General features: G+C 30.3%; 5 protein-coding genes across 5 annotated transcripts in view; 3 read left to right on the forward strand and 2 right to left on the reverse strand.

Annotated features, from left to right (window-relative positions):
* Window positions 1–2590, forward strand: part of LOC107441623 (uncharacterized) — a 46504-nt gene extending 43914 nt beyond the window's left edge. The window contains exon 6 of the mRNA XM_016054955.4: window positions 2172–2590. Within this exon, the coding sequence (XP_015910441.2) occupies window positions 2172–2506 (335 nt within the window). The 3' untranslated portion in view covers window positions 2507–2590. The remainder of the gene's footprint in view (window positions 1–2171) is intronic.
* A 33653-nt stretch (window positions 2591–36243) lies between these two features.
* Window positions 36244–171888, forward strand: LOC147814130 (uncharacterized). The gene is made up of 4 exons (XM_087160216.1): window positions 36244–36552; window positions 166720–166894; window positions 167924–168427; window positions 169481–171888. Exons 1-4 carry the CDS (start codon window positions 36244–36246, stop codon window positions 171886–171888), a joined length of 3396 nt encoding a protein of 1131 aa, XP_087016342.1.
* A 2889-nt stretch (window positions 171889–174777) lies between these two features.
* Window positions 174778–179956, reverse strand: LOC107441622 (uncharacterized). The gene is made up of 2 exons (XM_016054954.4): window positions 179820–179956; window positions 174778–176286 (listed from the first exon to the last, which is right to left on the reverse strand). Exon 2 carries the CDS (start codon window positions 176262–176264, stop codon window positions 175299–175301), a length of 966 nt encoding a protein of 321 aa, XP_015910440.1. The 5' UTR covers window positions 176265–176286; window positions 179820–179956; the 3' UTR covers window positions 174778–175298.
* A 215-nt stretch (window positions 179957–180171) lies between these two features.
* On the forward strand, window positions 180172–182253 carry LOC139426206 (TD and POZ domain-containing protein 1-like). Its single transcript, XM_087159874.1, has one exon. It carries the CDS (start codon window positions 180552–180554, stop codon window positions 181239–181241), a length of 690 nt encoding a protein of 229 aa, XP_087016000.1. The 5' UTR covers window positions 180172–180551; the 3' UTR covers window positions 181242–182253.
* A 3884-nt stretch (window positions 182254–186137) lies between these two features.
* Window positions 186138–188829, reverse strand: Fntb (Farnesyl transferase beta subunit). Its single transcript, XM_016054953.3, has one exon. The coding sequence runs from the start codon at window positions 188713–188715 to the stop codon at window positions 187408–187410; it is 1308 nt and encodes a 435-aa protein (XP_015910439.1). The 5' UTR covers window positions 188716–188829; the 3' UTR covers window positions 186138–187407.
* Between the last annotated feature and the right edge of the window lie 67418 nt (window positions 188830–256247).

Below are 256247 nucleotides of genomic sequence, written 5' to 3' on the forward strand. Positions count from 1 at the left end.
ATATATATATATATATATATATATATATATATATATATATATATATATATATATATATATATATATATATATATATATATATATATATATATATATATATATATATATATATATATATATATATATATATATATATATATATATATATATATATATATATATATATATATATATATATATATATATATATATCTTAATTAAAATTATATATATTTCAAAAAAAAGTCCAGCTTTTCACTTCTGGTGCCCCCTTCTCTCTTATCTATATTCTACCAGCATCGTGTCCACAACAATAATAATTTTTCACGAGAGAGTCTTTTTTTCAACTACATTCTTCCTAGGGGAACGACACTTCCGGTGTCCCTCACCCACTGACTCTCAGGGCGGGGGTCATTCAAATGCGTGTTAGTGGAATCAGAGTCCTGACAACAAACTTCTGATCAGAATGTTTTGAATTACAGCATATAAAATTTTCAGCCAATTTCACAGAGAAATAACATCCATAAGATTTGTGTGGGCTTCCTTTCTGTTTCTGAAGAAAAAAGTGCTAACTAAACAAGACCACAATTACTGAAATCTCGATGGACAAAACAGCGAATGCTGAAATTTTGGTACACATTTGGGTTCTTATTATTGACCGTATAATATTAGATAGATGCATACAGCGTGGTAGTCCTTAAACTTTAAAACAGCATTGCTCGGAATACCAGGCGAGTATTTACTGTAAATTATACCTAAAGTGTGTACCTCATGGTTATGGTATGCTTGTTTTAGACCTATTCATAGTAGTTAACTTTCTTTAATTCGCGATTTCGCCTATGCTTTCCATAAGTGACATATGCGTAATTATCCATACATGTTGCATATTCTTGAAGTGCTTTTTTCAAGTCCGAGTGATTAACATAGGGTATGCACCAAAGGACATAGATACTCGTTAATGCCACAATTCTGACGGTATCAAGTGGTTTTTCTTATTACTAGCGTACTTTTTCTTTAAGCAGAAAATTTAAGTATTACTTCACCCTTTTTAAAGGACTCTTTAATCTAATTTAGAATATTAAAAAAATACAAAATAACTTTCTACTGAGGAGCTTTAGTTTTGCAAGTAAGACTCTTTAAATTTTACTGTTGCAGAGCTTTCGTTTCACCATTTAAATTTATTAAATTTTACAATTAAAGACTTTAAACGTTTCAGATGAAGAGCTTTAGTTTCACAATTTTAGAAACAAGTCTCATTATTAACCGTATTTCAATTTTACACTTAAGAAGCATTGACTTCATCATAGAGCTTCATTTATACTATTGAAACATATAGTTTTGCCTTTGAAAACGCAAGTTATGCCATTAACCTTGGTCCACTAGTTTCACTATTAGTCCTCTGTTTTGTTTAGATTAGTTTTAATTTTATAATTGAAAAATTTAATATTAACAGTGAAAGCGCAGGTTTTCAATTTTATAACATAGTAACATTACGAACAGTAGAACTTTAATATTACCATTATGAAGATTTAATTATGAAACAAAAAAGCTTACAGTTAACAAATGAAAATCCAAGTTACATTATGGATTGCCTTGCGAGACTGCGGAAACTAGAACGCTAACTGAGACCCTTTCATAACTGTATTTGCTATAAATTTTAAAAGAGTAAGTAGAAATATTATTTTTTTTAAAAGTCTTTTGCACTCTTTTATAATTCTACTTTGTCTTTAACCCTTACCGGTGTAGTGTAGCTAGTCAGACCACACTAATTTAGCGAATGTAACAAACCACTAGAAATATAAAACTAATTGCTTTTAAACATTTAGCAATCACTATTCTTTAAACTACGAAGAGTTAAAGTATGTCGCTTCACTTAGAATGCGCTGTCTAAGGTCACACTTTCTAATGTACTGCCTGACTTAAAACTTTCAATCAAAAATTGCTGCTCCGGAAGATATTTTCCAATCCAACTGCTTTTAACGACCTGCTTTTCTAGTTAACATTTTCTTAAATAGAGAAAATGCAACTCTTGATTTTTTTCTTAGTTTGGTAACAAATTTTAAAAGAAACAAACGCGCTCGCATTACAATTGTAACCAACTGCAGCTAAAAAGATGGCGGTAGTTAAAAGCCGCTGGATTGTAAATTAGTGTTCGGGAAAGGGTTATGAGATATTTTTTATTTTATTATTAGGCGGTGTGCTACTCGAAGACAACCCGTGGAATTGCAGTTGTGAGCTGTTGTGGTTAGGTCGATGGATGAGACGGTGGTTAAGAGAAACATTCCACGTTCATATGCTGAGTGTCGAAGCGGCCATATACGTCAACACAGTTTCCAGAAAGGCCACGTGTTCAATTCAAGGGACTAACACCTCCATCGCTATCGTCGATTTGAGAAAATCGAATGTCAACTGCGAGGCTGTAACGAGCGCAGCGTCTTGTGTCTGTGGTACACTAGGATCAGTAGTGGCATGTTTGCTCACAATGTTTACCTTGCTCAATTACTGCAAGTCTTGTCTCACAATATAAGGTGTTCATATCATGATTTAAGTTGCAATGTTATCACTTAACTGAATGTGAAATGAAATAAAAGTATTATTGATGACGTCAGAATCACGCACTTGATTTCATTTAAAACTAATGTCTGTTGAATGAAAATGGTACTTCATGACACGCAAGCAATAATAAAGTATAATTTTATGTACCGACGAAACTGTACGATATTGAGAGTATGAAGGGATAAAAGAATCTATGAAGCTAATAATATAAAAGGAGGTAAGATTGTGTGTTTACTTAAGGAAGATAAACTCCCAGGAATGAGAATTGATGTAAAGTGAATTAGGGTAATTTTAGTTTCGATTTAATTTAGTTAAAAATAATCGTCATATTAAATTATTTGAATTTCGTTCTTCAAAGCATACATCCATAAATATTCCAAAAAAATTACCAATAATTTTAAAAATCAAAGAAAAACACAAGACATTGAAAATGTGCGGTTGCTTTGACGAATATAAAATCTCATTCAAGTACCGAAGTTAATAAACGTCATCTGTTATAATACTTTGTAACTAATTGAATCCCTAATGATCGCACAATTTTGAAAAAAAAGAAAGAAAAAAAGGTCGGAAAAATGTCTATTTTTTTTCAAGACTATATTAAACTACGTGTATGTGTAACATATATGTCTTCATTTTCATTTTTGGGTTAATTTTAAGCTTACATGTTCGATGACATATAGTTCAAAATAAATTTACTATTTCTAAACACATTACAAATACGTAGTCTGACACTGTCATTTGGTGTATAGATTGAGTAATAAACATGATTCCGGGCTAGAGAAATAAACTGCTGTTTGTAGAAAATGCAACACCATGAAGGAATCATCAGAATCAAATGAAATTCGCAGCAAATGTCAATTATAGGATATTATGCAAATTAATAAAGTTTCAGAGCCATCGCGCGTGCGTGGCGCGCGCAGCGCCCTCTGAATTGATGCTGAAAGCGTATAAATAAAGTGCTGTAGCGGGACGTTGAAAATAGTCTATGATTATTTGTTAGTGGCAATCGTTTAGTGAGACCTGAGTATGCCTCCACGACGGAAGAATAAGAAATTCAAGCAACTTACGGAGTTTGAACGAGGGAGGATAATCGGCCTTCGAGAAGGAGGATTTTCCTATCGCGCAATAGCAGCTCGTATGCAGCGGAACAGTTCCACAGTGATGCGAGTTTGGAAGCAGTGGACCGACGAGCACCGAACAACTCGAAAAACAGGCACTGGACGACAGAAGGTGACGTCAGAGCGCGATGATCGACACCTGCTCCGCATGGCGGTGAATGATCGCACAGCTTCCTCCAGGCAGCTGGCAGCACATTGGTCTACTGCTACAGGTGTACAATTGTCGGCTTCGTCAATTCGTCGTCGTCTGCTGCGCCGTGGATTGCGTGCAAGGGTGCCATTATACAGGATTCCCCTCACGGCGGATCATCGACGGCTGCGTCGGCAGTGGGCTCTTGAGCACAGAGACTGGCGAGCTGATTGGCACCAAGTTGTCTTTTCAGATGAATCACGCTTCAATTTGTGGACCCATGATGGCCGTGTTCGTGTTAGACGTTATGCCGGTCAACGCTGCCTTCCTGAGTGTATTATTGAACGACATAGTGGTCGAACACCCGGAGTTATGGTCTGGGGTGCGATTTCGTATCATGGACGATCCAATTTGATACGAATTGAGGGTAATCTCAATAGCAACAGATACGTCCGTTAAGTGCTACAGCCCGAAGTCGTTCCTTTCCTTCAAGGCATCCCTGGAGCTATCTTTCAGCAGGATAATGCACGCCCACATGTTGCGCGGACTGTTAGAGACTTCTGTTCAGCACAACGCATGCAACTTCTTCCTTGGCCTGCTTATTCGCCGGATATGTCGCCTATTGAGCACGTGTGGGATATGGTTGGTCGGCGTCTCACTCGTGATCCGCGTCCTGCAGTTTCCAAAGACGAACTTTGGTTGCGCATACAAGCGATATGGAATTCTCTTCCTCAAGCAGATATTCAACATCTGTTTGACTCCATGCCACGTCGTATAGCAGCACTTATTGCAGCGCGTGGTGGCTGCACCAAATACTGATTTCGGACGCTTAATTTGTTTCTTTTGTTTTGAAAATTTCATCATTTATTTGTATCAGTACAAGTCGTTTCTGCATTAAATTTCATTTGATTCTGATGATTCTTTCATGGTGTTGCATTTTCTACAAACAGCAGTTTAGATTGTTTTATCCTTTTTGGAGCACACCAACCCGGAAATATCACTACCTTTTACATGGACAAGATGGTGCAGTCTAAAGACAAAAATAACAGAAAAACAAAAATTTCTGCTCCAATGGTTTTTTCATGCAACAGAATACATTGTTTAATATAATTTCCAGTCAGTAACCTCCGTAAGGTGATGAATTTTATTAGTAAATTGAAAATCTTGTAAGAGTAAATTTTATTAATTGTTACGCAGAGCATCGCAGACTAAAGATTTCTATCTGCTACAATTTTTTTTCTTTAATTGATTTCTAAAGTAGTCTAACTTTCAGGGTTTTCATTTTATTAAAACACCAGGCCTTCTTTAAAATGGAATCATTGCAGCGTTCATAAATTTTTTGATAAAAAATGTTAAGATAAAAGAATTTTAATATTTTTAATAGGCGATAGTTTTACATCATTGTTTCCAGATTACAAATGGAACAATCACTGTTCCTCAAGTCCCACAGTGGACAGATCGCAAAGACACGGCTCCCAGTAGAACATGCATCACTGACTGCGGTCAGTAAGCGGATGGGTGACCACTTTGGATAAGCCTGTGTAGGGACCAAGGGTGCGCGGTATCAGTCCTCGCTAAACTCTTCTACCATAAAATGCTCGACTTTGCTCGCAGGTCGTCCACTGCAGGAGAGCCATCCCCCATGCAGTGGATCATTATTGCAGTGGAATGTATTCGGATCATCCTCAGGGATGTTTCTCAGACCGTCGCCAATAGCCCATTGTGCAGATCTAGTCTGACGTAAATAAAGTACCAACCTACTAACCAAGTGTTCCTCAATTTTGTTTCCAGATAGATTCTTCACAAGTTTCCCAAAGATTACATCAACAAACTGTACCATAAACAGAAACACTTAATTGCCTGCTTGTAAACCGTGATGTCTTTCAATAAAAACACTTATCGTTATATTACCCCAAGTGCTTTAACTGAAACAAATGTTGAATTTATTCTGGCATTTCAAATTCCAGAAGTAAATATAAATAGCAACGTATACCGCAAGCTAAAAACTAATCCAATAACAGTAAAAGCTAATTACACCCCATCTTATTTCGCTGTCATCTATTTAATGAAACGCTATTAACTATTACGTACAGAACAAGGGAAATTGGCAACGGCTAATTTGCGGTTCTCCTTAAAGGTTCACTAATGTTCTTTGTCACTGAATGATTCAATAAATATGAGATTCTTGTTTTTCTTTCCCTTTCTTAAGTATCGCTTAGGAATGTTTATTGATTTTCGTATTATTTGTTGGCACGCAGGGGAACTTTAAGAAGAGCCTTTAAAGGCATTTATATTCTGTTGCAAGTTAAGAATAAAACATTTTCCCTATTGAAAGAGCCAGTTAGTTTCTAAGTGCACGCCAAAGGGATGACAAGCTCCCAGCGCAAACTTATATCAACATCGTCAACTCTTGAAACAACAATGCACAGTATTCTTTTTTTGCTTGCTTTCTTATCAATCAATTGGATAACAGTAAGTGACGTAGAGTGGGTATCTCGATCCTGATTGGTTGTTGAAACGTGGCATCTGTTTACGTTATTAAATGTTCTTTCCATTCTATTTCGAGTAAACCAAACCCGTCAAGCATTAATTCTCTTAAGTGACACATTCTATATTCTTACACAAAGATGCCTTTACAAACATTCCATTTCTTTCACTATATATTTGTGAATTGTCTCAAAGACAAGCATGAAGAAGCCATGGGGAACATAAGCAAACTAATTATGCATCGAAGTTGCCAGGTACACAAAACTAAAATATCTCACGGTTACAATAAAATACATCAACAAACAATAAATCAAAGTGAAGTAAAAGACGCAGAAGAGAAAGAATTTATATTCCAATAAATTCGATGTGCGATACGGCGCTGTATTTAATTAAGGGACTGACGTGTTTAAGAAAATGGAACTACATACACTGGTGGATGAGTGCTTAAATCCTATGCTGCAATGATATTTTTTTTAAAATCTGCAACAGAGTAGGGTAAACTGACCAGTGAAGGAACATTTAAGCTTCGCTTGCCTTTTAAAAAATCATATTAATTTTAAAATTCGTAATTTTAGTTAAATGACAGTGTCAACATATTTGTTTCTAATTGCAAATTATGTAAAAAAATTGTAGAGAACTTACATAATATTGTTTTAATGTTTTGGAGGTTCAAATAACAAGTAGAAAGAAGACCAAGTGAAGGAACAGCTCTTACCAGTGAATGAACAACCAGTAAAGGAACACTTAATTTTGGTTATTTTTTAATACTCTTTAGGAATTTATAAGCCATACAAATATTTAAAAGCAAGCCTATTCTTGAAATTATAACATATAAATACATGGAAAATGTAAACTTTTTTTTGTAATCATGAATTGAAAATTAAAATGTCAACATATTAACACATACTGTTCATTCACTGGGAAATCTATGCCCAGTAAAGTAACATGCCTGTTCCCTCACTTGTTAGAAATTGTTTTTCGTTTTTTTAACATACTTTTGATGCGGAACATCATTAAAGGTACAAGAAAATTAAAGTTTATCTTTTATTTTCATTAGCTTAGAAAAAAAACCCAGTAAAGGAACACTTGTTCCTTCACTGGTTTTTCATCGTTTGGTGATCCAGTAAATAAACACCCCCTTATCTCAGTAGTTTATTATACTATGATGCTTAAAAAATAAACCGTAACTTCAATAACTATATTTTGAATTCTCTATTTCACAGTGAGAAAGTTCCGCAGTGGACTGATCGTTAAGACACAATTCCCAGCAGATCACCGAAGTCAAGCATCACTGGCTGCGTTCAGTGTGCGGGTGAGTGACCCACTTGGATCAGTCTGCGTAGAGACCGAGGGTGTGCGGTATTGGTCCTCGTTAAACTGTGCTACCGTAAAGTGCTCGACTTCGCGTGCAGGTCGTCGGGCTACCGGAGCGGGGGTGCCATCCCCTCTGCAGAGGATCAAAATTGTGATGGCACGTCTTCGGATCATCCTCAGGGATGTTTCACAGATCGTCGCCAATAGCCCATTGTGCAGCTCTAGTGCGACGTAAATGAACAACAACAACAACAGCTGAAAAATGTGTGACAAGTTGTATCAGACTGACGTCACATGCACAATCTTCTTAAATTTTTATTTTTGTTTTACAATGTAAATTGTCATGGGAATTTTTTTTTATTACTTGATTGGAAATTTCACTAATCCAGAAATTTCACATTCGGAAGGTGAACACGCTCTATCCTCTGAACCACCGCGGATCACAATAGGCTATTGGTGACGGTCTGGGAAAATCCCTGATTCTGGTTCGAAGACATGCCATCGATCCTCTGTAGAGGGGATGGCTACCCTTCTTTGGTAGTCCGACGACCTTCCTCGCGAAGTCGAGCACTTTACGGAATTCAAGCATCACTGGCTGCTGTCAGTTATCGGGTGGGTGACCACATTGATCAGTCTGCGAAGGGTCCGAGGTAACGGTCCTCGTTAAACTGTTCTACCGTAAAGTGCTCCACTTCATACACAGGTCATCAGGATACCGAAGCGGGGGTGCCCCTCAAAAGAAGATAAAAATTGTGACGTCAGATCTTCGGATCATCCTCAGGGATGCTTTCCAGACCATCGCCAATAGTCCATTGTGCAGCACTAGTGCTACGTTAATAGACTACAACAACACCAAAATTGGTAGATCAACATTATTTTCAGTGAAATCAAAACTGAATTATGATAAATAAAAGTCCATTAAAATAGTTCTACTTTAATCTTTCAACCACAGGGTGGTGATAAGGAAAGTTTGAGGTTCGTGTCCCTTTCCCCCAATGAAAAACCCAATTGTGAAGTTAGAAACCTCTAATCTTTTGCCCACACCGGGCTACTATTAAATGAATAAAAAGCTTTAGACGCTACTCGATCTTGAAATAAATAAATCGATCAAAAGCTGGGTTTTTTAAGTTTTGAGGACAATCTAAGTTCCCTTGCTTTTTGAATGAATTCGGTTCAGTAATAGGTAGACTTTATGAACGCACAACTGACAAGCGAAGACGATCTCCAACAAATCCCTTTACAAAACATTAAATTTTTTTCAAAATATTAAATTATTTTTAATAATTTTAACTCTTGTGAGGTACGTCGTTACAGAGCTGAATAAATTATAAAATCGATTATTAAGAAAAAAACTTTATTTTATTATATAATTTACTAGGAGGCTCCGCCCCCTTCTCGCTAACGCTCGCCAACCCCCGAGAATTGCTACGCTATCCTATGTGGTTCACGCCGTGAACCATGGCTCGCTGCGCTCGCTCGCCAATGAACACAATGTTCTAGCACAAAGACATAGTATATTATCATGAAAGACGTAGTATTTTATCATCAAAGACATAGTATTGTACTTATGTAGAAGAATTCTATCAATGTTCTTATTGGCTTTTAAAAAAGTATATTAGCTATTTAGATTAGCATGGTGAAAAGATCAAAACATTAGCTAAATGAGAAACATATTAGCAAAATAAATTATCAAATATTGCAGTTACTCACCTAAATTCAACTAAATGTGTATAATAAATTAGTTAATGCTAGAAATTCTGAAAGTTTTAGAAAATTTTTTTATTATTTAAAAATATAAACTTTAAACCCTAAATTTTCCCTGTGAGATAATAACCCTCAAAAAGTCTTTCATTTTCAAGAACACAAAAATTTGTTTTATCGCCAAATGAAATATTTTTTGGTGATCAGCATTATTGAAATCAATTTCTATATTAATTAACATTTGTGATAAAGTACATAAAATTTTAGAACAAAATAAGGATGTTTTACATACAATAAATTAAAATGCATGGCTTTTAACATTACCCGAGAAATACCACGTGGAGGTCGCCATACTGCATTTTTATACGGGGAGTATTGATTTTGGCAGTTCCCCTTGCTTACTGCCAATAGAAGTTTCAATTAAATTTTTTCCAAAAAACATTTTTTTCTGCAAAGCTCTAAGAAATTAACACTAAGCATTTAGAATTTCTTTGAAAACACAATTATAGATTTTGCATTTTGGAGCAATTACTGAAAGGCTGTCAAATGACTTAACTCTTGACAGGCCAACATAAAGTTGTCCATGACTAAAAACTTGTCTTGTTGTAGTCAATACTAAACTGATTTTCTCAAAAGTCTGACCTTGTGACTTATTTATAGTCATGGAGAAGGCCAGCCTAATTAATTCCTAATTGAGTTTAAATTAAATATTGAGTATTGAGTATAGTAAAGTGCGGCGTGCTCTCTGCTTTCGCTTATAGCGCTGCGTTTCAATAAAAATAAATATTATCATGTTTTTAGGGCATGAATCTGAATTGAACAACCTGATAATGCTCACTATGGTTACTGTTTCCGTTTTTAAAAGCGCTATGTGTTGAGCCACCTCATGTGACATTTGCCATGTGACATTTTTAGCAGCAATCATTGGCCGATTTTCTAACGTTGCCATTCGGGGAGTTGTAATGAGGCTTTTTTTTGGTGCCGTGTAAGAGAAATATATATATAGATTTTATTATATTTTATTATAAATTATATTTATAGCTGTGTGATGATCGTTTAAATAATACGAAAACTCTTTATTTTAAGTTTTAAGGTTTCAAGATCCAAACAATCAAGGTAAGTAAATGAAAAACTATTTTTTAGTAACTTCTAATTTTTCTTATGATACCGTGAAATGAAAACAATTGCTAAATAAATTATTTGAATTTAAAATATTAAATCTCAGTAGGCCATTATTACTTTTGGGTATAGTTTTGAACATTTTCTTGCAGCTCGTAAATAGTAATTTTAAGAATGATTTTAAAGTTCTTTGGCGTTAAATAAAAGCGCTGCTTTAATGAATCTATTGAATGAAAAGTTTTTAACTTTCATTCAACTGATTCAGTTTCATTTTGATGGTTGTTGTAGTTCATTTACGTCGCACTAGAGTTGCACAATGGGCTATTGGCGACGATCTGGGAAACATCGAAAAGGATAATCCGAAGACATGCAATCACAATTTTGATCCTCTGCAGAGGGGATGGTACCCCCTCTTCGGTAGCCCGACGATCTGCACGCGAAGTCGAGCACTTTAACGAACAGTTTAACGAGGACCAATATCGCACACGCTCGGTCCCTGCGCACACTGATCCAAGTGGTCACCCACCCGCACACTGACCGCTGCCAGTGATGCTTGACTTCGGTGATCTGCTGGAAACCGTGTCTTAACGATCAGTCCACTGCGGAACTTCATTATAATGGTAATTCCCCTAAAAAATGGCACGTTAATTTTGGGAAACAAATGCAAAAAATTTTGGAAAGATAATTTTTTCCGTAATTAATTCCAAATATTAAAACTGATCAAAGACAATCAAATTAAATGATTGGTGATTGGCTGATGAGTGATTGGAAGTTTTTCAGATGTGTTTGAAATGTTTTAGCGTAAATTTACCTAGATAGCGATATTGTCATTTTGTTCCAATGATTGTATAAAGTAACTTTAACATAACTTTTGAATTCTTTTCTTGAACGACACTGATAAAAGTTCTTAAACGACAACGAATTATGGGAACACATCGGATTGAGTTTTTCCCCAACTTATTCACTCTTTGAAGGATAAATGTGATATCTATTGGGATAACACTAGCTTCGATTTTCGTTGCACACTGATTTTCTTTATAAACGAGATTGATAAATGTGATAAGTGCGCAAAATATGAACAGACCATCCGGAATAACTTTTGATTTAATGATTGAATCCTCGCGTTCTAAGTCTCAATCGTAATGGCTCGAAGGGGTGACCTCAAACATGCTGATTAATAAGTGCAGACAATATAATTTACGAAATCAGACACAAAAACGTATTTTTTCAGAATTAACATATCTTTTTTTTCTCGACGGATTCGTATTTCTGACTCCCAAAATGTAAGAGGTAGTGGGAAATAGGGTCCCAATGATTTGGTCAGGAGGTCCAAGGTTTGGTCCCCTTAATGTTAATTTTACTTTTTGCATGCTTCCTCATATCACCATACCTTTTTAATTGAATTAAAATTTTGTCACACAGTTATAAAATTCGTTTATCTAAATATAATTCCATGCTGAAAATAACTTATAGTAAGTACTTACTTTTAAGCAAAGTTTAGTAAGTATAAACTTTTAGTAAGTATTATTAATTTTTTTTAATTATTTTATTTAATAACAGTCAAAAAAAGTTCGAGTTGAAAGATCAAAATTTTTATGCACCATTTTAAAAATGTAATTTTACATAACAAAATGCAAAATCCGAGCAAAATTGGTCGAATAGTTCCTGAGAAAATGATTTTTTTTTAAAAAAAAAGGATTTTTTTTAAAAATTTGAGGTCACTTCCTCGAACTATTAAGATTGAGTCCTAGAACGTGAAGATTCGATCATAATTTCAAAAGTTATTTGGGATGGTCCGATTATTTCTTTATTTCATTTATTTATTTTCTATTTTGTTCACTGTACACTAGATTCTATCTGATTCTGTTTTATAACGACGCTGATAAATGTGATAATAATGGACCAACTCTAAAATTTGTTCTTGTTAGCACTACTGATAAATGTGGTAATTAAAAAATTACACCGGATTCTACTTCCATTTTACATTGTTTCTGTTTTCAAACGATACTAATAAACATGTTAATTCGAAGATACACCACTAAGAACTTTCAAAAGAAGGTTTGTATTTACTTCTATTTTACATTGTTTCTGTTTTCAAACGATACTAATAAACATGTTAATTCGAAGATACACCAATGAGAACTTTCAAAAGAAGGTTTGTATTTACTTCTATTTTACATTGTTTCTGTTTTCAAACGATACTAATAAACATGTTAATTCGAAGATACACCACTAAGAACTTTCAAAAGAAGGTTTGTATTTACTTCTATTTTACATTGTTTCTGTTTTCAAACGATACTAATAAACATGTTAATTCGAAGATACACCACTGAGAACTTTCAAAAGAAGGTTTGTATTTACTTCTATTTTACATTGTTTCTGTTTTCAAACGATACTAATAAACATGTTAATTCGAAGATACACCACTGAGAACTTTCAAAAGAAGGTTTGTATTTACTTCTATTTTACATTGTTTCTGTTTTCAAACGATACTAATAAACATGTTAATTCGAAGATACACCACTGAGAACTTTCAAAAGAAGGTTTGTATTTACTTCTATTTTACATTGTTTCTGTTTTCAAACGATACTAATAAACATGTTAATTCGAAGATACACCACTAAGAACTTTCAAAAGAAGGTTTGTATTTACTTCTATTTTACATTGTTTCTGTTTTCAAACGATACTAATAAACATGTTAATTCGAAGATACACCACTGAGAACTTTCAAAAGAAGGTTTGTATTTACTTCTATTTTACATTGTTTCTGTTTTCAAACGATACTAATAAACATGTTAATTCGAAGATACACCACTGAGAACTTTCAAAAGAAGGTTTGTATTTACTTCTATTTTACATTGTTTGTGTTTTCAAACGATACTAATAAACATGTTAATTCGAAGATACACCACTGAAGAACTTTCAGAAGAAGGTCTGTTTTTACTTCTATTTTACATTGTTTCCGTCTTCAAACGACACTAATAAACATGTTAATTCGAAGATACACCACTGAGAACTTTCAAAAGAAAGTCTGTTCTTATGAAAGGGTTTAACGATATGCTTGGTGTAAAGATATGGAGGATTTAAGGATATGTAAGGATTGTTTTTTATATTTATGAGAAATAATTTGAAAAATTAATCGAACAAAACAAAAATATAAAAAATTTCAATAAGTGGTTAAGCTTTTGACTACACAAATGACTAAATTATTGGGACCATATTTTTTCTAAATTACGGTTGTAGGGTAAACTAACCAGTGAAGGAACACTTAAGCTTCGCTTGCCTTTTAAAAAATCATATTAATTTCAAAATTCGTAATTTTAGTTAAATGACAGTGTCAACATATTTGTTACTAATTGCAAATTATGCAAAAATATTGTAGAGAACTTACATAATATTGTTTTAAAGTTTTGGAGGTACAAACAACAAGTAGTAAGAAGACCAAGTGAAGGAACAGCTCTTACCAGTGAATGAACACCCAGAAAAGGAACACTTAATTTTGGTTATTTTTTAATACTCTTTATGAATTTATAAGTCAAGCAAATACTTAAAAACAAGCCTATTCTTGAAATTATAACATATAAATACTTGGAAAATCTTAACTTTTTCTTGTAATTATGAATTAAAAATTAAAGTGTCAACATATTAACACATACTGTTCATTCACTGGGAAATTTATGCCCAGTAAAGGAACATGCCTGTTCCCTCACTGGTCAGACGTTGTTTTTCGTATTTTTAACATACTTTTGATGCGGAACATCACTAAAGGTACAAGAAAATTAAAGTTTATCTTTTATTTTCATTAACATAGAAAAAAAACTAGTAAAGGAACACTTGTTTCTTCACTGGTTTTTCATCGTTTGGTGATCCAGTGAATAAACACCCGCTTATCTCAGTACTTTATTATGCTATGATGATTTAAAAAAAATAAAACGTAACTTCAATAACTCTATTTTGAATTCTCTTTTTCACAGTGAGAAAAATAAAACTATTACATGCAATTAATTCCACTTCAAACATATAAATACAAACACTCACCTTGTAATTTTTTCAAAGAAACGAGGTGTTGCGGAGATAGTGACAATTCAAAAAAATTTCCAGAGAAGTCTATTTGACCAGGTAATCCAAAACATCGCTGGATGACTTCCTATTGTTCGGCAGTAAGCTATTGTTACCATTCAATCTGAAGAAAAACTTTCAAATTCTTATTTTTAATCAATATATTTGAAATGTTCCTTCACTGGGTAGTGTTCCTTCACTGGTTGGTTTACCCTAATCTGGATATCAAATATAAATATCTGGATATCAAATGTACGTCAACATAAGAGTATTCAGGGAAAGTACTTAACATAACACTTACTACACTAACTTATTATCAAACAGTCTCTTCGATCTATTAAAATTCGGTTCTGGAACGAGTAAATCTGATCATTAGATTAAAAGCCATCCAAGAAGCTTTTTTTATCCTTGGAAATGTACAATAAAAATTTTGCTCAGCAACTTTTTTTCCTCATAAGAATAAAACGAAATTATATTATTTTTCTTTTCTTTTCTAGAGTAATATAATTCCTAAAAATAACTTATTGAGTACATTTCATTGCAAAATTGAATTTTTTCCTGCAAACAACTGAAGACTGCTAACAGAACAAACAAATGTTCTTGTTTTTTGGAGTACAAAACAAATAAAAGAGAAATCGGCTTTTTGGGGGTCCGGAATGAAAATATCAGATTGGTAGCACTATTAGGATGTTTATCAACATTTTCTTGTTTGCTGTTTCCTCCATTCTTAAACTTATTTCTTGAAAAGAAACGATAGAAATTTTCCTATAATCTTTAATGATTTCCCAATTGGATACAAAGAAAACCGAAGAGAATGAAATTGAATTAGCTACTTCAAATTCCAATTGAAACAAAATACATCTGGTCCAGCCAGACCAAAATATTGAGGTAGCCAATAAGAATCAAGAGAGGTTAAAAGAAAAATGTTACAATGTCTTTTTTTTTCCTTTTCAAAATAGGCGAGTAATTCGATTGAGTATTATACAAAAAGAAACTTAAACAACTCATTCTGATCTTATTAAATAAAGAAATAATTTCAAATAATTCTTTAAGAACATTCTCCTAAAGTCTAGGAATTTTTTTTTAACAGAAGTTTCGACTGGAGAAAAACAACTCCGTTAAAAAATTGAATTGGCAAATTAAATAGAAAAAAAATTGTTCACAAATTAAAACTGGAATAATCTCGAACATTTTAATTTTATATTTATTTTAACTAGATAAATAGTCATATTCCGAAAGGGAGGGGAAAAAATTAACTCTCAGTAAATCATTACTGATCAACACTATGAAATTATGAACAAAACCAAAAGAATACCAATACAATTAATACAGCTGAAATAATTCCCTTTTTTTTTATTTAATACAGTCAAACCCCGTCCGCTATAGTAAACCTTCAAGGGACCGACATTTCGGTTCACTATAACCGGGAGTTCACTATATCCGTTACTCAGGCAATTTAACTAATGGTTCCTTAAATCCTCCCTTTTATTACACATTATTCAAATAAATGACTGAAAAATATTATGTAGGGGAGAGGGGGGCACATGTGAACAGGGGGGACATGTGAACATGGTATGCTTTACCAATATGATTTGAAATAAAAAATTTTGAAAAATTTTCAATTGATGGCAGTACTAGTCCTACCTCTCTGCAAAACTTTCAGAACAATGAGACATTTTGTTGTTCGATTCTGACAATTTATTTGTATCAGCTGGTGTTATATATATTATAATCACTCGCTTCTTCAAGTGAAAGCATAGTATAAATCAACTAATAAACTAAAATTAACTATTGCAGACCATTATATGAACATTCAGGTAAGTTTATGACAATTATTTTTTTTACTCAATTAAAAATTCTTTATTTTTCAAATTAGGTTCAAGAAGGATGATGGGGCACTTGTGAACGAAACATCTGGGGCAGATGTGAACAGTTTACATGTGCCCCTACATAGTATTAAGATTATTATCCTCATGATATTTTAAGTTTGAAAAATATGTATGCATTTAAAATTATTTTTATTTAATTTTCAAACATTAATTCATAAATTTTTTTGTATTTTTTTTTATTTTTTATTAAATGGTTGATCGCGCATTCCAACTGATACACTTGAGAAAGATAGAATTGCTAAAGCTACGAATGAAAAGATAGAGAAAATGAAAAAAAAAGCATGAAAGAGTATTAGAGAAGAAAGCAAAAGGCCCATTACAACTCCTGAGGAACATGAAGTTGCGTAAAACCCAACAGCGGAAAAATTATTGTACAGCTGAAAAATTATTTTCTTATTGACAGTACTGTTGTACAATTTAAATTCACACACTAAGCTACAACCCCTTCAGTATAATGCGTATCTATATCTGTTATATTAAAGATTTTTTTCTTTGAAATATGGTGATTGCTTTGTGTTTTTAATATTGTTCATATGTGCCCCAGGTATGTTCACATGTGCCCCCAATAGGGACACATGTGAACAATTGAAGTCATTTTTCTAAAATATTATAAAGTAAAGAAATATTTTATTGAAAAATCTCAAAAAATTCCATAAGACAAGGAAAAGACTATTTAAACATACAGACTTCCTTACTGTGAGAAATGGATGATATTTTTTGAAAAATGAAGAAATAAAAAAATTTGTTCACATGAGCCCCCCTCTCCCCTAATAGCAAAAAAAATGTGTCATTTTTTAATTACTCTTCTTCTTGTGTACAAAAAAAAATTAGTAATCTCTAGCTGATGAGTAATCCTAAACATCAGATATGGAAACACTTCCCGACTCTCAGATAATTTTTCCTAAATTTCTGTTATTTTGCTTTTTAAACTTGTCGAGCCTGACATATTTTAGGACATAAAAGTAGTGTCATAAAATCGCTTAGCAAATTCATCGACATTTGTTAAGAATCTGGGAGATTGCGGCGTCTTCTAATGCTGAACCACTTCAGTAATGCTTCTTCAACATCCTTCAGATCTGCTTTTCTCAACTTTTTTCTGGCATCTAAATTTTTTTCATGAGCAGAAATTATTAACTGCCAATTTTTTCATATGTTACAAACTGCAGATTTAAATAGTTTATATTCTCTGCAAATATCAGCTTGATTGCATCCATCTTCAATTTTTCTGATTATGCTCATTTTATCATCAATGAAAAACGTTTTACGTTTACTGCTCGCCATAGTTAAATTTGAGAAGCTTGCTTGCAGGCTTTTTTAAACTGAACTGAGAGCAAAAAGGAGTTGGAATGAGGGCATTATCAACACATATTAGTGTCCAACTGTTTGACCAATAATGACTCATTCCCTATAACAAAAAATGCATATTGATCCCACTGACATCTTACAGGTGCATCATCATCTGCCTGGGTTGGAAATATCTGCTTGGTTTGTTTAGGGATGGGAAAGTGAGATAAAAGAAGTAAACAAGAAAAAATGCTTATTGCTTATTTCCCCTCTATAGATGGTTTTAAAAATCGGTACATGTATTTATTTTGAAGTTGAAATTTCAAAATTATTACAAAAAAATGAAGGAAAAAATCAGTCGAAGACAGAAAAAAGTTCATTATATTCAACTTCCTCACTTTTTTGGTTCACTATATCCACAAAAAATAACATTATACGTGTATTGTAAGGCACGGGACCGAACATTTCGTTCACTATATCCGGGAGTTCACTATAAACCGTGTTCACTATAGCGGGGTTTGACTGTATTATATTTTGTCCTTGCTTGTGGATCTATGTTATTAGATCAAGCAAAATACGTTTGTTAGAAATTTATACTCAAAATAAAGATTAATTATATTCAGTATTTCTTGGCATGATACAATTGCTCCAGACCAATTCATGATTGTCAAAATAAGCCAATTACGAAATCAGTAATTTAAGAATGCTAGGAAACTTTATCTTACATATTTGAAAAAAATGAGCTAAAATATTTTATTGATGGAATATTATATTGATTAAAACAAAGCTTTGTACAAGTATTCATTTGCTAGGAAGGTGTTAAAAAAGCGTATTAAGAAATTTAAATTTTCATAAGAATGCGGAACTATTATCACAGTAAATAAACTGTTCTTGCGATTCAAAATGCTTAAAATGAAGTCAGTAGTTTAAGAAATCTAAAAAGAAAATATCTAGGACATTTTAAAATTATTATGAAGCTATTTGAGTCATTTAAAGCAGTTTATATTTAAAATGAATTCATATAAATATTTATTTGTTTGTCTATTTAAGTTATGAAGACCTATCTTGTTTTGATAAGTGTATTTAGAAATTTAAATCTTCGCAAACACTCTTTAATTTTGTAACAGATGAATTTAAAAACTGTTTTCATATTTCTATATGGCTTGAAAAGAAATCAGCAATTTAAGAATTAGAAAAAACGTTATCTTTTCTCTTTTAAGCAGTTAATATTTTAAAACTGTGTGTACAAATTCAGTCTTGAAGCTTTAACTTTAGAATACAAGGCAGTATTCAGAATTTCGAATCTTCACAAAATGACTTAAATAATATAAATCGTTTTTACATTTCAAAATCACATAAAAAAGAAATCAGTAATTTAAGAATTCGCAAAAAGTTATCTAACATATTTTAAAAGCTAAACTCATTCGAAATAGATTATCTATTCATAAGAGATCAATATATTGTCCCAGATAGTGCTTTCTTTCCTTCTTGATTTCTTTGAGTAATTTAACAGTTAAAAAGCATTAAAAAGTCGAAACTCGGAAAAGTCAATTTTCCAAAACGATTAAGAAAAGTACATTCACGTATTCTAAGGAAAAGAAATTTAAAAAGAATGATTTTCGTTTCGATAGTTTGAAGTATTTTAATTGGGTATGGTAAGTATGTTAAGAATTCGATAAAAAATGAATTTTGAAATGTAAAATTTGATAGTTGGCTTAATATTGCTATACACAGAATTGTTAGAATAAAGCATAAATTAGAAATATTCAGTAAAGTTTAAGTTTTAAAATGTGTGTATAAGATATAAAATATTCCTTACATCCATTTTATAATGTATTTACATGAGCGTAAATCGTAAATATAACGACTAAACATTACAATTTTTACTTTTTAATATTAGAATTTATTTTTCATAAAGATATTTTTTTCAAATAAAATGTGAAAAAATGATGCTTCTTAAACTGGCTTCCTGAAATCTAGATTTATGCATGTAATTTATTTGTTTATGAAGTTATTAAATGTATGTAGTTATTTTTTTTTTTGAGGTGAAGTTACTAAAATATTGTAAGAACTAGCACCTAAGCATAATTAATAATTATTTAAACGAAATATTATTTAATATTTAGTTCAAACAAAATGACAAAAATGTCGACTTTGTTTCCCGAAGTCTGGAATTTATATAAATTAGAAATTAATTTTCTGGGGAGGGAAGGGGGAAGTAATTAAAATATTGTTGAAACAAGTGTTCTAGCCAAACTATTTGCTATTCGAAATAAAGATCATTTAATTCAAAATAAATAATATTTATTGAAAAATCAATATTATTTCATATACATTTCAAATAAAATAAAAAAGATAGTTGTTTATTAAATATAACTGAAATCCTTAAATCTAGAGTTATGAATGAAATTTTGAGTTTTTTTGAAGCGGCCTAGTAGCTAAAATACGATAGAACTTGTGATGCCACAATAGGCATTACATATTAATTTTCTATTTTTTAAAATATCTTTCATTACTCAAGCTTTTTTTTAATTAATAGAATTACATTTAAAATAAATCAAAGACTTAATCTTTTAAAATGAGAATAAAAATATTTATCCTTCTCTTATAGATCAATGCAACGGATACTTTTTATTTCATTACTAATCCAAAACAAAAATCTATTTATAACTTTTATTCTAATTTCTAACCGCAAAAATGTTTCAGTTGCATGGTTGTAATAATTCTCATAAATTTATTGGCGACTCGTGATCGCCAAGGTATTATTTTAAACCCAATATTGATATGCTGGTTGGCTTTGTTTTGGCTATGTTATAATTTATTAAATCGCCAATTTTGGATCTCCTACCCATGCTTCTGTGTCCGTTGGGAACAAATTACATGTACTTTTTAATTTGGCTTTTGATTAGGCAGGTTGTGGGGGATTTGTCTCCCATGGCCTGTCCTTAAAAATATTATTATGCAAAATTGATTTAACTGAAATTCGTATGGATAATATGTATATTTGGTATCTCGAGTTCTGCAAATATAATAAATAAAAGCTTTTTATTAATTCTGATCCGGTTCAAGTATTCTATTCATCACCCTTCTGTTTTCATCGCAATCTTCAATTTGTCAGTATTCTTCAACTAGTCCAGTATACCCTACAACCTCCATCCACACTGGAAATAATATCCTTCACCATAGAACTTATTACCACGGCCTAGTGTTAACGAAGAGAAAAATATGTTTTTTCCCCTTTTTGTAGAAAATAACTTTCATTTCTTTCATCTTTATTATATTTTGCACCTTTAGAAATAATAGCAAAATAATAGCAGAAATAATATAAAAGCAAAGAGTTATAAACAAGCATGCAGTATTAGTCTATCATATCGCTTTATCTGTTATTCTGCAATCTCTTCTTGAAAGTACGAAACAATTCTGTTGTACAAAAATGTAATTAAGTGATAAATTAGATACCACAATCTGTTAACTTTTCTATTAAAGTATCAAATGATTGAGCTATAAATTACTTCACTTGAGAATGTAACTGAGGGGGTGGCAATCTGTAGGCGACATAGAATCTTCTGAAACCCCAACCCTTGCCCTTCCCAAGTGAGTCAACTTTGGATATCAGGTTAGCATCCCCATGAGATTATAGGGGAGATGCATTTGTGTCATATAATTCATTTCTCCTTTTCTGCGCTTTTAAATAGGTGTGCTCATTGAAAAGCTCCCCGTATCATCTATCTTGTAATGGATTTTTCGATGAAAAAACTTTTATTCAAAACATGACGATGTGTTTTGAATTCCTAAAAACAGAAATCGCATTCTTGTCACAAGTGTGAAACAGCCTTGAAAGGGTCTCATTATCGTGTTTTCTTTCGAAGGTGAAAATAAGCCTTTAAAAAGCTTTTAGAGGCTTAAGTGATCAATAACCAATGGTATTGACTTTCATGTTCTAAAAGCGGATCTGTTTTGGACTTTAGAGAAACGGAAAAAAAAATGCTATCTCTTACAGAAGGAACCATATTCAATATTTACTCCCAAGCAATGCAACTTGTCAATAAACAACCACAGTGATTGCCTAACAATATTTGCTTTTTATATATTTCAGATTTTATGAAGAGTTCAAAATCGTTTTTTTTTTTTTATTTTTACTATAAACACACCGGTAATCAGAAATCAAGGAAAAAATCACAAAAAGTTACGTATAGAGTTTAATGAAACTGGCATGCATTATTGTTCACATAATGTTTAAAATAACATTAAAAGTATTAGCAAGGCAATTATAGTGTTACAGAAATTAGCCTATGTATCAAATGAATAAATCAAATGCTAATAAGCGACGTATAACGAACTGCAGCACTTCCAAAATAAGGTATGTAGTCTTGTCTGATGAGTAACAGCACTTTATATTATTTATAATATCATATATATATATATGTTTTGTAAATTCTTTTATAAAATCATTGTTAATAATTTTCTTCTCTTGTCATTATTTTTTATTCTTTTCCATATTTTCTCAATATTTTAGCTTATATATATATATATATATATATATATATATATATATATATATATATATATATATATATATATATATATATATATATATATATATATATATATATATATATATATGTACACGTAGACAGTTTAAAAGGGAACAATGTTTTTGAAAAGGAACTTGCAAGAAATAAAAAAATTAGATTTGAATGAAAAAAAAAAGTTTTTTAACTCACTCCCAAGCTCTAGCTCTCTAGCAGGAATAAAAGGTAAAGACAAACATACAAAATGGAATGAACCTTACATAACACATACTATATATATATAATAATATAATACTACATAATACATAATAATACAATGCTACATAAGCGTATAAAAAATCACATCAATCAACGAATCAAATGCTATCCAGAGTCACTAGAGAGAGTTGCAGATTTTTCTGCAATATATAATGCCATTGGACGGAAATCATTCTCATCGTTCGATTTACACAGTTTTCCCCGCATGTTATTCATTTAAGACTAATACTGCAGGAGATACTCAAAGTATTTGTCACGTGACTAGCATACTTCATCGAAGTCTCATTGGAATGACTTAACTTTTCAAACATACCAGATGAATCTCGACCACATGTCTTCTGGGTAGTATTGACCGTAAGCGTGTATCTAATGAAAAAAAAATTAAAACTATGTAGAATGATTTTTGTTTATTGCTCTTATGTATTCCGTATGTGTTTCATGTATTTCTATCCAGTTTCACTGGATAGTATTTGCGAACCCGTATTTGTGATTTTTTTTTTCCTGTGTGATTTTTTTACATTCTTTTTTATATGCCTGTCTTGCTTTCTCATTTTAGCCACAATTTTTTGACGCAAACTGTGTATTTATAGTCACGTAGCCCTCTTGTCGGCGATTTTATTTCAGTCTTTTTTTTAAGTAGTCCCTAATTAGTTGTTAGTTGGAAAAACTTAAGTCATTATCGATTGCTTTTTTTTTTCTTAAACAAATTTATTTTAGAAAACTTTAATATTAGTAAATAGGGTATGAAGATATACCTAAATTTTACATAACTTCTTAATTCTCGAAATAAATCTTCTTAAATTGTCCAATGTCTTATATAATTACTTAATTACGATAATTGCTTAATTTTATATATGACAATTATAATTGTAGCTTAAGACTGGCAAATACTTAATAAATCCCCAAACAAACCAATTTGTGTAAGATTTGTTTCGCATCCTTTTGCGCATTTGTAATTATAAGTCTTCTTTAAATATATAACCTTAAAATAAATATATATATCACCTTTTTCTCAAACACAAAAAAAAGATTATACAGACTGATCTGAACGTAATTTGTCTATTTATCAAGTAATTGTAATTAATTGATATTTTTCATTTCATTTTTTTCATTGAAAATAGGTTTGATTTGACCTAAGTACTAAATTTTAAGTTTTAACGTTGTAAAAATTATTAAAACTTATTCAATTTTTAATTCTTAAGAAACTAAAAATTTTATAATTGAATTCAATAGAGCCCGTTTTAATGGATAAAATGAAGCAAAAATTATTAATTAACTGTCTAATAAGGAAATAAATTGCTTTGTCATTCACTGTACTTTAGCACTCGGAGTAACTAGAATTCTTTTATATTTGTAGTGAACCCTTGAACAGCTATTATCACTGAAAATACACTAATACTAATTTTACCTTTACTTATAATAACTGAGCTTTATCGTTCTTCTTATAAGAGCATAAATTATTCAATCAAAATTTAATTGTCTCCAAAATAAAAGAAATATTTTACTTTTAGAATTTACTGAATATTCTTACAATAAACAGCTCAATGAATAAATAAAACCAAGCGATTATTCTCCGATCATTATTGCTGCAAATAAACAGAATCTGAATGAGTTCTAGCCCCCCCCCTCACTCATTATTACCTTACGTGATACTTGTGAGACATTTTAGAAAACTCAGCCATAATTACAAGCTTTCGACCCTTACTTTGTAATTTAGGACCCTATTCTTTGTAAAGAACACATCATTAGAGAATCTTGTTATAATTGGTCCGTAGAAGGTGTGTAAAGAGTTTGAAGGAAAGATAAAGGGAATAAAATAGGAAGAAGTCCACAAAGTAGGGGAAAAAAGGGAAAAGCTGTTAAGCACAAAAACATCTAATGATTGGTTTATTTCTAACGATATTGTTCCTGTACTTAAAGAACAAATCAATTTGTGTTGGAAAATACCTTGAGGTTCTCTAGTAACTACTTTGTTCTAGAATAAAATTCTAAGCTTTTATTAGTTAGTGTAGAGTTTTCGAACATTAGAAATAATCGTTTTAATGGTGATAAGAAAAGCACGCCCGATAATAATTGCACTTAAATATAAAATACGAGAACTCTGATACTTAGTATAAAAAAGCTATCTGATTCAAAGGACGTTGAAGTTACATTTAGTTCTACGTAAATATTGATTTGTATGATTGGAGATAGAAATTTCATTTGGGGAAAAAACTTTAAATTTGTGTAATATTCGTTACATAAGCTATAATTTGCACATTTTAAGACGGAAATCATGTATTTAACATGCATTTAAAACAAACCTTTATATTTAAACCTTTTAAACATCTATATTTAAGCCAACTAAATATTTAAATTAAATAATACCCGCTATAAATTTGATATTTTGTGCTGGGTGCAGAGTAAACTTTAATTTGTATATTTTTCGATGTAAATCTAGTACTTTATACTTAATGAAACGTTAATTTAAATTCTTTAATTTATATTATGCAGGATAAAATATATAAAATTAACACTTTAAAAACCTCAGCCATAAATACAAGCTTTCACGCATAACTTTGTAATTTAGGTACTCCTTTTTTGTAAAAGAAAACATCATTAGGGAATTTGTTAATTGGCTCGTAGAAGGCTTGTAAAGCGCCTGAAAGAAGGTAAAGAGTATAAAATACGAAACCAAAAAAATACGGAAAAGCTATTAAGTACAAAAATCATCTAATGATTGGCTTATTTTTAGTGATACTAGTCCTGTACGTAAAGAAAAAAATCAATTCGATTTAGAAAATATTTTTGTTCTATTGTTTTAGTCTAGCATAAGCATTTATTTGTCAATATAGAATTTTTGAATATTCTACGCCCAATTATAAATGCATTAAGGTTTAAGTACTATAGCTATCTGATTCGAATACTTCTATAATTATAATTTTTCAATAACTTCAATCTTTATTATTTGTGATATAAATTCAATTCTTTACATTCTGTGCAACTTTAATTTAGATGACTTGTGATATAAATTTGATATTTTACTCTTAATGCAAAGTAAATTTTACATTTGTATTATTTACGCTATTTATCTAATAATTGACAGTTGGTGCACTACAATTTGTATAATTGGTAACATGAGTCCGATCATTTATATTTAGTACAACTAAAAACGGAATTTATGTAATTTTGCGCTAAGAATCTAAACTTTACACTTGGTGCAACGTAAACTTTAAACAGTGTTATCTGTGACATAAATCTAAAATATAACACTTCAGAAAACTTAACGGTTCATAACAAGCCTAAGCCTCTTACTTAGTTATTTAAGACCCTATTTTTTTTAAATATTAACACATTATTAGAGAAACTTACTTAAATTGGTCCGTAGAATATGTGTGAACAATTTGAAGGATGGACAAGGGGAATTGAATTATATTTAAATCCACAAAATATGGAGGAGGGGAAAGGGAGAAACTGTTAAGCCGAAGACATAATGATTAGCTTATTTCTAATTGTATTGCTCCTGTATTTAAAGAAAAAAATCAATTTGTGTTGGAAAAAATCTTCAGGGTATTCTGTAACTGTTTTATTTTAGCACACAATTTTATGCTTTTCATTAGTTAGTATAGGGTTGCTGAACAATATAACGATCCGTTTTAATCGTGATAATAAAAGCACGCCCAATAATAATTGCATTTATTTTAATTAAGAAAAATGTAGCACTTGGTACATTGAGCTTACTGATTCGAATACTTTTATACTGATACTTGACTCAATATAAACTTAAATTTGCTTAACTTGCGATAAAAATTCAAATGTATTACACTTGTGGCGCCAGGCATGGTGCGTAGTCGCCAAAGGAATCAGCTGGAGGACGTACACAGGATCCGCAACCTTGTACTCTTCTTCAGTATTTAAGATGCTTCGAACTTTGCTTTGTGCACACCATCACTGGAGCCCCCAGATCCATAAGAATGAAAGATCTAAGAAGAGATTTAAAGATCAACAAAATAGATGAACACATAGCTGAACTAAGTGCAAGTTTCTTCAGAGATGCACTCTCTTGTCATACGTGCAACTACTTTAAAAACTTTGACCTTGAGCTCATCAAAGACAACATAAAATATAGCCCAGCAACCGCCTTCTTCTTATCCGATGAAGTTTTGTCCTGTAAATTTTGTAAATAGTTGTAAATACTTGTATATATTTTTGCGCATTTATTATCATGCATTTTTCCTATATCTCTGAGGCTATGTGGCTACTATGCACCTGAGAAGCTCGGGGGTAATACCTCGGGGGGAGGCGAGGCAGTCTGACACTAAAACCTCTTCTCTCTCTTAAATTTGTTCGTTTAAATCTCAATATTTTATTTTAATTTTCAATCAGTAAATGTTACTGAACCCCAACCTTCACCATTCAATTGCGCTTCGGCGATTTATTATTTATTCCCACTCAGATGATTTAGTTAGGGCCCCTAGCGGAGCTGATGCTAAGATAACCACCACATATGAGTATGAACTCTGTGCACACTCATACTTAATTTTACTTTTCTGCTTTTATCTTGTTATGTTTCAGTTGGTAATAAATGTTGTTTTATTTTTGTCATAGTTGTCTTCAACTTAATATGAGAGGGTTCCTCCCCCTCACACTTATTACAACGCCAACTTAAATCTGTGAATGATATTTGTGAGGGAAATATGATATTTTTCACTTAGTGCACCGATACAATGTTATTTCTAATGTGTATTATGATAAATATAAAAATCTGGTACTTAACATTTGGAACAATGTAAATTTTAATTTCATGGCATTTTGAAATAATGATGGATCCTCAATATAGATTTAAAAAATTCTGAATTTTGGTAAATTTCTTATTCAACATTTGATTTTAAATTATGAAGTTTGGATTTCAATATTTTTTAAGACTATAATTGGATTTTGAGTTATTTTGTTCAAAATATTTTCTCTGCTTCCCAATATTGACACCTGAGAAGTGTACTGCAAATTTGGAACTGTGGTTGACTCTTGATTTCTACACTACGAAATCTCATGGATTAAAAATGATTTTAATGACATTTCAAACTTTTTTTGTTGCTTAAAAATAAATAAATAATATCTAATGAACTACAAAAAATGACTAAGACTAAACATTTGTCTTAATATCATGTTATAAATTGATTTTTTTTAACCATTTACAATTTTATATGACTAAAGTCTGTAGAAACTGTCATGTAAATCAATAGTCGTATCTACTTGAATGAAGACTTTAAATAAAAATAGATACAATAAAATCAGATATTCCTTATCGATTGCTTAACTTTTAGCAACAATAGAAATTCAAATAAGATAAAAACAGATAATGAAAGAAATTGCTGTTAGAATATTTTACTGATAAATAACGGAAATCAATACTTTTAAGCCTTTGCTATTTTTTTGGAATATTCTCTTTCGTATTTTTATTTATTTTTTTTAAAAGAAAAGAAAAATCAGCTTCAAAAATCAGCAGAGAAATCTAACAGAAAATAATTTCGTTCGAAATAAGAAAAAATATTCGGAGCTTAGATGAGCTGAGAAGGTTTCAAATCGTTACATTCCCGAGGCAAACCGCACGCAACAAAATGAAGAAAAAAAATAAGCTTGAAAAGAACAAAAATGAAATTTTAAACTGTAAAATGCAACAGAATAAAAAAAAAAAGAGAGAAAAGCTTTCACAGTGGAAAATTGCATCGTCCAGAACAAAAGTACTCGTGGTATTATAGAGCTAGAAGCTAGATTTTTCGCGTGTGAAACAAGCACTTATATATTCTTTTTGTAAAGTGTAGAAAATAAAGAGAAACATAAAAAATGCAATAAAAATAAATTTATTGCCTTATTTTATACAAAATCTACCTTCAGTATTTAGATCTATTATGTTCCAGCTAACAAAAGCAACCTTTTTATTTATTTGCTGGCTATATTCCAAAATTTTAAGTAAGGTATACTTGTGGCGTTAGATTAGACTGTAAGAGGTCATTCGAAATAATTTGAAATGCAAGTGTTTTGTTGTAGGTATGAACAAAAATGTATTAATGACTTTCAGTAAATTTAAATTAAACATATTTTGAAAGTGCTTTTTTTGATTTATTGATCTACACCATTCAAGTAGCAGTGTTGTAGAAAAAAAACTATTCCATCTAATATTTTTCATATTTCGTAAAACGCCGGCCAGGTGGCCGAGCGGCTAGCGTGCCTGACTGCGAAGCCATAGGCTGCGGGTTCGAATCCCGCTCTGGGCACGGATGTTTCTCTCTCTCTTTGTGCTGTCCTCTGTTGTGTGTGTATGATGTGTGAATGTAGCCCACCCTATAAACGGGTTTGTGGCAGTGTGGCGTGGGCATTGTTGCTCGCCTCCGTGACTTTGGTTCACAGGTGCCCACTGGGTAACGCGAAATGAGCAACAATTCTGGCATAGTATAGGCAAAGACTCAAATTCAGTGCCTGCCATTGGAAAAAAAAATATTTCGTAATTTTTGATAGTAAAATGATCTCAGTTTCTCCGGTTAAAGTCAGGGATTAACAATCCTAGTCGGTTAAGGCCTGAAGAATCTCCAACGTTTCTGCATTCAACCGGCTTAACTGGTCTTACTAATCCTAATCGGTTAAAATCCGAAGTTACGTTTTGTTTGTTAATAAAGCATGATATTTATTATTTTTTTACCAATGCCCACCTGGAGAATGACCTAGGTCATACAGGCATCTGAAGGGCAGATTTGTGGACCACTCTTTCAGGGGCACCATATTAGGTGGGCCAACGTTGCCCCACAGTAAGGACAGATAGTACAGAGAATGAAAAAACATCCGTGCCTTGCCCGGGATTCGAACCCAGAACCTTTCAAATGCAAGGCCAGTTCCCTGACCCCTACACAGGCCAGTTGGCAAGCATGATATATAATTTGATAAAAGCATAGTCAAATTGTCGAGCAGGGAGTTAGGAAGGTTATAAGACTCCACAACTACGAGATCAACTGCATCTTGGTGGCAAAAGATTTGCTTTATTTTATTAAACAAGATGTAAATAACCCTTTGCCCATAGAAGTGCCAAAGAGATTCGTACAATAAGGTTTACTGCACTATTTATCCTCTTTTATTAATTTAATTATTTTTAATGCCAAGAGACATTGCCCAATATACACTTCAAAAGGATTCATTACACTGATTTTATTTTCCCCTATTTTCTTTTCTCAGTTTAGAGCCTTTGTCTGGATATTAATGCGTTTTTTCTGGTTTTAACTGACAAGATTAGGCTAAATATTTAGTTTTAGCTGATTAATGGAGGGAATGTTCAAGATTTTTAATGCTTAAACCGGCTAACGTTCAACTTTAGCCTGTTTAACTTTAGTTTATTTCTAATTCATACTTAATCCTTAATATGCGAAACCAATGTTGTAGGTCAGTGTTAGACAATGCGTTGAACATTAAATCGGAAAGATGTAAAGTAGTTTCATTGGTGCATATGACAGAGAATTGTACTTATAATACTATATTTACTTTAAAAAACAATCAGGTTGAAATTATTAAAATTAATTGACGTTGTATTCTACCATAATAATACTTATGGTGTCCATAGGTAAGGCAAAATTGAAGTTTGCATTAACATATAAGGAAATGTAAGTAAAAATGATGAGAAATATGACATGCAAGTGTGATACAACTGTAAAGAAGAAAATAAGGAAAAAGAATGATTTCAATCTCTTTTATTGTCTAAAAAAACACTTTGAAGAAAAAACTGCGAATCAATAGTTAATACATAAATGAAGAAAATAAAAATAAAGAAGGTAGTTGGCTAATTAGGTGTGCACCGTCTGGTAACCTGCATGCTGCACTATTATTTCCCATATGCGCTATAAGAATGCGTCATCAAAGAGTTCCAAGTAATATGGAGAGCTCTTTACAATTCAGTAACGGAGTTGTAGTTGCTGAAGAGCTTAAATTTTTTTCCAAGTTATGGCGCTAATTATCAATAGATTTAAGAGGCAACTGCATGAGCTGAATACTTAATTTTCAAGTAAGTCGTCGACCAAAATAAAACGTTGACAAGACGTATTATCATCCATCCATATGAATCCAGACCCACCGCAAATGATGTCGGTTCTTATGTTTAACTAGGCCAGGGATGACGAACCAATGGCACGCGTGCCATTTATGGCACCCGACACAATATTTTGGGCACGCCACCGATCACATTTGTTATTACACTATGAATTGTTATTACTCAAATTCTATAACACTATGAAGCATATGTAACAATTAAATTAAAATTCACAAAAAACACGCAAAATAGTAAACAATTATTAATGAAAAAAATTAAGAATTAATGCTAAAAAAGCAATTAATAACCATAAAAAACAAGCTAACAATAAATAACTAACAAAAAAAATAAACAGTCCTGCTTAAACAAACATCTTACAACCTAATATAAATTATTTGCCATCTGATCTGCAACAACAGAAGTCACACTGATGTTACTTTAAGTTGAATTACGCGTATAACTCAGACATTGCAAAATATTTTTTTTCAATGTAATTAAAGAGTTTTGAGTTGATAGTATTTAGTATTATTATTTTCCCAATAATCACGAAGGCAAAATTATTCGACGGCACGTCTATGACCTCATTAAACAATTTTTTTTGGAAAAAATGGCACGTTGGTGTATAAAGGTTCGCCACCCCTGAACTAGGCTAACAAAAGTCTCAAAATCTTCGTTTCTGTTCCTTTCATCAATAACATACCCCGTATAAAGGAGTTGGAAGTCTATGTGATCATGCAACACTGAGCCTACTCGCACCATAACTCCCTTTGAAGCAAAATTCTTACTTTCTGTGACATTGTTTGGGAGAAAGAGTCCCATGTCCTCTCGCGTTTAGAGTGCAACACCTACTGATGCAAACTTCATTGCTAATGTTTCGAACTTCAGTTTAAACGAACGTGTTGATGAGCAGTTGTGGGAGTAATTGATTCTCTTGTAATAAACAGCTTATCACGAAACTTTTACTCCTATGGAGTTTTTAAAAGCTCAGCTAAGTTCTCTCATACAAGTGTTCCTCTGATTTTACGCAATTATTGCCAATTATAAGCCTTGACGAATGGTTGTAGTTCTTAGTCGCCCTTCAATTGGTTGTCGAGTAACATGCCTTGAACTTTAAAACCTGCGCCACAGTCTTGAGATCAAGTATTGAGGCACTTTAAGAATTCGTCACATCGGACTGAATATGTCTACACTCCAGCATTTCAGCAATTCTTCTTTTCAGAAACATACTCATTATATTTATGTGTGACCCTTTTGGCCTTTTTGAATGTTTAAGTCCCTCGTTTCAATGTGCACACATGTTTCACGTATGTCAAAGTCGACTTAAATGATTTGCATGTGCTCGCTGGTTCGCCTTCAAGCAGTGTTTTACCACACGTTATTTTGGAAAATTTTATCTTTATCTAACACACATTTTTCCACTCTTTAAACATTTTGCTTAACTTTTAAACACCAGTGAATTTTAAAATGGCCAAAATTTTATATCTTGAAACAAATTCTGCCCTGTACTTGCAGAATACATCATTAGAGGAAAATAAGATTATTTTTTAAAATTAATTAGCTTTTATTATCTCAATCTGAAATATCTCAACCTAAACATTTGGTAATAACCATACTCTCATTGATTAAATTATATACAGAGTTAAAAGTTAAAGCAGTTATATATTAGAAAGTTTTATTAAAGACAAAGTTAAAAACTGTAAAGAAAATATTTTTATTACTATTATAATTATTATCAGTAGTAGTTATTTTATACTAGAAATTAGTTCAGCAGTATAGTAGTAGATGATTGCATTCATTTTGAAATTTAATTTTTCAAAATTTTTGTTAATTTAAAAAAAATTTTCGTATAATATTCTTATAATTTCGTATAATATAAGGCTGTTTTAAATTTTAAAATATTCCTTAATATTTTAAAATTTAAAACAGCCTAGGTAATGAAAATTGACGAAAGAAATGCTTTAATAATTAATATTACTGAATAAATATTTAAAGCAGTAATATGTTAGAAGTTTAGGCTTATATAGTCGTAATTAAAGTCTAACATAACAGTAATATTTTTTAAAAAAAAAATTCATTAATCTTTATTTCATAAAATATAATTATTGAATTTGAAAAGACATATTTGTAATTTTATTTTAAAATACTTAATTAGAATCTCTTCTTAAGGATTTACAAATATTTTAATTTGAAAACAAAGCAAAACCTATCTCCTAATTAATTAACTAGAATAAAATTCAAAAAAGCAATAAAAAGTAGCCTTTCTAACTGTGTAATAATAATGTAGTCTATGCAGAAATTTTTTACAATATTTTAAATTAAATTATTTTTTTTAATCTTTTTAATTAAGAAATGATTCTATATTTTTTTAAGCATTTTAGTTTAAATATTTAAATAATTAGAAAAGAGAACACTAATAAATGTATTTCTTTACACAATTTAATAAATTATTCCTATTTATTTTTTTGTAGAATATATTTTCTTATTCTTTAACTTAAGGTAAGGCTTAATAAAAATATTACAATAAGTGCATCATTATTATTTTTTTTCATCCATATAAAATTCGCCACAGTCAGTATAATGCTGAATGAAACACATTTCGAACGTGCTTCGTTCACAAAATGCTGACTTTTTATTCCATCCTATAAAAAAACACCCTTTCAAAGCGTTCGAAAATGTGCTACTTCCAATTCTTCAAACGAGAATTGAAAGAATAGATGTTCGTATTGCTTTGTTTAGTTCGTATCGCTTTGGGGTATTAGGAAGACCATTGGTTTGAAATGGATGTGGTCATTGTATAGATCCTACTTTGGCTTTCACTTAGGTAGCATAAATGCTTGACCGTTCGCACTCGGAATTGTACTAAAATGATATTTCCAGACATTTTGACCATCAAGATAGATGAGTAAGATTTTGCGGATAACAGTTAAAGTCTCAATGTTCCCTTATAATAATCAACCCAAGATAAGTATACCCCATCCGGCAAGGCGAATATTTTTAACCGTTTTATGGTCAGGATCGAATATTTTTACCTTTGTTAGCTGAAATTAAATCCTTAAAAGTTCTTTTACATTAAAATTTATCAAACTGAGTAAACTACAAATTTATCAAACTAGTAAAAATTTTTAGGGTTAAAGCTCTAAATAAAGTATCATTTATTTTTACTCTATAATAAATAAATGACCTCATTTTTTACAGATGCGGACATAAAATACATGCGTATTTTACAGGAAGTTTATTAAAGGCAGGCAGTCTAAGAAACACCAAATACTCTAATTAGCGAAAACTAAGAGCAAATGTAAACAAAGAAATCTGACACTATTCATTGCTTTGTATGATTAGAGACAAAGGTTATAGCAAAATCTTACTAGTAGTAAATGCGAAAGTAAACACTAATTCAGTGAAGAACTACAAGAAGCAAGTAAGGTTGGTGATAAACAGCAAACCTTTATGTTTACTTCTGCTATACGTTTTCTCTGAACAGACATTTTACAGCATGCCCAGCATTTTCAAGTAAAATATGAAAGATGAGAATTGAATACTTGCACTTCAAAAAGAAGAAGATCACAGATACCGACACACGAGACCTATGATGTCAGATCCAGTTGATCGTTTATCAGCAAAATGTCGTGTTAAAGTTCAGCTCAGTTTCCCCACATAAGTTAGAATTATAGTTAACGTGAAGTTCATTAAATACAGCGCATCGCACATTGAATTTGTTGAAAAATAATTCTTTCTCGTCTATTTCTTTTACTAAACTTAAATTTATTATTTATTTATGTATTTTGTTTGTAACCGTGATATATTTTTGTTTTCTGTACTTGGCAACTACGATGCATAATTCGTTAGTTTATGTCCTACATGGCTTCATGCCTGTGTTTGTGTTAAGTCTTTGTGTAAATATATAGTGAAAGAATTGAAATCTTTGCGCCCTATAAAACTAGAGTGACGTATACGTGTAGCAGAAATCGAAACCTTGGCCATAGATGGCGCCACTGGAAAACAAGAACAATCATGCCCTTTGGTTTAATGACTTACGACGACAACAACTATCTTAGTACTGTGTAGTTACTTTAAACTCTCAATGCGAACATGTTAATCGCCCATATGCAATTTGTGCTGCACTCTCTTACCATCATTTATAAACTTAGGAAAAGGCGCTGCAATCGCTACCGTATTTTTGATGCTCATTATTTCCCTATCTTTTTTTATGGTTTTAAAACTCATTTATACTAACATGTGCTGGTCAGTAGAATTAGCAGTAAATATTTTCTATTGTTATGAATTTTAGCATAATCTTTTAACAAAATGATTTTAGGTGTCGAATATTTTAAAAATAAGACTTGATTTATTGAATCAGCTTCAGTGTTTTTTTTTTTTTTATTCGTATCATAAGGAGCTATGTACAAAATTATTTTGAGTCGTGTTTCATTTTGTAAGAGATTATTTTCCTCTAAATATAGATGCAACATTGATATTGGACACTTGAATGTAAAATACGTGTTACATATAAATAGTGCGACTATATCTGTTTCTAATGAGTAAACTGCTTAATTCTGTTAAGTCTAACAAATTGAAAAAATATCAAAATATATACTCGTGCAAAAAACTTTAGATTCTTTTATATTCAAAAACTATAAGATGGGAAGATCTTGAACTTTTTCTCAGAACGCAATTTTTTACTTTAGTCACTTCTCTTTCGCGAATAAAAAAAATTCTTTTGTTCAAATAAATTGAAGAAAAAGAAGATTCTTTTCTAGTTATGTGTGTTCTTGTTATTAGCGCGAGGATTCAAACGACTTCCGAAAATTTTTCCCGCGTGTACAGTTCTAAATAGTTAAAAAAAATGCTTTTTTCCTGCAGGGGATAAGTAACTATAACCAATATGAATAAATTTCTAAAAATAAAATACTAAATTTTTGTATTTATTACATAATTTTTTGACATATCCTTCTTTATTAAGGTTAATACAATATAAGAACGCACTAATTTTTACAGATATAGTGTAGGTTAGAAAAAGTAGTTAACTATTTCATGGTTAATTTGTGTTTATTTTTTAAAATTTAATTTATTTATCATTAATTTGTTTATCAATTTTTTGCATTCTCAATTCGTTTTTCTTTTTCATTTGTTTTTATTTTTACTCATTGGAAAAATGGGTGTTGTTCTAGATTTTTCATGTTCACACATTTTTCGACTAGATCAACTTTATCAAATAGATCATTTTAAGCACTATAATCACAGATAAAAAGTTATGAGAGTCTTAAAAAATCAGATTAATCAGTTTTTTTTTAAAAAAAAAAAAGCATGCTATAACAGTTGATTGTTTTCAAGACTAAGTACAGTGAAACCTCTCGGGAGCGACCACTCTCCGTTCAACTACACTGGTGAAATAAGAGAATTTGCATATATTTTATCGAATTTCATGAAAGGAACTGAAATGAACGTAAAATCACTGCTTCTAGACAAAAATGCAAATCTTGTGCATCAAATACGTAAGCGTAGACGTGTGTGTCGGTGGAACCAGTAGAGAAACGGGCTTTATAAGTGAGCGTAAGTTAAGACGCATTTCGTTCGCTAGCACACCTCGGCAAATTTCTTGGTGTTATTTTGCAGCAATTGATCAAATTCAAATTGTAACAGTAAAAACGAGTAACCACCAACGTTTAGATGATGGAATGAGGTGGCGAATTATAGGGAGGCTAGAAGCAGGCCAATCTCAGGTCCAGATTTGTAAAGAGTTCAATTTAACGCCCAGTGTCGTGTGTAACTTATGGAAAGAGTTCCAGGATATCGTATCCATCGAGAGAAAGCCTGGGCAAGTCATCCAAGAGCCACGACGGCCAGAGGATATCCCCATTTGTCCATTATAGCGAGGCGTAACAGAGGGACTAAAGCCCTGTTCTGCCTAAACACCGACTCTCACCGAACGTTCATATGGAGAGAGCCAGGGACCCACTACCTACCTTTCAATGTCCGTGAAATCGACCATTGTGGCGAAGCAGGTTTAATGGTCCGGGCAAGAATCATGTTGGATGGCCGCATACCTCTCCATGTCTTTGAAAGAGGCTCTGTGACTAGTGTGAGATCTTGGAGAACTATGTTTTCACTTTTTCAGGGGTGCAGTTGTCACCGGGTTCATTTTAGTGGACGATAACGCGAGGCCACATCTGGTTGACGAATTCCTAGAGAGGAAGGATATTCGCCGGATGGCCAGCTAGATCTCCAGACCTCAACCCTATAGAGCATATCTGGTAAGCTATGGGGAGGGCAATTGCAATTCGCTACCCCCCTTCGAGAACCATCCAGGGAATGAAAACAGTGTTGCTGAACGAGTGGGACCAATTTCCACAGGAAATGATAAGCTGCTTTTTTTTCAAGTATGAAATGACGCTGCAAGGCCTGTATATATAAAAGAGGGGACCATACCCCTATTAATCTATTTTTTTGTTTATTCTGCAACCACTGTTTCGCACCTTCTGACTCCAACGAGAGTTAATCGCAATCATGCTTGTGTATTACAATTGTTGAATTGTTATTTGTTTTGTATTGTACAAATGTATGTGGAAATCAAATTTCATTAAAATCGGTCCAGTATTTCTAGAAATAATCGACCAAGTCTGCAAATTCTCTTAATTTCTTACAACAATGTGTATAAAATAATTATTGATGGAGGTTGGTCATTCTTAGAGTTTAAATCCAGTGACTTCAAAACTGTTATCGAATGTGCATGATTTTTCACATACGATTTTAATTTCAGTCAGCGTCATTTCCTTTTGGGTGCGGAAATGCCACATCTATAGGCGTAGTTACTGATATAATGCCTAAAAACAAATTTACCAATAATGAATGATAAAGCTATTTTAAATAAATAAGCAATTGTGTTTTTTGCTTAAGTTTTTATTTAATTTCATATCCTAAAAATTAGTTAGATTTAAAGGGGAGAAGAGGTTTTTTTAATTTGAGATGCATGGTCGAGTATAACTCTTTTATCTAATTTGACTTTCAACTTTAAAAGTAAATCATTGATAGTTTTTAGTACACTCTGACTGCAACATGAGGTTGTTTCGTCAAGAAGATCTCTTTAATTAAGAGACCCACACAAAGATTTTGTATACATCTACTTATTTGTTTCGTTAATTTTTTTGTTTTTATATTTTTTTCTTGTTTCTTTATTTGAACTTTTCGGCATTTGGTGCAGATGTTTTCCCGGTCCCTGGGAGAGGTTTTAATGGTCTCTCCGAAAGGTATTCTTTAGCACAAAGTCTATGGAAAAAATTCAGTGCCTCCAAAATGTGGTCATAAATTGAGTTGGTCGCCACACTGAGTTGGTCTTTCTTGGCTGGCTGTTTTACTGTATTTGTTTTGAGGAGATGTAGAAATCCTTTGCGGGAAATTATAACACAGAAACTTGTTATACATTACTTATTACACTCGGCACAAAGGGATAATTCTGATTGCCAAGGCTGGAAAGGTAAAAGCTATCCAAATAAGCATTATTAACCAGGGTAATAAATTTTCAGAATCAATTTTAATAAGTAAAAGATAAACCTCATATTTGGGTACTTGTACTTCAAGATCAAGAAGAACTCCCATACCCACACTATGACGTCAGCTAATCTTTATCAGCAAAATGACATATTAAAGTTTATACCTTAAAATCTTTATAAACCTTCGTACTCCTAAAATATCGTCTGCACGAATAATTGAGCACTTTTGAAGGCACCTTTTGGGAACCATTAAAATTGAGTCCCATAACGTGAATTTCCGAACAATTGAACAAAAATTATTCAGGATGGTCCGTTTTTTTTTTTTTTTTTTTTTTTTTTTTTTTTTTTTTTTTTTGACGCACTGCACATGTTTATTTGCTTCGCATGCGCCATTTATTCTTTTAAGCTAATAGAAGATAAGCACAGAAAATTTTTTTGCTTAAAATTATTTCACGATTTCTTTTTGATTAATTATCAATAATAATGTTTATTTTTTCTGTTTATATAATTTATAATAAACAGAAAACAGAAATAAATAAAAATAACAAGAATAAGAAAAGATCTCAAAGACATTAAATTGCAGAGTGTATGCTCTTTGGAATTTTATCTTTTAACATCAACTAGACATTTCCTAATTACCAGGATGCGCTACTGTGACTTTGGCAAAACGAAATATTGGAAAATGAGTTGTATTGGCGTTATAGAGCAGTGTTTTAAAAAGCTACTTTGTAATTGAGAATAATTGCCTTTTGTGGGGGAACTGAAAACCGTTTAGCTTTTAAAATCAATTACAAAACAGATTAAACAAATAGTATTCATAAATTTTGCAAGCATTTTTATAAAATGCAGCAAGTAAGAATACATTTGAAAATATTTTATATGATCGATTTGAAGTAATGCGATAGATATTTCTGTTACTTCTCTTTTACCCAGCTTAACGATTTAGTTTCCAAAAAGAATGGAATAAAAAATTCAAAATGGCAAACTAAAATGAATAAAACATGTTTTAGAAGTAGCAAAAACATTAGAACACCTATATTTATAAAGGGAAGGGTTTGCTGTTTTTCTCGCAAGGGAAAAATAACTTTCCCCCACTAGGGAAAACGAACTTCTAAAGTACACTAAAGAAATACGAAATGTGTAAAAACATTTTCACCCCTTTTCTCCAGATATTTTTCACTAGATACTTTTCTCAGACGAAAATTAAATTACAGCTTTTTTAAGTGTTCTTAGGAAGGAATTTTTTTTCTTTTTTTATTTTACTTTGCTTTAAGAAATTTTGTTGTTTTTAAGCACACATTAAGTTGAATTCTAAATCGCAATGTCAGTTTGTGCTAAACATGCGCTTTATCAGACTATGATAAATAAAAAGAAGTTCAAAAAATTCATTTTCATCTTATTTTTTAAGAAAACGATATTTTATCATTTCTAATGAAGAAAAGTCATTTATTATTTTTCTTCAATTTAGTTTTTTTCCTGAAATCTTTCATCTTATAATTGTTTTCTGACTTTAGAAAAAAACCTATATCTGCGTGGACATCTGTGAATGTTAATGAATTTCGAAAACAGTCAAAGATTAATTATAGTAAATATGTATATAGATTACTTACAACCTTCTAAAAATAGTCGAAATAAGAATTCTAATCATTACTTTATCCAAATTTTAATTGTAGGGGAGAGTTGGATAAAACGGGATACCATTATTGTTTTTATTTACTACGGAATATCTGTTAAGGAAAACAATACATTATTTTTTTTTGTAGTTACAACATTTATTGAAGCACACAAAAAACATATTTTAAACTAATTTTAATGACTGTGAAATAGATAAAAAAATTCATTTCCAAACTCTTACCTATCCCGTTTCAGCATACCTGGGTTGGATAAAACGGGATAGGGTTTACAATGCTTAATTTTTTGCAAATATATAAATATAAAATAATAAATAATGCAAATATATAAATAATATTGTTTATATATAAAAAAGCTAAAGTCTTCATCACAACATCAATCATTACAACGTCAAATACATTACAATTAGTTCTAAAGAAAGATGTGAAATTCTAGAGTCGAAAATAAAATGCTTAATAATGAACGTTAATAAACAAATTTTGCATTACTATATAAAGAGACTAAATTTTCAAATATATATATAGCTAATATAAATAAGTTGTTTAAAAAGACTAGGCCTACATTAATATATGACTATTTTAAAATGTAATAATCCAACAAATAAATAGGTGGATAAAACGGGACATGAAAAACTCTATCCCGTTTTATCCAACTCACAAGTGTCCCGTTTTGTCCGACTCCGACACTTTTTGAAACAAACATAGCTGCCGCCTAAATGTGAAAAGAAAATTAGATAGACTGCACATAAAAATATTGGTAAATAAGTGGTTAATTAAATTTAATACTCGCCGGAATTTTATTCCCTTATATGTAGGCAGTACAATGTAAAACACAAGGCACGTAAATGTAGAAAATGGCAAAAAAATGGAGTAAAAAAGTTCTGAGACTTATAACTTTCTATCAAATAGTGATCTCGAGGCGGGACGCACCGAGAATGATATAATCACGGTCGAATAACACGTTTCTGTCGTTGTCCACTAGATAGCTGCAATAGACTGGTCACTAGGCGACGTATCCCGTTTTGTCCGACTATCCCGTTTTATCCAACTCTCCCCTACTAAGCGAAAAGAAAAGAAAGCACGGAACACTCGCAATAACTTTTGATCCAAAATGATCAGATTTTCACGAATTTGGATTCAAACTGAATGATTCATGGTTGTGACTTCAAATAGGCTAATTAATTAATGCAGACGATATTTCACGTTACAAAATCAAACACAAAAACGTACTTTCTCTGAGTAAACTTCTTTTTTTCCGACGAATTGAGATTTCTTGCCCTCAAAATGTAGGGGGTGGGTAGCCGCTATCTAGAAAATATGGTCCCAATAATTAGGACAAGAATATGGTCCAAAGTTTTTGACAGTAATTTTAAGTTGTAATGTATGCAATTTTTACATTTAAAAGTTTTATGAAGCAGAATACAAAATTCAAGCGAAATTAAATTTTAAAAAAGTTTTTTTTTTTCAAAAAAAAAAAGTGATTTTTTTTGAAAAAATGAATTTTTGTTAAGAATTAGACCACCGCGTGCTCAAATTTTGCTTTATAAATTTACATTCTTCAAAATGATGTAGAAATTTGTATACTCTACATCTCAAATTGTTTTCAACTATTATGAAAACAAAAATCATAAGTCATTTACTGTTTATTTATGGAAGGTTTGTTTATTCGTAGAAACTTCATTTTGTGTCTGATTTCGTTATTTAAAATATCGCCTGCACTAACGATGTGGCATATTAGAAGTGACAACGAGTGCAAGATTAGAAGTGAACCATCGAGATTGAAGCCTAGTGCGTTAAAATCAGACCATGAGGTCAAAAGTTATTAGGGTTGTTCAGTGTTTTTCACTCTGAAAAAAAAAACTGATGCCTGAACTATAGAAAAACTGTTATTTTTGAAATTAATTATAAATCATTTATAGCAGAAATAAGAAAAAGAACTGTTTACAATTTGAGAATAGTTAAACTAATAAATACAGAGAATTATTGTCAACAAATAAAAGCAAAATTTAAGTAACACATATAACTGTAAATTGAATGTACCGCAATTAATTTATGCTAATTTTTTACTTTCTCGAGCTGCTCATGATTATTGTCTCTAATATTTATGCCAATTTGAAAATTCAATTGGATACTTGCACTTCAAGAGGAAGAAGATAACGTATACTCACACATGTGACCTATGACTTACAACTAAGTTTCTCCACATAACTTGGAATGTTAATTAAATGTTGGAATGTAAGTTATTAATTGGAATGTAAGTTAAATTAAATACATCTCCGTATTCAAATTGAAATTTCTAAAATATCGTCTCTCGTCATCCTCGTCTTTGTCTTTTACTTAACCTAGATTTATTATTTGCTTACATATTTTATTGCAACCGTGATGTATTTTTGTTTTGTGTATCTGGAAACTTCAATGCACAATTAGTTTGTTTATGCTCTACATGGCTTTGTGCCTATCTTTGTGTTAAGTAAGAAATATATAGTGAAAGAATGGAAATATTTGAGAAAGAATCACTGTGAAAGAATGAAGATTTTTTCACTAGAATTTTTCAAGAATATAGAATGTGTCAATTGAGAAAATTGATACTTAAAGAGCTTGGTTTACTCGATAATAGAATGAAAAAAACATTTACTGACGTAAACAAATGACACGTTTCAGCAACCAATCAGAAGCGCGATACCCATACTACGTCACTTGCAGGTATTCCATTAAATGAAAAAAGAAAGTATTTACGAAAAAGCTACGTTTACATTATTTTGTGTTGACTAAGATTTTTTTTCAAACAATTAATTGAAATTTATTACAAATTTCTTCAACAGATAGCTGTGATTACTGAAAAAAGAAAAGAAACCTACTGATATTTCGCATGCAAGAATATTCTTCTTTTATTGCGTAGTAAGAAGGATTTATTTCGCGCATTCTTATAGTAATAAGACTAAGCATTTTATAATAATATTTCTAACAAATTTAGTTAGTCTAAATGCATATGAGCTGATTGTAATGGGTCTAAGATTACCTGTAGGCTGAAAAGAAAACACTGGTAACTATTCCAAACATTTTGCAAAATATCAACAAAATTTCAAAAGTGTTGGATTTTCCCTGTAAACCTACGACATGTATTTTTAGACGGAGATGAGTATATTATTTTCCGAATTTTGACAAAGATTTAAAAAAAAACCTATATTGAAAAGGGTAGTTATGGGCCTCTCGGTATAAAGTTAAAAAAATTTCAATACGAGGGTTTTTTTTTCAGTAAGGGCAGCAAGAAAATAAAAACTAAACGAAGAAAAAAATTTCAAAAAGCAAATTTATGTTGAGACTTTAAGCACGTTTCTTTTTTTTTCAACATAGTTACTAAGTTCATTTAAACACTAATCATACGTATTTGACTTTTTTTTGGTTGAATACGATAAAATAACAATTAAATGAATTATTATTTAACAATTTTTTATCAGAAATTACGAACAATATAGATTTGCATTTTTTGCCTTAGCACCTGGATTTATCATTCTTTTTTTCAAATATTTAGAACCGATTTTAAAAAACAAGCAGTTCTTTAAATCTTATGCACATTTATGTTCAATTGAAAGTACTATAAGCAATATTTTTTCAAGCAAAGTTACTTGTTTAATTCAAGAAAGAGTTTATTTTAAAGCAATAAAGTAGGTATATTGTTTTAAATTATCTAAATTTATTAGATAATTTTAAAATTTTAGAAACAGCCTGAAATTAATAAATATTTGAAAGAGAAGTTTGGAACTAAACAATCTACTGTGAAATGTCGATTTTCAATTACAATTGTGTAAAGTCTTTAGATATAAATTTGTTTAAAACTCAAATTAAAAAATTATTTTGATTAGACAAAATGATAAGTATAATTTTAGTTCTGAAATAGTTCTAGTTTAGTGTGAATTCGCACAAAAACAACTAATTAATACCAACTACTTACATTTTACTCTAATATTGTTTTCACCATGACTTTGTGTAAAAGCAACTTTTTAAGTCAAAATTAATAAATAAATATTAAATTTAAAAAAAAAATAAAATTAGTAATAAAATTACTAAAATACAAAAATATTCAAGTACCTAATTTTAAGCATATTTTAAAATAATTAAATTGTGTAAAAATCATACTTAAAGGATTTTCGACGCTTCTAAATTATAAAATAATTGCCACTATTTTCAAATGCGTACATTTTCTTTCATAAATATTGACTGTGTACGTTATATCTGCCCTTTATATATATATTTAAGAATTTTATCTAAACATAAGAAATTTATAGTCTGAAATTAATATATAGTGAAAAACAGAAATAAACAAAACGTTATAAGAATTTGAAGATCTTTTAATGAGAAAATCAAGATTCAAGATATCAAAATCTATTTGATTGCCAACTCTCTCAGTCTCAATTTTACAACAATACCGGCAGTTTTTTCCTGCAATAACCTGCATAATTACCTGCACTGCAGGTTTTCTGGAGACACATCAGAAAAAAATACTTCTGAAACAATGACTGTATAATTACTTCAAATTTACTGCAGTAAAACTACGAATTTAAAGATTCATTGTTTGTTTTTTTTAATTTATGATTTTAAAGCTAATTTACATTAACTAAAGTAATTTTGAAGACAATAGCTAAATATTTTCGGAAATAAATTACTGAGAAAATACTTCACATCATTTGCAAAGTAACTGAAGTATTTTTACAGTTCAGATTGCACTACAGAAAATCAACAGTTGACTGTAGAATAACTTTAAAACTTTTTCAATTCTGCAAAGAGTAAAAAAAAACTACAGTTTATTTTTAGCTGAGATCTTACAACTAGATTCAGAATAATCTCTTAATACAAACTTGCCGCCTGCTCCGTTAACCAAAACATCATGGCCGTTTTCACGTATTTGTCATCGTTGTAGTGATTGCCTCCAAAATGATGTTTGAAATATCAGAAAAGATGAAAATCACTGAGAGCAAGATCTGGAGTGTACAGAGGGACAGTCTAACACTTCCCAACCAAAAGAGTCCACTAAATCTGGGATCTGAGCTACAGAGAGAGCCATTGTCATAGAGTAGCAAAATTCCCTGTCAGCATGACAGAGAATTTTGCTGCTTCACAAATCTGTCAGTGAATGTACACAGCAGACATGTTTTTTACCGACTAAAAACGCATCACTGATCGTATCTCGTGCGTGGCGGGCGATTTGTTAAATTTGAGCAATTTAAAGACAGAATTGACTGTACAGTTCACCTGCAACTGAGCACTGTTGTTCCCAAGGAATGCCGGGACACGACACAAGCACTCGTTGCGACGCAAGCGTCACCTATTAGTGTATACAACAAAACAGCCCTAACTTAAAAAACAGCCACGTAATTAATTATATATTTTGAAATAGAAGGTGACGGAATCGATAACGGAGAAGTTTGAATAGATGAAAACTGAGTAACAAAAACGTTAATCTCGTTGGATACGGAAGAAGAAAAAAACAGTAGGAAAAAAAGGGGTATTGAGAACCAGACAATTGAACAACTAAACGAAGATTTATCGAACGTGTGGTGTGGAATAAATTAGATATTTAGTGAATTGAAGAGTTGTGTGACTGCATTTCAGATAGAGAATACTAAGTTACGGAAAATTTTAACGAAATCCGTTTTTGTCATTCCCACCCATTCGATCCCAGAAAAGTGTGATTTTTCTGGAAATATATTCTTATCCATGAACAGAAGCTATTTTCTCTGAAAAGAATGGTTAAATGAGTTGAACGGGATGATTATAGGAAAAAATATATTCGATTTCGTGCTGATCTCGTAGTGGATAAAGATGATAGTGGAAAATTTTTTGCTATAACATGAAAGGAATGCAGACCGCGTCATATTGAGAAAAAAATTAGTTTATATACAATCTTGTATAAGCAAATAAAATTATATAATAGTATCTTGAATTCGTGGTTATTCTAATGCTTTTATTAAAGAATAGTTAAAAAAATAAGTCAGGGACTGTTGTTAGAGGAAATATTGGAACCATAGATAATGCATTTTTTTGAGATTCCAAACTCTATTGAATTCATACTAGGACACACATATTTTTGAAATTATATTAACTGCAAAAATAAATGGTGTTTTTTTTTTATAAATGCAGTTCCATCTAGTTTGATAAAAGTAATTTCCTCATGTTTCTCCAATAAAAGTTATTCCATCATATTTCTTTGATAAAAAAATTCCATCATCCTGATTATTTTTATCAGGGAAACAGAAGGATGTTTCCTATATAAAAGCAATTTTATCATGCTCCCCTGGTAAAACTGTCTCCATCATACAGCCATATATCCTAATTTTATTGAAAATATCATTATTTATTTTTTTCAACAGCTTTAAAAAAATTTTATTTTTTCCAAATAAAAGTTATTTGGTTACACTCCATTGTAATTTCATCTTGCGATTTCATCTTGTTCCAGTGATAAAAATAATTTCTTTTCTAATATAAGTCATTTCATTAAAATAAGAAAAAATCAAAAATTTTCTGTAATAAAATCGCGATATAAAAACCATGTCTTTAGTAGGTCTCTACAAAATTTTTTAAGTGGCGCGAAAGAATTTAAAGATATAGGATTAATTCTTTTTCAGTATTTTCCTTTGTAATTTTGATAAATAATTTCTCGAATTGTAAAATATATTTATAAAATAAAAGTTTAATTTTAAGTACAAATGATACTCAGAATTTTATGAACTAATTAAATAAATGATATGAAATCTTATTATATATTCAATTTATTTACAACAAAAATCTTTTTTCTTAATATGGTGTGAAACAAGTTTTTTTTTAAATGCTGATATGAAAAAATAACTTGATGCAAATAAATATTAAAAAAATAAAATAAAATGTTTAACTATAGAATAATATTTTTATTTGAATACAGACAATTACTCTAATATGAAACTTTACCAAATATTGAATAGAAAAACTGAAAAATTAAAAATGAATAACAGCAAGTAATTTTATTATTCACTCTTCCAAAAGCATTGTGACATTGTTTACATCCGAGTAGCTGAAATTAAAATTTGAAAATAATAAATAGTTTATACAAAAAATAAAATGTCAACAAAATTAAAGAAAAGTAATATAAAAAAATAAATAAATGAATGTATACTAAAGTAAATATTTAACTAAATTATCCACAATAAAATTTAGACTCTGCAGACAAAATTCTTCAGATCAAATTTAGTAGAATTTCATTAAATCAATTTCAGATGCATAAAATAACACTCAAATGGATACATTTTTGAAAAAGAACAAAAGGGATATACATTTAGAGATTAGTATATTCCCATTCAATCATTTTATGCATTCACTGGTTTTGTTTAAACAAGATATGAATCCCAATTCAATTTCTGATAGTAATATTTATTTAATTTCAAATATTGCGTATGGGATATTCAATAAACAGAAGCTTATTTTTATTACATTTGTATCTGTGATACATCGGGCATAGAGAATAAGAAAAATCAATTTAATGTTCCATAGATAAGGAGTTTAAATACGAGGAATCATCATATAATGCGTTTAAGAAGGTGGAATAATTCTACCGATTCAATTTCTGGGATTATTTTTATCTTATTTGAGTAAAGTTTTCGCAGTTGTTATTACCACTTATTTCTTAATCCTCCATAGATTTATAAAAGTTCGAACAAGTTGTTTTCAAAAACTGATAAGAATGGAAATTTATTTTCAATTAATTTAAACCATGCTTCGTTTTGTTCTTTTTTAATTGAATGAAACATAAAACCAAAAAATAGCTGAAACTTAGTAAGTCTATTTTTGGACCAAGATGCTAAACTTTGCGTTGAGGAGGCATTAAGAGATAACCAAGACTGTACAATTAATAGGAATTTATTTTCAATTAATTAATTATTTATTTAGTTATTTTTGTGTTAAGTGATGCGTACTGCTGGCTATCGGTCAATAGTATCTACAGAGCTATGACTCAGGGAATAGAGCGTTCGCCTTTAAATGAGGTGAACCAGGGCTCGATCCCGGTGATGGCTGGTCGATACGAATTCCTCATCCGGCTTGCACTGACCACAGTGCTGAAGTGAAATATCCTCAGTGGTAGACGGATCATGGGTTAGAGTCCCCTTGCCGTTAGGCTTACCGTGGGAGGTTCTTGTGGTCTTCCTCTCCATGTAACGCAAATGCGGGTTAGCTCCATCAAAAAAAACCTCCACGAAGGCAAATTACTCCCAATACTCGATATAAGAGTTCCCTTGTCTTCTGGATTGGGTGCAAAATTACAAGGCTACGGAATTGAACATTAGTAGTCGTAAACCCATAAAAATTGGGTCGGCTGTTCAACGACGGCTATAAAATAAAATAGTATCTACATACTCATCAAGGAGTGGATATGCATTATAGTTTGGCCAGTGGGTGGAAACATGAACTCTGAGATATATGAGGACATACTGGTCATTCTTGCTATCCCAACTCTATAGCAATATTACGGGAAATTCTTTTTCCTCTTTCAGCAGGAGAATGGGGATCAAAAAGTGGCGGAAAGGCAAAGCTAATGAACTGGTATCAGAAACTAGTTAAAAACCTCTCCTGTCTTGTACAGGCCTAATAATAATTCAACGATATAAAAGAACCAAAATGATATTAATATATGACTCAGTGTGAACTGGGCGGCCAGATAGTGTGACTAAGAAGAATTCGGCCTATTCCCGGATCGCATACAAAAATAACTTAAGTTCTAAATTGCAACAGAATGACCAATACATTTTTCTTAAAGACTTTTAACTGAGTAAGAATACCTTGACACAAATTATCACGGAATTTCTTTTTGTCATGATTATTATCATAATGGCAAATTATGATTTCTTTTAATCATGATTACAATGGTAATTGTTAATAAAAGTTGCTAGAAAGAGTGATTAACAGTTATCTACTATTTGTATTTGAGTATTTTTTAAACTATAAGTAAGGAAGAGGGAGTCCAAAAAGTATGGAATGGGTCAAAAATCTCTCGAAATATCAATGGGATACCTGCAAGTGAAGTAGTGCCGGTTTCTCGATCCTGATTGGTTGTTGAAACGTGGCATTTGTTTACGTTAGCAGCTGTTCTTTCCATTTTACTTCGAGTAAGACAAGCCCATCAAGTATCAATTCTCTTAAGTGACACATTCTAAATTCTTTCATAAATATTCGTTCGCAAATATTTCAATAATTTCTCTATATATTTACACAGAGACAAGCACGAAGCCACGTGGAACAGAAACAAACTAATTATGCATCGAAGTTGCCAGGTACACAAAACAAAAATATATCATGGTTGCAACAAAATGCATAAACAAATAAAAGATCTAAGTTAAGAAAATAAGTAGACAAGAAAGAATTTTATTTCAACTAATTCGATGTGTGATACAGCTCTGTGTTAAGTTAATTAACATTCTAACTTATGTAAAGAAACTTAGATCAACTTTAATACGCCATTTTGATGATAAAGATTATCTGGCGCTGACGTCATAAGTCACATGTGTGGGTATGGGAGGTCTTCTTCATCTTGCAAGTACGCAAGTACTTCAAGTGCAAGTACGCAATTGAAAACAACAACACAAAAGAATAAACTTATAAAATATTTTCGAAAGATAATACCGAACTTAAGACTCCACTTCTTTTCTCTTGGTTAAGGCAGAAGGGAACTTCAAAATCTTAAACAGAAAATAGCGTTTTTTATTTTATTTTCATTGTAAATTTTAATTTTCCAGGAAAAAGTACCCCTCATTGACTAACGGGCTTATGCATTTTTCTAACTGATTTTGCTGTACACGCTAGATGAAAATGAGATACAAATAGTTTGAAATGGAAAGATCTCGAAAAATGCACATCAAATCCAAAAATAGTAATAACAGAAATAGAGTTGTCTATAAAAGTAGAGGTATGTAATAACAAAAATAGAGTTAATAATAAAAAATGGGAAAGTTGAAAAAGAGACCTACCTAAAAACATCATGCTGGAACCCAACTTGCCGCCGCTTCCAGCTTGCCAAAGCATGCCAAACTTGTATGGATCGTAGCAAATTTTATAGGCGATAATAATAAATAAAAAAACCCAGCTATGTTTCTTCAATAAGCTTGTGGCCAACATAATTTGTTATTTTTTAAAGCAAATATATTTGTATGTTACTATTTTGCCACTACACCTGTAAAGATGAAGTGATACATTAAAAAAGCTATTTTTACTAGCACTGATGTCAATTTTCCACCATTATTTAATTTATTACTAGGAGGCTTCGCCCCCTGCTCGCTGGCGCTCGCCAACCCCCGGAACTGCTTTCACAGTTCATTTCGGATTGCTTCGCAATCAATGCTCGCTTTGCTCGCTCATTGGATACGTTCTTAACGTCTAGTTTTTGTATACTTTTTTGAATACTGAAGAGGAAGGACATAGAACACACAGAGAGAGAGAGAGAGAGAAGGAAACATCCATGCCCTGAGCGGGATTCGAACCCCCAACCATCCACTCTGCAGTCAGGCACGCTAACCACTCGGCTACCTGGTCGGCATTTTTTTCATAATTGAATTACGGATACAGATTGAAAACTATCACAACTGAAAAATTTAAACAAATTTATTGATTTTTGCGATGATTTAAAAAAAAGAAAACTCGAAAATAAAGCAATTTTATAATAACTTCACGAAATGAAAATAAAGACCAAACGAGACACTTCTAAGACGGATAAGAAAAATCCCGGAAAACAAAAGCGACTAAAAGCTAACTTCCTTTCTTGGAATTCTTAATGGACGAGGCAAAATGAGGATTATCTTGGCATAAGAATAGATAATCCGCCACTATAGAGGATAAACTATCAACACAAAGTGTGTGTATCTAGTAGAGTATTTGCAGTGTAACATTCAGGTTAATTACGAACCTATTATGGTTCTTGATTCCTTTGGAGTAACATTTGTACTATATTTAGAGAGCTGTGAATCTATATCCGTAAATGTGCATTGCAATGTCTCGCATGGGATCTCTTTCTGTTGGATTGAGAGAATTAATTAGTCTCTTAACATGATGAAGTATCTGCCCTCCAATCAGAACAATGGGAACATCGAGAAAGTTAAACTAGTCTGGTTAATTGAAAATGATTGTTGATTAGAAAAGTTGTATTATTAATTGTTATATATATATATATATATGTACGCATATTTATGCATGTATATATATATATGGGGCAATCCATACAAAATTTTCACCTATGATACAAAAATGATATAATTTACTTTTTTTATTGTTTTTTATTGAAAATAAATCGACACGTATTTTTGCGTTTTTGTTTAAATTGCATATTTTTGACTATACGAATTTTTGAAAATTTCGCTCTTTTGAGCACACGACTTTGCAAGTTATTTTTTACCGTATTGCCATCCAACAACAAAAGTATTTAAATACACTTTCTTGAAGTGATTTTTCTCAAACTTTAAGAAAATCAACATTAAAATATAAAATTTTTTGTTTTTGACATAAAAAAATTCATTTTTTTGAAAAAAAAAACAACTTTTTTTTGCAATTTGGACATTTTTGATTTTTTATCACTCCGCGTATGTATGTAGAATATGGCTCGACTGTTCTCGAACTCATCCGCTACCTACTAAACTAGAGCGCGGCGTGCGAGCCGTCACTGTTTTGCTTATATCTTTCGAACAAAGTGTCTTACCATTCCAAAAATTTGGAATTAATATCATCATTGATTATACTTCACACTGTCGAAATATAAAAAAAATCAAAGATGTCCAAATTGCAAAAAAAAAGTTTTTCTTCTTCGAAAAAAGAATTTTTTTATGTCAAGAACAAAAATTTTTATATTTTAATGTTGATTTTCTTAAAGTTCGAGAAAAATCACTTCAAGAAAGTGTATTTAAATACTTTTGTTGTTGGATGGCAATACGGTAAAAAATAACTTGCAAAGTCGTGTGCTCGAAAAAGCGAAATTTTCAAAAATTCGTATAGTCAAAAATATGCAATTTAAGCAAAAACGCAAAAATACGTGTAGATTTATCTTCAATAAAGAGCAATAAAAAAATAAATTATATAATTTTTGTATCATAGGTGTAAATTTTATATGGATTGCCCCATATATATACATATAGTCAAACTTGGATAATTCGAACGTCTTTAATTCTAAGTTTTTGCCCTTTCAAAAATGACAAAATCTAGTTTAAATGCAGTTAATTTTGAAAAAAAGTATTCTGGTTATTTTCAGCTATTATGGAATTTTTATATATATATATATATATATATATATATATATATATATATATATATATATATATATATATATATATATATATATATATATATATATATATATATATATATATATATATATATATATATATATATATATATATATATATATATATATATATATATAAACGTTATTTTTAATCTCTGCTTTAAAAAAATATTCGCAGCACCAGAAGATAATTTGGTTCAAATTCTTTAAACAAAAGGCTTAAAAAATTTTCAGGTGAAATAAAACACCATCTTTAGTTCTTAAGCTCTTACTCCTTTGCTGTTTTTCAAGTCCTTAACAAAGTTTGTTTGCTAATCTGTAGATATTAAGCAGAGGAATTTTAAAAAATAAAGAGTTTCAATGACAAGAAAAAATTTTAAAAATAAATTCTTGATTTCCAAAAAAGGGTTTGTTTATGGACTGTAAACGAACTTATTACATTTCCTTTTCAACGTATACTTATTTCTTTTTTATTTAAAATAGTATAAAAATTTCAATAAAAATAAGCATTTAATATTATTGTTTTTGAGTTTAATTTTTATCCAATTTATATGTGCTAGTTTTACTTTAGATTAAGCCTAATTTTTGCTATAAAAGTGTTTGTCTTACTATGTTAGAGTTTTCCTTAAATGTAAATTTTTCTCTGCCTTAACATAAAGCTAAGTTGAACCATATCATGCCATGTTGAAGTAATGTGAATTAAATTATACCGTGTTAAACTAAATTGAACCCTATACCATGTTGAACTAATTAGAACATATAACTTGATTATACGATACCATGATTCAACCAGGAAGAAACAAAAGTTCAACTTACCATCTTATTAAAGTAGCAACGAATTTTTAATCTATTAGGGAACCATGCTTTATTCAAAGTTTCAAAGAATGTATTGCTAATTATTTCCTGATTAGTAATTTGAGGTGATTGAATATTTTTTGAATTACTTGTGATTCGAATGCCTATTGTTTTGTTGTCCATTAATAATTCTAGCAATGTCTGTAAATAGTAATGCTAGAGTTTTTTCTGTTGATTAATAACACTAAATATCTTAATCGCTCATGATAACTTTGTTTTTATTTATCATAATATCCAGAAAATTTTCTGTTTTATTTTATTATTTCGATATATATGTATATTTTTTTATACTTAATACTAATACACACAAGTAAAAAAATTCTGTAACTTTAAAAAAAATTTCTGAAAAATTATAACTTATATTTAAAATAGAGGCCTTAGCTTAGCTTAAAAAAACAATAGGTTAAATTAGTCAAAGAGTCAATCGATTTGAAAAAAATTAGGTGCAGATTAGATTAACGTAAAAGAAATAGTTCCAGCTTTATAGCAAAAGTTTAGACAAGTTGCAGCTTTGATTACGATTTAATCTGCATACAAGCTGTAGTTTTACTATAGGTTTTCTGCCTTACAAAAGCTGCAATCTACCTAAGAATGTTACAATTTTACTTCAAAAGGTTTTATTTTAAGGATTAAAGAATTATGGAAAATTTTATTTTAAGGCTTAAAGCTTTAACCAGCGTTTTAAGCTTTAGTAAACATTTTTAAATTTTTAAAAAATTATCTGGATGGTCTCTCCAAACATACGACATTTTTTCCCCAGAAAGTTTACATTTTCCACTTAAAGCCGTAAGCTTGAAGCCGTAGTTGAGGTTTTTTAAATTTAAAAAAGTTTCTATTTGTTCTATCATAAAACACTACAATTTTTCTAAAAGTTTTCGGGTAGGATTTTTAAGATTAAATTTATTTATTTTCACCGAATACTCTAGCATATTTTTTTCTGTCAGAATAGTATTTCTCTTATGAATAATATACATATATTTGTTTAAACAGTAAAATTAAATCAAAACCAGTGAGTCAAAAAAAAAATCTTTTTTGAAAGTTACAGGAGAGAAAAATTTAATTGTTTCATTAAACTTTACTTCCTGCTGACAGTGAAGAAAAATCGATGATTCCTTCTCTTCAACCCTCATTATTTGAAACGAGAATTAGGTTAGTTTTCTTTCTTTTTATCTTTTCCCTAATTACTTCGTCACCTTTCATTCTTTTCAAGTTGATTATTATTAGAATTTTTCATCGCGTAATCACATAAACTTTGAACCAGATTATACTTAGTTTAGTAAAAATATTCGTAAAAATAATGATTCTAGAAATTATTATAAATTATATTCTTTAGTGCGTTAGGAGAACAAAAAATAAATTAATAAATGAATAGATTTGTTTCGCATTTATTTTGAAAATAAATAAGCGAACAGTTAGATTTTTTGAGTCTTTGTCTAACTTATGTTGTCGAATAAAACATTGCGCATTCTTTTTAGGCGACTAATAATTGGGTACTTACACTTCAAGAAGAAGAAGACCACATATACCCACACTTGTGACACATGACGTCAGCCCCAGCTGATCGTTTTTTATATCCGTCGTTGAACAGTCGACCCAATTTTGGGTTTACGACTCATAATTTTCAACTCCGTATCCTTGTAATTTTGAACCAATCCAGAAGACAAGAAAATTCCTCACTGCGAAAATTTTCATTCTAAAATTAAAGTGAAATAACTGGCAGCTGTCTTTTCATCCGATTAACCGTAAAGTTTACGGTAAAGAACATTTTTTCCTTTATGATTTTGAAACCATTTACAAAAAGTATGGTTATAAAACCATGAATACAAAACTATAAGTTTTTTTTAACCATTTGCAACTAGCATTTTTCAAAAACGCAAAAAACAAATTATTATTTAACTAGGCGTTTGGATTTCCGTAAGGTAATAGGCATTGGAGAGCGCCGGACATTGGAAATTCTTCATTTGTTGCAGGGAATAGAGAAAATATTGTGCTGTCAACACTAGGACTCGAACACTAGTTCAACCGGTCATGAGATTGACATATAAGCCTGCTCAGCTATGATATAGTACGCAGTTGCAAAGAACTAAGTAGCTTCATTAGGTGGTTCCAGTTGGAGCGATAAAATTCTGGTTGGTTAACCGTTTTAGGTGAAAGCAGTTAATAAACAGTTTTTCGCAAACTTAACAGTTTGATTACCATTTTTTTTATGGTTATTTGACTATTTTGATTAAATATGGTAAAATAACCATTCAATAAATTGTTATATAACTATTTGTTTCCGAGAAATTTCTAACAGTGCTGGATCAGTACCACCAGAGGTATGATTTGCTATGGGAACATGGAGGACTTTGAGACTCGACAGATCTAACGTGCATTAGTCACCATTTACTACACGGAGAGTCTTCGACCTGCTGGGATCGAACCCACGAACTCTTGGACATGGGCCCAGTGCCCTATCAACCGGGCTATCCCGTCCCAGCTGATCATTTGTAGATAAAATAGCGTGGTATGGTAGGTAAAGTTGAGCTATGCTTTTCCATTTAAGTTAAAATGTTAATTAAAGTAAAATTAATTAAATACATCATTGAATCGCACATTGAATTCGTTGAAATATAATTCTTTCTCGTCTACAACTTTCACTGAACTTAGATTTATTATTTGCTAATGTGCTTTATTGTAGTTAGAAATATAAAGTGACGGAATTGAAATCTTTGTGTAAGAGTATAAAATGTGTCACTTAAGAGAATTGATACTTGACGGGCTTGGCTTACTAGAAATTGGATGTCAAGAGCAGTTGTTAACGTAAGCAAATGCCACGTTTCAACAGCCAATCAGGATCGAGATACCCACACTACGTCACTTTCAGGTATCCGATTCTACAAAAATTGTAAAAAGTTCAAAATATTTCAATTATATTTCTTTCTTGAATTATAATTGACATATATATATTTAATTGAACTGTGAGAACTGATTTCATGAGTTTTCCAATTTATTGAATTATTTTTAAAAGTTGTTAATAGGTGGTCAACCACAATTTCGCTTACTACACTATTCAACATGAAAATTTTGGATGCTCCTTACTTTAAAAATTCTATACAGTTCCTCTGTGATTGAAACCTATAAAAATTACAGCATTTAGGATTCGGAAAAACAATTATTATTTTAGAACAACAATCTCTCATGTACTATGAGATATTATTTATTTTGCACAAATAACGTAATAAGCTTCTTTTTTTAATAGAAGTAGACATTAAAAATGGATTTGGTCAAAATCAACTTTCAATATAGACTTTCTTCCGATCCTATGTTCTACAATACTATTATTTTTCGCACGGATAACGTAGTAAGCTTCTATTTATTTTAGAAGAAGTAGACTTTCAATATAGACTTAGTTCAAAAAAAGCTTTCAAAATGGACGTTTTTTGAATCTCATGTGTACTACGGCACTATTTTCTGGCACGTATAACGTAATAAGCCTTTTTTTCAATTTTCATAGAAGTAGACTTTTAAAATAGATTTTCTCTGTATCCCATGTGTACTACTATAATATTTTTTTCAAGGATAACGTAACACACTTCTTTTTTTTGAATTAAATTTTTCCTTAGTTTTAAATTTGGTCATGATTCGAGAATGAACTGCACGAGTGGAAAAGAATGAAAAAGCAATTAATAAAACAATGAAACCTTCAACTTTCAGATTTCGTTCGCAAAATCAGCATCTGCGCAATTTTGAAGTAAGAAAAATATCTTTTTCTATTTCAAATGTCTCATAGATAGAAGTAGGTAATTTATAAAATTGAGAAAAAAATTACATGCCCCTGTTAAAAATTAATATTAACTAACTTTGAGACGATTTTATCTAACCCTTATTAAACCGTGGGAAATATACTTTAAATCCATTAATAGGAAGCTATTTTCCCACTTATAGTTTGTGTCGACTTTAACTAACAACTTCTTAAAATACGAAAAAAAATCCAATTAAGGGCTTTTTTTACATAAAAGTGGGTAGCAGTAAAGGCTAGCGTGGAGTCAAAAAGAGAGACCAACACTGAGGAGCTATTTTCTCTTGTGAGTTATGCCTTCGTTCATTTTATAGTTTCTCATTTATAATCGACGTTTATTTGTAGTTATAAGTACAAAATTTATAAATACGGCTATTTATGAGAACATAAATTCGAATTCATGGTCACTTGTTTACAATAAATAAAATTTTAAAAATCCCCTCCTCCATCCCACCAACAACAAAAAAATTTTTTTTTTAATAAATTAATTTTAAGTAATAAGCTAAATGAATTCCTCTGTTTAAACTAATTTCATTCCCAAAAATATTTCAACATAACATTAAAAAGTTGCCCTCTAAACAGTTAAGAGGTATTATGGGTTGAAGAGAAGTTACAGATGATCGAGGTTATTTTGTATCTGTATTTCTTTTATTTTTAATTATACATTTTAATACAAATTTTGTAGAAACAAACAGAAAGAAAAATATTTTGAGCATAGCGCGTAGATCAATAACGTATGACGGACAAAGAAGATTGAGTTATGGGGAAAATGATTTTGTTGATGTGCCATATGGTACCAAACATCATTCATCATCGAAGATGGAAGTCAGGGATATACTTCAGATTTCCACACTTATTATTCCCTAGATAGGGAATAATCTTCAATCGAGAGCTATTTTCCCCATGAAGCCAGCCTGGTTGTTGTGCGATTTGTATCCTATTCACCGTTTAGTTGTAAAACGTATATAAATTTATATTAATTTTGCGTTTTCTGGGGATAAACTTTGTTTTGTATGTTAAAGTGACATCGTGTTTGAACATGTTTTGGAATAACATATTAATGACATGTTTGAAAACAAAAACGTTATTAAACCTTTCACAAAACATTCTTTTCCTGTCAAAATCATTCTATTTAAGGATTTGTCAGAATAAAAACAATGCTCTACCCTTATAACCAATTATAACATAAAACAAAAAAGACTTTGGGAATATATTTTATTTCATTTTAAAACCATCGTTGAACAGCCGACCCAATTTTGAGTTTACTACTACTAATGTTCAACTCCGTAGCCTTGTAATTTTGAACATGATCTAGAAGACAAAGGAACTTCTGGATCACGTACTGGGAGAAATACCCTTTCGTGGAGGACTTTCTGATGGAACTAACCCTTATTTGCGTTCCATGGAGAGAAAAACCGCAAAAACCTCCCATAGTTAGTCCGACAGTAAGGGGACTCTAACTCATGATCCGTATACCACTGAACATATTTTACATCAGCACTGTGTTGAGTGAGAGCCGGGTGCGGAATTCGTATCGACCAGCCCTCGCTAAAGTTTGAACCCTGTTCATCTCATTGGAAAGCAAAAGCTCTATCCCCTGAGCCACCATGACTCATTTGTAAATTTATTGTTCATTTCACGTGCTCTTCAACACTCTTTAGTAAAGTGGGTTGCAAATAAAAAAACTTGCCAAGTATTTTCTTTAACTCTTTCGCTCTCTCACACACACAAAAATCATTTTTACATTTTGTTTTTAAATTTATTTTCTTTTGCTTTGAATAGGAATAAAATGTAAGTTTTAAGCTTATTCGGACAAAAGATTTGTTCTTGTTTATTCCACTGCATTCTTCTAATCTGGGCATTAGCAAAAATCGCCTTTAAACGGTGTCGCAAACGAACACATTTATTATCTTTAGTATAATATTTGAGAAATGGGTTTGCTGTGAGAAAGATAAGTCAGATGAAAAAAGATTTTACCAGGTGATTTTCGTAAATGGGATAACATGTATTCAGTTTAGAAAATTTTTCTAAATCTCAAAAACTTAAGGGAAAGCTGAAAATTACTTTTTCGCCAAAGTGATATATGTTTTCTAATGCACACCCAATTGACACTCGTCATTCAGGTATCAGTAAAGCAGTTTTGAAGACCACTCTTTCAGGGGAGCCATTATAGGTGGGCCAACGTTGCTCCTGCAGTAAGGACAGATACTTCAGAGAATAAAAGAACATCCATGCCTTATCTGGGATTCGAACCAGGACATTTTTGATGCTAGACAGCTCCCTGACAACTCGACTGTCCAGTTGGCCTAACTGATATTTAAAATTATTCTGTTGGTATAAATGTACGCACCAAACGGTAAAAAAAATATTCAGATTTTACGTATCAAATTTTACAGATAACCTAGTTAAAGTGCAGATTAACTAGAGTGAGCAGTCAATGAGCTAAAATATTGTTTTCTTTTTCAGAAAATCCTGTTCTGTTAGAAAATTTCTGCATAAAAATGGTTAAATAGCAATTTATTTTTAATTCTGATTTTAACATATTCAACCAAAACAGTCAAATTATCATAAAAAGATTATATCCAAACTATAAAGTGTAAAAAATGGTTCCAATGAAACCATTTGGTTCCGTGCAACTGGGTATATATTGTAACTGAATGTGAGAGGGCAGTCCACCTCATGCCCAGTTAAAACGCAGTTCGAATCCCAACGTTGATACCACAATATTTCTATGATTCATTCTACGCATGGAAGAGTTTCCACTGCACTCTTCAACCGGTGATCCTGGACTATTAGAACATAAAACTGTCATTCACGCATAAATAGCGCAGCAACCACACAGCTGCAATGCCCGTTTAAATGTAATTCTTATGGTTTAAAAACTATGCAGGAAGTAAATGGTTACACAACCGTATAGTTTTGTATTCAAGGTCTCTTAACCTTATCAGTCATGAAATGTCATGAAGTTGAAAAAATGTTGCTAAACATAAACATTGTGGTAAATCGGATTGACTGCCGGTTATTTTACCGTAATTTCAGAATGAAAATTCTGGAAGTGTAGGTAATCTGCAAACCGCATAGATTACCTACAAAAATGAATATAATATCACTTCCGAAACAACAGCAATGTTTTTGAATCTTTAAATTAACACAATGTTACTTATTCATTTTACGCAGTCTGAATATTTAAGTTGCTACAAGTGAAAAATCAATCCTGTTAAAAACCATATTACAAAAAATCAAATGGTTAAAAAATGTTACAACTGCTGAAAATAACACATAACACTATTTATTTATTTTTCGGCAGCTAAAGAATGGTACGACTGTCAATACAAAAACTAAATTAGTCGATAGAATTAAAGAAACAAAATTTTCAACAGTTACAATATGGAGACCTTTCATGCTCTCATTACCTTGGTAAATTAGCAGAAATTCTTGATTCCGCACTTTACGGATCATTCAAGTTCATCCACGGATTAGTTAGCTAATGCAAATATTAACGGTTCTTGAGCTTTAACGGTAAGATAAAAATATCTATTTTTTACATATTTACATATTCCTAACAAGATTAAAACTACATATTTCCAAAAGTCGTATACCTTAAATGAGACGTATCGTGATGCCAACTGTCCGTACATCGTTCAAAAATACAAATCAATAAAACTTGACGAATTGAGGTCATTTTTTCACTTCTTTTAATAAATGTATATTCCATAGCAAATCCTCCCATAAATAATCCGTCAAATGGTATATGAAATTGGAAGAGAAAATCCTAAGAAAATGTATCATTTTCCAAACAATTTATAGCCTTGCTTTCCCAAACTACTTTCTTCAAATATGTGACAGGGATAGAAAATATTTCGAAGCGTAAGCATCCTTTTCTTATGCTTTAAAATGAAAAGGTAGGGGACATAAATCAGGCAAGTTTTACTGTTGCCAATAACCACTTTTCTTTAAAAAAATTCTTGTCGCTGAAAAATAGACGTCACGTTCGATCTCAAGTGTGGAATTGATTTATTGATAAATTTTTCTTAAAATGAATAGTGTCCTTTCACTGAAGATATTATGAGAAAAATTATTACTCAAAATATTGTCAATATATTTATGTAAGGTGTACTATTGATGTAATTTTTTTTTAAATAGAGTCGAAAATTCACAGTTTTTTGCAAGAACTGCCCTCCATGTAGATTTTTAGAATTCTTATCAAAAATGAAAACTAAACTATGCACATTGAGTCGTCGCAAATTAATAATGCGAGGAAAAAATAAAAACACATTCGAAATCTGAGAAATCACAGTAAAGGATTATATTTTAAGGATTTATTATAAGGGATCTTTTATATGTTAATAAACATCAGAAATGGTTTAATTGGAGGTTGAAACTTGAAGGTGTACTTCTTATTTTCCTTCCTCTGTGATTCTTCTAGCAAGGAAACCTGTTACACGCGTTTCCTGCACTGTGATTCACCAGTTTTTAGTGATTTTTCTTTCAGAACACCAATACATATTTTTTCATTTTTGATAAGGGTTTTAAAAATACGTAATTATGGCGGTCTTTACGGAGCAACCGGTATATATTCTAAACAAGTCTCATTGTAGCTTTTCACTGTTAAAAACACCGAGGCACGTTGCACCAAAAATTGGTATTCATTTGTTGGCTACATGAAATGGAGCACAATTTTACCATATTTTGGTATTTTCACTAGCTCTAAATATTAGTTGAAGGTTGCACTAAAAGTAGGTGTTTTGAAGAAGCAAAACAGTTATTTTCATTCATTTTTTCTTCTTTTATAAGCGCAGAGGAAGGTTGTACCATTATTAGGTATTTTTAAAGCACTCAAATGCAGGCCAAGGCTGCTATTTACCTTAAAAAACTATTTACCGTAAGTAGGTTATTTTATAACATACCTCTAACCATTTTATGCTACCAACCAACTTCGAAGAGGCAATACCAAAGCTATAAACTTTAATTAATTCAAATAAAACATTTACCTATCAAAGTAAGTTGATACTTGAAACAACATGCATTATTCGTCCCGATGCACCGAGAGCGAAATGTTAAGAAAACATGGCGTCATAAGCAAATATCGATTGGTTTACAGTCATCGTCAAAGTTTTGTGCCCTTTACCAAATTTTGGTACAGTTAGTTGCACCATGGAAGCATTTCTCGATCATATTTCGCAATTTATGGTGTAACTAAAATAAAATGATCTTTCATTTAACTGAACTTTGGGATTATGAGAAACTTGCACCAAATGTTGGTTAAAAAGTTATCTAGTTTTTTACAGTCTATATTAAATGACAGATAGCATTAGCATACGTACTTATCATCCTTTAGGGTTTATAAAAATCCTTAAGGGTCAAAAAAGTTTTTTGTACAGAATTCACCCTAATGTTTATGGACAAGGGAAATTTAATTTTTCGCACATCCTTTCAGTCTTCGTCGAATGAAGTTAGACGAATTAAAAACTCCATCCAATTTCCTTCACCGACTTATTAAGAATAACAGAATATTTTTAAGCTAAATTCAGAAGCACGCGAGATTGTTTTATTTTACTGCATATTCTCTTTGTTATTAATAACTTTTGAGATTTAATAACACAATGGTTAAGATTCAGAGTTGTCACAGTTAAGAAATGGGGTTTGAACTGCTGTAGCAGCTTCTCAGTTAGTAGAGAACCATGCATTTTACTTTAAAAATACGTATATTTCACCTGTAAGTTTTATTAAGCATTCGTACAATTTAAGTAAAACTGAAACGTAGAATTATAGCAAAAAATTTTTATTAAAATCCCGAAAATTTATGCAAAATTTAACGTAAACAAATTCATTTCTTTTACGAATATTTTATTAACCACTTTTTACTACGTAAGATAAGTACGTTATTTTTCACTGTTTTGGAATAATTTAATCTCTCCTTGCTCCTTGGAGTTCAATTCAGATGGATCAAAGTTTGATTTCATTTATTTTTTTATTAAATTAAATATTAATTAGTGACTAATTAAGAACTGACATTAATTTGCTCCATCTTTTCTAAAGAGCTTAAAAATATTTGAGAGATGTCTTTATATACAATATCATTTATATATGCAAATTCTGATACATACCTAATTTTTCAAATAATATAAAATATTTATGTATATTATATGAAAATAAATTTCGCTTTTATTGTTTTCAGTTCAAGATGTATCTTTTAATGCGCTTATAAATTTTTGAAATAATTGGCAAGATTAATGTAGTCCCAAGTGAGATAATAACTGTGAGGTATTATTTTCATTATTGAAACCATAACAATATTAACAATAAGGAATAGGATTAATAATAGTCTTATACTATTACCGTTAATTATTTTTTCAAATATAGTTAACAAATAATTTCAATTGCTTATAACTTTTTTGAAATGCTAGGGATTTTTGGTACGAAGGATTTTGGAAACAGTCTAATACCGTTTAACACTAAGTTATTATGCTAAGTTACTTTAAATTCTAATTATAATAATTTAACTTATTTATATTTTCTTTACTAAATTAATTGTGACACTATTTACTCTGTCGAAAAAAATCTATTTTCGCCTAACTGAACATTAATTACTTTTCCAATACTTCAAAACAAAAGTTTTTTAAAGAAACAAATTTCAAAAGAAATGGAAGAGAAACTAATGTGGTTGAGCTTTGAGATTTCAAAAAATTGTTTTTGTATGAAGGAATCTTCTATTTTTTAAAAATTTCAGATAGTAAAAAAGAATGCAATTATTATAGACTTTTTTTTAAAAAAAAATGGATTGTTTTGTTTTAAAATCTTATTTTTAACATCATTATGTTTTTTGAAAGCCTATATTTCTCTCGGAAATTTAATTCTGCGAGACATTAATCAAAGTTTAATGTTTCGGAATCATTAAACTTTCGATAAATGTACTACAACATATATTTTAATATAAAATTGATTCATTCAACTTTTGCTATTGTAATCAAAATATTTTGTAATGGTGTTTGATGGAGATTAACAATATCAAGGTATTAAATGCAAATTGCAAATATTTATGGCAATAATATTATTACTTTTTAATATTATTTATGAAAAGAAATGAACAGCTTTGAAAATATTTATATTTTATATTATTTGCGATTTTTTATTAGCTCCACATCAGAACAGATGAAGCAAATTTGATAAATAACAGTTTTTTTGGTTAATGAAATATAAAATTTAAAAAAGCTATAATGGGTAATTGTTTTTAAAAGTTTAATTCTACAAGAAATTTGATGATCTCATAAGAGATCCATGAGATCTGAATAATTATCTTATAGGAGGTGTGAATATATAAAAAAAGGTGATTGTAAATTATGTGAATAATCTTATAAGAGAAGCAAATACAAATGCGAGAATACTAATGATCTTTATAAGTTTATAAAAGATATGAATAACCTTATAAAACTGTGAAGAATGCCAAAGTGTTTCATAATCTTAAAAAAGGTAAATGTAAATGATGTGATTAATCTCATAAAAGGCGTGAATGTTCATAGTGTAATAAATCTTATAAGAAGTGTGAATGTAAATGTTTCTTTTAATGCCAGAGAGGAGCCTTCAGAATTTAATCTTCTGATAAGTTCTTGCCTAAACCAGAAAAACCATAAGCTAAATTGACTTTCAATAAAAATCTGTGTCGCAACAAATTTATTTTTACAAACTTGGGACCGTTTCATCCATTTTCAACAGAACAAAAAATATAAAACGTAACAGAATTTCACACTTTGAGCCATTGAAAACTTTTTGTTTCGACAAATGACAGAACAAATGGTTTGTGACGTCATGGTAACGTTTGACGACGCGAGATAACGCGAGATTAATGACGTGAGAAGAAGAGGAATACTAGAAAACGTCAGAAACAGAGAAAGAATATTGGTCACACTGATGTAGCATATCTATCAGGGAAAAAGATAGTTGGAGATTTTCAAATTCCGAATGTTTTTTTCCACTGAGACAGTAAAAATTGAATAATGTTTTATATCTGATGTTAAACTGATGGGGGAAATTAAAATTTACCGTCTGAATTTTTTGCAAAAAAAAAAATTACCATTATTTTTTAAAAATTAGATAGACGTTTAGATTTGTAAAAAATTCGTTTTTTATTTTCAGTACTTGCGTTGCACTTCATGTTTTGTTTTATCATAATATTAAAGCTTATTAAGGAGTTGTTGTTATGTGTATAGAATGCAAATCAAATAATAGTAAATAGTATCACTTTAATAAAAAAACATTATTTGTTGACATGAAAATATATCCGTCAAAATTAAAGGATTCGTCAAAATTAAAGGTACAGAGTTTTATCTATTTATTGTCTTTTTTAAATAAAGTGGCATAAAGTTACTTTTTAATGATTCTACTTAAATTGTGTCAAAAATGTACAAAAGCCCATTAATCGTGATATTTAGAAAAATAATTTCACTACATCGGATTAAATGTTTACAAGTACATTCTGTAAAAAAATTTTCGAGTTTCTTTGTAGTTCGTTTTATTTTTGTTTCAGACATAGTTTTAATCATTATTAAACTTAAACGCCATATGAGTATTTATAATGTTTATTTTTACATCTAGCTTTGCGTAGCGTACCAATCTCCTTCTGTTGTATGTACCACAAAACTGTACATTCAATTATATATATTCTTGCCTACTATCTGAGACTCAATACAAAGTGTGCTAATTTAAGTATTGGTTTTACTCATTTAATGAAGCCTTTTATTATATGTAGTGTGTCGCAATGGCTCAGTGGTTAAGGCATTCAACTGACAATGTGAAGGACTGGGATTCGATCCACAGTGACAGCTTGGAGCTCACCGGAGCTTGGAACGATTGTTACCAGTTAGCCTAGCAAGCAAGGGCGGCCTGTGAGAATATAAGGCTGGCCACATTGCCACAATCATGCCATTGGTCACATAATTATGGTGCTTTAAACTCCATGACCCTTTTGGTCTTCAACAGGCCGTAGCAGGAATACCTTTCTTATTATGATTAGTTGAACTATTAAAAGTACCCATATTTTAAATAGTTAGTATTTAACTATACACTTACGTACACCGAACGATTGAATGTACTCACATTTTGTGTTAAAATTATCGATGCAGTTCATGGAGATCCGCACTATTCATTGGTTTTATTTTTGATTTAAAATACTAATATTTATCATCTACTGTTGTGGCTATAATTTCAAAAATTTTAAACATAAGCTAGACTCAACCCTTTTTATTATGCGTCCTTAGATTTTTAAGTATGAGTAACAACCCTGGCATCTTCTAAGGCGAAACGAATAAAGTTCAGTGCCTGCCATTCGGAAAAAGAAAAAAAAATGTCTAAGTCTCTGATTAATGAATGGCAGAAATTGCTTAAGAATGTAAAATTATTACACAATAAGTTGATAAAGTTAAAGAAGTATAAATTCGCAGCATTTTATCACCCAGTAAAATTTTCAAGTTGAATTCTATTGTTTTTTTTTCCCAATGAATTTAAAGTAAAAAAAATTATAAAACGGAATTCGAAAGTATCACAGAAACTAGTCATTTTTGTGAAACTAAAAAACCAGCATTGAAAATTTTGGTCATAAAATACTTACAGAAAGTAAATGTATAATTTAAATGTTTTTAATGAAATATTTCAATGAGATGATGATCTGCACTGTCTTAAGACACTAATATATTACGATTTTAAACATTCTAAATATATGTTATGTGTTGCATAAAATATTTTAAGAGAGGATATATGCTCAAATAATTAATTAGAAGTTGCGGAAAAAGTGTTCAGGCAATTAAAACTAACAACGTCAAATTCTATGAAATATGTTCTACGTGACTAAGCCATGGCTTTCATTTCATTCGACTGTAAAATTAAAAGCCGTGAATATTGCTACTGTAGTAACTGAACCAAATACTGTACAATTATATTTTGTTTATTAGTATAGTGCATAACAAATGTAATCTTTATTTCAACTTTTGAGTTTTATTTTCTAAGGAGTAGAGTCTTAATATAATAAATAATACCTACTTTTAACGTATATATAATCGGAAATATGAGATACAATGCCCTATGTTTTAGGAAAAGTGTAAAATGTGAGAATTATTATAAAAATCATCAAAGGCTATGCTATGCATACTGTGGCAAGTGCTGTTCATTCATGTATTGGCAGATCTAAATCACGGAGAAAGAAACTGTGCATTATATTTTTCATCATTTCGTTTTTCAAATATATATATATATATATATATATATATATATATATATATATATATATATATATATATATATATATATATATATATAAATATATATATATATATATAAATATATATATATATATATATATATATATATATATATATATATATATATATATATATATATATATATATATATATATATATATATATATATATATATATATATATATATATATATATATTAAAGTTGATGAAACGAAAAAAAAAACTTATTTTATTCGAAATACGAATTTCTAATGAAATACAACTTTAACTGGATTATTTGGTTCTTATTACTAATATCAGATTAAGGAAAAAATTAGCATAACACCAAACAATGTTTTTTTTTCTTAAAAAAAAAACTTTCAATTAAGGAATACCGAATAAGAATATAAGGGAAATGATATTTTATTTTACTTTATAACCGTCGTTGAACAGCCTACCCCAATTTTATGGGTTTACAAGTGATAATGTTCAACTCCGTAGCCTTGTAATTTTGAACCCAATCCAGAAGACAAGGGAACTCCTGGATCGAGTATTGGGAGAAATTTGATTTCGTGGAGGACTTTTTGATGGAGCTAACGCGAAGTTGCGTTACATGGAGAGGAAGACCACGAGAATCTCCCATGGTTAGCCTGACGGAAAGGGGACTCTAACCCATGATCCGTCTGCCACTGAGGATATTTCACGTCAGCACTGTGGTCGGTGCAAGCCGGATGCGGACTTCGCATCGACTGGGATTCGAACCCGATTCGCCGTATTGGAAGGCAACCGCTCTATCCCCGGAGTCATCACGACTCAGGGAAATGGTATTTTATTTTATTTTATAACCGTCGTTGAGCAGCCGACCCAATTTCATGGGTTTATGACTACTAATGTTCAACTCCGTAGCCTTGTAATTTTTAACCAATCCAGAAGACAAGGAAACTCCTGGATCAGTACCCCCAGAGGTATTCATTTGTTATGGGAACATGGAGGACTTTGAGACTCGACAGATTTAACGTGCATCAGTCACCATTTACTACACGGAGAGTCTTCGGCCGGCGAGGATCGAACCCACGACCTCTTGGACATGGGCCCAGCACCCTACCGACCAGGCTATCCCGGCTTCAGGGAAATGGTATTAAAAATATCAATGTCGGGAATATGGCCTACATACTACTAACAAGTTATTATCCCAGTTACTATCCTAGTTATTAATAAAAATATGGCCCACATATCACTAACAAGTTATTATCCTAGTTATTATTAAAAATACATGAATATTATTAAAAATGTATGTCTTTCTTATTAAGGAAAACTTAAGTATAAAGCTAGTCTTCGAAAGAAGAAATTATTTTTTTAAAAATATTTTTAAATCATAGTAGTTAAAAGCATGAAAAGGCCACATTGAACATTTTGCTGGTAAATTTTCGGCATTGTTTAGAATGCTAGTGTTTCAATAAAGAACCGGGGGGAAATATAATATGTTCATCAACTCACATGATCATATCCGCAAAAAGGAGTGCTTTCTAATTTTGTGTCAATATAGCCAAAGTAAAATATACCAATACAATAGAGTAAGGAGCACCCCAAAAAAATTTTAGTACTACAACTAGAACTATTATAGAAATATTATCAATATTAGAAAGCACTCCTTTTTGCGGATATAATCATGTGAGCTGATGAAGAGTGATGTGAGCTTTTTTTAGGTGATTTTTTATTGAATTTTTTTTCAAAATTATTTTCTTCCTCTCTTTTCAATATTCTGTAATTTTTTCCATGTTTTCTCTACATTTTGGATATATATGTATGATTTTAAGCCTGGGTTTGCAAGTCAAAACAGCAAATGCTTTGTTTCCTGAGCTACCTTGATCCTGAATGTAAATGATGCGTGTTTTAAAAAAATCACCTGGTTTAATATTTTTTTAAAAATTATTTTAAAACTTATACTTTAAGTTAAGAACCCCTACACACATAAATCTTACATTCTTCATGTTAAATTATAATAATGTATATTTTTATAAATATCTTACTAAATAATCGACTATAAGGAATATAGTCCAAAGAATATCTTTACCGACAATTTTTTTACAAATGCAGGGTGTTTCGTTGATATACATCAGGGATGGGCAAACTACGGCCAGCGGGCCAACTGTGGCCAGCCGGAAGGTTTTATCCGGCCCGCGGATAGAATTTTAATTTGCCGATCGGTGGTAAACATAAACAATATACATCCATTTTCTTGTCAATTATTTAAAATTATTTCTGTTTTTCCTTTTTGAACAAAGTTTTGATGACCTTTCTACTTTCTCTATTTTTGCTCTACAAAGCATAAATTGATGGAAATAGTTAGCACAGACAGCTTCAATTGGTAAAATGTTGAAAGCAGAAGTTCTTCATAGAATAGCCTTAGATTAGCTTTAACTAGCGCTTGTCTTTCTCGAGGAATCTAATATAGGTGAATTGTATTTCACATTTGGCAGACTGACCAATTTAAGATTCAACGAGCTGACAATCTAACAATCATCTGAAGCAGTTGTTTCTAAATATGCCACAGTCTTACAAATCATTACCAAAAGCTAGTTTCCAAAATTTAATATTTCATGCCCAGAAAATCAACGCTATGTTTGCTTATGTGAACAAGAGTTTTCAACTATGAGCCTTAGAAAAAATAACAGAACTAACAGAAAAGCATTTAGCCTTGTTTCTTAAAATAAGCACATCTCGCTTCGAACCTTAAAATAAGGAACTTTTAAAAATGAAATCGCAATTTCATTCATCTCACTAAATATATAAATTAAAACTTGCATATCGCTTTTTTTTAAAATTTTGAAAGTTTTATTTGGCCCACCAAACAATTTTTTTTCTCGATTTTTGGCCCTCGACCAAAAAAGTTTGCCCATCCCTGATATACATTAATAAAATCATTATCATACGAGTTAGAGTTTATCTATTTAAGCTAGGAAGGAACGAAAATGCTATAGGAAACTGATGAATTACTAGTGAGGAAAACAAGATGAAAAATGTCGATTCCAGTTTGATTACCTGATGAAACTTGGAGGTTTTATTTTCTTATAATTGCTTTTCACTACCTTTTTGTTTCCGTAATATGGTCAAATGACCACAACATCAATTAAACAGATTTTGATATTTTCACACCCGTTTTCTGCAATTGACTTTCATTAGATTTCGTTATTTTTCATTAATTTTCTTACTAAAATATTAATTTCTGAGCCATCAAATTATATACTAAGATAGGTCGTTACAAACACTCTACATAAACATTAAAATTCATTATCACATTATGCTTAATTTAGTTGAAATAGTTGAATAGTTTAGTTGAATTCCAAAAGCAATAATTATAAATAATATCTTTTATTCCTAATCTTGATTGAAATTTAATCCTTTGCATTCCATATAAACTCAGCAAAAAAAGAGACGATATTTTATGGAAAAAGAGGGATAAAATCATGTTTTATTGTTAAGAATTTCAGTAGTCGTGCATCGAATTTTGCTGAGTTTTCTTCAATAGAAACCTTTCACGAGACGCATTTCAATAAGAATATTATTTCTCTATTTATTTCAGGATTTGTATTCTATAACTCCGGAAATTTTATTTCTTGTCTCGAGTTAGAGATATTATTTCAAACTATTAACTCGTTGTCAGAATTGCGAATAAAATTTACTGTTACGCATTTGTTATATCTCATTCACGAAGACATGTTTTAAATTTATATAAAAGAGGGTAAGGAAAACGTGTTTTCTGTAGAAATGTATGTTAATGATATCATTCGCTTTTAAAAACTTATAATGTTTAAGAAAAAAACATGTTGTTTTTTATTCAAAACAAATTACAGCTTTGTTACAGTTAGTTACCCATTACATTTTACATTTAAAAGACTTTTCATTTTCAAAAAAAAAAATTTCGTTTTTTAAAAATTTTTCAAACTTTTTTTCTTCAAATTTACACTATACACATTAAACTTGTTACGCAAGAAAGATTGTGCGTCACTCTCATGAAAAGTGCATAATAGGTCAAGCAGGTAGGTAGGTACTTTATTTGCGTCGCACTAGAGCTGCACAATGGGTTATTGGCGGTGGTTTGGGAAACATCCCTGAGGATGATCCAAAGTGATGCCCTCGCAATTTTGATCCTCTGCAAAGGGGGTGGCTCCCTTGCTTTGGTAGCCCACTGACCTGCTCGAGAAGTCGAGGACTTTACGGTAGAACAGTTTAACGAAGACCGATACCGCGCAACCTCAGTCCCTACACGGGCTGATCAATTTGGTCACCCACCTGCTTACTGAACGCAGCCAGTGACGCCTGACTTCAGTGTTCTACTGGGAACCGTGTTTTTACGATCAGTCCTCTGTCGTTACCTTTATGAAAAAATCGAGGTATAAATGAGGTATAAACGAGGTATATTTTAAAGGTATAAAGAAGGTTGTTACTTAAATACTTCGTTAAGGTTGGAAAGGGTGCAAATGAATACCTCAAAATCAACATCAAATATACCTTAAATATACCTCCAGAGATATACATGTTTCAACCTGAGGTGTTTAATTTTACATCTGTGGAGAGGTAGATATTTACTACTTTAAAGTGTTTCATTTTCAACCTTAGGTTATTACTTATCAACCTGAAGTATATTTTTTTACACTTGTGGAAGTATTTATTCAACAACCTAAGGTGCGTCATTTTACACTTCATGTTATTATAAATCAACCTCAAATGTATTTTGTTCGACTTCAGGTGATTATTTTTCAACCTCAGGTATATAATTTTATGCTTGTAGAGGTATATATTTTTCAACCTAAGGTGTGCCATTTTACACTTCTGGTTGTTATAAATCAACCTGAAGTGTATTTTCAACACTTGGAAAGGTTATTTTTTATTAACGCCATGTGTTCCATGTTCTACCTTAAGTTATTATTTCGTAACCTCAAATTTATATTTTTAGAAGTATTAATTCATCAACCAAAAATACGTTTGAAATTCGATTTTCTTTCTTTGTTTTTTTTTACAAATCTTTAAACTCAATAAACCAAGTCTATATTTTTAAACTTTTTGTCAGACTTCATGAATCTAATACGCTGATTCTGAAAAGGACTCACGTTATTGTCAATCATATCAGAGTTTCTTAAAATGTAGTTATTTTAATTTTTTTTAATCAATATAATCAAGAATCAACAGTCGTTTAATAAATTAAAAATTTAATGTTACGTGCCAGTTTTTATTCTTTTTTTAGACTCAATCGAATAGAACAAATTACAAGCTGATAAGGAGTATTTATTTTAAAATTGTGAGTAATTTTTATGTGAAGAAAATATCTAAGAGAGAAATGATCTGAAATAATACTTTTAAAATTAGTTGAGAATAATATCTTCTATATAACTTAAAATACCTAGCAGAATAAAACTAATAGTTAGTTGTTACCTTGGCGAACAAAGAAGTATTCTTTGGCCAAGGTTGTTACAAACACTTGTTTAATTAAAAATACACATCCCATAGGATGAAATTCCAAAAACTGCATATTACTTTCAACAATAAATGTTTTTATTTGCAATTGATTTTATTCAATTCAGGATTAAAATTGCATACTATACTGACTTATTTCTAAAAATTTTAGGATTTCCGAAATTCGGAAATTTTTGAAGTAGTGAAACATAAACAGCTGCATAAAAATGCTCGTAACCTTGAAACAAATTGTCATATAAACATGAAATCGGATTTAATTTAATTCTGCTCAATATTCTAATAAGTAATAACAATCTACTTAGTAACTAATTAACGTGGGTAAATTGCGAAAAAATAACATGTAGTGAAAATAGCAGTTTTTTGATGAAACATGAAGAAGTGAGCTAGTACAGTTACTAGTTCTCAATTATCAAATATCTAGCAAACTATTGTTATATACAATTACATAAATTCTGTAGTTTATTAGGAGAGATTACTTTTTCTTTTAGGTATAAATTCAGATCTATTTCCTAAGGGGAGGCTGAGCAGTAGCTTGCTAGTCTCTTTTTCTGCGCCGCTGCGCATGTGCTATTTACAGCCTATTTGCAACAGATATCCAAGCGATAATCATACAGCTATAGTAGAATTTCAAAGCAAAATTGCTATTTAAAAAATCTTTCAATTTTCAATAATTTATTTATAAGAGAAATTATGAACATTTTACTCAATTAATCAGCTTGCATACTGCTACGTTGAAACATATACATTTAAGCAAAATAAAAAGAATAGTTCTACTTGAATAAATTACAAACAATAAAATATACTGTGCATGACCTGCTGTAATGATTCACCAGTAGCGTTATCCTAAACAGCGACGAGAAATATTTCGATTGTTCTCTCTTATTGCTAAGCCTACAACGATAGCCTCTAAGAATATCCTCCAACTTAAATTATTTAAGATCAGGACGTGTCTCTAAAACAAAAATAATAAAATTTAAGTTTGAAAATTGAAGCATATTTGATTAAAAGTGATAAAACTAAATTAATAAATGTCAAGCACACTTACAGAATTTCGAATAGACTTTCGATTGTCAACACACACGCCATTCGCCGACTCGCACGGAACTCTGGGAAGTGAGCTAGTTAATATGAAGTGTACTTTAAACAACCTTAAAACAAGCTTAGGTATAAATAAAATAACTTCATACACCTCAATAAATACTTCACTATCTTTAGTTGAAATAAGGTATATTTTTTATACCTCGTAAATACCTCACTCTCGTTAGTTGAAACAAGGTTGATTTTTTTATACCTCATAAATATCTCTTAATTTTGTTACAAGTGTAAGAAAAACAACCTCGTATACCTTAAAAATCAACTTATCAGTCTGGTTGATTTGAAGTGAATTTAAAACAACCTCAATATAAGCTTAGGTATAAATAAAATGACTTCATATACCTCAGTAAAAACCTCACTCTTTTTAGTTGAAATAAGATAAAAAATTTTATACCTCAAAAATACCTCTTTTGTTACAAGTGTCAGAAAATTAATCTGGTATACCTTGAAAATCATCTCATCAGCCTGGTTGAATTGAAGTGGATTTTAAACAACCTCAAAATATGCTGAAGTATATATAAAACAACCTCGTACACCTTAATTACAAACTGTACGAGGTATAATTTTTATTGCTGTTTTCTCAGCTACCAAATATACCTCAAATCAACCTTAAATATACCTTAAATTTTCGTAACGGTATATACATTGTAATATGCAAAAAATTTGATCAATTTTCAAATCGTACATATAATAGAATTTATAAATAACGAAACAGATTTTATGAATATCAAAGTATGTATCAACGGAATATAAAAGTATTTATAAATTCTGCGTACAGGACCATATTCAGCGAATCGAACCACGTTACTCATCCAGTACGTTTACAGAGAGGAGTAACATCCGAACCACTCGAAAAAAGATTTTTCTGACCGAACTATTGAACTTCTTCGCTTCTTTTAGATGGCAGCATCAAAATTCCTGATAAAATGCGTGTGTTTGGAAGATACTTTGTTTCTGTTCCGAAAACTGATGTTTCTTCCAATCTATCCTCAGCAGATATAGCACTTATCGAATAAATATAACAATATCAAATTATAAATCAATATCAAATCGGATATAACAAATATTTCGGACATTCACTACAGCGACTATGTGATTGTTGACATTCACCGGTTGAAGTTGTGGGGTGCGGAGTTAATCGACCATGTCAACCTTCATCTATGAAAAGGTACCCCGACATAGAGTCAAGTTAACATGTCTTATATACTAGTGAAATGCAGTTGTAATTTTGTAGTGGTAGATACGCTACAGTACTCCCCCACCAGAATTATATCTGTGATAGAATTCGATGAATGAATACCACTAGTTGAATCATTGCTGTTTTTGCGCGGTTGAGTCGGGAGAGCTGTATTAAGATCACCGTACTTTTTGAGTGCTGAATGTGAGAGGTGTATTAACTTCACGGTCGTAGTCGCTCCTGTGTTGCCTTTAGCAGTCGAGTGTATGCAGGCCGACGTTGTGTGCTCGAGACTGAGTAGCAACAGTGCGAGGAGGTGGATAATGTTGCAGTCGCAAGTAGCAAGTCAACTATTCAATGTGGACCATCCAACGAAGTAGGCGTTACTGCCGATGTAAGCGTATCCAGATCAAAGTGGGCGTTTTTTTTTCCAAGGTAGGCGTGTTCACATCACGTCCGAAGGTCACCAATGTGGGGTGCGGAGTTAATCGACCATGTCAACCTTCATCTATGAAAAGGTACCCGGACATAGAGTCGATTTAACATGTCTTATATACTAGTGAAATGCAGTTGTAATTTTGTAGTGGTAGATACGCTACAAAGTCGACATTCTCTTGATTTCGGTCATTCACGGCAGCAATTACACTGGTTAAATAAATTAGTTTATCTTTCTTCCTACCTCTTAAATCCCTTCTGTAGTTATTTTTTGTTGACATGAGTCGATCACCTCTTGTTGACATCTTGAATGTCAAGAGTTACATTTCAGATACGTTAGGATCCGCGGATCTCCTTTATCTTCGAGGTCTTTCTAATGCACTTTTTTAACAGAATAAGGCAAAATGCATGTTATCCGTTTTTTCGTGGTCTTCTTTGATACATATCCCGATCTATATTCCGATAGTCGCCATGTCCAGTACGTTATCCTGATTATTGAACAATTGGAAACTAGTTGATAAGGAATGCCGTATCACCACACACCAATCACCACTCTTAGTGTTAGATGGAATAATCTCGAAGCTGTGTTGACTTCCTTATACAGATTTTCCATTCCTTGTCCAGGCAGATACATTCTATTATATCTGAAAGAGGGAGCAACTTTTGGTACTAATTTCTCGAATTTTTCAGCAAGTTTTATCACGCGATCGCGTGGTCTTTCTCCTTTAAGGCATGTATTCAATAAATACTATTTTACTATTTGCATTCATTTTTAGTGTAGCAATTTTAATGGCAGCACTTGATTTATTTAAGGTCTATGCTTGAGTAATAAAAGTATCCCAGCTTGTCGTTTTGATGGGGACACACATGCCCCAATCTTAAGCCTTACCTGTGAAAAAATAGATATTGACTGATGTTGAATTTGAAGAAGAGCCTCAGAGCTCATATAAATCTTGATAGGCTAAATTAAGCCTTACCTATTGAAATACAGAGCTATAATCAAAAGCAGAGAGCTCGTAGAACTTTACTATACTCAATACTCAAGTATCCCATTTTATCCACAACAGACTTGACATAGTTATAATTATTATATGAGATATTTGGTTTGATGTCTGGCTCAACCGAATTTCAGAAATTTTATGAAGGAAGTAAGAAGCTCTCATACAAGATTTAAATAAATACTCCGCCAAATACTCGCCAACCACCGAAACTGCTTTCGCACTAACCAGGCTATCATGGCCTGGTTATTCGATATATATTGGCTATTCAACAACTTTCATAGAGCTTACTTGTAGTTATATTGCACAGAATTTATAAATTCGGTTATTTATACTCACAAAAATTCAAGTTTATGGCCAATTATTTACAGTGTTAAAATTTTGAAAATCCCACGCACCTTCCCACGAAAAAAATGGTCTTAAAAATCAAATTAATTTTGGGTAAGGCTAAATAAATTTCCTTTTATTACTCAATTACAATCCAGAAAATATTTTAACATAACATTACTTGGCAAAAAAAAGGTCCAATTACAGGTTAGGTAAACCAAATGGATAAATATACACCCTTGCAACGTGTGTAGCTCATGAATAAATCAGAATCAGGATTTAAATAAATGTTAATCTATTATATATAATTCTCTTACGTGGCTCCCAAATTTTGGCTAAAGTACTTTGTACAACTAAATAAGATTCTTTTCACAACAGTTAAATATTTACTTTATTTTCTTCATTCATAGAGAAAACAGTCGGCAAAGAATTCTGTTAGGTCAAAAAACATTTCGCTAAAAAATAACGAATTCTAAAAGAAATAAAAATAAACAACTTAAAAAATAAAATAAATGCTGTTGCCAACCATAGAATTTTTTGAAAGTTAACTTAGCAACATAAATCAAAATGACATAGAAGCGCAACTAGATCAAAATTATGATACCTGAGCGCTTGACGTTACAAATCGTTCAATTCTAAAAGTGTTGTATCGCCAAATGCCCAAATTAACAATTGTGTTCCTAAAGAAATTCTATAAAAAGTTTTAAATAAACAACCTACTTCTACAACTGCTTCTTGAAGAACTTGTCTCATTGATTAAAAATATTGTTTTAATTTTACAGTACTAACTTTACTTCTACTTTCATTATTGCTATGACCCTCTTTCATTACATTTTACAACTTCATGTTAATTTGAGGACTTTAAGTTGTTTTGTCGTTGAATACTGGCATTTAGAAATGTGTACATAAAAAAATAATATTTAGAGGTTTAGAGTTGCCTCTGAAAAATTTGAATTGTTGACATTGAACTTAACAATGGAAACAATCGTTTTCGTGAAAAATTGAATTGTATTGTTGACATCAAAACTAAAAATATTGTGGTTCAACTTAACAATACTGCCTTAATTTATACTTTAGAATTGCCTGGGAGAAATTTGAATTGTTAGCAATGACTTAAGCAAACAGTTTTACGTTAACTGACAAATACTATATTATAATTTTAACTTTTTCTATGACTATACTCATATTCTTACTCTTTTCTTTGTTTTTTATACATTTTATATTTTTGTGATAAAATAAAAAAACTTATAGTTGTTCTGCTTTTGAACACTGATGAAAACACAAAATGATAGGCTTCATCTACAATCAAAAATATATACATTTATTTTACAAACTCTATATTATTAAGGTGGTGTCCTTCAGAGAATTAAAAATACAAAATTATCTTCATCAAAGCCGATGCTTTACATCCGGCGTTCAGTGGCAGACTACTATTTCATATTGTTTTACAACACATAGCTTTAGCCCTCTGGTGGGAAAGACTTTAAAACAGCAAAACTTAACAACAGTTACTTTTCTCAACAACTGAAATTTAAAATAGTGTGATTAAGAAAAATATGTGAACTGTTTGCAATTTCAAATTAATATTGAAATGTACAGGTTTAGAATTTTCTACAGTGAAAAGTTTTCGGAACTTCAATATTCAAAAAAGTATACAAAAACTAGACGTTAAGAACGCATCCAATGAGCGAGCAAAGCGAGCATTGGATTGCGAAGCAATCCGAAATGAACTGCGAAAGCAGTTCCGGGGGTTGGTGAGCGCTAGCGAGCAGGAGGCGAAGCCTCCTAGTTAATATTAATTAAATTAAAATTTATCAAATTTAAATATAAAATAATTTTTCTTTGGTGAGATAAAGGGATTATTGTAAGACCGAAATTGAGATTTATATAAGCTTACTTAAAAAAAAAATACATATATAACTATGCGTACACATTTAATGTTGAATTTCATTGCGCACAAACTTTTGATATAAACCATAATTTACTCACTAAAATCTATGTATAAAATCAAATTAGTTTTAATGAGACACTAATCAATTTAAAAAGAGAATATACGTATTTTTAAAAAAGACCCCGAAAAAGAAAACACACATTGATTTTTATTACCTTCACCTTAGCATTTGTAACGATTACAAATTGATATTATCTAAAAATTACTTTAATCAAAAAATATTTCATAGAAATGGGTAATTCATTAAAAATGAAATCATCAGATAATTCATTAAAAAATCTAATTATTAGAAGTTTATGAAGATAAAAATGCTAACGTATATTAATGAACAAATAACAGGAACTAGACAAAAAAGTAAATTTTCATCACGATATCTATTATAATTATTCAGAACCGAGATTTGTTTAAAAAAAAATATCCTAAAAAGCAATAAATATTATCACTGAAGATTTTCCAATATTTGATTATCGATTTCAACCTAGCAAAGTGTTTATGCTCTAAAAAAATGGGGAAAAAATCTAATAAGTCTTTTAATCAATATCCTCATGCAAGTTAGAGCCTTAGATGTAATCAAACTTATCCATTAAGGCCTGAAGGCAGAGTAATGAAACTTGTGAATGGATTTTCAGTATTAAATTAGGTAATAAAAATATTTTGACTTGGCGTCTTTCTTTCGATTTTCTGTTCGCATTATTTTTTACGAGCGACAAAAACTGTAATTTCCTTCTTCGCGCCAAAACCCAAGCTTCTGGGCATTGAATCTCATCATAGTTTCGTCTTCTTCAAGCATATCCAATTTTCCAGTAAGAATATTTCCTTCGGTTTTTTTTTCTTCACCAGTTTTGTCTTCGTGTAGCATTCGGGACTGAAATTTCGTTTCCTCAAAAATTCTGTCTCTTGGCATTCGTTTTGAGCCTGAAGCATAATGATCTTCATGTTTCTTTAGCTGTTTTTTGGCGACTTTTTCCATTCTGAACAAACCTCTTGTATTCATTTATATTTTTTACGGTTTTTAAAGTCTAAGGAAAAGTTGAAGAAAAGAACTTTTATGGCTGTTTTTTTGAAAAAGTTTAGCGATGTACGTAAACTATGACATGATGAGTGCAAACGTTGATCGGTTTTATAACTAAAAGAAAAGAAAATGTTTTTTTTTTAACATACTGAAATATTTTTTATTTAAGTAAAATATACGTATTTAAATGGCGAATAACATAAAATATAAAAAACCAACAAATCGCTATTTGAATTTACAATTATAAGCATAGTAAATGTTATGTAATTGTTGTTTCACGGTAAACGTATTTTGGAAAAATGCTTAACCAATATTATTGATATTATTTTAATGTAGAAAGTCAGAAATACTATTCAAGCTGAATAGTATTTCTGACTTTCGACATTAAAGTAAAACAAATTTGGTTTTAGCTGCTTTAAGCGCTTTTCCATTTTGATTTATTATTTTAAATGCTATTTACTACTTATTTAGTCTTTTTCTGAATTTGTAAAAGACGTATTAAAATCAATATCAATGAAAATGCGAAAATAATATTTATTTCATAACAATTTCGACCCTTTGAAATTGTTATGTAATAAATATCAAAAAAATAAGTTTTTAAACGTAATATTTGCAAAAACTTATATGAATTTTTAATTTTAACTCTCTATTTGAGATGCGTTGCTTCTTTGTTTCAAAGATTGTAGTCATTAGATGATTTTTCTGAAAATGGATTTTAAGCCAGTAAACAATATCATTCGTCGATATCAATAGTTCGATAGTAACCAGAAAACTAAAACTAAAGTAAACTCAGTGGCATGACAGCCCGTAGAGGGCCAATGCCTACTGTGCCCATCTCAGTTTTCTTGACCTTGGGCTCTGGGGTGCAGGAGCAGATGCTCCGGTCAGGTCGTCAGGCGAACACGGAACCCACAACCAGTAGACAATTTTTATAATTATTTCATGAAGATTGCTTCAAAAAAATTTTGTTTTATAAAATCGTGAAGAACATTTATTTTTTATTATTTCCGAAAGTTGTGTCTCTCATAAAACTCTAGTTTGTCAAATATTTTAGAGATTTTGGGCTGATAGTTAATGAAGTAATATTTTTGCGGGGCTCAGTCAGTGAATAAGTAGTATAATGTAACACAGTATTTTAAAATACAAACTAATTGCATCTCTCTTTCTCTCTCTCCCAACTTAAAAATCTAAATGGCTTAGTCGGAACATTTAAATCTGCATTATAAACAATTCAAAACAAAATATAGTAGAGAAAATTCCGAACAAAAGTAAAGGTATTTAAATCAAATCGTAGCATGTAGTATTTGCTACGAAAAAATATTCTTATTCTATTTTTAATTAATCTTTGACATCCTATAAAGCAATGGTACCCGATTTTTATTTATTCAAAATGGAACACGTAACAGCGAATTTTATAATTCCAAATCAGAGTATTTACTAAGAGTGTGTTGTACGAGGGCTGCTATTTATATTTCTGGCCTTGGTAACAGTAAGTGTTGCTAGGCGACCGCAGACGATTTTAATCGAAAGTTTGATATTTTTAAACATAAATTCAGCAGACGATTTACCATTATAGCTTCATTTGTGTTGTTGACAGTAAATTGAAAAGTTCTTCTCTTTCAAAAAATGGAATTGAATCGTGAGCATTTTCGTGCCATTATTTTTCACAACTTTCGACGTGGATTGTCAAGACAAGAGTGCTTCGATGAACTTAATTCTTTATTCAGCGATAAAGCGCCATCCTACAGCACTGTAAGAAATTGGTATAACGAATTTAATCGTGGTCGATGTTCGATCCAGGACGAATCCCGTGCAGGTCGTCCAAAATCCGTTGTTGTGCCAAAAAAGATCGATGCTGTGCGTGAACTGATAAAGCAAGATCGTCATGTGACATACCGTGAGATAGAGGCGTCTTTGGACATTAGTATGACTAGCATCAATAAAATATTGCATGAACATTTGAGCGTAAAAAGAATTTGTTCGCGTTGGATCCCGCATAATCTGACAAACGCTCAAAAAAAGGCTCGTGTCGATTGGTGCAAGGAAATGTTGGAAAAATACGTTCAAGGTACATCAAAGGCTGTGTATAACATCTACACAGGTGACGAATCATGGATCTATGCATATGAGCCGGAAACAAAACAGCAATCAACTGTATGGGTCTTCCAAGACGAGGCAAAACCAACAAAAGTTGTTCGAGGAAGAAGCGCATCGAAACAAATGATTGCCTGTTTCTTTGGCATTAACGATCATGTGGCAACAGTGGCGTTAGAGCAACGCAAGACGGTCAATTATGAATGGTACACGACCATTTGTTTGCCAGAAGTCATCGGAGAAATTCGAAAAAAGCAGAACAGGCGAATCATTCTTCATCATGACAATGCGAGCTCTCACACATCGACTCAAACAAAGGCGTTTCTGACGGAGTGAAAGATCGAACTGATAGGTCATCCACCGTACAGCCCTGATTTGGCATCCAATGACTTCTTCTTATTCCCACACATCAAAAATAAATTTCGTGGACAACGATTTTCGATCCCCGAAGAAGCGGTTGATGCGTTCAAAACGCATGTTTTGGAGTTACCTCAATCGGACTGGAAAAAGTGCTTTGAAAATTGGTTCAACCGCATGCAAAAGTGTATTGATCATCATGGAGGATATTTTGGAGAACAATAAAACCAATTTCGATCCTGCACATTTGTTTTTTCATTATTAGGCCAGAAATATAAATAGCAACCCTCGTATACTAAATGCCGAAAGACGTTGCCATTTTCTGGCACAGAGGATGAATTGCATAGCTGTTCCGCATGATCTAACACTAAACAAAAATTTCTCTGTGTTTATCAATTGACATTCTATGAACTATAATCATTGCAATGATGTTATTCGTAGCAATGTGCGAAGTAGCCAATCTTTTCTCGTTTTTTTTTCCTTAACAATGCTCTTAACCAGTGGTTCCCAACCTTTTCTGGACCATCGCCCCCCTCTTGTGGTTGGCTGACACACATCGTTTTTTTTGCTCAAAAACCATTCTTTGCTGCTTGTGAGCAACCAAACGTTAAGTTATATTTGATTTTAATTTAAAATGTAATGCAAATAATGAGGCAATTTTATCCTGCCATTTTTATTAATTAAAAAAAATGCGCATCTTTTTTTTTGAGAAAGAAATTATATTTAAAACGGAATAATCAAAACAAAAGTACATTTTTTAAAATTCATATTTTAATGTAATCAAGAAAAAGTTAAAACGTTAGCAACTAAAATTTGAGAAAAAAATGAAGAGTGAGAAAGTACATTTTTACCACTTCAATGACTGCCCTTTGCTTGGTGTATTTCAGTTAAAGCTTGAATGTCAGGTTTTATGTTCGTCAGATTTAAACGCAGGTCTCCTTTGAAGCAAATGTCCAACCTATTTCTTTGCTTTGTGAGGAGCTGGACGACAGAACTAAATCCTCTCTCCACTAAATTTGTTGACGGTAATGACGAGATGAGGAGCGGCTCAGTTTGTTTCAACAATTGTGGATAAGTGTCCATAAGCTTTACCCAAGCTAACTCGTAACCGTATTTTTTAAAGACGACTTTAGCATACTTCAAATCTAAAAACTCAGTCTGCAAAGAAGAAGTGAGCTTATCCACAACTTCAAAAGAGAAAGAATCGAAAATCCGAAACGGAATTTCTAATTTCATCAAATCTTTAAGTCTTGATTCCATATCAGTTTTTAACTGGTCAAGGTGATCAGTAAAAATTAAAGATTTCATTTTCGAGAATCTCGATATCTGCAATTGAACACTTTCTAAGAGTTAGAAATTGCATTAGCTCTTTGCTACCAATGTTTGACTTGTGGATATCAAACTTGGCGATGAATGAAGATATGATTCCCTTAGCCTTGATAATGTTCACTTTATTTCCTTGAAGTTTTATGTTGATTTCGTACATTTTTTCAAAAATATCCGTGAGGTACGCAGTTTCTAACTTGCGTTGCTTTAAACTCTCACTTAAAACGGGATCAGTGGTGTCGAGAAACTCAGTAACCGAGTCAACGATTCGAAAAAACGACGCAAACAGTTTCCTTTTGAAAGCCATCTCACATCTGTATGTAGGAGCAAGCATTCGAAATCTTCATCATTTTCACGGCAAAGTTCTCAGAACAAACGGTCATTGAGAGAATCAGCTTTGATTTTATTGATGCCAGAAACAACGAATTGTAAAGTGTCATGCAGGGCACCACTTAACTTTTTTGCAGAAAAATGCTGACAATGAATGGTGATGACCACCAGTACTTCTTTTTTAAGGTACACTAGAAGCCCAGTATGACGACCAGACATGGCAGGAGCACCATCTGTTGCACAAACACTTACATTTGTAAGGGGAATTTTTTTCTCCACAAAATAGTCTTTGACCAATTTAAAAATCTACAAACATTTTTTAACAGTGATCAAAGTTCTTGTAAGCAACTTTTCCTCGTTCATCCAATCTCCTTACTCTCATTTATGAATCTCGCGTAAGCTAATACAATAGCTTTGTTATCTATCTCAGTTGAGTCATCAATCTGCAACTCAAATTTACCTTCTCTCATACATTTGATGAGTTTTGATTCAACGTCTGCGGCCATCTCATCAATAAGCCTGGAAACAGTATTATTGCTCAGAGTTTTTATCTTATTGCTCGATCCCTCACACAACATGATTTCAAATTTTTTTTAGTAGCAGGTAAAATAAGAGTTTACCAATTGTGTGAGGTTTAGAGTTATATAAATGTTTCGTCTATCAATTCGTTTCTCCTATTACATGCCTTTTAAAATCGGAGGGATGGGAATGAGACGAGAGAGGAACATTTGAGGAAAAGAAGGTATATAAAAGACCATGACTTTCAACAAAAGTGAATTCTTGAAGGTCAGATTTCCGCCAGCGATACCAAAACGTATGACGAAAACGATCCTAAACTTGAAATTTTTTAATTTTTAACTATCGTAATTCTTTATCTATACCAGAACCATAAGCTTCATATATGTTTTCAATTTCGATCTCAAATAACTTTTGTCATTAATATTATTAGCAATTTTTATCTTTTGAACACTCGTCGCCTCCCCCGATCGCCCCACTAAGGATTATCGCCCCCATGAGGAGCTCTATCGCCCCCTTTGGGGCGATCGCCCCCAGGTTGGGAACCACTGCTCTTAACAGTTAACTTTATATTTTAATGTGATTTTCTTTCTTTCTTTGCACTGGAAAAATACTTTGAAGCAATTTGGTTAAAATTAGAATCGATTTTTCTGAATCGGACGATTTTACAAAATTGGAAATGATTTTGCACATAGTTGTTAAAATTTTAATTTAAGCTTTATCCGTTAAACTGATTTTTTTTATTCTTTGCACTGCAAAAAATACTTTGGAGTAATTTTGTAAAAATTGGAATTAATGATTTGTGGCACATAGTCGTTAAAATTTTAATCTAAACTGTATTCGTTAAAATGATTTTCTTTCTGTTCTTTGCATTAAAAAAAAGAAATATTTTGAAGTAATTTTGGGAAAATTGAAATTATTGATTTGTGACACATTGCGTAAAAACTTAGCTTTTTGCATGCATAAATTCACACTAAAACTAACAGATAGCAGACGGAATAAACCACCGCATTTTAGAATTAATTTAAGCTTATGTTCATGAATTTTCCGCAAAAACCGGAAAAAAATAATGCACAAAAAGAAATTCATGATGTAAAAAAAATAGTTTCCATGGGAGTACTAGGCTTAAGCTAGCAGAACACACTTAGACTGACTTAGAATTTTATCTTTTTTTTTCTATCGACATGGATTTGGTATGATAAAAACTCCACAACATTCCATGCTATTTTTCCTCGGAATGTCTTCATTTTTTCCATTGCTGCAGATTTTTTTTTTACTGGATAGAGAAGCTTCATATCCAAATGACTTCCACTAAGTACTTTCCTTGTTTGTAATGATTTCTTTCTATTGAATATCCTGAAGTTTTCCAATTTGTAAGGATTCGGCTCTGAAGAATACCATCCAGAGACAGTCATGTAAGAACAAATAAAAACTGAGCTCAGAAAATTGACATATAAGAGTGAAGAATTCTTTTGAGTTTCATTTTGTTTAAAAAATTATTGAAACTTTTTTTCAAAAAATTAAACTTTTGAATTAATTGAACACTCTAATAAACACTCCTACCTTCAATTAAAAAATATCTATTTTTCTTCTTTTTATGTATTAACAAAAGTGACCATTAGTTTAATTTTACTCACTAAGCAGTTCAATAACTCGTATCATCGTAAAATTTCGCTTTATCTCTACGGTAAGAATTCGTATTATCTATACGGCAAAAATCTCCATTATTAGTTCAGCAGAAATTATCGTTATCTATACAAGTAAAACTCCTTGCTATTTCCATCATGAAAATTTAAATAATTTATGCTGCAAAAACCTGTACAGCATAAATCCTCGTTTTTTTAAAAGAAAAATCCACACTATCTCTATTATAAAATTTAGGTTATCTCGATTGTAAAAATTATCATTCGTTCCACTGTGAAGAAAATCTTTTTCCCAAACAAATTTTACAGTATCTCAACTTCCTGTTTATATCTTTTATTATTTTCGTTATTTTTAGCATATTCTGTAAAAATTAGAGTTATCTACATCTATCTCGTAACAAGTAATGCTATATCTGCATTAAAAATTTGCGTAATCTTTAAAGCAAAAGTTCACTTTACTTCATTTGTTAGACTTTTTGTTATTATTAACTCAAATTGGCAGAAAATGTAATTTTTCCTATTATTTTAAGAATTGACAAGATTTTACTTAATCTAAATTAATAATAATTTCAGATTTTGAAATTAGTAGAAAAGGAAAATTGGATGTGTAAGTAGATATAAGAAATAAGTAACAAGAAAAAGAATTTTTTCTTACAAAAACGTACCTCTTTCAAGTTTCTTACATTTTTCAATGAATATTCCGCAGCTACGATGACAGCGTGACCTATAAAGATTACAACATATCTCCTCCATATATAACATTAACCCATTATTTTGAAATTGAAAACTTTCAATAATATTTTGTATATTATTATAAGATGTCATGAATTATACGAAAAACTTAATACATTCTGTTTGAAAAATTTTTGCTTTATTTTAAATCTTAGAAAAAATTGGAAGAGTTAGAGTTAAAATTTTGTTTCGAATGGCTGGGACCATGAACAAGAACAAAGAAATTAACAGCAACAATTTTGATCCTCTGCAGAGGGGCCCGACGACCTGCACGCGAACTCGAGAACTTTACGGTAGAACAGTTTAACGAGGACCAATACCGCACATCCTCGGTCCCGACGCAGACTGATCCAAGTGGTCACCACTGACCGCATCCAGTGATGCTTGACTTCGGTGATCTGCTGGGAACCGTGTCTTAACGATCAGTTCAGTGCGGGACCAGAGCTATATCTAGAAATTTTTTCCATATCTGGTTTCTATTTTATCTATTTTTTTTCGTCGACTGCATTAGTTAGTTTTCAGATGAGAAAAGCGTTTTTGTACTCTTTTTAGCAAGAAATTCTGTCTGCTTATAACTGCAGGTGTGTAGGCTACCGACAACGTCAACAGTCATCTATCAACCTCAAGATAAAATCAAGTTAATATGCCTTGATTACTAGTGAATGAGAATTCAATCATTGTAGTGGTAGCTACTCTACACTACTCCCCCACCAGAATTTCATCTGATAGAATTCGATGAGTGGTTACCACTAGTTGATTCATTGCCGTTTTGGAGAAGCCGGCGAGAGAGCTGTATTAAATTAACTGGACTTTGCGTGATGGTTGTGAAAGCTGTATTAAGATCACGGTAGTGGGCGTGGTCACTCCCGTGTTACTATTATCAGTCGAGTGTGTACAGTCCCCCGTTATGCGTGATCGAGACTGAGCAGCAACAGAGCCAGAAAGGCAATGTCGCAGTCACTTGCGGACCATCCATTGAACTAGGTGTGTTCAAATCGAAATAGGCGTTTTTTAGTCGAGGTAGGCGTATTCAGATCACGTCCGGTTCACCAATGAGGGTGTGTAGGCAACCGACAAGTTCAACCGTCATCTATCAAAAGGTACCTCAAGATAGTATCGAGTAAACGTGTCGTATAGGCATATGACAGGGAATTACGCAGTTGTAGTGGTAGCTACGCTACGTTACCATATAACTTTCATTGGTCAGGGATCCACTGCAAAGCAACATGCTTTTAATGAGACCTCAAAAAAGCAGCTGTTGACAAGGGCAAATTTCATTTCATAGTCGAGTCTGTATAGAGCTGAGAAATTGAACGGCCCACTGTGACTCAGATAGTAGAACTACATTTTTAATTACCTACAATTGGGTGTTTAATTGTGATGCGTATCGTCTCCACTTTCCCGTCAAAGGTAGCATCGTTTTTTTCAAAAACAGCCGAATTTTAAACTCTTCAACTCTTTAAGTTTAACTAAGTTTCAATTTAATTGCTTTTTGGTCTTTTTGAATTTTTTTTAATTGTTTAAAAACATATTAAAATTTAAAGAGTGAGATAATTTTTCTAATGGTATGTACTAAAAAATTGAATGAATACAACTTGACTAACTAACTTAACACTTTTCTAGAAAATGCAAAAAAAAAAAAAAAAACTGCATTCAAGTCGGACTAGAAAATAAGAAAAATCTATATTTTTCAAGAAAATGGTAATACTTGTATATTTGGGATAAATGTTTAAGAAAACAATAGTTCGTAATACTTGCATATTTGTGATAAATGTTTAAGAAAACAATAGTACGTAATACTTGTATATTTGTGATAAATGTTTAAGAAAGCAATAGTTCGTAATACTTGTATATTTGTGATAAATGTTTAAGAAAGCAATAGTACGTAATACTTGTATATTTGTGATAAATGTTTAAGAAAGCAATAGTTCGTAACAATTGTATATTTGCAATAAATTTTTTATTGCACCAGTACGTATTCAGTTATATTGGAATAATTCACAGTGTATGGTAGCGTAATAACAATGTTGGATATGTCCAATCCATTAGTATATATATCCCCTTATATTGGTTTAAAATTTAAACCTAATGGGTTCGCTGGGCCATCATAGCTGCATCATCAAATTTGGTTTCTAAATTATAATTTTATATCAATTGCTCGTTAAATATTATATGCATTTATATTACAAATTTTATATCCATACTATAATTTTTATGCGAATTCAAAGCAATAAAGTTTAGCAATAGTATGAAATATTCATTGTTAAGATTGCTTTAGGTTTGTAAATTGTAATTTTGTATTCATTAATTTTAATGCATACTGTAACTAAGCATAGTTTCATAGAAAATCTATGATAAAAGCAAATATAATTTATTTACTTTGTTATTAAATATTGCATATTAATGTGATTACTTTGTAATAAAGAAACCACACTTTAGTCTCAAATTGATACAGTTAAATAAGTACTAAATCCGAAACGTAATAAAAATAAGAAAGAAAAATATTAAGAAAATCTTATCAAAAATATTGCTTTCAATTTCCACTAAATAAAAATTGATAAATAATTTACAGGTAATTATTCCGTTTTCAACTTTTATTAATCTTATGCTAATGGCATCCAAACACACATAAATCTTCTTTATTGACAAAAAAACAATCACGTGATTTTTCTGTCCAACGAAACTGCACGAAGCGATAAGATGACAACTAACACTTTATAATTTATAGAGAAATTCTTGTGTTGTCATTTTAAAACAATCTCAAAAAAAAAATTTTTTTTCGAATAACTCAATTTGTTTTAAAATCGTAAACTCAAAGCATAAAGTTTTTCTACCGACAAATATATTTTTCACGCAAATCCATATTTAAAATTAAATTATTTTCCAGAAACTTTCTTTTCATCAGAGAACATTAATTAGGCTTAGGGAAAATGACAACAATAATACATTTAACCGGGACTTCAAATAAAGTCTTTATCTATCTAGATAGAAATTGGAACTCCACCCTTGTTCTTTCGCAAGTAATTAATGTTCTGATTCTGCATGGGGGCTTATCTGGACTTTCATTGAGGTGGATCGCAATTAATAGTGGATCCGTTTTTATTTACAGATAAAGAAATAAGATTCCATGTTAAAACATTTATTTAGAAATACGCCATCGAAATTTCAAGAGTTTTTGACTTATTGGTAGTATTCTTTTATCGAAATTCAACCGTTCTGTAAATATTTGAGGTAATATACATAATGAAGTTTGAAATACGAAACAATTTTTAATTGAGAAGTAGAGTTTTAGTATTTTAGTTCATTTTTAAAAAAAAATATTTCGTGTAAGATCTTAAGACCAAACTAACAATATATTTGACAATATTTAATGCAATGTTTGCACTTGCAAATTGTATTTTAAGATTGTTTTTCGGTTTGTTTTATCTTACAAAGCAATTATCTATCTAAAAATATAATTTAATTTACTCTTGTTAGTCGGAGTTACTAATTACAATGTAAAATCACGAGAAAGGTAAACAAATCATTTAAGTAGGAATTTTTAAAGATTTATAACACTTAAATGCTTTAAATAATTAATCCCAAGAAACTGAAGGGAAAGGTTATTACTTTATTACAATTTTCATTCGTTTTAAAAATATACAAATTGAAAATAACTGTTTACATGTTTCAATCACTCAGAAACAAGTGTCCATTTTCAAGACTTGCCGTTTTCAAGACTTGAAACCATATAAACCATATTTTAATTAATAAAATGAAATAAAAATTATTCAAAAATGTTAATTAATTACTTAATAAACAATAAATTTCCATGGTTTAACATGGTAGAATTAAAATAGTTTTTATGTTTGAACGGGGCATTTAAAAGCAGAAATTGCTGATGAATCTACCTAAAAAAATTTTTAACGTTTTGGGTTGATTTGGTAGTTTTCTATACCCTGGTGTTTAATATGTTCTATTAAATTTATTACCTCAATATTTAAAAAGTTAAACTTATAGAACGTCAAAATAAATTAAGTTAAGTTATGTTTTAACCAATTAAAAAACTGAATTCCATTTGTTGATATTACGATACATAATCTTGCATTAATTATTGAATTAAGTTAAAATGTAGGTTATCCAATTAATTTAAGTAAATTAAATTTAAATGACACTCGTACGTAATGATCATATTTGTACCGAATAACTCCAACCAAATAGTGATCCAAATGAATTTTCCTTCAAATTGAGAAATCTTTACATCCCAATGGTTTGTAATTGATAGAAGTTTTGTAATTTAATATGAGACAACAATCAATTCCTGCATTTCACCTAAAACTACGTATTCTTTCTGACTCGGGAATTAATTTCGTATGATCAGTTTAGTGCGTATTGTATCAATGTTTAACGCTAGATTAGTATTCGATTTCAATGCGGAAAAGTATTTGAAACAAACGTTAATATTGTCATGGTTCGCAAAGTCTTTAATACTATTCCGCATTCTAAATAATAAGGGCAGGTTTTAAACTAATAATGATTATAAGTACCCTTTGTTGAGAATTTAAATCTTTATTGTTTTGTTCTACAGAATTGTACGTGATATTGAAAAAGGAGCATTGGTTAGCCTTTAATTTCTTCTTGATAAACATAAATTCAATGAAGTATCTGTTTAATTAAAATAAGTCTTCATAATCTTTTTAATTACTGCAAAACTTAATTTATAAATTTTCTTGTAAAAATCTTTTTTTGCATGTTTTTGTTACATAGAGAATAGGCATTATTTGCAACAGGTATACAAGTGAAAATCTTACTAAAATTATTAAAGGAAATTTTGATGAATTACGAAAATAAGCATGAGTAAATTCCTGAATGACACCTTTAGATTTAGACTTGATGGAATTATTGTTCTCTGCTGTACATTAACCATAACATGATCTCAAATAGTTTCGTTGTAACCTTAAGGTAGAGATGGGTTCTTAATGTCACTTTTAACTTTTTTTCGTATACTCAGTTATGTGTTTATATTTTGTTGTTGATTATTCACTAAAACAATCGCTGAAATGCGCGATCCTGTCTTAATCTCATATATTTTGTAATTATTAGAAAAAAGTTGTACGAAACCAGAAATAGATAAGAATATCTTATTTTATCCAAGGATAGCGACACTTTTTTTAAAAAACCGTGAATAGTCGACCCAATTTTGGGTTTAAGACTACTAATGTTCAACTCCGTAGCCTTGTGATTTTGAACCTAATTCAGAAGACAAGGGAACTCCTGTATCAAGTATTGGGAGAAATTTGCTTTCTTGTTTGACTTTTTGATGGAACTAACCCGCCTTTGTGTTACATGGAAAGGAAAACCACGATAACCTCTCACGGCTAGCCTGACGACAAGGAGACTCTTATCCATGAACCGTCTATCACTGAGGATATTTTACACCAGCACTGTGTTCGGTGTGAACCAGGTGCGGAATTCGTGTCCACCAGTCATCGCTGTGATTCGAACCCGGTTCCCCACTTGGAAGTCGAAGGCTCTATCCACTGAGCCACCACGGCTTATGGAGACATTTTTGACCAAACTACAACAACAGTGGAAGAGATACTAAACTGTTAATTTATAAATGCTTGATCAGACCTATCCTAACATATGCCTCAGAAACTTGGACAACAACACAGAAAGATGAGAATTCCTTGGGAATCTTCGAACGTCGGATCCTAAGATCCATTTTTGGGGGCAAACAAGTTGATGGTACTTGGTACAGACGTTCAAACTCACAACTCTATCGGGCCCTTAGAGAGCCTGAAGTTGTCAAGTACGTAAAAATTCAAAGAATTAAATGGGCTGGTCACATCATTCGGATGAACAGAGAGCGTCCGACAAACATAATCTTTTCGGCTCAGCCCATCGGATCAAGGCCCAGAGGTCGACCAAAGCTGAGATGGGCCGACTGCGTGGAAAGAGACTTTTCAGTCTTAAAAGTCTCAAACTGGAAGACAACTGCCAGGCAGAGACAGGCCTGGAGGAAGTTGATTGAGAAGGCCAGGGCCCACCCGGGGCTGTCGTGCCATTGAGGAAGGAAGGACAACAACAGTGGCAGTCACTCAGTTTATTTAAAGATGAATGAAAGACAGTGTGGAGACTGATTGTTGGTCAATACCATTGTCTTGAAAGTTTTTAAATATTTTGATCTGAAATATTTTGATTTCATTCCCAAATTTTGCTCCGTGCACTCTCATAAATAAAACTTTAACTTTTGATGATTCAGAAATCCTTATGCTATATTTAGTAAATTTCGCGAAATATTTTGCTACGATATCACGTGATGATTATTGACAAAATGGGAAATCTCAAATATATAATGAAAATGCTTCTTCAACTCGAAAACTCATTGTAATGCATTGTTGGTGATTTTACTATTAGAATGGAATGATGAAACTAGAATGTAAGACTAGACGATCGGAAATAAATTGCCGAAATAAACAGACCGGCTGGTATGGCCGGAAAAAAATCGATTTTCTTCGTTTTTTGAAACTTTATAATATGAATTATATGTAGACGAGACCGTAAACTATTTGATAAAGTTGAAAAACGCGATCATCAGGCCCCCTTTGTCGAGGACTCACTATAGGAGCAGGAGGCAATCAGGCCTATGTACGAAAACCTGTCAAATGGTAATTTACGGGAAAGATGTGTTGGCTCAAACAGTCAGAACAATAACGAATCGCTAAAATCACTTATTTGAGCGTTTTCTCCAAAAGATATTTATCCCTGTAAAGATATGGTTGAAATTGTCAATTATTTTGTTACGTTGATCCGCATGGGTTTTGCCAGCGTCAGGGATGTCATAATTATTCGAATAGGCAGCACGATGTTTAGGTTTTGCAAAAGGCACAAAGTTCCATCACGGGGCGACTTCCTCCATCAAAAAAAGCCAGATCTGCTGTCAGAAAGGTAGCCGCTGATGGGTGATAAGTCCCAAAAGTACGAAGAGAAACGTTATAAAACTTCAAACGCCATTTCTCGAAAGTCGTGATTCGTTTGATGGGCGTTTGGATTCCAAAAAACTGCTCGATTGATTTTGAGAAATCAGTATTATGCAATCTTTAGATTTATAAAGTATTGTTACTTTACGAATTCATAATGTATCGTGCAAACTCAAAAGTAATCTGTTCTATTTCCAATTCCATTGAAATTGAAAGCAGAAAATAACGTCTAGAAATTTTTAGGTAATGTTCGATTTTAACCTCAATTGACCTAAACGGAAAAGATTATACAAAAGTAGTTTGATATCAGAAATATCAATTATTTGATATAGAAAGTGTTCATACTTTACGTCTTTATGACTTGTCATGCAACTCAAAATTAATGTTTTATTTCCACTCCTATTGGAATTGAAAGCAGAATTTATTGAATAAAGCACGCAATCACATATCTTCGCAGCTTTTAATTAACGAAAGGAAATTTAATTCCCTCACCTAAAACTTTTTTTTCTTTAAAATCTATGAGGAATATAAATTCTTACCAATCTTATTCTCTTTCTTCCATTAACTTCGCTTTCTTAAGTAATTCTGCCTCTGTTTTGAGTTATGGACACTTCCCATCAAGAAATAAGCTGGCATTATTAAGCGGGGATGACTAATGGGTTCGTAAAGTAAATCACAAAAAATAATAGAATTCTTTTATGCCTTAGATATTAAATTTTCTAAACTGAAAATGTGTCACAAAGTGTTTTCTAGATAGTTATCTTATTTCATATGAGCTAAAAAAATTAAACTAATCTTGCATTATATGTCTTTGATTAGTTACGAAATTATTAATTTCTTTGGAGAAAGTTAAATTTAAAATAAATGCTTTTTTAATATTTAATAAATGCTTTTATCTCTCTCTCTCTCTCTCTCTATATATATATATATATATATATATATATATATATATATATATGTGTGTGTGTGTGTGTGTGTAATTGAACGTTTCTTAAAAGTGATTCAATGTTATATATACATACATTGTAACCTATAGGACCACATTGTGTACCCCCTAATAAGCCTATAATATTGATAATGCTTATATGTCTATAATACCATAGGAAATCAAATTAAATGTGACAAATACATAATTTTTTTAATATTGAATTCATCAATTAAGCTGAACACTAGATCTTATGAAATACCAAGCCTCTTTGAAGCATACGAATTGTTTCAAAATGAAATTAAATTATCTCTCTGTTAATGTACGGTTCTGCCTAAATTATGAACTAAACTAATTTTCATCTAATTTCAAGTTTTCAGTAACGTAATATTTTCTAGAAAATAATACGATTATGCGTCGTGAATTATTAAAAGGCTCATGTACTACAGCACTGAAGAAAGAAATGGAGCTTACTGAATAACTTTTGATCCAAATAATCGGATTTTCACTTAAACCTACAAAGTCTCAATCTTAATGGTTCAAAAAGGTGATCTCAAATATGCTAATTAATTATTTCTGGCGATATTTTAAATTACGAAATAAGCAACAAAAATTTACTTTCTCTAAATAATCATACATTTGTACGATGAATTATGACACCTGACCCCCTAAAATTAAGAGTAACCGCAATCTGGGAGATATGGGCCCAATAATTTGGTCCGTAAGGCGGTTGAAAGTTGATGCCTTTTAATGTTAATTCTACTTTTTCCGTACTTTGCCGTATCACCACAACTTCTTGAGCAACTTGAAAAATGTTTGCACACAATAATAAAATTCGTTTATCCAAAAATAACTCCATACAAAAAAATAATTCTTAATAATTATTTATTACTTTCTTTAATGATAGTCGAAGATTTTGAATCGTGAGATATACAAATTTTTACATCATTGTAAAGAATGTAATGTTATAAGGCAAAGTACAAAGTTTGAACGAAATTGGTTTAATATTTCCTGAGAAGTCGAATTTTAAATACACGAATTTTTCAAAATGAGATTTATTTTGCACTGTACATTTTTAAATTATGTCTGTATAATTTCATAAAATGATCCAGAAAGTTTATACTAAAATTACATAAAAGTATTTGAACAATTTTTGTTCAATTTCATTCAAGACAAATTTCATTCAAGCCTTCAGACAAGAAAGTTTCGCCAAATTACGAAATGATTATACATCTAAGAAATGCTAATAGTCATTAGAAAACTAAATCCAAATTACTAATATTATTTTAAAAATTTAGATAAAGAATTTAAATGTAAAAGCAATTATTTTAATTGATGTAATGATGAAAAAACAATATAATTAAACGTTTAGCTCAGTTTTTATTAATACATAAATTAACTTTGATTATAAAGTTATTAAAAAGCAAAGGGATTTAGTTATTTAAAATTACAAAAATAAGATTTGACGTAAAATGTACAAAAAACATTGTTAATGCGAACAAAAATTTAAGCAATTAAAAGAAATAAACATGTTGCTACACTTTTTTGCATTTTTCTATTAAACGCTCATCACGTAGTTTCTTTTAAAGGTTAAAAAGTTTTCGTTCATAATTATGGATAATTAATTATTATGTCAAGATGTATCTTTGATTCAAGTTTAAGAGTTTTCGCTTTTATTAAGATAGCGATAAAATTTATCGAGTTTATTTCGTTGATTTACTGTGAAACAAAATTGCGGAAGCATTTTTTCATGAAAAAAGAAGACAAAATATTTTCAAAAGCGAAACAATAATAAAAAAAAGGAAGTCCACTCTGTCATAATCTTTTCACCATTAAAGTGTTCGCTAAATAAATCCCAAGATTATGCCAACATTTTTTTTCCTACTTTAATTTTAAAAAATATTCTTCTTGTCTATGTTTGGTTCTAAAATAATCTCATTTGTTTCGCCAAAAGAAAACTGTTTTTCTCGTTACTTTAGTTTTTTGAGTTTCGTAATCTGATTTAGTTCGTTTTTTAAAAATATTGATGTTTTGGATGAAGAATTGAGAGAGAAAAAAACTGAAAGATTTAGAAACTTTTTTTTCAAATCTTTTGATTAAGCCGTAGTTCTTGCTGGACATATATTATGAATTCAAGTTATTAATTGCTATTTTTTTGTATGAATGAAAATATTTTACTTTGAACATAAAATATTTATCAGAAACATAAACACGTTAAATTATTTTTTTTAAATGTGTGACAAGTAGTTTTTTTTTGGAAAATTATTTCAGTAAAATTAATCTGTCTTAAGATTTTGTAAAAGTGTATAATAAAACAAAATAAAGTATTTTAATATTTCTTACGAAAAAGCTTTTGAAAATTATTGCAAAATTTTTTCTTAGTTTTGACTGATTACTTCAGAGTAATCTTCAGATTATTACATCTACGAGATGATTACTTTTTTTGACTTTATTGGGGGATGCTAACAATAAATTTCTCTAAGGAAGTAAGTTTAGCACATCAATACTTTTTTTTTACCAGATATTCTCAGGAAAGTATTTATGCTTCGTTTTAAAAAGTTTAAATTCATTTAAAATTAAGCTAAAAATTATTATTTATTTATTTATTTTGATGAAATAAATGCAGAAGATTCTGTAATTTTTCCTATTACGAATAAATTTGTTTAAAAATTTGAAAGAGCAAGGCACATATGATATAGATAAGCTTGAATTAGACCATTAAAGTAACTGCTAATATATCAATTTTAATTTATTTGATAATTTAATACTGAAATTTACTTAATTCATTCGAATAGTTCTTAATGTTTATGCAATCTGAAAGTGCCAACAGATACTTTATCTTACTTTTTATTTGACTTCAACTATGTCTTATGACATAAAAACGCTTGAAATAAATATTTTTTTTCCCTATCTAAGTCGGTCATTTATGCATATTATATCAAAAGGCGTAAAATTAACGATTATTTCAAAAATTAATTAATGAAAAACGAAAGCAGAATGAAAAGTATGATTTGCAGCGTGCCACTAGGAAAAGCAGATAATTTATTCAAACAATATTTCAAAATTAGTTTGCCAAGTTTTAAAGCAGATAGTAGTGTTTATTGGGGGAAAAAACCTTCTTTTCTTTTTTTTTCTTTTTTTAAAAAATAGTCACCATTTTAGAAACAAAATTGCCTAATCTGAAGAATAAAATTTATAGACAGATTACAGCAAAAATTATAGAACAATGTGGCAGAAGTATCGTTCTTTAAATTATCTAAACAACAGTGCTATATGTTGACATACTCCATATTAATTATAAATGTTTTGAAAATGGTGGTTTCCTAAGCAGGCGCAGCAAGTTGTATATTTTCGACTTTATTCCTTTTTTCAAAGCTGAGTACCAGATACCAATTTTAAAAGAGAAAGTTTATCGGCACTCATTCTGGGAAACAATTCGTTGGGAGAACAATTGAAAACAATTCCTATTTAAAATCAGTATGTATTTTTGATGTAAAACTCTTTATATGCTCACTTTTGAAAATCAGAAACTCTAGAACCAACTCATATTCTTATGTCTCAAATGTTGCCACACTAGATGGAGAATTGTTTATTTGCGGTTGTAGTACTCATTCTTATTAAGCAAGAGATATATAAATAGGACGATGAAACCGCTTAAAAATATACATATAAACCCAAGACAAAAAATTCTACTCGAGTACATATTTTAATCGGTAAATAAATGCTTAAATCAGTGGGAGTAATTTATTACTGTATCAAACTAGTGCCTTGAACGAATGAGTTGTTGAACGGAACTTCGTACTAAATTTGACCAAGTATTTTATGTTTCTTTAATCAAATTAATCATTCATTTCTAATTTTAATTAAGGAAGTAGAAGGTAATTAAAATGATAATTCAATACTACTTCATCCTTTGTCAAATTGATTCTTTATTTTTAATTTTGCTAACATTAAAGAGACCTTATATGATCTGTAAATGATGATTTAATGTATTTTTATTTTTTAATAAATAAATTATTTATCTCTAATTTTAATTAAGAAACAGGAACGGAACATTATACGAACTTCGAATGATGGTACAATGTATATCTTCTCCATCAGGATAAGTGCATCTGTTTCAAGACTTGAAGGCTATGTGACTATTTTACCCACTGCAAGAGGTAAAATTCCGTGGGGATTTGAATTCGTTACCCCAAGGATATTGAATTTGATGGTCCATAGGGATAATGGCAGTCACATTAGTATTCTATGGTTCATTTGTCGTCTGCTACTGCCATTATAGGGTTACTGATATAAGTGATATCTTGTAAGGAGAGAATTTCTGACTCTGTTATGGATGCCTCTAAGAAAACAATTACAAGTATACATTTAAACATTAGTTGCTATCTAGGCCATGTTAAACTGGTAAACCTTGGAACCGTTATTTCAGAAAACAATGAATCAACTTTCCGAAACTTTTTTTCTATACTTCTAATATACTTCACAATGTTTTTCCCCGGTTACTTCTACATGAGTTTGCAAGATAAAAAGTGTTAATTATTATAAGATAAAAACTGTTAATTATTAGCTATTTAAATTAACAAAAAAACATTTTACACCATTTCAAAGATTGCTTACCCTCTTATTATTTTTATTATCTAGTTTAATAAAAAGTTTTAAAAACAGTTTCTCAGTGTTAAGCTTTAGTACCATTCTCTGTGCCTCATCAACATAAAACAATATCGTAAAGCTCATAAATTTCAAAGCATTTAAGCATATGTTTTTTGCTGTCCACATTTCAAAAAATCAAATAAATTGCATTAATAACTACTCTTTCATGAAATAATTGACACGCATTCTTATCTATACATTTAAATTATTCAACGACGTAAAAAATAAATTTACTGCTTAATTCAGTCATCAAAGTGTACAAAAGATGCTAATAAGATTATCATTTATTCTTCTTAAATTTCCATACAACATGAATGTAAGAGGTTTCGCAGACCATAAATAAATCTCCAAAATCTTACGCTAAAAAAACTTTCTTTTTATTCATATACTAAGGCTAATTATTGTTTTTAATGCATTAACTATTCTCCTTGAGCTAACACAGAATGAAATGAACTTACATGAGAAATATATCATCCGTCAAATTAAAGTCTGATACAATAAAAGACATAGTTAATCACATTATTGGAGTCATCATTCAAACCTAATCTCATTAGCCATTCTTCTCTGAAAATGTGAAACAAAACCGCTGCTAGGTTGCTAATGCCTCGAAGGCATGTTAATGTTCTAGCTTACTGGGAAATCTTTGGCTCAAAATATTTATTTTTTTAGCTTATTCCCAAATACCGTCTGATAGATACAACACTAATTCTAAGTTGTTGTTTTTTTTATACATATTAATTTATAAAGAGCCGCTGAATATAATGTTTAATGAGGCAATTTATAACCTCACAACACAATCAGTTCTAATTAGTAATCAAGTTATTTAAGAAAATAAATTTGAAACAAAAATGGCGAAATGTGTCATTTTGAATAAAGTTTAGTTGGTAGAAAGTAAGACCATAATATTCGAGGGGTTTGATTACCTTAATAAAAATAATTCTCATTTTTAAACTAAATATTGCAAATTTAAAAAAATTACTTTGAAAAGTAATTCTAAACTGATTAAACATTTACATAGTTATTCAAAAATGTTTTTTGCAATTTAGCAACATTATTTTATTGATTGTAAGAAGAATCATTCAATTATTAAAAGAAGTTTAGCGAAGTGCACATTAAGATAGAAGTATTACCTATCATTCGAAAAAAAAATACTCACTTCTCGACAGTTGGTAGTATATTCCTGAAATGTTCAACAAAATTTATAGCTGTTTAAATTTTACACCGTAAAACTTATCGTACTTAAATAAGAAACTACTCTTTTAAGGCAATATTATTAAACACTACTAGCACACTAAAAATAATTATTGTAACTTCCTTGAAAGCCTGATAATGCTTAAAATGTTGACAAATCAGGACTGCTATTATCATTTAATTATTGAAGTAATTTTGAAAAGGTAATTTGTGTAAAAATGCACTGACTGTAACACTTAATGTGTAATCAACACGCAATACAATCAGCTCAAATTGAGAGTCAGGTTATGAAAGAATAAAAAAAATTAAATAAAAAGAACTGATTGAACTTATCCATTTCGATGATTATTAAGTTTAAAAAAATAGGGGTATAATGTTCGATAAGTTTAATTAACCTATCAGAAAAACAACTTTCTTATTAAAATCAGAATTAATTTAATTTAAATGCAAAAATAGTGACAAATTTTTCTGAACTACTGTTTACGTGGTGTAACACAATATTTCATATAATAATTAAAATTCAAGAACATGTAAAAATCGCTGTTGATAAATTCACGCAAACTATCAATTAAAGTTATGACTGATTCATAAATAAATAATTATAATCTTGTTCTTAAATTGAGATTTTTCAGCGACTATTGAATTTAACTGGCGTTTGGCAGTTTAACATGGGGTAAAAAAATTTTAGGACTTAAAATTATTTTTTTTTATTAATGCCAAATTAAATGATAAAAATAATAAATAAGCACAAATACTTAGTTTTTTTTACTCCCATTATTATTCTGACTTGCGAACTATACTTATTTTTAGTCTACTCCCATCCTTAAAGGGCTCCTTAATTTTTCCAATTTTATCTTAGTAATTAAAAACCTGATAATTGTATTAAAAGGAGCCGTGGTGGTTCAGGTAATAGAACGTTCGCCTTCCAACGAGGCGAACCGGGTTCGAAATCTAGCGGCTGGTCGATACGAACACTGCACCCGGCTCGCACCGACCACAGTGACGACGTAAAATATCCTCAGTGGTGGACGGATCATGGATTATCCTTGGGAAGTTTTAGTGGTTTTCCTCATCATATAACGCAAATGCGAGTTCGTTCTCTCAAAAAGTCCTCCACAAAGGCAAATTTCTCCTTCTATTTGATCCAGGAGTTCCCTTGTCTTCTGTATTGGGTTCAAAATTGCAAGGCTACGGAGTTGAACATCAGTAGTCGTACACCCGAAAATTGGGTCTGCTGATCAACGACTGTTGTAAAATAAAATTTGATTGAAAGCTATTAACCCCTTCCCTCTCACTCCCGTGAAAATGGCGGGTTGAAGTGTTCAGTAGTATAGCGCCAATAAGAATAAAACTAATTCGTTTCTTTTGCCCGGAAAACACTTTATTTCTCATTTTACACACCTGATGGCAGTACCAAGATATTTTTAAGGTAATTGTAGATAGTTAGTTTATTTTAAACTAGTTGCAGCACTAATCAAATACGTAATACAAATACAAAAGCCAAAAATTAGGCACTTTTATGAACGTTTTCTTGAAAATTAACCGATCGTTAAGGGGTTAAAGGCGATCCATACGAATTCTTCAGCAATAATTTCTTCAATTTGAAAATTAGTTTTATCATATTTGTTTCAGGAAACTGATGTTCCTTTGATTGTAACAGAAAACAATTTCAAGATGTTCAAATTAATGCAATTGAAACACATCACATTGAAACGCATTAGTTAAAACATTGTAGAATTTTTTCTTCTCTTATCACTTCGTTTCGCTAAGTAATTTCTCAATTTCGCTTTTACAATAGAGAGGCATTTTTTCCCTTTTTAATTACTTCGGCAACAACCTTTTGTAATGCGGTTTTTAGACTCACTTGCTAAGAAAATTACGTTTTCATTTTTATTTGATTATATATTTTATTTAACTGTTTAGTTCAAGAAATTCTTTATTTTAAGAAATCATGTGAGCGCGATCTAGTTAATTTTCTTGCTTTTTCGTCAAAAAGGAAACGGTCTAAAAAAAACAGCTTTTATTTGTTTACATATAACATTGAAAAGGAGTAAGAATGAACGTAAATTTACAAAAATACATGTTAATTTTGACTCAAAACATGTAAATTCAGAAACCCTAAGCAAGTTAACTTGTAACATATTTGACCGCTAATCCTAGGAGCATCATGTTTTTTTTAAAACCAAGAAAGAAAAAAAAGAAGAAAGAAAAAAGACAGAAAAAGTTACAAAAGAAAATAAATTAATTAAATTAAAATAATACTTAATAGGAAAATACAAATGGATTTTAAAAAAATATTAGCTATTTTAGTATTTAATGTAGTTAACTTAAGAAAGTTTAAAAAAATTCTTAAAGTAAAAATTTAAATGATTTTCTAGACATTGAGTCTCAGATTTCACTCGATTTTATAACTCAATTTACCATCTCAAAGCACCATCCCTTAATAGCTATAGCCAATTACCTAGCCTTGTTTTTCAGGGCTGTTTCAAATAACGGCCATGGTTGGAACGTCACGTAATATTGACACTAGTCAGACGGCGTGGACAACACCTGAGTTTGTATCCCTCTCACTAAACTTCCATATCACAACCGACCTGAGGATTTTCAGTCACGACAGATTTAATGTACACATTGCTAAATATACATGCTGATTATTTCTGTCGACGGCCAGGATTGAACTCATGGCTCTCAGATCTACCCCAGCGGTGTGTGCGAGATCTTAAATAATTACGTCACCAGAGCGTCTCCATTTAATGGCATATACGTCTTATTTTTGATAGAGAATGTTTCAAAAATATTTTTTTCTTTTGCATAGCTACTCATTAAAAAATATTTTAAGTATCCGCAACGAGAAGTTTCAGAGCTTTACTAATTTCTAACTAGCAAATATTTTTTTCCTTACAAACAAGGCCACTTATTAATATCGTAAAATTAATGCATAATTAAGCTTAATAAGTTTGTTATTTTTAAGAAAGTATTCCTTAAGATAGATTAGTATAAGAAGCCAGTACATTATTAAAATTCTTCTCCCTAGTTTCTGAACTTAATAATGGCTTTCTTTTATTCACTATTAAAAAAAACACTTCTTTAAAAGTTCAAAAGTTTTTAAACTAATTTAATAAAATCAGATATAAGGCACTTATTATATAAGTTTAGGTTTATTAAAAAGGTTTTATTCTTATTCTTTTAATTTTAAAAATAGCTAAAAAATATAATTTATCTCTTTTTTATAAAATAATTAAAAATTAATTCAAAAGGTTTTTAAATTTAATCAATTACCTCACATTCACACCATTATTATCATCACAATCATTACACAGTAAGTCATATTTACACTTAAAATCTTTTATTCCTTTTATTACTTTTACTAATTAAAACTCAAATTTTTTGTCATTATTTAAAGGTTAAGTCTTGGAAGGATAAATATTATGACTGTATGATAAAAATCCAGTATAATGCTATGCTTTTCTGAGAAATAACATTAAAATCCGAGAATTAATCATAAATAAATTTTAAAGTCGATAGCTCAATAGTTGTTGCACTACTTTATCCGACATCAAGAATGCCAACTTTCTACACGTTTGGAGAAAATTCCTTCTTGTAGAGTTTATGTTTTAATGTGTGATTCTTTGTTTTGTAAAATTAATTTAAAGCCATTTTCCACACCACTATACGTAAATAATTCAAAAGATTATGCAGCTTTGTTCTAGCTCTCTTATTGTGAGTTTTTTTTAAATGTTGGCAAAATAACCAAAACTTTTAAAAGCTTCCAACCACCTTATTACGAGGGATGTTTTTTAAATAAGGGCCGTTTTGCTCTGTACGCTAATAGGTGAAGCGTGCATCGCAACAAGTGCTTGTGTCGTGTCCCGGCATTCCTTGGGAACAACTGTGCTCAGTTGTAGCTGTGCATGTAAACTGTAAAAGGTGACAAAAAGGTGACACTACGTACGTTTTAAGATTTAAAAAAAATTCATTTCCAGTTAAAATCTCTAGAAAAGTTCGAAGTTTAATCTCACATTTCTATATAAGAATATTTTCCAATATACTAATCGAAAATTGATTCATAAAAACTCCAAATAAACACACTAAAAAGTTCATTATAATGCATTTTCATCTTTAAAAAGCAAGCATAACACAACTCTTCGTTAATTATTAAAATATAAGATTGCTGTTTTTTAAGTGGGGGCCGTTTTGCGGAGTACCCTAAAAAAGTGACGCGTGCGCCGCAGTGAGCGCTTGTGTCGTGTCCCGTTATTCCTTAGGAACAACTGTGCTCAGTTGCAGCTGTATAGGGTCAGTTCTGTGTCTTCGCCCACCTTGCAAACAAATCGCCCACCTTGCACGAGATACTGTCAATGATGCGTTTTTAGTCAACAAAAACCTATGTGCTGCATGCATTCACTGGCACTTTGTGAAATGACGATTTGTGAAGTAGCAAAATTCTCTATCAGCGTGGCTCTATGACAATGGTTCTCTCCGCAGCTCAGATCCCATCTTTATTGAACATTTTGGATGGGAAGTTTTGGACCACCCCTCTCCTCAACTCAGACCTTGCACCGAGTGATTCTCATATTTTTCCGATATTTCAAACATCATTTTGGCTGCAATCACTACAACGATGACGAATACGTGAAAATGGCCGTGACCTCTTGGTTAATGGAGCAGATGGCAAGTTTGTATGAAGAGAGTATTCTAAATCTTGTTGTAAGGTATGATAAGTACTTAAACTAGCTTGGCGACTATGCTGAGTTAAGGAGAAGATAAAAAAAAATGGAAAAGAGAAAAGATAGAATCTGAAAATAAATTTGTTTTTTGAAAAATTTTCTTTCGTTTGGTTTTTATTTTCAAACCGCCCTTACTTAAATAACAACTCTCGTAAATATTTCTCAAAAGCGTAGTAGAGTCGCTTAAGAAACATTATTTCAATGTAAAAAAAGTACTTGTACTGGCAAAAACTGTAAAAGAGATGCATGCAAGACCGAAGAAATGTCAATTTTTATAACAATGTTGTACAAGAAAAATAAAATACAAATGTTAGTTTAGTTATACTTTATGAAGTTATACCAGTTTATACATTGCTACGCAAATAGGACATACACTTGAAAGTAAACAAGATGAAAGGGAGAAAAGTTATTTTTTTCCCAAAACAAATATCAGAATTGGTTTCTTTCCAGAAACGAAAACGTTTTTCTAAAGTCATCGTGAAGCCATATTGTTTCATTCTTATAGAAAAAGAAAAAAAAACGAAACTATTATGATTTTTCTTTTTATACGATGGCCAGCTTTATTGTCTTAATTGCTATTTCTAAAGATACAAAGGTATAAAATAAACTTCTACGTCATTATTGACCAGGCTGGACTAAAACGTAAGAGAAATAATTGAGTTTTTTACTGTTTTTACTTAGCTGAGCCAACAACTCTTTTCGTTCGATAGTTGTCTAAAAAAATTTCAAAATAAGTTAAAGCTATATTTGGACTGGATCAATAAGTCCTGCTTCTATTTCGGAGATACTTTTTCACCTTACCTTAATTTACAACAACAAAAAAATAATAAAATAAAAAATATAAAGTAATATTTGTACTTACTTCCTAAAAAGTTGAAACTTGTGTACTTAAATTTGTTATTAACGTCTTGTTCTACTTCCTTAACACTCATTGAAATTTTGCAGCTAAGCGCTTCTTAAACAGGTAAAAATAAATCACGAAAATTTAAAAAAAATCTTTAACAGGAAAATATTGCTGAGGCATTCTTTATCGAACATTTTTAATAATTTATTTAAAAAATTTCTAAACAAAATTAAAATATAAAAAACTCATTATAGGTTCAGTAAAGTGGATTTAGTTGAAATTCTTAGGTAATTTTATTTTTTTCCTTCATATTTGGGTGGTGATTCATACTGAATTTACTTCCCCTTTTCTACACAAATTCACTATTGTTTAGCGAATATTATGACGCAAAACGCTGTGCTGCCATCTATTAATTAGAAAGGAAACTAATCTGGGGAAAAGCAACGAATGAAAACCTTATGATGATGTTTTATTCCACTTTTTATTCCACTTTTTATTCCACGTTTTATTCCACTCTAGTCAAATAAATTTTCATTTTAAAAGTTTCACTGTTTCCTCCAAAAGTTTCACTGTTATCTCCTTTCATCAGTATTGATCATGACTCGAGTTTCATGGAGATTCAAACACCAGTGCAATTTAACTCTGCAATTAACACAAAGCAATGAAATTTTTGGCTCATTAATTGGCATGATGTGATTTATTTATTTTTCAATGCCTAAAGAATCAAGTTAAAAAAATTGACACGTTATTTTTTAGGATGAATGCAAAAATACTCTTGATGTTTAAATATACGGAAACTGTTAATATGTACGTTACCTAGGTCAAACGCGAAAAATATTTGATTCCACACTTTAACGGAACAAATCAGTTAATCTGTTGTTTAGCTAAGTAACATGCACGTTAAAGGCTTCCGAGCTTTAGCGATTACTTATAAACTAAACATAGTAGGACTAAATAATATTTATCCATAATTATATTTATTTAAATATATTTAACTATGGATTTAATTATGTGTAAATATAAAAAAAATATTAAAATATAATATTTACCCAGGAAATCTCATTTAAAAAAGGTCGCTTATAGCCTTCTTCTGGGAAATCCTGCATGCATTTTAAAAATTTTTCTTCATTATGTTTGGACAATTTATGAATAAAAAGATTGCACAGGGATATTTTCAACACTACGAATATTTCAATTTGAATGTATTGTATATTGCACAGCATTACTGATAACGTATGTTTTAATGCACTACATTGTATATATATATTTTAACATCATATCCTATATGACAGGAATATTAAAAATATTTCGGAAACATAAAAATAATTTCTTTCTTTTCGTTTTTAGTGCGTAGTTATCACCGGAGCGGAAGATATTGATACTTGGAGAGCATAAAATACCCTTCAAAAAAGATATTTTCCCTCAAAATGTCAATATTAAAGTGTTAGGACACGAAAAGGTTTAATATCTCCTGAAATATGGCATCACAGTCTTGGCTTAGTTCTATTTTCTCCTTCCTGTGGATGATGCTTGGTTTTAAATAGCAAAAAATACTAGTTTCAGATTATTGCAAAATGAAACTCGTGGGATGAATTTTTTGAAATATTATGTGTATTTTTTTTTATTTTATAGACAAATGCTATTTTATATTTCTTTCGAACTTATACATTAACCTAAAATGTATTAATTGAAACGGGAATACAATCAGCATTGAAATTATGAATAGATGCTAAATTAAATCTGATTTATGAAATTTCATAATCTAAAACATTTCTTTTAAGTGGCACCATAAACTCAGGTATTTCTCAATCCCTTGGCAACACTGTAGCAAATAGTCACTTCGTTAGGTTGTCAATACAAAACAAATGAAATAAAATAAAAATATGACCACCGAAGCCGACGTCTTCAGGGGGTACCGGCCCCGGTAGCCATTAAAAACAAAACCATTTCTATTTGAGGGAGAAGCAAAAGCTTAAAATATCTCCCTCAGTACCCCGATGGTTTTGTATAGAGGTCCAGGAAAAACAAGATACATTCAAAAGAATAAACAAATTACGAAAAGAAAATCAATAAAAATCATCAGAAAATTAAAAACTCACAGTCACAGGTCAAGAATCAACTTCAAAAGCGGAGGAAAAGAAAACACTAAAAACTGAAAAACAACGCCCCCTATAAAAATGCGCAGTAAAAGTTTAAAAATGATATGAAAAGGTCAGGAGAAGGAGATACGTAGATAAATTAATAGAATGCTTAACTGGGGCTGCTCAGTTAAGACTAGAATTGCGCCCTGTTAAAAGAAAAAATATATAAAAACTTAAAAACCATCAATCATTTTTTTAATTAAAAAATTAACATTACAAAAATTAAAAGGAAAATCATTTTTACTCAAATTATTTAAAAAATTATCCACAGCTTCTCGAAAACTTTCAACATTATTACAAATTTTCTTGATCCTAACTAATTGCGAAAAAACAAGATTTTTGAATATTTTACTACACAAATTAGTTTTAAAGTTGCAGAAAAAAATAACATTAAAATTAAAGGCTTTTCTTTTATCAAACACACCAATTTTAATAAAATTGTTAACAATATCAATTTTAAAATCTAAATATTCAATATTAAAGCAATTTTCATTAGTTTTTTTCAGGACCAAATCACCAGGATAAATTGTATAAATAAAATTATAATCGTCACAATTAAACAAAATCAAATCATCAATGTATCGGAAAGCAATAAGTACTTTATGTTCAAGAAATTTAGCCTCAAAAAAGTGTAAAAAAATGTTGGCAAAAGCCCCAGAAAAGGAATTACCTTGTGGAATTCCAATAATTTGTTTATAAAAATCTAAACCATTAAAAAGAACATTCTCAAAAAGATTAAACTTGCATAAATCTAACCAGTTAAACCTATCAATTTTTTCATCAAATAAATACTTGTCATAAATACCTTCACAAATCTCAATAATTTTTTCATGTGGTATGCTGGTATAAAAAGATTTGTGAAGGTATTTATGACAAGTATTTATTTGATGAATACCAGCATACCACATGAAAAAATTATTGAGATTTGTGAAGGTATTTATGACAAGTATTTATTTGATGAAAAAATTGATAGGTTTAACTGGTATACCAGCATACCACATGAAAAAATTATTGAGATTTGTGAAGGTATTTATGACAAGTATTTATTTGATGAAAAAATTGATAGGTTTAACTGGTTAGATTTATGCAAGTTTAATCTTTTTGAGAATGTTCTTTTTAATGGTTTAGATTTTTATAAACAAATTATTGGAATTCCACAAGGTAATTCCTTTTCTGGGGCTTTTGCCAACATTTTTTTGCACTTTTTTGAGGCTAAATTTCTTGAACATAAAGTACTTAATGCTTTCCGATACATTGATGATTTGATTTTGTTTAATTGTGACGATTATAATTTTATTTATACAATTTATCCTGGTGATTTGGTCCTGAAAAAAACTAATGAAAATTGCTTTAATATTGAATATTTAGATTTTAAAATTGATATTGTTAACAATTTTATTAAAATTGGTGTGTTTGATAAAAGAAAAGCCTTTAATTTTAATGTTATTTTTTTCTGCAACTTTAAAACTAATTTGTGTAGTAAAATATTCAAAAATCTTGTTTTTTCGCAATTAGTTAGGATCAAGAAAATTTGTAATAATGTTGAAAGTTTTCGAGAAGCTGTGGATAATTTTTTAAATAATTTGAGTAAAAATGATTTTCCTTTTAATTTTTGTAATGTTAATTTTTTAATTAAAAAAATGATTGATGGTTTTTAAGTTTTTATATATTTTTTCTTTTAACAGGGCGCAATTCTAGTCTTAACTGAGCAGCCCCAGTTAAGCATTCTATTAATTTATCTACGTATCTCCTTCTCCTGACCTTTTCATATCATTTTTAAACTTTTACTGCGCATTTTTATAGGGGGCGTTGTTTTTCAGTTTTTAGTGTTTTCTTTTCCTCCGCTTTTGAAGTTGATTCTTGACCTGTGACTGTGAGTTTTTAATTTTCTGATGATTTTTATTGATTTTCTTTTCGTAATTTTTTTATTCTTTTGAATGTATCTTGTTTTTCCTGGACCTCTATACAAAACCATCGGGGTACTGAGGGAGATATTTTAAGCTTTTGCTTCTCCCTCAAATAGAAATGGTTTTGTTTTTAATGGCTACCGGGGCCGGTACCCCCTGAAGACGTCGGCTTCGGTGGTCATATTTTTATTTTATTTCATTTGTTTTGTATTGATACTTTTTTCTGAAATTTCTGCTGCTTCTTAGCGCGTTTTTTTCAAAGAAGTTTTTTCCTTTTGATCTTAATTATTTGTGTTTTCTTTCAGTATTCGTTAGGTTGTCTTAAGTAATAATTTGAACAATGTTGAACAGCAGTTTGCTGTATGTTAAGTGTAGGGTGAGTTGTTACCGACAATGTCAACCGTCATCTATGAAAAGGTACCCCATCATAGAATAGAGTTAACATGTCTTATATACTAGTGAATTGTAGTTGTAATTTTGTAGTGGTAGATACACTACAGTACTCCCTCACCAGATTTTTATCTGTGATAGAATTCGATGAATGGATGCTAGTAGTTGATGATTCATTGCTGTTTGTGAGAAGCCGGGAGAGCTGTATTAAGATCACCGTACTTTTTGCTGAGCGTGAGAGCTGTATTAAGTTCACGATCGTGGTCGCTCCTGTGTTGCCTTTAGCAGTCGAGTGAATACGTTGTACGTTGCGTATGATTGAAACTGAGCAGCAACAGCGCTAGGAGGTGGATGAGGTTGCAGTCACAAGTAGCAAGTCAACTGTTCAATGTGGACCATCCATCGAAATAGGCGTGTTCAGATCGCAGTTGGCGTTTCTGTCAAGGAAGGCGTGTTCGCATCACGTTCGGGTCACCAATGTAGGGTGAGTTGTTTCAATATCAACCGTACAATATCAACCGTCATCTATGAAAAGGTACCCCACCATAGAATAGAGTTAACATGTCTTATATACTAGTGAAATGTAGTTGTAATTTTATAGTGGTAGATACACTACGTTAAGTATTTATTTAGAATTATTTTATATTTTTATAGAAATAAAATCTTTAATATTTTTAATATTAAGCAGTTATTTATATTTATTCATGATTCTTTCTAAAATGGCTGAAGAAATTCAATTTAAACATAAACGGTGCCGAGATGTCGCATACTGTCATACCAATTATTGGTGACGAAGCTTGAACAAACTTACGAAAAGACTTCTATACTAACTCTAAGTAAGCACTCTTTCTTTCCGCAGTAGATTTTTTGAAAGATTTCATATCGCAAATCTGTTGGCATAATTTGAAATATCATGCTTTAAAGCTTTTAGAAATATCCTTTTCATACATAAAAAAAATTTGGATGGATCAAAATGGAGAGAGAAGGTTAATAGCTTTCTGTAGCTTTAATACCTTCGATTCTGAAAACTTTGTACTGCTGTGATATTTTTTTTTTGTAAGAATGCTTTTAGAATCATATTGGTAGTGAAAAAGGAGACGATTCCTACTCTCATTTTGCCGAGGCAAATTTTGCTTGGGTGAAAATGACACCATTTCTAAAAGCTTCGAACATGATATTTCAAGCTGGGCCAGTTTTTTTGACATGTAAAATCTTCGAACACATTTTCTGTAAAAAGAAAGATTCTTTACATAGACCCTGATCTTGGAATGTGGTGATCCTAGGCATAGAACTTTCGCTAATTTAAACAAAATTTATCCGTTGTTTAATAATGAAACGTTTTTGAATTATTTATAGCATGAATAAATTACGATATATTAGTAAGTTTGAGTTTATATCTATTTCAAGTTTTGTTAACTCATAATTCTAATAGACAACTCTTAAGGAAAAACACGAAAAGAAATTATTTGTAACATTTAGGGGGCCCTTAGAAAGGAGGGAGCCCTCACAGGCCTTTTGATAAATCAGGCACTGTATAGAGTTAGTGAAATTTTTGTCCAACTCCTGTATATATTATACGATATTCAAGTTATTGCTCGAGAAATGCGTGAGGAAGTAGTAGAGCTCGTAAATGGAGCATTGAGCAGCGTTTTCTATCATATATCTAGACAGGGATGAAAATAATTTCTGCTGTCTACTATGCTGAAATATAAAGAACGCATTCTTATGCGGGTTTGTGTGATTCAGCTGCTGACTAAGCTGGTTGCCTAGTCCTAGTGTTTAGATTTTATTGGGCACCTGGGCCGCGAAGCGGCCCCTATCCCATTCATCTGGAATTTTTGAACAGTTTTGGTTGAGCAATGAGGTAAGCAGGCAATGGAGTTGCTTTTATGAATGTTTCAAGCTCTTTGCTTGAATAACTAAAAAGGAATCAAAAATAAATTGAGCAGCTTGCTCTAAACTGTGTTTGTTAAGCTGGTTGCCAAAGGTGGATATTTCAATATAATATTTCTATATAAATTAATATACTGGTAATGTTACTTTATAATCATTCATTTCTCTTAACAAAAAGATTTTTATTACAATTTCATTGAAATTCCGTTGTAATTGTTCGGAATGTTCCTTCTTTCGAATAGTGTGGGGGAAAACTAACATGAATTAAACTAATACGAGCCATCGAATAATGAGATAAAACTAAATTGCCAAAATAAGCTATTTTTTAAAAACTTTAAAATAAAAACAGACCTAGCACATACTGGAACTTCCAAAATAGCTGGGAAAAGGAACTATGCGCTCTGAAGCTCGCATAAAAGCTAAAGTCATACAAATAAAATAAAATCTTGAAGAATTCGACGATTGAATTCTAAGGTAATCACGCTACACGAAATCGCTAATCCAACTGACAAGCCGACAAAATATTCCAGTTAGAAAGAGTTTCGGAGCACATGCGTTGCAAATCAACAAATAACGAATAAGAAACATTTCTTCTAACAAGTAATTGTTAAATTATTCATCTACGGCTGAACAAATAAGCTTTTTTTCGAATGTGCCTTAACATTCAAAGAATAAAGAAAAAGCGACGAATTTGTGAAATTATATCTTTAATTAAAACTGGGACTTGTTTATTTAATTGTTGAAACAGAGGGATTAATTGATCAATTCTGATCATCATTGACAGATATTTTTAGAATATTTGCTAAGAAACTAAACATATTATATCCTTTATGGGGCTTCAGTGAAAACATATGGGGCTTATTTCTAATGGCTTATTTCTTTATGGGGCTTATTTCTAAACATATTATATCCTTTATTTAAATTAATGTTTACGTTATGAAAAAACATAAAATTTATTTATATTAAATGAATCATTAATAAAGAAGGCATGATTTAAAAAAAGTCATTCTGTTCATTCACCCTACAAAAACATAGAGAAGTTGAAAGACGATTAATTAAAACAACTTTAATCTCCAAATGTGAAACTGAGTTACATGTTTTGCACCCCACCTTCCTCACTGCTAATTCAGCAGTTTGCGACAGCGTTTTTAGTTTTCTTTTGATTTAAAAATCAATTTACAACTCCCAATAAACGCGCACTTTTAGCGATGATTTTTAATATGTACTAGCCTAAACTGACAAAAAAATTTGAAGGAATTTTAAAAGAAACTTTTAGAACCGAAGACGAGATATCAACAGTAATGTAAGTGATCTCTGAACATAAAACGTCGTGTATTGTTTGAAGTAACATCTATCTCCAGAAAAAGGGAAAAACAGGGAAAAAGTTACAGTAATAGAGATTGATTGTGTCTTGTAGATTTAACTAAAATGATGAATAGCTAAGAATATTTTTGTAACGTGTCAAATACTGACAAACATGTTATTCATCACGCATAAACAGATAAAAAAAATAACATCTTGACATATTTTTTTTCTTAAATGAAGATAAAAATTCATTGTTGAAATTCCTTTGATGGAAAATATTTCGTATACACAGAATAAACATTTCGCATTTGAACAAGTGTGTATAGAAATTTCTTTTTGTTACACAACTTTTTCACTGAATAACGTGAGTAAAAAAAAAAGCAGATAAAAGGTTATCTCGTCACATGAAGCACTTCGTTTCACTGAATAATATGGTTCTTTTATTGCTACTGCGACTTTGTAACAGTTATTTGTGACTGTTAGGGTTTGCCTATCCTTAACTTTTTTTTCAATATTATTTATTTTTACTTATCTGTCAATGCCAATTTTTAAAACAGCGCTTAATGTCAATACAAAGAAAAGCTACGGTTACGTGAAAATGTTGCCTTTCAGCGAGATGCAGAGTGGCACACATGGCATTTTTTACTACAATCTTAATAGTTCATAATTCTCGAAGTAACTATCAAATTTTAAATATTCTTTTAATATAATATTATTATTTTGCGTTAAATATTCCTATTCATTGACCTTTTCACACGTTTTTCTGCATACTTTCGTAATTTCCAGTTTTTAAGTGCTACCGCACAGTTTTACAGTTGGAAAAAAAATGAAACATAAATTTAAAACACAAAACTATTTAATCTCTATGTTGAAAAATGTGGCTTAGAAAACAATTTTTTAATATAGAAAGAAAATGAACAAACTTAATGGGTCCAGACCCCACAGTGAAAACTGATCGTAAGACACGGTTCTCATCAGTAAATCACCGTAGTGAAGTGTAACTGGTAGTGTCAGCGAATACGTGGATGACCCTTTTGATCAGCCTGCGAAAAGACCGAGGTTGCGCGGTATCAGTCCTCAAAGCTGTTCAGTCGATAAGAAAGCGACCACTCGCATAGGTCGTCGAGCTACCAAAGGGGGGAGTTATCCCATCTGCAAAAGATCAAAACAGCCCATTGAGCAGTAAAATAGCCCATCGTCGAACATAGCCCATTGTGAAGCTCTAGCCCATTCTGCAATTAAATAAAGTACTACCACTAGAATAGAACCACTTTTCAAATATAACCTTCTATGCTCATAATTCAAAAAATAGATTGCAAATACGAAATCAAGGATAACTTAAAGAAGTAAAACTTTTTAGTTCAACCTTTGCAATAAACCAGGCACATTCTATAATGATGTACATTAAACGTTATGTTAACTGTATAAATAAATGTAAAAAAAAAAACAGATTTACGTCAAGAGTCCGTCAATACATTATCAATCGAATGGCGTGTAAAGTTAAATGGAAAGCTCTAAAGAAATATGTCTATTTCGAACAATTTATAACTTCATTTTTCAAAAATATTTCGTATCCAGTAAAATAATGGATCGAAGAAAAATGCATTGCGTAAAAAGTACCATTTTTTTTTAACAATTTAAAGTAAACGGAAGCTGTATAAATCATTCCCTCAAACAATGCTGTTTCTTCAATTTTTTTAGAAAAAATATTACTGCTTACAAACAAGTAAGCAAGAGATTTACGCACAGTTTTCATAGAAAATAAATTTTGACTTCTTCCTGATAAGAAAATGATAAATATTTATAGTTTTTATTATAAAAAATGTGCTCTTTCTGACACCATTATAGTGTAAAAAAGTATTTCAGTCTAACAAGTTTAAATTTCTTCGATGAAATTAAAAATATTGACTAGCATCGTTATTTTCGTTTAAAATGATTTAAAAGCATCTACTATTAAAATTTTAAAGCATTGTACTTCGCGCATTATTTCTTTGTTATATAAAATTCCTTTGTTCCTGTGGCATTTTTCTGGGAAGTTTCTGTAATTTTGCGTTATTAAAAAACATATTTGTGTTGTAGAAAAACATATTTGCGTTGTTGTTGACCATAATAGCATTATTTGTGCTGTTGCTATACCGAGAAAAAAATTCCAGATTGGTTATCCTTGGTTTGGGGGATTAAATATTCGTTCTATCATCCGTTCAAACACTTTTCAGAGTTTTAGTTATTTATTTACTTAAATCATCTGAAACTTTATTTAATATTTCAACAATCATAAAACGATAATTGTTGCCTTACCGTTTCGTAAATTCTCCTTGGGCAGAAAAATCACATGATGTTATTTTTAATATACAAAGAAGAACCAGATATCTTTGGTGGCTGTCATCAGCATAAAATAAATAAAATTATATAACCCTACTTAAATGTAAATAATTTATTAATCCTTTATTCAAAGCTATTTACCAGTAATATTATTATTAATCTTCTTTTTCTAATATATTTCTCTTTTAATAGTATGTCTTTGATTTTAATTATTATTCAAAATTAAATGTTAAATATTAAAAGTGTTGTTCATTTATTGTAAATCATTTTCTGTTTCTTCTCTCATATTTTCTGTTTTAATAAATGTTGTGTGATAATGTAATTGTTTAACGTATACAATAATAAATTCAAAATGCTTCTTTAAAATTCTAAATCACGAATACAAATTAATATTTAGTGCGTAATCTCATTCGCAAAAAAATATTCAACGAAAGTTTAGAGCAACCGACAATTTAATTAGAATTAAAGGAAATATTGTGGATAAAACTACGATGCTACTTAATCAACATTTTTACTTTTATTTCACTTGAAAAATGTGAAAAATGGAAAGTAATACTGTGGAATAGACTAATTTCGTATTTTTTGAACGGAAAAATGTTTAATTTTGATGTAACGATGACTGGTAAAGAAACAGAAACAAATTTAGCCCGAATATTTTTAATAATCAATGTAGAAATATGTTTAAACTGGCATTCGCTATTTTTCATTTTTAATAAAGTAGAAAATTTTGCTATGTCTTATATAATTAAAAAAACTTTTGCTTAAATTGCAAAAATTTTATAATAGTAAAAGCAAAAGATTTGATATCTGAAGCGCTCTGGGAATCGTTTTCGAGATTTCAATTTTAAATTTGTATTTTTGAATAGAATATATTGTAAGAATAAACTTGTTTCCGTTACAAAAGTTAGTCAGCAATTGAATTTTCATAATTCTATGAAAACTAAACATTAATTGCACCTTATTTTTATAAAAAATGCGAATATTTGTCCTATATTTTAACTATAGGAAACAATGCCCTTAGACAACTATATCTCGCTAGAGTCATTACGGAAACTTCACTCTCAATTCAAATTATAATTATTCAGTTCTATCCCTTTAAAGACGAATTTACCGTATGGAATTATTCGAATGTACCGAAGGTATAGTTCAACAAGTATTGAAATAGTGAAATCATGTGTAGAACTTCTTTAAACAGTATTAAAGAACTCTACATTCATGTTTATTTCATTTTTGTACAATACGTTAGTATAGGTACGATATATCGTCTTCAATATTCACACAATTTCCGAATATTTGCAGCAGTCAGTCAAAAAAAAAAAATTTCTACTTGATCCCAGAGGTTAAAATAAGAAACTTGATCTTATGAAAATTATTTAGACAAATGTTCATAATTAGTATGTGAACAACAATATTATTCAATATTGTAACAATTATTTAAAGTACTTAAATCACAAATTTATTTTATTCTAACTTTTTTTAATTTTACGTGTGATTCAGCTTTTGAAAAAGTACATAAATTCCATAGCCTAATTAGTTTAGTTCATTTAAGAAGTTAATAAAAGAAAGTATAAATGAATTCGATACATCATTGATAATAGTTTCCGATCTCCACAATATGCCCAAAAGAATTTTTTCTTGTAACAAGATGCTTATACGTATGGGAACGTGCATGTGAGATATTAATGTCTAGTTTCTTTCTTGTTATGAATTTGTACAATTTCAGTATTTTGTACAATTTTTCCTCCAACTAATATGTTATAATTTGAATTGTAATTTTAAATAAAATTCCTTTACTTCTTTCACTTTAATATAATTTTCCTATAATTCGGTGTAACTTTTTTATAGAACATTAGTTGTAATTGAACAATCAGAACAGTCTGGAGTCGACATTTTAAATACTGACTTTACAACTCTGGTTGCAAGTTAGGTTTCTGATAGATAAAGTGATAAACTCGGACATTTCAGGACGATGTTCTCGAATGCTGTATGTTCTATTATTCATTCCTGAGGAGTATTGGTCTCCTATTCATCCAGATCTTAGTGTGTTAGTTCAGTGGCGTGCAGATGAGCCCAGGGCAAATTCTTCTATTAGACGCCCTTGAAATTAGAAGTGCAATCAGCAGAATATCATATTCATTTCAAACAAAACCAATATTATATGTAAACGTAAATGAAATTAATGAAAAAATAAAGTAGCTACTTTTTATCAAAATATTTTTTTTTCTTAAGTATGCAGTTTACTAAAATTTTAATCGTAATATTTCTCTGTATTTAACAAACTTAAAGATCCCCAGTTAAATTTCTTTTAAATTTAGTTTAAATTTTCCCTAAAGCATTTTCCTTAAGTCAAATATTTAACTGCCAAAAAAAATTAATTTTATAATCAAAATAATGGAAGGAAATATAAAGTCTTAATGTCCTTTATGGGATGTCATTTGTTGGTTTTGCCCAATTTTTTGCTGGATGCCGGGTTGGTTTTCCCTTGCTCCTCTAATCAGTAGAACACGGTGTTACACTTCGGCGCATGGGATATGTATGGAAAAAAATACGGCATAAATGTAATCTTCAAATAAAATGCAATATGAGACACATACTGCAGACACATACGGCAGATGGAATAAAAAGTGCTGAGTGCAAAACTTTTAAAAAGAATTTTAGAAATTGCTTTGAACACAAAATTTATCGATTTAAATGCATTTGTAACATCTAACAAAATTTATATGTTTATTGAAAGCATTTAGTTTTCAGCGCACACTCTATAAAGATATATTTACTTTCGTTGTATAACATAGGAGAGTCATCTATCTAGGTGCAAGTTCACGTGACCTTACTTAAAGCAGCTAGTATTCACAAACATAGATTGAAAAAAAAAAGAAATCCCTATACCGAAAGCGAATTGACAAAACATACCGTAGATTGTAAAGGGTTGGCGAAAATTTCTATTGGCGTTAAAGGAGCGTTCTCGCAAATCGCCGAACAGCTGTGTGCTTATGATTTTGTTTTGTTTTTGGTATTTCATAACATTCAACAAGTTAGATATGGGTGCGGGTCTTCATTTGATTCTTCTGCATCAAATAAAATATGAAGCGTATTTTTTTTTGTTATAGCGCCGACATAATCGTTTGTATCTGTTGACTAAATTGTGTTTATTAGCGTTTTTAAAAAGGTCGTAATAGAAAAAAGATAGAAAAATTACACATTATTACATATTCTATAGTTTCATAACTTTCATTAAATGTATTTCGAGTAGTGAAATTCTTTTCCTACTCATCCACTAATTCGAATTAATAATTTCACAATAACCTTTAATCCTTAATAATGAAATGATTATTATAATAAAGTTTGTTTACTTAAAAGATTAAAAAAAAAAATTTTTATTGTTTAGCAGAGACTGTTTCCGATTCTATATCCATTAATTAAACTTAATGGTTTTGCTCGATAACAATTTAAAATTTTTTTAAAATTATATTTATCTGTTTTATTTATTCTGTTGTTATGAAATTCTTTAAATATTTTTCGGCGTAGAGATTATTTAGCAATAATGCGAAAAGCTGAAATTTATAAATGTATAATATTTATAAATATTTAAGAGAATTTTTAGCAGCTGTTTTGTACTAATTATTTTAATTGAAATGTTCATTATACGCAGTTTTATAATAACAATCGCAAAATTCATTGAACAATTGAGTATTACATTTTAAAATGCAAGTATAATTTAATAATTATTTCATTTCATAACTGCAAAACGGTAGATAAGTAACTTCGTTATAAAGTTTTACATGATTCGAGAATATTATACGATTGCTTTATAATGAAAGAACAACAATTTAAGTTTTAAACTTTTTGTGGAAAAGAAAAAATTGAAAATTTCTCCTGTCGTCGGTGTTAGCGATTAGAGAGTCTTTTATCGTTTAAATATTAAGTCAGTATTGTTCCCTTTTAAATTAAAATGCATTTTGCTCTGGAAAAAAAATTGCTTGAATTTTGTCGATAGAAATTCCCTAATTATAGCAGCAAAAACTTTTAAATTTCTAATCAAACTTTCCTTCATTATAATTTTGTGTAAATAATTATTATTAATAATATGAATGACTATTGAAAGGAATTAATTGAGAATGTCCAATTTTAATGAATTAACTGTTTACGCAATCAGATTAATATTTTTTTTCATAATTTACAAGAGGAGAAAAAGCCTTTACAGTTTAAAAGTGAAGAGAAAAATATAGTTGAGATTAAATTTATAAAGTAAGCACAACCCGAAGGAGATTGAAGTAATGGCAATAAAATCGAAATTTCAAAAGAAAAAAAAATCACGTTTTAGTGTACAGTGAGCAGTAAACAAAAATCTAAAACTAACTTTTGATCTAATGATCAGATGTTTACGTTCTAGGACTCAATCTTAATGGATCGAGAGGGTGAATTCAAATATGCCGCTTAATTATAGCAGACAATATATTTTAAGTTCGGAAGTCAGACACTAAAACGAGCCTACTTTGAGAAATTTTTTTCCTGCGTATTCGGATTTTTGATCCCCAGTATATAGGGGTTGCCGCAATCTGGAAATATTATCCCAATAGTTTGGTCAGGAAAGCAATGCAATGTTAGGACCCCTTAGTGTTAACCTTACTTTTTGCGCATTTCACCATATCTTGGGAACTTTCCAGTGAACTTTTAAGTGAATTGAAAATTTTTTGCACTCAATGTTTTAATGTTCATTTAATTTAGAATTTCCTTCATTCCCTACCACTATTGTAAGATATTTACTTTTCACCTAACTTGTAAAATTAAAAAGTTTAGAATTATTTACAAAATCACTCAGGCGAAGTGATTGCCTTTTATTTAAATCTTATTTAGAAGGTATTTTTCTTAAAGTATTTCATTTAAAGTTTTTATCATTTTAAGTTGAAATGAATGTCGCCCTGCTTTGCATAGTTCAAAAATTATTTCAAAGGAAACATAACTTAACATTAACACTCAGGACTTACAATTATAAATCAAACTATCACTACATTTATTTATTAAAAAACACTCTTATGAACTGATAATAAATTGATCTAAGTCCTAAATGTGAGTTCTATAATACATAATTTATTTAAACTCAGAATATACATCTGACCTCTGTTGTCGCCAATGGCTCAATTTTAAAATATAGTTTTTCTTTTACAAATTTTCGGATATTTTCATATGAAAGATAGTATTAAGTTTGAGAATTAAAAATTTTTGTTTAAAAAAGTTGTTAAAAATTATAATTATTATTAATACTTGACAACAGGAAGTTTTCAATTAAAGGTTGAAATTTTTTTTAATTATGTTATTTTTTAATTCTGTTATATTTTTAATTATGTTTTTAATTACCTAATTCATATAACAGTATTTAGGAATCTACAAATTTATGCTACGTATGATCGTTGCAGAATAACCTGCACCCAATATATGTAAATAAAATATATTTTTAAAATTGTTGTGCATTTTCTATTAATTGCATTTATTATTCTTATATTGAAAGAGTATCAAGGTATCTATGACCTCCATAATAAATGAAGTATTTACGGACTTTTATGTATATTTAGGAACTGAATCAATTTTTCACGAAGTTTAAGATCTCATCCCATTGAAAAAAGAGTTATTTAATAAATATTTTTTTACAATAAATGCTTCTAGTAATAAAACAAACGTGATATAGGTCATTGAAGAAAAATCCATTCATTTGTACATTTTTCCCTTCTTGAAATTATTTCACATATTTCTTTTTTCACTAGCGAATTTCCGATTTTACTTTAAAATTTTAAAAATATCGATTTTTTCATTTGCAAGAAATTTTTACTTTAAAGCGTGATAACATTTTTGAATACTCCAATTTTTTTTTCTAATAAATAATATGTCTTTGTTAATTTCTAAAAAAAATGTTCATAAAAAGTTTACATTATTCTTTTATCAAGATTGATTTAACAGAGAAAATCACTAAATTAAAACAGGTTATGTTTTCTTACAATAAAAGTTAAATAGAATTCTTTAAAATAGCGTTCCAATAAAACATGGTATTAAAATGTTACGTTATTTTTTGTGATTGGTTCATTAATAAATTATTTTTATTTCTTCACAAACACAATTCTTGTAAAAAAAATTAAATCTGTTTTATCAAAAAGCTAGATCGTTTTATAAAATACAAATTATTGCGCTTAATAAAATATAAATACAGTTTATTTGTAACGTGATCCTAAGAATAAAAAGGTTATTTTCTTTTTTAATTCTCTACTAAAATGAATTAATGAGTTATTTTTATTCATTATGGCTAGTCGAGGAGGAGAAAAAAATAACGAATTTCACTGTTTAGGTTAATGTAATTTCGTTCTCCCACCACATTTAAGCGTAATCCATCGCCAATGCCACTTGCAATCGCCTAGTTTACAATCTACGGTATGTTTTGTCAATTCGCATACCGAAACATAAATACAAAACAAAAGAAATAGTATAAAATTTGACGAATAAATATTTGAAATCATATGCTAGGAAATTATTGAATAAACATTTTGTAATAAAAAAAATCACCGACAGAAGACACTATGGACCTCATTACGACAGATAATTTGAATATTAAATAATTCAAATATTGAGCTTGAAGCAGTTGTGACCGAATGATTTTTTGTCTCAACTCTTGTAACTTTGGATAGTAGGAAATTTTAAGGGACTAAGTCTACCTAAAACAACCCTCAATCTTACATAGAATATAGAACTTCATAGCATATGGAAGACTACATTATTCGACATTTTTTTTTCTTTATAGTAAACGAGTGCTGTTTTGCCTTAGTGACTCAGCGAAGACTAACTATTCACTAACAAGAGATCGTTAAAAAAAACTCGATACGTAATAAAACCAAATGAACCTCTTCCCAGGTTACCAAGTTTGAGGAAAATATTTTTAGTTAAAACTGATAAATAAAGAAACTCCGCCCATCACGCGTTTTCTATTAATGCGAATTAACCACCTCCTGCTGCCAAACCCGCTCTATTAAGATTGGAAAGCGATATGGAAAGAATAAAAAGGATTTATTAGATTATCTAGGGCAGGGGTGGCGAACCTTTATACACCAACGTGCCATTTTTTTCTAAAAAATTGTTTAATGAGGTCATAGACGTGCCGTCAAATAATTTTGACCTCGTGATTATTGGGAAAATAATAATACTAAATATTATCAACTCAAAAAACTCTTTATTTACACTGAAAAAAAAAAACATTTTGCCATGTCTTAAAACAACTTAAAGTAACATCAGTGTGACTTCTGTTGCTGCAGATTCGATGACAAATAACTTATATTAGGTTGTAAGATGTTAGTTTAAGCAGGACTGTTAATTTGTTTTGCTTGTTATTTATTGTTAGCTTGCTTTTTATGGTTATTAATTGTTTTTTTAGCTTTAATTGTTAATTTTTTTAATTATAATTGTGTATTATTCATTTTTTTGCGAATTTTAATTTAATTTTTACATATGCTTCATAGTGTAATAACATTTGTGTAATAACAATTCATAGTGTAATAACCATTGTGATCGGTTGCGTGCCCAAAATATTGTGCCTCGTGCCATAAATGGCACGCGTGCCACTGGTTCGCCATCCCTGATCTAGGGAGTATTTTATCATTTTTCAGCGCCACCTGCCGGTGATTTCTTGAACTAATTTCTTACTATTCATTTCTTATCTCAAATTCCAGTTGTTTAAATATCAAGCTACTGCTTCCAATTTAAAGAGCTGCATAACTCTCTGACTAAAATAAATTTAACAATAAAAATTCTGTATTTTTAAATACTTGGTTTGTGATAATGACTGACATAGCGATCAAGAATCATGAATGCTAAAATACACTTTAAAATAGATCACTTACGCATGCTCATTTAAGTCGAAAATCCTTAAAAGCCCCAGGAAAAGAATTCTCCGCATTTTTCCCACTTAGGAAAAAAAATTAATTAAGAATCGGAAGATTTTCCCTCCTAATTTAAGACGGTTTGCGTATAGCGGTTCTTTCTGTTCCAAATGACTCGAAACCTCATGAGACAACAGTTAATGAGACAATCCAATTTAGGATTACGCTTTTCAGTCCATACTGATATCTAAAAGGATTTCTTATTGATAAATGCAACACATTCTTACGGCTAAATTAGATATCAGAAACACTCTAACTTTTCTCAGGAAAAAAAAAAGTTGGCCTGTCAAAGGAAGTTGTCGCGTGGAAGAAAAATAGTTTCAAGTTGCATTTCGAGAAAACTGGAAAAGAGTTTTACACACTTGGGCATTCCTTTTGACTTTCTAGTCAAGGACATTTTATATTATTTTTAAGCAGTATTTAATTCTGCAATTTATTTCTGGGTTCACACACCTACTACAAAAACTAATGCATTTGGGAATTATTAAAATGTTTTGTTGTACGTGGCATGTCAATGCATTTAAATATCTGAGACAGTTCTATTATGACTGTTAAAATATAAAAAAACGTTCTCGGCCTTCTTATTTTCAAAAGAAAAATCATTAAAATTAGCTTTTAAATTTCACACAATTAGTTACACTGGTGTACCCAAAATGTCTAACGATTTGAAAAATCAGTTAAAACCAAATCGATGTTTTCATCGGCAATTGTTGCAATAATCGACAATTGATGCATTCTTCTAAAGACACTGACTTACTCATTCTTAACTAATTTCAGGATTAGTTGCAAGGTTCGTCATCAGATAGTGCTGCTAACTCAAAAACACAATAAAACAATGTTTTCAAACTAACCACAATTTTGATACAATGACGTGGAGCAATCTGAGGACAAAATTAATAGACACACGCGTAACAATTTCAGTTGGAATATTGTGACATTCAGCAGAAAACATTGTTTTATAGTTTTTCTTGACAGCAGCACCATCTGTTGACAAACTAGGTACTAGTTTTGAATTATCTAGTTTCCCAAACAAAATGCAGCAAACCGTACATTTCTTCAACCGTACTTCTTTCATTCCCATAATTACAGTTTTTTTCTTCTTTCAAATCGACGATCATTTCGGAACTTCTGTAATTACAATTCAGTGATTTGTTGTTCAAAAATTTTTTTATGAGCCCTATTTTTTAAAGTTAAAAGAATTGATTTAACAGATCTGAAAAATCCTCCATTATAGTTCTATTCCATTTTTTTTACATAATCGTTTTGCCCACATGTTATTTTCCTTTTACTAACTTTTACTCGAAAAAAATAAGGCACGGCACATTAAGTTAAAATATTCACTCAAATATATGACAGATAAGTATGTTTTTGTTAATTAAGAGAGTGCATTCAATTTAAACTTATTTTTAATTTATAGTAATTTAAAATAAAAATTATGTTAGCATATGCCTATATGTTAACAGTTTTGAAATGTGGAATCATCTGAAAATAATTTTCAATAATTTAATGAAATGCTAAATTTCTTGATATACTCTGCCTCATCAGAATTTGCATTTACAATATAACTAAATTACTTTTTCAAAAACATAATTTACTACTTGATAAAAAGATTAAAAATTCACTTACTTTGGAAAAAAATACGATTATTTTTTTACAAATTAGTAAATGGTGGTAAGTATTTGAGAAAAAGCAATATTTTTATTACACATTCATTATTCTATGTCTTTGCAATTCATATCATTTTCATAGATCAGGTTACTAATACTTATAGGGTTTTCAGAGAAAGTTCATGTTTGCAAGGTATTGTCTGGGTGGCTTAAGTGATAAGTGCTTGGTGTCTAAGGTAAAACTAAGGTTTCAAATTTGATTCCTAGATTGGACAAATTTTCAATCAGTTGGATGAATTTTATTTACAGATTATGATATATAAAGTGAAATACATAACTTGAACTAAAATTTAATAAACTAGAAATAATATTCAAAAATAATCAGGGTGCATATGATATGATACATAAAGTTTTGATATGATACACAAGCATTATATATATATATATATATATATATATATATATATATATATATATATATATATATATATATATATATATATATATATATATATATATATTCATGATCAAATAATAGATGTTAGGGAACGGCAACACTGTCTTTCCAATATTTATATTCTGACAGAGGATAATAATTTAAAAGATTTTCTGGTGCCATTATTTTAACTACATCAAATTTTTTCAGTTTAAAAACACAAGAGTGAAAAAGATTACACACAAATAACACTTTGAAACCTTCCCACAAAATAATAATTTTTCAAAACACAGGTTTTTCATTCTCAAAACTTGAAACTACACACATTCCTTGTTTGCAATATATTCTTGAAATTTGTAGTTTTGAAATTTGAAAAAACTGTTTAGTATCTTCTGGAATTCTGGTAATTTCAACAGAATAATAATTTTTATCAACAGGCTTTGCCTCTCTCTAAGCCTCTTTCTTGATTTAAAACATTGAAGAGGTTGGTGCCTTTGTGCTAAGGAAAAAAGATTAAAAATAATGTAATTTATGCTACTAAAATGTATAGGAATTAAAATAATTTCGCAGAAGAAACAAAATTTTAATCCTTACCTTTTTTAAAACATATTAAGATCAATCAAATCAAGTCATATTAAGTGTTAAAACATTTCACCATCTGAAAAAAAGTTTCGAGAGAAAAAAAATTTCTCGAGAAAAAATTTTTAAGATAAAAATACCCATCGTTATTTTTATCTAAAACCTCCCTTTCATCCACAAAGATCCTGAAAAGGAAAGGTAGGTTTTGATATTTTAAAATATTTTTTTCTATTATTTTTAAAATGTGTCAAAGCACTGAAGTAGAATTTCTCCTCGTGAGAAATTGTGAATTGAATTTTATGCAGGGCGAACCTGTAAAAAACATTTGCAGAAGAAACTGTCAACTGTTAAAATATTAAATGAACAACATGATCATCACTTGGATAGATCAAAGAGTTCATGTTGAGTCAAAGAGGGAGGGATATGGCTGCTGATAAACACACAAGCAGTATTCATGAGAATGATATTAAAACTCTACATGTATACTGTTTGTGAGGAATGACTTTTTTATTAAAGTTCTTTTGTTTCACAGAAGCAGATATATTTCAGAATAAAACAATTACTTTTATAATTAAAATAAAACTTTAAAAAAAATTTAAAAGCAACAACTGTAAGTATTATAAGGAATACATATGACATTTTTCATGATCAATGAAAACATTCGATTTCATGCTTATGTTGTCTTTTCTCTCCCTCACAAAACACAGATGTGTGTTAAATTAATATGCATTGATCTACAAAAAAAGAGAAAAAATTCTTAGAAAAATATTAGTTCTAAAGCAAAGTATCTATGAGCATCTAAGTATTTTTTTTATTTAGATTTAATAAAAAAATATATTAACTTTTTAAATACGATATTTTGTTTCATTTAAAATTTGTTTCGCTTAGTTAAAAAATATTTATAAGAAAATCTATTTTCCAAAAAAATTATAATAAGAAATCAGCTTATTTCTAAATACTCTAAAGCAAATCTTGCTCTTGTCGGCATTTTGTTCAAAATTGCAGTAAGATTCTTACTGAATAAAAATATTCAGCTCTTTGTCTTCTTTAACGCCAATATTGGCCTCTTTCTTTGTTTTTTTCCTACCTCGTGCGCCCAACCAACTTAAAGAGAAACCCAATTTCCATGACAACGGTTGCACTGAGTATAACGCCTTGAAAATTTTACAACAAATGCATTTAAGAATGTATAGACAAAAATTCGTGTAATTATGTAACATTACAAACGAAAATGAGCAATATAGAACATGAAAATCAAAACACAAAAATAGATATTGAAAAAAAGTTTTAATCCGAACGGAAAGTACTTACGATATTTTTATTCGGTAGAAGGCAATTAAAACACGGACCTAGAAAATTTTCACCGGCAGTAAATTTGTCGGAAAGCTAGACTGCTTAAGATTGCCGTATTTACCATTTATTTGTCACTGGTATTCAGGGGCCCCCACCAAGGGGAGAGGTGGGCACACGATGCGCCCACTTAAAGCTTGGAGGGGGAATTTTTACACTAAATAAAACGAATAGTTTGGGGGGGGATTTAAAATTTGCCCAAGTGCGCCCAAGAACTTGGGGGGGGGGGATGGGGGCCACTGCTGGTATTGCACTTTCTATGCGCATAAAATGGATGTATCTCCTTATTTACTGAAAAAGAGCTAACATAGATTTTAAAATATTTAATTATTCATACAACGAATATAGTTTCCTGAAAGAAATTTGAAACTAACTCTTTCAGAACAGACAACAAAATTTTTAAAGACGATATGAAAGAAATGAACTGTAATTAATGCAAATAAATAAGGAAAGTTTACTTACCTACAAAAGAAATAGAAAATTTCAAGGACGACTTGCATGAGATGATAGCAAGCTTTCAACAACAAAATCGCCCATCAGTCAACAGCATATATGGCAACGTTACTTTTAAAAAGTAACGAGTAAAAGTACAAGTATTTTTAGAAAAAGTAACGAGTAAAAAGTACAAGTAAAAGTACAAGTACTAAACCAAAAAGTAACGATTTAAAAGTACATTTCTAGGAAATCGAAAATTCAAAGTAACCTAAAATTTTATTGAATAATATTTTTATGTTCTTTAACGTTTTTGCAAAATTGTGGTATTTATTTAATTACTTTTAATTTTGAAAGTTATGGACATTAATTTATTTTTATATTCGGAAGAATATTATAATATAATTTTATAATATAATCGTATAATATAATTTTAAAATCAAATATAATTTTAATATCAAACTTTTTATGGATTTGCGCGAAAAAGAACTTTTATCTATTGATTTTACTTTTTAGTTTATTATTTTTATTTATTTAAATTACCATTGATTTAAAATTGTTTTACTCTATAGAAACGCGTTTTAAAAGCATAAACAAAGCAAACACGGGGTTTCAGATAGTTTTGTGATCTTTGAGCTAGTAAAAAATAATTGAATGTGCAGTATAAGTTGAAACAGAACAGTCTACAGTTTTATTTGTAACAATGGCTAATGCTAAAGTCATGGGAGAAAATCATTTTCCGAACATTTCTGCCTAACGGAATAATTAAAATTTGTAAATGAATTTTAGTATCAGCGGCTAAATAAATACCTTCGAGTTTTCAAGAGTTAAAATAGTAATTATAATAGTTTTCAATAGCACAAATAGTTCTGAAGTTCTTAGAGATTTGACTGGGCGTTGTTTGACAAGTTCGGGCATAAACATAATTTTAGTAAAAAATGTACTAGATAAAAATGTATTTAGTAAAAAATGTATTAAGACAAAAATGTATTATCAGTGAGTTCAAAAAGCAAATTGAAAAACGTAATAGCAAAATCCAACATTTTTTATTTAAAATGTATTAAATAAATGCATAAAACTCGAAAATGAATGAAAATAACTTGCTAATTAATATTTTTATTCATTTTACAAAATAATTGCATTCTCAGAACACTAAATAAGTGCTCCACGGGAGCACTAGAAGGTACTGCAGTATTATATTTCACATATAATTTTTTTACGATTGGATATCGATTCAAAATTGATATGCTTTCGGTTTCGACATTTGAGCTCATCTAAGCCATAAATTCTTCTGTCGCTGGTGATTGGCATCATGTTTTCAGCTTTAGAAAATTTAAAATCCCTGTGTTTTTTTCTGTTACGTTAATAGTTATAGCAGGGTGTTCAGCTTGAACAATTCTTTCCAATTTTTTTGTAGCCTCCTCCCTAGCTTTTTCTTCCAACCAATTAAATTTGATGCAAAGTACCAGACCTGCAGCAAATAATAAATCGTCCTACGATTTCACATCGCGAAACCTTTCCCTCATGCCATCTAAAAGAGCTTTAAAGGTTTACAAACTGTTGTTTTATAATGTTACTATGAAGCTCTTCTTCAAAAGAGCCGTATTTTCCCTTTCAGGGATGACAACCTTAAAAGGTCAAGGTATTCAAACACGAAGTTAGCAGTGAATGCATATATATTGCACATTAATTTTATAAATTCAAAAAACATAAGCATTTTTTTAAGAATTTTTTTTTTTTTAAAGCTTGGCGAGTTTTAGAAAAAAGTAACGATTTTATTCGACATTTCCGTTACAAATACTTGTACTTTTTTTCTAAAAAAGTAACGAAAGTACAAGTAAGAGTACTAAGTTTAAAAAGTAACGAAGTACAAGTAAAAGTACGTACTTTTTCCTTGTACCGGCGGTACAAGTAACGAAAGTAAAAGTACTGCCATATATGGTCAACAGTTACAAAATAAGTTATCGGTCACAGTTAAAGCTTGTGCCTTTCATAGCACGAAAGTTTGGTGCAATCGATTGCGCCATGAGCGTATTTTTCTATCATATTTACCAATATGGTGCAACCTAAATTAAAAAAAATTTCATTTAACCAATTTATGGTGCAATTAGAAACTTTGCACCAAGTATTGGTTAAACATTTGCCGAAATTTTTTACAGTGTGTTATTCAGATTTTCAGATCGCAAAATCCTAAAAAGGTTAAAAAAAAACACTTGATAAAATTAAACTAATAATTTATGAACAAAAAGAAATTACAAAAACAAAATATTTTATCTGAATAAATACACTTTTTCGGGGATTTTAGTTCTTGATCCTCAAAGTATCGAGGTATCAGCAACTTGGAAAATATGGCCAAAATACTTTAGCTATGAGAGTGATCGAAAAGTAGATCACTTTAATGTGTTTTTTTCATTCATTTTTATCAATTTTTATGAAACTAATTATTCAAATCAAAACATTCTAACACCTACTTATGAACATTTTTTACTAATAATAAATCATTTCATAAAAAAAAACTTTAATATTTATTTATTACTTTTCAGAAATTTAATTTATTAGTGACTGAAAAAAATCTTTACATAAATTTTTAGAATTTAACTTTTAATATTGGAATCTGAAATATTAAGAAAATCAATTCAATGACTATAAATGAATAATTGAAAATATCGCATTTTTCATTTATATACTTATTTATTTCTTTATGTCTAAGTTCTTAAGTCCTTATGTGAAAAGTTGATCTCGTGAACTATGCAACCGATTTCATTCAGTTTCAAAAATTTGCTCTCAAACAGTACACAAAAATGATTTGAAAATTTGCGTACCCTACATTTCAAACTGTGCTTGATTTCGACCAATCTTAACTTTCAATAGTGAAACATAAGCTTGCGACAAGTATCTGAGATGTACATTAAAGAGGGAATTCCTTTCGTACTTGAATTCTAGTAGCATTTTTTGAAAGTAAAAAGATGTTTAAATTAGTTATAATAATTAACCTTAAATTAATTACAATACAATTTTATTCTATACTCTCACATACAGGGTCCCGCAGTGGACTGATCGTTAAGACATGGTTTCCAGCAGATCACCGAAGTCGAGCATCACTGGCTGCTGTCAGTGTGCGGGTGGGTGACCTCTTGGATCAGTCTGCGTTGGGACCGAGGGTGTGCGGTATTGGTCCACGTTAAACTGTGCTACCGTAAAGTGCTCGACTTCGCGTGCAGGTCGTTGGGCTTTCGAAGCGGGGGTACCATCCCCTCTGCAGAGGATCAAAATTGTGATGCCATGTCTTCGGATCATCCTCAGGGATGTTTCCCAGACCGTCGCCAATAGCCCATTGTGCAGCTCTAGTGCGACGTAAATGAACTACAACTACAATCACACACAGGTCCCGCAGTGGACTGATCGTAAAGATACGGCTTCCAGTAAAGCATCTAAGTCAAGCATCATTGGCTGCGGTCAGTAAGCGGGTGGGTGACCACTTAAATCAGCCTGCGTAGGGACCGAGGGAGCGTGGTATCTGTCCTTGTTAAACAATTCTACCGTAAAGTGCTCGACATCGCGCAGGTCGTTGGGCTACTAAAGCATAAGAGCCATCTCCTCTACATAGGATCAAAATTGCGATGGCATGTCTTTGAATCATCCTCAGGAATGCTTCCCAAATTGTCACTAATAGTTCATTGTGCGACGTAAATACGAACCTACCTACCTTAAAAGTTCAAATATTGCAAAAGCGCATCTAGTTGGTAAAATAGAGGAGAGGACTGCTGGAAGGCTTCCGTGGTTTTTATCTCCATGTGTGCGGTTTAGTTCCATTAAAAAGACTTCGACGAAGGATCCAGCAGTTCGCTTGTCTTCTGGATTGGGTTCAAAATTACAAACCTACGGAGTTGAACATTGGTTATCGTAAACTCAAAATTGGATCTACTGTTCCAAGATGGTAATGTAATGTATATATATATATGTATATATATATATATATATATATATATATATATATATATATATATATATATATATATATATATATATATATATATATATTTAATGTAGTAAGATTTGATTTAAGCTAATTACATTATGAATTTTAACTTCAAATGTCAAATTTTTCTAGAGTATATTATTTTTATAGTCAGATGTATATATATTTTTATAGTCATTTCTAATTGATCAAACGAGTACGCTAATGGATAATAAATAAATAACTAATGAGTAAAAACTACTTTTTTGATATAAAATGACAATTTGCAATATTTTTCCACTTTATTAAAAAAAGATATCATAGATCCATTATTATCAGTGAAACATTGAATTTGATTTATTAGAGACAACGCCTTTTTAATTTTTCAAGCTTCGATCACAGCAGGAAATCATTTTAAAAAACTGTGGCATAAGGTAAATATAAAACTTTATTGCCTGATGTGAGGACAGTTTTTCAAAAGAAGACGAATTATGAAGATAATCGGCAATTATCTGCATCTGTGTCTATAAGACATTTTTTTACGTTTACGTCAACAATTTCGAAAGAGTTATCAATTGCATATTTATTTTACATGAACGGCCTTTTCTGAGATGATGGAGACACTAAAACATTAGAATCTGTTTCTAATAAACGACTGGTATTAAAACTAAAAATAAAACTTTTCGTTGATATTTATTGAGGCACAGGTGTTGCAAAATTAAGCTTTAATGTTTTTTTTAATTGTATGCTAAAACAATACATTGATAATGTTTTTTTTTCTGTTCTCCTTTTTGTCTGAGTTTTAAGGTATTATTCTGATCTGCACTACTCAAAATAATTAAATGATATCGAGGTTGTGGGTTGATCTTGCACCTGGAGAATTGTTTGAAGTTTGATATATATATATGAGATAAGAAGGACATTTATTTGGCAGGGGGAAAAATGCCTTTTATTGAGCATTTGGGAACAAAAGGAAACAAAAAGACAATTTGTGCAAATGAGAAAAACAAATAAAAAAAAGCGTTTCCTTAAAAGAAAATCGTTTTTAGTAGAGGGTATGGTTTCTCCGGACTACCAGTAGCGTTGAACACCACCTTTGAGGCACTTCTCCAGAGGAGCTCTTTCTAGTTCCTGGAGTTCTCAAACATGCCTGATTGGGTTCAAGTCCGGAGAGCATGCTGGCCAGTCCATTTGTATGATTTTTTCCTCCTAAAAGAAATCATTTACCAAGTTAGTACGATGTGGCCTGGAATTGTCGGCCATTAACCCTAAGTCATCACAAATTGCTGCATCGTAAGAGACTACCATCGGTCTCAGCATCTCATCCCTATATCGGCGACCAGTCAGAGCTCTATTTCGAATGATAGGGAGATCGGTGCTCCCATCAATAGAGATGCTAGCATAGACCATCACTCCCCCACAGCAAAATCTTACACTTTCGTGCACGAACGCAGCATTGTTTCTAGCGCCACGTTCCCTCCAGATGAAAATACGCCTATTATCAGGATGATTAGAAAAACGGAACTCGTCAGAGAAAAGAACACTGCGCCATTCATTTACTCCAGTTCACATGCTCTGTTGCCCACTCCCAGCTGGCACGACGGTTCCTTGCTGTTAACGTCACATACACCATTGGTCAGCGAGCATACGGATCTACAGAGTGAAGGCGGTTTCGGACAGTTTGTGTCGAAACTGTAGTGCCAGTAGCAGTGCGAAGGTGTTGTTGAAGAAGAGTGGCATTCATATTTCGATGTCTCCGAGTCGTTAGCGTTAAATAACGGTCTTCATTGGGAGTTGTTACAAGTCTACGCCTTTGTCTTGATCCTCGGCCTGCATTTCCAGTCTCCAAAAAACGACTTCAGATCTTGGAAATCACACTTTGTGAAACTCCAATGGCTTCTACAAGTTCGGCTTGTGTTTGGCCCCCTTCTAACCGACCAACAACTGCCAAATCTTCTGATTCGGTTAAATGACTTCGGTGAGTACTCATCGAAGCTACGCGCTTACTGAATGTCGATCATTGTTTTTCGCTTTGTCTTACATTAAGTTGAAATCCAAAGCAAAGTCGCTGCCACTAAATCGTCGTCTTTGACGTCAAACTCAAAATTTGCATACTGCATACTTGCATAAAGTAAGAAAAACTTGCATTTGTGACTCTCTTCTTCCATTTAATGCAGTAAAAAAAATTGCTTATACCGTTATGTTATACAAGGCTCACAATATCCTTTAATTGTTCTGAGCAGTGTACTTACTAGATGTACCGCTAAAGATAACCCTTAATTTATGTTTTAGGATACTTATCAAAAATTATTTGCACATGGCAATAATTTTGCAAATTACTGTAGAGAAGGGCAAATATAATAAACATCAAACTAGGTTTAATAGGAGGTTGTTACTTGAAGGGGATTATTATAATCATCTTTAAACTCCTCACTGTTTTCTCCTACAATCAAACCTGACTTCTTATTTTTTACATTCGTGCTTCTGTATTGTGATTTTTCATAATTCGATAGCGTTTTTTTTTCTTCTTCTTTTTTTAGCTGTTAAGTATTAATTTACTATTTCCATTGTGCATGCATTTTTGATAAGTATTTTAAAAATATAGGTTTAGGGAACACTCTGTATGTTTTTTTTTAATCTATGTCTTGTTTTAAACCATGTTTTTTTAAAACTACGTTTTTTTTAAACTATGAATTTAGAAAGGCAATGCAAACTATCTTAATTTTGTTGACAAATTTAATGTGTACTATTTCATTCCAAAGCCCGACTAAAGTCGTGGGAAGAGTATTGATTTCATGGAACTAAGATTTTTATTGATTACATGAATCCTTTTCAATAAAAAATACATGCAAAGCAAAATGAAATCATAGGTTTCAACTATTTACTAATTTCAGAGCTGATCAATTAAAATAATTATGATAAGTCAATTAGTAAAATTTATATCATTTAAAATGTGATAAAAGTCATCTACGTCAGTCTGAAATAAACTTAAAAATTATTCATATTACCAAAAATTATTCACACTACCATAATTTTGTGACTTTTTTTTAGCGTTATGTTGAGACCAAATCAAGGGTAGTTGCGGAAATCAAGGACAGCGGTCTAACTAAAAAATAAAAAAAATAACCTAAATTAAGTTTTATTTACTGACATATGTTTCTATTAATGTATGCTTCGATTTGGTTTCAAAATTTTACTGCAAATTCCTTACTGACATACGTACTGGCGTTTATCCATGTGAAACTGGGTTAGAAAATTTAAAAAAGTTAACTTTCGAAATTATATTTTTAAAAAAATCAATTATAACAAAATAGAATTGAATAAAAACCTTTAACAGAATAAAATAACAAACTTTTTTAAAGAAATTAAATAATTTTTCTTTTTTTAAAAAAAAATGGGTCATCATGAATGACAAAAGAATACTTTTTGAAAATTGATTCAATAGTTCCTCAAAAAAATTGCATCACTACCTGACTTTTTTGAAGCAGTTTTTCATGTGAAATATTATAACATATAATTTTACGTATTTATTTTGTATTAATCGAATGTATCTAATAATCCTAAGACACTTAATAAATTTCAAACATTTGGACACGTTGCATATTTTTTATCTCAAGCATTTTTAATATTTTATTTCCTACATAAATGGTTTAACTTTACCAACCGTTTTGTTAAAAAAAAAAGTTGTACTGAAACTTCAATCATTCTTGGAAAAAGATGTTCTACTATACATTAATACTTAAAGCTTAAAAGATAATAATGTATCATAAATTCATGTAGTATTTTAACTAACATCTTGAAAATTTTTTAAAGTACTTTATTTATTTATGTCCCGAAATTCATATCGTTCATTTCAATGAAAATACAATTCATAAATCTTACATTAAGGGTACTTTAATAAAAGTTTTCTTCTTTTTTTAAAAAAAAGGTAAAGAGCATTAAAATAAATATAAAAGCGATTTTTGTTAAACATTCTGTTCTAACTGCCGGGGAATGATAAAATGGGAAATTTTTATTTCTTCCAAAAAAAAAGTGATAATTTTGCAATGTTGGAGGTAATCATCTTGGCGTTATTTTACTCTGAGACAAATTTTTTCCCTGCATTTCTTGACACTCCCCTTTAAAATATTTCCTTCAGCATGTAAGGGCTAACCTTTTCCCATAAAAAAATGCGTGTAAAGAAAATAAATCAAAAATATCGTAAAGTAAACAAAACAAAAAAAAAAAAAGAACAAATTTTTGCTTGAACATTTATCTACATTATCTGTTCTTTCTTCTTTTAGAAACTATTTATTTTTTACCGAAAACAGAAAAAATCAATTAAAAAGACAACGGTTTTGTTATATATATATATATTAAATTAAGATAAAGTTAGCTGCAATTAACAATGTAAAACTGATTGTTAAGATATTAAATATTTATTTTGTAAAGGTTATAAGCAATGCTGAAATTGTTAACTTTGCGACCTGTTAGACATTGTAAAGAGCGACCTAGGTTATGATTATGGTTATTTTTGAAGCTCATGAAGTAATCAAACAATAAATTTGGTATAGTACTGGCAGTACAAATGAAAAGTGGGACACAAACACTAATTAACAGATAGATTTAAAAATTACTTGGATAGTCCCCATCACTTAACAACATTTGATGAACCTCAATCATTTAGAAGGGTGAAAACTCCTCCTAAAAAGCTATTAGTATGATCAACTTAATTTTAGTCTCTTTCATCAGATATTAAAATAATATAAACAAAACAACACTTTGTTTCGATCGCGTAAATAACAAAGTCAATGTACAAAATTTTACATTTAGCAAGTTAAAACTGTTATTTTCCAAATTATTAGTCCAGTTATCTTGATTTAGGATCATTCAGTTTAGCGTAAAAAAATGCTTAGGAAACACTACCTTAATTGTTCAAATTGTAAAATTTAAACCCCTTATTAGGTAAATCTAGAAAACTGTACAGTTTGTACGTGAAAAATTACAAAAATTCCGAATTATTAGTCCATCCTATAATTGGTTTGGTGTCATTCGATTCGGCGTAAAAATTATATATACATAGAAAATAACACATCATTCGCCTTAATAATTAAGCTAAAATTTTAAAAACTAACTTAAAGCGAAAGTCATGTCCATAAATAAATAAAAAATATAGTGTATGGGGCTTTATACTTCAGACGATATAGTAAACCTACGATATAGTAAACCTACTATCCAGACGTTCTGATTGATCAATTGTTTGCATTACAAAATACAAATACAGGATAATAATCCCAGCAATTTTTTTCGGACAAACGTTGTGCAGTTCAAAAGTTGAGAAATAAATAGAGTAGATTAGAAGATGTTTATTAAAAGATGTGAAATATTGTTGTATCGCTCTTTGTTCGAAGCCTATCCTCTAAGTAGGAAATGTCACACACACACATTCTGAGCGAAGAGGAAAATATCGGTTTTAAATTTAAACTGACCTTCAACCACGCACGCATGATAGGCACGCACACATGAAAATATGGTTTTACGTGTCTCTCGACATAAGCCTACGAAAAAGCAAACTGCAATCGGGTTTTAATTGTCCTTCTGTGAAAAAAAACCGCAAAGATGAAATTGGTTTTTTTAATTTTCCATGGACCAAAACCATAGAGAAAGCAAAAATGAAATCCAGTTTTAATTGTCCTTCATCCAAAAACCACAGTATCAGCAAAAATAAAATCGATTTTTAAACGTCCTTCGGCATAAGCCCGTGGAAAAACCAAAAATGAAATCGGTTCCGGGCTCCTTCAGCCAAAAACCGCAGAAAAAGCTAAAACTGATTAAACCTCAAAAAGAGGAAGTCGGTGGAAATAGTTTATTCCACACAAAATGTGTAATTTAATTTTAAACTGTTTGTGTAGGAACAGAAACAAATGGAAAGCACAGAGGATTGACTGTATCCATATATCGTGATCCCTCTCATTAATAATTAGCAATTCTCGTGACATGGAAATCATCTTCTTCTGCCAAATTCACATCAGAGCAAATATTAACAGAATCAAATGGAAAGGAACATCTGTTTCCATATCCTCTTCACAAATTCGACAAAAAATGGCAATGTGATACCTGCAAAGCAAATGACGTTGTGTGGGTATCTCGATCCTGATTGGTTGTTGAAACGTGGTATTTGTTTATTGTTAACAATTTTTTTCCCCATTCTATTTTGAGTAAGCCAAGCCCGTCAAGCATCAATTCTCTTAAATAATGCATTCTATATTCTTAGACAAAGATTTCAGTTTTTTATTACATATTTCTTACTTAACTCAAAGAAGCCATGTAGAACATAAACATCGAAATTGCCATGTACACAAAACAAAAATATATCACGGTTACAATAAATTACATAAATAATAAATCTGAGTTAAGTAAAAGAAGTGGAAGAGAAGGAATTATATTTCAATAAATTCAATGTGTAATATATCACTGTATTTAATTAACTTCACCTTAATTAACATTCCAACTTATGTGGAGAAATTTAGCTCGTCTTTAACAAGGTATTTTCCTCATAAGCTATCAGCCGGTGCTGACGTCATAGGTCACATGTGTGGGTATGCATGGTCCTCTTCTTCCTGAAGTGCTAGTACCCAATTTAAATATCATCAGAATCACTATTACATCTGGAGCAAGAGTTTCCAACTTACATGAGGCCGGGGGCCGCAATTAAAAACACCGGTCAAATGGCAGGTCGCAACTTAATCAAGATTTTATATAGGACTCTTTTTATGTTTGAAGGAACATTACATATTACTGTCAGATTTTTATCAAGTTGTTCGAAACAAAAGTATTGTTTTGTAACACGATTATTTTTGTATTTGAATAAATATTTTCTTGGATGCAAAACCTGAGAAATAAATTTTTTTTTGTACCGTTGGTATGTTAAATTTCACAGAAACGGAGAAATTAGATTTTTTTTAACGAAAGAAAAGCATTTTAGACCCACATAGATTTTTTACCAAAATTATCCGCAAAAAAATGACAATTAATGTACTTTAGTTCGCGTGCCGCAAAAAAGGGTTCGCGGGCCAGCAGTTGGTAACCTCTGATCTAGAGAAACAGAAAAAGCAGGGAAGAAATTGCAGTAATCGCTTAGGTAACTTCATAGCTCAAACAAAAAACAATTGAAAAAACGCTTTGAAACAAATTTGAGTTATCTTTTTAACTACAAAGTTTGAAACGACAAATTTTATGAAAAGTAGCTCTTTCATATGAAACTGACACAATTCAACAATGGATGTGTATTTTAATTTTTCTCTTAATAATGAGAAGAAAAAAATTATTTCTATTGTTGAAGAGAGAAAAAGTACTTTTATGAAAATATTAATAAACATATTTGGTTTACTTTCATTGGAGGGGAAAAAAAGAATTACTGACATCAGCAATATTCAATTAACTGTGTTAATATGTACTAGGGAATTGAGAATAAGGTAGTTCAAACTATGATACTATATTACTATAAACACTGGGTACGAATCCCAACAATGGCTGGTCGATTCGAATTCCGCATCCAGCTTGCACCGACCACAGTGCTTACGTAAAATATCCTCAGTGGTAGACGGATCATGGGTTAGAACATTAGTAGTCGTGAACCCAAAAATTGGATCTGCTGTTCAACGATTCTTATAAAATAGAATGAAATATAATCTCTTTTATAATATTTTTGAAGTACTCCTGAAACGGTTAAATGTTCTAGAATTTTGTTGCAGAAAATAAGAGCATTATTTAATTAGTAAATTTAGAATGTATACTTAAGACAAAATATTCAACATTTGTCATTGCTTCAGGCACTAAAAATTTAAAACTTGCACGAAAACACAGTAGAAAAAAAAATTATTATAAAGCATGGCTTTGATATAGTTTTAATATCAAAATTGTCAGCTTATTTTAGAAACTTTTCTTATTAAGTCGTAATAAGTTTTGACATTTTTGTGAATGCGATTACGTTATCATTTTATTAGTAATTTAAAGTTAAGTATATAGAACAGGGGAGAATAAGGAAATTTTGTAACTGGCCATTGGCCAATGTAGCCTTTTTAAATGCTGTAACTTTTTTCAAGATTTAAACATTTTAAACGATTTAAAAAAAACTTTTTATCTTAATAATGTAAGGCATTTCTCTAAACAGGATTCATTTCAAAAATGAAGGAGAAATTCATGAAAGAAGCTCGAAATAAAGTTCGTTTCAGAATATTATGAAATATTTATAGTAATTCTACGTTAATTAAAGCATGATAATAATTAATGTACATGTGGTGCTTTGTTGACTTAAAATATGTTTATTTTGACTAATAGTGTCTAGGTATAATAAAGTGGTGCATAAGAAGAGACCAGCAACCACCTCATGAAATGTTATGAAATAACGATGAGAGAGAAAGAAAAAAAGTGAAAGAATCATGGATTTAGTGTTCATACAAATTGTTTGAACATTAATGCTCATAGAAGAACATATAAAACGCGCATTTATTGGCCTGTGCTTTCTTGCATTGTGATAAAACGATGTAGAAAGGAAAAACTCATCAAATATGCATTTATTTGCAATGATTTTCAATACATACGTGAAATTTTGAAGTAAACGTTTCTTATGATAACTACTTTCTTTTACAATTTTTACGCGTTTTATTTTCTTTTCCACCATTAATGACCACAAGGTATCGGTTAATACTAAATAAATGATGCACTACATCTAATTTTTCCCTTTAACTCGTAGCATTTTCATAACTGAAGAACCACAGCTTTCCACCTAGTTGTGCTATACGCATTCTCATTTCTAAGTAAATAGCCACTTTACAATGCATATACATCATTTTTTTGAACTGTTGGATTGACAAGTAAGTTCCCGCCATTTTTACAACATTCCATATAACAATAATTGTCTTTGACACAACAATTTCAATCGCTCAAAACAGGATGTGCTATCTGAATTTATGTTTTTTATTTTAGCTCATTTATACTAATATTCAGGTCATTAAATTTAATGTCTAGATGGAAAAAGCACCGTAATATTTCACCATAATATTCATAAAGCAAAGTAAATATTTCACCTCAATATACATATGTTATAATAAGAAAATTGACTAGAACCTAAAATAGCTATAAAGTCCCCTCCCCTTTAATGGTATCGTTCTGTCCATTTTATTGATTTTCTGACAATTCTATGTCCAGTTTTCTGATTGTTAACTTAGTCATCCAGCTGAGAAAAATTTTTATCCTTGCTGACATTGGGGCAGAATTCAGCTAAATTTTAACAATTACGATGGCTTATTTAAGCCTATCAGAAGAATTTTTGTGAAATATACTGTATTTTTGTAAAATATCGCACTTCACGATATGTAAAAATACAGGCTTTTGATTGGCCAAATTTGCTCATCGTCATTGTAAAAATTCAGCTGAATTCCACACTAGAAAGTCATGGATTTATGAAATATAGATTTCTTGTGTTCATACGAAAGATTAATGAAGAAGCTAACATAAAACAGACGGATTTTACACTATACTGATACATTGTTTTAAAAAGTTCATTAAAGAAGGAAACCTAAAATAAACTTTTAATTCGATTTGGGGGGCCCTCTGATGTGGGGCCCGGCGCAACTGCCCCGCATGTCTCTGCCTTTGTCAGGCTCTGATGCTCCCATACTCCCGCACTGTCAGGAACTTAATTGTCAACCCAAGATATCTGCAGCCGCTCAAAAAGAGGTTGCTTATGGAATTTAGTAAGAATGCTGTATATCAATGACGATCACTGATTACTTTAAAATATATAAAGATAAGTTGAAAAATATGGTTTTGCGATTGAAAAATGTGAAGCCTACCGATTCATTAGAATAAACTTTGCTTGAATAAAATAAAAAACAAACAGACAATGGACTTATAAATTACTCTTAAAAATGACATCAAAAGATACAAACTCAAAATTCTGGAATTGAAATAAATCAAAAGTCATTTTTGAAACCTTACTCATTTAGAAACATCACAAATGAAACTAATCAGAGCCGGAAAATCATTACAATTAAAAATTTTTAAAAACTAAATAGAACGTTTCAATCGAATCTTTTATTCCGTAGTCGTAGATCACATAGTTAACTGAATACTAGACACCCCTTCAGGCAACGTTTCCAATCAAGACATTATCCACTTCGTTACATTCGGAATTTCGAATTTTCGAACGATTCGCTTTTGTCCCTTCGAGGAAATAAACCCAATTAATGCTTTGCATTTTCGTAAAGAAGACAACCAGGCGGAACTTTTCAAGAGATACAAAATAACAATTTTTTTTTCCTTCAAAAAATGCTAAGTCTGTCGAATTCGCCCTCCCACTTAATTAATGTCGAAACAATTAGCCGATGCTTTAAAAATTCTCCATCGTTTTCGAGTTAATAGTTTTTTTTTAAAGTTTAATTATTGATGTGCATTAATTCCTTTTCATAACAAAGTACCGTCATTGGCAACGTAACGGTAAATGATCAAACACTGATATTTGAATTGTTAGGAATGGTAATTACGATACTCAGTTTTATACCGTTTGCTCGAAATATTTAAACTGCCATTTGTTTTTGATATTTCGCTTTGTATTAACGGAAAAGTTACTCATTCTTATGAGTAATTAATGTATGGGTTAAGGGAAATTGTTACGATTTTCATTATTTGAAATATTAAAATAGTAATCGTTATTTCTTTCTTTGACGGATAATGAAGCAAAATATTTATTTTACGCGCGTGGTTTTTATGATAGATAATGGATGACAATACTCACGAATTTCTCTTATTCGTAATAAAAAAAAATCTGTTTTTAAAAAATTCAAATGAAAATAATAATTGCATCAATAATAGTAATAATAACGAGATTGAATTTTAGTGGTATGTAGAAATATAACCGAAATCGAAAAATTTGGTGGAGATGAACAAATTTGTTTACCCACCACACGAGTTAAACTACTCGAGTTAAAATAAAAACAAAATTGTACCCCGGTACCCTGACCCAAAATGACGAAGTTAGGGGTGGGGGGCAAGAAGGGATATTTTTCCCTGAACGCAGCTAAAAGGGGAACCAAATTCAAGAAAAATAATGTTTTTCTCTTTCAAATATCCCTAGTTTCATTTGCTAATCACGCGTCCCATAACTTTTTCGGATTTTTATCCCATTTACCTAAGAATTGAACAGAATATCGTCATTATTGTGGCTTGCTTAGCACGTAGTTTATTATAAAAAATATTCAATTCTTTGAATGAAAAATGCTCTTAGAAATGCTTATCAGATAATTAATCAAAAGGAATAGAATGAAAGCGTATGAAGTTATCGAATTATGTTGTTTAAAAAAAAATAATATATAAAAATTCAAAAAAAATTTCTATGTAAAAGTTAGCTATCCAATGCCAAGTGCGATGGATTTCATTTTACGTAATCTAAAATGATCCCGAAAAGCTCCCTTTAAGTCTGAGATCATTTTGTAAGGGGATGCTGCAAATAAAAACTACGCCTCTGCCGACTGGCCAAACTAAGTTCTGCAAAGTTTAAATTGGACGACATTTCTGTATTAATCCTAGTCCAGTAGGCAACCATCTGTATGTGAGTAGAATATGATAAAATACAACTCTGAAAAATTTTATTTGCGACAAATAGACTTTGTACGGGCCATAGAGAGTTTGTGCAGGAAATAAATTTTGATGCAAGCAGTAGAGAGTTTCAGTAAGAAGTAAAAAGTTTTTGCAAGAAGTAAAGATTTTCGGGAAGAAGAAAGATATTCTGTACAAAGAAAAGACGTTCTGTATGAAGTAAAGACTTTCTGTAGGAAGAAAGATGTTCTGTATGAAGTAAAGACTCTCTGGCAGAAGAAAGATGTTCCGTATGAAGTAAAGACTCTCTGGCAGAAGAAAGATGTTCTGTGTGAAGTAATGACTTTATGGTAGAAGAAAGATGTTCTGTATGAAGTGAAGACTTTCTGGTAAAAGAGAGATGTTCTGTATGAAGTAAGGACTTTCTGGAAGAAGAAAGATTTTCTGTATGAAGTAAAGATTTTCTGGAAAAAGAATGATGTTCTGATAGAATGAAGTAATAGCTTTTTGGAAGAAGAAAGATATTCTGCACAAAGAAAAGATGTTCTGTATGAAGTAAAGACTTTATGGTAGAAGAAAGATGTTCTATATGATGTAAAGAATTTCTGTAAGTTGAATGATGTTCTGTGTGAAGTAAAGATTTTATGGTAGAAGAAAGATGTTTTGTATGAAGTGAAGACTTTCTGGTAGAAGAGAGATGTTCTGTATGAAGTAAGGACTTTCTGGAAGAAGAAAGATTTTCTATATAAAGTAAAGATTTTCTGGAAAAAGAATGATGTTCTGATAGAATGAAGTAATAGCTTTTTGGAAGAAGAAAGATATTCTGTACGAAGAAAAGATGTTCTGTATGAAGTAAAGACTTTATGGTAGAAGAAAGATGTTCTATATGATGTAAAGAATTTCTGTAAGAAGAATGATGTTCTGTGTGAAATCAAGACTTTCTGAGAGAAGAATGATGTTCTGTGTGAAATCAAGAGAAAAAAATTGCTCTGCATGAAGTAAATAATTAATATAAGGAGAAAGGTGTTCTGTACGAAGAAAAGACGTTCTATATGAAGCAAAGACTTTATGGTAGAAGAAAGATGTTCTGTATGAATGACGTAATGGCTTTCTGGGAGAAGAAAGATATTCTGCACAAGGAAAAGACGTTCTGTATGAAGTAAAAACTTTCTGGGAGACAAAGATGTTCTGTAGGAAAAAAAGATCTTCTGGAAGGAAGAAGATGTTCTGTATGAAGTAAAGGTTTTCTGGGAGAAGAAAGATGTTCGTAGGAAGTAAAGAATTTCTATAAGAAGAAAGTTGTTCTGTTGGAAGAAAAGATGTTCTGCATGAACTAAAAGCTTTCCGTAAAAAGAATGATGTTCTGTATGAAGTAAAGAATTTCTGAAAAAAGAAAGGTATTTTGTAAGAAGAAAAGACATTCTGTATAAAGTAAAGACTTTCTGGAAGAAGAAATATATTTTGTATGAAGTGAAAAATTTCTGTAAGAAGAAAGATATTCTGTAAGAGGAAAAGACGTTCTGCATGAAGAATAGACTTTCTGGAAGAAGAAAAATGTTCCGTATTAAGTAAAAACTTTCTGGAAGAAGAGAGTTATTCTGTATGAATGAAGTAAAGACTTTATGGAACAAAAAAGATGTTCCGCATGATGTAAAGGCTTTTTGAAAGAAAAAAGACGTTTATGTTTCGTATGAAGTAAAGACATTCGGTATAAAGTAAAGAAATTTCTGGAAGAAGTAAAACGTTTCTGCAACTGGGAAAACTATTCGCCAAGGGTTTCAAAATATCACTTTGTCTGCTCTTATCTTTCTAGATGTATCAAACTAATGTTGGTACCATTTAACAATTTAAAATTATATCCCCAAAAGAGTCAGATTTTGGTTAAAATACAAGATAATAATTTATAATTATATCCTCACTAAAAGTCGTGATAATTAAACTGGTAAAAGTAATCGAAACGTCTTTATAAACTCCAAAAATAGAGCGTTTTCAAAATATCACTTTATATGCTCCTAGCTCTCTAGATCTATCAAACCAATGTTGCTTCCATTTAATAATTTACTATTATAGTCTCAAAAGTGCCAAATTCTGCTTAAAATAATAATATAATAAATTTTCAAAATATCACTCGATTTAAAACGTATCAAACAAATGTGGGTTCCTATCAATAATTCTTAATTATATTCCCAAAATTGTTAGATTCTGTTTGAAATTAAAAAAAATAATACTTTATATGCTCATTCTGACTTAAGATCGGCGTAATTAAACTGGAAAAACTTAATCAAATAATCTTCATAAACACGCTAATTTTGAGTGTTTTCAAAATATCACTTTACATGCTCTTTTTATATGTTCTTCATTCAATACCTAAGAAATGTTGATTCCAATTAGTAATTAGCAATTATATTATCAAAAATAGTCATATTTTGTTTTTAAAAAAAAACGCAAAATGATAATTTATGCACAGATCCTTAATAAAAGTTAGCATAATTAATCAAGGAAAACTAATCAAACCCAAAAAATTAAGTGCTTTCAAAAATCACAGAATTAATCTCTCTTTTACTAAAGCTTTTTAATTTATAATTAACCGAAAAATATTAGTTTAAACTAAAAGCTTACAATTATGTCGACGAAATCGTCATATTCTATGTAAACAAAGGAATAATTCATACGAATGATTCGAATAAAAAATGTGCATAATTAAACTGGAATAAAGGAACATTATACAAAAGCGTTATTACAGAACACGGTGTTTCATAGATCTATGTAACTTCTAATCATAAACGAAACAGAAATTACTAATTAGTTATTTAAATTCGAATGCAATTGTAAAGAAAAAAATCCAGAAGAAAAACTTTAAATCTTGTTTCCAAATACGAAAATCTAGGGAATGAGTTAGCTCAATTAATTTTCGAGTAAAAGAAGAAAAAAAAAGATACCTTTTAATTACCTATTTTATCCAACCCTTTTGAATATCTTTCAATTATTATTTTACAACTCAAATGATTTTTGAAAAGTTTAAATAATTGGAAATTATAACAGAAAGCTAAATTTTTTTAAATATGTTTTGAAAATGTTTGTGAAATAATTAAATCTCTAGTTGAGGAACTATTTCAATTGAAAAAGTAAAAAAGCTGCTCATTAACAGATTTCCCTAACTATTCCAGAATCTTTATCGCCGCTAAAATGAAAAATTGAATAAAATGAAAAACGTAAAATAATGTTTTTCTTATCGAAGACTTAACTTGGACATTTTGTTTTAGCTAGTTTTTAAAATGAGTTAAATTAGTTGTAAAATAATATTTTTAATTAAATTAATTAATTAATCACTATTTATAATTATTTCATTTTCTGAAGGCAGGTGATGAATTTACAGCAACACAAAACAATAAGAATTTTAAAGCTCTCAGCCACCATTTTCTTCAAAAATTTGTTTATTAGGACCAATTTATAACGATCTCGCATTAAAGGAGAAAAATATTGGAGCGTACAATGTTATTAAAGTATTATAGTGAACACTTTTATCGAGCATTTATTTTTTAAATTTTTTTCACAGATTTGATGAAGGAAATAATTTAGGAATGTCAGTAATCCTTAAAACAAAAAAAGCTAGCGACTATAAAGAAGACAGAGCAGTGATGGCCCAGAGGATAAAGTGTTCGCCTTCCAATGAGGTGAACCAGGGTTCGATCCCGGGGATGGCTGGTCGATACGAATTCTGCATCCGGCTTACACCGCTCACAGTGCTAACGTGAAATATCCTCAGTGGTAGACGGATCTGGGGTTAAAGTCCCCTTTCCGTCAGGCTAACCGTGGCAGGTTCTTGTGGTCTTCCTCTCCATGTAACGCAAACGCTGGTTAGTTCTGTCAAAAAGTCCTCCACGAAGCAAATTTCTCCCAATACTCGATCCAGGAGTTCCCTTGTCTTCTGGATTGGGTTCAAAATTACAAGGTTACGGAGTTGAACATTAGTAGTCGTGAACCCAAAAATTGGGTCGGCTGTTTAAAGACGACTGTTAAATTAAATATAAAGAGGACACTATATCACGGGAGAAACTTTTCATGGCAAATTCTGTTTCACTTCCATTGATTTTTAAGACTCAAAGTTCAGAGAAAAGTGAGTTCACCTAAACTTAGAGTAAGTTTCATATAATGGAAAAATGTTTTCAAAATGAAAATAAATTATGGCAGGGTTACTTCCTCCCTGCTTAATCCAGGAGTAATATTACCATAATTTGTTTGCATTTCGATGTTTTGAAAAAAATGTTTTCAGCCTTTAAAACTTCATGGTTTACCCGAACACACTATCTTACACTTAAATACTTATGTAGATGAAAGAGAATTAGCCATGAACAGCTTTTCCCACTGTATAGCGTCCTCTTGAAAAATCATACCTAAAGCAACAGCGTGTATTAAAATATTAGGGTTATTCCAATTTTAGAGGTCTTCCGATTTCTCGATGCAAGCCGTGGTTGCTCAGTGGATAGAGCGCTCGTCTCCAATGAGGTGACCCGAGTTGGAATCCCAACGATGACTGGTCGATACGAATTCCGCACCTGGCTCGCAGTAACCACACTGCTGACGTAAAATATCCTCAGTGGTAAGCGGATCATGGGATAGAATCCTCTCTCCGTCAGGATAACCGTGGGAGGTTTTCCTCTTCATATACGCAAATGTGGGTTAGTTCCATCAAAAAATTCTACACGAAGACTAATTTCTCCCAATACTTGATCCAGGAGCTCCCCTATCTTCTGGATTGGGTTCGAAATTTTCAAGGCTGCGGAGCTGAACATTAGTAGTCGTAAACCTGATAAATTGGGTAGGCTGTTCAACGGCGATTATAAAATAAAATTCCTTGGTGCTATAGAAAATACAGGTGGAACAGTTAACGTACTTCATAAACAAAATAATAAACATCTACATTATAAATACAGTCAGACCTCTATTTAACGAAGTCGTTAAATCCTGATAATAAGTTAGTTATATGAAAAATTCGTTAAATAGAAAATCATCTTTTGAAACACTTAAACAACACAAAACAGGTTGGAAATACTTAAATAACACAAAACAGGTTTAGACATAATTAAAATAGAAATTGATACACCTTTATCTTGTAAACTAGTATCTACTACTTATTTTATAAATCTTAATCATAAAAGAAATCTGCATGGAAAGCAAGAATTGAGCAAAACATTATCCAGTACATGCTACATACATTTTTAACTAAAAAAAGCTAAATTTATGTATTAAATTACAGTTGCATTTATTATAAAAGTAATTTTAAACATACATTACCACATGCGTTCTTAAGTTTAATTGCTGCTGATAAAATCCGTTAATTTTGTCTGAGTTTTTCGCTTGAAAAGCAAACAAAGAGGGATTTTACTGCTTTCTCTAAAATGTTAAGTGACTTCGTAACTCAATTGAAGGTCATTTCCCCACATAAAATGCGTTAACAAGTTTAAAATGTTCTGAAATATTTTGGGAAATAGGGAAAGTGGATCACAAAGAAAAATTCGTTAAATAGAAAATCATCTTTTGAAACACTTAAACAACACAAAACAGGTTGGAAATACTTAAATAACACAAAACAGGTTTAGACATAATTAAAATAGAAATTGATACACCTTTATCTTGTAAACTAGTATCTACTACTTATTTTATAAATCTTAATCATAAAAGAAATCTGCATGGAAAGCAAGAATAGAGCAAAACATTATCCAGTACATGCTACATACATTTTTAACTAAAAAAAGCTAAATTTATGTATTAAATTACAGTTGCATTTATTATAAAAGTAATTTTAAACATACATTACCACATGCGTTCTTAAGTTTAATTGCTGCTGATAAAATCCGTTAATTTTGTCTGAGTTTTTCGCTTGAAAAGCAAACAAAGAGGGATTTTACTGCTTTCTCTAAAATGTTAAGTGACTTCGTAACTCAGTTGAAGGTCATTTCCCCACATAAAATGCGTTAACAAGTTTAAAATGTTCTGAAATATTTTGGGAAATAGGGAAAGTGGATCACAAAGAAAAATTCGTTAAATAGAAAATCATCTTTTGAAACACTTAAACAACACAAAACAGGTTGGAAATACTTAAATAACACAAAACAGGTTTAGACATAATTAAAATAGAAATTGATACACCTTTATCTTGTAAACTAGTATCTACTACTTATTTTATAAATCTTAATCATAAAAGAAATCTGCATGGAAAGCAAGAATAGAGCAAAACATTATCCAGTACATGCTACATACATTTTTAACTAAAAAAAGCTAAATTTAAGTATTAAATTACAGTTGCATTTATTATAAAAGTAATTTTAAACATACATTACCACATGCGTTCTTACGTTTAATTGCTGCTGATAAAATCCGTTAATTTTGTCTGAGTTTTTCGCTTGAAAAGCAAACAAAGAGGGATTTTACTGCTTTCTCTAAAATGTTAAGTGACTTCGTAACTCAATTGAAGGTCATTTCCCCACATAAAATGCGTTAACAAGTTTAAAATGTTCTGAAATATTTTGGGAAATAGGGAAAGTGGATCACAAAGAAAAATTCGTTAAATAGAAAATCATCTTTTGAAACACTTAAACAACACAAAACAGGTTGGAAATACTTAAATAACACAAAACAGGTTTAGACATAATTAAAATAGAAATTGATACACCTTTATCTTGTAAACTAGTATCTACTACTTATTTTATAAATCTTAATCATAAAAGAAATCTGCATGGAAAGCAAGAATAGAGCAAAACATTATCCAGTACATGCTACATACATTTTTAACTAAAAAAAGCTAAATTTAAGTATTAAATTAAAACTAACTAACTCAGTGGCGCGACAGCCCATTAAGAGGGCCAAGGCCGACTGTGCCCATCTCAGTTTTCTTGACCTTTGGGCTCTGGGGTGCAGGAGCATATGTTCCGGTCAGGTGGTCAGCCGAACGCAGAACCCCCAGTGTTAGTTCCCAAGCATGCTTGGTACTCATTTTATCGACCCACTGAAGGGATGAAAGGCTGAGTCGGCCTTGCCCGGCCCAAGGATCGAACCAAGGACCTGTGGCACGACAGCGCGAAGAAGTATTAAATTACAGTTGCATTTATTATAAAAGTAATTTTAAACATACATTACCACATGCGTTCTTAAGTTTAATTGCTGCTGATAAAATCCGTTAATTTTGTCTGAGTTTTTCGCTTGAAAAGCAAACAAAGAGGGATTATACTGCTTTCTCTAAAATGTTAAGTGACTTCGTAACTCAATTGAAGGTCATTTCCCCACATAAAATGCGTTAACAAGTTTAAAATGTTCTGAAATATTTTGGGAAATAGGGAAAGTGGATCACAAAGAAAAATTCGTTAAATAGAAAATCATCTTTTGAAACACTTAAACAACACAAAACAGGTTGGAAATACTTAAATAACACAAAACAGGTTTAGACATAATTAAAATAGAAATTGATACACCTTTATCTTGTAAACTAGTATCTACTACTTATTTTATAAATCTTAATCATAAAAGAAATCTGCATGGAAAGCAAGAATAGAGCAAAACATTATCCAGTACATGCTACATACATTTTTAACTAAAAAAAGCTAAATTTATGTATTAATTTACAGTTGCATTTATTATAAAAGTAATTTTAAACATACATTACCATATGCGTTCTTAAGTTTAATTGCTGCTGATAAAATCCGTTAATTTTGTCTGAGTTTTTCGCTTGAAAAGCAAACAAAGAGGGATTTTACTGCTTTCTCTAAAATGTTAAGTGACTTCGTAACTCAATTGAAGGTCATTTCCCCACATAAAATGCGTTAACAAGTTTAAAATGTTCTGAAATATTTTGGGAAATAGGGAAAGTGGATCACAAAGAAAAATTCGTTAAATAGAAAATCATCTTTTGAAACACTTAAACAACACAAAACAGGTTGGAAATACTTAAATAACACAAAACAGGTTTAGACATAATTAAAATAGAAATTGATACACCTTTATCTTGTAAACTAGTATCTACTACTTATTTTATAAATCTTAATCATAAAAGAAATTTGCATGGAAAGCAAGAATAGAGCAAAACATTATCCAGTACATGCTACATACATTTTTAACTAAAAAAAGCTAAATTTAAGTATTAAATTACAGTTGCATTTATTATAAAAGTAATTTTACACATACATTACCACATGCGTTCTTAAGTTTAATTGCTGCTGATAAAATCCGTTAATTTTGTCTGAGTTTTTCGCTTGAAAAGCAAACAAAGAGGGATTTTACTGCTTTCTCTAAAATGTTAAGTGACTTCGTAACTCAGTTGAAGGTCATTTCCCCACATAAAATGCGTTAACAAGTTTAAAATGTTCTGAAATATTTTGGGAAATAGGGAAAGTGGATCACAAAGAAAAATTCGTTAGATAGAAAATCATCTTTTGAAACACTTAAACAACACAAAACAGGTTGGAAATACTTAAATAACACAAAACAGGTTTAGACATAATTAAAATAGAAATTGATACACCTTTATCTTGTAAACTAGTATCTACTACTTATTTTATAAATCGTAATCATAAAAGAAATCTGCATGGAAAGCAAGAATAGAGCAAAACATTATCCAGTACATGCTACATACATTTTTAACTAAAAAAAGCTAAATTTATGTATTAAATTACAGTTGCATTTATTATAAAATTAATTTTAAACATACATTACCACATGCGTTCTTAAGTTTAATTGCTGCTGATAAAATCCGTTAATTTTGTCTGAGTTTTTCGCTTGAAAAGCAAACAAAGAGGGATTTTACTGCTTTCTCTAAAATGTTAAGTGACTTCGTAACTCAATTGAAGGTCATTTCCCCACATAAAATGCGTTAACAAGTTTAAAATGTTCTGAAATATTTTGGGAAATAGGGAAAGTGGATCACAAAGAAAAATTCGTTAGATAGAAAATCATCTTTTGAAACACTTAAACAACACAAAACAGGTTGGAAATACTTAAATAACACAAAACAGGTTTAGACATAATTAAAATAGAAATTGATACACCTTTATCTTGTAAACTAGTATCTACTACTTATTTTATAAATCGTAATCATAAAAGAAATCTGCATGGAAAGCAAGAATAGAGCAAAACATTATCCAGTACATGCTACATACATTTTTAACTAAAAAAAGCTAAATTTATGTATTAAATTACAGTTGCATTTATTATAAAAGTAATTTTAAACATACATTACCACATGCGTTCTTAAGTTTAATTGCTGCTGATAAAATCCGTTAATTTTGTCTGAGTTTTTCGCTTGAAAAGCAAACAAAGAGGGATTTTACTGCTTTCTCTAAAATGTTAAGTGACTTCGTAACTCAATTGAAGGTCATTTCCCCACATAAAATGCGTTAACAAGTTTAAAATGTTCTGAAATATTTTGGGAAATAGGGAAAGTGGATCACAAAGAAAAATTCGTTAAATAGAAAATCATCTTTTGAAACACTTAAACAACACAAAACAGGTTGGAAATACTTAAATAACACAAAACAGGTTTAGACATAATTAAAATAGAAATTGATACACCTTTATCTTGTAAACTAGTATCTACTACTTATTTTATAAATCTTAATCATAAAAGAAATCTGCATGGAAAGCAAGAATAGAGCAAAACATTATCCAGTACATGCTACATACATTTTTAACTAAAAAAAGCTAAATTTATGTATTAAATTACAGTTGCATTTATTATAAAAGTAATTTTAAACATACATTACCACATGCGTTCTTAAGTTTAATTGCTGCTGATAAAATCCGTTAATTTTGTCTGAGTTTTTCGCTTGAAAAGCAAACAAAGAGGGATTTTACTGCTTTCTCTAAAATGTTAAGTGACTTCGTAACTCAGTTGAAGGTCATTTCCCCACATAAAATGCGTTAACAAGTTTAAAATGTTCTGAAATATTTTGGGAAATAGGGAAAGTGGATCACAAAGAAAAATTCGTTAAATAGAAAATCATCTTTTGAAACACTTAAACAACACAAAACAGGTTGGAAATACTTAAATAACACAAAACAGGTTTAGACATAATTAAAATAGAAATTGATACACCTTTATCTTGTAAACTAGTATCTACTACTTATTTTATAAATCGTAATCATAAAAGAAATCTGCATGGAAAGCAAGAATAGAGCAAAACATTATCCAGTACATGCTACATACATTTTTAACTAAAAAAAGCTAAATTTATGTATTAAATTACAGTTGCATTTATTATAAAAGTAATTTTAAACATACATTACCACATGCGTTCTTAAGTTTAATTGCTGCTGATAAAATCCGTTAATTTTGTCTGAGTTTTTCGCTTGAAAAGCAAACAAAGAGGGATTTTACTGCTTTCTCTAAAATGTTAAGTGACTTCGTAACTCAATTGAAGGTCATTTCCCCACATAAAATGCGTTAACAAGTTTAAAATGTTCTGAAATATTTTGGGAAATAGGGAAAGTGGATCACAAAGAAAAATTCGTTAAATAGAAAATCATCTTTTGAAACACTTAAACAACACAAAACAGGTTGGAAATACTTAAATAACACAAAACAGGTTTAGACATAATTAAAATAGAAATTGATACACCTTTATCTTGTAAACTAGTATCTACTACTTATTTTATAAATCTTAATCATAAAAGAAATCTGCATGGAAAGCAAGAATAGAGCAAAACATTATCCAGTACATGCTACATACATTTTTAACTAAAAAAAGCTAAATTTATGTATTAAATTACAGTTGCATTTATTATAAAAGTAATTTTAAACATACATTACCACATGCGTTCTTAAGTTTAATTGCTGCTGATAAAATCCGTTAATTTTGTCTGAGTTTTTCGCTTGAAAAGCAAACAAAGAGGGATTTTACTGCTTTCTCTAAAATGTTAAGTGACTTCGTAACTCAGTTGAAGGTCATTTCCCCACATAAAATGCGTTAACAAGTTTAAAATGTTCTGAAATATTTTGGGAAATAGGGAAAGTGGATCACAAAGAAAAATTCGTTAAATAGAAAATCATCTTTTGAAACACTTAAACAACACAAAACAGGTTGGAAATACTTAAATAACACAAAACAGGTTTAGACATAATTAAAATAGAAATTGATACACCTTTATCTTGTAAACTAGTATCTACTACTTATTTTATAAATCTTAATCATAAAAGAAATCTGCATGGAAAGCAAGAATACAGCAAAACATTATCCAGTACATGCTACATACATTTTTAACTAAAAAAAGCTAAATTTATGTATTAAATTACAGTTGCATTTATTATAAAAGTAATTTTAAACATACATTACCACATGCGTTCTTAAGTTTAATTGCTGCTGATAAAATCCGTTAATTTTGTCTGAGTTTTTCGCTTGAAAAGCAAACAAAGAGGGATTTTACTGCTTTCTCTAAAATGTTAAGTGACTTCGTAACTCAATTGAAGGTCATTTCCTCACATAAAATGCGTTAACAAGTTTAAAATGTTCTGAAATATTTTGGGAAATAGGGAAAGTGGATCACAAAGAAAAATTCGTTAAATAGAAAATCATCTTTTGAAACACTTAAACAACACAAAACAGGTTGGAAATACTTAAATAACACAAAACAGGTTTAGACATAATTAAAATAGAAATTGATACACCTTTATCTTGTAAACTAGTATCTACTACTTATTTTATAAATCTTAATCATAAAAGAAATCTGCATGGAAAGCAAGAATTGAGCAAAACATTATCCAGTACATGCTACATACATTTTTAACTAAAAAAAGCTAAATTTATGTATTAAATTACAGTTGCATTTATTATAAAAGTAATTTTAAACATACATTACCACATGCGTTCTTAAGTTTAATTGCTGCTGATAAAATCCGTTAATTTTGTCTGAGTTTTTCGCTTGAAAAGCAAACAAAGAGGGATTTTACTGCTTTCTCTAAAATGTTAAGTGACTTTGTAACTCAATTGAAGGTCATTTCCCCACATAAAATGCGTTAACAAGTTTAAAATGTTCTGAAATATTTTGGGAAATAGGGAAAGTGGATCACAAAGAAAAATTCGTTAAATAGAAAATCATCTTTTGAAACACTTAAACAACACAAAACAGGTTGGAAATACTTAAATAACACAAAACAGGTTTAGACATAATTAAAATAGAAATTGATACACCTTTATCTTGTAAACTAGTATCTACTATTTATTTTATAAATCTTAATCATAAAAGAAATCTGCATGGAAAGCAAGAATAGAGCAAAACATTATCCAGTACATGCTACATACATTTTTAACTAAAAAAAGCTAAATTTAAGTATTAAATTACAGTTGCATTTATTATAAAAGTAATTTTAAACATACATTACCACATGCGTTCTTAAGTTTAATTGCTGCTGATAAAATCCGTTAATTTTGTCTGAGTTTTTCGCTTGATAAGCAAACAAAGAGGGATTTTACTGCTTTCTCTAAAATGTTAAGTGACTTCGTAACTCAATTGAAGGTCATTTCCCCACATAAAATGCGTTAACAAGTTTAAAATGTTCTGAAATATTTTGGGAAATAGGGAAAGTGGATCACAAAGAAAAGTTCGTTAAATAGAAAATTCACTTCGCTATTTGGAAGTTATTTTACGAAGAAATTTCCAAAATGTTCTTGGTTTCTCGAAAAAATTCGCAAAATGGAAGTTCGTTATATAGAAGTCCGACTGTACTATACTATAAGAAAACATAATAAACACCTACAATAAGCGTCTGTCAGTCGACGTAACTTAAATTATAAAAAGAAAATTGTAAGGCTAAACAATCAATGTTAGATAAATTTACACTTTCTAATTAAGTAGTTGTTTCTTGTACGTCGAACTAGAGCTGCACTATATGCCGACTGAGAAGCATCCCTAAGAGCTCCCCCTCTTTGGTAGTGTGTACTTTACGGCAAAACTGTTTAACGAGAACTGATACGACACATGTTTGAAGTCTGATCAAAGTGATCATCGATCTGCTCACTGATGATTTTTTTTAAATAATTCATTTTAATATTTCTTAACTTCTAATTTATAAAAAAAATTAAAACTTTAAATTTCACTATAGAAAAATTCATAGATTAATATGTATAAAAAGATGCATGGCTCATAATTTTATATGGCAGTACTTTTACTTTCGTTACTTGTACCGCCGGTACAAGTAAAAAGTACGTACTTTTACTTGTACTTCGTTACTTTTTAAATTTAGTACTTTTACTTGTACTTTCGTTACTTTTTTAAGGAAAAAGTACAAGTATTTGTAACGGAAATGTCGAATGAAATCGTTACTTTTTTCTAAAACTCGGTAAGCTTTCTAAAAGCTGAAAACATCATGCCAATCACCAGCGAAAGAAGAATTTATGGCATACATGAGCTCAAATGTCGAAACGGAAAGCATATCAATTTTGAATCGATATCCAATCGTAAAAAAATTATATGCGAAATATAATACTGCAGTACCTTCTAGTACTCCCGTGGAGCGCTTATTCAGAGTGGCTAAGCACGCTCTGAGAAATTCTCGCAGCAGACTCAGTGACACCACTTTCGAAATGCAACTATTTTGCAAAATGAATAAAAATATTAATTAGCAAGTTATTTTCATTCATTTTCGAGTTTTATGCATTTATTTAATACATTTTAAATAAAACATGTTGTATTTTGTTATTACGTTTTTCACTTTTCTTTTTGAACTCACTAATAATACATTTTTTACTAAATACATTTTTACCTAGTACATTTTTTACTAAAATTATGTTTATGCCCGACCTTGTCAAACAACGCCCAGTCAAATCTCTAAGAACTTCAGAACTATTTGTGCCATTGAAAACTATTATAATTACTATTTTAACTCTTGAAAATTCGAAGGCATTAATTTAAAAGAAATCTGCATGGAAAGCAAGAATAGAGCAAAACATTATCCAGTACATGCTACATACATTTTTAACTAAAAAAAGCTAAATTTAAGTATTAAATTACAGTTGCATTTATTATAAAAGTAATTTTAAACATACATTACCACATGCGTTCTTAAGTTTAATTGCTGCTGATAAAATCCGTTAATTTTGTCTGAGTTTTTCGCTTGATAAGCAAACAAAGAGGGATTTTACTGCTTTCTCTAAAATGTTAAGTGACTTCGTAACTCAATTGAAGGTCATTTCCCCACATAAAATGCGTTAACAAGTTTAAAATGTTCTGAAATATTTTGGGAAATAGGGAAAGTGGATCACAAAGAAAAGTTCGTTAAATAGAAAATTCACTTCGCTATTTGGAAGTTATTTTACGAAGAAATTTCCAAAATGTTCTTGGTTTCTCGAAAAAATTCGCAAAATGGAAGTTCGTTATATAGAAGTCCGACTGTACTATACTATAAGAAAACATAATAAACACCTACAATAAGCGTCTGTCAGTCGACGTAACTTAAATTATAAAAAGAAAATTGTAAGGCTAAACAATCAATGTTAGATAAATTTACACTTTCTAATTAAGTAGTTGTTTCTTGTACGTCGAACTAGAGCTGCACTATATGCCGACTGAGAAGCATCCCTAAGAGCTCCCCCTCTTTGGTAGTCCGACGACTAGCGTGTACTTTACGGCAAAACTGTTTAACGAGAACTGATACGACACATGTTTGAAGTCTGATCAAAGTGATCATCGATCTGCTCACTGATGATTTTTTTTAAATAATTCATTTTAATATTTCTTAACTTCTAATTTATAAAAAAAATTAAAACTTTAAATTTCACTATAGAAAAATTCATAGATTAATATGTATAAAAAGATGCATGGCTCATAATTATATATGGCAGTACTTTTACTTTCGTTACTTGTACCGCCGGTACAAGTAAAAAGTACGTACTTTTACTTGTACTTCGTTACTTTTTAAATTTAGTACTTTTACTTGTACTTTCGTTACTTTTTTAAGGAAAAAGTACAAGTATTTGTAACGGAAATGTCGAATGAAATCGTTACTTTTTTCTAAAACTCGGTAAGCTTTCTAAAAGCTGAAAACATCATGCCAATCACCAGCGAAAGAAGAATTTATGGCATACATGAGCTCAAATGTCGAAACGGAAAGCATATCAATTTTAAATCGATATCCAATCGTAAAAAAATTATATGCGAAATATAATACTGCAGTACCTTCTAGTACTCCCGTGGAGCGCTTATTCAGAGTGGCTAAGCACGCTCTGAGAAATTCTCGCAGCAGACTCAGTGACACCACTTTCGAAATGCAACTATTTTGCAAAATGAATAAAAATATTAATTAGCAAGTTATTTTCATTCATTTTCGAGTTTTATGCATTTATTTAATACATTTTAAATAAAACATGTTGTATTTTGTTATTACGTTTTTCACTTTTCTTTTTGAACTCACTAATAATACATTTTTTACTAAATACATTTTTACCTAGTACATTTTTTACTAAAATTATGTTTATGCCCGACCTTGTCAAACAACGCCCAGTCAAATCTCTAAGAACTTCAGAACTATTTGTGCCATTGAAAACTATTATAATTACTATTTTAACTCTTGAAAATTCGAAGGCATTAATTTAGCCGCTGATACTAAAATTCGTTTAAAAATTTTAATTATTCCGTTAGGCCGAAATGTTTGGAAAATGATTTTCTCGCATGACATCAGCATTAGCCATTGTTACGAATAAAACTGTAGACTGTTCTGTTTCAACTTATACAGCGCAGGGGTCTGTCCAGACATTTTGTAAAAGGTCCGGTTTTCGTGAAATTGTGTAAAAATTACTCACATTCTTTCAACCAAGGTCCGCTTTTATGAATTCGTGCACATAGGGTCCGGTAATTTTCAAAAAACTTTTCCAAGGAGTTTTTAAATTGTAAATAGACACAAGATTATGCTCGGCACTGTAAAATTATAATTTAAAAAAATTAAATTTAAATTATAATTAAAATATTATAATTAAAAAAATTAAATTTTCAAGAATAAACAGCAATTGCTGCTTCTCAATTAGAGATGCAACATTCAATTATTTGGTATTTAGCCTATACTACTGAACGCATAATATTCATTTCGTACGAATTATGGAAGAAGCCTCAGCCGAAGACAAAACTTAATTCGTTTACATCCATCTTCTGTCTTGTTTTCTGCCCTGGGAAGGGTTTATTCGATTAACAAAACAATAATGAAGATAAACAAATTTGTGAAGGGTCCGATTAAAAGAAAAATCATTTTGTGAAGGGTCCGATTTTATGAAAAGGTATTTTGTGAAGGTTCCGTTAACGGACCCAAATTTCTTCTAAACAGACCCCTGCTGCATATTCACACACTATCTGATCACAAAGCTACCTGAAACCCCGTGTTTGCTTTGTTTATGTTTGTGCTTTTAAAACGCGTTTCTTTAGAGTAAAACAATTTTAAATCAATGGTAATTTAAATAAATAAAATTAATAAACTAAAAATTAAAATCAATAGATAAATATTCTTTTTCGTGCAACCATAAAAAGTTTGATATTAAAATTATATTTGATTTTAAAATTATATTATACGATTATATTATAAAATTATATTATAATATTCTTCTGAATTTAAAAATAAATTAATGTCCATAACTTTCAAAATCAAAAATAATTACATAAATAAAAACAATTTTAAAAAAACATTAAAGAACATAAGAATATTATTCAATAAAATGTTAGGTTACTTTGACTTTTCGATTTCCTAGAAATGTACTTTTAAATCGTTACTTTTTTTGTTTAGTACTTGTACTTTTACTTGTATTTTTTACTCGTTACTTTTTAAAATAAGAACTTTTTACTTTTTACTCGTTACTTTTTTTTAAAAATACTTGTACTTTTACTCGTTACTATTTAAAAGTAACGTTGCCATATATGCTCGTAATTCAAGATTTTTTCGTCCAGCATTAAATAAAATAATAAAATATTATTTATATGCTCGAAATTTTCTTTGGGGCAAACAAGTTTCACAAGCGGGGGGGATTTTTATTAAAATGCTCTATCGGGTATAAAAATATGACCGAAAATGCAAAATGTGTCATTAACATGAAAGAAACTAAACTTTTTTTTCCCGAATTTTGTATTTTGCCATAAAAAATGACATACAGGGTGTTCCAAAATTATCTTTACAACTTACCTTACATATTATCTTACAGACTGAAAGTGCTTAGGGCCACCAATGGTGCGCATGTTGAAGTGTAATAAACTAAACTTTATTAGTTGCAGTAATACATGCAAAAGACAGAATATAAATATCTTGTTTATTTTCGAAATTATGAATTTTTGAAGTTGCAAAGAGAATTTTTGAACACCCTGTAGTTTAAAATGACCTAAAAAAATTGTGTACCTTAGAATTTAAAATATTTTCGACTATTATTTTATTAAATAGTAAAAAAATTAATGAATATTTATTAAAATTTTCTTTTTGCAGGGAGGATATCTTTGGATAAACGAATTTTATAATTGTGTGCAAAAATTTTTTTTTTAGTTCACTTAAAACTCTAGAGATACGGCGAAGTACACAAAAAGTAAAATTAACATTAGGAAGTCTAAGCTTTGGATCGCTCTTTTGACCAAACTATGGGGGTAATATTTTCTTGATTGCAATTATCCCCTGTATTTAGATGGGTCGAAAATCTGATACCGCCGAATAAAAGTTAATTCAGAAAAAGTGCGTTTTTGTGTCTGATTTGATAACTTAAAATATCGTCTGCACTTATTAGTTAGCCTATTTGAAGTCACCCCCTCGAGCCATTCAAATTGAGTCCTGGAACGTTAAGATCCAATCATTTGATCAAAAGTTATTCCGTTTTTCTTTTTGGCTCACATTGCATTCAATGTTTTGCTCTTTACAAAATTTCACAGATCTAATTTTCAAGAAAGGAGGTAAGAAAGTTCAATGGTTCATACACAAAATAATTTTTTAATCGAACAAATGGAAAAACGAATGATTTGTGACGATATGGTTGAGTTGGGCGATGAAAGATAAACTTAAAGATTGATGATGTATTAAGGAAAAAGTATACCTGGAAAAATAGGAACGATACACTTTCATCTGTGAAATAGCGAATCGATGATTGGATGAAAGAGGGAAAAAATACTTCCTTTGATAAAAGGAATTTGTATTAATAGTGGCATCTTAGTTTGAGATTATAATATATATGTTACCGTGAATGATCGAAATCAAGAGAGTGTCGACTTTCATCGGAGAATGTCAACAATCATTTGATCGATTTGGTGAAGGTTCGAAACATTTGTTACATCCGATTTGATATTAATATATTTGTTGATATCATTATATATATTCGATATTTTAATACCTGCTAAGAATAGATTAAGCGAAACATCGGTGTTCGGAGTTCCGGTTAAATGAATACTGGGCAGTGGCACTTGGACCTTAAAAAAACATAGATGTAGGGCATACCGGACAAATGTATACCGGGTAGTGGCACTTAACCAGACCTAGTACATATTTCGGACATTTACCAAAGCGACTACGTGATTGTCAGCATTCACTGATGGAAGTTAACAATCACCCATTTCGGCCATTCTTAGTTACACACACACACATATATGTATATTCTTTTAGATTTTTGTAATAAAAAAGAAAGAGGGGTGATCTAACACTAAACTAACAAATGACTTTTATATTATAGTAATTCATCGAGAACAGTTTTCATTTAACTTCATCGATCTGAATAAAAAATTTTCAACTAAATAAAAAGCAGGGTCTTTTTATTATTTATTTTCAAGGTTATAAGTACTCTAAATAACGTCCGAATTAAAAAAAATAAATAAATAATACAACCTGAAACTTAAATACAGGGTGTTCCAAAATTATCTTTACATCACCTGGCTTGAAATTGATTACAGACAGGAAGTGCTTAGGGCCACCAATGGTGCGCATGTTGAAGTGTACTAAACTAAACTTTATTAGTTGCTGTAATGCATGCAAAAGACAGAATATAAATATCTTGTTTATTTTCGAAGTTATGAATTTCTGAAGTTGTAAAGAGAATTTTGGAACACCCTGTACACACCTCCAAAAAATCATAATCATATTGCAACGCCGCACATTCTATTGCTATTATTTTTGTGATCATCAGTGCTGATAAATTCTATAATGAAAGAGTTTAAAATGCTACCAGGATTTTGTTTTTCTTTAAGTGTTGCATAACATTATATTATGGATGGTTGATGCATGTCGGTAAGTTGATGTTCGGATTTTGTTTTTCTTTAAGTGTTAAAAAACATTATATTATGGATGGTTGATGCATGTCGGTAAGTTGATGTTCGTATTTTGTTTTTCTTTAAGTGTTGCAAAACATTATATTATGGATGGTTGATGCATGTCGGTAAGTTGATGTTCGGATTTTGTTTTTCTTTAAGCGTTACAAGACATTATATTATGGATGGTTGATGCATGTCGGTAAGTTGATGTTCGGATTTTGTTTTTCTTTAAGCGTTACAAAACATTATATCATGGATGGTTGATGCATGTCGGTAAGTTGATGTTCGGATTTTGTTTTTCTTTAAGTGTCGCAAAACATTATAGCATGGATAGTTGACTGCATGTAAACAATAACAAGCATCCTAAATCAGGAATTTAGAAAACTTTCGGTGTATACTTCCGTTTATGTTATGCTTTCAAGGCGATGTGTAAACAGGCTTAATATCCTAGAAAGTTTTATTATTGTAATTTGCGATTAAATTTACGGGTAATTTTACCATTCATAAGAATTTCCTGTAATTTACAAATTATAACTGGTTGTGAATCTCAAACAAATTTAAGAAAATTAATATCAAAAACTTATATGTAAGGACACTATTAGTATAACAATATTGAATGGCGTGCTTTTTCACGTTTAGGCGTTAAAGAAATCGGAAGTAGTAACCCGGAAGTCTTGCGACGAATTTTAACCTCTAGCGCTATCTGTGCTTTGTTTTATACGGTCAACTATCCATTAATGAGCCGCGATGGCTCAAGGGATAGAGCACTCGCCTTCCGATGAGGTGAACCGGGGTTCGATCCCGGTGATGGCTGGTCCATACGAATTCCGCATCCGGCTTACACCGACTACAGTGCTGACGTGAAATATCCTCAGTGGGGTAGACGGATCATGGCTTAGAGTCCCCTTGCCGTAAGGCTAACCGTGGGATGTTCTCGCGGTCTTCCTCTCCATGTAACGCAAATGCGGGTTGGTTCCATCAGAAAATCCTCCACGAAGGTAAATTTCTCCCATTACTTGATGCAGGAGTTTCCTTGTCTTCTGAATTGGGTTCAAAATTACAAGGCTACGGAGTTGAACATTAGTAGTCGTAAACCCAACAATTGGGTCGGCTGTTCAACGACGGTTATAAAAGATAAAAATAACTATCCATAAATAAAAATGCAATTTAGGATGATTCAAAGAAATCCCCAGTCTTATTATTCTTCACTCCTTAATATAACACGCAGAAAAAATTCACATCGATTTCTCAGAGCCTATTAGGCACATTCAAAATATGTTCTTAGTGTTATTAATCCAAAACATGTTCAGGAACAGTGGTTAATGGAATATTAGCAAGCAGCAGTTTGAAGAAGATTGGACCAGTCATCAAAAAACGGCATTACACTGGCTAAATATGGCGCTGGCTCACATAGGACGTCGCGTGTAAGACGGCTAAATACGGCGTTCGTTCCTAAAGGATTCAAAATATTATCTTAGATTTTATTAATCCAAAACATGTTCAGGAACAGTGGTTTATGGAATCTTAGCAAGCAGCAGTTTGAAGAAGTTTGGATCAGTTATCAAATGGCATTACGCTGGCTATATTCGGCTCTCGTTCCTATAGGATTCAAAATATGTTCTTAGTGTTATTAATCCAAAACATGCTTAGGAACAGTGGTTAATGGAATATTAGCAAGCGGCAGTTTAATTAAGTTTGGATCAGTTATCAAACGGCATTGCGCTGGCTAAATATGGCGCTGGCTCACATAGGACGTCGCGTGTAAGACGGCTAAATACGGCGTTCGTTCCTAAAGGATTCAAAATATTATCTTAGATTTTATTAATCCAAAACATGTTCAGGAACAGTGGTTTATGGAATCTTAGCAAGCAGCAGTTTGAAGAAGTTTGGATCAGTTATCAAATGGCATTACGCTGGCTATATTCGGCTCTCGTTCCTATAGGATTCAAAATATGTTCTTAGTGTTATTAATCCAAAACATGCTTAGGAACAGTGGTTAATGGAATATTAGCAAGCGGCAGTTTAATTAAGTTTGGATCAGTTATCAAACGGCATTGCGCTGGCTAAATATGGCGCTGGTTCACATAGGCCGTCGCGTGGAAGCCGGCTAAATGCGGCGCTCGTTCCTAAAGGATTCAAAATATTATCTTAGATTTTATTAATCCAAAACATGTTCAGGAACAGTGGTTTATGGAATCTTAGCAAGCAGCAGTTTGAAGAAGTTTGGATCAGTTATCAAATGGCATTACGCTGGCTATATTCGGCTCTCGTTCCTATAGGATTCAAAATATTTTCTTAGTGTTATTAATCCAAAACATGCTTAGGAACAGTGGTTAATGGAATATTAGCAAGCGGCAGTTTAATTAAGTTTGGATCAGTTATCAAACGGCATTGCGCTGGCTAAATATGGCGCTGGTTCACATAGGACGTCGCGTGGAAGCCGGCTAAATGAGGCGCTCGTTCCTATAGGATGTCGAGTGGTTGCCGACTAAATACGGCGCTCGTAACGATAAGGTAAAATTGGTTTCTGAGAGAAAACGTATGATACAATCTCAATTATTCCATATTTACTATGAAAAGAAAAGTTATTAGTAAAGTTAAGAGTTGGGATATTTTTATAACTTCACATCATAGTAAAGTGGAAGTCTAAACGAGAACTATCAGCGGCACTTAAAAAAAATTTTATGGTCACTTTTTTATTGGTTTATTTTTATTTTCAGTTGCATTTTGTTTCACGATAAAATATTTAGCCTACTCTTTTATCTCTAAAGGGTCTTTCTAATTTCCAAGAGATTTAAATCGACAAATGAGACTATAGTATTGCTATTTCGAAATTTAATATAGGAAAGAAATATAAAAAATTAATATAGACGAAATAACAACTATGGATGTCAACTAAAAATGAAGAACTGAATGATTATACATACAATTTATTTTCATGAAATATTACAATGAAGAATAAGTGATAAAATTAACTAATAATAAGTGATAAAATTAACAAATAAAATTAACTTTTCCACTATAATGCATAAAATGAATAACATTCAAATATTTTAACCAGAGCTGAAAAAGATGCAGCATAATAAAAGTTACAAAATCAGTTTGGTAAAAATATTATTTTGCAAAATCTAAAAATTCTTAGATTTTTAAGATTCAATATATTGAATCAATTTTCTTTTTCTTCTAGAAACAAGAAAAAGATTATGAATAACACAGGGTTTAAGCTGAGTCTAAAAATTCATTAGCAAAAAAGCTAAAATCTGAAAAAAAGTTTTAGCAAAATGCTAAAATGCCATTAGGCTTATAAAATTACTTTATATCAAACAAGTACTGTAAGTTATCTGACAAAGAATAGCTTAATGTACAAGAATATCAAAAAGAATACCTATAACAAAAAAAAAAAAACACATTTATTATTTATCAAAACATTTTGGTTTATAATTAACAATCTTCCTTTCTTTCATGTTTGTCCATTTTACAAATGCTTCTTGAAAGTTAAATGCACTTTCAGGGCCCTCAATATTAATCATTAACAAATTGTTTACATGGTTGATTAACAACCTGTTTCAAATATTAATTTTAATCAAATTAAGGCAGCTAAAGCCCCTTTCACAGTCAACAGTGTGCACACAACTCATATATTCTAGCCATTTTTGTTGATGGCTATGTTACGAATTAATTCTTTTTGGCGGCGTCAATTCGTCGCCAATCAAATTATTTTTTTTTGTCAGTTGTTCTCGATGCACTCATGCCTGAAGGAGCATTTCTTGAAAGCTCCTATTTCTTATATTTTTTTGTTTTGTTTCAGTCTAATTATTATTTGTTTCATTGTTAAGTTTATTAATAAATATAAAAGCACATATTAATTGTTTTCTTACTGACCAGGGCATCAAATGGTAGAGATATACGCATATCCCGAAACTCGAAATAGATTTTCTATCATTTTTTGGACCTAGAAACCCGGGAATTTTGGATTTTAATTTGTGCTTCATTCTGGATTAATTATTTTCTTGAAATTTTAGAAAACTTGAACTTACAGGTACTGTACTTTTATTTATTTACAATCTCGAAATGGAAACCATTGATAAGCTTAAAGCAAAACGAAAGATCGCTAGAACTAATTGTACTAAGTTAATTACGAAAATTGACACATTTGAACAGAATCTCAATTTTGAAGATGAAATTCATCAGAAACAATTATCAGAATATTTACTAGATCTCGAAGAAAAACGAACTGAGCTAAAAAACCTTAATGAATCAATTGAGGAACTAATCACGGATAATGATGTTTTTGAAACAGAAATTAAAAATTCTATGGAATATGATGAAAACATAGGTGACTCCAAAATGAAAATTAAACTGTTGTTAACAAAGTTTAAAATAAAAGAATCAGTTGCCACTAATAATGTTAATGTTCCAAATGTTAATGTTTCGAATGTTAATGATAGTAAAAATATTCCGATTTCTATTAATTTGCCTAAACTTAACATTCCAACTTTTAATGGTGATTCAACTACATTTTTAGAATTTTTTAATAGTTTCAGTAGTGCTATAGATTCTAATGAATCATTAAGTAATGTTAATAAATTTATTTATTTAAAATCTTTTCTTTCTGGGGATGCTTATAAAACGGTAGCAGGTTTCGCTTTAACAGAAGAAAATTATAAATCGTGTTTGACCTTGCTAAAAGATAGATATGGAAAATCAGAACATTTAATTAATTGTTTTGTAAACAAACTCTTGGAAATCGAACCAGTTAAATCTTCTTCAAATATTCAGGGGCTTAGGCATTTGTATGATGAAAGTGAAATCAGTATAAGAAATTTACAATCTATGGGTGTAGCATCAGATAATTTTGGTCATTTATTAATTCCGATTTTATTAAAACAATTGCCCCATAACTTAATAGTAGAATATCATCGTAAAAGAGATCATAATAAATCGGGCGATATTAGTGAATTAATGAAATTCATAAAATTTGAAATTGAATCTCGAGAAGCAGCTAATGCAGTTTCTGTGATTTCTATGAAAATTCACGAACCAGCTAGATTAAAAAACGAAACTAGATATCCTAAAAACAGAAATATTCCTACATCAGCCGCTTTAAATACAATTGTTAAAAATTCTTGCATTTTTTGTAATTCATACTCGCATACAGGGTTAAAATGCAAAACGTTTACTGATGAGCAGAAACGTTTTAAATTAAAAAAGGAAGGACGCTGTTACAAATGTTTTTATAAAAACCATTTGCTAAATCAGTGTAAAGTTAAAATCAAACCTTGTGAAATATGTCAAAGTTTTCAACATAATTTATTGTTTTGCCCAAAGTTAAAAAGTAACAATTTATTACAAACTTCTTCCCCAGATAAAACCGAAACTATTCAAATTCAAGAGAATCAAGCGGTTATGTCTTCTGTTTTCAAACCTAATCAATCATTAAATAATACAACTTTATTGCAAACTGCTAAAGTTCATGTCGAAAATGGATCTAAAAAACTAATAGCTCGAATACTTTTTGATTCTGCTTCTCAAAAATCTTTTATTCGAAAAGATTTGGCTAAAGCATTAAACGCGAAAAGTTTAAGAAAAGAAAAACTTTTTGTTTACACATTTTCAAATCGAAATCCTACGGAAAAGGAATACGAATGTGTTAATATCACATTACGCAGTAGGTTTCCCCCCTACTCAAGTATAAATATTGAAGCATTAATTACCGAGGAAATATGCGCTGCTCAATTATATTCAGAATTTGATCCCCAATTAATAGAAACTTTACTTTCTCAAGGATTTAAAATCGCTGATTCATGGGATGATAAGAAACCCATTCAAATATTGTTAGGTGCTGATTTCTTATATTCTACTGTAAAGGGTGAGTTATTGAAAATAGGCAATAAATTATTCCTTCAGCCGACGTTGTTTGGAGATTCTTTAGTAGGTCAGGTGCCAGATGGTCCTTTTAAGGGTGCGGCTTCTTGTTTTAACATTTGTTGCACTTTAGCAGATACAACTGTAAATGATTTGTCATGTTTATGGAATATTGAATCATTTCTCACTACTAAAGAGTTAGGAAATAAAATGAACTCGGATCATCTAATTAATTTTGAAAACAAGTTGCGGTTTGAAAATGGAAGATATGAGGCGCCGCTGTTATGGAAATCTGAGACAGCTCGTGAAAATTTATGCGACAATTTTGAGATCGCGGAAAAAAGATTTTGTTTACTAGAAAGGAGATTTAACTCTGACGAATCTTTATTTGAAAGATATAATGAAGTTATGAAAGAACAATTAAAAGAAGGGATTATCGAAACTTGTAAATCTAATTGTTTTGTGGGCTATACAATGCCGCATAGGGATGTTTTTAAAGAAAATGCTTCCAGTACAAAAACAAGAATAGTTTATGATGCCAGTAGTAAACGCGGAAATAATTTAAGTCTTAACGAATGTCTTATATCCGGCGATAATTTATATGCTAATCTTGTAGATATAATTTTAAAATTTAGGGAACATAAAATCGGATTTTGCGGAGATATTGCTCGAGCTTTTTTACAAATACAAGTTTCGGAATTTGATAGAAATTATTTATGTTTTATCTATTATAAGAATTGCGATAAAACTCAACCCCCTACAATGTTTCATTTTAATAGACACTGTTTTGGAGTCACCTGTTCACCTTTTGTTTTGGCAGCAACTATCAAAACTCATATTAAAGCTTATAAAAATGCGCATCCTCTTGCATATGAAATGCTGAATAATTTCCTCTATGTTGATGACCTGTTTTATGGAAGTTCTTCTGTAGAAGAAGCCTTTCAGTTATCAACAGATGCTGTTTCTATTTTAAAGGATGCAAATATGACAATGAGAAAATTTGACACAAACTCGAAAGAACTTAAAAATTAATGGAAAAACTCCAACTCCGAAATAGGAATTAATGAAGATCCTGATTCTCATTTAAAAGTTTTAGGACTTAAATGGAATAATGAAAGTGATATTCTCGAACTTGATTTAAGGTCTTTATTGTCAAATTTAAATGCAAATAAATGCACTAAACGGAATGTTCTTCATATTGCTGCCAAAATATTTGATCCATCTGGATTTATTTCCCCCATTTTGATTCGTGTTAAATGCATTTTACAAGAATTATGGCAACTTGGAATCGATTGGGACGATGAGTTTAGTGGTGAATTAAAGGACAAATGGATAATATGGTGCGATGAGATTAATGAACTTCAGAACTTGAATATTCCTCGATATTATTTTCCCGATTTAAATTTAGTAGACAAAGACGTGCAACTGCACGTGTTTTCCGATGCTTCACTGAAGTCTTTTGGAGCTGTAGCATACTTCAGGTACAAAACATCTAGAAGTACTTTTAGTACTAGTTTTGTAATTTCTAAGTCCAGAGTAGCACCCCTTAAGAAATTAACTCTACCCAGATTGGAGTTAATGGGAGCTATCATAGCCGCAAGAATGGTGAGACATCTCAAGGAACTATTTAAAAATCTTGATAAAAGATCTTTGTGGTGTGACTCGACAATTGTGCTGCACTGGATTAAAGGCTCAGCGTCCAAATGGAAGCAATTTGTGTCTAATAGGGTCACAGAAATCCAAGCAATCACAGATCCTAATGTTTGGAGACATTGCACAGGCAAAGATAACCCAGCAGATCTCTTAACCAGGGGAATTTCTTGCAAGGACCTGATTTCTTCAAGAAAATGGTTTCATGGCCCCGCATGGTTAAGTAACTCAGACACATGGTCATGTAATCAAGAGTCTGAAATTGAAGCTGACATTGTAGAGTTGGAATCCGAATCCAGACCGAAAGTTTTGGTTTCCTCAACAATTGTTTGTGCCAAGTTAATAGATCCTGATAGATATAGCAGTTTAAGAAAACTATTAAGAGTAACTGCTTGGGTACTCCGTTTCGTCCATCTGTTAAAAACAAAACTTCAACCGAAGGGTCCCCTTACTTCCGATGAACTTAACAGAGCGGAACTATTTTGGATAAAATTTGTTCAAAATGAAGCGTTCCACGAAGAGAAAAATAACTTGATTGCAAAGAAACCTCTTTCCAAAGACTCAAAACTGCTTTGCTTAAATCCATTTCTTGATCAAGAAGGTGTCTTACGTGTCACTGGACGCTTAGGCAAGTCTGATTTATCAATGAATGAAAAACATCCTGTGATACTTCCAGCTAAATCCAAATTAACAGAGCTGTTAATTTGGGATTCCCATGAAAGAGTCTTCCATTCTAGTGTCTCTCACACGTTAGTGCAAGTGAGAGAAAAATACTGGATTTTAAAAGCTAGACAAACAGTAAAATCACTACTCAGGAAATGTGTAATTTGTAGAAGATTCAATTCTTCTCCTGGAGACCAAGTTGTAGCACCGCTGCCAGCTGAACGAGTGGAACAATCTTCTCCGTTTTCCGTCATTGGAGTGGACTTTGCTGGTCCTCTCTTTGTTAAAAACAATGAAAGTAAACAATACATCCTGTTGATTACATGTGCGGTGACAAGAAGTGTTCATCTTGAGCTAGTGGGAAATTTATCAACAGATACTTTTCTCCTAGCCTTTCGCCGTTTCATTGCTCGACGTGGTTTACCATCGATAGTGTTTTCTGATAATGCGCGTACCTTTAAACGTGCTGAATTGGAAATAAAATTGATGTGGTCAATTTTGAATGATACAAAGATTAAAGAATTTTGTGCCTATAATTGTATTAATTGGAAATACATCGTCGAGAGAGCTGCCTGGTGGGGCGGTTTTTACGAACGCATGGTTAGATCTGTAAAAGTTGCTCTTCGGAAAACCCTAGGTAAATCCTCCCTAACTATTGAACAATTGATAACTGTTCTTTTCGAAATTGAGGCAATGATAAATTCTCGCCCAATAACTTATGTTGGAAGTGATGCGGAAGAGCCAAATGCCTTAACACCGGCTCACTTTCTTTTAGGTAAAAGAATAACACCTTTACCCCCGGTAAGACTTCACCTTGATACAAACCTCTCTTCTAGGAAAAACCTAATTAGAGCTTACAATTATAGAGAAAAATTAATGAGAAATTTTTGGTCTCGTTGGAAGAATGAATATCTTCTAAATTTAAGATTGATTAATTCAAATTTAGTTAAGGGTAATATCCCTCCATTTAAGATTAACGATATTGTTTTGATTAAAGAAGATCATTTGCCTAGAAATTTTTGGAAATTAGGTAGAATAATTGAATTATTTCCTGGAAGAGATGGCAAGGTGAGGGCTTGCAAAGTAAAAACTGAATCTTCAGTTCTTAAACGCCCTGTACAATTATTGTACAATTTAGAAATTGCAAACTGAAGTTCAAATTTATTAATATTATTATTTGAAATAATTAATTAGCATATCATAATGTTATTGATGTTTAAAAAAAAAAATATATGTAAATAAATATCTAGAATTGCATTTTTAATTTTATAATATTTAGTTAATGCAAATGCTTTAACTAATAATTTTTTGATTTACTGTATTAAATGTTGTTCGTTAAACAATATTTTTCTAGATAACTTTCATTGAATTTTACTGGTTAAATTTCTGAACTGAATATGCAGTGAAATTTAGATATTTGATTACTTTATTATTCTTATATATATTCTTATTCTTGTATTTGTGTATGAAAAAAGTGTTTTATAAGTGTTTAATTATCTTGAATGTTTAATATTGTTCTCCAGAATTATTGTATGAAAATTTATTTTACCAAAAAAATTTTTTTTATAATAGTTTTATGTTTTTAATTAAAGCATAAAATAAGATTTGTTTTGTTGTATTTTTGAATTTAGCTCTAAAAATTGAATGTTGATGTTATAAAACTTTTTGAATATTTGCAATTTGAAATATTGTAATTGAAAATTCTTTAATCGAACTTCTCTTTTTTTATGGTATATTGTATTTTTAACAATTTTGATGAACCCCCATGGTTCATGGGGGGGCTGTGTGTTACGAATTAATTCTTTTTGGCGGCGTCAATTCGTCGCCAATCAAATTATTTTTTTTTGTCAGTTGTTCTCGATGCACTCATGCCTGAAGGAGCATTTCTTGAAAGCTCCTATTTCTTATATTTTTTTGTTTTGTTTCAGTCTAATTATTATTTGTTTCATTGTTAAGTTTATTAATAAATATAAAAGCACATATTAATTGTTTTCTTACTGACCAGGGCATCAAATGGTAGAGATATACGCATATCCCGAAACTCGAAATAGATTTTCTATCAGGCTATGCGTCATCTCGTTTGATCACGTTTTTTTCGTGAACGCTAGCGTCATGGTTCTTCTTGTGAAAGATATTTAGATTTTTTCTCCTTCTTGTTTGATCAAGTTTTTTTTCATGGATGTTAGCGTCATGGTTTTTCGCGGAAGCTTTTTTTTTAATGGAATTTAGTAAAATACTTTAGCAAAAATGCGAAAATGCTTTGTTGAATTTTAGCATTTTTGAGGGGTCTTTTCGCATTTTGCGAAAAAAGCTACCGTAGCGGAAACCCTGGAATAACACAACTTCATTACAAATAAATTATTAGGCATTTTTTAATCATTGTATTCCTTAAGATTAAGGTATTGTTTATATACTTATTTAAAATTAATCAAAATATTCTTTTGGTGAATATTTTTAAACATAAATTATTATAATATTTAATAAATGACAAAAAAAAATGTTTTTTTTTTTTGTTGAAGTTTTATACAAATTTGTTTGTACATGAAGTCATATTGATTAGAACTAATTTTAAAAATACTTTTCAGTTTATAATATTGCAGAATTTACTTAAAATAAAAATGAATCCTTTGCATATACAACAATTTTGTTTCCTGTTGTGTTGATGATTATATTAATACTGAACCACTTAGCCAGCTTTTCTTTGGAATAACCTTATCATATGTAAAAACTTTTTCAGAAAAAAAAATATATTGTCCTATTCATTTATGGTGACATGACTTGTTAAAGCTTAAAAAATTTAAGGAAAAAATTTTCATATGACCATATAATAAAATAATAAGTATATTTGTAATTTTTTTTGCAATAATAATTAGCATGAAAAAAGTCTTTTACATAATGCACAAGGATTTAAAAAGATATCAATATTTTTAAATAAAAATATCAGTATACATTAATTAAAAAAATGAGTAGTACCAAAATATAAATTAAATTTTGAATTAATTAATACTAAGGTGGAGAGTAATAAATTGATGCGATTCATTATCTGATGCTCTCAAATGAATGCTGTTTATATTCTAATTCATAAGTTTTCGAAATTTTATGTCAAGCATACTTTTTAGTGAATCATTTCCATTTCAAATACCAATTTTGTATTCTAAGGGTTTCAAAATTAGAAGAAAAAAAAATAAGATAGAAAATTTATAAAAAGTATGATATATGAGTTGTGCAAAATAAAGAACCATGCAGGGTGAAAGATAAATTTTAACATAAATTTTTATGTACTACACCTTCTTAATTTATTTCCCATCAGGGAAAGTTAACCATTGCTGTAATGCAAAATATGTACTTTACTTTGAAATATAAAGCACTATGTATTTTTCAAATTCTGACATTGACATTCTTTAATATAATTTTTTTTTGCATAAAATACAACCTTTCATCCTTATTTTAGGGTTTTCATTTATTTAAAAAATGTTAATAAAACACTGCAAAAAATTCAAATATCATATCAGGGCAAATATTATTTACAAGCTAGCCAGTAAGATATTTATGGTGCAGATTGAAAAAATACACCATATTCCATGTAACATAAGCAAATAAAGCAGGCCAAATTAGTGATTCTTGCAGGATGGTTTTGGTCTGTTGGCTGTAATTTGGAAACATTTGTTTCTTACAATTCCTGTGACAAAGCAGGCAAAGTTTAGAGCTTATAACCAACAGTATATTATAAAGCAGGCAGAAGTGATACAAAAATATAATTTCCATTATATAGCATTTAACATTCATAAAGATGTGAACATGAGTAAAATATGAATACGTTAGATTGTAAAAGTTTTAAAAAATAGCATGCGATCAGAGGCAGCGTACAAAATATCACAAATTCAGAAATAGTAGAGTCTTAATATAAGATTTCACTCAAATAGTAATAGTAGAGTAGTCATTCGAGCATTATTTTGATTTTTTTTCTCTCAACATGATAGCTCGTGAAAAATATGTATTGTGTAAAAATAAATCATATTTCTCTTTCACGTTTTTTAAAAAATTTTTATGAACAAATAAATGGTTTATACTTTAAACTTAACTAACACACAGATAATACTGTACTTCCTCTTTAACTTCCTTAGCGCTCAAAAATGCTTTGAATACCACAAACTAAATACAAAATGCTAACTATCAAATATTGAATTAATATTTTTTCAAGTAGATAATAATAAAAAATAACATTATTTCTAAAAGAATAGTAAAAACAAATCTAGCATTCACAAGCAGAAGATAATATTTACATAGTAGAATATCACAATGAAGATTTAAGATACTTTTACATCGATACATATTCTTTTGTAATACAACCAGATGTTCTTTTAATAAAAACATCTTCAGTAAATAGTGTAAAATGGATAACTTGATACATATATCATATAAAAAGTAAATGTAAAACAAAGCCAAATAGTAGTCCAATAGCAAAACCATTAAATAAAAATGGATTACAGCAAATTAGTTAAAACAACAGATTGATTTAATGGTAGTTATTGCTTGACTCAATATTTATTTAAAATAACAGACTAGCGCTTCATGGAAAAAGAAAACAAGGGTGCAGCATGACGAGTGCCGGACTCTACGCTTTTCCCGCCAGGTGGTTTTTTATTGAACTCTTTAAAAGGTTTCTTTTGCTGATTTTCTGTCTTGACAAGCTGCAGATAGTGTTGACGTTGTTCTTTACTTTGATTGTAATTTACCTCCAAAATATTTGAATGGAAGGAATAGTCCTTCATTCTGAAAAGAGCTGTTTCAGCATCTTTTTCATTCTTAAAACAAACAAATCCAAACCCTCTACTATTTTGGGAATCATCACGAGCAATTTTAACACTTGTGACTTCTCCAAAAACTTCAAACAATTTCCTCAATTCTTTCTCATCAGTGCTTTTTGGTAAATTTTTCACATGCAAGTTGTTGAGTTGAGTTGCTTTAACTAGCATATCTTTTGCATGATCCAAAGATTTTGAGTTCAAGCCTTCTCTCACATCCTTGGGTAAGTACGGCTCAACTCTTAACACTTTTTCACCAAACACTTTATCATTCATTTCTTTGGCAGCTTTCTCTGCAGAGGTGTGCTCTTTAAAAGTAACAAATCCATAGCCATTCGATTTACCATCAGTCTTTGATATCTCAACATGAACAACCTCACCAAAATTTTCAAACTTTTGCTCAAGATCCAAATCATCCCAGGAGAGATCAAAGTTCTTCACAAAAATCTTTGTAAAAATTCTATTTATTTTTCGAAGATTTGGTTTACCACCAGCCAATTTTACCACTAGAGGTCTGCCATATAGACATTGGCCGTTCATCTTTAGAGCAGCTTTTGCACTTGATGGTTTCTGAAAGACTATTTGCCCTTTCATTAATGAAACAAACTGGTCATCATAGTCAATGCTTACAGATAAAATATTCCCAAATTGCCTGAAATCTCTGCATAACAGATATGCATCTACATCAGGATAGAGATTTTCAATAAAAATTTGCCTCTCCATAATTAGTAGATTAAGTAGTTACCTAAAGAAAGAAAAATGCATTAAATAGTCGAAAATTAGCACAACTTTAATTTTGGCAATAATTTCATGTAAAACTAAACATTTTGTTAGATTCGTAAAAATGGCAGTGATCTAATAAAGTAAAGTATATCTCGACAGGGTTTAAGCTGAGTCTAAAAATTCATTAGCAAAAAAGCTAAAATCTGAAAAAAAGTTTTAGCAAAATGCTAAAATGCCATTAGGCTTATAAAATTACTTTATATCAAACAAGTACTGTAAGTTATCTGACAAAGAATAGCTTAATGTACAAGAATATCAAAAAGAATACCTATAACAAAAAAAACACATTTATTATTTATCAAAACATTTTGGTTTATAATTAACATCTTCCTTTCTTTCGTGTTTGCCCATTTTACAAATGCTTCTTGAAAGTTAAATGCACTTTCAGGGCCCTCAATATTAATCATTAACAAATTGTTTACATGGTTTTTTCGTGAACGCTAGCGTTATGGTTCTTCTTGCGAAAGATATTTAGATTTTTTCTCCTTCTTGTTTGATCAAGTTTTTTTCATGGATGTTAGCGTCATGGTTTTTCGCGGAAGCTTTTTTTTAAAATGGAATTTAGTAAAATCCTTTAGCAAAAATGCGAAAATGCTTTGTTGAATTTTAGCATTTTTGAGGGGTCTTTTCGCATTTTGCGAAAAAAGCTACCGTAGCGGAAACCCTGTATCTCGATACTGATCTCATTGCCACGATGATGATGTGGTTCCAAAATTGTAAAACCTTAAATATATGTCCCTTTGTGACTCAGAACTGGCTAGGCAGAAGTGACTTATTATACTAATTTGGCATTTGAAAATAAAAATTTATCTTCATAAGAAAAACTTTCCAAAATTTGTAAAGGACTTCATGAGCTAAATAAATTTAAAGTCACGTTACAACAGCATGCAAAAGAATTATTCCTCAAAAATAGTGCATTAAATCATGTCCGATTCTTAACATTTTAATTCTTTGGATAGTTTTCCCCACACTCCCTTATGCGGTTCAATACATACTCTGTTTATAAAACCATTTTAATTCAAATAAAGAATAAAGAATATCCCATAGAATAACTACAACAGAAAAAAATTAAATTCCGAAAAACAAGCAATTAAAACTATCCTCATTTCTTTGTCAAAACTTTTTTTTAACACTTTCAATAAACTCAAATGAGAATATGACTGTTACTTTACTTTCAACAATTCCTGATGAACTAAATAGTGTTTTTGATAAATAAGGGGGGAAGAAATATTACTTATTTTAGTTTTGACTTTAATGGAGAAGTGTAAAGGGAATGTTTAAATATCAGTACTTTTGCCAGCGTGGGAAATTAAACAAAGCTAACGCAGCGTGGGAAATTAAACAAAGCTACACAGAAATAAACCAACTAGACGAGTATAACTCTTTGCCACCCTTGGGCAATGATTACACATTTTTTTCTCAAAAGTTTTTACTAATATAAACACCCTTTAGTATCTAAGTGATGGATGTATCTAAGATCCTTAAGTATCTAAGTGACAAAAAAAAAAGTTTCAATTGGTTTATAGCAGGGTTGGCAGGTTTTTGACATGTGACAGTTTAAACCATGGTTTAAACCGTCACGTCAAAAACCTCACTGTCAAAAATGTCGAAAATGTCAAAAACCTATATTCATATGTGAAATTTAATTAATACATAAAATTTATATATTTTTTATAAAGGATAGTGTTTCTAAATATGTTCTAGAAAAAATAAATTTAAAATTTTGAAGAAACACTTATATTTTGAATAGTAACCAAAATCTTGTACTTAAAACTCACATCTTTTGCAATATTATGTATTCATTTTCATGTGTTATTGAAAATCTGCAGTGATATTATTAAGAAATTTATTTATAACCAAATTTAGCATATAGTATAGATTATACTAAAAATTAGACATTTTTAAAGATAAACATTAGCAGTTTTGTACATTAGACATCTTCTTTTAAAGAAAAATCTTTTTAATATTCTTTTAAATCTTCTTAATAATCTTTTTAACAAAAGACAATACAAATTTAAGTGCTTTCTGTTAAACAAAGTAGTTAGTGTCGATTTACAGTATATTCAGCCTATTCATTTACTATGCTGAAAATTTAGTTTATCCAAATACTTGTGAATTTCATTTTGCTGAATACGATATAGTTTTGTTGAATATCTAAATATTCAGCTGTTGAATAATTACTTCTTGCTTTCAAGATATGCATTATTTCTATTCTTAATACAAGTGGAGAAAAAAAAATTAAGAGATAAAAATTGTTTTAAAATGATAAGTGTAATAATTATAAATAAATATGATGAACAATATGAATTATATTTATCATTATTCATAAATATAACTACTTTTAAATTCAAATTAACATACTGGATAATAAAGATATTCGGTATAACATTAAAAATTTTTTCTTATACACTTGTATCAAGTTTGTATTTATACAACATAACTTGTAAGTTCCTTATAAATATTAGTTATATGTTCCTTATATGTCAAAAATGCATAGTAATAAACTTTTAATTTTCTTAAGTATCAAAAAAAAAATTTTTTTTTAAATATAAATATTTAAACAATTTTTGTGCAAAATTTTTCTGCACATGCATTTGAATATAAATTTCTGAGATTTTAAATCTGTTATTTTACCTTAATTTTAATTAAAAGATATTTTAAAACCTGCTGATTACCTATAGTATAATTAAATTTCAATCTAATGCATGGCAACTGTTGGTAGTTTTGAAGTTTATATATTTTCTTGGCAAACTTCAGTTTTTGACATTTTTGACGGTTTAAACCAGTATTATACCCTTGTCATGTCAAAAACCACTTTTTGACGTCAAAAACCCAACCCTGGTTTATAGATTAGGAGATATTTCTATATCGGTACCAGTGTGCTCCAACTACAATTGCCAAGGCACTTGCAAAAATAATTCTTAAAAATATACATATGCGGAGATTTGCATGAGGATAACTACAAATTATACCCTTTCCTTGATGCCTTCGTGCAGGCCAAATAAAATAGTCATCCAAAACCAGGTTATTATATCCAGACACTAATTCAGAAATCTTTCTATAGATTTTAAACACTCTTGTAAGTTGAATTTTTTTTACGGTTGGCCAAACGCAAAGCGAAAAGTCTCCCAAAAATATATACCTTCGTCAACTTTTATATTTCTACATTTTAAAATGCTAGAGACGTTTTTGTTGATGTTTAAAGTCTTATTTTTTAAAGCATTCATTTTATACAAAATTATACTAACTTTCAATGTAGATAAAATAAATAAACTAATATTTACAGTTTTAATTTAATTTCGAATAACATCAATAGTTACAGAATTAAATATCTACAAAATTTACATAGCTAAACAACAATTATAAGCGAGATTGTTAAAAATGGTAAATAATTCGAGATGCAAAAAAAAAGGTTGTAGACAGATTATATAAAAAAAAAATAATGAGGCTTTTCAAAGTAAATTTAATTCTGTGACAAGCACTGCAAGTTCATACCTGGATTTGTTTTGTCAGCTAATAATGCAAAAGCATTTACTGATTAGGGTTTATTCCCGAAACTGCCGATCCTGGAAAAAATTTTTTTACCAAATATAAATAATATATTGCATAATCAAAACTGCGCGCAATTACAGTTTACATTCAACAGGTGATAATTACATAGGGGAAGTGAAATTATTAAAACTTTGAAGGAAAATATAAGTTTTAAAACTTTTTTCTAAACTCTGGTGAAAAAAGAAGAAAGAATTGTCAAAAAGAAATTTATACAGTCATTTTTTGATGAAATTCAAATAAAATGAATGTAGATAAATTTTAAAAATAGCAAATGGCAACTTAATATTATACACAAACGATCTTGGCGTCTGTTTGTTTACATAGCAAGTTGCGACTTGCTTTCCCAGAGATCAGATTTCGGATTTGATTTTCTGCAATATTAATGAACATTTGAAAAGCTTAGGCTTTTTGATCGATCACTATGATTATTACCTCAAATTAAAATGTTTTATTGCTAGTTTTTATTCTTATTTTACACTAGTTATAGTTCACTTATTTACGAATCGCGAAAGTGCATTTCCTTTCGCATTTTTTACTTCGTATTCTTAACTTTCCCCTGGATTTTGAACTACAACTTCTATTGTTTTTTGTGTTTTTGTCCTTTATAAAAAGTTGATTTTCTTTATTTTTTAAAAAATTTTATATACTATTATCACAATAAAAAGTTCTTTTGCAATGGATATCCAAAACCAAAGAAGAGTTATTAAATCTCGATTCAGATTTACTGCCAGACAATTGCGCAGTTCAACTGCTTTAATGAATGACATGCAGTCTTTGTTGCAAAGCGGAGATTTCTCAGATGTCAGACTGCACTGTGGATCTGATGTATTTAGAGCGCACAAAAATATCCTTTCGGCAAGATCTCCCGTTTTTGCCGCTATGTTTCTCAATCCCATGCGGGAAAGCCATCAGGATTTTGTGGAAATCCAAGGAATGGAACCATCCATTCTACGAAAAATGCTCGAATATATTTACAGCAGTAAAACTGAACCATTAAATGCTACCTTAGCTTGTGAACTTCTGTCAGCCGCTTATATGTACCAGTTAGTTGGTTTGAAAATGATATGTATTGATTTTCTGCGTTATGTTATGTGCGATGAAAATGTATTGCATATTATAAAAATTGCTGATCTGTATGATAAAAATTTACGTGCCGATGCCTGTAAATTTATTTGCAATAAATATGAAATTTTGGAACAAAAGCAGGAGTGGAAGATGTTGCAAGTAGAATGCCCCCATATTGTTATTCAAATTATGGAATTAAAAATAAAAATGTTGAAATGTAGTGAGTATAGTTATCCTTGTGATAAAGAGATGATACCAATTAATGAAACAAAAAGAAAAATTTCTGGAAATCATTTTTAAATTAGCTAATTAGATTAGCTTAGATTTCCATATTGTTGCCTACACCAAAATAATTTATAAGATATGGCAACTTTGAGGCGGTGGCCCACCAGAGTCTAAATAAAACATTATAAAAGAGAAGACCAACTCAAAGGGTAAATAAATCATAGCTACTATCATGAGAACCTTTACATATATTTCATTTAGTTTTTGCTAGTTTAAAATGCCTTTGATGATTGTAATTGCCACAAACATATACCAATACGGCAATGCTTCCAGATTATAATAAGAATAAAGTGGTTCCTTGTTAGCGTCATTATGTTTATAAGAGAAAAATTTATCTGAAGTTATTATACTAATGAATTCGCTCAAATATTGTAAACTATTTTTAATCAATGTAACTACTTTATTTTCTGGTATATAGGTTGATCTGAAGTTAAAGTTAACTCATTTTTTTTTTTAATTTAAAGTTATGGATTTTGAGTGAATTCAATGTGTTATTTAATTTCATTTGTAAAAATGAAATTTCCAACAGATTGTAAAATTCTGTTTATTATTACAAAGAATCATGTTTAATAATTTTAAAGCAAATATCTCAGATATTTAGGTGCACCTTTTATTGCGAGATATAATTTATGCATGGTAATATGAAATGATTTGATCACAAGTCAGTTTTTGTCTTCTCACTCTGAATTAGTTATGTTAGGTCTTCTTACATTATTTAACTCTTAAATTAACATGACTAATAATAATTTGGTTGCACAGTCCAAATTTCTATTTATTCTGTGTTACTTATGTTTTTATTTAATTTCTAAGTTTTTTTCTTTTTGCTAAAGGTCATGTCTTAAAAAATATATTTGCGTTGAAATGTGTCACCGGTGAATAAGTAAATGCCCAGAACTTCACAGCACTTTAGGGGTTTAAAATGTTGACTTATAAACCAGAAAAATAAAGTATTTTATTCACTGTAGAAATAATGTGATGGAAATTTTTATTGAAATGTCAGTAATAATAAAATATACTGAAATATTTATGTTTATACATTTTAGTTTCAATGTCCCTTACAAATCTTTCTACATTCAAATATCAAGTTAAGCTATTGGGTTACCTAGTCGGTATTGTGGGTTTACACTTCGGCTACAACTACTTGGTCTGGGTTCGATTCCCTGTGCTATAGGTAGAGTATCCGATCTAATTATACTTTCTCTATTCTTGTCTTGGTGGTTTGGAATCCACTCTTATACAATGCTCCTTGTGGTTTTAGGGTAGGAAAAGTCAGTAAGCCATTGGAGAACATTATGCAGAGAGCAAGTGATTGTCACCATTTTTCTTCCAATCTAAATTGCAGTAGTATAATGCATAAATCATTATATTCCAATCTTGTAATCTACATTAAGGATTAATTCCAGGCCATCTCAAATAGCTTATGCAGGGTTAACAACCATATTATTAAAAATTAATATTTTTGTTTATCACTATCGAGTTACACTGTTTTTTCTTTTTAAATGTATATTATTGATTGTAATATACAATATTTTGATTAACACTCTGTATTATTTCTATAATTTTTAAGGGCACATATATTTTTCTACATGGGTAGAGTTAAAAATGGAAAGATATTTCAGACGAAAACGTACTACCAATTAGGTACAGAAAGTATCACAAAAGTAGTTTTCACTTATCACCTTTTTTGTAATTTTAAGATTTTTATTAATATAATTTATGCTGATAGTGTTCTTTTGCATGTCTTAAAACTTGTGTATTTTTTAATTGATTGTTTCTTAATTCGTGTTTATCCTGATGTGTTTTTTATAATGTTTTGTGTATTTGCTACTGTAATGTGACATCGGGATACAATATGCAATTATTACACTTTCCCACGTCTGACACCAGAATCAAGTAAAAAATTTACCTTAACATTAATAAATTTCATGTCTGCTATAAATAAAATTAAGTTAATAAAAATTATTATTTATTAGTTGGGTTACTTAAAATTTAAAAAAAAATTAATTCAATAAATTATATCACATGAATTTAAGTGACCATTGTTAAATTTTTCTTTTTTTTTTAAAAAAAAATTAATTATAGTAGCCATTGCTTTAGACACGTTAATACATACAAAAATTAATTTATAGGCTCTGAGGATATAATGGTAATACAATCGCAAATATTTATGCAAAACCAGCTTTGAAGATTATTCAAGAAAATAAAATATCATCTGGAAAGATAGAAAAAATACAACCTGTGACAAGATGAATATGGATGCAACTATGCTGTTCAGTCCAAAAAAAAGATTTTTATTTGGTTTTATTCGAGATGTGTATTTTTTGCAGTTGACTCTTTTACCGTTGAAGAAGAATGGTCGAAGAACATCTGGTCGGAAGATCAAAGAAACAAACATTCCTACGTTGCAAGCAGGTGAGTCTGGATGGATGGCGGACTCATCAATAGGCAAGAACGCTTCTTTGACAGTGTCAGGGCAGCACAGCTCCTGCCGGAGGATCAAAGAAAAAAGGGATAGGGAAGGGTTTAACGTTAAGTTACAACAATCATTGCTTGAATGTTATTTCCCTGGGAGCATCTTGGTTTTTTAAACTGGAGCTTGTTTTTGTAACCAAATTTATGTTTTTAGCAAGCCCATTTCAACCCAATTTTATTAATTACCATCTTATTTTTATTTTTGACATAGTTTGAGAAAAAGCAAATTTCAACTAACACTGAAAAAAAAAATCACACATCCTCCCACAGTGGACTGGTCATTAAGACATGATTCCCAACAGATCACCAAAGTCAAGCATCACTGGCTGTGGTTAGTGTGTAGGTGGGTGACCACTTGTATCAGTCTGCGTAGGGACCGAGGGTGTGCAGTATTGGTCCTCGCTAAACTGTTCTACCGTTAAGTGCTTGACTTTGCAAGCAGGTCGTTGGGTTACCGAAGTGGGGGTGTGATGATGGCATGTCTTCAGATCATCCTCAAGGATGTTTCCCAGACCATCGCCAATAGCCCATTGTGCAGCTCTAGTGTGTCGTAAATGAACTACAACAACACATTTGTCGATCAAGGAGGCAATCTGAAAATTTTAATGCAGCTTGCCCTAAAGAGGGAAAGTGTACTAATTGCAAATTGTAACTCGGTGACCCAATATCACAGCTACTCTTTTGATGGTTTTGTTATAATAAAAAATTAAAAAAAATAACCCATAAATGCTATTATATTTTTATAAATTATGTCATATTGTTATAAAATATTTATGCAGTTATTGTTACAAAAATAATAATAATATAGTTCAAATTAACAACATTTCATAACTTATATGTATCCTTATAATGCAAATCTTGAAATATGAAGCTTTGCATTTTATAGAATTTTGTGCTATGGATCCTATCTTATGTTTTTAAACTCTACCTTACATGGCCATATTAGTCTGGAACAGATCTATCTTAAAATGCTTTTAAATAACTTTTAGATACTAACAATTAAAAGCATAAAAATATGTTTATAAATTATAATTTTAATAATAATTTTTTTTTAATATTTGAAAAGTTTATCTAATTATTCATTCTTTGAGTTCAAATAAATTTGAAAATTAAGGATTATTAATCGAAATGAGAATTTTTAATTAATATTTTAAAAATGCCCTTTTTTTAAAAAAAAAAATTCTAAAACCAAAATAATTCTTTACAGCAAATATTGATTACTTCTACATTTTGCATAATCAATAACATGGGAAGTCTGTTCTCGCGAGAGTTATTAAACAGTAAAGATGGTCGTCCGTACTGGAGAAGAATAATTCCTGTTTGTAATGAAATTCTTTTATTTTTTTGAGAATTAACTTTTATGGACCTAAATAATTCTTCTCCTCTAGATCTTCAATTGTATTTTTTACATACTTGGATGTCTAAATCATTTCAAAATATATAGAGCATCCAAAACTGGCTTTGTTTCTATTATAGAGAAAAGATGCACAGCTGCATTTTCGACCAATGCTATAAACATTTCATAAGCTACTTTCTGTAATTAAATTATAAAAACATGAAACATCAAATAGTGAAGTGTGAACGATGGGAATTTTTTAAAAAAATTGTGTGAATACATACCTTGATAAAGATTTTTATATGTATCGCGATGAGCAATTTTACATCTAGTGTATACCAATCACGATGTGTACTTTTAAATCGCATGAATTATTTCATATCACATTTACGTAGAAGAAAAAGGAGTCTTTTTTATTGGGGGGATCAAACTCGAAAAATGAGAACTTTCTTTGAAAAGACGGAAATGTTCTTTTTATTGAATTGAAAAAGAAACGATATTCCGCCTAAAAAACTAATCCATGTTTTTGTTTCATGAAAAAATATTTACTTATGAATCTCAAGACTTAATAATCTTTTCATAATCTCTCACTGAACTTTCAGAATAGAAAAAAAAAACAAGCAAGGTGTAATTTTACTCTATAATTGTAACAAAAGAGATGACTCGTCTTCCAGGATATTAGCTGTACTCTATTGTTGTATTAATGAATGTATTATTGATTGCAATTCATTATTATATTTAGTATTTTTATAGTAAAATAAACAAGTTTTAAAGGAATTTGCGTTTGGTTTCAATTTTAGTACTGCAGGGTAACTCATAAGTGCAGAGGGTGGGACAAAGATGTATCATTGCCGTTATGAAAGTGTTAAATAAATAAAGGCAATGAATAACACCTTATGTTACAAGGAATCCAAAGTAATTCTGTTTTTCAAGGTCAATGTATGAAGGCGTTGAACATATTTCATGAAAAACTTATGGTAATGAAAAGTTTTTTTAAAAAAAAAACTCAAACCAGGAGAAATTTCAATAATTATTCAAATGAATAAAACTATCATAAAAAAATTGATGACCTGTTCGAAAATAAACCAATAATTTTAATAAGATAATTGCTAAGATCTTTTTTTATTATTCAAAAAAAAGAAAATACATTATTGAATTTCAAAAAGTAAAATACATATGGTTGCAAGTTCTTTATTTTAAAAATGAATACAAGAAACCACACCGGCAGCTGTCAGTACAGGCACGGATTTAATGCTCAGTTAATGGTGCTAAGTCGAGAATTGGCTATACCATGACCTGAAATATTAAAGCAGTTTCGAATGTTTTATCATGATGTTGTCTTTTTGAATTTTCAAATGAAAAAAAGATTGTCACATCAAACAGGCTAATATAATGAATCTTGCTAACATTTTCTTGTAAATAGTTCTGATAACAAATAAACAAGCAAGAAAGCTGTAATCTCAAAGTGATTTCAACAAAGCTGAAATGAATTAAGGGTAATAGGCAAGCACAACCAGCCTTCTAGCATATTTTAATATATAACTATAACTAACATTTTACAATAAATTATGAACACTTATTAAATACCTATTTCATAAATTATAATTGTTAATGAACGAGTATATAAATATTTTTTTTTCACTACAAACTTTCAAACTACATTAGCAAATTATGAATTACAATTCAGCAATTTTTAAGAGTCCGATGATAAAAATCTCACAATATTATCATTATGATAAGTCAGTTTAAGTTATTATTTTATTATATTAAAATGAGCTTTAAAAATTTGCTATAGTTGGAAGATAATAATTATATAAAAATCATAACACATTTTGAATTGTTTTCCAGTAACACTATGGATAAAATTACTATTTTTTAAATTTTATTTTTATAAAAACTGTAAAGTACATAAAAAATAAATAAGCATAAAAACAGCAGAACAATAAAATAAGAATCTTGATGTGCATGGAATATTAGATTTCTAAAAATAAATTTTAAACATTAATCTCATTTGAAAACCAGAATATTACTCTAATTTAATTTATTTGTCAGCATGAATAAAAGTTGAATAGTTAGAAAACTACTTCTTTAATTAAACATTTGTTTAATGCCAATCATGTTTCTACAAAAAATCAAAACAAGTTTTTCATAGAAACGCTATAAGACTAAAATTAATGACACAAGGAATATCACAATGAAGATATTTAACGTATACTACAGATTAACTATCACAATGATGTAAAAAAAAAAAAAAAAATTCCATCAAAGTTTGAAATTGGTTTAGAAATTTATAATGCTGCTTTCTCGAAATATGATTAAAAAATATATAATCAATTTTTGAACTTGTAAATCGGAGTCAATCAAGTTCATCTTTTAGGAATCGGTATTTCCAGAATCATCATCGTCAAGGATATCATTTGTAATGATATCTTCTAAACTTTTTGGCTTTGGCAAGTTTCCAAAATATTTAATAGCTGAAACAGCACTTGGGACACATATATTGTAAATTGGATGCGTTTGTACTAACTCATTATTTTTATGACCAACAATCCAATCCTTCATATTATTAGAATTGTAAAAATGTTGAGAAATCGAAAGTCCACTTAAGGAATAACAGGTATGATAAAAGTCCCTGGATCTTTCTGGTTTATCAATCATACCACCATGTGGTGCTTGGCAACATATCAGCAAATACTCTTGTAGAGCCCTTTGATCGAACATCCAAAACTCTCTACTCAGATTATCCGGAACAGTTCTGTTCAATAGTCGGTGAATTATCGGGAAAGTACCTCCTTGCCAGAAAGAATAGCAGCTATCCACAAGTTTATTGGTTCGTCCTTGGAACCCTCCTTCGTAGCTCATTTGTTTAAACACAAGCCACCTCAACAAGCTATGAATATTAACTAAATTCCCTTCTTGCAACAGCATCAAAGACGCAAGACCGCAGAAAGTGTACCCCCCATGAGCTTCCATACCAGGGATACCCCCAAACCCTCCTTCATAAGTCTGGCATCTTGATACCCATTGAGCAGTCTTTTTTACCAATTTGCTGCACCAAACACTCGTGAGCATTGCGACTGATAATGCGCAATACACGCCTCTAATGTCACTTTCGGAGCCTTCGTGCATTATGAAAGATCCATCTGGCTGTTTCATTCGAAATAAAAAGTTGACTAACTTGTCGCGATCAATTACTTCAAAAGCTCTTGTTTCTCCTAAAATGCAGAGTGCATTAACAGCGGCGTATGTGGGTGCCAAATGTGCATCTTGACCGGGTCCACCTCCAAAACCACCATTTGGATGCTGACATGCTCTGAGAAACTCTATAATATGAGATTTAATATCAGATGGGATGGGTTCACCCAGAAGTTCAATGGAATGTAAAATCCAATAACATAACCAGGGTCGACTGGCATCAAGAACTTCCATGCCACTCGGTACAGTCAATCCTTGTTTGAGAAAACGTAAATGAGCATCTCTTTCGAGAAATGGGCCTTTAGGATTCATTTCAACAACGTTCTTAAAAGCTTGAATGCATTTTTCAACCGATTCTTCCACCTCGATTTGCTCCGAAGATGTGACGGTATCCAAGCCTCCATCGTTAAAACGTAATTTTTCATAATCCGGCTTTAAGCAGCGGAGATTTATGTTCGTTTTTTTCTGCTTTGTTGTGCGATGCATTGCTTTAATTTATAGTAAATTCAATGGGAAAACAAATGTTATCTTTGATAACGGAAACACCGGACCAAAACAAAAACAAAGCATATGTTTCAGTACGAATTCTCGTTGTTGCCAACGCTGGGAACTAGAAAAAGAAATCTTAAACCGCGGTGGCTGAGTCTTCAGATTCTAAAATTGGTTGGGTTGCTATGTACTTGAGTTTCATTTAGCTATTATGAATTAATGTTTTTTAAAAAAAGATGACTCTTGAAACGAAAATAATGTACCGAGAATACTGTTTACGATGGAGTGAGGTAATTGAGAACAATAATCAATGCATCGATTGATAAGGAAAAAAGAAGAAAATTTTATTTTATTTTACTACGTAATAATTTCGGAAGAGTGTAGGAAAATCTAATTTACACTGCTAGCTCTAGTCAACTAGCTCTAAGTTACGTTAATAAATAAAGATATGCTGTGAAACTTGTTTACCAGTTTCGTTTAGATTATTTTTAGAGCAATCACATTCATTAAATAGTTATTAGAAATAAGAATGCGAAACCTAAGTTCTAACAACTTTAAGTTCTACCGAATCTTAATTAAAACTAATCTTAACAAAGTGCTTTAAACGCATTCACATATAAATTTCATTGGGAAATAAAAAAGTAAAAAAGAGTAAAATATTATTGAGATTTTAACTGTGCAAGTTTTTCCTTTTTTAGAATTCATAATAAAATTCATATAATACTTGAGCAATTAAATATAATGAAGCAATAAAAAAAGTTGCAAAATTAAATTCTTCGCTTAATTTTAATTTTCCAATTATTTTTTTTTTCTGTACATCGGACTCATATTTAACATTTTATATTCACTTAATTATTTTGCAATTAATTTAAAAATACTAAGGTTAAGGCTTACTTCAAATTTTAATTAATAAACAAAAAATTATACATTTAATATTTTTAATTAATAAATAAATAAATAGTAATTAATAGGTTGAAAAATTATTAAAATCCAATACTTTTTTCTCATGTAATTGGATTTCTTAATAATATAATTGGATTTTTTTAATTGCAAATCATTCTCATGAATAAAATAGTCTTATCGATTCTCAACGGAGAGGTCTTAGGGCAATTTCGCTTCACATATGCTAATCATTGAATTTTTTGGTCATTATTGAAAAAAAAAGTTATAAAAATGTGCAAAAGTCTGATTAACGTTTTTTTTAAAAAAGATCATTTTTTTTTACTCGGTAATTTCTTAAGGTTTTTATTTTTAATTTTGTTTAGAAGCACATTATTATAAGTTTGCGTTGCTGTTACAAACCATTATTACACAAATATTTTCTATCATATAAAATGAATAAAGAAGATAAATAGTGATGCATTTATGATATAGCGCATTAGCAAGTTTTGGACCGTATGTGTACATCAACTTCATTAACCCATAATTTGCGTATGGCAATCGACGACTGCAAACTTTTACGTTTTTATTAAAATTATTATTTTAGTAATAAGATCATATGGTTAATACAGCGAAAGAATTTTATGTCCTGTTTTTCATCAAAGTTAATGCGATTCTTAAGCGATTCATTCAATGCTTGCGATTATAAAAAATTTTGACAATCAGTTTACAATTTTCAATATTTCTGACTTTGATTATTTTTCGAGCGATATCTTACACAAATAAAATTCTGTAACTGATTTGTTTGTACTAAATTTCTAACCTGCACGAAAGATTTCTAAAATTCGCTATCAGATTTATTAGAAATTATTTTTTTAATTTACCATTTTTTTTTCTTTAAAAATAGTGAACGTGTAATACGAAAAATAGCTTGCATAAAAATAAGTATTCCTGCTAGTTTTACTACTTACTAATAGATTTCTAATGCAGCATCTATTTTTTTTCCTTTATATACTAGGAGGCTCTGCTTGCTAACTTTCATAATTAATTCTCATCCAACATTGTTTAATAATTTTTAAACAACAATACTTTCCTCAAAAACACAAAACATTTTGGTATTAAAATGAACAATTATTCTACCTTCATGCATGAACATTACCTAGATTTGAAAATACCTAATTAGATCTCCAATCCTTTTTTTTAATAAAAAGGGAATAGAGATCTAAATTTAGGTCTTTCGGAACTTATACCATTTCAAATAGGGAATTTTTTTTTTATATCGAATGATAAAATCGAGTGATACTAAGTACATTTTATCTTTGTTCTAATGGGATAAACTATAAAAAACGGCTTTTTCTAGCTTCAATAATCACGAAAAAGAGCAACACATAATATTAAATAAAAAAAATTTAAATAATTTTAACCATATTATTTAAAAACTTAGTGGAAGAACCAGGTAAGTAACATTTTCAGAACTAAAAAAAAGTTGCATCCCAACAATTTTATTACCAATTTATTAGAAAGAGGGGGAAATATTTCTTTGTTTCAATATATTTACCCCTGCCTAATTTGAAATAAAAATGATGCAAGCATACTGAAAACTGATGTTATGTTAAGATATGAGTGAAGTAAAAAACAGTTCTGTAACATTAAACCCGTATTGATACAATACGGGTATTAATTACGTATTGATACATAATTAATACCCGTATTGATACAACCACTTTTTTTATTTTCTCTGATTCATTAATTCTCCTATACATTTCACTTACCTGGTTCTTCCACCAAGTTCTTTAATTGTGTCGTTATATGATTTTCAGTTTTGAGCAGGATTTCGTAGTATTTCTCAATACTGATTTATTTATTTTTTTATTTATTTTTTACTCTCCCCGTGCGAAAAATGGGTATTCAGCTAGTATAGTTAATATTTAAAGCAAGAAAGCTAAAGAAAAACAAATCACAAAAACATTTAAATTTGCAACATTTTTCGAGCAAATAGCAGTTTTGAAAAAAAAACTCTTGTTAAAATTAAATTGTACGAAATGCCAAATTCCAACTCTGTAGTTGCTTCTCAGTATATCCATCAACATGTTTGTTTTCTTCCCCCCCCCTTTTTTTTTACTACAAGTGAAACAGTTTATAATACTTGAACTAATAATCGAGTCGTAATTTATTTTTATTCCCTATCGTAATCACTGTACGTTTTTCTATACGTATACGTACCATCGTCCATAAAGTTTCAAAGTCTCATAGAATTTTGAGCAGCAAAGCAAAATGTAACGTGAATCAAAAAATTGTAAGAAAAGCACTCAAAATTGCAATAACTTTCGATCAGATTAAAATTTTAAAAAAAGAAACAAAAGAAAAAGAAAAAAACTCTGGGTTAAGTTTATAATCAAATGTTGCCTTTTCAGCATGCCAAATTTCAGTTCTGTAGTTGCAACCCGTTTGGCAATTTTTCTAACAGTCCTAACTACTGTTAATAATTCGTAAACAAATTTTAATTTTGTTCATTCCATCTGAATTCCTATACAATTTCTGCACACCTTTCAAATTGAAAACTTAAAGTCTTACAGATTTTTTCGTAGAACTACAAAATCAAACGTTTACAACGAAACACAAAAACGAACACAAAAAATAACGGCCCCTACGATTTTCCTATATAGAGAGATACACTGGTTATCATAAATTAAGGAAAATTCACAAAAATCGCGATAATTCAAGAAATTACACATGGAATTTTATGAAACTTACCCACAATATACAACACATAGTAAGGTATTAAACAACATAAAAAGAAATTATCAGACATTAATAGTAGTATAGAAATTAGCACATGTATAAAATAAACAAATTGGAAGTATCGGTTTGCAATAGAAAAAGTACCTTTAATATGGAATATGATTGCCTCTAGAAGCAATACAGCACAAACAGCGATGTGTGATGCTTTCAATTATGCGGTCTATCAGTTCAATAGGAAGTGAGAGCCATTGCTCTTGTAAAGCAGTTGCAAGCGTGGCAAGGGTCTGAGGGGGCGGATTGATGGCAGATACACGCCTCCCTAGAGCATCCCAAACGTGCTCGATAGGATTCAAGTCCGGGGATCGAGCTGGCCACTCCATGCGAGTAATTGTTTCCTGTTGAAGATAATCATCAACAATGCGAGCTCTGTGTGGTCTTGCATTATCGTCCTGTAACAGGAAGCAATCACCAATTGCCCCGGCATATGGGCGCACATAAGCATCAAGGATGTTGTCTCGATAAACCTGAGCATTCACGGTTCCCCTTGGAAAGACATGGAGGTATGTGCGCCCTCCTAAGGATATGCCTCCCCAAACACAGACACTGCCTCTTCCGTATGCATCTCTTTCACGGATGTTTGATGGATGATAACGGGTCCCAGGTTCTCTCCATATCAAATAACGTCTACTGTCACTTTCTAGACTAAACCTGGACTCATCCGTAAAGAGAACAGGCCTCCATTGATCTGACGTCCAGTGGACATGTTGTCGGGCCCACTGCAAACGGTCTCTCCTATGGCGTGATGTGAGCGGCACGCACATGGCTGGTCGTCTCGCATACAGACCACCTTCGTGGAGCCTTCTGCGCACAGTTGACGTTGACACCAACCTTCCGGTGGCTGCAGCAAGAGAGGATCTAAGATGTGTCGGAGTAGCGGTTCTATTCCTGCGTGCACTTAATGTCAAATATCGGTCATCGGCACTGGTCGTAACAGTTGGCCGTCCTTGACTGAACCTCCTAGATGCCGAATCTGTGGTTTGAAATTGCCTCCAAAGTCTATGAACCACAGATGGACTCACATTTAGCCATCTGGCCACTTCTGATTGACTCTGCCCTGCCTCTAGTCTCCCGATGGCTCTCCATCGTAGTTCTTCAGGCAAATGATGCCTAGAGGTCATTATTACGAATTGGCTATCTCAGATTTTCAATGTCGCAATCACAGTAAAATTTGTGTGCTTTCTCTCAAACTTGGACTTTTATGCTCCAGGCAGATGACGTAAGCCGAGTGCAGCGCCACTAATTTGCATATTGCAATTTTACTCAGCTACTCTTAGTGGACAACATATGCAAATTTTGCACGGTTTGGCTTACTTTTGAAAGAGTTATCGCTATTTTTGTGATTTTTCCTTAATTTATGATAACCAGTGTATAAAAGCAGGAGAGTTAAGTTTTATATTTTTACTACAACATTTAACATCATTCAAAAAATTGTAGTTTACTTTTAGCATGGAAAAGGAAATTTTTCTAAGCGTTTTGTAAAACGCTAGTTTCCAAACGAGGGAGATTTTGATCATACATTTGACACTTGAACGGAATTTTCAAATTTAGCTAGGAATTAAAATTAAATTTGAATATTCTATTAAAATTTTAAGAGTAGATTTTTACAGATTATTATGAAATTTATTTAGAAAAAAAAATTTAAAAGTTTCCATTTTTTGAGAAATAAATTACGATTTAACATTTTATTTTTAATTAAAAGCTGCAGTTTATTTGTTAAAATAGATAATTTTATATTCATTGAACTTAGAATTTTAGTTTTAAAGTCGAATGGGATAATAGTGTCGCGCACTATAAAACTTATAATATGCAATATTTTTTTTTTAAAAAAATGTAATATTTTAGCAAAATTATAAAGCTTAACTATCTAACTTATATATATATATATATATAGAAGAAAGAAATAAGCGAGCCGAAATTTTATTAAAAGCGAAGTCAAAAAATATTGAAGGTCAAAAAAAACCTTCAATATTTTTTGACTTCGCTTTTTAATTAAATTTTGGCGCTCTTATTTCTTCGCTAATAGTATTTAGACCAAAATGAACCTTTTTCAGTTTATTACCGAAATTTTGAATCTTGTATTTACTGTCATGAAATTCTGGTGAAAAACATTTTGGTTCTGTTTTAAATTTCATCAATACTTTTAAACGTGTACACGGACCGTTTAAAAATTATTCATGGCAACTAAAAGTGTTATTTCCTTTCTTATCGTTGCAAACTAGAAATTACGCGTGTGAGGGAGTAAAATAATTATTATGATTTGGTCAGTTGTGTTTAAAATTTTTTTTTCTGTAATACTGTAAGATGGTATAAAAAAGAAAAGGTATAAAAGGAAAATGTTGGAAAAAGGAGAAAATTCAAGACAGTCTCTTAGTACAAAATCAATAGTTAGTATAAATGAGAAATATCAATATCGGTCTTTTTTTTGTTTTTTTTTTTTCCTTCTCCTCTTTCTTTCTTAGAAAGGAGTAAAATGCTTTTTTTTCCTGCTCGTTTACTTGAGTAAAAAGATTGGAAAAAAATAAAAAAAGATTTTTTTTAGGACACAAAAAAAGAAGAGAATAGAAAGTGATAATGAAAATTTTAAACCAAAACCTTTTATATTCATGAGCTTAACTTCGCGGCTTTCTAATATTGAAAAAGGTAGAGGCATTGTAGGGGAAAAAATGAACATTTTCTTTTAACAAGTATATCGACTGATACTTGAATTTCAATTATGAAGGCTTTTTGATCTTTTTTTTAGAGGTATTTTAAAGTGGTGTGTGTTAGATTGCTATTCGATGATTTCTTCAGACTCTCTCTCTTTTTTAAAAAAAAAAATTATAGTGTGAATATATTTGTTTTAGAATATTCTAAGATGTAAACTAAACGGTATATTTCAAAACTAATCATGTGATTTACATTGCAGAAAAACTATTGGCTTTATTTTTGTGGGAATAGCTAAACTATTAGAAAATACGTTTCCGCAGAATCTATTGAAAAAATAATTTATTTTTTTAAACTATAGACAAGGATATGTATTAGAACGATATCAATTCACGAATATAAGTCAATAAATTAATTTTAAATTTCTTTTATAAGAATCTTCAATTATTTTTGTGTAAATCGGACAATTAATTTTTAACGTAATTTATTATTTAAATTTTTAAAGAAAAAATCACAAAAAAATGTTTTATATAATACTTTAAAATAAAGGGGAATGACTAAAATCTTATTTCTACTAATTGCGCGAGCAATAAACTTGTAATAATCTACTATAAAATTCATAAAAATAAAGATTTTTTTTCTTTTTTTCTATTATAAAATACATTTTACATCATATTTAACAATACAATTTTTAATACAAAATACAAATTCCAAAGTAAATTGTTTCGGTAGAATAAGACCTACGTAAACAAATAAAGTGTTGTTTGACTTTCATGATGAAACTTAACGCATTAAGCCTCACAAATTAATTTTTCTGACAAACTAAAAACATATGCTTCCACATAGGTAGAGTCAAGAGAGTCTTACAACTCTCTAGAATTCCAAGATATTATAAATTATATTTTGCTTTTCAATATTATTTTTGATTTAAACAATTAAAAGTAATTCGTGTCTTTGAAATTATTCCCATTCATACACTAAATATATAAGTTGCATTCATTTATTAGCAAATTATTAAATCTAACACTAAAAATTACCGATATAATTTTTGCTCATTTGAAGATACGGCAAACTGTAATAAGAAAGTATTGCACTTAACTTTCTAACTTCTGTGCTCACACCATATTTAAATTTAGAGAATTTAAATAAATTATTCATTGGTATGAATGATTAAGTTTAGTTTGCTTCAGTTAGCTGATAAAAATTAAAAAAATTTTGGGAAACTTCGTTGGTTTTAAAGTTAAATTGTTGAAATTGCTATATAGGAAGCGAAGGAAATAAAAATAAAAATATGACCACCGAAGCCGACGTCTTCAGGGGGTACCGACCCCGGTAGCCATAAAACAAAACCTTTTCTATTGAGAGAGAGGGCAAATGTCTAAATTAATTCCCTCAGTAGTACCCCGAAGGTTTTGTATAAGAGTCCAAGAAAAAAACATGAAATACATAGAACCATTTCAGAAAAGAAACTCAAACAAAATCATCAAAAAATAAAACTCACATTAACCAAGTCAAATAGCGATTTCACAAGCAAATCAAATGAAAAGGAAACACTTAAAGCAAAAGAAAACAGCGCCCTCTATTTAAATGCGCAGATTGAAAAAAAGAAGTAAAAGAAAAGATTACATAACATATTAATAGAATGCTGAACTGGGGCTGCTCAATTAAGCCTTGAATTGCGCCCTGTTAAAAGAAATAAAAAACTAGTATTCTTCTGATCATTTTCTTAAACAAAAAATTAACTTTACAAAAATTAGAAGGAAAATCATTATTACTCAAATTATTCAAAAAATTATTCACAGCCTCCCGAAAACTCTCAACGTTATTGCAATTTTTTTAATCCTAACCAATTGTGAAAAAACTAAATTTTTAAAAATTTTATTACACAGATTAGTATTAAAGTTGCAGAAAAAAAAATATTTTTTAAAAGCTATTATAAATTTAAAGCTTAATTATAAATTTAAAAGCTTTTCTTTTACCAAAAACACCAATTTTAATTTTTTTGTCAACAATATCAATTTTAAAATCTAAATATCAAATTTAAACAATTCTCATTAGTCTTCTTCAAAACCAATTCTTTCGGATAAATACTATAAATAAAATTATAATTATCATAATTAAACAAAATCAAATCATCAGTAAAACATTAAATTCATTATACTCAAGAAATTTAGCTTCAAAAAAAGCTTTTTGATATATATATATATATATATATATATATATATATATATATATATATATATATATATATATATATATATATATATATATATATATATATATATATATATATATATATATATATATATATATATGTATATATATATATATATATATATATATATATATGAATAGGCAATCATATAATATGTGCGATAATTGTTAATTATTTCTGAGATTTTTCGTTTAACTGAAGTGAGTGATGTTCAGCAGGTGATTCATAGATCAAGTAAAAGCAATCGAAGAGACCAGAAGTTGAGTTAAAGAAAGCATTTCTTTTCAAGTACCAATTTTCGATTAGCTTTTGCACAGATGGAAGTGCATCAATATATATACGATATCTCTTACCCAGAGAACTTCTTTCTTCTCGCGTCATCAATCTCGCCTTATCTCGCGTCGTCGAACGTTACCATGACGTCGCAAACCATTTGTTCAACCATTTGTCCGACAGAAGAAATAAAAAATACAGTAAAAAAAAAATCTTTTTTTTTGTTCTGGCTGAATTCATAAAAAAAAAACTTAAAAAAATAGCTCAGCTCTCAGAATATCAAATAATTATTAAATTAATAATAGCAGACGATTAATATCGTTTGATTTTAATTGAGCAAGGATTAGAGAATGTTTTGGAATGGATTAGAAAATTGCTTTAAATACAATGTCTAATTGTTATAAATATAGTGTATAATGTGCAGAATTTCAGATAATTTTAAATTGTTAAGTGATGTCATGCCAATTGATTTATTTAAAAAAGCATGATTTTGGATGTATTAAATTTTTTTTTATAAATATAGTGTAAGAGCACACATTTTACAGAATTTCAATTAGTTTTTAATTGTTAATTGGTTGATATCGGTTTGGTTGTTTCCTTATGCACAGAGAAGGGAAAGTTTTATTCAAATTTTTATGCATCAGAAATCTTTATCATACCGCATTAGACAATCTAAGTAGGATAATCGCATTAGATAATCTCTAGTATATCTAATAAGTAGATTAAAAAGTATTAAATTAATAATAACAAGAGACTGATGTGAAACATTCATTTGCTTCTTAATTTTTGAAGGAGGAAAAATTTATTTGTTTCAAGTGCCCATCCGCAAAACTCACCAGACTTGAATCTGGAAAGCAAAATAAATTTAAAACAGAAAACATAAAGTTGCCAACGTTAAATGGAGAATAAGTAAAGGTGAAAATCAAAATTATAAAAAACCGTGGTTGCCGAGAGAAGCAAATCAGGACAGGAAGCATTTCCATGCGCTAGGAGACCACGGCTAGCGCCACCACGGCTAGGAGATATTGACAAAAGGAGCCTTTACTTATCTGTTGTGATGCCCATCGATCTAAAGCCATTTGGGATTAAATCTCAGTTTTTCACTATGGAAGCTCAATGCTTTAATCACTCAGCCATCGGTACTAAAATTGAATTATACCAAAGAAGACGCTCTTGAAATGTTCAAAACTTAACATTAGAGAAATAATTTTGCAAACATATAAAAACATTTCAGGGAGATTCAAAGTGCTTCAGAAAAAATTGGAAAACTGTGTAACTGGATTGGTAACAGTTTAATTATTTTTACGCAATCCATTCCCCCCTCCTTAAAGTTGACATTAATTAACACATTTAAAATAAAATAAAGAGAGTGACAAGTGGAAATAAATTATTTCGATAATTGTAGTAAATCTAATTTTTCAAAGAAAAATCCCAGCGTAATATAATTTGAAATAAGAATTAGTGGATGATAAATAGATGTAACTTGCATCACTTGGCAGCGTTCTAAAATGCGAAAATAAAACAGATCGTGTATTAAAAGAGACGCCAGAATGATTCTGGTATACTTGAAAAGCAATTTATTTGCAGAGTTTCAGTTTGAAGCGGAAAATATTTTACAGCGGTAAAAAATTATTTAACGATCTTGCTACAGTTTTTTTTTTGTTCGCTGATTCGTAACCTTAGATCATCTATCAAAATTGTACTTTAAGTCGGAAATTTCGGACTGTTAAAAGTAAAGAATTACAGGATTCGGCTTTTAAAGAATTATTTTTGCTATAGGGTGTGCTCATGTACATGAAATAAGTAGTGGGGATCATCATTTATCAAACTTCGTACAATTTTTTTTATGGTCATTCATTGTTTGAAAGTAATTTATCAATCAAAGTCCATATTGTCAGGCATTGAGTATTTAGTGTGCCAATTCACAAATATATATATATATATATATATATATATATATATATATATATATATATATATATATATATATATATATATATATATATATATATATATATATATATATATATATATATATATATATATATATATATATATATATATACGAATTTGAATTAATTGCTGAATTAGTATGTATATTTTTAAGGCATTTTTATTCTTCATTCCATATCGGTAAGTTTGTTTTCTGCTTTTCTTCTTACCTCTCAAACTCATTTTCAATTGTATTTTTATTTTTATTTTTTGGGTTATAAAGAGAGATTTTTATCTTAGGATAATTACTCCTTATTTCGAAATATCATTACTTAAAGGAATGTGTGCTGAAGAGAACGTTTACGTTTTCCAATTAAAATTTGTTTGTTTTTTATTATTTTCCATATATATATATATATATATATATATATATATATATATATATATATATATATATATATATATATATATATATATAGTGTCGTTGCCGAGTGGAAGGATAAAAACAGGTCTTCGGCAGGGAGAGAGGGTATGCAATTAATTTATTAATTATTAGAGAGAGAATAGCTATAAAAGTGTACACGAAATCGTTGTGCTCTTCAGTATAAGTTAGGGAAAGTCCTGCAAAGTAAATCCGTGAAATGTTTCATTCTAGGGAATAAAGGAAAACTTAGTAATTGTAATTGTCTTATTAAATAGGTCGCGTGATTCCCACAAATTGCAAAGGGAAAAATTTCTTACTTTTAACTAATGCATACTTGAACCAAAAATAGATTAAAAGTCAGGATGTGAATTTAAAAGTGTATTATTTATTAATTTACAATCTTAATGATAAGTCTTGAAACAGTTAAGAGGTAACGTTGTAAATGAGGGATGGTTTCAGTGGTAACGGAGTTTAAGATCACGAAATTAAATAATTCTGTGCAGGCAGCCGGCTAGGAAAGGTGCTTCGTTTTCCTGAGTTCGAATGCTGCGAAAAAGATTATAACCTAATTCCGATAAACGTAAGGTCCTGGATTTGAAACCCGGACAAGGCATGGCTGTATTTTCATTCTCTGTACTCTCTGTCCTTACTGGAGTAGCAACCTAATAGGGTGCCCCTAAAAGAGTAACTAACAAATCTGCCCTGATGATACCTGAGGGACAAGTAGACATTGAAAAAAATAAAAAAATAAAACCCACTCCCGATTGTTGTGATCTAAGGAAAAGAAATATTCTTATTCCAGAATTTTCGTGCCCCTGGTTTATATCCTATTAACCTATTATTTATGTAACTTAAAATATCTTGAGAATATTTTTTGGGGGGAATTTTTTATCATGCATAATTTTTTTATATTTAAGTTAATGCCTTCGACGTGAATATCAGGCATGCTATAATTATCTGATGAAGGGACGTGTTATTAAGAAACGTTGTTGTGTTACCTTTCGCTGAGAATATAAGACTCCACTCTCACATCTCTGTTGCCGCAGAAAATAAGTCTTGATTGCTGCTTTCGGAAGAATCCATTCTGTCTTGATACTTCCAGAGCAATCTCTCGCAAGGTATTTTATTTTTATAACCGTCGTTGAACAGTCGTCCCAAATTTTGGGTTTAGGACTATTAATGTTCAACTCCGAAGCTTTGTAATTTTGAACCCAATCCAGAAGACAAGGGAACTCCTGGATCAATAATTGGGAGACTCCCACGTCCTCTGTGGGGGACTTTTTGTTGGAACCAACCCGCATTTGTGTTACTTGGAGAAGAAGACCACGAGAACCTCCCACAGTTTGCCTGACGGTAAAGGACTCTAACCCATGATCCGTCTACCACTGAGGATATTTCACGCCAGTACTGTGGTCGGTGCAAATCGGATGCGGATTCGTATCGACCAGTCATCGGTGGGATTCGAACCCAGTTCACCTCATAGGAAGGCGAACCATCGCGGTGAGCCAACCCTGAGCCATCGCGGCTCTCTCTCAATGCTCTCAAATTTCAGAGCTTTTTTCTTTGCTATTCATCGTAGAATGTTTTCAAATGAAAAATAAAGAATTTTTATCACCTATTTTTTTGTTGTTGTTGCTGCAAGCCGAATTTGGATTTTCTTAGGCTTTGTCAGAACTTTAGCTTTTCAGCTGCATTGCATTGTGAGACTTAACTACAATAAACAAATTGTATTCTTTTTACTTTTTGTAAGCTTTTTAATGCATTGAAGGTTGTTTATGGCTTTAGTTGTGAATACATAATATCGAACACCTCTAAGATCACGTGTCCCATTTTTACGAATGGTTAATTTATTATTCATTACAACACATAATTTATTATTCGTTACAACACATAATTTATTATTCGTTACAACACATAATTTATTTGGTTTAGTTCTTAGGTTGTTTATTTCATTTTTTTGATTCATAACTTAATGTCATTTGTTTTCATCGTTTCATATATTTAGTTAATTTCAGATTTTTATAGCGTTAAGTAATTAATTCATTTTTAACATTAAATAATGCTAGCTCTTGGCATAAGTTAGAATCATAGATAATCATACATGAATTGCACTGGGTAACAAATTTTTGTTGCATTCATACACATACCTGATCTTACATTAATTGGGTGTGAGATTTAGGAATCTGAAATTATTTTTCTCCGAAAAGCTTCAGAATCTTTTTAAAGGACATTTTCATTCTATTTTTTGCCGTAATGTATAAGATTAAAAACGTTTTATATAGCAGGGATTGACGTAAATCTTGCAACGAATTTCTAGGGGAGTCAGAGGACATAATCAGGATTAAAATTGCATATGAACTCATACTTGGAACTATTTTTTCGTATGCTTCTAAACAGATTGTGATAGCAAGCGACCCTAGCTGTGTATGAAGAGATTTCCGGGCATGAGTTTCCTAAACAGTTTTAATACTGACAATGTCCCCTAAATTCCCTTTGAAACTTGTCGTGACTTTTACACCACCTCCTGTTATATATAACAGTTTTAAACTTGCACATTACGACAAGAGATGAATTAAAAGTTATATTTTAAAAAAAAATTGCAGCTTCCAGAGAGGAACCAACTGCAGATTTGAAATCAACAATACAAATGTATCTGAGATCGCTTAAAAATCTCTTGCAACAGAAATACAAATTGTTCCTCAGTGTTGTTTTAATTATGGCACAATTACATTCGTCTTTCTTACAAGTGATTTGTTAGATTTTGATAGCTTTTTTTCCCCTCTCTTAAATATTAATTTGAGACCTCGATTGTATATACTTTTTATATTTTCATGACTCAGGGGATAGAGTGTTCGCCCTCCAATGAGGTGAACCGGGGTTCGATCTCGGCGACGGCTGGTCGATACGAATTCCGCATCCGGCTTGCACCAACCACAGTGCTGACTTGAAATATCCTCAGTGGTAGACGGATCATGGGTTAGAGTTCCCTTGCCGTCCGGCTAACCGTGGGAGGTTCTCATGGTTTTCCTCTCCATGTAACGCAAATGCAGGTTAGTTCCATCAAAAAGTCCTCCACGAAGGCAAATGTCTCCCAATACTCGATCCATGAGTTCCCTTGTCTTCTGGATTAGGTTCTAAATTACAAGGCTACGGAGTTGAACATTAATAGTCGTAAACCCAAAATTGGATCGGCTGTTCAACGATGGTTTAAGAAAAAAAGAAACGCATATGAAGGAAAGTCATTACAGAAGATCTTGTGTTTATTAAATGTAAAGTAAGGTGTTTAAACATTTAAAATCTTAAGCATTATCAAAACATTTTGAGAAATTTATTCCAGCTTTTTTAAGCAATTATCATTTTTTACGTTGTATTCAACACAATAAAGAAGTTCATAAAATGTTAAATAATCTGTAATTTGCCGAATAATCTATCGTTTTCAGTTGTTAATCAATTTAGAAACTTTCGATTATTCTTGAAGGTTTTAATTCTCGTTGAACAATAAAACTGAATCACCATAAACATATTATCAAAAACAAATACAATAACTCATTATTTAGTGTAAGCTTAAGGGATCAATAATAATATCTCCAGTAATCATCGGAAAAATACATATTTTTTTTAGAAGTTTAACACCAGTAATAACATTTTGATGATCGTCATTAATGGTAATGCTTCGCAAGCATTTAAGAACGAAAACTTAAGCAAGTTTTAATGGCGTAATAATATTGCTACACAAAACGGTCGAAAAATGAAAAAAAATAAAATAAAAGTCAAATTGATGCTTTTGAAGAAAACTTGAGATACGCTCCATAATCCGCTGGTGTAAAAGAAACTGGAATTTAATAGCCCATTGTAATTTAAAAAATATCTAATTTCTTACGTACCATTAAGGATTAATGTAAGATAAGAACACGGGAGAACAATTAGGTAAGCATCATAAACTGTGAAGAATATCTATTTAGATTAGACTTCGCCATGAGTCTAATATATCATTTAGATCAATTTTAGGCTTATATGCATGGTAAATTGCAAATTTTTTTTATAAAAAAAGAACCCAAGGCTATGCGAGAAATTGGTTTTTTACTTTATTTTAAAATCTATTTTTTAAAAACAAATATATTTTTATAAAGGCACTCTGTAAAAACTGTGGTGTAATACCTCTTCGATTTTAGAGTTAATAACTCCGAAAACTGATTGAATTTTTTATTTCAAGTTGAGACCGAATTAAACTTTTATATGCACTTTAAAGGGTGTATTTAAATCTAAATGCTTGCATTTTTTAAACTATTCATGAATTATTTTTGTCTCCGAAAACGCCAATTTTGGCTGTGTAGATAATATATCGTCATTCACAGATTTCAGTGCAAAGATAATTGCCAACTTTTAATATAATTTTTTTTTCTTCACTAAAATATTAAACTGCGATTCTTAATATGAATAATTTAATTACATTTATGGATAGAATTTTGAAAATCATACGGTAAGGGCTGTATCTACGGAACACCCCGAGAAAATAAATGAAATATTGTTCATTTATTTTCTCGGTTCTAATTGTTCAGGAAGCAAATTTGAATTAAAATTTGTTACGATTTTTTTTCTTTTTGTTGAGTCATTAAAATAATCTGCGTTTCATATTTTTTTATATTTTTATTTGGTATTTCATATTATTTATTTTTTTACTTTTTGAGCATTAAAAGCACACCTTAAAAGTGCAACATACCACAAAAGAAGTTTCAATTAACTTGCCGTAAATAAGTACTATTTACTAAACATAAAGTACAGAACGAATGTTTATTTATTTTTTATTCTCACATTTACGCCGCTCTTTTTGACAACTCTAATTAGAAACATTTCTTTGCTCTCACCTTTTCTAGCAAAAAAAAAGTTATCAATGAAAGGAAATCTTTTATAAACATTTTCTTTGACGAGCACAAAAGAAAAATACATTTCTTTGAATTGAAATATCCAATCATTCGTTTCTTTCAAAAGTTTTATTTAAAACGTAAAAACTGAAAAAAAGAACAATCTATTCCGTTTTAAAAACTCAATTAAAAATTATTCATCTCTTCATTATTCTGATGAATTATTTAAACTCATGCTCTTCTTTTAATTTTTATAAAAATTTAGCTTTTGAGAAATATCATTCAGTTTCTGAAATGTTAATTGGTTTTGTTGAAGCTGCATGTTTTCTGTCATTTCTCATTACGTTTCATAATGCTAATTTTTGCAACTGTTTTTATAATAATTTGTAATTGTCTTTGTTAATTATAAATTATTTTTTAAAATGAAGTAAAATCGAAAATTAAACAAAACGTTTTGCTTAAAAGAACCTATAGGAAAGTTGCTAAAATGGCGAAAAAATTATTTGGCTATTTCAACATTTACTTTTGTTCATCTACTTTCTTTTGTAGGGGGGGGGGTTCTTTATATAGGCAAGTGTCCATTGTTGAATTCTTGTTATTCCAAAAATAATTTTAATTTTACTCAGTTTCGTGTAGCTGTTTTTGTTACAAGATTTATACGGTTCTGAAAAACCTTAAATAGTGTTAATATTAAAATTAAAAAAATTCAAAATTTATTATTTTAGATTTCGCTTTAAATTTAAAAATACGAAACCAGAGATTTTGAAACTAGATATGTTTAACGTTCTAGATACGATGTTTATTTGGAAGTACTGAATGTGGTGAAGAAATTGCTAGAATGCATCTTTTGTTATTTCCTTTTCTACTACTTTTTAAATTTTTTGAGAACCGTACAAACTTTGTGATAGAATACAAATGCTTTTTACACAAAACGTGAGCTTTTTACTGTTTTACGAAACATGCCGTATTGGATTGCGTGTATAGAGTAGCATATCTGATTATTAGTCTCTGAGGTTCTGTTGCTGCATCAGATTTGAAATTTTTGATGGAAGTTTCGAATAAATGCCACTAAATTACGTTTATACAAAGATCTTCTTTTTTTCAATGCATAAGTCGTTGTGACCTTGTTGGTACAATTCTTAAAAATGCTCTTACTGCATTAAGATGCATCATATGGATGGTCAATTTTTAAAAATGATCTTACTGAATTACGTTTGCTTGATATGGATGGTCAATTCTTAAAAATGCTGCTACTGCATTAAGTTGCATGATATGGATGGGCAATTCTTAAAAATGCTCCTACTGCATTAAGTTGCATGATATGGATGGGCAATTCTTAAAATTGCTCCTACTGCATTAAGTTGCATGATACGGATGGTCAATTCTTAAAAATGCTCCTACTGCATTAAGTTGCATGATATGGATGGCCAATTCTTAAAAATGCTCCTACTGCATTAAGTTGAATGATATGGATGATCAATTCTGATCAACAAAACGGGAAAAAACATAAACAAAGAATGCTTCAAAATTGCTCAAAATATTACCCAGCTCAACAATAAAAGCGCATTTTTCTTTCTTGTTGGATTTGATTTTAAATAATTCTGAACTAATAAACTATTTTTGTTCCCTTGCAACTTATTTCTCAAATATCGAAAAATTAAATGTTGCATTGATTTTGGAGCATGCTTTTCAAAACCTCTATAATTACCGTTGATTAAACCTACTTTATAGATTCTGAAATAATTGTGATATTTTACAGAATTTGATTCATTAATTTTCTTGTTATGTTCCAAATTTTTGCAATTATTGTTGATTAATACCAAGCAATAAAATAAATACAAAGAAACCTGTCAAAGTTTACTTCTATAAACAAGAACCGAATTAATTCTATTTAATAATAAAGTCTAAAGTTTTTGTAATTTGAGAGCCTGATTATCTTGATCTTCTATGTTGGTAAATTTTCCTAAGTCTAATTTGTCGACCATTAATATTGAATACAAACCCCTCAAAACTACACCAAAAATCTTTTTTTTATAGAAAATGTTCTATGTTGTCTATTATATAATAGAATTGCACGGAATTGGGGCTAATGTGATTGGATGTGAGTTGACCATATGGAGAAACTATATAGGAGGCTTTTATAACAAGGAGGTTTCAAAATTCGAACAATTTAGTAAATGTTCAAGACGCAGTTGAGGATGAGGAGTTCTATGAATAAGCACAAAAAAAATCAGAAATGGAAATACTGTACTTTTGGTCCTATAAGCAAGAACCTTTCTCAATATCTAAAAACAAGATAACAGTAGAAAAATAACGAGGCAAACACGATACAATAATAAAAAGTGGTTTAACTAGTGGTTAATTTAATTTCTTTGCAACTTGAGTTACCAACCACTTAATACCTATTTCTTATCTGCTTTTTATCTTGCTCATTTGTGGTACTCTTTTTCATACTGGGAAAACCAATTTTCCTTATTGCAGTATGTTTGCCTCTTTATCTTTCTTTCATTATTTTGCGTTTAAACACTGAGGAAGGTTGTTGTTTATGGTAACAAAGCTAAAGTAGGTCCATTTCTGTAATTTGGTGCTTTATGTTGTTTTTCTCCAAAAATTGTTTCCCGAATTCTGAAATAAATAAATGTAGTAATTCATTTCCTTTGATCCATTTTTGTAACATTGATTCCAATATATTTTGTTTCTATTGGATCACCCTCAGTAAAAATACATGTTCACGATCCAATGATAAAATCTCTTTAGATAAAGAAAGGAGACAATTCTCAAACAGTCAAATATCACTACTTTTGAACTTCTGCAAGCTATAAAATGTATACTTCCTTGAAAAGTAGATAAAAGCAATAAAATACTTTTAATACGGTTTTCATAATAAAAATTGGCAATTTTCACCAAATGGCAGATTCCAGAACAATTTCTTTTTAAAAAAGCATCTAAATATTGCTTCAAAATATTGTCAAATCCATAAAACTTTCTACTTGATCGCTTATTATTAATGCAATCGCGAAATATTGTTAAGAAAATAATTTTTAGGTCGTAAAGGGACTCAGAGAAAGTATTTTTACGTTTTCGTTTAATTGCTTCGGCATTAATTAGAAAGGAGCGGTGATTCGATAGTTTAACATTTTCAGAAGATTTCGTTTTTTTAATTCGAAAAGTTTATCCAGAGTGTTTTCTTTGTGGAGACGTAAAGCTCTAATTAAGTTAATTTTCTTCCTGAAAAGCAGTTGAGGCGCTCGAGAATTGCTGTTCGGATTGTAAACGAAGTGGGTGAAGGAAAGGTGCCTACAGCACTCTACACACTACAGTATTTGGAACACTAGCAAAGAAAGATTTTATTGGAGACTTTTTTTAGTTCTTGAATGTTTCAGAAGCCAATTGGTGAGTAATCAATACTCTTTGTTGACTTGGGAATCTTTAAAGGTTAAAAGTTCAAGTACTTCAAAAAGTTACTACATTATTTGAATGTTTCATTAATAATTAATTTTCCTATAATTATTAAAAATAAAAATAATGAACATTTTTAATGCTAAAAGCCATTTTTTGAAAAGCTTTTTCGTGAATTGGAGATGCCTATTTAAGTTCTTGAATGTCTTAGAAGCCTAACGGCGAGCAATTAATAAACTTTTTTTGACATCTTGAGCTCTTTAAAGATTGAAAAGTAACTAACATAGCGGTAAAATACCATGCTGTTATTAATGCTATGTTAATAATTACTATGTTTGTATGATCAGATTTATTGTTGTATCTATGCTAATGCTTGATCTTACCTAATCTGGGTGGTGGGAATTTCAAATCTGAAATCAGTTTTGCCACTAAAGCTACAGACTTATTTTAAAATAGCATATTTCGTCTATTTTTTGACGAATATATAAGTTCAAAACCGTTATTAAGAACAGGGAGTCGCATAAATGCTGAGAAGAAACTTCTAGAGCAGTTAGGCACATTATCAGGATTAATATTGCATAAGAGAGAAAAATATCTTTTTACGTGGCAGGGGGGCACTTTCTTATTATAAACTGTTTTTTAATGTGCTTCTGATCAGGTTATAATAGGGATGCGACAAATGACAATATTTTCAGGAGCTTTGGCTCCTATGTATTTTTAATGCTAATTATGTGCTCTAACTCCCATAGAAGTTAGTTGCAACATTCATCCGACTTCCTGTTACATATAACGTTTTTAAACGTGCTCATTTCGACAAAAAATAGACTAAAATTAAATTTTTTAAAGCAAAAGGAACTAACTTGGTGAGAGAAACTGGTTTTGCAAATTTGAAATCTGTGATACAAAAAATGAAACATCTGAGATCTGCTAAAATATCTTATGCAAGCGGTAAAAAAATTATTCCCCAGCTTTGCATTATTATGCGCAATGCGTTAACGTGTGTGGTAAATTTGATGCCGTAAAACATTGCGATTCACTTTTTTCCATTATCTCATCCTATTAATATCTAAGAGGGGAATGAGGAGCAGTTTTCCACCAGGTGTGGCAACAAGCTGCCTTGAAAATTAAGCGACTCGATATTAAAGCTGTTGTGGAAACTGTTTTATGCTCATATTTTTCCAGGTATTTTAAAATTTCATTAACTTCGCACTTTCCTTGAATGAAAAACATTACTATAATATTTTAATAAGACTAACAAAATACAGTGAAAAGAAATTCACAGTTAGAGCCACTAAATGACGCCTCTTTGTCCAACCGTTACTTTTAAGATTAAGTCTTAGTGTGTGAAAGTCGGATCGTTAAATCAAAAGTAATTCAGGATGTTCACTTTTTTTATTTTGAGAACTATACATTTCGTTCACTATTATATATATTAATTACGCCTTTTTATAACTGAAAAAAAATTTGTTAATAAATTATAAAATAGTAATAATTAAAAATTCTAATAATTTTTAAACAGATCGATTTTGATGATTGTTTTTTACTTTATTAAAACTGGGTTAGTTGTCACTTGTATTAGGTTGCTTTAAGTTGCTTTAGGTTTTTTCAAGTTTTATTTAAAACATGAAAGAAGTTAAGTCACTGAGGGGGCAGAAAACAAAAACAAATTTAGGAAGTTTCACAACAAATTTATAGAAAATTTTAAAATTAAAGGATTATAGGATAAATCCTATTTATCCTATAATCCTTCACAAGGAAAAATCTTATTTTTTGTAATTTTCAAAATGTGTTTAATTCTTAAAATTAATTTTATTAAGACAATTTTTAATGAGAGTTGCTTTTCACAAAAATATATTTCTTTAAAACAATATAAACAATACATTTAGTCATTATTTTTGTAGATTTTATAAAATTTTTCTCAATTTAATTACCAATTTATTAAAGAAATGAAACAATCAAAAATCTTTTTGCTCTAAAGAATAAAATATACATTTGGTGCAAAGCATTTAAATTACAATTCCATGTTCAAATTTATATTTTTGTATTTTAGGTAAATTATAAATTTTCTTTTAATTTTAAGCATGATTTACATATTTTTTAACATGAATGAAAACCTTTATGCTTTCATAGCTGCTTTTATTTCCAGACTAAAATTTAAATATTTCAAAGAAAAGTCTTGAAAAGACGTTAATGTAGATAAATTCCTTCGCTTATATAATAAAGCATTATTTTCTAAGCCAAAAAATATTCAATCTCAATAAAACTTTTTGAATGAAAAATGAATCTGACATGTTAGTTTTTAAAAAAGCGAAAAATAGAACAGTCCATGAATTAAAAGTCTCTAGAATCTAGAATGACTTTTGGTAAACTACGCCAAAGCTATTTATTTACAGAATAAATCATTCGAGTTTGAACCGGAAAATATTTTTCACTAGGAAAAAAAAAAGTTTAATGATCTCGCACACAATTTTTTTGTGTTCTCAACCGTAATTTAAAACCATCCATCAAAATTGCACTTTCGGAGAAAGAATTCATTGAAAAAGAATAAAGAAAAATAAGCTGACGTATCCAACTTTTAATAAGTTAGCTTTGGCGAAAATGAACCACCTTTTAGAAAGAGTAATTTTGACATGCAATTATAATTTTAACGTTTACAAACTATTGCGTTTTACATCAATTTAAGGATTAAAATGTGTGAAAACATATATCATTAAGCATAAACATTTGTTGAGAAATGATTAAATAAAATCAGAATTGCTTAATCCACAGTACATTAATTTGTTTTTTTCGTTTTATAAATCATTACTTTTTTTTTTAAAGATAACCCTCGGTTGCATTTTTACAAATACTTGATCTTGTCTAATTTGGTTGTTTGGATTTTAAATTTGAAATTAGTTTTGATCAGATTTTTATTTTAAAATGAAATTTGTAGTCTGTTTTTTTTAAAATGTTATATATTAGAAGAGGGTGCACAGATATTGTGACTAACTTGTATGGAAGTTAGGGCAAATTAACAGGATTAAAGTTGAATAGGAAGGGAAATTTCATCGTACGAGGCCTAGGGCGTTTTCCTGATACCTGTTCAGAAGCACATTAAGAAACAGCTCATAATAATGAAGCTACCTTAACGGCATACGGCTGCATTTCTGGGCATGGGATCCTATACAATTTCAATCATAATAATATACTCTCACCCCCGTACAAATTCATCGCAACATTTATGTGGCAAACTGTTACATATAACGTTTTTTAAACTTTTACATTTCGTCGAAAAATTGGCAAAAAATGTCATTTGAAAGAAAAAAAATTCTGAAGCTTTAGTCAAAAAATAATTTCAGATTCATACAATTATTCAATAAGTTCAGCTCTTATAAGAAAACCGATAGTATATTTTCAATCAGCGATACGAAAGTATCCGAGATCTGTTAAAAAAATCTTAAGCAACAGAAAACAAAACTCCCCACTGTAATTTGTTATTCAGTTCTAGTTTAATATTTGAAGAAGTTGGATCGTGACAGAGAATTGAGACGGTCAATGTTAAAAGGGGGTATATAACGAATCTGCATTTTCGAGGAAACATCAAAAAACTGTGTCAGGTTTGAAACCACTGTTTTAATTGCTTCCAAATTGTTGGATTCTCTTCTTACGACAGTCTATAAAGTTACACGGTATTTTCTAGACTCGGCATTACTCGGTTCACAAACAAAAAACATAATATAGTAAAAATGCTTCATACCCTCTTTTAACATTGACCACTTCAATTATATTTTATATCAATTCAAACAATACAAAATAATATGTTCGAAATCTTTTATCATTTAATATAAAAAAATTATTTGAGAAGAGATTTAGAGAACAATTATACTCTCTAACGCTTAACAATTTAGCTTACCTAATTTTCTAAGTAAAGAAATATTTTGTTACGCAATTTTTATTGAATATCATAAGAAGTTAAGTGGCAACAGATAATTATACATTTAACATCTATATAAACAGGATAAATTAAAATGCATAAAAACTTATAGTATTAAAGACAAAAATTCGTTGAGAAAGGTTAAATAAAAACGAGAGTTACTATATTCATCATTTAATAATTTAGTTTAGCAAAAAATGAAAGTTTTTCTTTCTGTTTATTGAAAAAAGAAACGTTATGTCAAAAAATTCTGATTGAACAGGAAAATAAGATGGGTAATAGCAGACAATAGCATTTTATTTCTAACTGAATTCTTCTACTCAAATTAAAATCTATGAAAACGTATAGGGAAATTCTAGGATAGATAGCCATAGTTAATTCAAATCGAATAAGAATAGTGAAACAAGAAGTGTATATGCATAATTCGAATTCTCATACATGTACTCAATATATATTGAGCAAAAATTATAGAATTTTGAGAACAAAGTATGAAAACGATAGTTTGAAATTAAACTAACAAGTGATCATCTCTCCTTAATCTTTATAATTTTGAGTCTATGGAATAGGTTAATATATAGTTTTTTTTCGGGTAACATGTCGGGTCTGGAAATCTAATCTAATCTAATAAGCAGGGTTTGTACGGTCTTAAAAAATTTAAAACGTTTTAATATTGTTAAAAAAAAAAATAAGGATTTCTTTTAATTAACTTTTATCTTAAAATTACGAAATGAGACGAAACGAACACCATAAATGAACCCAAAGATTTCTCATTTAGATTGAATTATTTGGAAAGATTGAGCACGGTGGTGAAGACAAATTTACTAAAATATATCTTATTTTCCTACTTGCTTATTTTTTAAATTTTTCAAGGACCCTACAATCCCAGATATGTCAAGACCTATTAGTGAAAAATGGCCATCCCTCCTTGATTTTATGTGGCTATTGCCCTTGCAGTTCATGATGAGAAGGCCTCCGAATTTATAGCATTCCTCTACATTTACTCAGAAACAAAGATTGAACTAATGTACTTTAAAGGTCCAGCTTATTCAAAATTAAATAATTTACACATTGCGAAACAACAGATTACTTAATTCACGAAACATATTTAAACCATTTATAAAATAATCAATTTTAGATACTTTTTATTCTCACGAAAAATTATAATCTGTCCAGATTGATAAACAAGTTAAACTGCTTCCTGTGTAACTGCATATGCTGCAATAAATAATATTTGCGGACTTTTAAACTGGCCATCTTTTCTCTATGAATATCTAACCTAACATCCACTAACCAACATTGAACATCAAAATTAGCTTAGAAAAATTAAAGAAAACTGTAAATTACTTGATGCAACGTTTACTAACTATTTATTGTGCTTTATTTTTTTAAAAATGAGAATTTTTTTTCGACAACTCTAATTTAATATTAAAAGTCAGTTATAAACAAATAATTACATTTCATTTCTATCTAAACAGAATAAATAAAAATGTTCCTCACTTAATATTGAAATTCGCGGGGAAATTGTGAAGAAAAATAACAAATACTGTACACAGCGTTTAATAATTAATTACAAGCATTACGTGAATCCCTTCGTTTTTTTTTTAAAAAGAGAATGATTTTATAATACATTTTGAGTTTAACACATTTAAGTTCGGGAGCATTTTTAGGCCATTCAAATCAAGTAAATTGCAATCTTAAAGAATACATACCACTAGACAAACATTTATTGGGAAAAGATAAAGAAAAATAAGAGTTGCAAGTATTCAGCATTTAATAATTTATTATTCGCGTGAAATAAACTCTTACTTTCTTTCCTATTTTTTTAATAAAACAGATTTTTGTTATGCAAATCTAATGTAACAGCAATAAAAAATTACCTAGCGACAAGTCAATTACAATTTATTTTGATCCGAATAGCGCAACTTAAAATGTTTGAAAAAGTATATCATTAAACATTAAAATTCATTAACAAAGAATGATAAAAGAATTAGTATCCAACAACCAATAATTTATTAAATAAATAATTCTAAGAAACTAAAGCGGAAAGGTACTACTTGATTAAATCCTTCATTCGCTTCAAAAACACATAAATTGAATATAGTAGTGGACATGCTTCAAGCGCTAAAAAATAGACGCCCATTTTCTAGACTTGCAAGACGAATCAAATCTTGAAAATAGGCACCAATTTTTGAGCGATTGAAACAAGTCCACTGTTTCCAATTTTTATGTTTTTGAAACAAATGAAGATAATAATTACGTAAAATCTATAGCTTAGTTTTGATGTAAAATTAGCCCCTTTCAGAGAGGATTAGTCAAATAATTTTAAGCTTAACAGTTAAGGTTCAGCTTAACAGTTCAGAGGTTAAAGAGGTAAGGTAATAATAGACAAATAATTTTTATTTCCATAAAAGCTGCATAGCTGGCAAAAGTAATTCATTAAGCATTATAAAAATGTAATGCATTTAACATACATATTTAAAATTCTTTCACAAATAACATGATAAAAACTTACACATTTTCGTAACAAATAATAAGGACCGGTTAGCAAGTTAATATTTCAGAAGAAGAAAAGTAAAAATCCCTTTAGAATCTAACTTATAATTGATAACCTCTGGGTTAAAAATAATAAACCACATTTTAGGAATTAGTAATGCAAATATCCACATTTTTGTAATTTTCAGCCGAATAAAAGTTCTTGTTAGATATAATTGCTGCAGTAATAAATAAGTGAGGTTTTTATAAAATGTACCCATTTTTTAAATCCGATATTTTCCATTGTTGAGATCAGTCAGAAAATGGTTGCAATCAAACTAATGAAATTGCTGGTTTAATTTCATTCTCGAATGTTTCGCCTTGGATTAAAAATCTCCTTTTAATTTCTTTCGTCTGATAAATTGGTCAGTATTATCTTAATTTTGTTATAACAAAAGGGATATAATATAGATAACCAGAATATATGTATATATATATATATATATATATATATATATATATATATATATATATATATATATATATATATATATATATATATATATATATATATATATATATATATATATATATATATATATATATATATATATATATATATATATATATATATATATATATATATATATATATATATATATATATATATATATATATATATATATATATATATATATATATATATATATATATATATATATATATATATATATATATATATATGTTAGTTTAGAGGTATAGTTTAGTTTTGAGGTATTTTTTATCTGTTTATATTTAACCCTTAAATCAATATTTATCTCATTGAATAAATATACTTCAGTTCTTAATTTAAGATACAGGGTGGCCACAATGAAAGCTCCTGTAATATATAACTGGAATTCCAGACCGTTTTTATTAATGTTCCAGGAAAGACACTAGTCATCAACGAAATTAAATATAAGTTACCATTGATATTACAGTTAAGTTACGGGCTTTTTTTATTCCCACTACATTTTAAATTTTATTTAATATTACAAGATAAATATATATATATATATATATATATATAGTCTAATAGTAACAGTGTTTCATGCTGTATTTCATAACCATTAATTATTAAAATGCTAAATGCAATATTTTTAACTTATTTTGATTTAGATTATTACAAAATAATAAAAAAATATAAAAAATATGTTTAATAAAAGTCTTGGGTCACATTTTAATGCGTGGGTTTTAAGGTATATTTATTATGTGCGGTAATTACGAGTCACTCTTTATAAGCGATAGAATTAAATAATTTTAGTTTAAAACACCTTCAATGCATTTGCCGCACTTTAAAGCTTGCTTTTATATAGTTTGCTGAGGTTTGTTTGTTGAATGCAAAGTAAAGTTTTAACTGATAAATGAAATTGTAGAACTGATAAATTTATAGAATGAAACAAGCATTTAGTTAACTAGTAAAACCACTACACTTGTAAATGACTTAAGGGTCTCAAGACAAATTCGTAATTAGCGTTCTTATCTTTGTCTTCCGAGACGGTATTTCTCTAGTAAAGTTGGCAACATTTAAATCCACGTAAATGCTTTAAATCTATTGTACTCTTTTATGAATAAGTAAATTTATCGCGTACTAAAATACTTGTTTATTTGCCATGGAAATACGCTGGTTAGAGTTAGAATCCAATATTTCACCTACTGATTCCACTGCTCTGTTTTATATTATACTAATTACGAAAATAAAATGAAGGAAATATAGTTATAGAATAACTTTGATTTTAGAGAAAATTCTCGGTACCCTTTATTTACGGTAAGTACAACTAATGATCCAGAATAGCAGCTGCTGTCATGCGCCGTAGGGAAAAGGTTAACAAAAAATGAATGCTTATTAAAGAATTACCAGTTTTAAAATATTCTTTTAAAGACTGCGAAAATTTTGCATTATGAATTTTTTTTAAATTTTTAGTTAAATTGAAATAAAATTCTGCATGCATTCGTTTCTAAAACTATTCAGAACATTTTTAAATTTTATTCAAACATTGGAAGAAAGTTATTTTTCAATTTTTTACTATACTTGGTAGCAAATTGGTAAAATTCAAGCAATAATCTTCTTAAAATAATATATATTTATACAAAGCTCGTTCTGAAAGTTAAAAAAGAAGGCTTCTATTTCCAATAGTTTACTTCGTATTAGTTCGGAAAATATACTTTTAAGTGAGTTGGCCTCTTTTGCCCAAGAATCTGTCGCTCTATCAATTTTACAGCTGTCAATAGCCATATATTTCGAAAAGTTCACTTTATTAAGTGTGCCAGGTGCCTTTAACAGCCGATTACTAACATCGGCTGTTTTCTTTTGATACAAGTTATACAATCTTTTCTTATCAGAAAAGATAACTTTATTTTTACTGAGATAATTTTAAATATCTGTAGTAAAATTACTTAAATATGTTATGAGATATAATGCAAATTTTCTTAAGAAATAAATTCTTAAAATCATTAAAAACACAAATTTTACTAAATCATTGTGCAATGTGTTTCATAATCAAGATATCTTTAAATATACTTAAAATACTTAATTTATTTGTTTAAATACAGTTTCAGAATTCCTGCCTTAAAATCAAGTAAAAACAACTATGCATATTAATTTGTCATAAAGAAAGGTGCCATTGAAATTTGTCAATCACTTATGGGGAAGAAATAATAAGAACCAAAATCAGTTTAATATGCATGATGAAATTCGGATGTGTTTCTATACAATAATCTTTTTTTAATTTCTGTTGCCTTCAGTAATCAAACAGCTTTCGCTAGATTTTGATGGCCTTTCCATTTTGTTTTTGCATTAATCATGTTCTAAGATCTCTAATGTGTGCATTCGTTAGACGTCATTACTGAAGGATATATATATATATATATATATATATATATATATATATATATATATATATATATATATATATAGAGAGAGACAGAGAGAGAGAGAGAGAGAGAGTGACCCTTATGAAATATCTTTTGATTGTTTGACTGAATGAACTTGGGATACTCTGCCCAAAAGAAGAAGCAAGGATTTCAAGTGATATTTATTACCAATAACTGAAATTTTATATTATAAAAATTTAATTAAAAAAATCAGTTTTGAGAAAATGATAGCCTCGCGAGGGTAAGTAAAACGTCAATCACGTTACTCTATCTTTTTAAATAATTAATCTGACTGTATAGCATTATTTTAGCATTTTTTACATTTTTTAGAAACTTAAAATTGGTTTATTCAGACTTATCGTAGAATAACAATTAACTATGTATATTGCTTGATTGAACATTTCGTCTCTTTAAAAATATATAAATAGGAAATAACAGTCAACACGTTTAAAGTGCTCAGAACAGGCTCCCATTTTTGAGACTTGCCAGACGTGAATGAAAAGAAACGAAATTGATTTGAAATATAAAACGCAATGTTGCCAACGAAAATTGAAAAATAGAGGCGATAATCAAAATTAAAAAAGCCGAGTAGCCGAGAGAGAGAAAAAAAAAAGAAAAACAGAACAGCAAAAACCACAGTGCTCGAGTAAGATAAATCAGGGTAAAATGCTATTCCACGGCCTATGGAGAGGTTGTGAGAACCTAATGGTGTTGTGGGGTTTTTTAATTCTCTTTTTCATCTTTATTCTTATTCTCTCACGGCTACTGAGGTTTTTTTTAGTTTTGTTTCTCACCTTAATTTTCCCTTTTTCGTTGGCAACTTTACGCCTTCTTTTTCACATTACTTTTGTTTCTTCTTATTAATGTTCGGCAGGTCTTGAAAATGGGGGCCTGTTTTTAAACACTCGAAATATGGCAACTATTATTTCTTGTTTAGATATTTTTGAAGCGAAAGATGCTTTTAATCGAGTGATATCTTACCGCATCAGTTTTTTGTGATTAATTATTAAAAACTATGTATACATTCCAGCGATTATTTTCCGCCATTATTTTAAAATTATGTTTCGCAGTAGAGGATTTAAAAAAAGTTCGTATATTGTTTAATATTTCTAACTTTTTTTAACAACTTCAAAAGAGTGGGAGTTAGGAGTGAAAAGTAAAGAAATCTTCACCACCTCCAAACATCACCACAAATCCTCGAGAGATCAATATGATGAATGGGTTATATGACAGCCAAAACCCCTGAAGCCACTGTTTTGATATATATTCAGAATGAAAATACATTATTTCTTTTTTATCTGTAAAGAATTGTAGATATTTGGTCAGAAGATCTCTTTGAACTAATACGCTATTCAATTATAATTTCTGGTTGCAAAAGATATTTTAATTATCTATACTTCGTGACATGAATTTGGTTGCCTCACTTTCTATGTAAATACTTTCCTTGCATCATGAATGAGAAAATGCACAAATTTATATATTTTTTAAATTTTTTTTTGTAAGCGTCTTTCTAACAATAAGATGTAATTTTCAAATAAAAAAGTTTATGAATTCGTAAATACACATAATTTTCCCATAATCTATAGTATTTGAACGATATTCATACAGTTATTAGTATTATTTTTAATCTATACTTTCTTGGCCAAGTAGTATGAAAATTATCACGGTGGTCTATGTTAAATAATTGATCAATGTATAAAAACTCATGTGCTAATGAATGATTAATTCAAAAGTTTATAAATCCTTAAACACATATAATTTTTCTATAATCTGTAGTATTTGAACGCTATTCTTATAGTTATTAATTTTGTTTTTAATCTATACTTTTCCGCCAGGTAGGATGAAAATTACCATTGCGGTCAATGTTAAATTATTGTTCAATGCATAAAAATCATGTACCAATGAATAAATAAATATTTAAAGAAAAAACTGAGCAAAAAATCACGAAACACTTTCGAACAATTTAGAATTGTAATAAAATTCTCTTTCAGTTCAGGTATAAACAAGTCCTTTTCAGTTCGTCAAATTAGCTGCATTTCTGCAAGTCGCACAGTGGCCCGCACGGAATTTTTCTCCCTCAAATTATATTATAATAATTATTAATTAATAATTACTAAATAATTCTCGAACTAATAATCAAAAGTTGAATTTTTTAATTTCTACATTCCATAAAAAATTTTTAACAGTATTTTTAAAAAAAATCTAATAACTTCTTAACTGCAAGTTCAACGGACTTGGACTTGGCATCATTCAATTTAGCGACAAAAAATTACACAGGATACAATGCCTTGATAACAATGAAAATGTGTTTCTTTGGTTCTCTGCCTCTCTGCAAATTCAAGATTCAATTCAAAGGAAAGGAGAAAATTCAAATATCAATTATGGCCCTAAACCATAACTTTTTAACCAGTTTCTTCATTTCCCTTAATAATTTTTCTACTCAACTTCTTAGGAACTTGCCTAATGTGTATTTTTTTAATATAAACTCAAAATAGTTCAGAAAAATAAACGTATAATGTAAGTAATTGTTTTAATTCTTTCGGAAAAACTAATAACAAAATATTGAGCAAAACAAATAAAAACAGAGTATTTGGTTTCAAAATAAATCTTATAAATTTCATTTTTAATTATTTAATTATTTTAAGCCATATCTATCTATCTATCTATCTATATCTATCTATCTATCTATCTATCTATCTATCTATATATATATATATATATATATATATTGAAACGATAGACCTGGATTTTATATCCTATCCCTTAAGTATGCTGCTTAGATAAAGGATATTGCTAGATTTTACACGAGCGTTTGAGAACTTTCACTGTTTCATTTAATTGTTTCGGGATTGATTAAACTAGAGCGCTGATTTGAGAGCGTTACTCTTCCAGAACAGGTCCCTTTTTCAATCTTTTATAGGATAAATTTCACTGGGATTGTTTTTTTTGTGGAACCGAAATGCTGTAATCGAGTTAATGTATTTCCTGCAAATTGAAAGTGGTTTTCTTGAATCTGTCTTCGAAGTATTACGAAATAGTTGAAGTAAAGAGAACAATTGATTCCTGGAGCAACTAATTTTTAGCTAAACTTTGACTTTGAAAAAGAAATGACATTTCATTGAAGAGGCTCGGTTCAAAAGCATTTTTAAATTTTACTCTTAATTTCTCCAGCTCAACTGAACTGATGAAAGAGTAAGCAACAGTAATACTTACAGATAAGAGTACAGTACAGATAAAACAGTTGTAACGATAATAAAGATAATATTACTGTCCTTATAAAATAAGATCCATAGAGGGCCGTTTAAACATTCTGCAAATAACTGAAGGGGCAGGCAATTTGTGATTAGCTTAATTTCGCAGACAAGGGTTTGCAGAGAATGAACAGCGTTTAAGCAAGACTGAAGAATCTGCTTTTATAAACAAATTTGTTTTAAATACAGATCAAAAAGTAACAACGAATTTAGAAAAAATTATGTAAGTTTTATGTAATTTGAAATTAAAGTTAAATTTTTTTTGAAAGTCGAAAAAAATATTTTCGATTTGTTAAAGAGGTTAAGAGTTTTGATCACAAAATGGGAACACAAAAGATTCCTAATGAATGAAGTAAATCAATACAATGTACAGGTCTTATATGGAAAAATGAAAAATGATATCAGTGCGGTGGATTGGTCTATATGGAAAAATAGAACACTCATATCATAGCAATGAGCTGGTCTATATAGGAAAATGACAAACTAATATCAGTACCGTGGACTGAACTATATGGAAAAATAAGACAGATGTAAGTGCAGTAGATTTGTCTAAATGGGAAAATGGAACACTGATATCGATTCGGTGGACTGCTATATGTAAGAAAATAACACTGATATCAATAGAGTAAATCACTAGAGTGGATTGACCAATATGGGAAATAGAACGCTATCGTACAGTAAATCAGTACAGTGGACTGATCTATATAGGAAAATAGAACACTATGATCAGTTCAGTGGACTGGCTCATATCGGAACGTAAGAAATGATATCAATGCAGTGAACTGGTCTAAATGGGGAAATGGAACTCTAATATCAGTGCAGTGAACTGGACTATACAGGAAAATATAACACTGTTATCAGAAGAGTAAATAAGTACAGTGGACTGATATATATATAGGAAAATAGAACACTAATATCAGTTTAGTGGAATCACTAATATAGAAAAATAAGGCAATGATATCAATGCGGTGGACAGGTTTAAATGAGAAAATGGGACACTAATATCAGAGCAGCGAACTGGTTGATATGCGAAACTAGAACACTGATATCTGTTGAGTTGATCAGTACACTGATCTAATAGGGTAAAGGAAACACTGATACTAATAGATTAAACTGTCTATACTGAAATGGTTAATTGCTAAGAAGTTCAGTGGATTATTTTTATTTTTTTATTACATATTGCATGAATTTTAAGACAATTTTCAATTTTATTCTAGAAATGTATAGAATGAAATTCTATACATTTCTATGTTCTATGTTCACGAGATAAAAACAATAGATATACATTTTGATACTTTTTATAAAAATGCCATTTAAAAAATTCTTTTCCCCAGGTGACCATTCTATTCATATTACTAAAAAGTGTAAAGAGATATACAGATTTATCTTAAGAAAGAATTGCGTTTATTTTTACTTTTGAAAATAGAATATAAAATAAATTAAAAAAACTAAATATACCTTAAAAACTTTAAACTAACTGAACGTGTTTAGTAATTATATTAATCTCAATGCTTATTATATTTTGTTTAAAAATATGGAAATTGAATCACAGAACTGACAAAAAATCTTTTAATTAACTGAAATGACTTGATAAACTTAGTTTGAAAATTCTTTTGAAATGTTAAGTAGGATTTTAACTTTGAAAAAAAAAATCAAACTTTTTCCATTGTGAGAAATGAGTGTCAAATAAATGGACTTCAAATGGGACTTTTATGCTAATACAAAAGTTTACAATTCTATGCGAAGTCAATTCTTTGACTGGATATCGAAAATATTCATTCTTTTTTTTTTCCAATGGAGAAATGTTTTTATAGAATAAAACAAAAGTCTGAAACGTTTATATCTTTCTTTACTCGATTCATTTCCTTTTATTTTATAATTTACATGCATTAAAACATATAATAGTTAAGGCAATTAAAAGATGTTTGGTTTTGGAGTTAGATTGTTTTATTAAGAAAGTAGAGAAAACATAAAGCACTTGCTTTTCAATGAACTAAAACTAATATTAGATTCATTCTTTCATATTAATTATACAGGGACGCGCAAATAGTTTCCAGCCAGTATCTTTTTCAAAACTTTTTTCAGCTTTCAGCTGTTTTAATGAGCGAAAAACAAATATTATTATATTATTATTACCAATTATTACTTATTTGTTATTTTTTGTATAAAGATTTGTAAACATTAAATCTAAAATAATCAACTATATTTTCATGTCCCAAACTATCTTACCAGATTATGAACTTATTTTAAATAAATTGCCCCAAATAAATATTAAAAATTAATCGAACAACTGAAAAATGATGTCGAACTATTAATATTTTGTAGCCATGCTTTTATCAGCCATCACAGGGCAGAGCAACGACGTAGCATAGACTCAATAGAGAGTTTTCGCACTTTTACGTTACCTTTAGTACGCTCTCGTACGTAAAATTTGAAGCAACTGCGCATATTCGCGTTCATTTTAGATGCTACGTAACTTTACGTTATGTTGGCGTTATTAACGCTGCAAAGACAAAGCTATAAGCACGTTGTTTATAGATGTTAAACGTTGTTTTCTGTTTAAGACAACCTTCAAACTAAAAACATGGAAGTGGAATGCGAATTTGAAGAAATGTATTGATGGAATTTATAAATGAATGGTGCTATATTACTACTGATTTACTTGTGTAGTTTAAAGAAAACTACTGTAAGTTATGGTTATGTGTGAACCTCATGCTTAAGCTAAATTCCTTCATTCTTCGGCCATAAATCTAAAATAATAAGCTTCATTCTTTATCGCTCATCAAAATCTATCAAATTTTTCGGCTCATAGAACTACAATTTTATGTAGAGCAAAGCATCTTGAGTCGTATGCCACAGCTTCGTAGAGATTGTCTACGTCCATTGTAAATGTTTTTTTTTTTTGATTTTGTGGTCAAAGTTAAATGATATTCCACTACGTTGACGTTTTTAACTTACTGAGTTTTGAAAAATCTCTTATTTTCCCTTACGTAAGTTCGATATTTCTTCGCATGCGCATTTCACCAGAACTGACTCATGCGCAATTACCTAAAACTTTACGTATGGGAGCGTAGGGAAGCTAACGTAAATTTGAAAATCTCTATAATAAAGTTACTCCTGCAGGCAGCGCAAATAGAATTTAATCTTATTCTGGTTTTAATCCTTCGATTAGTTGATTTTATTTGAATTTTGATGTTTTCTTATAAGATGCGAGTATAAGTTATGTGGATTAAGGTCTGAGATTGACTTGATTGCTGCAAAAAAATCAATGTTCCTACTCGTAAACTTCACACACTTTGAGGTTTGTTTCGAGTCGTTGTCTTGTAGAAATATCAATCTTGTAACATCATTTGGTTTGCATATTCCAAAAAATGGTTGAGTAAAATATACGAATATAAGAAGCAATTAGGTACTTGCAACTCAAGGAGAAGACGAACACTGATACACAGGCACGTGATCTATGACCTCAACGCTAGCTGATCGTTTTATAACCGTCGTTGAACAGCCGATCCAATTTTTGGGTTTACGACTACGACTATTCAACTCCGTAGCCTTGCAATTTTGAACCCAATCCAGAAGACAAGGGATCTCCTGGATCAAGTATTGGGAGACTTTCACATCCTTCGTGGAGGACTTTTTCATGGAACTAACCCGCATTTGCGTTACATTGAGAGGAAGTCCACGAGAGCCTCCCATGGTCAGCCTGCCGGCAAAGGGACTCTAACCTATCACCCGTCTACCACTGAGGATATTTCAAGTCAGCACTGTGGTCAGTGCAAGCCTGATGCCATCGTTGGGATTCGAGCCCGGTTCACCTCATAGGATGGCGAACGTTCTATCCCCTGAGCCATCACGGCTCATAGCTGATCGTTTATAACCAAGGAAAAGTGTTAAAGTCGAGCTAAATATCTCCACATAAGTTAGAATGTTGATAAACTTGAAGTTAATTGAATACAACGCCGTATTGCTCATAGAATTTGTTAAAATATAATTATTTTTCTTCCATGCCTTTTATATAACTTAGATTTATTATTTATTTTTTTATTTTATTGTAACCGTGATGCATTTTTGTTTTAAGCACCTGTCAACTTCGATGCATTATTAGTTTCTTTATGTTCTACATGCTTTCGTGTCTGTCCTTGTGTTTAAGAAATGTGTACTGAAAGAATTAAAATCTTTCTGAAAGAATCTTTGTGAAAAAATAAAATATGTGCCACCTAGGAGAACTTATACTTGATGAGCTTAGTTTTTTTTTAAATAAAGTAGAAAGAACAGTTGATATCGTAAAAAAAGCCACGTTTCAACAACCAATCAGGATCGAGTTACCCCCACTACGTCACTTGCAAGTACCCCATACATAACAACTTTTATTTTCATAAATAGTCTGAGTGATTGATCCGGAAGACACTTCTGTGAGTAATGTGTTATCGACATCGACAAGATCCTCCTCTTCCTCTATCAAATGGTACCTCGAGATCGAATGGAGTTAACATCTCTTATATACTCTTGAATTGATGTTTAATAATAGTAGTGGTAGTAATACGCAACATTTCAAACCATAACATTTTTTGTTACGGGAACAAGAAACAATGTTTGTTACTATGGTTATTGTTTCTTGTTCCCGTCTGTCATCGTAGATACTTCTTGCCATCAGAATAAACTGAATTTTCAGTAATCCTAAAAATATTGCTCTTTATAATCCTCGAAAGTTCAGTTCAAGTTGTCAACGACAAACTGTGATCTAACCTTCTGATTCTATGAGTTAATGCTTTCTCTATAGCAATTCTAACATACAATTTAACATTACATAAACGTTTTGTAACAATGATGCGACTAATGTTTGCAACATTTTCATCGCGCCACTTCAATGCGATTTATGCTGGTCTTTTTTGACGTTTTACGTTGTCTTGATTTTTTGTATGAGTTTTTTTCCCTGTTATTTTTGTGGTTCAAGCACTTTCAAGCTTACGTTTTAAACCATTGATTTACTTTGTTAGTAACCAGATAATCTAGAGTTATATAATTTCAAATTATAAGAAATCGAAACAAGAAAATTCACTTGGAGATTTGCTTTTTTCGATAATTCGATTAATGTTTAACATAACTACAAAAAAATAAGAAAGAAAGAATTTTTTTTAAAAAACGAAGCGAAATAAAACGTGGCTGCCCATAATGGCAGTTTCATTAACTCAAACTGAATGTTAATGAAATAAATATTTGGAGTTCATGTAATTATGCTGGCATAGTGCCATTTTTTTAAGGCCATCACAAAAAATCAAACAAAATTAAAGTTGGCTGTATACTTTTGAACAATAAAATTACTTTATTTACTTTTTAATAAGATTTTAATTAATTTAATGATAATAATAAATTAGTTTACTTTTAATTTTGTGTTTAAAAACGTTTATACATATAATAACGCATAAAAATAATGTATTTTCAAAATTAATATTAAAATAATAAATAAAATGAAAATTATTTATTTTTTATTAAAATAGCTAAGAGATGAAAAAAGTCATAAAAATAGAGCGGCCGAAAACTTTTCCATGCGACTTTATATTCCTCTATAAGAATTATCTAAAATTTTTGTCAGAACGTGCCAGTTTTTTTTCACATGTTCTTCAAAAATCTTAGATATTTTGTAGATCTTACTCTTTCTTACGAATATGTTCAGAATTTTTTCGTGGATATTTCTTGGAAATTTTCTAGACCTAACTTTTTCTTTAATGTTGGCTTTTCATCGCCAACTAATCACGAGAATTGTCTTTTGAGCGAACATTTTATTTTTCTGAAGGTATTATAAGATTACTTCTGATGTTTTATAGTGAAAATGGATTCTGAAGTTATTTGGCCTATATTCACCTATATTTTGCGGAAAATTATCAGCCTTCTTTAACATTTTCTAAAAATTGTCTTTACAAAATAAAGAAAAATGAACAGTTAAAAATCTGTATATAAATAAAAAGGCTCAAAGAAACATATATCTTTGATTTTCTGTTAAAAAGTGAAAAATACAGCAGTGATAACGTCAAAAAAAGTTCTATTTCATTCTCTCCTAACATTGAATTTCAAGTATAGCTGACACTCTAAATGTTTTTTCGCATTTTTTAAAAAAAAAATATTTTTGTAGCTTAAGAATAATGTATCTCAATACATTTGTATGATAACAGGACGAATGCATATTTATAATTGGAATATTTAAAATATATAGATTACATATTTGAATTAAAATTTAGAATATACTTTTAAAGTCATTTAGTTTAGTTTATTTCCGAGAAATTCATTAAATATTTTTATATTTTGTTTCATATGTTTTTTACAATATAATGAAAAAATATACAATTTTAATGTTAGAGTTTTTTTTAATTTTTAGGCGCTTATTGTAAAAAATACGAAAAACAAACTTTTTTCTTTAATAAAGACAAAAAGAAATTAAATTGAAGTTTACTGTTTTCTTTTCTATTAAAAATTAAACTCGGTCGTTTTTAAGGCTTTTACACAATTTTTTAATACTTAACAATGGATTTGTGAATTTTCTTTTTAATATTTTTATTGTTATAAGACAGGAACTCAAATAGAATTAAAATATCTATGCATGTTCCACATAAACTTCAGAAATATGACCTTATCTCCCTCAATCACCCCATTCATTGCTGATGATGATAAACCAGATGGCACACCCTCCCCCTCATCTGATAAAGGGGCTAAAGGGTCCCATAACAGCATTATTTCAAAAAGCATTTATTTGAGTAAGCACTTTTCACTTCTAATTTTAAATTTAAGTGTCTATCTTAGTAAAATAATTTGTTCCACTTAAAAGCCCTATTCAGTTTCTCAGAGACATCACTATACCAAATATCAAAATTCAGGTCAAGCGTTTATTTTAAAATTATATACCTAGATAAAATAAATTTTGCTACTAAACAGCACGATTCAGTAGTAAGATTACTCATTTAAAATAAAAAAATTCTATGTAAATAAATAAAATTGTTCGGTAGCGTAACTACCACTATAATTATTAAATTCCCCCTCACTAGTATGTAAGACATGTTGACGCAATTTTTATTGGAAGTATTTTTTGATAGACGAGGGTTGATGTTGTCGATAAAATTCTCCCCACATTGGTGACCCGTACATGATCTGAACACGCCTACCTCGACAGTAACACCCACTTCATTATGAAATGTTTAGTTCGATAGATGGTCAACATGTAATTGTTTTTTTCTTTGTGACTGCGACATTGTCCTCCCCACACTGTTGCTACTCAGTCTCGATCACACACAACGGGGACCTGTACACACTAGACTGCTCATTACAACGCAGGAGCAGCCACGCCCACAATCGTGAGCTTATCCCTTTCCAATCGAGAGGTGGCCGTCTGTCACCTGTAAATTACCCATCACTCTAATTGCGAAATTTTTTTCATCTTAATATTTAGTTACCACTTCATTCAGTGATCTCCGGGTATTGTAAGGTAAGTTTGTAAAAAATCTTTCAAAATATTAGTGGTTGCGTCCATTTCTTAACTGTTGAAAGGACTTCGGGTGCAAAGGGTTAATATAGCTCTCGCGAACTCTCTGAAATGGCAAAAATCAACTAGTGGAATTCATTCATCGAATTCTATAACTGATTAAAAAAAAGTTAGGTGGGCAGTTATGTAGCGTAACTACCACTACAACTGTTCAATTCTCAAAGACATGTTAACTGGATTTTATCTAGAGGTGCCTTTTGGTAGATGACGGCTGACATCATCGTTATCCTACACCTCACAGATTCATTTAGTTGCCTTATTTGGTTTCTAAATGATATCACTATTCCAAATAGCTTAATTTATTTTTGATGTTTATTTTTAGCTTATATAAATAAAATTTATAAAATAAATTGCCTTCTAAAACATCACTCTTCTATTTTCGACCGAAATCAACATTCAAAATTGTGCAATTCAACTTGAACTTTTTTCAACTGAAAACCAAGATTCTAGTCAAACAAATCGTTTTACCCGACAATATTGTAGTAGTAAGTTGAATAAAACTTAAATAATAGAACAGTGCAACTACAGATGCTTAAAATGAAAGTACATGCCTATATTGATGATGTTTATTTCTAAAAGACTTGTTTTTAGCTTTATGCTTTCAGCAAAATATACACTTAAGAAATTTTTCCTTCCATCTACGATGATTTCCCTGTTGGACTACAAGTAAAAAAGAAACGAAAATTGAATTATCCCTTCACGCGGCTCCTTAGGCTCGAAGAGTACTTGTCCATCGACTGAATAAGATAAAAGTTCGTAAAGTAAGAAAATATAAAACAATGCTAAAAGCGACTTCTTTATTTCTTCCCTCAAAATAGTGTGTAATTTGATTTTGCATTACTGGATGAAGAAAACTTAAATTCTCACCCTTAATTGATTATTAATATAGTGGCATACCGTTTAAATAATGAAATTTATTTCTTTCATTTTAAAAAACTATTTATTAGCGATTTACAATTACGAGGGTTGTTTTTTTTTAAGTAAGGGCCGTTTGAAAGTAAAAACCAAACGAAAGAAAATTTTCAAGAAGCAAATTTCTTTTCAGATTCGACAGACATTTCTCTTTTTTTTTCAGCATAGTTGCCAAGTTTGTGTAAACACTTATCATACCTTACAATTTGATTTCGAATACTCTCTTCATACAAACTTGCCACCTGCTCCGTTAACCAAGAGGTTACTGCCGTTTTGACGTATTCGTCATCGTTGCAGTGATTGCCGCCAAAATGATGTTTGAAATATCGGAAAAGGATGAGAATCACTCAGTGCAAGGTCTGGCTGTAGAGAGAGGTGATCCAAAACTTCCCAACCAAAAGAGTCCAATAAAACTGGTATCTGAGCTGTGGAGAGAACCATTGTCATAGAGCCACGCTGAAAGGAAATTTTGCTACATCACAAATCGTCATTTCACAAATCTGCCAGTGAATGTATGCAGCAGACAGGCTTTTTGTCGACTAGAAATGCATCACTAACAATATCTCGTTGGTTGTAGGACGATTTGCTAATTTTGAACATTTTAAAGACACAGAACTGACCCTACAGTTTACCTACACAGCTGCAACTGAGCACAGTTGTTCCTAAGGAATGCCGGGACACGACACAAGCTCTCATTGCGGCTCACGCGTCACCTTTTTAGAGTACACCACAAAACGGCCCTTACTTAAAAAACAACAATCTTATATTTAAATAATTAACGAAGTGTTGTGTTATGCATGTTTTTTAAAGATGAAAATGCATTATAATGAACTGTTCAGTGTATTTATTTGGAGTTTTTATGAATCAATTTTCGATTAGTATATTGGAAAATATTCTTATATAGAAATGTGAGATTAAACTTCGAACTTTTTTGGAGATTTTAATTGGAAAAGAACTTTTTTTTTAATCTTAAACCGTACGTAGTGTGTAACTAAGCGTTTGTTAGAGATATAATTTTTTCCAAAAAAATATTTATTTTACTGATATGAAAATATTATTAATTTCGTTAAACTGCTTCATCAGAAGATAAAAATAATAGTAAATGAATGTTACTTCAATTATATTTTTATTTTAGATGTACGTTATCTGTTGTTTTCATGTAACGCAAGGGGAATCCTGCCATAGCTCAAAATCATTTGTCAAACCAAGTGACTAAAACTGTTAAAAAAAATTTTCATATTGCTGCCTATTCTTAAATACATGAAGATGATCACTGGAAAACCTTAATTCTGAAAAGTATTAAAAACAAGAATGTGGATGTCATCGTTTGTATTTTCTAAAACTGTTAAGCAGCATTTTTAGTGAACGGAATAAACTAAAAAGGCTTACCAATCACGTTACCATTTGCGAAATATATTAGTGAAAAATGAACCACAAAGAAATTATATAAATAAAAAACCATGTATTTATTTACACATAAATGGTTTTATCGAGTCTTTTAATTGAAATAACCCCAAAATTGTTGTTGGGGGTTATTTAAAATGTGCACATTCTTAAAAATAATTTCTCATTTTTATTTTAACAATGTGTTTTAATACAGAATATGGCTAAGGCACTAATAAAATAAGGTAGTGGCAGAAAAATAAACATTTAATTTTCTGCAAATAAATAATTTTACGAAAATATTTTCGAAATTTATTTACCAATTAAGCATAATATCAAATCTTTCGCCGAGTGACATTCGAATGCAATGCTCGCCATTAAAAGTGAAAGAGCAATAGCCCTGACAAATAAATAAATAAGCAAAGCATTCCCCCTACATCCCGTAGTGGGCCAGGGGTTCATGGAAATTGAGGCCCCACAATTTCGTGACCAACAGCAGGGTTGCAGCAGTGTCGTCAGCACTGCACCCATGCCACCTTTACTACCCAGACAAGCTGGGACCCATCGCTCTGAAGCTGTGTGAGCTTCAAGCCGCCACTGGGGATCGAGCCCAAGTACTTACCAATGACAGTTCAACGTCTTTACCACTGAGCCATCACCACTCAATGAATAAATAAAACTAAAAAAAACTTTTTAAATCGGTATTATAAATGTGTGTAGGGAAAACTTTCAAAAAATGAATTATCCAAAATAATATAAAAGCAATTTTAGTGAACTGAAATAAATCAACCAATCAATACGTATCCGGAAATACTTCGATGCTTTCATACTTATTAAGCACTTTCCTCTTTAGTTAAAGAAACCGAAAACCACATTTACACTAACGGCCTAATCCCAAGAGAAAGGATAAAATAACGCATTATTTTAGGGAACCACATGCGACGGAAATCAGAAACAATCGATAATTGCCTTTTGCACCTTTGTATATATTTGTGACATGCAACCCCGTTCCCCCACTGATATGGGGGGGGGAGAGGGTTGATCCTTCTGAAAAGAAATACCTTCAGATATAGATAGATCGATTTTATCTGACTGATGTTGCAGATTGAGCCATGGCGATGGGATTTTGGCGACGCGCCTTATGCCAACACAAACATCATTCATCATCTCTAAGGGAAGAGGCTAAGGATTTAACAGAGGTTAGATATAAAAAAAGAATATTTTCCTTAGATAAGGATTTTGGGGATTGTTATAGAAAAAGATCTTTTCCGGAATGATAATTACTGTGAAGATGATAATACTTATGATGTAGTTTATAAAGATCACCGTACAAAATTGTATTTATTTCCAGCTTTAGATTGTTGTGCTGTAAGGTTATGGCATCGGCAAATTTTGCATTAATGTTCTCTGCAATTTTTTTTTTTAACAATTGAATTTCATATTTCACATAACATCATTCCCACAAAAAAATTTTTAAGTCAAAAATTGTTTTTGTGTGTCCTATTTTAACTAAAATGTCAAGTTCGAATTTTTTTTTTGAAAAAAAAAAGGCATTTAAAAAAACTTTATGTTTTTTAAAATGTTATTTTATTGCATTATTTAAGTGCCTAAAGATGTAGCTTACTACGTTTTATTTTATCCGAAAAGTGAGATTCAAAATTTGAAACTCAAAAAACATAGATGCATTTTTTAACCAAAAAATGCCTTAACATGCGGGAATCTAAACTAAAAATTGAAAACTTCAAACTTAGGGATGTATATTTTTAACCAAAAAGTGTTCATATACTTCATCTGAAATGGAAATGTAAACTCAAAATTAAAAATTCCGAAGTCAAGGATGATTTTTTTTTAATCTTGAAATGTCTTAATATGTTTTATTTTGTACGGATATATAAACTGTAAACTTCAAATAAAGGTGAGGTTTTTTAACTAAAATGTGTCTTAACGTGTAATATTTCTTACGGAAATCTAAATTCAAAATGGAAAACTCCATAAAAAATTTATTTTATAAAACAAACAATGTTTTAACATATTTTATCTTATACGGAAATATAGACTCAAGTTGAAAAACTCCAAAAATGAGGATGTCACTTTTCATCGAAGAACAAAATGTGGCTTAATATATTTTATTTTTTCCCATTTGAATAACTAAGAAAAATAACCAACTATGTTTTTCCGCATAAATGATTCCATAAAGGAGAAACAATTTTACAGAGTACTTGCGACTTAGAACTGTTGTCGCGGACATTTATGTTTTGTATCGGCACACACAGAGTAAAAATTACCTAAATGATTGTGAATATTAATATTCCATGATCAGGAACTTCGTTGTATGCCGCTAGGTGGAGTTCTGCGTCTCACTCAGGTAAAGCTACTTTTAATCCAACAGTTGACATACGTGTTACTGAAGGCTTGTTTATAAGTTCTTGATTACGAGGAATTTCTCTGTCGAAGGAATTAGACAATTCGTTAACAGTATTTAAGTTCTTGAATACCACTGATCGGGCAGATGAAAAACCAGCGCATGTGCACTGTTAATATTCAAAATAGCAAAATCATTCTTCAAAATCAATTCAGGCAAAATTACAAAATAAAATCAAAGAAAAATCATAATTAAACAAATGGATTCTAACAAAGGAATTTATTTGGACTATAATGCATGAAACCGGACATCAAGGTTATATGCCCACTCAATGACGTCATGAAACTTTAAAAGCTGATTGGTGAAGGCAAGAAAAATTTGGATGGAAAGTGGCTCTAATGCTTTACTATCATCCAAGGGCTTAGAACAAGAGGATCGTTTTCCCGATCCAGGTACAACAAGTTTCCATCAATTTTAATAAATCTCGGTTCTTGAATAATTTGGATCGTATAAGCAGACCTTAAGAGTACCCCACGTTTACCAAATCAATTAAGACCCCCCCCCCTATCATAAATAACCCCCGAAGTTACGTAGTGGTTTTATCAAGTGACTGTAGAGCTCAGATAGCCGATTTGCTTGGGTAGAGAATCACTCTCTGGAGGGGGAAAAATATGCATGTTATTTCCTAATTTTCAACGCACTAAAAAACTGTTAATTATAGATTAATTATAAAATTTTGATGCAAATGGTTTTATTTTATCAGCCCTCTCTAAAGAAATTTAAAAATTACATGAGTACAAATTTAAAAAAAAGCAAGAGTATAAATTTAGATCAGATTTTTAAAATAAGATTTATCTGGATTTAATTTAGATTGAGTAAAAATTAAACTAAATTAAATTAAATTAAGATTAAGTAAAAAAAATTTAGATTTAAATTTAGATTCTAAAATAGGAATTTAGATTTTGTTGTTAATAAACATTTGAAAAGGTTCAATCAACTAATTTGTGTATAACCTAAAAATGAATAACATTTATTTCTGAATAATTATGAGACAGTCCAGTAACTAACGCGTCTTGTAAATTTTATTTTCAAACCATCGTTGAACAGCCGACCCAATTTTGGGTTTACGACTACTAATGTTCAACTCCATAACCTTGTAATTGTGAACCCAATCCAGAAGACAAGGGAACTCCTGGGTCAAGTATTGGGAGAAATTTCGCCGCATTTGTGTTACATTACCCATGATTCGTCTACCACTGAAAATAATTTACGTCAGTAAAGTGGTCGATGCAAGCCGGGAGCGGAATTAGAATCGACCTGCCATCGCTGCGATTCGAACCCAGTTCATCTCATTGAGAGGTGAACGCTCTATCCTCTAATTCACCAAGACTTGGTCTTTAGAATTTTATTTTATTTTATAACCGTCGTTGAACAGCAGATCCAATTTTATGGGTTTACGACTAATAATGTTCAACTCCGTAGTCTTGTAATTTTTAACCAGATCCAGAAGGCAAGGGAACTCCAGATCGAGTATTGGGAGAAATTTGCCGTCGTGGAGGACTTTTTGATGGAGCTAATCCTCATTTGCGTTACATGGAGAGGAAGACTATGAGAAATTCCCACGGTTAGCCTGACGGTAAGGGGGCTCTAGCCCATGATCCGTCTAGGCGTGAAATATCCACTGAGGATATTTCACACCAGCACTGGGATCGATGCAAGCCGGATGAATTCGTATCGACTGGAATTCGAACCCGGTTCGCCGCATTGGAAAGCGAACTCTCTATCCCCTGAACCATTGTGGCTCGATCTTTAGATTTTTATTTTATATCCGTCGTTGGAAAGCCGACCCAATATTTGGGCTTACGACTACTAATGTTCAAATCCGTAACCTTGTAATTTTGAACCAATCTGGAAGACAAGGAAACTCCTGGATCTGTACCCCCAGAGGTATTGATTTGTTATGGGAGCACGGAGAACTTTGCGACCCGACAGATTTAACGTGTATCAGTCACCATTTACTACAAGGGGAGTCTTCGGTCGGCTAGGATCGAACCCACGAACTCTTGAACATGGGCCCAGAGCCCTACCGATCAGGCTATCCCGGCCCGGTCTTCAAGAAAAGCAATTCAGACAGTCAGACTTATTCCAGGACTATGTTCACGCTGTCTTATTGCGCTTGTACTGTGCTCAAAATGTGCCACTTTCTGTTTTTATTCAGTGCTTTGAGATGGATTAATACGTTTTTAGAAAAAAGGTTTTGAAGTCGATGTTATTGTATAAGATTTTCACCATAATATGACAATTTTTTATAAAAATAAATTAGCTTCGTCAGTCACATTAAAAAACTGATAATTGGTGCAAAAAAACTGTAGATGTGCAACAAATTTGTTTCTTTTTATCAATATTTTACAAATGAATGTTTCGTTACTGAAAAAAATATTGTTGGAATTAAGAATAATGTTCTAATATTTCAATATCAAATAAATATTCTTATATGCAATAATATTCTACTTCAATTAGATTTCGGAAAGTTTTCTCACCTTTGAAAAAGCCTCAAACTTGGAAGGTAATTTTATTACACTTTAACCATTTACGAGAAAATCTTTCTACCTTATTGTTAGACTTATGTATATATACATATGTATATGTATACATGAATGAAAGAAAGCTTTCAAAATGAATTTTATTTTATTAAAAATAACTTTCTTAAATTCTCACGATATTTTAAATGAGAAAAAGGGGATTTTAGTGTTACTTTGAATCAAGTAACACTAAAATCCACTCAAAATTCAAATTTTTGTTATCAATTTCTGAATCTGCTATAACAAACTAATCTATACTTTTACGAATAAAACTTTCAATGTTCATCATTAATTCAATTTTCAATCAAGAAATAAATAACCAGGTGACAGAAATCTTTATTGAATTTCCAACAAACTCTAGACGAACAATGTGAATTTCCACGTCATAAATAAAGATTATTTCTCTTCGTAGCACCAACTATTTGCATAACCTTCGACATGTGAATCAATCCCTTCAAAAAGAATAAATAAAACCAGAGCTTGAATGAATCGAACCTCTTATCAAGTTCAACCCCCTTTATTCTTAAATGGATATTTTTAACGAACGTTTTCACGCAAAGCAAAACAGTAAATCCTCGTGAGAGATAGAACTCTTGCCCACAATGCTCGGTATAAATGTGGGGTTCTTTTGGAGACAAATGCGGAACATTCTTATGGTTGGAAACACTCCAACTATGCAGCAAACTATTAACTTCAGCTGTCAAAAGAAAGTTGTCTTGTATAGGAGGGATTGCCGGAAACCGATTTTCGGAAGTCGAAAAGAGTTTTCGGTCACGTGGGGATTCTTTTAGTTTTAGTGATCCAATGACATTTTTCATTTTCAAAGGAAAACGAATGGACTAAATATATCTTGAAGACGAAAAGAAATTAAGCGTGTTTTGAAAGTTTAATGTTCGAAAGTGTAGCGAATTGTTTTTCAGTGCGATTTCTTTTTAAGCTACATAAATAAACCATGACTAACAAATTACATTGCTGTGTGCATGTCTCGGTTTATGGAAAAATTCGCTTAAAATTTCTGCAGCAAAAATACTATCGTCAAGTGCCCAGAATGAAAAAAGGGAACATCCTGAATTACTTTCGATCTAATGAATGTATTTGCACTTACTAAAGCGCAATCTTTGTGTTTGGAGAGAGTAAGTTTAAATGTACTTACTAATTAGTACAGACGATACTTTTAGCTACATAATCAAACATAAGAGCACGCTGTATCTGAATAAACGTATCCATCTTTCGGCAGATTTTTTTCTTAACCCTCAACCCTCAAAATATAGAATCGAACGTTTGGATCCCTTATTGTTAATTTCCCTAGAACTCAAAAAAAAAAAATCTTTACGAAAATCAAAACGTTTTTATACACAATTATGAAATTCGTTTATCCAAACATAACTCCACTGCTAATATAAGTGTTAATAATTACTTATTATATTTAATTAATAGTCGAAAAAAGTAATTGTAACGTAAATACATATTTGCCTAATTAAAAAAAATTAATTTTAAATCGCAAAATACAAAATTTTAACGAAATCGAATGAATGATTTTTGAGTTGTTAAATTTTAAAATTTTGTACGCTTGTAACTTAAATTGTTTTAAGTCAGCATATCAAATTTAATTTAAATTGTGTTATGTATCGTAAAATATCGATATCTAAAATCGCGATACCGATATTTCAGAATATATTCTCAAGATATATCAGGAATACTATGGCTTGCGGTAACTATCAAATATGAGTTACTCATATCATTTGATAGTAACACGATAATTATCGACATCGGTAATTATTGATTACGATAATAACGTGAACATTTTCGTCATAAATATTTATTGGATATAATAAATTCATCTTAACTATTACACAACTTACTTAACTATCTATCAAACTTATCATCGTAACTATTATCTATCATAAACTATTATCTATCATCTTAGCGATCACACAACTGTAACTTAACTTATAACGAACTTTTCAGGGTATTATTAAAGCTTTTTCGCCAGAGAAAATAACAATGAAAATAAATCACAGTTTGAAGGGCCGGGATAGCCTGGTCGGTAGGGCGCTGGGCCCATATCCAAGAGGTCGTGGGTTCGATCCACGCCGGCCGAAGACTCCCCGTGTAGTAAATGGTGACTGATACACGTTAAATCTGTCGAGTCTCAAAGTCCTCCATGTTCCCACAACAAATCAATACCTCTGGGGGTACTGATCCAGGAGTTTCCTTGTCTTCTGGATTGGTTCAAAATTACAAGGCTACGGAGTTGAACGTAAGTAGTCGTAAACCCATGAAATTGGGTCGGCTGTTCAACGACGGTTATAAAATAAAAATAAAATAAAATCACAGTTTGAGGGTTAAAAGAAGAAACTTTTAATTTTAAACGATATGTATAGTACAAAAAAAAAAGGATCACCTTGAATAACGCTTGGTCTATTAGTAGGATTTTCATGTTCTAGGACTCCATCATAAGGTTCAAAAAGGTTACCTCAAATATGCTAATTAAGTAGTGAAACGATATTTTAAGTTACGAAATCAAACACTAAAACATGCGTTCTCTGAATAAACATGCCTCTTTTATGACGGATTTCTGACCCCCAAAATATAGGGGTAGAAGCAGTCTGGGAAATATGGTCCCCATAGAAGAGTGATCTAAAGTTTGAACCACTATATGCTAATTTTACTTTTTGTATAATTTTTAAAAAAAATTCAATTTTGCATGGCAAATGCAAAATTTGAGCGAAATTGGCCCGAATAGTTTCTGAAAAATCGAATTTAAATATTCGAAACGGAATACATTGTGATAGCTAATAATTTTAATCTTTATTATTTTTTTTCTCTCTATTTAAAGTTCCATTCATTAAGCATTTACTGAAGCATATATTCGAATTTGAAAGTGATTCTCAATTAAGCAACAATCTACGATAAGTAATAAAGGGCTAGAAAATCTCCTAACAGTTCATTTTTTAAACCATTGATGAGCCATAAGGACTCCGCTCTAACATTCTAGTGTTTTCTTTTCCCTAAATTCTAGAATAATCACTCGGGTATAAATAAATATTAGAAATAGTCTGACAGATTTTCCCCACAGGTGTAAAACAACTTCCATTGTTTAATAAACGTCAAGCATTTCCTAAGGCTAGAAAGCTTAATTATATCACCGATAGAGGCCGTTGTTGTGGAAGAGCTCCCCAAACAATGGACCTTAACTCCCATTATGCATTTACAGAAAAGTGGCAAATGTGTCCTTTTTCCTGTAATTAAAATTTCTCAATTATCTCTGCAACTTCATTAGTATCTCCGATCTTATGAAAGGTTCATGAGCAAAAGCCTGTGGAGATCCCTGTAACAGCTTGTGGGGATGATTTTGCATTCGATATTCCGTGCTGGAAAAATGTTCCAAAATAAAAGAATGCCTCGTTTGGATGAGGTTTTTAATAAAAATTAAGGAAGTGTTACTGCCTCAACTGACAAAGGTGTCAACTTCGCTGTTTTTTACCGGTTGTATATTTCACGACTTATATTTCTTTAATTAATGCAAGAGATAATTGAGGAATAAAATGTTTCGTAATTAAGAGAGTTCATAATATTCTTTGATTGCTTAAAGGGAGTATATACCTTTCTCTATTTCAAAATAAGTGTCGATGATAGTTTTTTTTTTACTTTACAGAATACGAAAGCATTCTATTAATCGTCATCCCAAAAAACGACCCATGATTTGAAAAAACAATTAAAGAAAAACAACGAAAGGAGACAGAAGTATACTATTTGCAACGTTTTACCTAAGAAACAAGGTGAGTTTTGTCCAATCAAGTTTTAAATTTAGTTGTAAAGTTCTCTGATGAAAGGCGCTGCTGAATGTAAAGAATATAATGCAATATGTTTTCTGTCGCCTGTCTGACCAGTTCAGGGGAAATATTTACAGGCATACATGTTAATTTTGATCTCAATATGTACCCCGTTGTTGCTACAAATGTTGGTTATTTTGAAACAATTATTTTAAATAATTGTTTAAAATTTTTTAAAAAATTTGTTGCTGCTAATCCTGCTATCTGTTGACGAACTTTCTAACTAAATCTAATACTTGATAAGAATAATAGCTGGTTGCCAATGCAGGACGAAACGAACCATGCATCGCAAACTCCATTTGTTAGTTTGATATTTTATTAATCAAGGGCCTCAACCATAGGTAGAAAACGAATATAGTATTGTTTCCAATCCAAGCATTATCATTGCCAGAAAAGAAAAAGTTGAAAAAAACGAAAAACCTTTTGACCGTAAACACCAGATTGAAACCTCAAAAGATTGACTTTTTCTATAATTTTCCATATTTCAAACTGACAAATTTTTTTTAAGTGTATCATTTGCGTGCATTCGCTGATAAACTTTGTAATTAGTTTTAAAGCCTAGTGCGGTAAGAAACTACCTGGTGTTTTAAACAGAACGCAGCAAATAGCTCGTTTATGCCTAACTCCGTTTTTGATCAATTTTTAAATTGTCTCTCCTTATTGGAAAAATCAGTATAAGCAACATGTACGCCAGAGCAATAATCACTTCATCTTTCTCAATTGAAAAATCTTCAACATTATAGTTTCAACATATTATTTTTGAGTATGCATATGTCCAAGTTATTTAAAAAAATCGTTTCTATCTTCACAAAATTAAATATCGTCTGAGCTAAAACTCCCCCCAAAAAATAAAATCAACGTTTGAATAAGCAGCTTTATGAATTTAAATAATCTGGGTTTAATTAGGGCAAGTTAAGGATAGAAAGTAATAGTTTTTCAAATCAAGATAAAAAAAAATACCTTAGAGAATAATGTAGAGATAAAAGAAAAAAATTAGATAAAAGAAAGAATAGAGATAAAAGAAATAATTATTCCTATTTTAAATTCTCAAACATGCGTTTAACTTATTTTCAACAAAAAAAAAAAAAAAAAATGGAATTTTAAGAACAAAATATGAAAAAAAATTGTTTGAAATTAAATTAATAAGCGATCATCTCTCTTTAAAGTCGGAGTGAGATGGCCATTTAATATAGAGTAAAGGAAAAGTGAAGTTAAGATATAAAAAAAAGGCATTTCATTGAGTTAACCTTGAAAAAAAATTTACAATTAGCTGTTAGAAACGAATTTTATCTTGGTATATAACTAAATAGAATCTAAAGCAAAATCTAATGCACAGATATAATCAATCACTTTCTAAACAACTTTATAACATTTTTGGCAATGTTTTTAAAGTTTCTACATGTTTCTTGGAGGTATATATATATATATATTGTCTTGACGAATATATATATATAGATAAACTGTCGAATCTCGCTATAGCACTGAATGTGCATTCTTGCTGTCTTTCGTAAAATTTTTGTTATCTGTTTTTATGTTTTTAAGCCACTCTTTGAATTTACAACGAAACCCACATCTGTATATAAATAAATAAATTAATGCCACTACTTGAATAAAAGAGGTATAAAACAATCACCATAGTCCGGTGCATACTTTTTTGAAACCATCATTCATATCCCTTTACACCTTGTTGTGATCGAGAAATTATTTTAGAATAAAAGTTAATTATCAGTCATCTACCTCTCATCAGCCATTTAAATAAACTACCATTTTAAATGAATCACAGTAGTCTAAACATACTCTATATGAAAAAAGGCAGAGAAGTCAAAAGGTCAAAATTACCAAACGAATTATAATGCGTCAGTTCCGAAGAACGGTTTGGTAGTTACCGTTAGCTAACGTGATATTTTACAGTATGGCGTAAAAACTATTTATTAGTTTAAATTTACTTTTCAGTGTTGTACTTGTTACTTTATGTATGAAAGTAAGAACTAAAATTTTAAAAACTAGAATGTTCTGTAAACCGTTATGTTATCGTAGCGAACGGTCAAATTACGAATTGAATGATTTAAATACCGTATATTTGGTTTAATTACCAGAATTGGGTACTTCAAGAAAAATAAGATCACAATACCCAGACATGTGACTTATAACGTCAGCTCAGGCTGATCGCTCATAAGCAAAATAATAAAAGTATTAAAGTTGAGCTAAGTTTCCCCACATGCTAATTAACGTGAAGTTGGTTAAATGCCGCGCCGTATCGCACATTGAATTTGTTGAAATATAATTCTTTCTTGTCTACATTTTCTACGTAACTTAAATTTATCATTTGTTTTGTATTTTATTGTAACCGTGACATATTTTTAATTTGTGTACCTGGCAACTTCGATGCATAATTAGTTCGTTTATATTCTATATGACTTCATGCCAATCTATGTTTAAAATAAGTCATATATATGATGAAAGAATTGCACTCTTTATGAACGAATCTTTGTGTAAGAAAATAGAAAATGCGTCACTTGAGAGACTTGATACTTGACAGGCTTGACTTACTCGAAACAGAATGGAAAGAACAGTTGCAAACGTAAACAAATTCCCCGTTTCAACAACCAATCAGGATCGATATACCCACACTACGTCACTTGCAAGTATCCCATTATGTTTTTTTTAACAAGAAATGTTTGTAACATGCAAATATGGTTAGTTCGACAGAATTTTTTTCTGTGTTTATTAGAATAATAATTAAAAAACTCTATCATAAAGGGCAATGGGAACAGTTACGTGAAATAACGTAAAATTTTAATAATAAGAGAGAGATAAGTAAAAATGTGTATACATAAATTTCTTAAACTCATACTCTGAGAATTTTCTTCTTTGATTGATGTATTCTTGTCTAAAAAATGTTTTATTATAATTAGTTTTCAGAAACAAGTATAAGATTTAATCAAACTCTGAATGAATCTATGACAGAATTGATAAATTTCGGAAAATAAGATGCAAATAAGATGGGATAATCAAATTTTTCTTCCCTTCATAACTTGATGCTTCTTTGGGTATCTAATTAAATAATTTCTTACCGGATTTATTCGATAGAAATCGTGTATAAATAATTTTCTTCTTACAATTCTGATTAATAACGGAATTTTTATTAACAAAAAAAATATTTGAATTAATATATAATTGGTTTTTCCGTAGAATTCTTCATTTTGGTTTTGGTTTCGAAGTATTTAATTTTTTTTTTTCAAAATTACGATGAGAATAAATCAATCATGAATATTTACTTGCTCTTTCCCGAATTTAATCATGTACTCATTTTCATAAGCAGTTTTTCTGCTCTAAATTAGGTTTGATAATTGATTATTTAAAATTAATCTGATGCTGATGATGAATTTCATTTTTTTTTTCGTTGATGGATATTAAGAAAGTCTAATAGTTGTTTTAATTAAGTTAAAATTAATAAACAATTTTGATCTATAAAAGCAAAAATATTTTTTAAAATTATTTTCACAAACATGATTTAAGAAATTCTAGAAATTTTAATACGTGTTTTAAGGAAAATAATAAAAAGAGTGTGCAATTTCAATCTATAAATGTAAAAAATGATTTTTTTAAAATTATTCTTATAAACATGTATTAAGAAAGTTTAATATATGTTTTAATTAAATTAAAAATAATAATAATTTCAACCTATAAATGTAAAAATATTTTTTTAAATTATTTTCATAAACACGATTTAAGAAAATCTAGAAATTTTAATGTATGATTTAATTTTGTTAAGAATGATAAGCAGTTTTATTCTATAAAAGTTTTAAAAATATTTTTAACGGGTATTGAAAAATGTTTTTCTTATCACCGACTAAAAAAAGCATATCCTATTAATACTTTGTGGGGCAAGAAAGATTTATTAAATATAAAATTGTATTAATATTGTTTAAATTATTTTAGTTTGGCTCAAGTAATTTGGCTATAGTGTGGTTGGAAGTGTTAATACCCATAAGGATTTATAAATAAAAAACTCGTGTATGATATCTGCTTAGACCAAGAAGATTATTTAAACAATCATTTTAACTCCAAATGTTTTATTATTTTGACCGACATAACTATCAATGATGTACAATGCTTAAAAAAAAGGGACCACCTTGAATAGCTTTTGATCTAATGATCGGATTTTTACGCTCTAGGAATCATTCTCGATGGTTCGAAGGGGTAACCACAGCAATGCTGATTAATTAGGGCAGTCGATATTTTAAGTTACGGAATCAGTCAAATAGTTCCTTAGAAATTGAATTTTAAAAAAGACGCATTTTAAAAATTAGATTTCCCAAAAACTTATAAATTTTGAAATGTAACATTGCATACTTTAAAATAATGTAAAAAATGTAGACCTTATAACTCAACATTTCTCGACTATTAAATAAAATAATGAAAAATAATAAATATTAACTGAAATTTATTTTTGGCATGGAATAATCTTAGGATAAATAAATTTTATAAATGTGTGCAAAAATTTTTCAATTCATGCAACGTTCTCAACATACGCAAGAAGTAAAACGAACATTAAGGGTTCCAAATTTTGAATCGCTCTCCTAATCAAACTATGGGAAACATATTTCGTAGATTGCGGGTCCCCTGTATATTTTGGGGGTCAGAAATCGAAATCCGTTTGAAAAAAGGCATGTTTATTCAGAGAAAGTACGTTCTTGTGTCTGATGTCGTAAATTAATATATAGTCTACACTAGGACTGGGCGATATTAGAAATTATATATCGTGATATATCGTTAGTTTTGCTTCGCGATATAGCGATGTATCGTGATATAGTATTTTTGAATTTCATTTACTTTAAGGCACAGAAAGTCAGATTTCTATCAAGACTTCATACGCATATTGATTTAAATCAATTTATAAATTTGAAAATATATATGTTTTGCTAAAGAAAGATATTAAATAAATTGACTAAGATGTACAAATCTTGCTTAAAATATTTATTGAAAAAATGTGTGTAGATACAGAATGAAATATTTGCACTTCTTTATCGTTTATAAGGTATAAGCAGTCTTAATTTAAGTTAACCCCTAAAACACCCTTAATGAAAAAAATATTGTTATTAAACAAAAGCTGATTTTAAAATTTCAAAATATATTTTAATTAAAATAAAAGTTAGATTGACTAAAAGCCGAAGTTTAAAATTAAAAATGTTCGAATTTTAAACTAAAAAGTAAACATAAGATTTGTAATAATTTCTTAAAATTTTTGTTCTTTGAAAGATTTCTCAGTTTAAAAATAAAAAGGGAATTTTATAAAGATATCTAGCTGAAATTATTGAAAGAAAATTTAAAAACTTAAAAAAAAAGTTTGTTAAGAAATTCATTATACACTTAAAACAAAGTGTTAAAAATATTTTTTTTTTTTTAAAAAAAGAAACTTTTTTTAACAAATCAATATTTGCTTGTACTATTATGCGTAAATAATTACAGAATTATTAAGTTCGATCGTAATGTTCAAATTCTTAATGAAGAAGTAAACACAAGTTTTGTTATATTTTCTAAAAATGATCACGCAAATAACAAAAGATTTCTTAGTTTAAAAATAAAAAAATTAATAAAAGTGAAATTTATCAATATATTTACCTAACAGCATAGGAACAAAATTTAAAAAATAAGTTCGTTAAAAAATTATTTGTATGCTTAAAACAAAGAGCTAAATAAATTTTAGAAAAAAAAATGCTTCTTAAACACTATTTTTATTATTATTTCATATAAATAATTAAATTAAATTAAATAATGACCGAATTATGAACGAAAAACAAAGTAAGGCAAAGTTTCTTAATTAAATTCTTAAAAATAAAAACGAAAGAATTGTGATATTCGGTAATATATTTAGCTAATTAACTAATAATATAAAACGAAAATTAAAAAAAATAATGATTTTACTCTCTAATAAAACGAAGTAGTAATTGATAAAAAAAAAGAAAAGAAAAAAAAAAAAAAGAAAAGAATAAAATTCGCAAACTTTTCAAATTCTTTTGAACAAATAAAGTTTATTGACTTATGTCCAAAAAATAAGTTTTGTTTTAACTTTATTTCTAAAAATAAAAACAACTCAAGATTTATAAATTTAAAATCAGTAATAGAAGCCCATTAAATTATTAGAAGTTTTATCCGAAAGGTTTTTAATAAATTAAAAGAAAGTAAAAAAATAACCTAACAAATTTATTTACTTTGTAATTTAATTCCTTATGGGTGCCTTAAATTAGATTTCCGATAATTTTCACATTTAAAAATATAAAAAAAGTTTTGTCAGAAAATAAATAAAAAACTTACCTAATTAATGAAGAAACTTTTCTTTATAAATTCTTTTCAATAATAGATTGCGTTCAGAACAAGGTTACGACGGCGATCACGAAGTTAATCCCATTGAAAATAATCTACAAGAAACGATTTCAAATCGCGAAGGTGCGAAAACGAACATGTGATATAACGATATAAGGTCTCAAAAGTGATTCTGATTCAACCGCTCATCAGTCAAGGCCGTCTCAACATAACGAAACAATATCGTCTTCCACAGCGCCAGTTGGCATCGGAACGTAAGAGAAAGTCCTTGCGTGTATCGCTATATCGTTATATCGTCTTCTTCACGCGACGGCTTAAATCAGATTTCTGATGCATCGCTTGGAATGAAAGTCGCTGTATCGGTTTGCCGATATAGGCGTTAAATCGATATGTCGCGATATATCGATTTATAGCCCAGTCCTAGTCTACACTATATTTTAAGTTACTATATTTTACATTAGCTTATATTAGCATAGTATATATTAAGCTAGCACATAAGTTAGCATACTATATTTCAAGTTAGTATTACTATATTTTAAGTTAGCATATTTGAGGTTACTCCCTTCGAACTTTTCCTCGAACGTAATGATCCAATCACACACACACACACCAACATTTAACCCCGCGCCTGTGCCCCTAAAAGGGCATTTATCGGTTAATGGTTAAGGTTGGAAGATGACACAAATAGAAAAAAGAGAGGAAAAAATAGCAAATAGAAACAAAAAAGAGAAGATAATAAAAAGAAATATGAAAAAAAAGAGAAAAAAAGAAGCCATTATTCTATTTGTTAGGGCATTTGATTAAAAAGTATCCAGAGCTAATTGGCCAAGTTTAGTTGTGGTTGTTGCTCAACATTGTATAATTTTGTCATTTTTTCAGGAAAATTATTTCAGGATTTCCTCGTATTCTTCTAGAAAATTAATGAGGTTGGTTGCCTTCTGTTTCAACTTTGGATTCTTACAGATGGATCTCTTCCAGGCTAAGAGGAATTCTTGCTTCGGTTGTTTAAAGTGGTAGGATGTGGTAAGCGGACATTCTATTGCATAATGCCACACTGTTCCTACTCCTCCACAGGCACATGTATTGTCAGTTGCCAGGCAGAATCACTTTAGATATGCTTTAAAGGGGCCATGCTCTGTAAAGAAGAGGATTAGCTGCCTATTCCATTCCAAAGGCTTAAATGAGACATCTGGTAAAATTTCTCTGATTAATGTTCCTGATTTTGGTTTGTGATGATGCCAGTAATGTTGCCAGTCCTTTTTAATTTGTGTTTTAGCTTTAAACTTAATGAATGAGTGTGGAACTTTGATTTTAGAAAATTGACCCGTATTAATTGCCTCTTTAGCTGAATTATCTGCTTGTTCGTTTCCATCGTTGTTGTTATGTGCTTTAATCCATGAGATTTGAAGGTCATTAGTATTATTAAGTAGATTTTGGATGTCTTGTATAATCTGATGAGTGGTATTATAATTCTTAAGTGCTATTATTGTTGATAGGCTGCCTGACCATATTGTAGTTTGGCTTGCGATTTTTTGTTTTATGGCGTGTGTGATGGCTTCCTTTAGTGCCATTGCTTCCGCCTGGAATACTGTGTTGTAAGAACTAAGTTTCAATTGTGTGGCCGATGTAATTATGCCATCTTCATATTGAACAATTGCAGCACCCGTTCCATCAGCCTTCTTGGATCCATCTGTAAATATGTTTATTTTTCTTGTTAATCTAGCTTGTTTAATGAATATGAAATTATTTGTCTTTATGTTAAAATTCGCAGGGTGGATATCATTTAATTAAATTTTTTTGTCAATTTGAGTGGAGTGAAAACAGGTGCCATCTATTGTTGAAGAAAAATTTTTATTTCTGATGAGGTTGATTCTTATTGCCTCCTGCTGAAGAGTAATGTGTAATGGAGGTATTGCCAGAATAACCTGCAGGGAATTTGTGGGGGGTGTACGATAGGCACCATAGATATTCAGCAGAAATTTTCTCTGGATGGTATCTAGTTTGTTTCTGGTGTGTTGTTTGGGATTAACACACCAGACTGCAGCTGCATGGGCGATCATCCTTTCTGTGCAGGTTTTGTAAATGATTCGTCTTTGGGTTTTATTTATTCCCCATTTTCCTCTAGCTATTCTTTGTATGGCCTGAAATTGCCTGGCAGCTTTGTCTGCCTGGATGTTTAGATGGTCAGTCCAGTTGAGGTTCTCATCAAAATTGAGGCCCAGGATCTTGACCACTTTAGATCTTTTAATTTTTTGCCCGTTCAGATGTACTGATGGGCCATTCACTAGTTTGCATTTTAGTAATAAATAGGTGGTTTTGTCAGTTGAAAGATTTAGACTATTGTCCGTTGCCCAATTGTTAAAATCATTTATTGATTTTGTGGCCAGGATGCCTAGATCTGATTCAGCGGAAGCTTCCAAGACAAAGCTGAAGTCATCTGCAAAAGCCCTCAAAGTTATTCTCGCATCATTTGGATGTTTGAGCAGAGAGAGGATGCTGTTCCAATTGTAGTTAAGGGGCTCGTCAGCTGATATATTCCATGATAAGGGTCCGCTACATGACCCCTGGGGTGCTCCTATTGTTTGGTGTTTTTGCACCGGTCCTTCTGGAGTATTGATTATAATACTTCTATTTTGAAGGAGACTCTTGAATAGATTAAATATATTGGATGGAGCTTTTATTCTGTTTAAATTCTCGAGGATGGTTTTGTGTTGGAGTGTGTCGAAAGCCCCTGCGATATCAATGGAAAGGATCATTGTATATAGTTTCAGACTTCTGCAGGTATTGACTTCCGTAATTATATTTAGGAGTGCATCATCTACAGAGGATCCTCGCCTGAATCCAAATTGGTTGGGATTAAGTAGATCATTACGTTCAATAAAATATGTTAGTCTATATGTTATTATTTTTTCTAGGAGTTTTCCTATGGTTGGGAGTAGGGTGATGGGGCGATAGTTCTTGATGTTTGTTGCATCTTTACCAGGTTTGTGAAAAGTATGAGTGAGCCTTGTTTTAACGCCCTTGGGAAGTGCTCTAGTTTAAAGCATTTCTGTATGTATTTATGTTGGATGTCTGGAAAAGCTCTGTGGATTGTCTTCAGAATTTCATTATCAATTCCATCAGGACCAGTAATGATCCAATCATTAGATAGAAAGTTATTCTTGGTGGTCTTTTTTTGACGAAATGCACATTAAAATGAAAATTTGACAGTACCCTTTAAGTATAAAATGAATCTGACTTAATTATATCACAAGATGAAGAAAAAGCTTAACAATGTATTAGTTCAAGATCAGTTTACGAGCAAAAACAAGGAATACTTTTCTAACAAGCAATGAAGAGTAATGCTGCAAAATACGTTTGCAAATCAGATATCAAAAATCATTTATGAACTCTTAACACTTTTACTTATGGTCTCATATTTAGATTTTCAAGAGAGAGGTTGCAGCAATCATATTTTTTTTCAAAATAAATTTAAGTAATGAAATACTTTTGTTACCACATCTTTTTTTTTCTTTCCTTTTGAAAAAGGAACCATCCTGTTAACGAGCTGTCCCGCAGTGGACTGATCGTTAAGACACAGTTCCCAGCAGATCACCGAAGTCGAGCATTGTGTGGGTGAGTGACCACTTGGATTGGTCTGAGTAGGGACCGAGAGTGTGCGGTATTGGTCCTCGATAAACTGTTCTACCCTAAAGTGTTCAACTTCACTTACAGGTCGTCAGACTACCGAAGCAGGGGTGCCATCTCCTCCGCAGAGGATCAAAATTGTGATGGCATGTCTTCGGATCATACTCAGGGATGTTTCCCAGACCGTCGCCAGAAGCCCATTGTGCAGTTCAAGTGCGACGTAAATGAACTACAACTACAACTGTTAACGATCTGTTAGGCTCAAGTATTTTTTCATTATATTTTACTTTGGCACTACTAAACCAATTTGATTCAAATTTTGTATTTTGTAATATAAAGTTACATAGTTTAAGAATTTGAACAATTCAAAGCTTGAAATATAAGTTTTTCAGTCTTTTTTTAAATAAAGTAGTAAAAAATATATTCTCCATAGAAATCATCTATAATTAAGCGAGATTTATTATTCAGTATAAAAACCTTTTAATTTCCTTTAATAGTTCTGGAGATATTGTCAAAATACACAAAAAGTAACATGACAATTAAGGATCTCAGGTTTTCTCTTGACCAAATTATTGGAATTTTATTTTCCAGATTTTAGTCATACTTCCATATTTCTCGAAGAAATATTCCGACTTCTTCAAGAATGGCTATTTTCATACAGAAAAAAAATTTTGTTTGATCGTAAATTAATATATAGTCTGCTAGTTATAGTAAAGATCTAGTTCTCAAACCATTGCATCTTAGTTAACGGAAAAATCCGATCATAAAATCAAAAGTTATAAAGTCGAGCAACCATTATTTTTTGCTCTATATAAATATTTATTAAATATTACTTAAAAATTTTAAGCACATATGTATCTTTTGAGATTAATAAAGAATCTTTTCTTTTCACTTTCCAATCAAATATGCACATTTTGATTGAAGAACAGTTCTATATGCCGGAGAAAGTTCACTAATGCCGAAGAAAACTTGATTGGAGAAATTCATTCTCCAGGGAAAAACTGGCAACTCAGATTCTCGTTCGCCTCTCTAAATTCATAGCCATGATTTTTTTCGCATGCAGTGGGAATGGTGCTTTAGACTATACGTGTTCTGATTTGATTTGATTGATTTGTTCATTTACGTCGCACTAGATCTGCACAATGGGCTATTGGCGACTGTCTGGGAAACATCCTTGAGGATGATCCGAAGACATGCCATCGCAATTTTGATCTTCCGCAGAGGGGATGGCACCCCCGCTTCGGAAGCCAAGCCGTGACTTTAAGGTAGAACAGTTTAGCGAGGATCAATACAGCGGTATTGGTCCTCGTTAAACTGTGTTCACGTGTTCTGAAATAACCACCTTTGTTAAATATTTTACGAATCATACCAAAAATGAAGTCAAGAAAAATATGGAGAATATGTGACATATCTAGACGAGAAAGCAATAAAACTATTTTTAAACCTTTCGCTAACATGGTAGGAGGGATAAAAAACATAAATACCTTTCAGATTGTTTTATGTAATTTTGTAAGTTGAATTGTAATTTTGATTGTTGTATGTAATTTTTTTTAATTTTTTGATTGTTGTATGTAATTTTTTTTAATTTTTTGATTGTTGTATGTAATTTTTTTAAATTTTTTGATTGTTGTATGTAATTTTTTTAAATTTTTTGATTGTTGTATGTAATTTTTTTTAATTTTTTGATTGTTGTATGTAATTTTTTTTAATTTTTTGATTGTTGTATGTAATTTTTTTTAAATTTTTTGATTGCTGTATGTAATTTTTTTTAATTTTTTGATTGTTGTATGTAATTTTTTTAAATTTTTTTATTGATTTATGTTACCGATTGTTTTTGTAATTTTGATTAATGTATTTTTTATGTAATTTTTTGTTATGCATTTTTGATTGTTTCACCCAACTTTAGATTTTTTTTTCTGAGAACAAAGTTTCAATGCCTCTCTCTTTCGTCCAACAATCAAACAAGGTTTAGTGTTTTCAACCCCTTCTTTCTGGACAAGGATTGAGAGACTTGCACCCCCTAAGGGTACCCTCTTTTCTTTGTTTTTTTAATGATTTTTTAAAAAAAAAAATTTCTATTCAGTGAGTTGATTTCGGAACACTCTTCATGAGGCGAGTATTTTGGCGTCTTTTTTAATAAGGATTCTGAAATGAAGAGCGCGATTGACGCTTTAAAAAGATGGTTCAATATGAATCACGTGATTTAAAAGTGTCGTGATTAGAGGTTTTCAATCATATCAGAAAATAAACAAGCAAAATGAAATCCGTCAGCATTATAAAACAATTCGATGAATCAAATTCCCGTTTCTGCACGACACGATAAATTATCCAAAACTCAAACGCGTAATGGGAAAAATGCGAGCTTACGTCAAGAAATAACGGAAAAAGGAGAATCTTCAACGTAAGAATAGTTAAAGTTTCAAAAAAACAAAAAAATATTTACAGAGAGTTGTCTGTGAAAAGTAATAAATACCCTTGAGAAAAGAATATTTAGTAGTTAAAATGAGAAAAAAGATAGTCAAAATTAAAGAAAATATCTAAGGATTTCCTTTCTTGTTGTGTATTTTTCCTTAAACGGAATTCAATTCTCAGACCTTGATATTAAAATTGATGTTCAAGCTTGCATCAAACCGTTATTTTGCGATCACATTAATTTTCTCAAAATCAACTGTTTTTTTTTTCTTCTTTTATCTCTTTCTAACTTAAATGCAAATTACTAACTCAGCAATACATTTTAAGTGATTTGTTTCATTTTGTGAAACAGCCTTTGAAACTTTTATTCATGAGTTTAATCAATTTTTGATTGAAATTTTGACTCTAATTAAATTTGACTCTGTTGCAAATTAAGTCTCAAAAAGACAATAAATTGTGAGTTATATTTACTTATAAAAATGGAAATGAAAGAGAGAACTTAATGAGGAAACCCAAGTTCAAATCCTGGCAATGACTTGTTACTACCCTTCTCTCGCCTCTCACCAACCACTGTGTTGATGTTAAATATCCTCAGCATTGGATGGCACATATATCTTCCAATGGCACATATAAACCATCTTGCCACCGACATAAACATAGGGTATTTTCATGGCTTTCCTCTCTAGGTAACTCAAATACGTGTTGCGTTTACTGTTGTCCTCCGCAAATTTGAGTCTAAGTATTTGAACTGGGAATTCCCTGCCATCTGAAATTACAAGACTAAGCGTGAAATTCTTATTCTTGTAAACCTAATATAGATAGGCTAATCAACAAAAGTTTTAAAAAGTTTGCAAAATATGCATTATTTAAAATAAATGCTAAAAATTATTATGAGAAAACAAAACAGAAATAAAACAGTACAATTTAGTTCCTATTCTTAAACTTGCACAAAAAAACGATTCAACCATGTATCTATATGTGTTTAAAGTTTTTTTTATTGTTATTTTCTGTATTAGGAACTATGCAACTCTAACCCACTCTAGATTATATCAACTTAATATTATGACTTACAGGATTAAGTCAAGGAGAGATTATGTTAATGGAAAATTATGTTTGTTCTAAGCTACATGTTCATGCGAAATATTGTCACTCAAGATTATGCTAGTATGAAATTATCTCCATTTTAGAATATATCCATGCGAGATTCTATCTTTCAAGATTATGTTAATGTGAAGTTATGTCAAGTCTAAATAATATTCATGCGAGATTTTTTTAGAACAATATAATGTTAATGCTTAATTATTTCCGCTCAGTAATGCATCAAAGCAAGTTATGGTCACTTAATTTATGTTAATGTATAATAATATCCATTCCAGATTATATCCATGCGAGATTCGGTCATTCAACATTATGTCCACTCTAAAATATATTCACACAAGAATTTTTTCGCGAGATAGCGCCAATGCAAAATTATGTCCCCTTTAGATTATATCCATGCGAGATTCTGTCATTTAACATAATGCCCACTCTAAATAATATTCACACAAGATATTTTTTCGCGAGATAGTGTCAAAGCTAAATTATGTCCCCTTCAGATTATACCCATGCGAGATTCTGTCATTTAACATTATGCCCACTCTAAATAATATTCACACAAGATATTTTTACGCGAGATAGTGTCAACGCTGAATTATGTCCCCCTCAGATAATATCCATGCGAGATTCTGTCATTTAACATTATGCCCACTCTAAATAATATTCACGCAAAAAACATTTTTTCGAGATAGTGTCTGAGCTAAATTTTGCTCACTCTCATACGAAATTCTATCATGATGCATTATGCCTACTCTAAATTATATTAAAACAAAAAAATTGAGATGGTCCCAACCCTAAATTATGTCCATTCTAGATTATATCCATGTGAGATTTTGTCATTCAAGATCACAACAACGCTAAATTATCTCTCGCGAATTTGTTAAGAATTAACAAAATCATCCGCGTCAGTCAACCGAAACAAAAAATTTTCGAATTACTCAATAAAAGCAAAGTAATAAAAAAAACATACAAATTTTCATTGTTTCTTGTTTCCTTCATTTAAATAAAGTTTTCAAATAAATTCTAACAGCATTTTACCTTTTTTTATCACTAACGCGTTAAACTAATTTACATCTGCTTTAAAAATGTTATTTTTCGTCTTGCGAATTGCATTTCATTTCTTGCCATGAAAAATTTTTGTCCTTTAATTTTTGTTCAGTTTTTTTTTACAAAATAAACTAATTAGGGAGCAAGAAAATCTAAGAAAAATAAAACAAAATCTTTATTCTTGAATAAAAGCTTCTAAACTACTGCCACATAATTTCAGACTCCATACTCCAATAAATTTAATTACTTATACCATGTGATTAGACAAGTGTGTAAGTGATGATCTTGTTAAACAATAACATGCTTATTTCTCGCTGATAAAAAAAATTGCCAAGGTAATTAAGTTTGCCTTTTATCACATATTTGGTATTAAAAAAAGGCATGTCTGTGCGTGTAAGACAATAAAATAATCTGAATATTCGAAGACTCTAACACGCATTTGCAAATTAGCTGCTGTCATTTTTACTTGTTTTGATGGTATTAGTTAATGAGGTTACTTTAGAAAGATGAGAGTAAAAATGCCCTAATTTTTCCTTGCTTTGATTGAATCAGTGATTGAATTAATCTAAATAATTAATATTAATTTAAATAATTAATATTTTTTAAATTTTCAAATAATTAGAATTGTATTTTTTTAAAGTTTTGTTTAAATGAAGCATTGTGTAATGTGAAAAATAATATTATCTTATAAAATATTTGAATTTTGGTTCAGTTTCCTGAAGTTGATCCGGGTTCTGTTTTTGGACTTAGGGAATAAATAATATAGCAAATGTCTCCGATTACCATTATTTTTAGCTTATTCAAACTAATCAATTCTAAAATAAGATGTAAAATAAACTTAACACAACGAGAATTAATAAAATTTAAAAAAAACTAAAGGAAGTAACTACTTAAAGTCTAAAACTTTCTAAATTTTGAGAAAAGTAGACGATAAATTCTTTTCTTTCTTCCATGCACGCATTAATAGCTATCCTAACTATTAGTTAATGAAACATAAAGATATTCCAAACGAAAAATAATAGTTGTAAATGAACAATCAAAGCTTTTTATTAGCACTGGTCAGACACTTGTATCAAACAAGCCGCATACATTTTTCACTAGAAAATTTTTCCCTGTTTTAAAGCGCAGACATGAAATGAAACGATTTAGTTTTGCACAAAATCCTTTATAGAATAGGCAACTCTTACTTACTTAGTTCTCAAAGATGTACTTTTTTTTTTAAAAAACAAGAATAGTTTGTCACCAATGCGAGATTTTGTCGAAACGCATCACTGTTCTGCAGATATTTTGTCTGAAGCAGTGTTTCGTTTCTGCATTATCATATCCCTAATACATTTTGCCTCTCTAAAGTTTGACAACCAACAATAATTTTACCACTAGTAATTTAATTTTAAGGTTTACATTCACGAGAAAAATATCTAATATGAGATATTGTTAAGTGAGAATGCAATATTTTGACCGATATCTTATTTCTACTAGATTTTACATCGTTCTCTAGTTTTAGGTAAAAAGAACGCTAAGTAGGTGTATGAATGGGTCCGCCCTACAAACGGGTGTGGTAGAAGTCGATTTCTTGACCATAGATGGCGCCAATGGAAAACAAAAACAATCTTACCCTCAGTGCCCTTAGTGGCTTACGACGACAACAACCAGATTTTATGTCACTAGACTTTGATATAGAATCCACGATTTATATATCCGATAATTTAATCTCAAGTTTTTGTAGACGAGAAAAAAATTTCAATGCTAGTAAGGCATTCCCTCAATGTTTTGGAATAAAGAGATTATCTCCACGCAATATTTAGCCACTACGATACCTAATTTCTTTTAAATTTTTTATCAGTAGGCTTTGATCTAGAACGAATGATTTACTGTAATTTAGCCTCAAAATTTTGTACACCTGAAATATTTCGAATGAAAGATTTTTTTCATAGTTTAGATATTTCGTTTCACTGCTCATTACTATTTTTCTCATGCAGTATTTGACTATGTGACCAAAGTTGAGATATTTCTTCTTTGTTAATATACGTAAATATACTTCTTTGTTAATCTATATTTCTTCTTTGTTTGAAATGGAACAAGATAAGCTATTACCAGACACGAGAACTGAAAGGATTACCACAACAGGAGACAACCGAAATGCAGTAACGGGAAATAATATAATAAATATCACCTTGGGTATACCAAACACTGGAAAAGGTAAAAAGTTTGTATCAGGAAATAAAATCCTAAAAATCAAAAAAGGAAAACACTAAAAAAGAAGTGGAAGTGGAAGCACTGATATACTTCATAAGGGGGCATTAAAATGCAGTCAGTGCGGTAGCTGCTTCTACCACCAACCACAGATCTCAGAATATTATATATATATATATATATATATATATATATATATATATATATATATATATATATATATATATATATATATATATATATA

Source organism: Parasteatoda tepidariorum, chromosome 3 (genome assembly GCF_982258835.1).
Source record: "Parasteatoda tepidariorum strain Cologne lab strain chromosome 3, Ptep-v5.0, whole genome shotgun sequence".
Lineage (NCBI taxonomy): Eukaryota > Metazoa > Arthropoda > Arachnida > Araneae > Theridiidae > Parasteatoda > Parasteatoda tepidariorum.

What these genes read in the sequence shown, in the direction of transcription:
- Fntb (XM_016054953.3), bottom strand. Translation starts at nt 188,715, where the DNA reads ATGCATCGCACAACAAAGCAGAAAAAAACGAACATAAATCTCCGCTGC.
- LOC147814130 (XM_087160216.1), top strand. Translation starts at nt 36,244, where the DNA reads ATGGAAAGAGTTCCAGGATATCGTATCCATCGAGAGAAAGCCTGGGCA. An exon ending in AAAGAGGCTCTGTGACTAGT is followed by an intron (nt 36,553 to 166,719) that starts GTGAGATCTTGG and finishes ACATTTGAACAG; the next exon opens with AATCTCAATTTTGAAGATGA. An exon ending in CTTATATTCTACTGTAAAGG is followed by an intron (nt 168,428 to 169,480) that starts GTGAGTTATTGA and finishes ACTCCGAAATAG; the next exon opens with GAATTAATGAAGATCCTGAT.
- LOC107441622 (XM_016054954.4), bottom strand. Translation starts at nt 176,264, where the DNA reads ATGGAGAGGCAAATTTTTATTGAAAATCTCTATCCTGATGTAGATGCA.
- LOC139426206 (XM_087159874.1), top strand. Translation starts at nt 180,552, where the DNA reads ATGGATATCCAAAACCAAAGAAGAGTTATTAAATCTCGATTCAGATTT.